Source organism: Glycine soja, chromosome 9, assembly GCF_004193775.1.
Source record: "Glycine soja cultivar W05 chromosome 9, ASM419377v2, whole genome shotgun sequence".
Taxonomy (NCBI): domain Eukaryota; kingdom Viridiplantae; phylum Streptophyta; class Magnoliopsida; order Fabales; family Fabaceae; genus Glycine; species Glycine soja.
Window position 1 is genome coordinate 40,882,144 of NC_041010.1, and position 261,560 is coordinate 41,143,703.

At 31.7% G+C, this 261,560-nt stretch overlaps 22 protein-coding genes, 1 long non-coding RNA gene, 2 other non-coding genes and 4 pseudogenes across 36 annotated transcripts; 13 read left to right on the forward strand and 16 right to left on the reverse strand.

The window, feature by feature from the left end:
- Positions 1 to 1,956: 1,956 nt before the first annotated feature.
- On the forward strand, positions 1,957 to 4,239 carry LOC114366945 (pentatricopeptide repeat-containing protein At5g65570). 2 transcript variants are annotated; one of them, XM_028323988.1, is made up of 2 exons: positions 1,957 to 3,861; positions 3,950 to 4,101. In XM_028323988.1, the coding sequence occupies exons 1-2, from the start codon at positions 2,171 to 2,173 to the stop codon at positions 3,972 to 3,974; spliced, it is 1,716 nt and encodes a 571-aa protein (XP_028179789.1). In that variant the 5' UTR covers positions 1,957 to 2,170; the 3' UTR covers positions 3,975 to 4,101. The 2 variants fall into 2 exon arrangements, with proteins under 2 accessions (XP_028179789.1, XP_028179788.1); XM_028323987.1 differs by having other exon boundaries at positions 1,957 to 4,239.
- A 1,407-nt stretch (positions 4,240 to 5,646) lies between these two features.
- Positions 5,647 to 10,228, reverse strand: LOC114366944 (probable 1-deoxy-D-xylulose-5-phosphate synthase 2, chloroplastic). Its single transcript, XM_028323986.1, has 10 exons — positions 10,047 to 10,228; positions 9,617 to 9,781; positions 9,146 to 9,310; positions 8,454 to 8,604; positions 8,061 to 8,332; positions 7,688 to 7,961; positions 7,307 to 7,614; positions 6,911 to 7,192; positions 6,166 to 6,450; positions 5,647 to 6,050 (listed from the first exon to the last, which is right to left on the reverse strand). The coding sequence occupies exons 1-10, from the start codon at positions 10,134 to 10,136 to the stop codon at positions 5,904 to 5,906; spliced, it is 2,139 nt and encodes a 712-aa protein (XP_028179787.1). The 5' UTR covers positions 10,137 to 10,228; the 3' UTR covers positions 5,647 to 5,903.
- A 4,392-nt stretch (positions 10,229 to 14,620) lies between these two features.
- LOC114425066 (probable glycosyltransferase At5g03795) lies at positions 14,621 to 19,082 on the reverse strand. Its single transcript, XM_028391815.1, has 6 exons — positions 18,746 to 19,082; positions 18,330 to 18,662; positions 17,499 to 17,785; positions 16,585 to 16,817; positions 15,594 to 15,751; positions 14,621 to 15,003 (listed from the first exon to the last, which is right to left on the reverse strand). Exons 1-6 carry the CDS (start codon positions 18,860 to 18,862, stop codon positions 14,902 to 14,904), a joined length of 1,230 nt encoding a protein of 409 aa, XP_028247616.1. The 5' UTR covers positions 18,863 to 19,082; the 3' UTR covers positions 14,621 to 14,901.
- Positions 19,083 to 24,451: 5,369 nt separating this feature from the next.
- Positions 24,452 to 30,965, forward strand: LOC114425513 (kinesin-like protein KIN-14R). Its single transcript, XM_028392460.1, has 19 exons — positions 24,452 to 24,846; positions 25,389 to 25,690; positions 25,800 to 25,971; positions 26,069 to 26,139; positions 26,238 to 26,421; positions 26,567 to 26,676; positions 26,791 to 26,890; positions 27,005 to 27,091; positions 27,207 to 27,383; positions 27,498 to 27,771; positions 27,917 to 28,078; positions 28,198 to 28,413; positions 28,497 to 28,534; positions 28,675 to 28,838; positions 28,941 to 29,192; positions 29,489 to 29,554; positions 29,725 to 29,799; positions 29,908 to 29,973; positions 30,201 to 30,965. The coding sequence occupies exons 1-19, from the start codon at positions 24,681 to 24,683 to the stop codon at positions 30,720 to 30,722; spliced, it is 3,204 nt and encodes a 1,067-aa protein (XP_028248261.1). The 5' UTR covers positions 24,452 to 24,680; the 3' UTR covers positions 30,723 to 30,965.
- A 9,785-nt stretch (positions 30,966 to 40,750) lies between these two features.
- On the reverse strand, positions 40,751 to 42,577 carry LOC114367314 (dof zinc finger protein DOF5.7-like). The gene has a single exon (XM_028324469.1). It carries the CDS (start codon positions 42,104 to 42,106, stop codon positions 41,078 to 41,080), a length of 1,029 nt encoding a protein of 342 aa, XP_028180270.1. The 5' UTR covers positions 42,107 to 42,577; the 3' UTR covers positions 40,751 to 41,077.
- A 10,675-nt stretch (positions 42,578 to 53,252) lies between these two features.
- LOC114368496 lies at positions 53,253 to 57,364 on the forward strand (annotated as a pseudogene).
- Positions 57,365 to 59,019: 1,655 nt separating this feature from the next.
- On the forward strand, positions 59,020 to 60,122 carry LOC114368498 (annotated as a pseudogene).
- A 1,208-nt stretch (positions 60,123 to 61,330) lies between these two features.
- Positions 61,331 to 63,740, reverse strand: LOC114367304 (probable mannitol dehydrogenase). The gene is made up of 5 exons (XM_028324460.1): positions 63,556 to 63,740; positions 63,343 to 63,456; positions 62,217 to 62,730; positions 61,818 to 61,971; positions 61,331 to 61,726 (listed from the first exon to the last, which is right to left on the reverse strand). The coding sequence occupies exons 1-5, from the start codon at positions 63,657 to 63,659 to the stop codon at positions 61,518 to 61,520; spliced, it is 1,095 nt and encodes a 364-aa protein (XP_028180261.1). The 5' UTR covers positions 63,660 to 63,740; the 3' UTR covers positions 61,331 to 61,517.
- A 4,205-nt stretch (positions 63,741 to 67,945) lies between these two features.
- Positions 67,946 to 71,115, reverse strand: LOC114368499 (annotated as a pseudogene).
- Positions 71,116 to 88,024: 16,909 nt separating this feature from the next.
- Positions 88,025 to 89,061, reverse strand: LOC114367622 (mannose-specific lectin CML-2-like). The gene has a single exon (XM_028324805.1). The coding sequence runs from the start codon at positions 89,048 to 89,050 to the stop codon at positions 88,199 to 88,201; it is 852 nt and encodes a 283-aa protein (XP_028180606.1). The 5' UTR covers positions 89,051 to 89,061; the 3' UTR covers positions 88,025 to 88,198.
- Positions 89,062 to 90,526: 1,465 nt separating this feature from the next.
- LOC114425424 (agglutinin-2-like) lies at positions 90,527 to 91,572 on the forward strand. Its single transcript, XM_028392351.1, has one exon. The coding sequence runs from the start codon at positions 90,537 to 90,539 to the stop codon at positions 91,350 to 91,352; it is 816 nt and encodes a 271-aa protein (XP_028248152.1). The 5' UTR covers positions 90,527 to 90,536; the 3' UTR covers positions 91,353 to 91,572.
- Positions 91,573 to 93,895: 2,323 nt separating this feature from the next.
- Positions 93,896 to 94,899, reverse strand: LOC114425453 (agglutinin-2-like). The gene has a single exon (XM_028392384.1). It carries the CDS (start codon positions 94,873 to 94,875, stop codon positions 94,060 to 94,062), a length of 816 nt encoding a protein of 271 aa, XP_028248185.1. The 5' UTR covers positions 94,876 to 94,899; the 3' UTR covers positions 93,896 to 94,059.
- A 7,808-nt stretch (positions 94,900 to 102,707) lies between these two features.
- LOC114425717 (MADS-box transcription factor 23-like) lies at positions 102,708 to 118,344 on the forward strand. Of its 3 annotated transcripts, none has more exons than XM_028392669.1 (8): positions 102,708 to 102,857; positions 102,947 to 103,159; positions 113,803 to 113,881; positions 116,083 to 116,135; positions 117,395 to 117,494; positions 117,615 to 117,656; positions 117,738 to 117,779; positions 117,903 to 118,344. In XM_028392669.1, exons 2-8 carry the CDS (start codon positions 102,978 to 102,980, stop codon positions 118,059 to 118,061), a joined length of 657 nt encoding a protein of 218 aa, XP_028248470.1. In that variant the 5' UTR covers positions 102,708 to 102,857; positions 102,947 to 102,977; the 3' UTR covers positions 118,062 to 118,344. The 3 variants fall into 3 exon arrangements, with proteins under 3 accessions (XP_028248470.1, XP_028248469.1, XP_028248468.1); XM_028392668.1 differs by having other exon boundaries at positions 102,711 to 102,857; positions 102,960 to 103,159; positions 116,074 to 116,135; XM_028392667.1 differs by having other exon boundaries at positions 102,712 to 102,857; positions 116,074 to 116,135.
- LOC114425718 lies at positions 113,132 to 119,248 on the reverse strand. The gene is made up of 4 exons (XR_003669270.1): positions 119,063 to 119,248; positions 118,189 to 118,282; positions 116,252 to 118,047; positions 113,132 to 113,380 (listed from the first exon to the last, which is right to left on the reverse strand). It is a non-coding gene; the product is annotated as an uncharacterized LOC114425718 (long non-coding RNA).
- Positions 119,249 to 121,281: 2,033 nt separating this feature from the next.
- LOC114367334 lies at positions 121,282 to 122,511 on the reverse strand. Its single transcript, XM_028324497.1, has 2 exons — positions 122,049 to 122,511; positions 121,282 to 121,692 (listed from the first exon to the last, which is right to left on the reverse strand). Exons 1-2 carry the CDS (start codon positions 122,360 to 122,362, stop codon positions 121,659 to 121,661), a joined length of 348 nt encoding a protein of 115 aa, XP_028180298.1. The 5' UTR covers positions 122,363 to 122,511; the 3' UTR covers positions 121,282 to 121,658.
- Positions 122,512 to 125,451: 2,940 nt separating this feature from the next.
- TRNAN-GUU lies at positions 125,452 to 125,525 on the forward strand. The gene has a single exon. It is a non-coding gene; the product is annotated as a tRNA-Asn (tRNA).
- Positions 125,526 to 132,784: 7,259 nt separating this feature from the next.
- On the forward strand, positions 132,785 to 139,244 carry LOC114368937 (serine hydroxymethyltransferase, mitochondrial-like). 2 transcript variants are annotated; one of them, XM_028326233.1, is made up of 15 exons: positions 132,785 to 132,904; positions 133,005 to 133,055; positions 133,213 to 133,290; positions 133,508 to 133,629; positions 133,789 to 133,865; positions 134,141 to 134,265; positions 134,603 to 134,695; positions 136,797 to 136,889; positions 137,018 to 137,215; positions 137,383 to 137,487; positions 137,967 to 138,032; positions 138,154 to 138,231; positions 138,506 to 138,617; positions 138,700 to 138,810; positions 138,940 to 139,244. In XM_028326233.1, exons 1-15 carry the CDS (start codon positions 132,809 to 132,811, stop codon positions 139,086 to 139,088), a joined length of 1,554 nt encoding a protein of 517 aa, XP_028182034.1. In that variant the 5' UTR covers positions 132,785 to 132,808; the 3' UTR covers positions 139,089 to 139,244. The 2 variants fall into 2 exon arrangements, with proteins under 2 accessions (XP_028182034.1, XP_028182035.1); XM_028326234.1 differs by lacking the exon at positions 133,213 to 133,290.
- Positions 139,245 to 141,272: 2,028 nt separating this feature from the next.
- Positions 141,273 to 148,875, forward strand: LOC114368935 (probable cytosolic oligopeptidase A). The gene is made up of 17 exons (XM_028326232.1): positions 141,273 to 141,647; positions 141,765 to 141,932; positions 142,351 to 142,474; positions 142,937 to 143,013; positions 143,287 to 143,430; positions 143,517 to 143,747; positions 143,825 to 143,915; positions 144,473 to 144,594; positions 144,980 to 145,087; positions 145,174 to 145,419; positions 145,791 to 145,936; positions 146,393 to 146,510; positions 147,064 to 147,223; positions 147,311 to 147,342; positions 147,532 to 147,597; positions 148,401 to 148,472; positions 148,597 to 148,875. The coding sequence occupies exons 1-17, from the start codon at positions 141,273 to 141,275 to the stop codon at positions 148,678 to 148,680; spliced, it is 2,364 nt and encodes a 787-aa protein (XP_028182033.1). The 3' UTR covers positions 148,681 to 148,875.
- Positions 148,876 to 150,106: 1,231 nt separating this feature from the next.
- On the forward strand, positions 150,107 to 151,578 carry LOC114368938 (protein BRICK 1). Of its 2 annotated transcripts, XM_028326236.1 has the most exons (3): positions 150,107 to 150,344; positions 150,544 to 150,677; positions 150,949 to 151,578. In XM_028326236.1, exons 1-2 carry the CDS (start codon positions 150,212 to 150,214, stop codon positions 150,666 to 150,668), a joined length of 258 nt encoding a protein of 85 aa, XP_028182037.1. In that variant the 5' UTR covers positions 150,107 to 150,211; the 3' UTR covers positions 150,669 to 150,677; positions 150,949 to 151,578. The 2 variants fall into 2 exon arrangements, with proteins under 2 accessions (XP_028182037.1, XP_028182036.1); XM_028326235.1 differs by lacking the exon at positions 150,949 to 151,578 and having other exon boundaries at positions 150,109 to 150,344; positions 150,544 to 150,899.
- Positions 151,579 to 152,724: 1,146 nt separating this feature from the next.
- Positions 152,725 to 161,154, reverse strand: LOC114368939 (nodulation receptor kinase-like). 2 transcript variants are annotated; one of them, XM_028326238.1, is made up of 16 exons: positions 160,999 to 161,154; positions 160,385 to 160,818; positions 159,583 to 160,078; positions 158,440 to 158,909; positions 158,122 to 158,269; positions 157,609 to 157,680; positions 157,437 to 157,505; positions 156,716 to 156,787; positions 156,531 to 156,602; positions 156,271 to 156,446; positions 155,364 to 155,590; positions 154,888 to 155,014; positions 154,748 to 154,816; positions 153,941 to 154,130; positions 153,356 to 153,488; positions 152,725 to 153,258 (listed from the first exon to the last, which is right to left on the reverse strand). In XM_028326238.1, the coding sequence occupies exons 2-16, from the start codon at positions 160,482 to 160,484 to the stop codon at positions 152,920 to 152,922; spliced, it is 2,760 nt and encodes a 919-aa protein (XP_028182039.1). In that variant the 5' UTR covers positions 160,485 to 160,818; positions 160,999 to 161,154; the 3' UTR covers positions 152,725 to 152,919. The 2 variants fall into 2 exon arrangements, with proteins under 2 accessions (XP_028182039.1, XP_028182038.1); XM_028326237.1 differs by having other exon boundaries at positions 160,385 to 161,154.
- Positions 161,155 to 165,805: 4,651 nt separating this feature from the next.
- Positions 165,806 to 169,556, reverse strand: LOC114367573 (ABC transporter G family member 17-like). Its single transcript, XM_028324768.1, has 3 exons — positions 168,970 to 169,556; positions 167,672 to 168,393; positions 165,806 to 166,969 (listed from the first exon to the last, which is right to left on the reverse strand). The coding sequence occupies exons 1-3, from the start codon at positions 169,456 to 169,458 to the stop codon at positions 165,988 to 165,990; spliced, it is 2,193 nt and encodes a 730-aa protein (XP_028180569.1). The 5' UTR covers positions 169,459 to 169,556; the 3' UTR covers positions 165,806 to 165,987.
- Positions 169,557 to 174,885: 5,329 nt separating this feature from the next.
- Positions 174,886 to 182,312, forward strand: LOC114368940 (uncharacterized protein At4g37920-like). The gene is made up of 6 exons (XM_028326239.1): positions 174,886 to 175,103; positions 175,994 to 176,268; positions 176,657 to 176,822; positions 177,236 to 177,480; positions 181,384 to 181,571; positions 181,678 to 182,312. Exons 1-6 carry the CDS (start codon positions 174,920 to 174,922, stop codon positions 181,892 to 181,894), a joined length of 1,275 nt encoding a protein of 424 aa, XP_028182040.1. The 5' UTR covers positions 174,886 to 174,919; the 3' UTR covers positions 181,895 to 182,312.
- A 6,162-nt stretch (positions 182,313 to 188,474) lies between these two features.
- On the forward strand, positions 188,475 to 194,041 carry LOC114368941 (glycine-rich domain-containing protein 1-like). 4 transcript variants are annotated; one of them, XM_028326241.1, is made up of 10 exons: positions 188,501 to 188,642; positions 188,905 to 188,947; positions 189,044 to 189,215; positions 189,520 to 189,637; positions 189,749 to 190,003; positions 190,453 to 190,908; positions 191,626 to 192,164; positions 192,510 to 192,702; positions 192,908 to 193,063; positions 193,177 to 194,041. In XM_028326241.1, the coding sequence occupies exons 3-10, from the start codon at positions 189,058 to 189,060 to the stop codon at positions 193,783 to 193,785; spliced, it is 2,484 nt and encodes an 827-aa protein (XP_028182042.1). In that variant the 5' UTR covers positions 188,501 to 188,642; positions 188,905 to 188,947; positions 189,044 to 189,057; the 3' UTR covers positions 193,786 to 194,041. The 4 variants fall into 4 exon arrangements, with proteins under 4 accessions (XP_028182044.1, XP_028182041.1, XP_028182042.1 ...); XM_028326242.1 differs by having other exon boundaries at positions 188,504 to 188,642; positions 188,917 to 188,947; XM_028326243.1 differs by lacking the exon at positions 188,905 to 188,947 and having other exon boundaries at positions 188,475 to 188,589.
- A 6,268-nt stretch (positions 194,042 to 200,309) lies between these two features.
- Positions 200,310 to 204,748, reverse strand: LOC114367587 (annotated as a pseudogene).
- Positions 204,749 to 206,315: 1,567 nt separating this feature from the next.
- On the reverse strand, positions 206,316 to 211,340 carry LOC114368943 (probable beta-D-xylosidase 6). 2 transcript variants are annotated; one of them, XM_028326245.1, is made up of 7 exons: positions 210,565 to 211,340; positions 209,627 to 209,793; positions 209,424 to 209,521; positions 208,979 to 209,326; positions 208,227 to 208,643; positions 206,943 to 207,065; positions 206,316 to 206,843 (listed from the first exon to the last, which is right to left on the reverse strand). In XM_028326245.1, exons 1-7 carry the CDS (start codon positions 211,267 to 211,269, stop codon positions 206,458 to 206,460), a joined length of 2,244 nt encoding a protein of 747 aa, XP_028182046.1. In that variant the 5' UTR covers positions 211,270 to 211,340; the 3' UTR covers positions 206,316 to 206,457. The 2 variants fall into 2 exon arrangements, with proteins under 2 accessions (XP_028182046.1, XP_028182045.1); XM_028326244.1 differs by having other exon boundaries at positions 206,316 to 207,065.
- Positions 211,341 to 233,484: 22,144 nt separating this feature from the next.
- LOC114425568 (transcription factor bHLH93-like) lies at positions 233,485 to 235,324 on the forward strand. Of its 2 annotated transcripts, none has more exons than XM_028392514.1 (4): positions 233,485 to 234,182; positions 234,400 to 234,552; positions 234,672 to 234,839; positions 234,943 to 235,324. In XM_028392514.1, exons 1-4 carry the CDS (start codon positions 233,607 to 233,609, stop codon positions 235,027 to 235,029), a joined length of 984 nt encoding a protein of 327 aa, XP_028248315.1. In that variant the 5' UTR covers positions 233,485 to 233,606; the 3' UTR covers positions 235,030 to 235,324. The 2 variants fall into 2 exon arrangements, with proteins under 2 accessions (XP_028248315.1, XP_028248313.1); XM_028392512.1 differs by having other exon boundaries at positions 233,542 to 234,182; positions 234,400 to 234,570; positions 234,943 to 235,322.
- Positions 235,325 to 236,833: 1,509 nt separating this feature from the next.
- Positions 236,834 to 236,905, reverse strand: TRNAG-UCC. The gene has a single exon. It is a non-coding gene; the product is annotated as a tRNA-Gly (tRNA).
- Positions 236,906 to 238,154: 1,249 nt separating this feature from the next.
- On the reverse strand, positions 238,155 to 240,860 carry LOC114425382. Its single transcript, XM_028392296.1, has 2 exons — positions 239,924 to 240,860; positions 238,155 to 239,080 (listed from the first exon to the last, which is right to left on the reverse strand). Exons 1-2 carry the CDS (start codon positions 240,578 to 240,580, stop codon positions 238,343 to 238,345), a joined length of 1,395 nt encoding a protein of 464 aa, XP_028248097.1. The 5' UTR covers positions 240,581 to 240,860; the 3' UTR covers positions 238,155 to 238,342.
- Positions 240,861 to 247,615: 6,755 nt separating this feature from the next.
- Positions 247,616 to 248,555, reverse strand: LOC114367114 (uncharacterized protein At5g65660-like). The gene is made up of 2 exons (XM_028324225.1): positions 248,142 to 248,555; positions 247,616 to 248,047 (listed from the first exon to the last, which is right to left on the reverse strand). The coding sequence occupies exons 1-2, from the start codon at positions 248,337 to 248,339 to the stop codon at positions 247,877 to 247,879; spliced, it is 369 nt and encodes a 122-aa protein (XP_028180026.1). The 5' UTR covers positions 248,340 to 248,555; the 3' UTR covers positions 247,616 to 247,876.
- Between the last annotated feature and the right edge of the window lie 13,005 nt (positions 248,556 to 261,560).

Here is a 261,560-nt window from a genome sequence, read left to right on the forward strand (position 1 = left end):
AATCTCAATCACAATTTCATGATTTCAATATAACAATTTATCACGCTGATCTAGTAAATATTGTCCAAAATACAAATAAATTATACAAAAATGTTTCTCACAACATTGAGAGTAAAATCCCTTAAACAATTTCACTTAATCATATCAAAATCAAAGGAATCAAAATTATAGGTTCAAAAACAAAAATAAAATAAAATACTAAGAGCACTCAATTTTATCAACCAATTTGCATTAAGACATCAATTGGTCCGTCAAATATAACAATGTCATGATTATAATCATAAAGGTAGAATTATAATCATAAACATCCCAAAATAGACCCAAAATTGATTTTCTAAGGATCTCTATACATGTTCATTCTAACCCTAATTGCGATAAACTCATCCCTTACCTCTAAGCAGACTCACGTGTGTAGTTTGGAAGCGATACTGGTGTCTTTAGTGGTTCCCTAAGATTCCTTAACTTTTTTTTCTAGTTGCTCTGCTAGGGTTTTCATGCAGTAGAGAGAAAGAGAAGAGATTGAAACCTCAGTTTCTCTATCTCCATTTGAGGATCATTTCTCTCTCTACAGACATTATTTCGCAAATACGGACAGTGGAATTGTGAGAAAATGAGTTTCAAAGGTGGTGTCCAAATTTCACGACGATCCAACGGTTAACAGGTCTAAAATTATAATTTTACTAGAATAAGTTTAGGTGTATGCGGGAAAAAAGAGGGTATTGAGAGAGGAAGAAGAAACAAAGTGGCATACTCTCTCATACTATTGTTTACTCTATTTTTATTTTATTTTATTATTTTATAAAAAGGAACACTATTTTACTCTTTCATTGAATAAATAACTAATTAAAACATCCCTTTATTTTCTAAAACATCATTTTGCTCTATTTATTTTCTAATACTATGAAATCTTTATTTTAATTAATAAAACCCCTTTTCTGTCATTTATTTAATTTCTAAAAAATATTAATTTTTAAATAAAACTTTTTTATTCATTTGACAAAAAACGAGGTGTTATAATCATCATAATCGTTGTCATGACTACTGTCATCGCTACTAACATGGGTGTCACCATCGTTATGTGACCACTCTCGTTGCTATCACCATCATCGCGACTGTCGCTGCTACTATTGTTGTGATTGTCATCGCGTTATGTTGGTGGTAACTACGATTGGTGGTAACTACGATGGTCATAACGACGATTATGTTGGTGATGATTGTGTTGACGAATTTAAACGTAAATTAAATCTTTAAAATATTTAATTTTCTGTGTAATAAATTTTATAAAAATTTTATGATTAAATGAGACTTTAATTTGAATTTAAATTTAAATTATTTTAATCTTAATTTTTTATTTTAATCTAATACGGAAGAGAATGCATTTTGTGTTTAACAAATATTAATTCATTCCTTCTCGCCAATTTGAGTCTTGCCAACGTTTTCTTCAGTAATTGAATTTCACTTATCACAGTTCACTGGCTTCGTTCATCGGAAGATGAAAGGGAAAACACGTGCAGGGGAATGCCATTGTTTAGGTTGCTGGAATCGGTGAACGACAACATGAGTGAGCGGGCAAATATATCTTGTCATATTAGATTGAGTTTAATTAGATAATATATTATTTGATTTGATGATATAAAATTTTATTAAATTAGATTAGATAATAATATCTAATTAAATTTTATTTAATTTGATAAAAAAATTCTAGATTTAAATTTTAAATGAGGGATCAAATTGAAAAAAGAAAAAATAAAAAAGATAAATGACAATAACTTAATTTTAGTCTATATTTAATGTTTTAATGGCTATGATTTTTTAACTGTGTGAAAAACTGCCAACCAGTTAACATTTGAGTTTCAATTGGACGGAGAAGACTTAATTGAAATATTTTTTTAAAATTAGAGTATTTATTTGGAGTTTTGTAAAATATGAGAACCTAACTAAACATAATTAGAGTACTGAAGCCTAAATTTAAAGATATAGAAGCAAGATGATATATCCTTACACTGAAACATGCCATTGACATAGGAATAGTTTTGTGAAATGATAGATGATTATAGATTCATGGTCAACAACTTCACATGAACTGTAAACCTCGAGCTAACTTGTTCCTTTTTTCTTCATTTTATTTTTAAGAAAGAAGGAGAAAATAAAACAATTCCAGCATGGAAATATGAATTTCTATTCTTCTCTGATTGCTCAATCCGCACACACAAAATCGTTAACTACCCTCAGAGCAGTTCACACTAACGTCATCAAATCTGGTTTCTCTTACTCATTTTTAGGCCACAAGCTCATTGATGGCTACATCAAATGCGGCAGCCTTGCGGAGGCACGCAAGCTGTTCGACGAATTGCCCAGCAGACACATAGTTACTTGGAATTCGATGATCTCTTCTCATATCAGTCACGGGAAGAGCAAAGAAGCCGTTGAGTTTTATGGCAACATGCTTATGGAGGGTGTTTTACCTGATGCTTACACCTTCTCTGCCATCTCTAAGGCTTTTTCGCAGTTGGGTCTCATACGCCATGGCCAGAGGGCTCATGGGTTGGCGGTGGTTTTGGGTTTGGAGGTCCTGGATGGGTTTGTTGCTAGTGCCCTTGTTGATATGTATGCCAAGTTTGATAAAATGAGGGATGCCCATTTGGTGTTTCGCCGTGTTTTGGAGAAAGATGTTGTCTTGTTCACTGCATTGATTGTGGGTTATGCTCAGCATGGTCTTGATGGGGAAGCTTTAAAGATTTTTGAGGACATGGTCAATAGGGGTGTTAAGCCTAATGAGTATACCCTTGCTTGCATCCTGATAAATTGTGGCAATCTAGGGGATTTAGTTAATGGCCAGTTGATTCATGGTCTTGTAGTTAAGTCTGGTCTGGAATCTGTTGTTGCTTCACAGACTTCACTCCTTACCATGTATTCAAGATGCAACATGATCGAGGATTCTATAAAAGTGTTTAATCAGCTTGATTATGCAAATCAGGTGACCTGGACATCTTTTGTAGTGGGTCTTGTGCAAAATGGCAGAGAGGAGGTTGCTGTGTCAATATTCAGGGAAATGATTCGTTGTTCAATAAGTCCAAATCCTTTCACATTGTCCAGTATTCTTCAAGCATGCTCAAGCCTTGCAATGCTTGAAGTAGGGGAACAGATCCATGCCATAACCATGAAACTAGGATTGGATGGAAATAAGTATGCTGGTGCAGCACTGATTAATTTGTATGGAAAATGTGGAAATATGGATAAGGCGAGATCTGTTTTTGATGTGCTAACTGAGTTAGATGTAGTAGCCATCAATTCAATGATCTATGCTTATGCCCAAAATGGTTTTGGGCATGAAGCACTTGAGCTGTTCGAAAGACTGAAAAATATGGGACTTGTGCCAAATGGTGTGACATTTATCAGTATTCTCTTGGCATGCAACAATGCAGGGTTAGTTGAAGAAGGCTGTCAAATATTTGCCTCCATTAGGAATAATCACAATATTGAATTGACAATAGACCATTTTACTTGTATGATTGATTTGCTAGGACGATCAAGGAGACTTGAAGAGGCTGCAATGTTGATAGAGGAAGTGAGAAATCCGGATGTGGTACTGTGGAGGACACTGCTGAACTCATGTAAGATTCATGGAGAGGTAGAAATGGCAGAGAAAGTTATGAGTAAAATCCTCGAGCTTGCTCCTGGTGATGGGGGAACACATATCCTCTTAACAAATCTTTATGCTTCTGCTGGGAAATGGAACCAGGTGATTGAGATGAAAAGCACAATAAGAGATCTGAAATTGAAGAAAAGTCCTGCAATGAGTTGGGTTGATGTTGATAGAGAGGTGCATACTTTTATGGCAGGAGATTTGTCTCACCCAAGGTCTCTTGAAATTTTTGAAATGTTGCATGGATTAATGAAGAAGGTTAAAACTCTGGGTTATAATCCTAATACCAGATTTGTGTTGCAGGATTTGGATGAAGAGAAGAAAATAAGTTCTTTATATTATCACAGTGAAAAATTAGCTATAGCTTATGCTTTATGGAAGACTATTGGTAGGACTACTACTATCAGGATTTTTAAGAATCTTAGAGTTTGTGGTGACTGCCACAGTTGGATAAAATTTGTTTCTTTACTTACTGGGAGAGATATTATTGCTAGAGATTCAAAGAGATTCCATCATTTTAAAGGAGGTCTATGTTCCTGTAAAGATTACTGGTGAATCATATTTGTTATATGCTATGCCTAGCCTTCTAGATGCTCACTTTCCTCACAGGTCATACCTAGCATGTGAAGGTATAATCATGCATGATTATTCATGTGGCCCATTTCTTGTCAAGTCATAAATTTAACACTCATTATTTATACTGTCCCCAACACAGATCTGTGCATACTTCCATGCCTCCATGAAGATGTAAATATCAAAATTTTAACCAAGGAAGATCTGGGTTTAATATTCCTAAGTCTTATCTCTGTTTGATAAATGCTTAAATGTGGTATATAACTTAGTTTTGCTTTGATTCCTTCATTTGATTTCGAAGTAGAAACAAACAAAAGTACAAGGGATAAGGATACTTATGATCAGAATCTGTACATAATTACTTTCAATATCTGTTTTTTTCTCATTTTCTTTTTATTTCTTATGATCATAATTACTTATGATTAGAATTTGTACATAATTAATTACTTATGATCATAAGTACAAGGGATAATAATACTGTGTCTATAAATCTGCCATGTCAACATGAACACTGTATGATATATTATACTTTGATACTGTATTAATTTCTAGGTAACCTGTATTTGTTTTACATGACAATCTTCCAGACATGTAATGTTTTCTGTATTCAAGTTATGCAAACAGTGAATCGGTAACAATGGGAATGGACTCTTAAGCACTTTGATTTTATTTAATGAGATTATGTTCAAAATACCTTTCATTTAATGAAGAGTTTGTGTTTAATATCAAGTCTCAATAAAAGATAATTTATGAAAAATGTTTATTTTTAAATTGAAAATGACACAATTTAATAAAGTAAACTAACTTTCTTAACAAGTGTGAAATTCATTTTTTTATATAAAAAAGAATAGAGGGAGTATTTAATAAGTTTTATTCCCCCCAAAAAAAGATTGCCCCAATAACACAATCTTTTTAAGAATAGAATGAAATAAAGTTATAATTAAGAGATAAATTTTGATATTAATTTGACCATTTTACCCTTTTAATTTTTATAGTATTGATAATTAAAAAATTATAAAACATTTTTATTATATGAAAATTTGTATACACCAATCATTTTAAAAGGTATTTTATATTTTCTGACCTTGACATTATGTATTTTGTAAAAGTTGTAATATTTTTCTTCTATAAAATTTTAAATCATTTGTCTCATAATAATTGTCATGTAAAAAGAAAAAATAAATCTCAATAATTGTCATTTTAACTTTTTAATATAATATTTATCTTCTTTCAATTATATTCCTTCTAATATTAATGATGGGCAAAAAAATAAAAAAGAATTAACGATGATAAGATTAATTTGTAAAATTGACATTTTTTTCATCTATTTATTATTATTATTTCTTAGCATGCTTAAAATAATCTAGGAGGACAGTTGTAATGAAAACATATTTTTTTTTCTCCCTACTAATTTTTTTTTTTTCTGAATTCGCCACTTTCAAAGAGGTTTGTGACTGGGTTCAATTATTGAAAAGTTGACCAGCAAATTTGAGTCTTTAATTTTTCCATTTGCATGATTTCTGTTGCAGTACTCGGTTAATATCGGCATCTCTTATTTCTGTTGCATAATTTCACAAGGGTATCTATTAGCAACTTTTACTTAACCACAAAACCTATATGGACTCTTCTAAGAATATGATTTGTCTTTCAGGTCCCTGGTAAAAATTCTTATCCGTTTGTGTTCTTACTTGAACAATAGAGCTTCTTTTGGCCTTTCCAGAAGAGACAAGACTGTTGCGGCAATGTTCTTTGATGAAAGTCCTGCTTCTTCTGTCTGATCTTGTGGTGATCCATGTTCAATGTATCTATCGGGAAGCATCATAGGTCTCCACTACAGGAAATGCTCAAACGAGAATTAGAACTAGAAAAATGGAGCATGTTGTAGGACAAATAAGTTGAAATAAAATCATGGAACGAGTGACCTCTCTACATAAAGGAAGGCATACCTTCAGTGGTCCATCCAGGAGGCCAACTATACTTAGGAAATGTGAAACATGTGAACCAAAACCTCCAATAGAACCCTCTTCCACTGTAAGGAGAAACTCGTGCTCCTTACCTAATAGCTTTATGAGATCAGTATCCAAAGGTTTGCAAAACCTAGCATCAGCAACTGTCACAGAAATGTCTAGTGGTTTGAGCATTTGTGCTGCTTGCAAGCATTGCTGAACTACAGAACCGTATCCTAAAATAGCAACTCTGCTCCCTTGTCTCAGAATTCTGCCCTTTCCTATCTACATAATAAAAAATTTCCATTTGATTACCTATCTGTTCAGCATTCTCTATGGAACTATGAAGCATGTGCTCTAACACGGACACTGGACACACATACATGGATACTTCGACACAACTAATGTCTAAAATATAGAACACAGAGACACCGCATACACACCCAAATAGAGAGATTCTAATTAAATGAAATATGAGTAACATAACAAAATATATAAATTGATGGTATATTCATCTTTTTAAACCAACCTTTTATGTTTTTTTTAAGTGTATTAGTGTGTAAAAGTGACGGATTAAGTCTTCAAGCAAACAAAAAAGTAATTTTTGAATCAAACACTTAATAAGAAATGTGGAACAAGTGTCCAGATGTGTCGGTGTCGGAAATGTGTCCGACACGGCAACACTTCGAACAAGAGAGGTGTCTGAGCTTCATAGGTATGGAAAGCATCTGCTACTTTTGCTAACCTCAAGTGGAGTTCCTTTGTTATTGAGGGGCAAACTGGCTCCAATTCCGTTGCCTCTTGGAAATCTAAAGCAGCTTGGTCTGTCATCTATGGCTGCTGCTGTTGCAACCATGTGCATCAGCTCAGCTTCATCTGATGGAGCCATGACCACCATATTGGGCAAGCAGGCCATGTATGTGATATCAAATGCCCCACAATGCGTTGGTCCATCTGCTCCAACCAAACCAGCTCTATCCATAGCAAATCGTACTGGTAGTTTCTGAAGATCTACATCATGGACCACCTTCATACCCAATATAAATCACAAATGTAAGATGTTTTGTGGCAGTCAAACTGACATACAATAAAAAAAAGAAAAACAGAATCTGCTATTTTTTGCCTACTGTTATTGTCTCACCTGATCATATCCACGTTGCAGAAATGATGAATAAATGGCACAAAATGGCTTGAGACCTTCTGCTGCTAAACCAGCTGCAAATGTAACTGCGTGTTGTTCAGCTATCCCCACATCAAAGCAGCGGTCTGGAAACCTTTTATGGAAATAATTTAGACCTGTCCCGCCACCCATTGCTGCGTGAATGGCTACTATCTTATTGTCTATTTCTGCTTCTTTTATCAATGACTCGGCAAAGTACTGAGTGTATGTAAGTGTGGATGATTTTGGTTTCAATTGATGACCTGATGTTGGTACAAACTTAACCACACCTGAAAGTGTGAGAGTATGAGTCATGCTTCTCATAATTCCGTTAAGACAAAACAAATAAAGTTCTATACTCACCATGCATTTTATCAGCAGCTACTTCTGCTGGGGGGTATCCCTTCCCTTTTTCTGTCACAACATGAATCAATGTTGGACCTGGGGCAGGCATTTCTTTCACCTTTTCCAAAATGGTGACAAGATCTTCAATGTTGTGACCATCCACAGGGCCTATGTAGTATAAGCCGAGCTCCTCAAAAAGTGTAGAACCAGAACCACTGATCATACCTCTTGCATACTCATCTACCTTTGCTGCAAGTTGGTGTGTTGTTCCTCCTATCTGCTTTGTGATGCCCTTTAGCAAAGAAAATTGTAGTCAGATGCCACGGTATATTGAAATTTGACACAAGAACTGAAACCATGAAGTTTAGTTTCTTAAGTTTGAGAAATTTACTTTCGCAGCTTCTCTAAGTTTGCGGAATTTGGTGCTTGCTTGAATTTTGCTTAAGGCACTACTGAGGGCTCCAACTGGAGTTGCAGGACCATCAATAGTAGCAGTAGGCAAAGAAACTTGCTTGTTGTCATTAAGTATAATTATCATGTTAGAGTCAAGGAACCCTGCATTATTCATGGCCTCATAAGCCTGGCCAGCAGTCATTGCTCCATCTCCAATCACCGAGACAATGCTGTTTTTCTTTCCCAATAGATCCCTTGCAACTGCCATGCCTACCAATTTTTTTTTGTAGCAAAAAATTGACAACATTGAGAATTGTTGTCCAGAGTTTTGAAATACATGGATGTTAACATTTGTTATAAAAAAATGTATTGATGTTTAAGATAATCTTACCAAGACCGGCAGATATACTTGTAGAACTATGCCCTGTCCCAAAAACATCATATACGCTCTCTTCTCTTTTTGGAAAACCAGCTAGTCCCGAGGTTTTCCTAATGGTGTGCATCCTGGACCTTCTACCTGTGAGAATCTTGTGTGGGTATGCCTGCAATTTGATTGTTACTCAGACACTCTTATACAAAACAAAACATTGCAATTCTGAGGAAAAGAAAAATGAAACTGTAATTCTATATTTTACGAAAACCTTTCCCACGAACATAATATGAAATCATATGTCTACAGTCTACACACTATTGGTTGAATATCAGAAAACAAAATAGTCTTTGACAGAAATCAAAGGTAATTGGGGTTATAACGGCTTATGTGCATTTTTTTTTCCTGTAAAAAACACAAATATTTTTCACAAAAGACAATTGTGCTTGAGCTAAGTAGGATAATATTGGATGATAAAACTCTCTTTGAATACTTAGTGTAGTTGAATACTCAAGACTCCAATTCAAGACTGTTGGAGGTTTTCATGCATATACAAATTCGAAATGATAAACATTTTTCAATTTTAAAAAGGAAGCAGGAATTTCCCTACAAGACCAAATTTCTCTACATGAATAAAATTTAAATTCTTTTTTTTTCTATTCTATTTGATATCTGCTCAAAAACAAGAACAAAGAAGAGAAGCAAAGACTGACCTGGTGCCCTACATCCCATATAATCTTGTCCTCAGGTGTGTTGAAAACATGATGCAAAGCTACTGTTAATTCCACTACTCCCAAGCTTGAGCTAAGATGCCCCCCAGTGTTTGATACACTATGTACAACGTCTGCCCTTAGCTCTGCAGCGAGTTGTTCAAGATCCTGACAAATACATGGATAATCTATCGAGTAATGATACACAAAAATCTTATTATCTTAAACACCCGACCAACACCTCTAATTTCTCTCTATCTCTTTCTTCCTATCACATCATAACCCTATCATACTTGTATATATTTTTCTCTCTCTTTCTAGGTGTTGCACGGGGTTTGGGGATGTCCATTGAACTTTTTCCTAATCTTAAATACCAAAACGGCAGAAACTTAGAAAAATAACTGCTGTGCAGGCCATGGACCAGCAACATGACTTCAAGACTAAAAAATAATTATCACTTTTAAAATGGTTCACCTGTAAGGATAGATTCTTCATATGTGCAGGATAATTGATTGTATCCAGCAAGGGAGTTGCTGGTTTCTGGCTTGAGAATTTGATCTTCCACCCATCTTTCTCTTTCCTTACAACTGTTCTGTCCTCGTCGTCATCCAAGCTACTTGCTGAAGCCCTCACACACAACTGACATATATGCAATCACACATAATTGTCATCACTGTATGTATGGTCTTTGGTAAGAAAAAACAAGAATAATGATCCGTTACGAAAGCAACCCATGAACATATCAAGGGTAATGAACACACATACACACACACACAGAAATGGTGTCTAAATATCTTATTTAAATTGTTAGAGCATAAATGGGTTCTAAAGTCTCCTGTGACACTGCTTCATCTCAGGATCATTCTTTGTAAGGAAAAAACATGTTAAAGTGTGATTCACCGACCTGTTTTATGCGACCATGGTTTGGACTTGAATTTTGGTGAAATGGTAGTATAGAACGGTTTGTCTTAACGAAGGTGGCGGAGAGAGCCATGAGTGAGAGAGAAGGAATGAATACACAGAGGAGGCAAGACAAAAAGAACTAGAGCAATGTAAGAGTATCTCTGTATGATTATATATAACGTGGTTCGAATTCGTGCATATTTAAACCAAGAGCTGACCCTTCTCTTCTCTTTTTGCTTTTGTTTTAATTTAGAGTTTAATTTGCATTTGGATTCTCTACACTCTACAGTCTTGCAGCCTCTCTCTACATTAATATCTCAACCTTTATAATCAATTATAAAATTATAATAAGTTTAATTACTCATTTGATTTCTATAATTTCATCATTTAGTCTTTATAGTTTTAAAGTGATTTTTTTTTCATTTAATTTACATTTCAATTCCCTAAAATGGTTTCTTAATCTTTATAATTTGTATTTTAATTTCTTTTTAGTCTCTATAGTTTAAAAATACAATCTTTTTAATTTTTATATTTTATATTTTAATTTTTTGTTGATCTTTACTATCAAAATATGAGTAATATTATTAATTATAATTAATTACAAAAATATTAACAAGTAATTAATTTATGGTAAAATAATTTATAATAAAAAAATTGATAATTTATAACTAATTTGTAACTAATTATTTATATATATATTTTTTGTAGTAAAAACTAAAAGACAATTAAAATACAAATTATAAGGACTAAAAATATTACTTTTAAATTATAAGGATAAAAAAATTAAAATATAAACTATAAGAACTAAAAATATCGTTTTTAAATTATAGGGACTAAAAAAAATTAAAATGTAAACTATAATAATTAAAATACTATTTTTAAATTATAGAAACTAAAAGGTACGAATCACGAAACTAATTACAAAATAAATAATTTAACCTTATAATAAATATTTTTATACTCTCATTTTTAATAACTATTAGATGTAAATCTAATGGCCAAGGTCACTGTTGCAAACACAGCATTGTTGTAGAAGATACAAGGGACTGAGTGAGTTTAATTTAATGTTTTTAGTGTAAAAGACTTAAATTCCATATTTTCAACCAATAAGAAACGTTAGGGTGGGATAGTCATGACAGTGGGATTACGAGGATGGTAATTGGTATTGGACGAGCAACGACAGTAATTATTTGCGAGCACTCTTGATGATTAGTTAAATACTCCCTCTAATCTATAGGGTTGGTGTTATGATGCAATATATATATATATATATATATATATATCAATTCGTAAAATATCAATTGTTCTAACAAGTTTATATATTAAAATCCAATGATAATCAATTTATTATTATGAATAATAATTAATTATATTAATTTATCAACATAAATTTATTAATTAACAAAAACCTATTATATTAATGTTCATTGATTGCTTTTAATTTTTAGAGAATGAATAAGAGGATGTCATCTAGCATCAGCCCATATGACTCTTTTATATAAATATAATAAATAATAGATAGATTTCTCTAATTAGTTATCTAGTAACAACTACTACTTTTACTGAGAGGATGTAAAAAAAATATTTTCAGTATTTCATGAAAAAATTTAATGCTTCATTAATTTTGTAAAACAACATCTAATTTGATTTTTTTTAATAAAATGTCATATAAAGTGGAATGGGGGAAGTACTATTACATGAGAAGAGAATTTGTTAGAGTTTCAACAATATAAAAAGCTAGGTACACAAGGTGTTTGCTTCGTGTATATGATATGTATATGTAAGGGAAGAGAACATGTTAAGTGAATTTAAATTATCATAGTTATGTGTGATATGGAAATTAACGAGCATCATCATAATTTAAGATAATCTAATAATTTTTCTTAACCTAGGTGATGAGCACAAGGATGCCAGAGCATTGTCAAGTTTTATTATAGGATTCAGCTCTTTTAAAGTGAATAAGAGACAATAAATAATTTCCCTTAAAAAAAGAGACAGTAAATAATTTCTAACGATTGATATTTCAATACATTCAAAATTGTTATGCATATGTATAATGTCAATCATTAATGTTTTCCCTTTAAAAAATCTATCATTAATTTTTTGTCGTAACTTATATCACTTATTTTACACTTTAGAAGGATCAGATCCATTTTTATTAGACCGAGGAAATTATGCTGTTGGGTTTCTTTTTTTTTTTTTTCTCTCCCTGTCATGAACCTACAGAAACTCCAAAACATATTTTTACATATATAAATTCTGTGTGACAAACATTATATATTCCTTTTAACCAAAAATCATATTTTTTTTTTGTTTCAATAATAAAAGGGGATCCAAATCCATCTTAAACAAGCATCCAAAATAAATCCACGTACGGTACATATCTTTTTTATGAATGTATAATGTCCATGTGGATGAATTGAATCCATTGTCTTTGTCTTTTAAGTATTATATATTTTATTGTGACGTAAAATTATGAAGCGAGCAATTAATTGAGTCCACTACTTGGCCACTAAGTTTGACTCGCTATTATCTTTAAATATGTTGAGACAAAAAGATTTATCGTCATGAATTTAATTGTGACGCATTGACTTGTGAGAATGCTAGATTGCATGAGTTGCATGATCTTCAACTCAGGAATTTGGATTTAACTTTTCAAAACATGACACACTATGCTTGAGCTGCTGAAACAGGGTACTAGTCACTACAGTACCAAACACCTAATAATTCACTGTTAAGCTCCAAGAGGCCACCCTTGCAATCCGTAGATCCAGTAACAACTGCATCCAATATTCATGAACCACAATGTACGAACATGCACAGTAACAAACAAGTTCATGGGAATTCACATGGTTCTTAAGAACTTATTCGTGTGTAATGCAATTTAAGAGAGGCTCATCCCAAAAATTATTTGGAGCAACAGAAAAAACATGCCTTTTAGTAAAAATAACCAGGAACTCACATAATGAAAAAGCATAGAAAAGAGAAAAAAAATGTGAGAGTTCTTTAAAACCATATGAAACATAAATATTTATAGTAGAAAAAATAGAGTTTTAAAACTACCTAAGACCAAGGCAAAGATAAAGTGAAACCTATAGTAGTCTAACCTATTTTAAGTTTTTCTTTTTTAATTAAAACCTGCTCTAACCTTTTTACTACTTTGGTTTGATTTAAAAGTTCACTTTACGATAAAGATTTGATTGGTTTTTCCTCTAATTTTGGTGTGATCAACGTAAAATTATATATTCTATAAAAAAAACGTAAAAGAAAAATATTGCTACCTCCCAATGTCTCTCGTATTTCATGCACACTCAATCAAAACAGTTGATTATATCTCATAAGTTGTGTTAAGTTTGCTAACCTGAAAAAAAGTACTAAATCCATTTTTAATAGGCTAACAGACCAACTTCTGAATACGTTAATGAACTTAAATCTTTATACATACAATCAAATATATAATTTCTAGATGAATAGCAGTAGCAAGTGATTATTGTATAAGCACTTATTACAAGAGAACTTGAGCAATTTTTAAATTTTTTTTAAAAAAATAGGCTCTCTTTTTTTCTTTTTCTTTTTTGAAGTGTTTGTCTAATTTTATTTTATTTTTCTAAAAATAATTATAATTATTTTAAGAAGTAAATTCTATTGCTTTTTCTTAATTTTTTTAAATGCACTTTTTTAAGTTTAAACAAACAGGTTGTCATATACATTTAAATTACATAAGCTATTTAAATATGTACATTAAAGAGCACTTATACAAAATTGTCACGAACTTCAACATTTCATTATCTTTCTCCATCAATTACAAAGGAGATAAAACGTTGCTCTTGTTAAAACCATTCGAATGAGCACAATTATTAAGTATTATGTCTTGAGATGTGTCATGTGAGTTCTTTTGTGAGGGGAGAAATGAGAATGATGCAAAATAATAGGGGCAGTGATGTAGAGGTTCTTACGATTATCTTTTAATCTATAAATTGGATTAAGATATTGACATGTTTCTCACGTTTAGATATTTTAATTTTTTTTATAAGATATCAAGTTTAAAGAAATTTATATTTCATTAACAGTATGTATCTAATTAGAATTCATGTAAGGTTTTTTATTATCTTGAGTTAAATACTTGTTAGATATTTTATGTAATTTAAACTTTTGCATAAATAATATTTCCTTTATTTATAAAATACACAAAATGAGTTTAAGAAGCCCTTTAAAGCTTATCAAAAGATTTTTCTTGTAAGACAAGTACTCTTAATTTGTTGATCAAGAAAGTACTTTACCAAAGAAATCAGACATCACCGCAATTCTCACACAAACTCTCAAGTTGAGTTAGTGAAGAACTGAAGAAACTTACACAAAGTTAGATGACAAAAAAGATAATGCATGACTAGTGAGTGCAAAACTTACATGAGGACCTTTATTCCAGGGTAATATTATGGTTAATTATTCAATTAATAGATCAATATATATTGGATTGCCTAACGTCAAGCTCAATTTTTCAACACATGAACTCATTTTTTTTCTAAAATATTCAACCAATCTAGCTCAGTTAAATATCATGAATCAGTGTTATAATTGAAAGCCGAACCAACCCACGTTCTAGTTTGGATTTTGAACAATTCTAACAATTGCACCTGCCTTAATTCAATAGCTTGGTCATGTAGTAGTTTCAACCTAACAAAGAACCTTACCACAAACAAATAACAAACAAATTAACAGAAACGTTCAGGGTGCAAGAATATAGAAAAACCAGCTGCTGTATAAAAAAGCTGTAATTGGCTATATTTACAGTGCTCTCAGTTGCTAAAACTGTAAGTTGTATACAAAATAAGGGTCTCATAGAGTGAGTCTAAATATCAGTATTTGATCGTGTGATGGCGTAACCAGAGGTCATACATAACCAAATGGAAAGCATCAAATCTGATTGAGGGCGAATTCCATTGGAAGTGTTTCTGAACCTGATAGAACATGAAGCAACTTTATGAGAGCTCCAACATATTACATATCAACAAATAATTCAATTAGCAACGAAAAATTCTACCAACCAAACAACCACTGGTGATAAAATATTTGGGCTCCATTATCTCAAGGCCTTCTTAATTTAAGAAAACATTTTTATTTTACTCAACTAAAAAAAATACTACCTTTCCTAGTCTTTACTTTGTTTCTTGATTTTAAGGATGTGCATAGCAAGCAATAGCAGCATAATGTTATTTTCATTATTTCTAATACAATCAACAAACAAAATCAGATTTTTTTTCTTTAACCAAACATCTTGTTAATTTCTTTCTTTCTTTATTTTGGTTACATTCTAAATTTCTTTTCTAACTTCACATACTGATGTCTTTTCAAACAACATAAAATAATAAGAACAATAAGTTTCAGAGAAAGAAAAAACGAAACTTGTAGCATTCAAAGGTTTTTCTGAACTATAAGCAAAGGGTACAATACACGTGTTCACATACTACACAACATATAGGCAAAAAACTAAAATCTTTCACTAATATATAGATTCCATATAATTATAAAGTAATGAGAGGATTTATACCTTTACCAAATTATTATGAAGTGTAACAAACTCAGCATCTGATATATTTTTGAGGATTTGTTTAAGCTGGTAAACATCACTCTCCTTGAGTACAACGGCAAATTTGTTCCAGTCAAGAATATCATTGAAAGGAAGGTCATAGTAATTTGACAATATCACTGCAGAACAAAATTAACAACTTCAGGTCAGTTTCAAGGTTGTCTACATACATCCTGTCTCAAAAATCAGAACATTAATTTATTCAAACCAAGTTACAGTTCAAATGTCATTCACAATATCATAAAAGCACTTCTTTTGAGACCCAGAGCATACGTAACAAGCTAAGATGGAGTATATGTGTAATCTGTTTACATGGGTTCTACTGAATTTGACATTTATTATCAATCTCCAATAAAGTACTTCAACATTTAGCTATGGTGATTGGAGGGTGAGCTTGGGTGGATAGTCTTAAATTTGATCCCTAGGCACTCCCTCATGTATTTCACAATACAGATTCCACTCCCTCCAACAGTCAAACAATAAAAAGTTGCACTTATTATTATTCATTCCAATTAACAAATCTGCCCTTTTCAAATTGAACTATATACATATGTAGTTGAAGCTTATTAATTATTTGATTATTAAACCCCCATACTTCAGACACTCAATCATCATCCCACAATAAAGTTGCAATTTTAGTCTTAGGAGTGATAAAAGCAACCAAAGGTTAATCGGTCTATTCAAGGATATGATTTGCAAATGTTTCTTAGTAGAAACTGTTTAATTCATATTTTAACACAAGCACAAAGGAATCTGAGCAACTAATGCCATACAAGAAATATGCAAAGCAAATCTACCAATTTCATACCATGCAAGAAACACAACAAAAACCATCACGCAATAAGTATGCAGTTTACATATACCTGAACTGACATAAGTATACAGTTTTAAGAGGCTTAATATGCAAAATAAAATCAAACCTGAAAAATATCATTAAAAATGATGATCTTACCAGGAATACACCCATAATGGATAGAGTCTGCTATCCGAGCACTATTAACCTGTGATCCACCAGGACATATACAAAACTTACTCCTGTAAAATCTTTTCTGGTACACTAGATGCCCAGTAGCCCTACTAATTCTATTGTTTGAAATATCAAGTTCTGTGTCATTTTCCCACACACGTGCAAGAATAACTCTGATTTTAGAGTTCCGATGACCAGCCCAGAATCCAAGAGTAGTCCTGCAAAAGCATAAAATTATCAAATTTTCAGAATCAATAAGTAGAACCATTGTCTATTGATCTTACAGAACAAACTACGTATCATTGCACCATCATCAGTATTAATTAATCTTATGATATAATATTTAAGTATCCCTACTAATTCTGTGCCTGAAATACAGATTATGTATTACATTTTCATACTATTTTACATGAAACGAATAAATATGTATTAAAAATCAGATTCTTGAATAGGATAGCAACATTGAAACCCAGAAAAGCATTTTGTTCCAATATTGAGATTATAACTCACAAAAATCCCTGACACTTTCCATGTCTTAAGCTCTTTGCAAACAGTGTGTAGTCCATGGAAGGTATTAAGATTGACAACTTAGATAATTTTAAACCAGGTTACCAGAAGGCAGAAACTGAAGAGCAATTTAGAATATTATAGAAACTAAAGACTTGTGTTGTGGGTCATGAGTGAGTTTGTGATAAAGGCATTTATACTTTCTGAGAAATATCAAGTAATTTCCATCACTCTCAACAAATGACCTTTAAAGGATTAACAATCACTTCAAAAGCAAGATGATAACTGATAAGTCATATGAAAAGCAAACTCCAATCCCCAAAACCTAATCTGCACAAATTCAGTTGAATGATCTAACTATATGGAGCAACACATATCTTAAAAAACCACACCTGTTTTCTATATCATTCCCACCAGCAGGAAGAGCAAATGGCTGTAGCACTTGAGGGAGAGCGACATCTTTATGTGGAATGAATCCAACATCATAGCTGGGGGAGCACACCGCTCGAATGGAATTCTTCACAAGAAACTCAAGTCCTTCTGTTGCCCTCACACCAACATCATGACAAGTGACAAAGAAGTGATCAGCACCCAAGGTTCTATTCCAATAAGGATATTTGGATATCAAGCTCTCCACATAATTTTGCACAATTATTGTCATATTCTCATAACTCGTGCCCTGCATAACACACAAACATGAGACCACATTCCACCTAGATGCAGTCACTTAACCATCCAATCCAAATTGAACGTTGTCAATCTTTTCTTTTTATTCATCATTATCTTATACTTTCGGGTTTGAGCTTAACTAAACCCGAAAGGGTTGCCTTCACTTCTATACTATTATGGCCATATCAATAGTTAACATGGAATTCCAACACACACCTCACACCGAGGACTGCAATATCTCGAGCGTGGAGTTTGAAGGACTAGACATTTGTAGATGGCCCGATAAACCCAATAAACAATTATTAGGACAGACTCTGGTACCATCTTAAAATTTTGGGTCGGACTTAACCCAACCCAAAAGCTAGCTAGCTCGTCAGAGTTACCCTCACTTATATTCACTATTGTGCATATCACTGGTTAATGTAGGATCTCCAACAATTTCCTTTTAAACTAAGAATCCACATTTACTACTCACTAGTAATGCATGCATCTAACATTCTACCATTCTCCCCAGATCTCAACAAGCGAGAATGCAGAAAGGGGGGGAAAAATACCTTGCCACGCATCTTGTGACACGAGATGGGAATGAAGAAGAGGTGTGCCTCATCGGGATTTTCGGTGCGGAAGCGACTGTCTCTGATATTCTGGAAGAAATAGCCTTCACTGGCATACTTTCCGGTGAGCTTCCTCGGCGTCTGGTAGAACGTGTTGGGATCCCCATCTGGGTATATATAAACCTTGAACTTCTTCTCCATTTCCTCATAGTTCAGCTTGAATACGCGCGGCGAGTGGAACGTGTCCGGAACCTCTTCTTCTTCTCCTCCTCCCTCCTCTTCCTTCTCGGTTCCCGGCGCGTCGTTGAGTTTCTCGACCGAGAGGTTGGTAACCTAGAGCAAAAGGGTAATCTTGAAAACGGCGAAAAATGAGAAATTTCGAAATGGGGTTTGGAGAAAAATGAGAAATTTGGTACCTGGGGTGTTGGGGTGGAGTATTTGAGGGAAAGGTAGGTGAAAGATAAAAGTGTGAGGACTGCGAGGAAGAGGAGTGAGCCTCGCAGAGAGAAGAAACCTTGCTTCCCGGTCATCATCACCGTTGGATTCACGCGTGGTGTATGTATATGTATAAGCTTCGATTTTGATCTGCGATTTGAAGGGTGGTTCGATTCGATTAGAGTGAAGAAGCAGATTGAGATGATGGGTTCGTTGTTTACTGGGAAATCTGTGATGTGAGGCTTACTTCAATTTTGTTATGCTAATGCTGCGCTGCCTCTGCCTACTTTAATTTTTTGTTTTTTGAGGTTACATTTCGGTTAATTCAGTAACACTAGCTTATTATACTTTTAGGAAGTTAATTTTTATGTACGGATGACTTTTTAACTAATTAGAATTTTATTTTATATATAATTTTAATTGTAAATTTTAGTATTAAATATATGTTCAAGGTCTCTGAAAAAATAATCATTTTTTTTTCTATTTTCAGTTTTTTGACATATTAAAATTTTTGTTTCTATACCTTAATATCATAATTAAATAATGATATCTCACTTTACGAATTAATTTTTTTAAAATATTATTGTAATAATATCACATCACTTTGAGAATATTAATTTAAAACAAAAATTTTAATATATCGAAATGATCGTTAATAATAACAAAATTTATTAGAGATACATAATAAGATTCAATAATTTAACACCTTAAACATGTTTAATTTTTTTATCAGAAAAAAGAAACAGCATTATATTGAGAATATAAACAGGTATAAGATATACCCAACCTTCTGGATCATCCTTCCTATCCGAAACCAAGGCAGTGCAGGGGATACAAAATCAACATCCCAACATGGGTTACACCATATTTGACATTAACATTGTAAATATTAAGTAACCATCAAGACTAAAAAAATCCCACTTATCCCAAAAGTTAAAGACAAGACCAACAACATAATGACCTTGTACTGTAAAATAGCTTACTGCCACCAACAAATTCAGTTACACAAAATACCTTAGCCCCTCTCTTAAGCCTGACCTCCCCTGATACATGCGGAAAAATTAGAGGCCCATAGTACAAAAGGCACTTCGAATTCCTGCTTATAACCTTTAATCCACAACCAATATTGAAATAAAATCTGCTGAATTGTGACAACCCAAACTATAGCACATCACAGATATCTCCACCACGCATTCATCTTCACCGACATATTTACCAACACATGTTGCCAATAGTGATGTTAGCTATGTGATGTAAAGCCGAAGATAATGGCATCCCATTCAAGAAATTTTTTCAAATATCATCTATGTGTTCACATGAAAATAAGACATAATTTACATTTTCCTCAACTTCCCTACAAAAAGTGCACAAACATTCATTTTCCCACGTCAATATTTAAGTCTAAATTTTATACTGAAACATATTTGATTTTAAAAAGTTATTTGTTGATTCAAGCATGGGAAATTTACGTACATCATTATTTGATATTTAATTATTACTCTGCTGCCTGTAATTATTACTTTTTTAAAAAATTTATAATTAACTAGTATAAGATTATTTTAACTTATTAATTAGAAGATACAAGTGATATGTATAAAATTTTATTAAATTCCAACGAAGGATATTCTGTCCTTCTAGATTTGCCTTTTAGCAAAAAACATATATACCGGGCTCGGTGTTAATTTTTGTTTTTGCCATCTCGGGCGGATAGGTAGAGAAAGCTGTATTCACATAATTACATTTGAATAAATAAGTATATGAAATTTCAAGTCATTATAATTCATGTTAAAATACTTTGGAGTACGTAGATTAATCGATACAGGAATAGTCTTGAATTCAAATTTTAAATATACAATTAGGTTAAATATTTTAAAAAGAGAAATTTTATGCTTATAATAATAATTTTCAGCTCAAACAAAATTAGATGATACATGTTTAGGAAAAGAAAACATGTTAACACAAAAAGAGTTGAGTTGCATGCACTTAGCCATTTTTTAGGATACATGTATTAATTAAGTCATTAACCCAAGAATAGAAGGTGAAAAATGAAAATAAAAAATAACATGTGCATGATGTCAGAAGCGGCCCCTAGCCTTTAATGTCATACTAGTTAGATAGCGCTCAGAATTTTTTTAAATAGCCTCCACATAATTTCCTCCAATTTTATTCATGTTGGGTTTTGCTTTATATGTGGGGATATCGGGCATCTTTGAAAATAATTAATGCTTCTGGTTGTGTAACCTAGGGTGCCGAGTCTCTGACGATGCAAATTAACACCTTGGCAACTTTGATGGCGAAAAGAAATGTAGTAACAATTTACAAAATTGCAAGGTACACACGAGGCATCTTTTAAAACTACAATAATGCTTTCATTGAGGGGTTGATAAATAAAAAAAAAACGTGGTTTAACCACCAAGCACGGTAAAAAGGATCAAAGTATTAACTTATTGATAAATACACTAAATTATTTCAAGTAGGAAAATACTCGAAAGTCTGAGTTTGAAATTTTGTTTATACTTGGATTGATGCAAATTCAATTTACAAGTAAGAGATAGGAAATTTAAATGTAAAATTTAAAGAAAGAAAAAGAGAAATGATAAGAAATTTAAAATAAAAGATTAAGAGATAAGATAAAAAATTAAAGAGATAAGAGATTAAAGTAAAAGATAAGAAATGTAGAAGATAAAATAGGAAAAGTAAAAGATAAAAAAAAGATGAATTCAAAATGTGATAATGTTGAGACCTAGCATGTCTGAGATGCATTATTTTATATTTTTTTTATCAATTTGGTGAATTTTTTTTTTAAACACATCTATTAGAATACTTGTTCCTAATGCCTCATAATGACAAACCTATCTTATCTATCTATCTCGCAAATGTCTCGTTCATAAATATTAAGCATATAATACATCTTGTGGCTTTTTTTAAGCCTACTAGACCCTAACTAAGGAGGTTTAGCCTCTTATTGCTATGAGAAACTTTTACACTTTAGGGGGTTGATGTAGATAGAAGAAGATGGATGGATAGAAGAATAAAATGGGATAATGGACATAGAAAGAGAGTTTTACCTATTAGAAATACTTAGGCTATTCATTAGAGAGCTCTGAGTCTCCGAGGTTGGTGTTGTCCGGGTGTATAGGTTGTATCTTTTCCTTTTGTTTCCTACTCCTTTTATAAGACTAAGGTAGATTACTTTTCACGCTGACGCTTAGCGCGAGCTTTCGTGCTAAGTGCACCTTTGTGCTTCTTTGTGGGCCTTATTCGCGCTAAACATCTAAGGGAGGAGATGCGCTGGATGTGACTTGCGCGCTAAACGAACTGTCTCAATTTTTAACTTTTTCTTCACGTTTTTGTATCAATTTTTTTCTAAAGTACTTGAAATCTTTTTTTCTCTTAACTTCTGCTAATAAAAAATTACAAAGATTAATTTTTTTATTATTTCATTAAAAATAACAATAAAAATAAAGAAATTACAATCATTTTTAGTCAAAATTGACTATCAAATTAACTCAAATTTTGCAGTTATCACCAAGCTATACACAAAAAATTAAAATCATCGGTAAGATGGCAAGCAAAGAAAAAGGAATAATCACATTGATCCTAATCAGCATCATAATGTTTCAACCAAAGAATCTGGTATAAATTACTCTTTGAAGCACTAACTGGGTACAATTAGCAATTCAGTACTACGTGATCATTCTCTTTATTAACCTCTACGGACGGGCAAGAGAAAAGTGGACAACCCGCACGTGGATTGCATAAAAACTGATCCATGCGTAAAATGCTAAAATGGATATACATATGGGGGGAACAAATTAAAACGAAGTCTTCAAATAGATGCAGCTCATGTAACATTAGTAATACAAGTTTTTAAACACCAAGAGACAAGAGTCTATGCACTCTATATGCATGTTCAACGTACTTTTAAATAAGCCTTAAAAAAACGTACTTTTAAATAAGTAAACCCATTATATTTTTTGCATCAAAACATACCTTTGGGTGTCTTTAGAATGGCCGGTAACCCAAACATGGGGAAGGGCCATCAGGCAAAACTTAAAGGAAAAAAAGGCATACTCCATTTATCATGTAAATAACAAACTGGTTGCTTCCAAGTTCAGCTTCAACCTCATTTAGGAATATATTTCTGAAACTAGCTCAAAGTGGACTTGTGATATCAGTGGCAGACCATCGGTAAAATGTTTAGGCCCATTAATTCCCCAAAAAGTCCTATTTGAGTTTTCTTAGGGCTGTTGTTACGCACACCCAGCATAATTGCTGGTATACCCAACAAATCAACATAATTCTCATTTTATCCTTTCATAAAATCGATACGAATTGGACAATAATCGGTAAGTTTCATATATTAATCTTTTTTAAGCCTAGGGTACATGACACGAGGCCCAAATAGAACAGGACCCAATCCAAACTGGTATTCCACACTAGGCTATTGATAAATGTACCTCCGCCAATTACTCTACTTTTTTTTTTTTTGGTATAATGCCAATTACTCTATATAAAAAACATGATTTTAATTAATTTATTTATAGTTTAATTTAAACAAAATTATACATTAATCCTTTTTTAGCCTCACAATTAATAATGAGGTGTCACATAAGGTGGGTTTATTGTTATTGACTGTAAGAAAACAAATTGATATCAACCATAGATTTAAGTGAAATTAAACTTGAATATCTTAAATAAAATATGAGATTTAAGTCTTGTAACTAAAAAATGGTAATTAATAGGAGAAAAACCACTAAAATAACATGTTGACCCTTTCCAATTTTTTTTTTCTTTCTATTCTTCATATTTGTTTTCCTTTTAATCCAAACACATAAAAAAGTGTGCATTTAGATTGAAATAATTTTTATATTATAATCTATTTTTTATTTTATTTTATATTATTTGGTGATACTGATAAAAATTATATCATAATATATTACAAAGGAAAATAGTTTATTTTTTCAAATAAAAGATTTTAAATACCTTTGTAAGCTTTATTTGTAAATTGTAAGTATTCTTTGAATCATGAGGCATGCCTTAATTCTAACAAGTTTTTGGAACCAATTCACATAAACATTTTTATATCAAATAAATAAATAAATCAAGATTTTAAATATTTTGATTAAATGCTAAAAGATTATTTCCTAGTTAACTTTTTCCTATCATTGTCCCGCATTAATTAATTTATTAATTTTAATACAAAATAACTATTATAATTTTTTTTAATTTTACAATAGAAAATTGATTGTTTTAGAAAATTCAAATAAATAAACGATCCTAAAACTACATTTCACCTAACATATTCAAACATAAAAATTCTTATACAAATTAACTATTACAATATTATTTTATTACAATATTTTTTTAGTGTAAAAATTGATGGTTTATCTTAAAAAAACATTTAAAATTTATCAAACATGTTATTTTTCAAATTTAATGTATTTGATGGGCACTCCAAATAAAATTTAATATCTATGTAATGGTCATCGGTCAATCATAAATTATTATTTAAATTATTTTAATATAATTATTTTAAAAATTAATAAATTTTTATCCATAAATTATCATCGGATAATTATTTAAAACTTTCATAACCATTTTTCTCCTCCAAATAAAAATTAGTTTACCTTAAATAGTTTTCATATTTCATCTAGGCAAGTAGTGTATCCGATAAATTGATAGGTTTTCTCTTAGAAAGTGCAAAAGGGAAAGAAGAAAGGAGATACTTCAACGGTTTAATTCAAAACTTATCAACCAACAACGGTCTCCAAATTCAAATTTGAAGGATCCCATTCCCCTCCCTCGCCACGGTTCGAAGCACTCTGAAAATTTCTTTCTGGCACGGAACCAGTTCTCTCTCTCTCCCTCTCTCTCTAGAAATTCCTTCTTGATTGCCAAGCCTCCATCTTTCACATGGATCCGACTCAATCTAACGACGTTCTGCAATACCCACAAACCCTAATCTCAGAGCCTAAAGATTCTCCAATGCAAGACGCCAACGAGTCCTTGTTCGATTCGATGGTTTGCGACTCCAGCTCAAGACTGATCCCAACTGGGTTTACGAGATCTGACAACGCAGGTTAGAATATCTCAAATTCCGAAAGGTATTATGTTTTTCAGGATTGTGACAAGAAATGAAAAATAGATTAGAAAAGGTTGCATTTTTCCTCTTTCTAAGTTGAAATTTAGTGCTTCTACCTCTACCCTTTTCCCAATTACGCTTAAATCACCCCTTTCAACCGGATTTCAAACTCGTTCTGTTTATTTTATCTAGTGACATGACTGTTTGTTGGCAATTGTGTAGTGAAGTGTTAATTTTGGGGTTTTAGAATTTTGGATTAGGGTTAAGTAAATTGTACTTGGGATTAGTTTGGAAGTGTTAATTTTGGGGTTTTAGAATTTTGGATTAGGGTTAAGTAAATTGTACTTGGGATTAGTTTGGAAGTGTTGTGCTAATCTGATGATTACACGGGTAATTAGATCAACTTTTTTGAATTTGAATTTTCAGTGAAGTTTGCAGAAAAATCCAAAGCACTGTGTTTTAAGTATTGAGAAAGGACTTGAGGCTTATGCTTATGTAGATCTAATGCATAATTTTACTATTATGTCGTTTTGAAGCAGAAGAGGATTGTTTCATGTTTGTGAATGCGGGAGGGGATGCTTTTAGTGAAGAAGCTGGTGGAATAACTTTCCTGGCTGACACATATTTTGACGGTGGCAACGTTATGCGTACCAATGAGCAAATAGTGGAGGGTGGAGACTACCCATTTATCTACCAATCAGCTAGGTTGGGAAGCTTTTGTTATAGGTTTGATAATCTTCCTCCTGGAGACTACATTGTCGATCTTCATTTTGTGGAGATCATTAACATAAATGGGCCCAAAGGAATGAGGGTGTTCAACGTACACATTCAAGATGAAAAGGCAAGTTTTTTCTGTACAAGCTAGAATATATATTTTTTATGCATTTACATTTGAATAATTTATTCAAGTAAAGGCTTCAACTTCTTTTTTTATTGAAATAAAATGGCAGGTTCTATCTGAATTGGATATCTATGCAGTTGTTGGAGCCAATAAGCCACTACAGATGGTTGACTTAAGGGTGTCTGTTAAGGATGATGGGGTGATTCTCATAAGATTTGAAAGTATATCTGGAAGCCCAGTCGTTAGTGGGATTTGCATTAGGAGAGCAACAAAGGCTCCAGGTACTGTATTTCTATTTAATGTGCTTGAATTATTTTGCCACTGGCATAGATGTTACTCAGCAATTTCCTGTCTTTTTTTTGTAATTTTTTCAAACAGTTCCGCAAGTGAAAAGTGATTACATTAAATGTAGCTCCTGTGCTGTACAGATTGAAATTCCTTCATCACAGGTTAGAGGTGTAACCTTGTTGATAAGTGGCAGTTTGAAGTGCAAGTGTCACTGACTCACAACATTTTGCTTTTCCTGCTTTTCATTGGAATGTTTCAGATGAAAGTTATGCAGGCAAAGTCTACAGCAAAGTATGAGAGCAAGATAAAAGAGCTCACAATGCAGTGCGATCTCAAGGCAAAAGAATGCTATCAGGCATGGATGTCATTAACTGCAACAAATGAGCAATTGGAGGAAGTTCAGATGGAACTTGACAAAGTGACATTTAATTCACTCACAACTGGTAAGTTTTGCAGGGTTCCCTTCAAGAGCATGGAAATTAGAGTCTTTAAAAACTTAATTTTTAACTCATTTATGAGATTCATTAACATGTGTTTGTAGTAATTTAAAGATCTGATTCCTAATTCTATTGGCAACTTCCTTGACAGATCAAACTGTAGAGAAACAAGCTGAAAGCCTGAGGAATATTTCTAATAGGTATGAGCTTGATAAGAAGAAATGGGCGGAAGCAATTAACAGTTTACAAGAAAAAATAAAGGTAAATGATGAAATTCAGGAAGGAGTTAGATAAATTTAAAGCTATTATCAATATTATTATTATTATTATTTATTCTCAGGATTACTTACATTTTATGCCAAATTTGTTTTGCAGTTGATGAAGAGTGATTATTCAAATCTTTCCTTTGAAGCACATGAATGTGTTGATTCAATCCCTGAATTAAATAAGATGGTTTTTGCAGTTCAGGATTTGGGTATGCTTTAGTTATATTATTTAGTTTCCAATTTTCTCAATGTAAGTTTGCAGATAATTTCTTGTTTTGAAATAGTACAAATAATCTTATGGGACTAAAAACTTCTTTCTGCAGTTAAGCAGTGTGAAGATCTCAAAGTGAAGTACAACGAAGAGATGGCAAAGAGAAAGAAACTCTTCAATGAAGTTCAAGAGGCTAAAGGTATGTTCTCATGTCATGTTTACTTATTCTACATAGTATATATGGACTTTTTTCTGATCTAAAGAGAACTATTTTAAGTCAAAGGCACTAATGGCACTTCTGTTATGAATAATAGGGAACATTAGGGTTTTCTGTCGATGTCGTCCATTGAATAAGGCTGAAATCTCAGCTGGATGCAATACAATTGTGGATTTTGATGCAGCAAAGGATGGTTGCCTTGGAATTTTGACAAGTGGCTCCACCAAAAAGTCATTCAGATTTGACAGAGTTTATACACCAAAAGATGATCAAGGTATCTGAAAAGTGTAACACAATAACTGTTTGCTTGAGCCTTGAATGTCATCGCTCTTATTATTTAACATAATTGCAACTTTTCTAAACAACAGTGCTTTCTATGTTTTAACAGTTGATGTTTTTGCTGATGCATCATCAATGGTAATCTCTGTACTGGATGGCTACAATGTTTGCATCTTTGCTTATGGACAAACAGGAACAGGGAAGACATTCACCATGGAAGGAACACAGCAGAATAGAGGAGTAAATTACAGGACTCTTGAGCACTTGTTTAAAGTTAGTAAGGAAAGGAGTGAAACATTTTCATATGACATATCTGTTAGTGTGATAGAGGTTTACAATGAACAAATCAGAGATTTATTGGCTACAGGACAAACATCAAAGAGGTAATTTGTTATGTTTATCACTGGTTCCATTTGTAAGATAGTCTGATATAGTAATGTGGTTTCAAGCATGCTAGAATATGCAATATCACTAGTCTGAGCAGGAAACTAAAGTAGCTAGAATGATTTATCTTGAAATGATTATCAGGTTGGAGATAAAACAAGCTTCTGAAGGATTTCATCATGTTCCTGGTGTTGTAGAAGCCAGGATTGATAACATAAATGAAGTGTGGAATGTACTACAGGTTGGAAATAATGCTAGAGCAGTTGGAAGTAATAACGTTAATGAGCATAGCAGTCGATCTCACTGGTACCAAGCTCTTGTATTTTTTCTTTTTTTATCATACTAAAAAGATTTCTTGTCTAGACCTCTGAATCAATATGGTTTTTTTTCCTATAATTTTTAACAATTGCTTATATCTGTTTCAGCCTTCTTTGTATAGCAGTAAAGGCTAAAAATTTGTTGAATGGCGAGTCTACCAAGAGCAAACTTTGGCTTGTGGATTTGGCAGGTAGTGAAAGACTTGCAAAGACTGATGTGCAAGGGGAACGACTGAAGGAAGCACAAAATATAAATCGATCTCTTTCTGCCCTTGGAGATGTAATATCCGCTCTAGCAGCGAAAAGCAGTCACATACCATATCGGTATATCTGCACTCTTTACCCCAAGCGCATCTTAATATGTAAATATAAGTTTTATTCATGCTCTTTCCTTTTGGTGGTTTCAGGAATTCAAAACTGACACATTTACTTCAAGACTCACTAGGTATGTCTAGTCACTTCAGCTTTTTATGTGTTTTTGAGGAGTAAGATCCTGTTTCTGCAACATATATATATATATATATATATATATATATATATATATATTGGTAACATTCCTTGCTTATTTTTTGTAAAACATTGCAGGAGGTGACTCCAAAACTTTGATGTTTGTACAAATAAGTCCATCAGACCAGGACGTAGGTGAGACACTGAGCTCACTTAATTTTGCAACTAGAGTGAGGGGTGTTGAGTTGGGTCCTGTTAAGAAGCAAATTGATACAAGTGAGGTTCAAAAGATGAAAGCAATGGTAGGTTGATGATCCTACTTGAACACATTGAAATTTATTTTCTATTTCCCCATGTTCTAGAATACAAGTTAATGTTTTCTTCCTTTTACATTTTGGCTTTAGCTTGAAAAAGCACGGAGTGAGTGCAGAATTAAAGATGAATCTATGCGAAAACTTGAAGAAAATTTGCAAAACTTGGAGAGTAAGGCCAAAGGCAAGGATCAAATTTACAAAAATCTGCAAGAAAAGATTAAAGAACTTGAGGGACAGATCGAGTTGAAAAAAGCCATGCAAAATGACTCAGAGAAACAAATCTCTCAATTATCTGACAAATTGAGAGGAAAAGAAGAAACCTGCAGTACTCTTCAACAAAAGGTTGGTTTTTGTTCGACATTGCTATTTGAACTTTTTTGCTCATCGACACATTCTTTTAGTAACAACAAGGGATGTCTAGCATGATGTTTTTGTCTTGGTTTGTCAGCTCCTACATTAAATTTTTTTTGACATCAATGTCCATTAGTCCATATTGATGGGCCACTTGGCTAACTCCACATATAAACATACCTCAAAAAAAGTGTGCTTGGTTTGAGTTTGTCATTAAATAAAATTAAATCCTTGGTTTACTTCGTCACTCACATTCATTTCTGACAAAACACTTGTCTCTATTGAAGGTGAAAGAGCTAGAGAAAAAGATGAAAGAACAACTGCAGTCAGAATCAGCAAGTTTTCAACAGAAGGTTCGTCTGTTACTTTGGGAAAATTGCTTTCCTTTCCACTCAACTTTAATTCTTTTTTTCTTGGCAAAACCTTGGCATTAACATGCATTATCATGTGATGAATTATTCCTTGAAGAAAAAGTTTACCATTTTTTCTCTCAATCACTAAATCAGTTCTTCTTCGTAAGCAGGTTTGGGATCTAGAGAAAAAACTGAAAGATCAGATGCAAGGGTCTGAATCTGAATCTGCCATTTTGAAAGATAAGGTTGCCAACAATTAGAGTTGCTTTGTACAATTATATATTCTGCGTATTTTGATAATGGGATATATTTAAAGATCCCTCTGTTTATGTTCATTGCTTCATGTTCTTCAGATCAAGGAGCTTGAGAGAAAACTGAAAGAGCAGGAACAAAGCTCAATGTCCTTGCTTCGTCAACAGGTACTTTCCACTTCTCAAATAAGAAATTTAACAATTTGTTTCTGTTGTGCATTTGATCACAGTCATTTAAGAGTAATATCCTAGTTAATAACTCCTTCACACACTGACAGGAACCATTATCAGTGTTCAATTTTCATCATTTATCGCACTTGGCTGTCGTTGCCTCTTTCAAGTGAATTGTTTTTATATTAATTCGTGTGCTCATGTGTCAATATATGTCATGACAGATGGAACAACTGGAGGACAGATACCGAGAGCGAGAGCAACAGTGGCAACAAACTGATTCTTTTGTGGATGCAACAGTAAAAGCAGCCACACCAGATGTAGGTAAAAGCTGCATGAGTGAAGAATGTCCAAGCGAGATTGAGACTGGCATTTTAAGGTGTTCAGACTCAGAAAATCGCCAGATTAGTCAAGGTTCTTCTTTGTTCAAAGGGAATGGTTCCACTCGTAAGATAAGTCAAGGTTCTTGTTTGTTCAAAGGGAATGATTCCACTCACAAGATTAGAAGCAAAAGAGAGTTTAGAAGCAATGATGAAAACAACTTTGCCATGCCATCATCATTACAACACGATAGAAGAGTCGCAAGGAAATCTGATCCACCTAAAATAGTGAGGGGTTTGAGGCCAACACCAAGGCCAGTCACTGCTAATCTAGCCCCAGTGTCTCACAAGAGAGCTAGCACAAGCAGAGATCAGGTTCAAGGAATCAAAGAGAGGGACACTAAGAAGAAAATCTGGTCAAGATAGTAGATCCAACTTCAAAAAAAAGGGGCTGCTCGCTCCTGTAACAATTCATATGGAATATTGTTTGTGTGTAGTTTTTATAATATAGAATTCCAACTCTTGTAGTGAAAAGCTGGAGTTGCAAATGAACTTTTCTGTTTAGAAAATACAGTGTATGAAATCATTGTTATCATTATTATTATTTTGTACCAAAATTAATTTACTCATGATAATTTTATCATATAAGATGATCAATTATAGTGAATACCTCCCGAAGCAACAACAGGCAAAAAACCTGGTATGGCTCTTCAGCATAATTTAGCATACATTCACTCTTTTCCTTAAAACTACTTGAGAGACAAATAAAAACATAAATTAAACTCTTTTAAGGGTAGTGTTAATTACACCTACACTATTTGTTTGAAAAGTTATACGAAATTTTATTACTTTGGCTAAACCTCAGTTAAACTAGCGGTTAAAAATGACTTAAATGTAGTAAAATCATGATTTATTTAAAAAAGATAATTAGGAAATTTAATAAATATATTAAAAATAAGAATGAAAATAAATAAAAAAGTTAGAAACTAGCGTTTTAAAATATCTACTTCATGTAGCGTTAAAAAAAACGCAACTAGTTGAAAAACTAGCTAGTGTTAAAATATGAAAAAGTTTGCTTATTGAATTAGAAGCATTTGGTTGAAGTAGACTAGTTGAAAAACTAGCTAGTAGTTAAAAAATGAAAAGTTGACTTATTAAATTAGAAACATTCGGTTAAAGTAGCTGAAAAATGTAAAAAATGATAGATATAAACATTTATATTCTATTATTTTATGCTATATTTTTTCATGTTAAGTATTCTACTATTAATTTTATACTATATCTTACAATATTTTTAATCAAGTTAAAAATAATATAAGAAAATACACTTAAGTAGATATTATACTTTTATTATGTTAATTAGTGTATTAGTTAAAATAAATTATATATAAAACCGTTCAAAAAATAATAGACAAAATATAGTGTTGAAATAATAAATTAAATATTATAAGTGGTATAATGGTTAAAATAAATATTGTAACATAAAAAAATATAAAATATAATAACAAAAAAAACTATCAATGTCTTCATTTATAATGTTAAATTAATAAAATAAATAGTATAATTGTTAAATTAAGAATGTAATATAAAAATATCTAAAACATAATATAAAAAAAATAAACTAAAGTAAATCTGACCTATGATTCCATACTAAATTAGCAATATTGTTGTACAATTCTTTCATCTCACTAGATGTATCCTCTATATTTTTCGTTTATGCAGATTTGTTAGTACAACCAGTCTAACTTGGTGCTTGTGTTACTCTGATCTTGGTCATGTGCTTGGATACTACTAAATTCATGCATGAAATTAGGCAAAAAAGATATGTTTATTTAACAAATCTTTTGCTTGATAAACATATTGATTATATTCCCTATCAACAATACCTCTATCTCTCTCATAATGAGTGTTTTTCCTATCAATCTTTTTATCTCCTTCCTCACCATTTATATTCTCATATTCCAGAACTTCATCAACCTTAGGATCCATAGAAGGTGCAATAACATTTTCACCCGTTGCATAACTATCTTTAAATAGTTGATTCTATAATTCATCAAGTGAATAATCTATTGATTTATTATAAAATCTTTTAACATGAAGCTTCTCTTGCAAAAAAATGGATAATTAATCATTAAACAAAATTTTATAATGAATTACTTATATTATAAATTAACTACAACAATATATATAATAAACTAACCTTAATCTTTTTGCCCCACCACTCGTTTAGACCACTAAACTTTCTTATAGTAGGATCCCACCCTAAGTCAGTTTCCTCAAACTTCAAAAACTTTTAAATGTGCAATCTGTCTTCATATAATCATACTTTTTCTTCAATATTTTGTAAAGACATGTGGTTGATGATGACTTCAAATTCTTGATTAATGTCCTTCCATCTAAATGCTACACGCTTATTCTTCCTAATGAATTTGATGCAAAGCTTACACAAAGATATTTCATACTCATGGTCCATTTAAAATTGATCCCTTTCTTCGTAATATCATTAATTGAAATCATCTTACAAATTTATCAAAAAAGTATAATGAACGAATTGAAGTAAAAAATAAAATAAAATATATAAAAAAACTCAATTGTGTATCATAGTTAAAAATAGAATACAGAAACAATTTCATCATCAAGTACTAAATTTTTTTTAAGAGAAAATAAAATTTTATTGTGCATATAAAAATCCAACACAACATGTGTCAAGAACTGAATGCCATTAGATAATATAAAGACATAAGGCATGACTCTATTTTTTCTCACGCAAAAGGGATTATCATTACAAGACATAAGACATGCCAATCAAATCACAAAAGTATTGTCTTACAAAAAGGATGAATTATCCTACACCACTAAATTCATAACTTATGAAAATTAAACAAATCTAAGCAAACAATACTCTCACTAAAAGCAACCTCTATCATGTTACAATACAAGAACACATTTGTAAATTGTAATTAATTTATAAAAGTTTGAACAATTGCAAAAAAAAAAAAAAATCAAGAATAAATGATGAAAGGTAAAGAGAATCTATCAAAACATAGTCCTAATCAACTCTTATGTTTCTTTTTTTACTCATCCATAGTGAAAAATTTCACAATCAAAATATTGTAAAGATAACCTATCAAAGCATGACATAAGGAGTGAAAAAAAAAATAAAAAAATGCCATTATATGGAGAAAAAAATGTTAGTGTGCATGTTGTGAAACAAGATGAGGAGTATGTACGTTGGAGGAAAAAAAACAAAACAAACATACGAATGAGTAAAAAAAATAATAAAACCTGGATTTATTTAAAAAGGATAAGTAAAAAATTTGATAAATACATTAAGGATAAAAAAGAAAAAAAATACAAAAAGATAGAAGCTCGTGTTTTAAAGAATGTGTAACATTTCAAAAAATGTTAAAAACTAGTAAAAAAATTTATTAATCCAACAGTTAAATGATTTTTTTTAGTTAGTAAAATAGGTTAAAACTTAATTGAAATGACTTGTCAAATATAATTAAAAAAATTTATTTGTCGAACAATCAAACAAATTTTTCAGCTAATAACAAATGTTAAAAACTAATCAAAACGTTTTTTCGAACTACTTATTTATATATATATATATATATATATATCTTTTTTTTTATGTGTTCATACACCATATGTAAAGTTTTCATAACAAATGAATTAATACAAGTGTAATTGATGTTAGCTTTTAGGAAGTTGAGTATAATAATAGGTTTGAATTCCTTACGTATTGGTTGTTACCAATAGTTTGTGAGTGGCATGGGTACCAGATTAGAGATGTGATTAGAGGTGTGTGTTTGTTTTTCTATTGGTAGACTGATGTTACTTCTCAGAAAAAATACACCTTTTTTTTTTTATTGATGTTACTTCTTACAAAACGTGTTAACCAAAAGTATTAAACCCAAAAACAATATTTTTTTCCGTGTAAACCAATTTATTTAATTTTACAAAAACATGATGTTTCTACCAACCCTACCATGCAGAAGCAGACTATTCAAACTCGATTCATTTTATCATCTAAAATAAAATATTCAAATTTAGTGACACGGAAGGCTGTAGAAAGATAAAACAAATCATTAAGAGACACTTTCAAGACATATTTTTCACCATAATTAAAAGATTTATTTATGTTGAAGAGGATTACCATAACTACTTAAAAAGCATATCTACTATATGATTTCTTATAAGTTGACCATGTAATTTTTTTACACATTGAAAATGCATAGAAATTAAACTCATAAGTTAAAATAAAATAAATTATTTAACACCTTTCAAGAGAAGAGAATTAATGTGATTTACTCGTAAAAGTTAATTTATAACAGAAGATATAACTATAGTTAATGAATCAAATTTATGTCTTAAACCCTCTTTCTTTGCCAAATAAATGTGAAGCTTATCATTTTTCTTAGAGAAAATAGTATATGTACGAGTATTATAAAAGAAATCATATACTGCACTATCTTTATTGGTTGATCATATATCTTAAAAACCATACTTTTTTTATTAGTTGATAATATAATATGTTTTAATTAAAGTCTTTCTTCTTATGTTGTTTATTTAAGGTTTAGTTTTTTTTTTTTATTTCATGGATAATCCTACACCCCACACCCCACCCCTAAATACATGACCTAGTTGATTTTTGGCCAAATTATTAATCTGGCCGAGTTACCAAACTATTAGTAAAAAATGATCAAATTAACTGGTCTAACATGCTAGTTAAAGTATTTAGCTTACTTCAGTAAAATCAACAGATCCAACCAAAGTTTGAAACTATAGAATATAGATGATTAATTATAAATGTTTAACTTGTCGGTGCAATGAATGAGTCCGATCCCCCTATCATGTTTAGTTTTTCCTTGACACTTCAAAATAGAGATCACAGTACGTATTTTATATATATATATATATATTATGCATAGCATTGCCAGCGAGAAGTGCATCATATATGATACACAAGCCATACATGGCATCAGCCTAAAAGAAGCACTCTTGTTCCCTCGGATAAGTTGTTTGTATGGATATATGGGGAATAGTGAGGGGGACAAAAATTACGTAACTACTAGAATTAGCACTTCATAGTTCAAAGGAAATTTTAGAGAAAATTAAAATACATTTTAAGGTAAGTATAGAAATGTCAAGTGTTGAGCCTAAAGCTTCTCCTGTAATCAGCTACATACATATATGTCTCTATCGCAGTCACCTTCCTAAAAACGAGAATAATGCTTTCGTCTCCGTCACCATTTTTGTTTTCTTCTGCTTTTTTTTGGCCACCGGTTTTGAATTGAGAGGATTCGAACCCAACACCATTCACCAGCCACCCCCATCATTTCACTTCTTGTCCTTTTCTTTGTATATTTATCCTTCTTTTCATTCTCCCAATTTCTCTTCTTTCTCTTTCCTTTTCTTTTCTTATTCTTCTCCTTTCAACATTTTCTGTCTAACGTAATTGTTTGAACTTTCAAGGCTAGAACGTGTTAATCCTGACCCAAACTCTATTGATATTTTGAGACCGTTCATTGATTTTAATTTTATTTGATTTAGACTTGACCCAAAATTAATGTCTAGATTGGTGAGTGGGTAGGTAGAATGAATTGACTTGATTTTTAACAGAGGGAATGAATTTAGATATAGTATTATCGAAGCTAAAATAATATTAATTATAAGAAGAAAAAAACACTAAAAGTAATCTAATTACAATTCTTATGTACGGTAAATTTGCTAATCTTTCAAATAATTATTTTAAAAATTATACTCAGGATTTTATTAATTGATAATATATTTTTTTATATTGACATAGATTATAAAATAATAGATATTTTATAATAATATATAATTGTAAACATCATTGATATAAATATTAGGGAAAATTTTGGTAGGTACCAAAATATATGTATGATATACATGATATAATGTGAAAAGAAAAGAGTGAAATAAATAAATAATGAGTATTAATGAAGTATATATTAATAGAGCTTTGTCTTTTTATTGAGTAGATCCACTCAATCTACTTGATTGATTAACTTCATTGATTAAAGGAGATATAAGATTGAGTAATTGAAAATTGATGGTTTTAAAAAAAGATGGTGGATTTGAATATCTTTTATTGACATTTCTAATAAAAGTTAATAAATTAATATTTATCAATAAAAAAATTCATTTCATATAATTCAAAGTATCTTTTAAATACCAAAAGTTTCAAACAAAAACAAACCCAAAAGCTTGAAACTGGCTAGATTGCTATAAAATAATTAAGAATAAATCCTACAATTATCTAGTAGAGACCAATTATTTTTGCTTTTGTCTTATGGTGGTCAAGTCTTTTTGTTTGTGTTTTATGGTGGTTAAGCTTGTTTGCTTCTTTTAAGAGGTTAAAATTTGTGTTATCACTTGTGTTTAATGGTTAAGTTTGTATTTGTTGACTTTAATCGATATGTGGACCTTCTCATTAAAGATTTTACATGTTTTACATCTCAAATTTCTGATGAATAAGATTGACATTGTCTTAGTTACCATCATCTTGTCAGGACGTGCTAGACTATGGATATAATAGAGTAATTAATTATAAATTGTTATAATTTAAATTCAAGTTATATATAATTTAGTAGATAATTTTGAAATTATTATTCTTTTGTATTCTCTATATATGTTGTACACTCACAGTGAATAAAATCTTAATCATGTAATCATTTCAATAGTATGTACATGATGCTCATGAAAACCATTCATATTAGACAAATTGTACACTAATGGGTACAACTTTTTTTCTTTTTACATAACGTTATACAATAAAGAAAGATAGAAATAGATGGGATAAGATGATTGATGTGATGAAGACAAACAAAGAGTTATTGTAAAAATATTATACGACATTTTATAAACAAATGATCTATTGATATTAAATTATTTAAAGCACATGCAGATGAGAAGGTAAACAAAAATGCAGATGAGAATATATACTTTTGGGATAGTTCAAATGGTGATGAAAACCTTATTGAAAATTAACTAATTAAGACCCCATAAAATATTAGCAAATAATCTAGAAAATTTCTAGGTTTTTTGTAAATATGGTATATTTTATGTTTCTGGTCTTACGTATATGATAAGCATGAGTTGATTTAGCAGGGGAAACTATCGAGTATCGAGTGATGAATGATATTGGGGCCAGACGTTTCCGGGTAGGACAAGGAAGAGAATGATGAGAAGCAGTGTATAGCTAGTTTTTTTTTTTCTTATGCACATGTCATGAGCTTCTTGCACTTGTAAGTTGTAAAATGAGAGTTTGCCACACACAGAAGTCCAGAAAAAGTGTCTCTTTCCAACTTTATCACGTTAATCACGCAGTTTCATTTTCTTTATTTCCCAACTCATCCCTCCTCTTCCTCTTCCAATTCTCTCCTTCTCTTGCCGTGACACGAGCTACAGAAGTCACATAGAAAATCATTATACTTAGGACAAAGATTTATAGAAATTATAACATTCACTTGATGATTTTAGAAAAAAAGAAAGAAAAAGAAGTCTGGAGTTCAAATTCCTTTCAAAAATAATAAACTAATTACTATTTATCGATAAAAAATGATAAAAGTTTATAATACACTTTGAGAAAATTAATTATTGATATTTTTTTATTTTGAAATAATTGATACTTCCTTGCTTCATGCACATAATGTTTTATTTGAAACAAGCGGCGAATGGATCTGAAAATGAAAAAAAAAATGCAACTTATTTGTAAGAAAAGAGGAAAATAGAAGAAAGAAGATAAAGCCTAATCATACATGCATTTGGATACCTTTTAATCAATTTTCACTCCCAAAATCATGGTAAAATAATGTGATTGGATTAGATTTAATTCTATCAAAGTCAATTTCAAAATAAACTTAAAGGTCAAAGCAATAAATAGTTGCTTCAATTTTTAATTTTTATTATGATTTTGGAGGAAAAAATTAATTCTAAGAGGTACTAAAATATATTAATAAAGATTTTTTTTTATCCCGTGGTTGATCCTTTCAGGGATTGGACACTAATTAGATACCTCTCCATATACTTATTTGAACCTTGTTTATTTTCTTTTGCTAATATTATTTTTCTAGATTAAAGATTATGGGTGTTTTTTAACTCACTGAATTAAAAATTCTTTTTGCTAATATAATCATACTGATAAAGGTTATATTTGACAAAATTAACTAAAAGTTAGCTAGTAGTTAAAAATTGAAAATCGGTAGTTGAAAATTTTTAAGTCAACTTATTAAATTATAGATGTTCAATAAAATTAGTTGTTAAAGTAGTTAAAAAATATAAAATAACATATTTAAAAAAGATAATAAGAAAATTGAATTAATATTTTAATGATAAAAAGAAAATAAAATATAAAAAATTAGAAGTTAATGTTTTAAAAAACATTATTTTAAGTAACGTCTAAAAAAATGTTAAAACTACTTAAAAAATATTGTTTAACAAGTAATCAAACAAATTTTACCTTCTTAGAGATAATTAATTAGATTTTTTTGACAAAAAAGATTAAATTATCAATAAAACTAATAAATATTTCACAACTATAACATGAGAAAAAGAAATACTAAAATCTTTCCAAAGAATAGAAATTTGCCTAAAAGCTCATGTAGTTTTGTTGGGACAAAGGGTTTGCAACAAAAGTGGCGTTTTCTGATTTTATTAAGAGCCAAAGGAATGCTGCTGCTATTAACACGAATACTTGTCATATATATATATATATATATATTAGACACATTGCACATTTCACTAAATAAGTTTTACCCAACCGAGGACCGAGGAAGATAGTGCACTTTTTTGTTGGTTTGAATCAAGATATTATTGATTGAAAGTTAATAATGAATCTCATAAAATATTAAAATTCATTTTAAAAATAAATATATTTTAACAAATATTTTTTATATATAAGTTAAGGATCGAATCCATAACTATAAGATAAGATAAGGCACTTTGCATGCACACAAATTTAACATTTCTTTAGTCATGATGAGTGGGATAAAGGTGAGGAAGAGCATATAATGCTAAGCTTTTCTGCAATTGTGGGGTCTGAGTCTATTCGCGCGAACAGTGAAAGTGAGGAATCAAGATGACAAGCAAGCAAGAAAAAGCAATGCTTGCTGCTTTGCTCTCTCTCTCTGTACATGATACAGTAGCTAATGAGAGTGGATGCTCAGTGGCAAATAGCACGGATCATGAAAGGGCTCACTCTCCAACACTCTAAAAAGCTAAACACAACTTTTATTTATTTTTATGCACCAAAAAAAATCGAACCCTAAGCTTTAGATACCATATTTTTATGTCTGTTATTATTCAAACGTTGGCAGTGTTTCATTCAAACCACCACTTTTTCAGACACCACCAAATCACACCACACTGCCACAATAATTACGAATAGTCTTAGCAACATACTACTATATGAGAAATTAAGAGAGAGAGAGAGATAGTGAAGAGGGAGGGCCATAGGGCTTTTGATGTTGCAGGGCTAACAAGAGGCCAAGCAGCGAAAGCTACGGCCAGCCACTGCGTGTTTTGTGTAGCTGAAGAGCCTGAGACTCAGTTCTCTGATAGACACAGATCAGAGGAACACGCTGAGGCAGGGAGTGATGTTGTTTGTTGTGTAAGTTTTCTGGATATATCAACTGAACATAAAACAAATCAAAGATATCATCACATTAAATTCTCCCCCATTTTCAAATACACAACAGGCCAAAAAAATCCATCACAGATCCCAATGACACATATTCAGGGAAAACGGTAACATTTCATTATACGCTTTACAATTAGCCAAAGCTTAATTGAGAATTACGTATGCCATACTTAATTAGAGAGGAAACAATAGAATAGAGGTAACTCTCCAATTCATAAAAAATAGTTATAATCCGGCCGACTTAGTTTAAAACAATTATGAACAATTGAAGTACGTACATTTGATATAATGAATGATCTATAGAGAGGTGTGATGAATTATTTATAAGAAAAAGTATAGACTGAATTATTTTTTTTTCTTCCATAAACTAAAATTTGTTTAGGAATAATTGAAAATTAGTTTTTGAAGAAGTTAAATAAAAAAATTCAAATTAATTTAATCATGAGCTAATTTTATCAAAATTTATTTTATTTTATCTCTTAATAATCCTAATAGAATCCGAGTGCAAGAAAGGAAGCATCAAAACCATTGGTTTTGAAATTAAATCACCATTTCCTTTTAAAAGTCTCAATGTCTCATTTCTTATGGTTTCCATTCTAGATTAGCACATCTAAAAAATAACTACTAAAAGGGAATGTAGATATTTAAAAGAGTAGAAATTTTTTTGAATGACCCGTTATTAATTAATTTTTGAATTGAAAAGAGGGGAAACAGGAGAAGGAAACAATTATATCCAATCTACAACAATGAAGTAAAGTAATGAAGGGCACAAGATACCATCCAATAATAATTGAGAAAGTAAGAATTTAGACAATTAATTGATGCACATCTAGCTGAAATTGAAGAGTATATGAACACATTATGGTCTTAACTTTCCCATCTGTTACATATATGTTCCTTTGAAGCCAACGTAAAGAACAAGAGTGACTGACAGACATAACTACCATATACCTAAAGGAGTTTAAGGCAATTAATTTTCAGAGAGTTGGCCTAATATTAATTAATTTCTTCCAAAAGTTAATAAACAAAAGATCTAGCTAGCTATCACTCTACCTCTTTCTTAGTCCTCTTTATCCTCCTCCCTCGTGCTTTTACATCTTCTAGTTCTAGCTACTTAGGGCAAAGAACTATATTGCTGCGGCACATCACCCCAAGCATGGACACCACCACCACCGCTACTCCAATTGCTTGCATTATCATTATTCCCTGGGCCACCACCACTACTAGTAGGTGTTGGAGTCACTGAGGCATAGGAATTCCCAAAGAACCACTCGGTTGAAGGCGTGTGTGTGTCCCCACTTGGACCATGTTCTTTTCTGGAGTCCCCAACTGGGAAAGTTCCTGGCTTTGAAATCTCAAGGTTTTGAAACAAAATGGTTTGTGGCTTCTGAGTCTGGTTCTCAATCTGGTTAACACCACTATGATCTTTCTGGTTGTTGTCTCCACCAAAGAGCATTGCCAATCGCTGCTGCTGAAGCTTCCAGTGCAAGTCCTGATTTATAGAACTCAAAGACTCAATGGAAGAGGCAAGGCCACTATGAACGTTCAAAGAGCTCATACCTTGGATTGCACCATTGTAAGAAAAAGGGTAATTATAGAGAGCAGCAAAAGAACTTGATAGGGTGGTGGTGGTGCCAGGAGAAGGGTCAAGGTTGAAACATGAAGAAGTACTAGAAGTGTTTTCAAAAGAGGAAAAGTGGTTGTAAGTGGTTGGAGGGTGATGATGATGGTGAAGCCTAGGGAAGGGTAACCCTCCAAGGTGAAAGTCCATGGAAGGAGAAAGAGAATGAAGGAACTTGAGTCCACCAACTTCTGAAGAGGAGGAACCAGAGTCCTTGGAGTCACATGATAGCCTTGATGACTTCACCTTCTTGTTCTTTCTGCAACCACCGCCAATAGGAACGTTGCGCAAAGCACCACCTTTTGTCCAGTATCTTCTACATGTCTTGCAGAAATGCCTTGGCTGCGTGAGGCTGTAGTTGTTGTAGTAGCAGAATTTGGTGTTGGGTGAGTCACATCGTGGACAATTGAGACCTTGCTCTTGGGGCCTTGTGGAGGAGCTTTTTCTGCCACTACCACCGGAACTTTGAGTCTCTTGGTCTTTTGCTGTGGCAGGCTTTGAAGGTGTGTCATCGGGTGACATCGTTTGAGAGAGAGAAGAAAAAATCGTGAGAGGTGAAACAAAGTTTAAGGAGTTTTGGTCTTTTTGGCCTTGTGAGGTGGGAAAGTTAGCTAGTTTCTTCAGTTTTCAGTTTCCTTTTGCAGAGGCAAAGATACTCACCAATTGAATGATTTCATGCATGAGGAAGAGATCGAAGTGGAAGGAAGGAAGGGTCTTGTGTCTTTGATAGGAACCTGTGATCCTCATCAAAGAGGGTGATTGGGAATTAGTAAAATGATGTATGAGGTTGGGTAAGTGGTCTTTTTCAGATCTAATGGAATAAAGAAAACTGTCTCTATACACATAGTTGTATGGTAGAGAGAGAGAGAGAAAGGGCACAGATGTCACTAGAATAAATAGTTGGTAGTTTAAGATATATATACTAGAGAGAAAGAGAAAAGGGGTGAAGGAAAGGGGAAGATGATCCAAAACAGTTGTGTCAGTTCGAGTGATCCACTACATACTACAACAAAACTATTAGACTGAGAACCAAGTCCTTTTAATATGGTTATTAAATAATGATGGTAACGTGTATTGGGGTTTGAGGAATGACAAAATGGGTAATCAAGTTTTTAATCATGTATATGCAGAGCAAATTAATGTCCAATCCAAATGTAATTACTTTGTATTGCGTAGTAAGAAAACGTAACTTTCCCTTCTCAGCTGGGACATGTTTAACAAACTTTTTCGTCATACATGCAGGTCTTTTTTTTCCTCTTTTAAGTTATATATACGTGGATTTTGACACTTGTGCTTGTCTACTATTGTAAAATTCCTAGCCACAAAACATTTTAAGTGGACCAAAATTATGTTGACTTTACTCTTCCAAAATTAAATGCTCTTGCAACTGATTACGTAACCAGCACGTATAAATGTACCAAAAAAGCAGGTGCATCAATAACATGATCTATAGGAATAATTAAGTTCAAGGCATATATTTCAATCTCTTAACAATCTAAGTATAAGTAACCAATATATTTCTTAAGTAATTAATAAAACCCTCCGGTTATTGTTAGAGCATAGCATTAACCACCCCTCGAGCCGGCAAATCCAGTGTTGTTTCTTTCATCACAGCAGTTAAGTGAAAAAATAAATAATGGAAGCTAGGCAACCAACACATAAAAATATGAGGCTAGACATAAATGAAGAATATGAAAAGTCAGGGATTTAATAATTAAGATGGTACATGACCTCCAGAGTAGTAATATATAAGAATAGAATATGCATATGTATAAGCTACAATTGGAACCAACTAGTCCAAACAAGTGATAGGGGCAGTAGGAGTAGAGAGGATGGAAAGTAGGAGGAGGAAGAGAAGAGAGAGCCGAGTCAGTAAACGGAAACATAACAACAGCAGTACAACAGCACTGGATGCTCTCTGTGCACTGCCAACAGCTTGTCTATTTCTTTCTTTGAAACGTCCCTTTTGAACCAAAGTTAACTGCACCTCTCTTACTTTTCCATGAAGAATCCCCAATAAAAGCTCTCACACGTGTAATATATATGCATATTTTTATAGCTAATAGCTAGCTATTCCTCTAATCTAGCTTATCTAAGTAGATTAACATCATTAGCTTGTAGTTAATTACAGTGAACTTGTGGTCTATTTTTGGCCAGCAGCATATAGCACTGCTCCATTATCAATGATATATGTGCATCTGGCCCGCCTCTATCCTTTTATGCCACTTAATTGAAAAGCAGAATGAGTAAAAGTAGTACATCCCCTTGAAAAGTTTGTTCGGTTACAAGTAAAAAGGTGATTAAATTGTTTTTTATTATGTTATTCATAAATTTTGTTGTTAATTAATTTTAGTTAAATAATTTAATTAATTATCTTTAATGATATTCTTTTTTTATAATTATATTTTTTTTATTTACTAGACTTAAATTAAAGATCTTATTTAAGAAGATTAAGTTGAATATTCGAACCAACGGTAATTAATGAAAAATGATTAAATTTAATTTATTGAACTCAGATTATGTTATTTTTTTTATTTTTTTAAAATTTTAAAGTAGGAAATGAAAATCATGATACAAGTACCAATAGAATAGACTATACACAAACACATACACCTTAGTTTCTTTTGCTACACAACCATTAAAAAAGAAAAGAAAGAGAAGAAGCAGAGAGGAACTGATTTCAATTCAATTCAATATCCAGTCTGCTTGACGTCTGTTTCTATATTTGAGTCTGACATATGGAAGGAAGTACGATTGTGAAAACCCTCATAACTGCAAAGATACCAATCTGTAACAGGACTTTAACGGTCGTGATCAACCATTTACCCTGCTTGTCTTTTTGTAGCTTAGTTGATAGAATGGAATACCTTTCTGGGAACCAGGAAATCTAAAGCATAACGTGCAATACAAAAAAAGAAGATTTACTTTGAGATTACTAAGCCATGCAAGGACACAGCTCTCTGATATTGCCGGCTATTCCCAAAGCCAAATACCCTTTTGCAAATTATTAATATTAATGGATCATTTATAAAGTAAAAATTAATACTACTATAATAACTTTGAAATACATGTGTACATATAGTATTTATTATATTAACACTGTCTCAGTATGATTTCTAATAATAGCATGCATAGTTTTGAGTCTTGGCATTAAAGATGGTAAATATAGAAACAACAATCACTTGTCATTGTTGTGTTGTGACAACAAGTGTGATTGATCACACATGCAGCTAGGTAGGTAGCAGCAAGTTAGAGATGGAACCAAACCACCGACCAATTCTTGTGTTGTATGGTTGTGAAGAAACGTGCACGCCGTAGTAGGATTACTAGCTCTATGCACGCTGAAAAAACAGACAGAGAGAGACACGTGAGAGGGGTGGCTGGATTCCCGTGAGACCACCAAACCAAAAACCATAACCCATACATACATTATTACGTGCATAGGACTAGGAACAAGGTTTCCTCCAAAACGTTAAGTCTCACGAGCTATATATCCTCTCGTATAATCTAGCTAACTACTTTTATCGTCTACTCCTTCAGCATTAATTCATATTTTTCAGTCTTTTTTTGGTATACATAATTTTCAGTTATTTGAATATGCTGCGAAAAAAACAAAATACAAATAATAAGTTTAATTAGAGGTGGTAAGTAGCTCATAGGGAGAGCATACGTAAAGCAGGGAAGACTAAATTACAAATATATATTGCATACTCTTGTTTCAAAGTTTTTCTTTTCTTTTTAAGTGGGATTTGGGCTCCACTAAATTATTGAGAGGGCACTTTCAAAAGGAATGTACAATATAATAATTAAGAATTAACATTTGAAATTATAATTAATTTTAAATTTTATCATTACAATAATATAAAAAAACTCATCAGTTTATCTCAGAAAGAAAGATGTTTTTAAGTTACTGCCGTGTATGAAGATTTATAACTAAAATTAATTAAAATTAAGAAATAGTATTTTATTAAAAATTGTATAATAAGTATTCATTGAATCATTGTAGAAAAAGTATACTGTGATATAACGAGGATAAGAATAACTGATAAAAAATATTAACATTCTTGTTTTAGAAAGAGGACTAATTTGACGTTGTCATATAAGCATTTTTGAAACTGTGTTGCCACAGGGTAACAGATTAACAGTTAACAAAGTTATGAAGTATGTTTTTAATATAATGATAAGAAATGAAAATTTTAATTATTACGAGAGTTGGGTAGAGTAAATGACACCCTCCATGACCTAGCTTGTGGAAGAGTTTTGATCACCAGTGAAGAATTCTAACTAACCAAAAAATTGAGTGAAATATCATTGGATGACGTGTCATAAAATGTAAACTGTTAAGATATCAATTCTGAAGAATGCTACACCTCTTATACTATTGATCGTCTAAGAAATTGAACAACCATAATAATGAGATTTTTTTTATAGTGATTAGCGATTCAACACTTTGTATTTAAGTGAATAAAAATCATCTATTTTTAATCCAGATACGAGATTTTTTTTAATTTCTTAATGAAGGTGTTAAAAACACTAATTAATATTTGTGTTTCTTTTTAACATTACAAATATGAATAAATGGATAAAGGAAAAAAGAAAAGTAAGAGTAGTAAATATAATAAAGGGTACTCGTACTAGCAATACGATACCATTGATTCGTACTTCATTTATTATATCGATGGAAAATTAATGTTAACGACAAAATCCAGAAGCATACTTTTCCCTACCCCAAATATTAAGGTTCGTCAAATGAACAATCGCTTTCACTTCTGATACGAAACACGGGGTTGACTGAATCTGAATGTCATAAGAGAAAATATTACTATAATATAAGAAAAAAGGTAAAATACATAAGCTGGGTCCTTTAACTTCTCTTTGATGTCATGTATGGTTATTGTTAATATTGTAGACAGCTACGTATACAGAGGCACCAACAATATTATTATCTGCACTGCAGCAAGCTCCACTGTCAACTGACGATAGATACTGGTGCTGCCTGAATACGAAGCCGTCTTTGATTCTTATATTATACTCATATCTTAATAAATGAAAATATATACAATTAATCACTGTGAAAACCGATGAGCGTGCTAGCTTCAGAGCTACTACTATGTATCTATGTCCCTATTACTGAATAGTTTCTCCCATATCCAAACCCTCTTCATACTTGCTGTTGCTGCTTAATTACCTTTCATATGCTCATGCATGCCACCATTCTACCCTACCCTACCCTGCTCACCTTGTCCATCACTATCTTCATTATTTATGATACATGCATTGATACTGTTTTGGACACACATGCACGAGTACTTAGATACATTTGAAGTCCTGTACTTCATGTCATGCATGCCTCATTCTTCTCTTTACATAATTAATATTAGAAAATAAGCTAGCTTATTACCTAGCCTTGATTTTTCTCTAATTTATATTGTTGAATGTTTGAGGTTTATTTGGGATCTTTGACGATTAAAGTATACTTAATTTTTTTTTATCGACCAGATTAAAGTATAAAGTATACTTACTGATAGTAGGTTTGTTTGGATACACCTTTTTTTTTGTTTTTTTATGTTTTTTTGGTAATATATAGTTAAAACATACTTTTTTTAAAGGCATAGTTAAAACATATTATTTAATAGTAATATTAGTAGAAAAAAAAGTTTAAATACAATTTGAGTTTCTTTATTTTCACATTTTGTGTAATTTTAATTCCCATATTTTAATTGAGTGATTTTAGTTCTTAAATTTGATCATATCATGTTAAAATTAGATCCTGAATTAGAGAGATATCCCAACCATATTGCTTAATTAAAATTGACAGGATGACATAAGTATAAAAAGAATTCAATTCTTTATGAAACTTTTCTAATCATGGAAAAATACGATGTGTGCAAGCTTGGGAGTTGAAAATACTCACATAAACTCTGACATCGAATCTATTATTGTTTCTAAATAAAATACTCTAATATGTCAAATGTTGTTTTCAAATTATCAGGTACCTACACATTAGGCTATCGATTAAGTAAAAGATTATTGATATCGGAAAATTTCATTACTATTTAGTACATGTGAGGCTAATAGCTAGAGGCACCCAATTTTAACATATGAAAAAAAAATCAAGGAATAAAATCAACCAATTAAAAGTATGTGGATAAAAACTGCATTTGATCCTGATAAAAAATAATTATATTTAAAAAATTTAAGTCTCTTTTAACAAATTAAATAATTACAAAAAATGAATTTTTATGTTAAATTTTATTAAAGAAAGCACTAAAAATATATGTATATACGAATCATTAAAGGTATGCTTGAATAAACTTATCTATAAATACTTATAAAAAAGGAAAAATAAAAGAAACTTCTCTCCATAAATTTAAATTAATTCAAGCATAAGTTAAAAATGAGCTTAGAGAAACTAATATGAAATAATTTCTAGATTATGAATAAGTTAATTTTAATTTTTGTAAAAGATTATTATTATTTTTCTTATTTTCTTTTTTCATAAGTGTTGAGAAATTTATCCAATGCAAATATGCTCTAAGTAAACAACAAAAATCTTACTTAAATAAGTATATAGAATTAATTTGATTTTATCATTTTCAGCAAAAAGGAAAACCGCGAGGTAAAAATTTTGATCCCTCTTTATCATTTGCAAATATACTTGTAAGAAATTTTTTCTCATCATTTCTGTGAAATAAAAGATCCTCAACTTAAATCTAAACTGAAACACTTCCTAACACGACAAACCTCAATTGAAAGACACTAGCTAATTAACAAAACTATGCTGCACCAGTTTCCATAACGTACAGTTGACGCAAAAAGTTTCTATTTTTTTCTTAAAAACTACGGGTATTCTCCCTGCATCAGCTATCAATTATTAAGTGTTTTCTCCCAATAGAGTTATCCCTACCAAAAAAAAAAAAACTTCCGTCATTATTAATAATCAAAGGTCGTTGATAATGGCCAAAACACTCTATTCCATAAAAAAAAATCGGCTGCCAAGAAAAGGCCGTCAATAAATTGGTTCTCACCAAACGACTAAAAGATGAACTGTCGGTATAAAAGGTTTCAATTCGAATAAAAATCAAATGAAAGTCATGTTTTGTGTTGTTAAATCAAATAATTTGGATTTGAATTCTAACCTTGAAAATCAAATAAATCATATTAAAAATAATAATTATTTGAATGCATTTATAATTTTTTGACCAAGATCAATTATTATTACTTCGATAATAAATGCTTCGTACTAATAATTCTCACAATATCTAGAATAATTTTCTTTTAAGCATTTATGTATCAACTCGATATCTTTTAAGGTGACTAACAAAAGATAAAACTCTCACACAGGTGAACTTGAGCCATGACAAACCCACCTATTTAGCTCTCCTTTGCGAGTGTGATAATGGATTGTGCAAACTTTTTTCTTTATAAACTCAACTTTAAAACCTACAGTACAAGAAGGTCATTAAATAAATATTTTCTTGTTAAAATAATAAGTATGACCTATGATGAAATTATTATATTTTATATATATGAAATAAGCATACTACATTATTATATACAATTAATACGTTATGTAAAGTTTAAATTACATATATACACAATAAATAAATTAACTTTTTTTAAACCTATTCTTTAGCCATTTTTTAAAAAAAATTTAAGTGTATATCGTGTTTATAATGATAAATTTTGTTAAAAATAAATTAAATTTGTTTGTAAAGTGTTTATTTTATCCCACTATATATCTCATCTTTTGATGTTCCACCCGCATCCATTTTGGCACCAATCATTCGCAAGAATTAGGATTGAAAGTTAGCAACAGATTCGGTTCGCGGAGCACTGGCCCATGCGGTAGTGCAACGCATGGGCTTCTTACCCTTTTTGAAAATTGATTTTGAAAATTGATTGAATGTGACGTGGGCTAATGACACCTTTGTAATCAGACTTGGGTGTTGCTAGGTGCACCCAGCACTTAAGCTGAAATGACGAAAATACCCTTAATCTGTAAGTCATTTAAATTGATCCGTAAAAAGTTTACAGATCAACTTGATTCATAAGTCTTTTATGGATCAACTTGATCCGTAAGTCTTTTACGGATCAACTTGATCCGTAAGGCTTCTATGGATCAAGTTGATCTATATTTTCTGTAAAAGGCTTACGGATCAAGTTGATCCGTAAGCCTTTTACGAATCAACTTGATCCGTAAATCTTTTACAGAACAATACAGATCAACTTGATCGGTAGAAGCCTTACGGATCAACTTGATCTGTATCAACCTTACGGATCAACTTGATCCGTACAATTTACGGACCACCCTCACACATACCCATCACAAATGCGAAAAAAGCGCAGAGATAGTTTTGATATTTTAAAAAAATGCTGGGTGCACCAGCAATAATGCTGGTTGCACCTAGCAACTCCCATTAGACTTTCAATTGACAACAACATGCGAGTTCCTTGGGGCACCCAGCATTTTTGTTGGTACATCCAGTAATTTTCAAAACTGAATATATCTTTATGGGTATTTTTGGTTATAAATAATAGATTAGCTTTTTTATTTCTGCAACCCTTTTTTTCTTCTTCGTAAAACCGCACTCCCTTAGTGTAACTTGCTTCCATTAGCATCCTTTTGTGAACGTTTGTTGTCGCCGGTGATATACGGTGAAGTTCAGTGGTTTATCGTCGTCAAAGAAGAAAGAGTGCGTATTTTTTTTTTTCAAAACATATAGATTGTCAATCTGTATGAATCATACAAATTGTCAATCCGTAAGTTTTGAATTTTTTTAAAAATTATAATTTATTTAGAATTTTTTTATACATTTAATTTATTTAGAAAATTTGATAATTAAAAAAATTTGATATTTAACTGAATGTTGTATTTAGATGTTTATTAAAGTAATTAATAGTTAAAAAATTTGGTATTTAATTGAATGATGTATTTGAATGTTTATTACAGTAATTAAAAATTAAACAAATATGGTATTTAATTGAATTATGTATTTAGATATTTATTACAACAATTGGTAATTAAAAAAATTTGGTATTTAATTGAATTATGTATTTAGATGTTTATTAAAGTGATTGAAAAATAAAAAAAATTGGTATTTAATTGAATGATGTATTTAAATGTTTATATATGTAAAAAAATACATTATTAGATCAAACTTAATTATAATAAGGTCAAAAAATACATTAGTAGATTTATGTTAATAATGTACTTTTTTACATATCTAAATTTTTATTAAAGCTATAATTTTTATTTATAATTTTTATATGTAAACAAATTAATTATTAGATAAAAAATAATTATCAAAAAAATTATTATGTAAATTTATATGTGCATTAAATATATATTATAAATTTTAGTGTTATATATAACGACATTAATTATTTTATAATATAATTAATCTATTAGTTCAATTGGTTAGAATATCGCGCTACTATCATAAAAGTCACATGTTTAATTTTTGCTTGAACCATCAATTTTAAATTAATTCGTAAAACATATTTTTTTAAAAAAATAAAAAAAATCCTATGGACCACTTACGGATTGACAATCCGTAATCCAATACGAATTGATAATCCGTAAGTCTCATATGTATCAATCCATATCAATTTTACAAAACGATAAAAATGAAATTTCACATGTTATACTGAATATCCCATTAAAAATGTTGGGTGCACAAAACAATTTCTCAACAACATTAGGGATAAGCGGATGACACATGACCTGTTTTTTTGGGTCGAAAACTCAGTTTTGGTCTGCCACATTTCCACGTGTTTGTGATTTTTTTATTAATTCATCTTGAAGAAAAAAATTTGTATTGGGATAGACGTTGAATTTAATTAAATTTATTTTTATCACAAAATATCAATTTCTAGTAGACAGTGGGAAGACATTTTTTTTAATAATATGTGGGTATTGTATCGGGTTAATGATTTAGGGTAAAGAAAAATGACTCGAGTGTTACATGTAAAATGGGTGGATCAAATGGGTCAAATGTTGACTAATTAAATATTGGACCTTTGAGTAGTGTAAGTATGAATATTGTAAAACATTTTTTCTTCTCTGTTTCCTTTTTCTTATGATTTTTTGTTCTTTGTTATGAAAATTTTTAAAACTAAAATAAAATAATATATAATAATAATAATAAATACAAAAAAGTACTTTAACAAATTAGGTCATCACAGTAATTAAGTATAGTAAAATACGATGATTTATCTAATTAATTGTTGTAAATTATGATGACTCCATTTGTTTTTATATAAATGTTTAACAGAAGTGGGACAACACCACCTATTGGCATTTTGATAGCAAAATAATGCTCATTAACGACTATCTTAACTCATGAATATCCACCGTCCATTATGTATGTTACAGTTAGACTAGGAAAATGAGTTAACTAACGAAGACTAGGAAAATCATTGATCCAAAAAACACGTGTATAAAGAGTGTGTGTTTAAAACAACGTCCGTTATGTATGTTTACGCAGAAGCAATTAGAATTTATGAAATGATTAAAAGAGTGAAATAGAGAGAAACAAAAAGTGTTAAAGGATGTTTAAAATAGTAAAGTATTTATGTATCATTAGTTTTCTTTTTTACAAGACATAATCATCGTCTTATTTTTAAAAGCAAAACAAAAACTTTTTATTAATGTGAAATCAGAGTTGACATAAAACAAAATTATCACAGGTAAATCAATTATTATAAAATTATTATAGATTAATTAATGATCTTAAATTTAAGTTCTGAAATTACGTTAAATAGGCCGAAAATTAATTTACCGTTCATACTAATCCAGCTATGATTTATATAAAAAAATACTAACATATGACACTGGAAAATAATTATTCATTTATTGGTCAATTTATAGTAAAGATAGGTATAATTGGTTTTGATATAATTTATTAATGTAATTAAAATGTGTGTTGGAATTAGTTTCAGCAAATAAATTATATTAAAATGTGCACTTTTGATTAAAGTGCAAGAATTTATTTCATTTCATTTTTTAACCTCCCAATATCTCAATTTTATTTAATAGATAGCTCAATAGTATTGCTGTTCAATCGAAAACTATTTCTTTACAACAACGTGTAAAAGAGAAATAAAAGAAAAAAAAATAGTAAGTGATGTAATAGAAAGAATTATTAAAAAAATTAAAAAATATATTATAAAATTTTGTTACCTTTATATGTTGGGTTATAAGTGTGAGGTGAAGTCCCACATCGAGTAGAAGTGGAAAGGTTGAACACCATATAAGTGAGGAGAAGATCCATAAACATGAGTCTTAAAGTTTTGGGTTAGAGTGTGGTGTCAGACTTCCTTATGTGGTGACTCGTGGTCCACAGGTGTACCCTCCGAATCTCCCCAACATTATATTGTTCATCTTGTGAAAACTAGAATAAAATCCTTTATTATTATTATTTCTTTAAGATGACTTGGTTGGCAAATCAGAAAGACCCATCGTGCTTTCCACTTTCACAGTTTCACTTTGACTTTGTTTCCTAGTTAGTGAAGCATGCAAAAACGTCATCACCTGGTAATTTAACAAAGACGTCAATGTAGCCCTACCATGGCACTTCTCGCCACTGCTTCCTCACTCCTCCATAAATATTCATTGGTACCCAAAAGAAACACACCTCGATCTTCTCTTCTCTTTCTTATTGAAATGGCATCACAAGCTGAAATTGAGCATCCTAAGAAGGCATTTGGTTGGGCAGCTAGGGATCCTTCTGGTCTTCTCTCCCCTTTCAATTTCTCCAGAAGGTAATTCCCTCAATACATTTTCCCACATATTTTGTTACAACTTTTTCTCTCTCTCTCTCGTTCCACTACTTCATGAAAATACGAACAACATTGTCATAAAACGATTTGTCTAATCTTTCAAATTAATTTTGCGTTTTTTTATTAATTAACAGAGATCCATTATCTTCAATACGCTTTAGCTAGAAATTAGCTAGAACAATATACTGGAGATAGCAAGCAACGATGATTACATTAAAAAATGTTAAGAACAAAGCTGCTTGCTACTTAATTAATATTTAATCCAGTTCTGCATGCTTCGTAAACTTTTTTCAGCGAAACTGGTGAAAAGGACGTGGCATTCAAAGTGTTGTATTGTGGGATATGCCACTCTGACCTCCACATGGTGAAGAACGAATGGGGCTTTTCCACCTATCCACTAGTCCCCGGGTATATATAGTAATTATACTTTAAAACCAATGCTTACTCTATTTCTCTATAACTCTATTTATTATTTAATGATACTCTTGGTTATAGTCCTAGGTGGTTCACAAGGCTACCCTTGTTTATCAAAAATAGACTGAACTGTAATACGAAGGAACAAATTGAGTCTGATGCTAATAATGTAAGAAATAATTAATGGTGCAGACATGAGTTAGTTGGTGTAGTGATAGAGGTGGGAAGCAAAGTAGAAAAGTTCAAAGTTGGGGACAAAGTTGGTGTGGGATGCTTGGTTGATTCCTGCCGCACCTGCCAAAACTGTTCTGAAAATCTTGAGAATTATTGTCCTCAATATACGCTCACATATGGAGCCAAGCATAGAGATGGAACCATCACATATGGAGGCTACTCTGACTCAATGGTTGCAGAAGAACACTTTGTGATTCGCATTCCTGATGGCTTAGCACTTGATGCTGCTGCACCTCTTCTTTGTGCTGGCATCACAGTGTATAGCCCTCAGATATTTTGCACTAGACAAGCCTGGTCTACATGTGGGTGTGGTTGGTCTTGGTGGACTAGGTCACATGGCTGTCAAATTTGCCAAAGCTTTTGGTGCTAAGGTCACAGTAATAAGTACTTCACCCAACAAAAAGAAAGAAGCAATACAACATCTTGGAGCTGACTCTTTTCTAATAAGCCGTGACCAAGATCAGATGCAGGTAAATATTTGTTAATGCAGCCATAATTACGGTGGTTATAAAAAAAATTACCAATGCCATGCACTTGGAATATTGTGAAAGTACATACATCTTTCTCAATTAACTAATATATGTTGATAATTTTTCAGGCTGCAATGGGCACTTTGGATGGTGTTGAGACTTTGACAAGTGCACCAAATTGCTCTTAAGTATCAGAAGTCCGAGTATCGTTTCCGCAAGGATTTTATTACACTTTATCGAATATTTCTCAATTTGTAAGGAAGAGTAAAATAAAAACAGGAATAAATGCAGAAATAAGTGGCGATTACCAAATCAAATAGTTTAAAAGGAGAGACAATTAATAAAGATGCCAAGACCGGACAAACCCAATTGGCCTAAGATGCATGTAAATATGATATTTATTACCAATGCACTGGTATTAGTTCTACCCACATCCTGTTAATTTTACTTGCCCCTAATGCCTCACGTTGACAAACCTATTTTAACTACCTATCTCTCAAATGCCTTTGTGAAGATTCAATAATTAAAATGCATTAAGGTTAAGTTGCTAAATGCATGAACACTGAGTTATCATTCTATGCCTAGCAATGCTAACCCAAGGATTCTTTTCTTAGGATGTTCTATTAGGTGTTACCCTTTCCCAAGTGTATAAGCCGTAAAACTAATGCATGCATTAAATCTTTCCTTATTAGGAAATACCCTCTCCCGAGCGAATAAACCCCAAAAGAAATTTAAGAACAAATGCAAGATAACAAGAAAAGAATTAGAACAGAAAAAACCTGGAATAAATTCCCTTTGCATTGATAATTCTTGAAGCACACCGTACATCATTGGCTTTTTAGGCCTGTCAGGGCCCTAGCTAGGGGATTAATCACTCATGGCCATTTAAGGCTTACAATTAGGGGTGAAAGAAAGAATGGGAAAGAAAGAATGGGATAATAAAAATGAAGAATATAAAGAAAGAAGGGAGAGATCAGGGGCTTAGAGTGCTGAGAAAAGTGATGTGAGTCGAGATGATGATTCTCTGACTTTCTATCTATAGTTGCTGAAGTGGGCTTCTGGGTCTTCATAGTTGCGCCTGACGCACGCTTGGCGCCAGTGTTGGGCTGGGCCTGCTTCATAACTATTGCTTTCTCTTCATTTCTGTTGCCCTTTCTGCTTAATGTAACCTCATTTTTTCGTATCTGCAACCAGAAATTCAATTTAATTACTTTCTCAACTTTTAATTATAAATAACTTTGAAACAATTAATTTTAAGCCAAAATTTGACTATTTAACTACTATTAATTTACAATTATTTAGCAGTTATCAGATGGTATTATTGACATTGCTGCAGTAAAGTGTGAGATGAAGTCTCATATTGAGTAAAAGTGAAAAAATTGAATATCATATAAGTGAAGAGAAAATTTATAAATTTGATGTGACACCCTCTACCCTCATAAATAACGAATAAAAAAAATAAAAATCATAGATGTCACAACTAATAGGTACGTATGAATTATAATCAATGAAATATATCTAACTTTAAATGTATAAATATATTTACATGTAATATATATAACACATCACAATATAATTACATGAAATACCAACTATATATATATATATAATGTATGTAAAATAAAAGCGGAAACTGTATTGATACTATCACTGTTATTATCATTGCTGCACAGCCGTTTACAAATTAATATTTCCAATTATTAACATGTATTATTACACCTTGATAGAAATGTTTACCTGTTACAATCCGTTTATCAATTTAATATTAAAAAAAATCATTAACATATTAAACATACATACTGCACCTTAACGTATCAATTTTTTTTCTTTATCCGCTGCAATTCTTTTTAGACCATTATACATTTCAAAAGCAACTCTTATATCCATCTTCACACATAGTTAATTATTATAACCAAAGGACACAGGGGTGCGATGCTGCTTAATGCCAAACTCAAAAAGTCCAGGCCATAAGAATCATTCATAAAAAAAAAAAATTGGCCATTCACGTTAGGGGATCATATATATATATTATACAATTCAAAATTTGAAATCAAAACTTGAAACATGTAAATGATTCACGTAAAATTCAAAGCTGGAAACATATAAAAAAACAAATTTTGCACGAGTGAAATTCGATTACAATGACAAGCGAAACAATTTAAAAAAATAGAATTTAATTTTAAAAAAAAAGAAAAAAAAAACCAACATAAACAAGAATTAATCCTCTGAGAATTCTTATACATTTCTTTTTCTAATCTTCAAGGGTAAGTAACTCATTTCTTACTTTGATATAGTCGTTCAAGCGTTATCCATTAGTAATTATAATGTTTTTAGTGCTCTCTAGAGCTCCTCCTCCTCCGATTGCTGTATCAAGTGCGTCAGAAAAAAAAAAATTATTTTTGTGTAAAAGTTACTCTAGATTAAAAGTTAATTTATATAGTGAGGGAACTTATGACCTAATTAATTTTATTTATTTATTTATTAAAATGAAAAACCGAGAAGGCACGATTGTTATACTTGAGTTTTAAAATTTTGGATTAAAATGTGGTATCAAATCCACCTATTAATTGCTCATGACTCATCCCTGTAAATAAAGCCTAGTCCGTCATTCCTTTAATTATGGGTAATTAATTTAGCATATGATTAGCATTGGAGGGATGAAGGAGACCCAAGAGATGATTGACTTTGCTGCGGAACACTATGTAAAACCTGACATTGAGGTTATTCCTGTTGATTATGTTAATACAGCAATGGAGCATCTGCTTTGAAAAAGCGTCTGCTCAAAGCAGATGTTAAATATAGATTTGTCATTGACACCGGAAACACGCTAAAATTAAGTTTTCGCGATTCACATTTCTGTGTGAAAGATACTAAGTGAAATAAGTGATAGCTTTTAGCCTACTTTTTCTCAACTATAGTTTCCTTCTTCAGTCTGTGTTATGTATTTTTGTAACGTCTTATCTTTGAGCAATAATAAAAATGTTTCAAATGCTACGTGGCATTGATAATATCCCTCAAATGGCCAGCAAAATTTCATATTAGATGCATAATAAGATGGAATTTCTAGTGCAGCTCATCCACTAGCTACTTCTCTTTCTCCTTGGTAAGAAATTACAACTTTCACCCTTAACCTGTGCCTTTTTTTTTGTTAGTGTAACTTTGTTTGTTAACTATTAGATTATAAGATTTAAAAATATTTAAATAATTTTCTACACTTTAGACTGCCCAGTGTTGTCTGTCACCTTCGTTTTTTTTTTTTTTGTTTTTTTATAAAAAAATAGATGGTACTAAAAAATTAATGTCCAAATATTAATTTCACTCGTCTGTCCTGCTAATTGCTAGTTTAGAGCCTCGTTTCCCAATAAATCTAGCGTTTGCATTTCTAAATCTGTCTAGCTTCTGTTTATTTAGTTGAGGCTGGCGAGCCACGATTATTTTTATAGGTGACCACATAAAAGTATAAAACTAGTTGGGTAAAATTAGTATGAATGGCAAGAGGTGGATCTTAGCTTGCACAATAATTTTGGAGTGCTAAATGATTACACAAATATACTTAAAATTATTTACAGTTTTATTTATAAAAAATAATCTATACTTATTAAAATAATTATTGAACACAAAATGTCAAATTAACAAATAAATTGAACTTGAGTACTCATTAAAATAACAGAAATCAAATATTTTTCAAAAGAAATATAAGACCCAAATAAAATTTGTAAAATGAAGATATATAATAAAATACCAATGGAACATCGTCACCTCAGACGTGGACGACGTTATCAAAGATAGCAATGTAAGCCTCACTAAGTCACTACATATATGAGATTTATAAATCGCTTCACCTTGCTGCTGCTTAATTTCTTCCTTAATTAGTCCTTAATATTGGATTTCTTTTCTAATTGATTTAAATGGCAACACAATCTGAAACTTATCAGCATCCTAGGAAGCATCATTATCAAATTCTGGAGTTAATTCGTTAATTTTTATGAGTTTACGAGTTTACTTGTTCTTTACGAGTTAACTCTTGAGTAAATTTTTTTTAATAAATTCTATAAATTCTAAGTAAACTAGGTGAATTCTGAAGTTTATCAGAATTCACTACCGAATCAACGAGTTAACAAGTTAAAAAAATTAGATCAAAATATAAGTTATTTTTTATTGTTCTTTGTCTGTTTAGCATTCAACATATTTTCATTTAGTGTGTTATTCTCAAATACAAAATTCTTACCTTTAATAATATCAAACCCTTATTCTCTAATAACATCAAACTCTAGAGGAGAATGATCTACCATTATTATAATCTCTATAAATTATTGTCTAGTAGTGATGTATAATTACTAGACTTGGTTATTTAAATATTTTGAACTTTATGATTTACTGTTTTGTTTTATTAAATTGTTAAAATATTTAATTAGTATGTTATTTATTAATATTTTGTTATTATTTTTATATGAGGTAGACTTTTACGAATTTATGAGTTGAGTCTACAAATCGAGTCTATGAAATTTTCATGATTCTGTGTAAACTCTCGAATTTGATAACCTTGCTAGGAAGACATTCGGATGGGCAGCTAGGGATACTTTGGGTCTTCTCTCCCCTTTCAATTTCTCCATAAGGTTCATCTCATCACTAAATATATCTTTTCTCTTATTTGTTACACCACTTTTTTAGTTATAACTTTATTCGCTTAGTGAAAAAAAATAATTCTTCTTCGTAATTTTTTTCAGGAAAACTGGTGAAAAAGATGTGAGATTCAAAGTTTTGTACTGTGGGATATGTGACTCGGACCTCCACATGGTGAAGAACGAATGGGCCTTTTGCACCTATCCAGTGGTACCCGGGTATATACAGTACTGTTGTATAGAATATTATACTTTAACACCAATGCTTTTAATTCTGTGATTAAATGACATTTCGTTTGTTAGAAAATTCTCAATGTGTAACTAAACGAACATGTCAATGACGGGTAACAAGGCTACTAGATCTTGTTTATCACACATAAAAGTGCAATATCAAGGGACAAATTCAATTTGATTCTAACTAGTGTATAAAATGGTGCAGGCATGAGATAGTTGGTGTAGTGACAGAGGTGGGAAACCAAGTAGAAAAGTTCAAAGTTGGGGACAAGGTGGGTGTGGGAGGCATGGTTGATTCATGCCGCAGCTGCCAAAACTGTGATGACAATCTTGAGATTTATTGTCCAAAATACACGTTCACATTTGGTGCCAAGCATAAAGATGGCACCACCACATATGGAGGCTTCTCTGACTCAATGGTTGCAGACGAACACTTTGTGGTTCGCATTCCTGATGGCTTACCACTTGATGCTGCTGCACCTCTCCTTTGTGCTGGCATCACTGTGTATAGCCCTCTCAGATATTTTGCCCTAGACAAGCCTGGAATACATGTTGGTGTGGTTGGTCTTGCTGGACTAGGTCATATGGCTGTCAAGTTTGCCAAAGCTTTTGGGGCTAAGGTCACAGTAATAACTAATAAGTACTTCACCCAACAAAAAGAAGGAAGCAATACAAAATCTTGGAGTTGACTCCTTTTTGATAAGCCATGACCAAGATCAGATGCAGCTACATATAGCGTCTGTTCCAACAATAATACTATTTCAGTCTATTCCAACTTAAAAATGCATTAATATCAATAACGCGACTATTACGTTAATCAATTGATGCATCAATGAAGAAGTGTCATACACCAACAATAATATTACGTTAATCTCAACAATAATTCCCTGAAAAATGTTTTCCGAGTGGGTTTAGATTGATTTTAACACTACTAGAAAATGGCTAATTTCTTCTAGATATTTCTGCAAAAAAATAATCGATCCACATGATTTTCCTGTGAAAATTTATCCGCAGAAAATAATTGCATATTTTTTTGCACAAACTTATCCGCAAGGAAAAGATAAAAAAAAGGTAATATATATACCGTCAATGTAAAATATATTGATATTGGTATTTAATTACAAATTATTAAGTATGATAAGTTTATTAATTTTTATAATAATTATTTTAAAATAAATATTAATGATGATTTATGATTGAATAATAATATAAAATTATTTTAATTTATATTGTCAATATGATTATTAAATTCTAAAAAAAAATATTTTTTGAGAGAAAAACAAAAATAAAATGTTATATAATAATAATGTAAAATAGTTTTACACTTTTATCCAATTATAAATCATCATGTATAATAAATTAATTAATTTTTATAATAATTACTCTAAAAGAGATACCAATAATTATTTATAATTAAATGACAATTCAAAATAATTTAACATCACCAGCGTTAAACTCCTAGTAGATAAAGGAAATTTGTATATTGAAATTTTTATTGTCGCAACGTGGCCATAACGGGACAACAAAATATTCTAAAAAAAGAACATGAGGAGTCGCTACCAATGTTTATTAAAGAAAAAAAGTTGACAAAACCACAAAGATAAAAAATGATCTACGATTTGAGAAAATAAAAAAAATTCAGAAGTCGTTTACGCATGGAAAAAGTGTTAATTAACACTCCAGATACCTGTCATGAAGATAACAACCTTTAATCGAGAGTATTAAAAATAAAGTAAATTTTTTAAATTATTATCTTCCCTTAAGAACATGAATTATGTTTGTTACATTTTTGTTTATCTAAAAAAAAGAAAACAAGTTTTTTTTAGAAAAAAATAAATTATTTTTTTAGTTTTTAAGTCAAGATTTGTTCTTGCTCTTAGATATCTTTACGTGTAATGAGAAAATCAGACTTATATATTTATTTTATTTTTTTATTTTTTTAAAGATATTGGTTTTGTGATAAATTTTATAAAATCAAACAAATGAAAGATTCAACATGACATTCACAAAATTTATTCATACTTTATTGAAATACCGTAAAACAAGTCGGATAGCCAATATGGAATATGTGGAATGTGAAAAAGAAGAATCGAGTGATCAAGGTGATACAACTAGAATTGAAGTTACCACAACCTTCAATTAATATTCGGCTACCACTTTCATATCTGTGGTTCTCTAATTGGACATGCAGCTTATTGTATTTGCCACATCAATGACAAAGCGATATTTAACATCATTTTTTTCCAGTCTCTCAAAGGCAGTGTTCACGTAATCCATTGGAATGACTTCCACATCTGCTGTGATATTGTGCTTTGCTGCAAAATCCATCATCTCTTGAATCTCTTCTCTCCCACCTCCTGCACTACCAGCAATCATCTTTCTCCCTGTATGTAAAAAAAAGAAGAACATTTTCAGTGTTACTGATTTCCCCCCACTATATTGAAGTGCCTTAACTATAATTAACAAGAAACTTACCCAAAAGCAAAGGCATAGCTAATACCTCAAGAGGCGAGGGTGGTCCACCTACCAAAATCAACTTTCCACTTGTTTTCAATAAAGCAATTAGTGGTTGGATAGAGTGATTAGCTGAAACTGTGTCAATAATGGCATCCATTGTGCCCCTGGCATCCTAATCACCAACCATAAAAATTGCATAGTTAGCAGTTGTACATGTCCGGATGTACCTGATTATTATTTTTGTTTCGTTATTATGTGATAAAATTAATAGATTGAACATTGAAGTGAAGATCAAGGAAAGGAAATCTAATTCAGTTGGTTGAGTCGTGTGTATGAATTACTGTAAATTTTCTGATATCTGAGTTTGATTCCTGCTGATAGAAAAAACCGATTGAGTTGATTGCTTTGTTAAATTACCTGCAATTGTTGCTGGTCCAGACTAACCAAGAATTCATCAGCACCAAGCTTTTCCAATGCTTCCTCTTTCTTGCTGGGAGATGTACTTATCACAGTGACATGCATACCAAAAGCCTTAGCAAACTTGACAGCCACATGACCTAGGCCTCCCAGGCCCACCACACCCAAGTGCAACCCAGGCTGAGCAAGCCCATAATATTTCATTGGGCTGTATACTGTGATTCCAGCACATAGCAACGGGGCTGCACCATCTAATGGAAGAGATTTTGGGATTAGCACGACAAAGTTCTGATCAACCACTATGTTATTTGAGTATCCACCTTGGGTTATTGTTCCATCATAATAGTGTGCACTGTAGGTTAAAATCATTTTTGGACAATATACATAGAAGCCGTTGCTGCAGTCCGAACATGAGCCACACGAACCCACAGAGCCACCCACACCAGCAATGTCACCAACACTGAATTTTGTGACTCTTCTACCAACCTTTGTCACCTTACCCACAATCTCATGCCTAAACGTATTTCCAATTCAATAGAAATGAAAATCATTTAGGCGTGGTTCAAAGTTCACACTCACTAATGACATGAAAATATTAAGTCCGTAAAGTAAAATAACTGGCCCAATTCCTGCATTTAGAACATTTTGTGGGTAGTTTTTGTATTAAAAAAGGATACTTGTTAAAAAAAGTGTAAGAAATTTATTAGCACAATAATGTTGTTAAGAACTAGAGAAATGAAATTAATAGAGCTCTTGATAGTTTCACACCAGATTTCATTACGTATTTTTACGCAAGAAAAAATAGTTTAAGAAGAATTATTTAAAAAGTAGAAATTGATTGAAAGAGATCTTTCTAGAAAAGTGTCCAACAATTAGGATATATGACACTTCCAAAAGTGTAAAACAAGTAATATTATTTATTGATTAAAAAAATAACAATAAATATTTCAACACATTCATGACTTTTATTTTATATATATATATAATTAATATGAATTCTTATTATTTTCATCAACTATAAAAAATGCTTATTTTATCCTTAAAAGGAAGATGGTCATGTTTAAAGAAAGGAATATTGAGAAGCTAAAAATCATGTGGATCTCAAGGCAAAATAAGGTAATAATACCCAGGAACCATTGGATAGATGGATATTCTAAAGTCGTTCTTCACCATGTGGAGATCGGTGTGGCAAATCCCAGAATAGAGTATGTCGAGTGTGATATCATTATCACCATTTGCCCTGTTTAATTTGTTCAAGAAAACAAAAATTCAATGCTGGTGAGATGCATGGTTTTATTTATTGAAGCGCATGCAATTTCGATCGATAAAGATATATTACCTTCTGATAAAGTGGAATGGGGAGAGAATTCCCGAGGTGTCTCTAGCTGCCCACCCATAGGTAACAACTTTTTCGCTTTCTTCTCCTGCTAACACGTTCGACATGTTGTTGTAGCTAGTTTTGATGGAATAATGAGGGTTTTTTTTAAGAATGAGAAGGAATGCCAACTTGTGATGAAGAACCAATTGAGCTGTTGAGGATATATATATATGGTAAAGTTTTAATACAATTTTTTTTGTGGGTAAATTTTTTATAATACAAAACTATATATAAATGTATGGATATTTTATTGAGCAAGAATATTAAGAGATGCAATTATGGTAGCTCACGCACGCAGTGAAGTCACTAAAAGGAATTCAGCGCTGAAGGGTTTGAATTTTTTTTCAATCCCAGAGCAACAAGTTTGACACATGGACATTTATCATCTTAGAAATTAATCACTCATAAGGTTGAAAGAGATTAAAATGATTTTGTTAATGAATGAACCGGTGAAACGCGTGTTTTTCTTATTGGCCGATATGGCTTCCTCCAATAGGTGGTTGTAGCTTGTAGATCAACTTCAACTTCCTGGCTTTCTCGAAGGTCTTCGTTACTTACCAACAGGCTGCTACTAAGTATACAGGCTAATCGAAAGTAAAAGAGTTGTGACATTTTAACATCTGGCAATTTTATACATCTTATATATTAACACACGTAATTTATTTTTATCTTTCTTTCCTTAGTATCTAGTGTCGTACTTATATTTCTCTCCTATAAGTGTCAAATAAGTTTGTTGAATGTCCAAGAAACATTTTGAAATTAAAGTAAAAAAAACATAAGGAAGTGAAATTGGAGAGCTATAGGCATTCAAACTCATTCACAAACTATACTAAGAAGGTGTTTGATCAAATAATGAACTCTTTTAGAGAATTTAACTGATTATTTTTAATAAATTTTTCTTTTTAATAATATTTTTTATCTACAAAATGTAAACTTGAAATCTTATTTGATATGGGTGTTCATCAAATTGGATCAATTTGATTGAACTAATTAAATTCAACGAGTTTAAATTTAATTTTTTCTTAAATTTGAACTAATCTAACTTGTCAACAACTTATTTTTAGCAGCAAAATATTAATTTATATTTATCTTTCTTTGTATACGTACGATTAAATTTTGGGAGAGAGATTATGTCCCAATATAAGGTAGAAAAGACCTCACAATTCAAAGAATACTCACAGTCGTAGAGGTTTCTATATTTATCTAATGCCAAAAAATGAATGAGGCCTCAAACCTACAAATTAACCTACAATGTGTTGTAAAAAGGAAAATCTTCCTTGTAATTATTGCTTGCAAGATTTTGTATTCTTAATGCATTAATCTGGTCATTGTTTTGATGATCCAAATGATCGACAGAGAATTTATTTGAAAAAAAAATATTATTTGGGTAGAATATGTTGGTTAATTTAAAAATCGAGATAATCCTGGATAAATCTGAAGTCGTGTATAAACACTTTCAGATTGAATCAAATTTCGGGGTTCAACCAAAATTGTTCAATCGGATAAAATCAGAAGATTTTAATTCAAAAGTTTTGTTTTGGTCTTGTATGTTTTTCACATGTTATGCTTTCTGAACCAGGATGATTATTTATAATCAAAGAACAGGTGATTTTTGGCGGTTGATGGAAGTTATTTATTTTTAAAAATTGCCGTTGATGGAAGTTTTAGTAACTTCCATGTAACTTCCAACCGTTGATGAAAGTTTTAGTAACTTTCATGTAACTTCCAACCTTTGCCTAAACCGAACATCTCGTTATTACATTAAAACAAACATGCACTCTTATTTTAATATAATAAAGAGATCAATTACACTAAAATGTCCAACAGAATATAGCACACTAACCACAAGCACCTAACCCCTAAAGATGAAGCAATGATAAATGATACATGAAATTAAAGTAAGAAAAGATAATAAAAAACAAAAAACATGTTTACATTGATAGATATGAAACATACAATATATTTTTTGACTTTTTAGGCCTGTCAGACCCTAAATAAGGGTTTAGCCTCTCATAGTCATAATGAACCTTACACTTCAAAAGAGGTATAAAAACTAATGGAGGAGAATGAATGGAAAAAGGGAATAGAAAATAATGGAAGAAAAGAAATAATTTCCTAAGGAAAAGTTCTCAGGCTTTAGGTGTGAATTAGAGTGCGCTGAGACTCTATGTGTATTTTCTCCTTGACTTGACCCTCTTTTTATAGTTGTTGGGGTGGACTTGAGTCTGCGTACTCATGCTAAGCCTGTGTTGCTCGCTTAACGTAGGTGCCTGTATTCACGCTTAGCGCTAGTACGTATTTTCGCGTTGAGCACGCTGTGTGGGTGTCTGTATTCGCGCTGAGCACGCGTTGCGCTGTGTGCTGAACGCGTCTTGGGCTTAGCCTTCTTTTTACATATTTTTGCTATTTTCTGTATCTTTTTTGGCTTTTAATTCCTCATTTTCATATCTGCAAACCACGAATAAGAAAAACATCAATTCTTAAAAATTAAGTATAAATAACTATTAAATAAATATTTTTAAAGTTATTTTTATTATATTTTTATCATAAAAAATGATTCATATTATCTAGGGATGAAAGGAGACGCAAGAAATGATTGATTTTACTGCTAAGCATGTTGTTAAACCTGATATTGTGGTTATTCCAATAGATTATGTCAACACTGCAATAGAGCGTCTGGCCAAAACAGATGTGAAATATCGATTTATAATTGACATTGGAAACATCTTAAAGGCAAGCCCTTGAATACAGAAATATGCCTTCGGGCTTCAGACTTAGAGACTAAATGTTTCTAAAAGTGACTTGTGTTTGTCGTAATTAATGAGTTTTTGCTTGGAGGATTTAGATACACTACTCCTCGATATAATAAGTAATTAAATGTGGGGCGTGCAAACCTTGGTTATAATCTCTTTGGGATGAAAATCGTTTTGTAATATATATATATATATATATATATATATATACACATTAATTTAAAGAGTGACATTGCATGTGTGAGATTTTGAAGATGTTTAATGTTTTTAATTATTTTGATTGTCAAGAAATATCTTCTATTAAACATTTTTTAGTTAAGCCAGCGTGTCATGAAATAACAAAATGAAAGTTTTTTTTTTCTTTTCATTTTTGTTGTTAAAGGGAGAACAAAGAAGAAAACGTGGCATCAATTTAATTTTTAATGGATTACTGAATGATCTTAAAATTTAATCCACACTCTTACTCTGTGTATTTTTCTTCAATAATTACTTGGTACTAACGTTCTTGATCCGTATGATAATAATTGTCGTAAGATAATTTCATAAGGAATTAAATTTGAATCCCGTATTACATCCAAAATAATTAGTTGGTATCCTGCTGAAAAAATAAAGACAAAGTAGTTGTGTATGTTACATTCTTTTAATATATAATTTAGTAATGCAGAATGGAAAATATTTTCTTAAAAATTACACTCACTAATTTAAATCCATTGAACATTAATTCTAGATGTAAATTATTGAAATATTTTTTATTCAAAAAAGTAGTAGCCAATATTTCTTAATAGTCAATCATTGAACATGAAAGTCTTCAAAATTCCATTTTTATTTTTATAATATTATTTTTATCTTCAAAGGTAATAATCGTAGTTTTTATAATTGGATGGGACTAGCCGTTTGATGGGAACTAAGAAGGTCATTGATTCAGACAATTCTAAAAATCAAGAGTAAGAAATAGATTTTATTATATTCCAAATTAAATAAGCACAATATGTGCCTCAATGGAGAAACTTGTTACAGAACATGTACATTAAAACCCCACCACCGCCCAATTTCCTTCTCATAACCAACACAAATTAACTCCCCTGACATTGTGAAATAAATCAATAAAAAAATGTAAAAAACAAGTAAAGTTAGTGGCAGAAAACCGTTTTAACTTTTAAGTCAATAATTTTAAAATAGTACATTTATAATTAGAGTTTAGTTTTTATGGACAATTGAAATACAAAATTTTAGACCGACAAACAACAAAAAATCATAGTAGGTATTTAAGGTAATTATGGTTAACTATAAAACATAGTATTGGACATTTAATTTACAATTAAATATACTGAGGATTTAACTTAATTGGTAGAGTAGGTGTATGTGTTATAAATTCCTAATATTATATTCAATTTTTACGTATAAAAAAAATTATAGATAAATGTTAATTTAAAATTATTTAATAATATCAATATTTACAATACTTATATAATTATTTGTCACCAAATTAGAAGCCTCCAGCCCTCCACTCCACACTCCACAGTAGTACATACAATTTAAAATTCTCATACAATATCAGTACCTACAATACTTATTCTTTTAATTATCCGTCACCAAATTACAAGCCTCCAGCCCTCAACAGTATTACAAATTAAAGTTAAAATAAACCAATAAAAAATATTTTTATACTGGCTTTATACTTTCATCATAATTTCTACTTTCTAGCAAAAATTCTGCAATGCTTGCTTGTATGCAAATTGCACGATGAGAGAATACTTATGCACAGAGTCACGCTTATTATTTATATATCTTCCTCCTCTACAAGTTCTCGGCACAGTCAAGTACTTTTAATTGGAGGACTTTCTAAGCGGACATAGTCATACATAACTCCCATGAAAGGACTTATGCCTTTTGACTGTGTCAAATAGATGGTGTTCTTTCCATTCACCAAATGATTGCTACCTACAGCTATAGTATGCAACCTATACAATCCATGAATTCCATGTCTTGCTATGGCATTGTCATCGCCTTTTAGCCCTGTTGAGAAGTGGGGAAGCTTTGCATTCAGGTCATTGAACCTAACCTGATCATCCCCATATAAAAAATTTGTTAGCTTCCATAGTCATTCACTCATACGCATAACTGAAACAAAAAAAAAAAAAAAAAGATCAATTATGGAAGAAATGAATTGGTGTACCTCCAATCTAGCATTAGTGGTAGATGCCAAGGCCACTTGGAATGTGTAATTTCCTGGCATTATGATATTTTTAAGTTGGAATTGAATTTGCCATGTGGTTGGCATGTATGATTTTTCTGGTGTGCTCCTGCATACACATTAGTGCAGTTTAGAGGAGAAAACCAACAATGCTTGACAACTATAACAAATTCTATATATTGACAAAAAACAATACCTGGTGACTTGAGCATAAAACCAATCATTGTGATAGTCAGATACACCAACAGTGTAAACGAGATCATGGTTTGGATATAACTCAGTGTAACGTTCCCACAAGCCGTATTGCCTAAACCTGTCATAGTAGAAATAGTTTGAGAAAATGGAAAAAAAGAGCATATTAATAGAAGAAAACATTAATTGTTGAAAATGGGTTTTGGGCTAACTTGTCTTGCTTATCGTTCTGGAATAATCTGTTCACCAACTTGGGGTTAGGGTCTGGCATATAGAATTCCGCAGCTGAGCGATCAGGGATCCCAATTTCCCATAGAGTAGGACCATTTCTTGGAGGATTATAAACAAGTGAATTCAAGTTGATATTGCCCCCTACAAGTACATTACATACAAGTCATTGTCTAATGAAGCAAGCTATTAACTAACTTTCTAAAAAGTTCAAATTTTTATCAGTGCAGAAGCTCACAAATAGTTCACGTTTAAATAATTTATGATTATACATTTAACAATGCATGGGTTTGTAGTATCTAGTACTATAACATCCTGGTATGATTCCAATAAAAATGGAACTAATCATGATTGCGTAGTCAGAGTTCTAATTCGATGTCATGAATCAATTACTCAAAAAGCTGAAGTTGTTGGATAAAAGCACATAAATATTAATATTTAACATACACCAGAGACGAAGATATTTTACCCCGCTCGATGGTAATTTTAGTTTTATATCTATAATCTCCAATAAAACCAGGAACCCATGCATACAAGTTGTAATCCCCGGGTACAATATTTTTAATCAAGAAGTGTCCAGCTTTGTCAGCTTGAATCCAGAATTGGTAACCCTGTGAGTGACACATATAATTCAAATTTCAGACCCTTTTTAGCTGAATGTATCACTAGCCCTTCAAAGTTCAAGAAATTAAATCTAATTGGCTCCTACACCAAATGTACCTTGCTTTCTTTTTGCCATGATCCTGTATCTCCAGGCAAAGCTAAACCAACATAAGCATTGTTAGCAGGTTGATCTCTCTTTCCCCTGATGAAAAAGGTAAAGCAATGAATTTATTAACTTGTTTTTATTTAAGTTGACACTATGCAATCAAAGAATAAAATGAAGGTAAATAAAGCATAGGCATATACCCATCTTGGACTAGTAGTCGTCCTGTCACTGTTCCCCGTTGATTGGGTGGAAGGAAATCTTTTGATCCAACGAAATCATAAGGCCATCTTCTGACTTCATTGGATAACTAATTTTCCAAAGAACAATAATATATTGTGTCATAACATAATCACTTAACTCAAATAATGTATAATAAATTATCACAGGTGACTATAGTTAAGGGTAATAATAAGTATATACCTGCTCTACAGCATCTGACCAGAGAGACCGAAACTGGGATTTGTTTGGAACAGAGTTAAGGTAGACAAAAACTGGACCAAAAACCTTTTTATATGTCTCCCCTTCACCAAATGCCATGGTTACCTCCTTGCCAGCATAATGAGTACTCACAAACATCTAAACAAGAAGAAAACAAAAATAAAGAACAACAACAAAAGAAAAAAAACAGGGACCAGGTACTTTAATTTTCACTTATTTGGTTCTGTGATTGTGAATGACAACTGACATTCTAACTGTAACTAACTAAATTCTAAATTTTGTTTTAGGCATATGTTCTGAAGTTATAAATTTGTGTTGGGTGATGAGAAGAAATTCTTAAGGAGGCATTACTTTTGAGTGCACTCTATTTTAGTTTTTCTTTTTTTTAGGGGTATTTTGTGGTGAAAATGACAATATTAAGATATTGATACAAGTTTAACATAGTAGTATTACAATTGTCTATACTTGTTCAATTTTAAACAGAGGGATTATAATTTAACAGACAACACTTATCAAGACTTATTCATGCTTTGAGGTCACAGATTGAGCTGTTGCTTCCTGCACTCTTTGTGGAATGTTTTCTTGACCTTTTGGTTTGGTTATTCTGTAAATAAATAAAGAGAGTGCATTCTGGAATGTAATTTTACATTTCAGATTGATCATTCCGAAAGCAAAAAGGGAGTGCAGGAAGCAACTGAAAAGTGCAAGAAGCAGTAGCCCACAGGTTGAACTTACGGAAAGAGTAGTTGGGCCAACATGAGAGGTGAGGTCTTGCTTAAAGGGCCCAGCGTGGCGGAACTCATTACTGGGTGTTATCAACCAGAAGCCCACGGGTGCTAAACCATCCTGGGTAATCCACCCATGAACAGTGTTATCTTTGTTCTCACTCGAGTATTGGTATTTGTCATCCACCTAAACCCAACACAACAACAAACAAGTCAATGCCATAAACATTATAAACAACAAAAATAACAAAAAAAAACAATGTCAATTCAAACAACAGGCATAAAAGAGTTACCTCTCCCTTAAATTGTTGCTCAGATGAATTGGTTAAGAGAACAGCTTCAGGATACGCCAGGGGTTGACCCGATGCTCTATCTCTCACAGATGGCATGTTCCTTTGCCTAGTATCGGATATGGCCATGTAGTGGAACCTGGATATTATTGGTTGTTTATTACTTATAAGCATACTTGTTTTATTCTTCCACTTTTAAAACTGAATTGTACTTTACAAGGATGTATCATATATCATATATGTATTCTCAAACTAATCTATTTATATTAACCTACCTGTTTACTAATACTTTATTTGTTGGGATACTTTTCTTCAAGCCATTTCATATTTAGTTCTTTAAAAATTTGAAATTTTCCATCCACAGTCAATGAAAAGTACTAACAGTTTTTCAAAAATCAAAGGAAAATATTTTTTTTCATTGACTTTTCTCATGGTGACATTTTTCCACTTACCTGGTTTCGTCGAGTTTGAAAACAATCCTAATTTGATCAATCTCCACTGCAGGTAATCCTGAAGGTCGATTAAATATTGCGTATGAATAAAACCCATAATCACCTCTTCGCAATATATACCTGCGCCAAAAAAATTATGTCAAACAATTAATGTCGGTGAGCTGATTCTGTATTTGTTTTCAAACTGTATGAAAAATTAAGGTTTGGAATCCACCTTTTGTCTATGTTCATGGGGACACTTGAGCCTTTCATGGAAGCTGTCCATGTTCTTAAAAATGAAATCTCCACTATATTCTCGTTTGCTGCAATGACTGAGAAATCTGTCCCACGGATTCTGCAGTACAGTTTAAATCGTAAATTTGAATTGCATAAACTTGCGTTACTTCTACCCTTTTTTTATTATCTCTCTATTTTCCATTACATAATTTATCATTTTTTTCTCTAACAGTTTTTTTTTTCTTTATCTCCCATCTTTCCACCCATACACCTTAAAAGTAGGGTAGGTTCAATATTTTCCATAAAAATAAACAAAAGAGAATGAAAAGGTGATAAAAGAAAAAATAAGCGTAAATTGATAGTTTCTAAAATATATATACCTCTGAAACATGCCATGTTTTCCTGGTTCATTCCAAACAACGTCCAAGTACCTATAAATATGAAGGCAGATTTTATATTTATATCAATCAAAGCGGGACATATGTGGATCCAATTTTTATGCCAAGCTATACTGGATAACTTTGAAGATAATCCTAACCTAAATGTAATTTATTTAATCAGAAGTAGGGGATGGGTATATATACCCTCTATCGTCTTCTTTATTTTTTGCCTCAAGTACATTTTTAATTCCATTATATATTCCAATGATATCGCCCTCGGGATTTGACAAATTGAGAGAAATGATGCCGTTGTCAATCACCACCTGAAAATCAAGTCGAGACTTAGTATAAGTGTAACTTAATGGTAATTTATTTTATTTTTGACAAAATTATATTTTTATTTCTTTAGTCGTCTCTAATTTTGATTTTAGTCCTTGACATTAAAAAGTTTAATTCTTTAAGAATGAAAATATATTATTATTAGTATCCAATCAGAGAAATGTGATCGTTATCGTCCAATCAGAAACACGTGACATCTAAACTTTGAATCACATCGAATGTTATTAGATGATTAAATTCGTGAATGAATTTAAAAGAAAATTAAAATTTAAATTAAAGACAATCAGAGGACTAAAAATTCAATTTTATGTTTATTTTTTCAATATTTTAAACGAATTATTGTTTTCTAAAAAAAATTAACTGGTATCACCTGGTGAGGATTTTCGGTATTCAGCTTGACTGGGGGAGGAGACGTCGAAACGCTTCTGCAAGTGGAAGCATTGCATAAAATTAAAGAGAGTTAAAAATAAAATAAAATAAGTTCAAGGTGTGGCGTTGTCATTTCACAGTATTTATTAAAAAAAAAATAGAACAAATGGACAATAGGATACTACAGCTTGAGACTGAATGAATAAATATTGTGCAATATTTATATACAATTTTTTATAAGAAATAAAAAGTATAAAATAAGAGAGATGTAATATATATATATATATATATATATATATATAGAAAAATAAATGTAAAAAATTATATAAAAATCAATATAAAAGATGTATATAATATTAATAATATAATTTGATATTCAATTCTACCATAGGGTTCATTTTTAGGGGACCTAGCTATTGGAATTGGAATCAAATACAATTGCCTTCATCATTTGATTTAAATACAAAATGAGACAGGAATAGGAAGATAAAGAAGTATTTAGCCTTTAAACTTTAGGTGTATTAAATTATCTATATATATATATATAATTTTAAAAATAATTATTACAAAAACCAATAACTTTTTCATACATTATCAACATATTCAAATTAAAAAATATAATATTGAAAGATAGACGTGAGATTAATGTCAAGGACAGTTACTAAGTATTAGACAGTTTGCACCTTAAAAGTTTTATGGTTCAATTTTGAAAAATGATTTACGTCCATCTATCTTTGCTCATCATAATTAATGTAAAACCACCCCTGTCCCCACACATATGTGTTACTGTGTATGTACACAGTTATGGAGTGTCTATGGAGTACTGTAAAAGGTAAAAATAATTAATCTTAATTATATACAATAATACAAATAATTAAATTATTTTTTATTTAAATCGGATTCTTACTAGACTGTACATTTATATGACCAAAATTAGCTAATAAGTTCTCACACTGTCGAAAACGAGAGAGACAGAGTCACAGGAAAAACATTTAATTAAATGCCGTCATCGATCTATTTTATATGAAAAATGATAGGTGTGTATATTATATATATATATATATATATATATATATATATATATATATATATATTTATATATATATAGAAAAAAGAGAGAAAAAAAATAAAAAGATATGATGAATAATGTAATATAAAAGTCAGCAAAAATGAAAAGAAAAATGGGATAAAAGAGAAGTAATATAATTCTATGAATATTGCAGTAAGAAAAATCTATGAATATAATTTTATTTTTATATGCAGATTTAAACCGTAAAGTTAACACGTAAAATGTAAAAGTGACTTGAAATAAAATAAAAATGTAAACAGCAAGCTCCAATTTTAGGTGTATTTAAATTATTGTCGTGTTTTGAAAGGGAGATTCGGTTGTTACTGAAGTAGACCTTCAGCCAATACTATTTGGTGCATCCTCGATTCGAGTAATGCCATTGCAGAGACTAATTAATTAAGAAATGTTAGAGTTAATTGCATTTTCATCAAATTTTGCGTCATTAAATACAGGCCATCTATGTCTAGACTAAATATTGTGAAAACATAAATGAAACATTTGAGACAATCAAAGAATGCATGGTGCGGGTGAAAAAGTCCAAGACTAAATATTATGAAAACATAAATGAGACACATGAGAGAGTCAAAGACGTGGAAAGAAATAAACTCTTTTCATTGCCACAACTAGCTTGCAACATCTCTTTTTACAACCATAAAGTAAAGGATGCAAGTGAAAAGTAGCATACCACCGGAACCATATATATAAATAGATAAATGAAGGATATGAAATTATAAGGGGTGTTTGATTTGCTGTTCTCTTTTTTTATTTTTAATGAAAATAGAAAATGATGATAAAAATGTGTTTTGTTGGATTTTTTAAAACATTTTCAGTAAAAATATTTTCTCAAACAAACCAAAAATTGAAAACAATACAATCTCATTTTCAGTTAAAATTAGAAACCTCATTTTGGGTAGAATGAAAACGCGGTATCAAGAAATATAATTTTAAGCAAATTTAAAAATATATTTTCTTTTGAAAATGCATTTTTAGTGTTTTTATTTCTTGAAAGCAAACAACAAGAAATCAAACCAAATATATTTTCAAAATTCTAATATTTTGAAAATAAAAATAATTTTCAAAAAATAAAAACAAAAAATAAAAATACAAACCAAACACAACCTAAAGTTCTCATCTATGAACGAGACAAGAGAAAAAAAAACATGACTCTTTTGTTATATGGAATCTTCTAAAATCATTATTTACTTGTAGTAACTACTAGTAATTTAATTTATATATAGGATGTCTTCCTTCTGAATTAATGCATTTTCTCATCTCATGATCTCACTTCTTTAATTCAGATCGAGTCACACAAAGATAAGCATAGAACAAAAGCAACATTGGTATGTAACTAAGCAGAGAAGCAATCTAGAGAGAGGAAAAAAAACCTATAACAGGCACCGAGCAAGATTAAGCTGAGCTGCACAGCCACTCTAAACCACCACTGGAATATTGAAACACTTTCCACCTTCATCTTTTACCAATAAGAACCTGCAAATAACTTGAAGAGTAATTGAAGCTTCATTTCAGGTGAAGAGAAGAATATGCCAGAATGAACTCTGATACTGCTGTTAGTGATAAAAACTGAAGAGCGCTTTCACATATACATAACAAAAAAGATAAATTAACCTAATGTATAATTTCTAAAGGACACGTACAAATTACAAACCTTGACATTCACCAATGTCTTTCCCAGAAAGACCCCTAATAGAGTTACAGAAAACCATATACGTGTACGTAGGAGATGAACAGTTGATGATACCTAGTTATTTTTTTCTTTTTATTTGGAACATTAATAAGCACCTTCAAAGAAAGGTGCGGGAAGTGAATGACCTTATATATGTATATAAGTACTGCTCAATGAACAGCTTTAGCTTCTCTTTGATGTTGTCACTTATTCCACGTACTGCTTTCTACGTTTCTTTGTTGTTGTTACTTTCAACGTTGGGCTAAAGTCCACGTGAAGGGTATAGATATCTTTAAAGAAAGAATGATGAGGATGAATTTGACAAAAGGTTGTATCATATGGTCGAATGAATTAGGAGGATAACATTGAATTTAGCATTTTGAAAAAATTAACAAGTATTTGTTCTGGTATTTTCTAATTTAATAAAACTTTAAAATGTAAAAATATATATTTAAATATATAAGAAAAGAGTGTGAAGAGAGTCGTCAAAAGACACATCATAAAAAAAGTATGATAAGACTTGTCTTCATTCTTGACACTAAAAACTCGAGCTTATTATAATAATTAAAATCATTGGTCAAATTTGCAAAATTCAAGCATATATGTATTTGATGAAAATAGATGCCTATATTTAAGTCCTAGTAACAACCTTTTTAAATATCGATAAACACTTGACAACAGCTATTATTCAGTTAACAAAATTGACTAAATTTTTGTTTTCATTGATTGTGAATATATGTTTTTGTTAAGGGATTTCGTGTCGTTATACAAAAAGGACGGCGTACGTACAATCAAATTAGTGGAATGGTAACAATTTGTCAATTGATATAATTAAACACCGAAAAACTTCTAGACTAGCTAATTATATTCCAACAAGTCAAATAGAAGCGTTTGGTGCATACCTAATTCTTAGTGTTAGAAAATAATCCACATGTAGTCATTATTAGAATTAAATGACCTACTTCTTATTCTTCTCAAGTACTACACGATATCGTATTAGGGTATGGCAAACGTAAGAAGACCTATATAATTAGAAAAATCTATTTGGTTTTAAATTTTCTATCCCCTACGTGAATTATAGGTAAGAAAAGCCTACAAAGTTGAACCTGCCCCAGTTTCAAAATCATCAGAACCTATATTGGACAAAAGCGAATCTAAATTATTGCGAACCCAAGCCTTCCCATACGATAGTTCATAGTAGCCAGTATATCAACCTTCATGTTAGTTAATACTCTACAGTACCCTATATATATATATATATATATATATATATATATATATATATATATATATATATATATATATATATATATATATATATATATATATATTTCTTCACCTTGTGTACCTAGGAGGTTGTATTAAATACTCTCTAGGAAGATGACTATTGACCAAAAGATCAAAGTGGGACACCAGCCTATAATGCTATTTCCTTTTCGATATATCTTGGCTTCTTTGGCATATAAGAAAGCGTTTGGCAAACTATAACAATCAAAATTAGTTATATACATTTTACAATAATATATTGATGATTAGTTTTAATTTTTTTCTAAAGGTGTTGTTTAAAATTAAATTGAATTCGCATATTAGCTTAATTTTAGATAAATTGCGGGTACATAGATAATATAAAATAAGACTATTAATTTTTATATATTACTAGTTCTAACTTAAAAAATATATTAAACAAGAATTGATTTTTAAAATGTAAACAATTACATACGAAACAGGAAATGGATACAATTCATGCTATAGTATAAAGTGACATGTTTTGTTAGTTAGAAAGAGTCAATGAATCATAGTAGAAGAGATAGAGGACAAGTGATAAGGCATGGAAAAGCATCGGCACTTAACAATTAGCACCCGTCAAAATCTTTTGACTTTTTTTTTAAGAATTAGCTAGGCAATGGTAAATGGACTTGGAACATAGCGGACTCATTTACAAAGTGCTAGACAGTGCACTTCTTAAGGCTAAGTCTCTGTGGGTGGGTCTTCATTTGCTAAAATATTTTCTTAAATTTATGAATAATTCTATATCCTTATGTATCATTCTCCTACAAATTCTCCTATTACCCTAGTAAGTAATAAATATGTTTTATATTTTTAAGACATTAATGTATTTACTTTTTATTTAATATTTATTATTAAAGCTAGTAGAAGGATTTTTGGAAGAATTTAGTTAGAAGAATATACATTAGTCTAGGTTTAATTTATTCCATAAGATAGCATTGTTATCTCTTGTGAGGCTATTCTTTTTTACTAAATTATACAAATTTTTCTTAAACTTTGAAAAAGTTACACAAGGCACTCCTCTGTTTTCACCAATTATTCCCCCTCCCCTTCTGTCAATGTGTTAAGTGACAAGTATTAATAAAATTGGTAAAACTTAAAAAAGTCATTTATCTCTTTGTGTTATTTCTGTTGTATTATTCTCATTTAACACTCTTATTTTCTTTGAGTCAACAATGCTAATTACTGAGGGGACACCATGTAATATTATATTTGATAAACATTTAGGAATTTTTGTAGGTTTTAAAAATGAACAAGAGTTTTGTGTAATTCATTATTTTTAATGTATATAAACTGGAATATTTTGCTTTTAAAAGTATTAAAGTATAATACCTTTTTTTAAAAAAAATTACCTACATGATGTAAAGTTTTGAAAAACCAATTTCTAACGGCCTTTTCCTGACAAAAAAATTGTAGCATTTTCAACCATGTTATAAATGTGTAAAAGTTGTCAGAAATTGACTGAGAAAGTCAATTTATACAAGTAAAATCTTTTTTAAATAACTCAAAAAGCAAAATGTACCATTTTAATTTTTATAAAAAAAAAAATCCTCTGCAGACAGCACGGTAATGGATTGACCACGGACTAAAAGTCATTCCTTTTGCCCAAATAAAAGGAAATGACTCAAAATTTTAATTCAGCTAGAAGGTGTGAGATATGGTATTTTTTTAATCCGCAGATGTGAGAAAAGTATCAAAACATTAATAATAATTTATGCATTTGATTTAACCAACAGTTACATCTCTTTGATAAATATGGTATGAATTTAGTCCAAAATATTTAATTATAAAACTTTTAGGAACGATTTAATTATACACACATGAAATACAGAAACAAAGTACTCCACATAGCAAGATTTATAAAAGATAAATAAATACATAGTAAGAGATAACTGAGCTACGACGTACCTGATTTATATATGCAACTAAATTAATTATCCTCTGATTTCTTCGCGGACGTAATTCTATTTTCTTCTTCGCAATAAGCACTAGCGACTACTACAAGTCTACAAGACTACAACGCTGGCACTGAATCACAGGCAATAAAATCAGTAAAAAAAAAATGTTAACGATTGCGCATAGTTAACAAATAATAAAATTAAGAGAGAAAATTATTATTCTTTTCAATTTGACTAACTGATAGATAAGAATAAAATTAAGGTTTAATTGCATCTTTTTACTCTTAACGTTTTAATTCTTTTTGCAAATTTTATCTCTAATTTTCTAATTTAACAAATTTTACACCCAACTTTTAAAAACTTAGCAAATTTTATCTCAATCACTTTTTCATTACTAAGCACAAAAATTGAAGGTAAAATTTGCCAAAGAATAAAAATTGGGGTAAAAAATACAGTTATATTAGAAATAAAATGATAGAGAATAAAAGCCACAAGTTTCTTTAAAGTTTAGGATAAAATGTGAAATTAATTTTTGGAGATAAAATTTATCAAAAATTTAAAAATTAGAAGTAAAAAATACAGTTAAACCTAAAATTAAATTTCAGTAAGAATATAATGTTTTTATTTCAAATATTACTACGAATTCGTGTATTTTTTTATTATACGTGTCCTTTTTGAGAAATAATTTATTTAAGTTGAAAAAAAGCTCTTTGCTATATATGAAAATTGAAATTCAAAGTTTGTGATATCATTTAAGGATCTATTCATTGAGTTTGGATATATATATATAACTAGTTTATTAGAAAAAATAATTTATTATATTTTTTCATCACGAAAATATAAAAGAAGTAAGCTTCTCTCACAAATTAAAATTTATATCCACGTGATAAATATTTTTTCATTATTTAATTGTTAACAAACTTAATTTTTTATGAATTTCTTTAAAGCGGGGATAAAATTTCTCTATTAAAAAATAAATAGACTAAAATTGTGAATTAAAATAAAAAGGGTTTTAGCCTTCATTTTTATATATCCCACCTTGAAAAATATTTTTGCTTCAACTTTTTGTATGGAACACAAATATCCTTCATAAAAAAACAATTTGGTTGAGTTGAATTAAATTATTTTTTTATTAGTGAGTTGAATTAAATTATTTTTTTATTACTAACTTGAATTAAATTATAATAAACGGAAAAAAATTATCTGTAAATATTTAACATAACATAGTTGCGTATCAAAAATTCAAATTTCATATCATTTGTTAAGTATTAAATACAGAGACTCTTAAACATAAATAATATTTTATTTCTTTAAATTATTCCATACAGGGACGGTTATTATATTTGGATTCTTTTTTCAGAAATAAGAAATAAGAATAATTTTCTCTTATATATCAAATTCAAATCGGATTCTTATTTAATTATGTATTTAACTTTATATATCTCACTTTGAAAAATATTTTCTTTCAATTTTTTGTATGGAGTACAGATATCCTTCATAAAAAAATAATTTTGGTTGAGTTGAATAAAATTAATTTTTATTACTAAGTTGAATTAAATTATTATAAATGGAAAAAAAATTCTCTATAAATATTTAAAATAGTTGCATACTGAAAATTTAAATTTAATATCACTGGTTAAGTATTTCATACAGGGACGGATAAACATAAATTATATTTTATTTCTTAAAATGTTAACAGTTGTGGTTCTTAATTATATTTGGACTTTTTTTTCAGAAATTATAAATAAGAATAGTTTTCTCTTATATATCAAATTCAAATCGGATTCTTATTTAATCATGTATTTAACAAGAGTGGGTGATCCGTGCACGGGTAAATAGTATTTATAATATTGTTATAAAGTATTTTAAATATATAAATATTATATTAGTTTTATATTGTAGAAACTATCTATAATAAAACTCTTTTTTATTTATTTCATCATAAATTGTAAATTATAATACTTTTAATTACTAAATATCCATTATAGATATATAGTAAATTAAATACATAACGGAATATGATTTTTAAAATATAATACATGAAAAAAATAAAAAAATTATAACTACGTGTTAGATAAGAAAGTAATTTAAATAATTATTTTGAAATGTTTCAATCAATCTAAAGTGAGAGTTTTCTATAATTTGCTATGAAACCATAAAAACTTAGTATAAAATGGCAGTGAAAAGCATTGAATAAATATGAAGAAGAAAAAATGTAAGCAATGTTTAGTTGCATAGCCAATTAATTAAGAAAAGTTTCTCACAGTTTCATTGTTGTTTATGCTAAATTTGAATAACAAAATTATTAAAAGAAATAAAGAAAATATGTATCTGCCATTTTTCTATTCGATAACAAAAAGAGTGGCAAAAAAAGAACAATTTATAAATTATAGAAATAAATTAGTAAATCTAAAATACCTATGTCTTTATCATCCATCGATCTTGTATAGAGATAGAAGCGTCTTGGACAAATCCACATCCCTTTCTCTTCAATGCATGATATTGTCATCTTTCTATCTCTTAACTCATGTGTATGCTGTTACCCAGAGCTGCAATGTATAGGTTAAATAAAGTGAATCATAACTGAATATATTATTATAAAAAAATATGAATTAATTGAGAGAAAGATTTTAGTGTCACCGAGAGAGTGGAATACAGAGAGGACCAAAGGAGAATGAATTAATAGAGTTGGGGAAAAGGGTGAAAAAGAAGAGAAAGAAGAAGTGTGAAAATGGGAGAGGAAGAGCTTATGATATGAATTTTGTTTGCAATGTAAATTTAAAAGCAAAAAGGAAGAAATAGTGTGTATAGAAGAAACTATTGCACCAGAATTTAATTATTTTAATTGTGACATCAATTTAATTGATTGATATACTTACAAATTGATATTGTGACATTAATCTTAGTGAAAGTGTTATAATTTTTTTTAAAAAAAAGGTAGACAACTATTAAAAATATGATTTTTATCAATCAATTATTAAAAATCGTTATAATTATATTTATAGATTATGAATTTTTTTTATAGGTAGTATGAATTATAATAGGAATCATGACAAAATTACAATATAAATACAAATATAATACAATTATAAATATTTAGGGTAATATATTTTTATGAATTAAAAAAACAAAAAATATTATCAATATAAGTATTATTATTATTATTATTTCAAAACCAAATTATTATAATTTTATTAATTAATTAAATTTTTGAAAAAAAAATATTCATAACATAAATTATCAGTGAATTTATATATAATGATGTACAAATTAATTCAGCAAAAAAAATCTACAAATCATTAATTTTGTGGTAATATTATATTGAACAGATCACCTAACAATCAGATATTTGAATTGAAATAAATGACCATTAATTCAAAAAAATGAAATATATTCTATTTGCAGTTTTTCAATTCATATTTATTTTAAATGAATTTGTTGTATAGAGCTTACGAGCAAGCCATGTGTAAATTTCATTTTAAGATTATTTTTATATGAATATAATATAGATAGATAAATTGATACTGTGACATCATTTTTAGTGAAAGTGTTATAAATTATTTAAAAAAGTAGACAATTATTAAAAATATGATTTCTATCAATCAATTATTAAGAATCGTTATAATTATATTTATAGATTATGAATTTTTTTATAGGTTGTACAATTTATAATAATAATCATGACAAAATTACAATAGAAATAGAAATATAATACAATTATAAATGTTTAAGGTAATATATTTTTATGAATTAAAAAAATAAAAAATATTATCAATAGAGGTGTTATTATTTCAAAACCAAATTACTATAATTTCACAATTATTCCATCAATAAAAAAGAAATAAAACATATTATATGTGTAGTTTTCCATATTTAATTTAATTTAAATTAAATGAATTTATTGTGTAAGGCTTATGAGGAAGCCACATGAAAAATTCCTTTTTAAGATTATTTTTGTATGTATATAGTATAAATATATTTTATATAGAGAAAGATGTCTATGCACCGTATGTAAAAGGCTTTACACAAGTAATTAATTAATCACATTAACCACAGTTTGTTACATTACAATAATTCTTTAATTAAATCAAACAATAAATAATTTTAAAAAGGAAACAAAGCAAGAATAAGAAAACAATCAAAATAATCACACATTTTTTTTCGCATTCACGAAGACTCACTCTCTACATAACCATCACACCCACATTTCTATTCTCAACATGTCTTATCTTCATGATTCTCTCACCTTGGTGTTGTTGCAGCACCCACAATTTTGTTCAAGCACCCTCTTGTTTTCATGACTCACTCATTGTGGTGTTGTTGCAGCATCGCACCGACGGTCATTTACATGCACTTTCCATTGTTGTTCGGCCTTGCACACCAATATTGCATTCATTATAGATTTGAACAATAATTTCATCTCGTACTTTGTCAATTGCTTCTTTATTCTTTTATTTTCTTTGTTGTTGGTGTACATTCTCTTTTATATGATTTCTATAATAATGCAATGGGGGGATTTTTAGAGCTATGTGTGATTATTTTAATTGTTTCTTGATTCTTGTTTTGTTTTCTTTTTAAAATTATTTATTATTTGATTTAATTAAAGAACTATTGTATGATATGGAAAATTGTGATTGGTTGTTTGTGTAAAGCCTTTTACACCAATGGTGCGCAAACATCTTTCTCTTTTATATATTCCATTTTGAAAAATATTTGGTTTTAATTTTTTGTGTGGAGCACAAATATCCTTCATAAAACATAATTTTGGTTATGTATAATACTCCGACAGCTTTCTAAGTTTCTAATTTCGTTTTCTGGCGCTGCTCCTCAATTTTCATAATTTCACAAGACAGCAAGTGTTGCCCTGAACGTTGGACTCATAAGGTCTATGTGAAGGGTATAGTTGTCTTTCAAGAGAGGATTATGAGGATGAATTTTCCAAAAGCTTGTATCATTTGAAAGACAGGCTTTAAAAGAATTAATGAGTACTTAGGAAGGGTATACAAGATTCTTACTTAGGAGTAACACTGAATTTAGCATTTTGAAAGAATTAAGAGTACTTCGGTATATTGTACTGGAATATATATATATATATATATATATATATATATATATATATATATATATTAATTTAAACAAAACTTTAAAAGCAGTCTTTAATTGAATTTGTGTATTTTAAATATATGAATTAAATTTATTTGGAACAAAATCTTCTCATGTGACACTTCTCTCATGTGAAATCTCAGCCTTTAATTAATAAGAGATAAATTTTAAATATTAAAAAAAGACACAAGATTTTAATGGTAATGAGAACATCTAAGTAAGAATCACACCTGTACAATATATGTTGAATAATTAAAAAGTGGCCACCTAACTAATTATGTGCATATTATTGTCATCTAAATTACAGGAAGAAAAAGAAGAAAAGGAGATCGGAAAACGCTATACGGACCTGTGCCTCTTAGGAGGACTTATGGTGCACGTAGGGCTTAGAAGGGAAGAAGATGTTGATATGCTTTCCGGAACATTGAGACTCCTACACGTAGGTATATATGCCTTCCGGAACATTGCAACTAAGTCATTATTCAACCAATACTGAATATTTAACTATGGTCAACAATTTCATTCAAATATTAACTAATTTAGTATAAAGTTATGATTGGTTTGTTTGTTAATGCATAAAAAATAATAATAACTGTTTCTTCTGTAAATATAATTTTTTTCTTACACCGATATAAAGTCGAAAACCGTTATATTTTTCCATGAAATCAGGTTAATTAATATTCTCCTCTCACATATTCATACACCTCTCCCACCTTGTGATTTTTTTTTGGTATAAAATCAGGATAATATTTTTTTAGGAACATGTTAATATATTTTCTGAATTTAATTACTTAGTTAATCGAAGAAAATCAAACCTTTCGTTATCATCCTTAAATTTACTTAGTTAATGTTAAATACAATAAGATATTTAAAATTTTGCAATAAAATCATTTATATTAATTAGATTGTGTTCACAATAATACAACGGAATAAAAGGAATGTTGATAACACTTGCAACAACATAAAATGATTTATTTTGTATTTAAAATATACTACAACAATAATAAATAAAAATTATGTACCTGAATATTTTGAAACAATAAATTTTTTCTTCAATTCCATGAATATTTTATGCCTATTCATATTGGAATCAATCTAATTAACTGCCCGTCTTCTTTTTAAGTTTAGACACTAAACTTTTGTTGAGTTTTTTAAATTTTTGTCTTGTGCACTTTGCTCTTAAAAAGTTAAGTATTGCATACCCGGACTACGATGAACAGGACGAACTAATTAGATCTTAAGGTTAATTCATTACTATAAAAAGGGTTTTCTAGTTAGTTAAAATAGATATTTTACGTCAGTTATTAACTGTAGAAGATGTCATAAAAAGTTTAAATTTTTTTACGACGGTTCAATAAACAATCATATTAAAAAAAAATATCATTCTAAGATGGTTCTTAACTAAAAATCGTCTTTGAATGATACCTTTTTAAGTTGATTCTTAATTAAGAATCGTTTTAAAAGAATACACTTTTTAAAACGGTTCTCTAAGAACCATTTTAGAATGTTTTTTTTTAAATTAAAAATATAAAGTATTTTAAGACGATTTTCTAAAAAAATCATCTTAAAATCCTTTATATTTTTATTTTTTTCAAATGCATTTGTGATATAACTATTCACATCATTTACTGTATAATTTCTTGAATTTATGCCAAGAGTGCACCCATTACCAAATGTACCTTGCACACTATTTTAAGGCTTCCATTTTGTCCACCGTAATAGAAATAAATAATAATCACAATTATACTCGTTAGAAAATAACAACATAACAACAGTATCACAAAGAAATGCATAAAGGAGTGATGATATTATGCAGAGAACTTTGTCCACTGCAATATTACAGAAAATTATCAAAGAATCGCTCTTCAATCACAATTAAATACATTTAATTTAAAGCATAAAAAAATAGACACAAATTAATTAATTTAATTTATATCACTATTGTATTAATTGTATCAAACAATAAATTTGAATTGATTTTGCGATATACATAATAATCACTACTACTATCACTTGGCAATGTAATATCACTATCACTTTTATTATGCAAAACAATGAATTTAAAATAAGTTTTATAAAACATTAAATGGGAAGGCGTCACTATTAAACCCGTTCATCTCTGCCGCCGTGGTCGACAACCCGAGCGCCGTGGACGATCTGTCATTCCATTTCACATTCAATCATTCTTTGGATATTCATGCACGTGTCTGCTAGAATGTCAAGGCCATATATATATGCTAGAATAAGCAGTAAGAAGTTCAATCATTCTTTGGATATCTATGTTAACGATAATGACACAATTAGCTATATAACTAAAACTTAATCTTTATACATACCAAACATATATCAATTATGTTAATGATACTAGTTGCATTTGGTTATATATGACATAGATATATTAATTAACTATCTCTAAAACAATCCTATTATACAAAGTCGACCAAAAAATAAAATAATTAAAACTTAAATTTTATATCTACCAACATTTGTTATTAATTTCTTAAAGTAAGAAGGTTACACATGTTAACAAAAAAATCTCATATACCATTCTTTTTTTTTAACATAAAAAGTCGATCTTTCTCAATTTTTGTTTTAAATCTTACTTTATGTTGGATCTACTATCTTCTTAAAAAAATCCATAACTAGACCAATGCCCTTTTACCCTCATCATTTTTGTCCCTATTTTCACGAGAGAAAAAAAGAAGACTTCTAGAACTTTAAAATGATAACATTTTTACTCTTACTATAGCTCAAAATAACTAGTTTAAAATAAACAAGAAGAAATGATTCAAGGCATTCTTTATTCTCCAACAAGCAATGAAAGTCACAATTTTTTGAAGAATAGTTGGAGCCACAAGCTAATGCAATTGCTTTGTTATTTTTTTCATAGTTCTTCAACACCATTGGCATATCCTTGAAATTAAGCCTCTTCTTTTGCAAACATTTTCTTCAATTCTTGCACTTGTTTATCATAAAGACGAATTCTTTTCTCATGTGATACAAGTTTTTGCTCAGTTGCTATAATCTTCTACTTTAGCTCCCCTACTTGTGAAAGATAAGGATTAACCTCCACAGTATTTTCAGAACCTTGGTTTAAATATTTTGACAAATCGTCATCCCAAACCCAAAATTTACACATTTTATCTTCTTGCACATTATACAACAATCATTAAAAATCTTGAAATATAACACAATAGAAATCAAAACACAACATAAACCAGTTATGTCAAAAATAAAAATTTCTTACACTCCACTCCTCACTTCGCCCAAATATCTTATTTGGATGATTTTTGGTTCGAGATGTTAGTTGAATTGCCAGCTTATTGCACCAACAATGAACACATAGGGACCCGAATAACAAAGAAGAAGCTCTCATATGCATGGATGTCATTCTCTTTTCTAGACTAGAGGACATTCAACTTGCATAAACACCCTCAATGAAGCCAACCGAACAATATATGGAGGTGAACCATCGTGAATCTTAGACCGCTGGACTCTTCTTCTCTATCCCGATAATCAGCTTTAGGGGAAGAAGGCACAATCGTCTTTCCATTCTCAAACGACAACGTTTTCATTTATAAGGAATCCTAATCTTCTATTTTTTGTTTTAATTTAATTTTAATATGATATCATCATGTTAGACGACATATGATCAGCTTATGTGTCATATTTAATTCGACGAGACATCACAGGTAACTTGTTGACAGTAGAATTAATGAACATATCAGCAGCTAATGGATCCTTTTTAATGGTAGAAACCACATACAAAGTTTTTTCAAATACTAGAAACTTATCGCAAAGAAAAAATTTATGAAACAAATGTAAAATTCAGATATATATAAGGGATAAAAAAATATATTTAAGTTTAAATGATATAAACCTGATAAAAAATGACATGCATTAATAAAGTGTTTAGAATAGAAAGGTGACCATCAAGTCAATACTTTATTTGATTATCAATTGTGTTTCCTTTTTCTTAGCAGCTCAGCGGATGGCATGGATTGTGTTTCTTATTGGGCAGTTGCATTCGTATGAGAAAGCAAAACTAGTACTCTAGAATGAAAGATAAAACCTCTTGACTTAAGAATTGAATAATGCCAATGGTTTAATATAAATATAAGGAGGATATATTATTAATGAAGAAACCACTCAACCAAGTGACCAACAACCATACAATTATAACTTTGACACAATCCACAAAGGGACGAAACCTTTTGATTTTATTAAAAGCAAGCGATGGATATAATCTCCTTCAATCCCGAAAGCTGCTGGATCTATCTACAAGGCTGCTTCGAAAGACCAGTTAAGAATGTCATGTGTTTCAACCAAGTCACCAGTGGAGGCAGAGAAACCAACTCTGATCCATTCGGGCAAAACATTCCTCAAATCAACAATAGTAGAGACAGTGGCATTCCTATTGTCAGGGTAACCCACAAACACACTCAAGCTCTTGGACTCGGAGTTATAGTTCAGGCTCGCATGTGCTACAGCGTTATCAGGTTCAAGTTCACTAGGCCATGGCACAGTTGCCACTGACTTAATAGAGTCAACATCAATTCCAACATGAGGAGACTGGTTTGGTGAATTGGGGTCCCAATCATTGGTGAAACTATCAAACTCAATAGCCACTATTTGGTTTTTGGAAGGGTCCAGTGCAGTTTCCGGGTTGAAAAGTCCAAGATACCCTCCACTTGAATTTTTGGGGAAGTTAAGGTTGGCTGGTGCAAGAAAGAAGGCAAAGCCATCACCACGAAGGGTTGAACCCTTAGGGTTCACGACAAAGGAGAAGCCAGAGCTGAAGTCAGCGAGTTCTCCGTTGTTTTTGTTCCAGAGGTGTATCGGTGTGACATGCAATGCTCTTCCAACACTGTGTGGGACCGGTTTGCCAAGTTGGTCGGTGTTGGTTAGCCTTAGTGCCCCACCAGATACTGAGGCATTGCCCAACAAAAATACGTTTGGGTCATCTTTGTCGAAAAAACCGAAGCCGAAGCCAACGGTTTCGTATGCTGACATTGGGGATGGGGGTTGTTGTGAATTGACACTATGTTGTAGCAAGAGGAAAGGGATGAGGAATTTTATAAGGGGACTTAGAGATTGAAGGAGGTTAGGTTTTGAGTTGGAGAAAGCCATTGTGTGATGATAGATGCAGGAAGTAATGTGAGAACTGAGGTTATATATAGGTCTCTTTGGCCAGCTAAGAAAACAAATTAGAATAGAATTGCCGAATAATACGGCATGCAGCTCGCATAATATGGTAAGTTTAATTAATTATTGTTGCCGTTTGCCAACTAATTATGGTGGAAAATCCAAAGGAATTCTACAAAAGTTTGAATATACAAGTCCAAAACATGATGGTCAGCAAAACTTTGGATATCTCTCTGCACTGAAAATGATCAGGTTATAAAATAAAGATTTGAATATATTAGAATATACTCTGGGTATTGGTGAGAAATATATTTGCAAAATGCATGAAAGCTAGTCATCATTGGCCATTACAACAAAAACAAAATAGAAGTCATAAGTATATATAGTGTCAAACATATATTATATTTGTAACACCTTGTTTATGTGGTTATATTTAACTTGTATCTTTCAACTTAGAAATTTTTGCCATCTGTAAACTAGTTACGTTATATTATTATACCCGTACAGTACATTCCATCATATATTTTGATACAATATGCAAATCCTATGCTACCGATGCATGGATGAAGGATGTAAATGGGATCAGAAAAATTATCGTGTTAAATCGTTGTACTATATTCAAGGCCCCTTTGTGATCTTATATTTAAAATTGAAAAATTATAAACACACAATAACCTTTTTTTATCTCTTTTTTTTTTCATGATTTCATCACATTCATCAATTATATCTTCTTTTTTTATCTTTTCTCTTTTTATTGGTTACTCTCCTCTTTCCACACAGTCCACACCAGAATGGGATAGACATTTGTCACGACTCTTTAAGGACGAAGCCGTTTACACGATATTTTACGGGTTGGCAAAAATCATTCATAAATTATTTAAGTAATATTATTTCAACTCAAAAGTATATGGATGTACTCCTTATTAACCAAAAAAATCCGTGCGCGAAAGCAAAATTTCATCTCTAATAGAAGACTAGATAAATTAGTAATTTTTTAGACTAATATTATTTCAACTATGAAGTTTTTAAGTAATTTTTTTCTTTCTTTCTATGTTCATTCATTTTATTTTACATTTTTATTTTTTTCTCTATTTTTCTCTCTCTCTATTATAGAGTTTATTTGAGAAGGGTTTTTTTTATATAGCTAGTAACATTACTTTTTGGCATACATTAATTGTTTGAAACAAACCAAATCTCTCCAATAATTAATTCAAGGACAAAAAGAGATGTCCAAAAACATCATGACAAACATATCTCGGACTAATTAATTAACCTTGATTATTTATTTTTCATAGGAAATCTTCCTCGCTCTTTTCGCCTATGCTTGACAGGCCAAACTATGTAATTTCCCTAGTTTGGCCAAATGTATGCTGTTTAATTATTTTCCTAAAACATCCTTCAAAACTCAAGGGCCTATAAATAGCTACATTCTTCCCTCGTTCTAAGCATCATCATTCACAACAACAACATAATGGCCAACCATGCAGCTCAAAACCCTTTATCTGTTTTCCTTACGACCTTCCTCTTGCTAATCACCAGCGCCAAATCAGACTTATTTTCCTTTAACATACCACGTTTTGAGCCAGGTGCTTTAAACATACTACTCGATGGTAGTGCCAAGACAACAGGTGGAGTGCTACAACTCACCAAAAAGGACAAAAGCGGCAACCCAACCCAACACAGCGTTGGCCTCTCTGCATTCTATGCAGCACTTCATCTCTCCGACGCAAAAACCGGGAGAGTCGCAAACTTCGCCACCGAGTTCTCCTTCGTCGTGAACACAAAGGGTGCACCACTCCACGGCGACGGCTTCACCTTCTATCTTGCATCACTCGACTTTGATTTCCCAGACAACTCAAGTGGTGGCTTCTTCGGACTCTTCAACAAAAAAACAGCCTTCAACACTTCTTTAAACCAAGTTGTTGCTGTTGAGTTTGATAGTTTTGCAAACGAATGGGACCCTAACTTTCCACAGTCTGATTCTCCTCACATAGGAATTGACATCAATTCCATTAGGTCCGTGGCAACTGCGCCATGGCCACTTGATATTCAACCACAAGGGTCAATAGGAAAGGCACGCATAAGCTATCAATCTTCCTCCAAAATATTGAGTGTCTCCGTGGCTTATCCAAATAGTCCTGTGAATCTGAATGCCACTGTTTTATCGTATCCTGTTAACTTAGGGGCTGTTCTGCCTGAATGGGTCCTATTCGGTTTCACTGCTTCTACCGGTGACTTGGTTGAGACGCATGACATTCTTTCATGGTCTTTCAATTCCTTCTTGTAGAGCATGCAGCACATGTGGGAGAAGAGAAGAGAATAAAGTGCATGTTGATAGAATGATTGAAAGTCTCTTTTATGGTTTGATGGATGTTGTTAGCTAGTTGTTACTGTTGTGATGTTTCTGTCTCCGGTTTGCCAAATAAGGGTTGGTTTGAAATTATGAATAATACTTGTTTGCATTTTTGCATGGCCGCTACTAATATCAATACTTTCCGTTCATGTTACATCAATATCTGTTTTTGCCTATCTATTTTTTTTGTCTTTTCGGTGTTAGGAGTATTAAGAAGAGGGGATTGAGAATAATAGTAACTACTAACTAGGTTTGATATTGCACAAGTCAATTCAATTTGTTTATAAGCAAAAAGGATAAATTAAATTCACGAAAGTTTCTAAAAATTATGTAATCTAACATTCTTTCTCAAATTCATGATGCATGTATCAATAGGAAACATCAAAAGTTTGTTAGTCAAGAAATGAATGCATTGAGTGAAATGTGCTTTTAATAAACAAGTAAGCAATTTGCAAAGAAGAAAAAGTGTAAGATAAGGTGCTGAAAGTAAAAATGTTTCTTGGGCACCCTTTAGGTGTATATACCTTAAGAGAGGTAGAAAGAGAGAAAAAATAAATAGTTGATAAGATTAATGATATGATGTGATGTTGAGCAAATGTCACTACTAAAAGTGATGTTGAGCGAAATGTCAATCAATTTCAATGTGTTTTATTCATTTGTGGATAATTGATTTGCACAACAATTATGTTATCATAGAGTTGGGCTAGAAAAAGTGATGTCTACATCAGCAAAATAAATGCAACCAAACTATTTCTTCAACAATGGATGCTATGACATGACACAACTAGAAAGAATAATTTTAACATCGTCTCTTTAACATCAGTTTTGATAAAAAAAACTCAATGTTAATAAAAGCGCGGTAACATATTTGTAAATTACATGAGTTCGTTAACATCGATTTTTCAAAGATTGATATTATGTTTTAATGTTAACATCAATTTTTCAAAAAGTGATGTTATGTTTTGATGTTAATGTTGGTTTTCATAAAAATGGACATTGGTTTTCCCATATTAAATGTTCCACCCTCTTCTTGTGCTCACTTTTATCCAGTGTCACTCTCATCTCATCTTTGAACCCTTATTTCCAAACCTTGCGACTCCAAACCTCACGTGTCGCAAGCTTAACTCCTTCACCGACTTCTCTAAAATCTCCTCCTTTGACGACCTCGGCTTCATCATTTGCGGCTCAATGGGCCACATTGCTGTCGACGTCATGATCGTCCTCTCCCAGTCCGGCTTCTAAGTCAACTACCTCATCTTCATTTCCACTACCCTCGCTTTCCTCTCCAACAACAATACCACACCACTTCTTTTAGGTTTCACTCCTAAAATTTCTTGGATGTTTTTGTTTTTGTTAAGAACAAGCCCCATTTGAAAGTATTTGGGGGTTTGTCGGTGTTTTTCTATGACATAGGTGTGGCAGTGTATGCTTTTGAAGGAATTGGAATGGTTTTACCTTTGGAAACTAAGGTGAAGGATAAGCAGAGGTTCGGTAGGGTTTTGGGTTTGGGGATGAGTTCGATTTCAGTGTTGTTTGATTTATTTGGGGGTTTAAGGTACTTAGCTTTTGGGGGAAGAAACTAAGGATATTATTACCACTAATTTGGGGCCTCGGGTGATTAGTGTGTTGGTTCAGTTGGGGTCTGGGATGAACCTGGTGAATGAGGTGATGGAGAGACGGTTCTACGGGTCAAGGTATTGCTTGTGGCCGAGGTGGGTGATGGAGTTGGTCATAAGCTTGGTGGCGCTTTTGGTGCCCAATTTTTGTGGATTTTTTGTCCCTTGTGGAAGCAATTCTAACATATATCGTATATTAGGATAATAATGTGTTGTTGTTGTATTATAGAAGTCAATAAAATTCATATACCAATTTGTAATTGGATGAAAGTGTGAACAATCTTGATTAATTTGTTTTTTTGCTCCAAACACAATTGTTATATATTCTCACTTTTGACATAATTTTGTTCCTGCAGAGAGTTTCCTATAAAAATGGGAAGGCTTTAAGCTTTAAATATGGTAGCAAACAGTTCAAAAAGAAAGGGGGCCTGGCAGCTAGAACTGCCACAAGCAATGTGTTCCGTAGTGCTGGTTACAAGTTTATTGACGGATAGGAATTCAGTCGCATAGTATATTATAATCCGTCGTTGGAAATGCATAAAAAGTTGTGTCACTTTGTGATTGTATTAACTACTGATCCTTGTGTGCCTATAGTTTTATCGCAATTAACGTCGCTATCTCCTAATTATGGACATATTTGTTTTCGGTGTCTAAATCAGTCACTAAACATATTTTGGGATTAAATTGTTTCGTCGCTAGATTCAGTGGCTATTTGGGTTTTTTTCCATTAGTGCGTGTAAAAGCAAGTTAATCACTGCATATCTCTCAATAACCTTATAAAAATATGTATATATATTTAACTAGTGAAATAAAATTAACCATATTTTTATAGTTAATCCCTTTTTTGGAAGGTGGAAAAAATGAGTGGAAGATAATCTTTATTCAAATTTTAATCCAATTCCTTTTATGGAAACCCGAAATAGAAAACATCACATCAGTAACAACACCCATCAAACTATAAAGGAGCATCGATCATTCTCTCAACATGCATGCAATTTATTCTTTTCTCTTCTCCCGCATGTGCTCTACAAGAAGGAATTGAAAGACCATGAAAGAATGTCATGCGTTTCAACCAAGTCACCGGTGGCTCCAGAGAAACCGATTAGGACCCATTCTGACAGAACAGCCCCTAAGTTAACGGGATACGATAACACAGTGGGTTTTAATTTGACAGGACTATTTGGATAATCCACCGACACACTCAATATTTTGGAGGAAGATTGATAGCTTATTTGTGCCTTTCCTATTGATCCTTGTGGTTGAATATCAAGTGGCCATGGCGCAGTTGCCACAGACCTAATGGAGTTGATGTCAATTCCTATGTGAGGAGAATCAGACTCCGGAAAATTAGGGTCCCATTCATTTGCAAAGCTATCAAACTCAACAGCAACCACTTGGTTTAGGGAAGTGTTGAAGGCTGTTTTTTTGTTGAAGAGTCCGAGGAAGCCACCACTTGACTTGTCCGGGAATTCATAATCGATTGATGCAAGAAAGAAGGTGAAGCCGTCGCCGTGGAGTGGCGCACCCTTTGTGTTCACGACGAAGGAAAACTCGGTGGCGAAGTCCGCGACTCTACCGGTTCTTCGGTCGGAGAGATGAAGTGGTCCAAAGTATGCTGAGAGGCCAACGCTGTGTTGAGTAGGGTTTCCGCTTTGGTCCTTTTTGGTGAGTTGTAGCACTCCACCTGTTGTCTTGGCATCATCACCGACTAGTATGTTTCTAACACCAGGCTCAAAACTTGGGAAGTTGAAAGAAAATGAGTCTGATTTGGAGCTGGTAATTAGCAAGAGGAAGGTCATAAGGAAAACAGATATAGGGTTTTGAGCTGCATGGTTGGCCATTGTGTTGTTGTTGTTGTTGTGAATGATGATGCTTAGAACGTGGGAAGAATGTAGCTATTTATAGGCCTTTGGGTTTTGAAGGATGTTTTGGAAAATAATTAAACAATGCATTTGGCCAAAGTAGGCAGGGAAATTACATAGTTTGAGCTTCGTCAAACGTAGGCGAAAAGAGCGAGGAAGATTTCCTATGAAAAATAAAGGACCAAGTTTAGTCCGAAATATATATGTCTGTCTATATGTTATTGGACATCTCTTTTTGTCGTTGAAATTGAGAGATTTGGTTTGTTTAAAACAATGTATGACATTTTATTTTCAATGAATGAGATACAGCTCATTAGCTAGACTATAGTGGTCAGCTTTAAATTATAATTATGCGGCCAATTAAACGAGTTACTATACCTTGTTATGAACTAAATAACTAATAAAATATAATGCATGAATTGGTTGATTTTTTCACTATACATGTGGAAGAAATGGGTCATTAATCATCATTAGCCCATTTATATAAGCTAAACCCATTAGTTCCAGTTATTTTTAGAAAATCCAGCCGGCTATTAGTAATCAGGCCCTGGTCTGCTGTCTACTGTTTCGTGACAACAGCTAATTAGCTGCACAAATCAGTAGATTGTAAATACACCAATTTTCTTTTTGATAAAAAAAGATCCCCTCTGCTCAAAATAAGTTCGACTAGATATTTTGGACATCATTTTTTGTCCTTAATTACGAGTGGTTGAGTTTCTTTCAAATAATGTATGCCTTTCTTTTAGAGATTAACAAACGACGATATTTTAAATGAATAAGATGCAGTTAATTTAAGTGGCATTGTAAATAACGAGAAAATTGTTCATCTACTTTACCACTATTTTTAAATTTTAAAAAATATATAAACAAATTAAAGAGAATAATAAATATTTTATCTTATTGAATGAGAAAAAAAACTAAAGAGATGAGATTTTCAGAATTAATGAAAAACTATGAAAATAAATTATTTATTTCAATAAAAACAAATTATTTAATGAATATGTATTAAATTTTAAAATATAAAAGTGAAATCCAATGATCAGGATTATTATAAAAATAAAGCATGGTTTAGTTAAAATGTTATCTTTAATTTGATATAGTGTATCCAAATTTAAATAAATAATTAAAATTAAATAAATCTAAGTAATTAGTATTGTTTATATATAAGGAATGAAATTACAAATAGAAAATTATATATATTATAACAGAAAAAAATTAACAATGTAACATAAGGAAGAAAATAGTATATACTCTTATTTGAAAGTGAGACGTAAAATTTATAATATAAAAATAAACTAGAACAATTAAACAAAATCTTTATCAACTTCTATCCTGTTATCAACTGATAAAATTAACTCTTTCATTCGTAGTTTTTTTTTTTTTTCAAGTTTCATTCATAAATTAATTAAGTTTTTGAGCAAACTGGTGGACAAAAATGGGGTCCTTGTTAGCCCTTATAAGACCCATTAATTTCAATTATTTATAAGTAGTCCAGCCCGTTAATTATCCATTTAGTGGAAAATCACATACCCAATATATGTTCCTGGTGATGACTTTTGTGATTGGACCTATTTTTTCATTATTTAAAGCCCTTTTCCCCTTTATGATTAAAAAAAAAAAAGATCAAGTCCAAAGATAAGGTATACAACAAATTGAAGTAATGTTGCTGAATAATAAGATATATTACTATATACTGTGGTGGAGCCCTAATGATTCTATTCAACTAAGGTCAGATTCTGTAGTGGAGCCATATTAATACAGTTCACAATGTCTTTTGCCCGTGATTATACAAAAGGAAAAGCAAAGGGAAATTACCAAGTTTGTTCTTCAATCCCTCAAAATTCTAATTAATCAATTGATCACCAAAGGAAAAGCAAAGGGAAGTTAACAGAAGCAGGACCAAAATGGTCACTTATCTTTTTCCCTTAAATTTTTTATATTTCCAACCCCCTTTTTGATGTTGATCGAAGTCCAAAGCAGTTCATCACCTAGATGCAGATATTGATCGAAGTCAATTAACATCTCAGTACCAAGAGCTTAGGGTATGGACGTAGCATGGTTGGAGTAAAATCACCCTTATAATACATCAGTACATAATATTATTTCTATTGAGAATACTATGGGGCCTTGATCCAAGAATCCAACCACTTATATCTCTTAAAAATACTAGCAGTGTCATTGAATTAGGTATGCATTTAATACATCTTATCACTTTGGTGGGGTTATTACCGACTTGTGCATAATACTAATGCATTTTACTATAGTATCCCTTTATTCCCACCATTCATGCTGGGAATTTTAGTAGTTTCGAAACCTTGGTCGACATTCAGAGATTTCAAACGAGTCCACAACAGACTTTAGATCCTTGATACGTCCATTCTAAAACCACCATCCAACTAGAACAGGGCACACATTGACACACAAATATAGTATTTATAAACATTTGTAGAGTATCAAATAGTTTAATAAAACATCAAAGAAGATAAGCAATTTCATAGAGGAACAAATTCATCATCTCCTCCCTTATGGATGCCAACTGCTATTGCATCTCCTTCCACAAATGCTTAAAACTACACCCACTGTTGTGCCTATATCTCGATCCTCATTTTTTTTTTCCTCTTGTAAGTGTAACTATTGTTGGGCCTGAACAATGCTTGTGCATGTTCGCCGAATAATTATTTGATATAAACACCACATCTGACTCCTTAAACATGACCAAGATTTCCTTAAAAGAAAAACATGGCCAAGATGATTCGGTATCCCTGTCATCATGAAGAGAGACATATTTCGGAACGTACTCTTTAGACCAATATTTTGTTTTTACATTCTGAAATGTTAAAATTTAAATGTTTTCTGGAAAGTACATTCCAAAATAAGATGGTCTTCCTATAAAGAAAATGATGATTAGGAAAACAAAAGCACTGGCTTTCGGTCTTCATCCAATCATTCCATGCTAAAAAACATAAAGAAAAATCCTTTTTTCTCACTCTAAAATCGTGAGTTGGAAATGTTGTATTTTTCAGAGTTAAAGGGTTCTAGAGGAACAAAACTATGTTGTATCACACTATCTTACCTATTAAATTAATTTTCAGTAAAGAATTGTAGAATGACAATGTGAAAAGCGCTTTTTTATACCAGTGATGGTCACAAAATTCTCTTGGTGTTGATTTTTTAAATTATTATACAGTGATAAATGCTTTCGTCATAGAAAATATTATTTCTATGGTGATGAATTAATGACGACTGTAATAAATTAAAATACAGTCACAAAATTGCCTTAGTAACACATTTTTAAATTATTAGTGACGAACATGTTAGTGTACACTATCATCATAGTGATGGCTTAGTATTCATTCTTTTTTGTTTAATTTACATTTGAAGTTAAAAGTATAACCTTTTTTATGGATCAATATTAGTTGTTAGATTTTATTAGTGAAAAAGATTCAAAGTCAAATTTCTTCCTCTTTCATTTTCTTTTCAACCAAAGTGAACTTTATAACTCTTAAATTAAACAAACCTAAAATTGAAAGAGTTTTGTTTTGATGAAAGTCAAATATATCGACTCCCATAGACAAGTAAAACTAAAAACATAACTAGTTGTCAAGCTGGTCTGCTAGCTAGTAAATCCTTTTTAACCCACTTCATGTAAATATCTTTAGCCATCACAATCATATATTTAGGTTGTGGGTGTGGCATAGTTTCTTGCGCACGTCTTTTGCTAGCTTTTGGATTGCAATGAAAGGCAGAGAATAAGTGAACAAACAACATTCAACATGAATGCTAGCTAGCTAGGTTTTTGAAAGGAAACACAGATGCCTTCATCTTCGTGGTTCACTTCTACAAATGGCTACTTTTGAGAATCATGTTGATGAACAGTACACGTAAATTGATGATAGATATGGCTCACATATGAGAATCATAATTGGACAGGAGAAGGGACATAAAATATTCATATGCAACTTACGAGAAAAAGTGATGTCGTCGTTCTCTGAGTGCCACAAATTTGACGAGGGTCAGAAGTATACTTACAAAGATAAAAATGCTAACATTAACATGTGTACTTAGAGTATTAATTAAGAAATTAAAACTAAGAAGAAATATTTTTATTAAAATATGTAAAATTATATTATCTATAATTTTTTATATTATACTGTAATTTTTATAATAAATATATATTTTTTTAATTTTTTAACTACTATCCTAAAAATACAAGTTAACAAGACGCACTTATAAAGATTAAGTTTCATGTGCTTCACTGATTACATGCCGCTAATTTCTTCACAAAAAGAAGTACTTACAAATTGGCACGATGACCAGTAAAAGCAGCATTTTCCAAAGCTGGAATAATTTTTAAACATGGAGTTAAAGTCTACTATCTTGCTAATTGGATTCCGTACACATAGCTGATCATTGACACTTGGCTAAATTCCTTAATAAGAGCACTCAACTTGCGCTAATCGATCCCGTAGTACACGTTACTTTAATTAATCGATGCCATCTTAAAAAATCCGGCCAGATCGAATCTTATTGGTGAATGAAATCGTGTTCACTGTTCACGTGGGTTCAACATATCTATATATCGAAAGATGGATATATTTGGAGACAAAGACCAAGCTTTAAGACCATTTGCACTTTACCTGGTCACTTTAAGCACTACAAATTGTACTATACTGTAGCCAAATCGAGTATTTTTGAACCGTTTTAAAGTTACTAGGGACCTAAAAACCATGAAGTATGTTTCTAAGTATAGTAGCGAGTGGGGATGTCCCAGCTTGTGACTCAACCATTTACGGGTCGCGCAAACAATGGTACGATTTTGCTCACCCTTGGTCTGAGCTCGACACTCGCGTGCGAAGGCTTCCCTCGATTGGCGAATAATGTTCTATGAACTGTTTCGTATGTGTGTGTTAGTTCGCTCAGTCACTTGAACTGGCAGTTTTTTTATTTATTATTATGCTACTAGTTCTGCTGCTGCATATTCCTGCCTAAGAACTAAGAAGACTTTCTTATATAAGTTAGGTTAAATTATAATTTTAGTTTTTTAATTATTTATGTTTTAGGATTTAACTTGATTCTTTGAGTTTAAGACTTATTTTTGTTCCTTTTAGTACTTAAATTGATCTTTTCGTTAGTTTTTACTAATGGTATCAATTTTGATTGGTGGAAAATGTTTGATAGACACTCAATGTGCTATCAACACCTAGAGAGAAAAAAAAATGATAGTTATGACATACCATTTATGATGTGATAGGAAGAAAGAAGAAAAAAAATAAGTGTTGATAGGATGTTTAAAATAAAAGATTATTTGTGTATCATTATTCTTAATTGACCTAACATGTCATCAAGTTGACCAAGTTAGTGTGATAAACTAATGAAACCAAGTTAGTGTGATAAACTAATGGAATGACCAATCTAGTGTGATAAACTAATGTCTCTCTTTGCAAATACAGAGTGTGAGATGTGTCCTGTTGTGTGGTGTTCACGAGAAGAAAGATTCTGGTGATTCGCATGGTGGTTTATAATGCTCCACAATTAAAGATCATAGTGGTGGCAACTATATAGACTTTGGCAATCAAGTCAAAAAATGTTTGAAAAAATAAGGAATGAGTCAAGTTGTTTGTACACTTAAGAGGGGTCATATATTTAGGTGCATTTGGCGGAAGAAGTTGTTGGGTTCGTTAAGTATCATTTGTGAGGTGATCACACGGTTAGATGTGCTTGGGTATTTGATTGCTTAAGTTCATGTGTTACATCTATTTCAATAATTCTATGTTAGGTGTAGGCATAGTTATTAAACTCTAGTTTTAAATCGAAAAAATTGTATAATTTTATGAGTTCGTGCGCCCCCAAAGAGTTAAATCGCACACAAGATCATTTTCTGACAGACTCAGAGTAAACTCGGTAGAATTAGATCAAATTCGGAAGAGCTTGAAGATGATGGAGATGAAGATAATGATGACAGTGGTAATACCGTAAATGATTTAATTAAAGAATTGATGTACATTTAAATTATTTCTATGTTTTTTAAATGCTTTTATTTTAAGAACTTATGTTTTGTGTTATATGAATTTATATTTGATTGGGTGTGAACTATGTTAGTTTATTGAATTATTGTTAATTTTTTTTATTTTGATTTATTTTAATTAGGTTGAAATATTTAGTTATGATTTATATACAGGAATATTAATATATTTTATATATTGAATAAAATCTTACGAGTTTAGATAAAATCATGAGTTTGGTAACATTGAGTATAGATATGGGTTATAGTCATTGAACTTGGTACTCTTAAGGCAATTTTTATTCGTCGAAGTCATTTGAATGTTTCAACTTGGGATAAATAAGGAAAGTTAATATAACCTTCATGATAGTTACTCTCAAGTTAATATTGCTTTAATTAAGAATTACTTATTTAAGAGTTAAAATAAATATTACCTCCATAACAATTCCCTAGGTCATAAATGTTATTTTAATTAAGCAAAGTTGAATTAAGAGTTAAAATGAATATTACTTCTATAACAGTTGTGACTCGCATGGTATTCGACAGTGTTCCACAATTAATTGAAGATCATAGTAGTGATCATGACAACTACATAAACTTCGATAATCAAGTCAAAAAGTGTTTGGGCTAGTAAGGAATGAGCCAAGTTGATGTACCTAAGAGAGGTCATCATATGTATATGCAGACTTAGCAAGAAAAATCATTGGGTTTGTTAAGTATTATGTGTGAGGTCACATGGTTAGATGCAATTGGATATTTGATAGCTTAAGTTCATGTGTTACTTCTATTCTGGTAATTCTGGGTTAGGTGCATGTATCAATTGTGGCTATTGAACTTGGTACTCTTAGAGTGGTCTTTATTCATCAAAGTTGTTCGGGTGTCTCAACTCAGGCTAAATAAGAAAAGTCGACCTCCATAACAAGTCTACTCAATAGTATATATGCCTTATTTATTCCTACTACTCGTGCTTCGGTTTGGGATCTTTTGATTAAGTTGGGGGACATGCATGATGGTTAGACTTTAATTTTTAGTTAACTCGTTAACTACTACGAATTTATGAGTCTCTTATATTCTGTGAGTTGACTCGTATGTAAACTTTTTTTTTAGTAAACACAGATTACACATGATACAAATTCGATAGACTCTTAAATTTACTACCGAATAAAAAAATCAAGTCATTTGAATTATTTTCTACATATTTAGAGTTTGACATACATTTATTTAATATATCGTTCCTGAATTAAATAACTCTCATCTCCAATAACATCAAATCATCATTGTCCAACAACGTCAAACCAAGTGATATATACAACACATTTCTATAATTTTCTTGTCATAAAAAATCTTGCATCATAACTATCTCTTTATTATTTTTTTTAATTTAATTTACTAATTGTAATAAAAGGATTTATGTCTGCACAACTCGCAAGTTTATATAACTAGTAATATTAATTTTTGACACATTTCAATTCAAAGTTGAAATAATAATTTGCAATGCATTCTCTTTTAAAATATATATTTTTTCATCCACAAAATTTAAACTTTATTTAAAAAAATCTAAACGTGCTTTTATTCGAAACATCACAAAGATCCCATTAACTGGTTAGTAACTTAGTATATATGTACCCTTTAACGTGTCAGAGGCTTATACGGCTGACGGCGCCATAAAAATTCTCAAAACTATTGAAGTAATACAATTTATCCTTGAATACTTCACTGTAGAAAGTATACAAAACTGTAGTCACAGGTTATATCAGTGATCCAATTTTTTAATTCAAACCCGCATAGTAATCTGCCCCACTGGCCACTGCCACCACAAGCGGCTTATACAACTTTCACTCAGCGACCATAACTTTTTTCTGCTTATAAAACTCTCCCAACTTGCCACCCAAAAAATAAATGGAAAGGCAGCGCCACAGTACTATTCTTGCACCATCTTGAATACCGTCCAAAAACCCAAGTAAGAAATAATTAACTTTACTGAACTTTGTGTATTATATATATATATTCACTTTTCTATTTACGCATATATGTGATTAATTACTTCAGAAACCCTAATTAGTGTGAAGTGGGGAAGAATATGGGAAGGGGGAAGATTGTGATTGAAAGGATCGACAATTCCACTAGCCGGCAAGTGACTTTCTCAAAGAGGAGAAAGGGATTGATCAAGAAAGCCAAAGAGCTAGCAATCCTCTGCGACGCACAAGTTGGCCTTGTCATATTCTCCAGCACGGGAAAGCTTTATGAATATGCCAGCACCAGGTTTGATCATCATCATTTTTAATTAATTGCTATAATATCATGAATATTTATGTGCTTATATATATATATATATACACGTCCCATAACAGTCTGATATATAAATATGCTCATGATGTGAACAGATCTTGTCCGAACATGTATGTTTATCTGTTATCTGAACCTTAATTTTCTTCGTCTCTATTTGACTGAAATTCCCATGTATTTTAATTCTTAACCTTACATAGAAATTTCACTCTTGAAAAATATGATGCAACAAATATGCATGGCTACAAGTTCAAAGAGATCACGTTCAAGGCAAGTGATCGATACTAAGAGAATCTTCTATGTGAAATCATGTAATTAATTATAGTAATTAGGTAATTATATGTTTGCATAATTACTATACATGAGTTTGTCAGAAAGGATCACTTAGATTTGATCCCACATAATATATTACCTGAAAAAAATGATGAGTATTAAGTGTGATTAAACTTTGAAGCCAGTGAGTGATTATGATTATTGTTAATAATAAAAAAAAATAGCATGCATATTCATATTTTTCAGCCCAGTCATATGAATTATTAGCAACACTTTTCTCAAGTTTCTGACAATAGATAGTAATAAAGCTGATGAATCAGGATTTAACCTGCCAGAATTTGTAGGATACCGGGAGAGTATCATCTTGGAAACAGAATAAATGTGTGCACTATGCTGAACTATGATGAAAAAGAACAGCTGTTAGTTTTTGATAATATTTTTAGGATCAACTATGTATCATTAAACTTATCCTTAAAAGCTTATGAATGGATATGTACACCATCATATCTCTGAGCCTAATCTTCCTGTGTTCTCATCCAAAGGCAGAGAGCCCCTGAGAAGAGAGAACTATAATATTATATTGGTTAATATGAAATAATTTCTTAGTCTAGCATGACCTATATATATTATATTGAACATTTATATATTCTTGAGTCGTAATTAACTAACCAATCCAACGGTTTACTCAGCAAAACATTGGGAAATTCTGTATATGACAATGGATATATGGTTTAAGAGTTTAAGATAATGATATACAGGCAGTTTCAGCAAATATTAAGGTGGAAAAATAGAAATTTAAAGTGGAACTTTTATGTCCATTAAAGGAAAAAGAAATCTCAACGTATTATCCACCAAATCATTGGCCAGTAGTGCTGCCACCAAATCTCAACGTATTATCTTTGATGCCTGTCAACCTAGTTTTGCTAATTTTAGAAGGTTACATATATAAAGGTATGAATGATTCCATTAATATTTCTATAACTTTAGGCATTATCAATGTAAATGATTTTAGCTGATATCATGCCTTTAATTAGTCGATGTCAAATATCATTCAGGATGTTGATGTGTTAGGTACAAGCAGCACACTGATCGCTAGCTAGAGTATGTCCCTTCCCAAAAGCAAATATTCAAGTTCCATTTAGGATCATTATCATTGGCAAATGCATGCATCGGATAAAGTGTTGTCACCACTAGTTTTGATGTAGACAACCTTAATTATCATATAATTAAAACCTAGCTTTCTAAGCAATTTTGATTCGGTATATAGGTTTGATTGTCATTATATTATTCTTGTTTTTTATATATATTTTTTTGCCAAGTTGGAGTGAGTGCTTTTCAATCTTGTATTGCTTCTTAGTATTAATTAGATCATGATAATCAATATAAACCCCCATTCTGCTTGGAGTTTCAAACAGGAACATTATGCTAGTAGATGCATTGAACCCTCCGGTTTTTAACCAAAGTCTACAACGTCATGGAGAATAAGGACTCGTTTTGTTGGATAAAATTTTAAATTTTAAAAAACCTTTTATAACAATTTTCTCTCTTCTAAAATGCCTTTTCTACTTAAAAAAAACATTGAAACTGTTTTCCTTTTTCTAATTTCAGTTTTTTAAAAAAAATATCAAATTATCTTAAAATATTTGAACATATATTTTTCAATTGAAAAAAAGGTGGTATATTTATTCTTTTAAAAACACAAACAAATTGAAAAAAAAATAGTATAAGTGGATTGTACTTATTCTTTAGTTTTTTTCTTCTTTGTAATACTTATTATTATTACATATTAGTGGCTAAAAAATATTTCATATTAGAAAAAACACAAATTGAGCTTCTTTATGTGATAAATTATAAATGTCGAGTTAAACATTTGAAAATAGCAGATAAATATTAAACACAGAAAATGGAGGTTTGAATTGTGTTTTGTTTTTATTAAAAATAAATTGAAAGTACAAACGATTTTATCCAATAAAAAAAACCTTTAAAGAAACTTTGCAGAAAATTGAAAATTGTTTCTTTTGTGTGTGTGTGTGTGAATTATCTGCTTCTCGTAAAGGTATAAAGGAATGCAAGCAAACATTGAAGAAAATTTAAATATTATTGTGTGTGTTGCGTGTGGATTATCTGCTCCTCATAAAGGTCTAAAGGAATGATTTAAGGAAGAATATATAGAAATGCTAAAAAAATTCAGAATTTTTTAGGTTGAATAAAGTTGTAAATTTATAAAATTTGAAAATGCATCATTTCTTCATAAGACATTTCTGATTATAATTTAATATTAAGTATGGTTTAGTATTTTTTTTAAAAAGCAAGTACGGTTTAGTAAATTTTGTGTTTTTTATAAAATATTTTGATTGAAAATAATTTCTTTTAATGACAAAATTTAGTAGTAAATATTAGTTTAGACCACTAAGAACATCTATAATGCAAATACTTAAATGGGTTGTTTATTTTAAATTTGCAAGCTCTATAATGTTAAATAGATTTAATGGCTTTACTTAAAAATTCACTTCAATGATAAGGATGTGGTTAATTAAAATAAGTGCTTAAATTAAGTGTCCTTGTTTTTTGCGTTTTTTGGCCTTGAAAGTTCATTTTTTATTAATAAAAATAGTTAAACAATGTTTCTTATTTAGGCAACGTGTTAATTAATTATAAAAAAACATAAAGTTAAATGCTCAAACAATAATTTTAGTTAGGGAGATCATATATCATCAGGTTAATATTATTGGTTGCATTTCACTTCAATTTTGATTGAAACTAATTATCATAGTTTTTAGACCAAATCATTTCCCATTTTTTCTATCAGCAGGGAGAAATTTATATAACCAATTCTCTATATTTAAGCTTTTAAAATTGTTTTAAACATCATTAATTATTTTTCTTTTGACACCTTTCCTTGTGTTCAAACCGTTACCAAGTATTTTTAGTTAGTTATATTTACTATATCCCAACTTTATTAGCATATTTCGAATAAAGTATTAATAAATGTATCAAAATGTAATGATGTAAAAGTGTTAAATATTAATGAAATATATCCACGTTTGAAAACAAAAAGCTAAAAAAAACATAGAATCATAATACTAAGGGGGAAAAGCTATTAGTTTTTTGAAACCTCACTGAAAGTTTAAGAAAACTTTTTTTTAATAAACTAAACTGAACATGCATTATTATATTGTTTTTTATTATTCGAAATTTAAACCTTAATATATATATATATATATATATATATATATATATATATATATATAGAGGATTCTATGATAGAATAATTTTGTTCTGTATTTCATACTTTACTAAGGCATAAATATATACAAAAGAGTTACAGTAAAATCTCTTAAGATTGAGCTATACAGATTTATTCTTCAAATAAAACTCCTAAGATTACGTCTAAACTAAAAATAAATTGATTTACATGATCACATGTTAATAACACGAGATAATATAATAATTACACATAATTTCACACAGATTCTATTATCTTTTGTTATCTCATCATGATATCATTGTCACCCCCCTCCCTCAAGTTGGAGCATGTAAATTACATATCCCCAACTTGCACGACAAAGAGGTGAATTGAGTGGGACCAAGAGCCTTAGTAAAAATATTAGCTAATTGTGCATGTGTAAGAACATAAGTAGGTGCAATATTGCGAGTGAGATACTCGTCATGAATGAAGTGGCAATCCACTTCGATGTGCTTGGTGCGCTCATGAAAAAATTGGGTTCTTGACAATATGAAGTGCTGCTTGACTATCATAATGAAGTCGCATAGGCCAAGAATGAAAGATACCAAGACTATGAAAAAGACATTTTAACCATTTCAATTCTCCTGTTATAGCTGCCATGGATCAATACTCAGCCTCAGCAGAGGAGCGAGATACTATTTGTTGTTTTTTAGTTTTCCATGAAATTGGAGAAGATCCAAGTAGAACAAACCATCTGGTAAGGGACCTACGAGTTAAAGGACATCCAGCCTAATCAAAGTCACACCAACCAGATAGTTACAGGTCATAATCTTTACGCAACAAAACACTCTGTCCTAGATTCCTTTTCAGGTATCGAACAACACGGAGAGCAGTCTCCCAATGGGCCTCTTTAGGTGTCTGCATAAATTGAGACAGCACATGCACACAGTATGAAAGCTCAGGTCTGGTAAAACAAGGCTAAATGAGACAACCTACTAACCGCCTATACTGATCAAGATGAGGAAAAGGCAAGTGTTAGATGATGATTTTGTTCAATTGACACATTTGATGACTTAGCTCCCAGAAGTCCAGCTTTGGCTATAATGTCCAAAACATATTTGCATTGACAAAGAAAGATGCCTGCGGAAGATCGCACCACTTCAACACCCAAGAAATATTTGAGGATCCCCAAGTCTTTCATGTGAAAGTAATTGTGTAAATAGGCTTTAAATTCGATGATAGCTTCATGATTATCTCTCGAAATGATTAGGTCATCAACATACACTAACACAACAAAATGTGCCCCCGGTCTTTGCAAGACGAAAATAGAATAATCAGACAGAGATTGTCGAAATCCATAGTGTTTTAGTGCAGCAGACAAGTTGGTAAACCAACAACGAGGTGCCTGTTTGAGTACATATAAGGAGGAACATCTTCTTTGGTAGTAACACCAATAGAAAAATGATACTTGGTCTCAACAAATTCAATATCTCGAGAGACAAAAATCTCTTTTGTTTCTAAGTCAAACAACTTCCACCCTTTCTTACCATATGGGTAGCCAATAAACATACATTTTTTACTCCTACTTGCAAATTTATCACAATTCCTTCTTTGATTATGGGCATAACATAAGGAGCTAAATATTCTCAAATGTTCATATGCAGGTTGCTGCCCATACAACATCTCATATGGAGTTTTCTCATTCAAAACAGTGGAAGAAGTTCGATTAATCAAATATGCTACAGTTAAAATACATTTCCCCTATAACTTAATCGAAAGATTACCTTGAAATCGCAGTGCTTGAGGCACATTCAAAATATGTCTATGTTTTCGTTCCACTTTCCCATTTTGTTGGGGTGTTCCGATGCAAGATTTCTGAAAAATTATTCCATGATCAAGAAAATATCTTTTAATGCATGTGAATTTCGTTCCATTATCACTTCTGAATATTTTGACTTATGAAACTACCTCTCAAGTAGAGCAAAAAAATTGTGAAACATTGTTGATACTTTTTTGTTTATCAGCTAATAGGTATATCCATACAACACGTGAATAATCATCAACTATTGTTAGGAAATAAAAAGCACCACAAGTAGAAGGAGTTCTATATGGTCCCCATAAATCACAATGAACTAATTCAAATGCACTATTGGCTTTATGTTCACTCAAAGGAACGAAACTTCTCTTTAGTCTGTTTGGCTCTAAAATAGACTTCACATGTTTTATTCACTACATTTCTATCTTTGTGTTTTCTAGCTTCAGGAATCAATTGGGTGATCTTCAAGGAAAGATGTCCCAACCGTTTGTGCCACAAGTCCATGGAATGCAAACCATCAGTTTTGTGAGCTCTCACATTTCGAACCCCTCTAAGGAAATAGAGCCCATCTGTTAATTCGTTGGCAAGTGTACCAAATCGTCACAAGTAATAAAGTTCTCAGAAGTCCGAGTGTCGAATCCACATGGACTTTGTTTGTACTTAGATTAATGCAAATCCAATTTAAAAGCAAGAGATAAAAATTTAAAATAAAAGATAAAGAAAGATAGAAGATAAGGTAAAGAAAAGATAAGATATTTAAAGATAAAATTAGAAGATCAAAGAAAAAGATTGAAAGATCAAAATAGAAGATAAAATATTTAAATTGCGATAAAGATAACTAATTCTACAAAATTCAAATAAAGTCTAAATCTACTAAGCCTAACTACTTACTCCTAATAAAACCCAATAGTAAAATAAGGAATAACTACTTCTAAGAAAAACCAACAATAGAAAAATAGGAAATAAAATCTATATATTAAAATCGCTAAAACCTGACAAGTCTAATCAGCCTAGATATATGGATTTCAGTGAACTAATTCTGGATGTTTGCTAAAGCATGGGCATTGAGGCATTAAGTCATGATAACCCAATGATTTCTTTCTTTTATTGTTCTATTAAGCGTTACCCTCTCCCGAGTGGTCTATCCCTTAAAATCGATTCACGCATTCATTCCTTATCCCTAATTAGGCTTTACCCTCTCCCGAGTAGCCTAAAGACTAACAGAAAACAAAGTCCGAGATGCAGAATAAGCAAGAAAGAAAAACAGATAAAAGAAATTGGAAGGAAAAACCCTCTAAAAGATAACCCGATAATTTCCTCCTTTTAGTATTCTCTTAAGCGTTACCCTCCCCCGAGTGGCCTAACCCTTAAAACAGATTCAAGTATTCATTCCTTACCCCTAATTATGCTTTACTCTCTCCCGAGTGGACTAAACCCTAACAGAAAGTAAGTTCCGAGATACAGGATGTAAAAAGAAAGAACGGTAAATAAAAGAACCTGGAAGGAAATCCTTTTTTTATTGATAACTCTTGAAATGCTCCATACATCATTGACTTTTTAGGCCTGCCATGCCCTAGCTAGGGGGTTTAGCCACTCATAGTCATGAGGGCTTTACAATGAGAAGGGGGTGAAAGAAAGAAAGGGAGTAAATGAAACCCCTAGGAGAGGGGGTTCTGTGGTGGTGTCCTCTGTCCCTTGGACTGGCTTTCTATTTATAGCTACTGAAGTGGGCTTTGGGCCTTCGTAGACGCGCTTAGCGCGACACCCCGCGCTTAGCGCGTATACTTCCTGGCCCGCTTAGCCTGTGACGCGCGCTCCTTCTTCAAATTTTCTTCTTTTCTTCAATTTTTCTGTCCTTTTTGCTTGTTACACCTCCAATTTTTATATCTACAACCAAAAATTCAATTTAATTAATTTTCTAACTTTCAATCACAAATAACTGCTAAATAATTAATTTCAAGCCAATATTTGACTAATATTCTACTATCAAAATACAATTATTTAGCAGTTATCACCATCCCTTCGTTCACTTGCTCCAATCAGCACCCTCGAAATACGGTCTTGCACAACACATAACTTATTAGTGAATTGAATAACACATTTCAATTCATCCATCATCTGTGAAACAAATATCAAATTGTAATTCAATTTAGGCACATAGAGAACATTAGTCAGTTTTAAGCCTCCATCTAGCACCACGCTTCCTTCTTTAATCACTGTTGTATGTTGTTCATTAGGAAGTCCAACTGGACAACTTTGAATATCGTGTAGCTCATGCATATGATTCAGATTTCTAGTCATGTGATTGGAAGCCCTTGTGTCAATTATCCAAGTATTGGTATCACGTTCACCTGTCATCTTGTCATTAGAGTTTGTTTTCTGAGCATTTAGTAATTCTACCAGTGTCTGTCACTACTCTGTAGTAAGCCCAGTCAAACCTGAACTGTCTCCTTCTGAGATCCTGGTGTCTGCACTTGTTTCACCACTGTGCACAACATTTGTACGCATTGTTCCTCCTTTTCCTCGTCTAGTTCCCGGATTGTCGTTGGAAATCAATTCATACGGTGATGAAGTCTTCTTCACCATCTTATGTTCTTCTTGTTTATGAGACTCATTCTTAGGAGCCTCCTATTCATGATGACTCATTGTAACCAAATTTCAAACAGAACCTGTTGGCTTTGATACCATAAAGGATTCTATGACAAAATAATTTTGTTCTGTATTTTATGTTTTGCTAAGGCATAAATATATACAAGAGAGTTATAACAAAATCTCCTAAGATTGAGCTATACAGATTGATTATCTAAATAAAATTTCTAAGATTACATCTAGACTAAAAATAAATTGATTTACATGATCACAAACTAATAATACGAGATAATATAATAATTACACATAATTTTACATAAATTTTGTTATTTCGTGTTATTTCATCATGATATCATTAATATATATATATATATATATATATATATATATATATATATATATATATATATGACTTAATTGGCAATCAGAATTCATCTCATGCATGAACAAACCTTTGGGTCTGGATTTCATTTGTAACTAGACAAGAAGGGAATCCCTAACTTCCATGTTTTCTTTTATCTATAATTGATAGTATATTTTAGTTAGTACTCCTCCTTAAAAACGGGTCAATTTCAATACAAACCAAAATAAAATGATACTTAGTATAACTTAAGATAAAAAAGTAACTAATAATTTCAAAATGCAAAAAGATACTTCTTTTGTATGCATTCCATAAAACATATAGCTTAATATATAAGAGAAGATATAATGTGTTGCTTGTGAATCGAATTTATTTCATTTCGTATGTTTAAATGAGCTCATTTTTTCTGCACTATTTGTATAAAAAAAAATACTTTATCAACTAATAAAAAATTGTTGTTGGTATAATTTTCTGCGCTTTTAGTATAAAAAGCAAGATTTCAGAAGTTTAGACAAGCATTGAGAGCTCAAGAACACATTATTGCAGGATGGGATGTTGAGTAATTCTCTGTTATTTAATAGAGAATTATTCAGACTATAATTAAATTACTTTCCTTGTTTAGTAGAGAATTCATTGATTCAATTGAGAATTATTCAGACTTTAAATTAATTCCCTTGTTCTATTTTGTTAATTAAATAACTTTGTGGTATCTATAACCCACCATATGCTATAGTTTCTTGAATGTTAGAGACCTATATACCACCTCTAGAATACCCACCAATAATTGGCACGATCGAGGCCAACCTAAAAATAAAATGACTTTCTTTGTAGCATAGAAAATAATTGAATTATTCAAATATTAAATTAATGCCAAATTACTATAATATTTCTTGGGGATGCATATAGGATTGAAACCTATCGATAATGTTTTACTCCATAAAATGTTAATTATCATCTTTGATATCTTCATGTTCACCAGTGTTCCTTGAAACTAATGTGTTTCCAAACCAATAACTCGGTTGTTAATCATGCTACTTATAATAAATATTCGTCATGTGCTTTTTGCCACAAAATGTTACATATCTTGTTTGTACCCTTTTTCTGTAGAGGTAGGATAAGTACATATCCTTTTGTAAAATTAACAATTAGTTGATAAATTTTCCCAAAAGAACTCATTTAAATATATTAAAATTAAATATTAGATACATATATATATATATATATATATATATATATATTATTTTTTATTAAATTATAATTTTGATTCCTTTCAATTACTGATTATCACCGATCATGGTCTCTTATTTTTTTCTGTGATTTTAATCTCTAAATTTTAAAAAATTTGTCTGATTCTTAATTTTGCACACATTATTTTATATTTTAAAAATTTTGGGACTAAAGTCACAAAAAATAATAGAAAGATTAAAATTACAGATAAAGAATCAAAAGAGAACCAAAATTATAGTTTAACCTTTATTTTTTTTAAAAAAAATCTCATTTTTCATAAATACCTATAAACTTTATGGAAATTAACATTCATACCTTAGAAATTTTTTAATGGTAGACTTACAAAAAATTGAAAAGCTCCCCAGGGACAGGCCATAATCTAAAAGTTAATCCAAATCTAAGCAAAAAAAGAAAAGAATAAGATAAAAGAACCAAACATATCAATAGTGTGCAAATATTTTATATATTGAAGAAGTCAATAGGTCACTTGAAAAATATATATAAAATAAAATAAAATTATAGTTTATTTGTGAAGAAGTCAAACACAGAGTAATCACTGAAAAACAACTATCTTGAATCCTTGACTACTTTGCTAGGACCAGTATAAGTCCTACTCTAAGTCATGCCCCATTTCTTTACCGATTGAGCTATCAAGTTCATACACGAGGGGTTTAACTACCGGTCCTTCACAATGTAGCAGAATCCATAATATAGCCTTTGAGTAAGGTTGGTTTGATTTCCACCCTGTCAAAGGGCAAAACAAGAGGATAAAAAAAAGTATATTAACCACATGCAAGTAGAACCACACGAACATTGAATTGGAGCCAGCAATTCGGCACTTGTAAAACTAGAAAGTAGACACACGATTAGTGCATAATGGAGAGCTATAAATTTGAAACAATAATTTCATAATGTAATGAATCTCTTATCAATAAGGTTGTCTCAATAGTGAGTCTTTAGATGGCAGTACCCGACCTTTATTACATTATTTTACATTTTCTCAAGGAAACCAATCTAATGATCATAAATACTATATCTTTTTGGGGGTATGATGTGCTATGTGTTTTCACTGTGTCTTCTCTAGATACAGCTTTCCTTGATCAATTGAATTCTTAATTTCATAAATCAAAACAAAAAAAAATGAAAAGACTTTTTTATGTTCCCAGCATGAAATCACTGATCGAGAGATATAACACATGCAAGGAAGAACATCACCATCAGATGAATCCAGAATCCGAAGTCAAGGTATCTTCCTGTTAACCACTCTTCAGAATTGTCCCTTATCTTTTATCAGCCATAAATACCCGCTATAAGCAAAATGTACTTGAAGTCTGACTATCATCGTTTAATTATTTTTTGTGTTGCTTACTCGTGTATTTATTTAATAGTATCATTAAGCACGTAGTTATGTCCAATATGACAAATTTTGCACAGAACCTTAAAACAAAACTGTATAAGGTTTTGTTCTTATAGGCAAAGAGCGATATCAAAACCCTCTCCCCCCTAGACGATATAATCATATATTTTGTCAATTTCTCATCTTTCAGCAACTGAGAAGTGAGAACAGTGACAACCCTTGAGGCAACTAAGAGGCTGCAACTACGGCAGCCCCAAAGAGACCACAACTAAGACAAGCTAGGGATAACCACAATTAAGACAGACTACCGGCCTAAAGTGTGGCTAATGCAACTGGCCCTTATAGATCTAAGATATATATATACGCTCTAATACCATCTTAGTATTTGAGTCTAAGGCTAAACTAAATCCCACAAAACCAACCTGTGAGGTGAGAACTATCCAAGTTTTATAAGTTCTATTTAAGTCATACCTCTGATCGATATGAAACTAAGCCACCACCCTTGAGGCAAGGGTGCTGTAATTAAGACAGCCTCCAAAGAAGCCACAACTAAAGCAAGTTGGAGTGACCGCAATTAAGCCGACTTTTCAACCCCTTTTTTGTCTACTAGAATTAATTCCTGGGGCTAGAATGCACACATGAAACATGTCTTCCAGAATCATCAACAAAGTGTTTGTATTTCTATAATGTCATTCATATCTTACAAATTCAAAATAGCAGCAGAATGCAGCATATAAACTGCCTGTGTAAGACAAATGTAAGCAAGGATCAAACATGATTTCTCCTAACTTAAAATCCAACTTTAATCAGGGTTAACATCACATTTATTTTTGTAACAATTGATATTGTAAAATCCTGATTAGCCAAATCAAACAAACTATTGTTTTAATGGTATAAACTACTACCATTTGAACATAACTCTATTTAGAAAGAAAAAAAGTTTGCTTCTTTTGACTGAATAGTATCGCTAGAATATATTCAAGCATTAAGCCAAACAGTATTCTCAGTAATCTATAATATTTGTGAGTAGAGATGGCATATATAAGTAACGTAATATTAAAGTTTATTTTTGTTGAGTCACAATGCTGAACTATTGCCACATATTTTGGTTACTGATATCAATTGCGCATCCAAAGTTTTCAACCTAATGAATTTACTTATCTTCAATACTAATTATATAAATCTCATCACATGAAATTAAGCATGTATTTTCTAAAGGGAAACACAAGTTGCTAGCATTTAACTCTGTATTGAAACCATTTATTTTCTAAAATGGTCCTTATGAACCTGTTTGGGATGAAAGGAGAAGGCTGAGGAGATGGGTGAGGATGAATAGGAGACAGAATCTGAAACAGAGGAAGGTTTAGAAGGACATTCATCCCTTACTCCCTTTCAAATGCTAAGGATTTTATTTCCTCCAAACTAGAGGAAAAAGGAAATGAATACCCCCAGTGAGTCACTGCTGGTCCACCACAACGACCTAAAGGGAGTTAATGAATAACAAGGCTTTTAAAAGTTTTATGTTGGAATTAGATTTTTAATTTTTTATGCTAACTATGATTGTTAATTTTGGGGAACTATTCAAGATTAGGAATTTTATGTTTTTCCTGGAGTGGATATTACTGTCCTACTTTTCTCTATTTAAGACAACAACCTTATTTCTTAGGGATTGAATTTTGATTTGACTTTAAATGCAGCACCTATCAAACTTTTACAATGGGTTTGGTATAGATGAATGAAAATGGATGAAAGTGTGAGGAATGAAAAGAGATGAAAGAGAGTAATCTATACTATTCTCTGTAGTGGCTCTCATTTGTTTCTAAAAGGAAACAGCATACTGACTCTATAATTCTAATATAAACACAAAAAAAAAAAAACAATTGCATCTGGATATACTTATTAGTATAAATATGATAATCTGCTCCTAAATACACCACAATGATCTCATATCCTACTGTGGGTCGTGTTGAAACATTCAAATAGGATCTAAGTCAAAATGATTTTAAAAAAAAAATCCCTTTGCATTTATTTTTCCTCTGTGTTACTCTTTACTTACATCATTTTACTTGATAATTGCTAGTTTTGGCAGAGGGAGGCAGAAATTTTAACGCAGCAACTACAGAATCTACAAGAAAACCACCGGTACAAACTTTCTGCTAAATTCTGATTTATTGAGCAAATTCTTTTATTATTCTACAGAAGTAAATAAAACAGGTACTATTTGGGAAACACTTCAGTGTCAGACAAGAAGATATTACCGTACTATAGTAGATTGTCTGTGTCATAGGCTCATAGCATGCTTCATTCAATCCAACAAAATGTTCATGATATATTGTTGATATTTTATAGAAATAGCATCCTAATTCTTGCCGACAGAAATCATCCTCCAATTGAATTTGCAGAAAAACTAAAAATTAGATCAAGAAACCATGAAGCAAAAACAAATCCAAAGTTACAAACTAAGACATCCTATATATTAAACAACTATCATACTCGTTTCATATTTCGGCTACATTGATAGAACCCTTGGAGCCGAAAAACAATGCAATGGCTAATCCCATACAATACCATTAAGTATCCACCTGTGTTTGTTACCCCCCAATTATATCAACATAAATATATCAAATATAAAAGGGAAACCTAAATTTCATTTTTTCAAAAAGTGAAGACAAACAGTAAAAGGAAAGACATACAGCAGAATATCACTTCTATATTAAGTAAAACTTATAGAAGTGAGATTGAATTATAGAAGTGTGGACCTGCTGATTGAAATCCTCTAGTACTGTATCAGTGAGTTTATGGTTCACAAGAAGATCCAAGATATAAAAATACAGACTCTTCCTACAAAATAAAGCATCATCTTGCATAGCCTACTTGGAAGAAACATAGACTTAAATATTTAAATTTTACAGAAAATATTGCCTTGCTCTAAATTACTCACACAAGTAGTTTTTACCTTTTCCAGAATAGCATGAAAAATAGTCCATGCAGAAGCAGCATTCATTTACCTCCATCTTAGACTACTTACAAGAAACATTAATACTATGTCCCAACAGGTACCATCCATAAAGAAGGTTTTGATAGAAGTAATGACTCTTCTTCCTTTACTTTTTTTTCTGAATTAAATAAAGAAAAAGAAAAGGAAAACATCACACGTGAATCCTAGTATTAACATGCCAATCCTAGCATTATGTAAACAATTCAGTAGAATAAATATTCTATCATGGAGCTCCGCATCAATCAAACACTACTCTAATACACCATGCAATACACTCCAAAACAGTAAAATGAAAAAAAAAAATATTTTCCCTTTAAGCAAATAATGGTGACTACATAAAGAGAATGGATTCTGTATCTCATTAGGTTCTATGCATAAGACCACTAACATTTTGAGGACGCAGGCAATTGATGGGAGAACAGCTATATGGTCTGACTGTCAGAAACCTACAAGATCTAGAGAATCAACTGGAACTGAGTCTCCAAGGTGTCCGCATGAAAAAGGTCAAGTGCTTTTCAGATTCACACTGAGAAGGAATGGAAATAAATGTGCTTGCTTGATTAATCTCATTAAGGACAAACTGAACGCTAGAAACAATTAACAAGTTTAATCAAATTCTGCAGGAACAAATTCTGAAAGATGAAATCCAAGAGCTGAACCGAAAGGTCTTTCTGAGAAATAACCTTTGCTAATTTTCCTCTAAAACATTTTATAACACTGACTGATCTTTATATTTTCACATACAGGGAAACCTTATCTTCCAGGAAAATGTGGAACTTTACAAGAAGGTAAACCTCAATCACCAAGAACACACACAACACAACTATGCAACAATAGACTTATATTCACTTAGGCCATGAAGTGCAACAAAAGAAAGCACAATTGCTTAACAATGAGGCTTGATGTCCCAGGTCTTTGGTACAACAGATATGGCCACAACAAGCAGAAATGCATTTATTCCACTTTCATATGGTATGCATGTAGGAGGGAATCCACAAGAATTGGTCCAACTTCAGTTATGCCAGCCTGAACAAGAAGTTTGTGAGACATTGGACACTGCCACAAAATGAAGGTCACGTCTAATTTGGTCTAATATTTTAGTATTACATTTGGAAAAGAAAGTCATAATGATATTGCAGCATAATAATCATACACATCCAAAGAAGTGAATAGTTCTTGGGGATAAATATTACTCACTTCACTCAGAGAATCCCAGCAGAGAACAATGCACTTCCTGATATTGTATTGGTTATATAAAATCTAATCAGTAAAATGATATCTGCTTGTAAAACTGCATATGGAAAAAAAAAATCTTGAATAACACAGCATGGACATAAAATTTTCCTTCTGTAACTAACTATTCCTTTGACATAAACTATAAACTATGAGATATATCCAACACAAATTCTTCTCTGTTGAAGGAATAGTTAAATCATGGTTAATGTAGAAAAATTTAAATCACGTGTCAGCTCTAGAAGCACCTATTTTCAATATCTTCCTGTAGGGAACCCCTTGAATATTAAAAACAACAAATTAAACGTTTGCAACTATGAGGTGATTCTACCAGTTTTTGTTCAGTCCTTTTTTATTTTTAAAAAGGTGCAAAACTCTCATGTTAAGCCAATTATTGTTTTACCGCCAATCATGTAGATCAATTGTTATTATGAAAATATTCCAACTTAACTACTAATCTCAAGTTTAAGTCTTTCTCTAAGAAGAGCTTTATCGGTCATAGGTGATCTTCCTGAGCAAAATTGTCTCTAGTGAAAAATAACTATGCTCTTATATATAAAAGTTCATTAGTATTTTCTTTTACACTAGTAACGCTGATCAAGAAGGTGTGACTTAGTTGATGGAGCAGCGTGTACGTGTGAGATTATATGCAAATACAATTTTGTTACATACAACTGAAACTGTTACTTTTCTAGCTTCACACAACAGTTAGCGCGTGTTAGAATTATATCAATCAGATCATCACCGCCGAAAATACTATGCAACAGCATTTCATGGAAGTAATTAACAGAGATGTTTAAGAAATAAAAACGGAACGAACATATATATACAATAATACCTCTCTGCACCGAAGCACAGGGCATGTTGAGTGTTGAATACTCACGTAAATAAGGTTAAAGAAGAAGAAGAAGAAAAAATGGCTGGCTGTTAATTGATGGTACTTGCACAGTGAAGGGAAGAGAACAGAATATCTAAGGAAGGCGCGAGAGAGGAACAAAGTATCTTTTCTATCGCTTTTAATTAATTAATCATTGAAACAGGTGGTCCAACCCCAAGTGAGATAAGTTCCTAGCACTAACAAATTATGGTAGATGAAAAAAACATCATTGGAAAAGAAAATCTCACAAAAATAATAAAATATTTATGATAATAACATATGATAACAAAAAAAAACGTTGCTAACTACACCTGTCATCCAAGTGTATAAATTCCACACCAAACAGGTTACCTTATAATTGTCGGCCATTGATTGATTAATACGTTACCCATATCTTGGTTTATGGAAGTTAGTGTTCCAGAACTATTTGTAGGTCGTGAGGGATTGAAATTCACTCACTAAAAGGGATAAAATTTTCTTCTATTGGAAAAGTTGTGTATTCAGGACTTTTTCCTTACCATTTTTTAAATAAGTCCAAGTACATATATGAAAGAGTCCAATGTAGACCAGTTTTCCTGTTCTGGTTCGGGCAATTGTCATGGTAATGAATACATGTGCTACATATGGATAAAATAATGTGTTTTTGGCTCCACTTAAAATCAATTATAGCTTCTTATATTTTAAAATTTGTGATTTTTTTTTTTTTGCATAATGATATGAAATTAGTCCTTAATGTTAACTTTATTAATCTTCTTTGTTAAGATGACTAATAATTATGTAACAGGAATGACCCATAAAATGTGTCACGTGTGAAACATGTTATTTTAATAATATTTTGATTCTTTTTTTGGTAATTCTTTTTAACAACCTCTAGAGGAATATGGCCTCAAATTTCTTTTCTTTGGATACTAAAAATGGGTACTTTTTTGAAGTTTTTGAAAGTCAATTGCAAAAGGTTTTAACCATGGAGCATGTCAATACCAAATAAATTTAAGGCCTTATCTTTGATATTGGTAGAATTTCGCGGAGTTGTCAAATTAGAGCTCCGAAATTTCTTTAGTTATTTCAAGGTTAACTAAATTAATCTAAATGTTTGAATTATTTGATAATTTTTAATTAGGCCTTTCAACTATTTTTTTAATTAGGTTCTTAAACTTATATTTATTTTTAATTGGGTCAATTGAAAAAAACAAAACAATTTTTTTTAAAATTTTGTTAAGGAAAATTAATAAGATTAAAAAAACAAAACAAATTTAGGGATCCAATTGAAAAAAAAAAGTTTAAGGACCCAATTAATTTTTTTTAATACTTCATGACCTACTGAGTAATTCTCAATTTCTCCTTAGATTTTCACAATATTTTTCTCAAGCTTTGGTTTAAATAATTATTGTCCTGTTTTTTCATTTTCGTTCCTGATTTTATTTTTTTGTTTTACTCCATCCAAGATATGTTTGTTTTGTTTTCTATTCTTGAAGTGCTTTAGATGACACTTTAAATAGTAAAAAATACTTTAAAAGTGAAAAAAAATATTATCTAAAACACTTTAATGACAAAAAATAAAATAAATACATTTTATGAAAATTAAAACAATTTTTTTTAGGAATGAAAATTAAAAAATGTTAAATTATATAAACCAAAAATATATAAACCTCAAACTTTTATAGGTTGCTTCCGAACTTAGTATTGTTATCTCTATAAGTATGCATTAAATATTTTTATTTCTACTCTCTATGTCAGTATCTTTGTTTTCATCAAGTCTAATAACACTAATTAAGGGACTAAATAGGATATTTATCTGTATATATTTTAACAAAATTCTACAAAAATATAATTTAAAGAGAGCACGTGGTGAAAAGAAATTAAAACAGAAAAAGAAAAAAAAAAAAGTAGGTGGTCGCGGCCTTACTTACTAAGACGAGGAACCTTATCATTTTGTGGTAGAACACACTTTTTCTAGTAGTGCTGTTCTATTCTTCTTCTTATCTTTCATTTTTCATTTTTTTCTTGCATAATGCAAGCACGATTTCTTTGTACTTTCATATCGGATTCTAATTCCACGGAATAATTGTCCCTTTATGCAGTAGAATAATAAGAACGAGTCAACAAGTAGAAGTGTAACTATGCTTCCCAAAACTTTAAAAAAAAAATGAGAAATAAAATGCAGGTTTCAGGTTTCTGTACACAATAATTCCAGATACCACTAACATGTTCTTTTTTTTGTACATGTACATAAATTAAGGATATATACCCCGTTAATGGTGCAGTGACTTTTACAAGTCATAAATATATCAACCATACATCATATTCCCGAGACTTTCTCTGCTAGAAATGCATTAACTGCACACCCCCAGAATCTGCATTCTTCTGCCTTTATAATCCAAACAAAATTCAATTGTAGAGCATATTCTTTTTTCTCACCCAGAAAAATATGAAGGGAGGGGGGGGGGTGTGTTCTTACTTAATTATGAGCCAGACTAGGCATGCTCTAGTTCATCACTGACTAGGAAGTGCATTACGTGATAAAATCTTAGGTAACCAAGTACTGCTTCATGTTTTTCTATTGAGAATCCAACCAATGGAACACAGCAGCACTACAAATAACAAAAACAGAATTGCAGCAATCAAAAGATTGCACAGTAAAGCAACTAATATAAATGACATATTACTATATCACTACTAGTACTACTGGTAGATCCACCATATATATATATATATACACACATACAAAAAACCCATTAATTTTCAATGAATAGAACTTTTGTATTATGACAAAATATGAATAAGATACACCATATACAAACTAGAAGAAGGATTAATTTGTTTGTACCATGCAGTAACTAAAACCTGCCATGTGTCAAAAACAAAAGGCCATTTCATTGTCCTTCTTACATTCAAGCCTAAACATGTAATAACCACAGTTACAAAAAATCAATGATGTGAATCCCACCTAACATCTTGCAAGCCTGGCCTAGGTTCATCAAGATGGCAACCCTCATCAAAGTTCTGGGAGTAGCTAACAGGGTCATATTGAAAGGACATAGGCTTGGATCTACACAAGGTCTTGCTCTCCCTCATGAACCTTCTGAGGATGTTCCTCCACCTTCTCACCCTCTTTCTGGGGCTGTAATAGATTCGCGAGTACTCGTACTCCTTGTGGATTGGCAAGCACGAAGGGGAGATCATGCAGCCGGCGATGTAAGAGGATCGTTGTGCTGTCATTGTGTGATCCTTTTCCATTTCTGTACATGTGGAGTTTGACATGTTGTTCTTCTTTTTGAGAGGGGTGTGTGTGCGCGCGCTTGATGCTTCTTTATCTTCTCAATTTTTTTCTTTGGCTATGAGTTGGTTTGAGGAGCCTATAGTGCCTGTTAGGCTGTTACCATTTGTAAATAGTACCATATGCTGTAAAAGGGTAATTATCATTCAGAGTTCATTACTTCTAAGCTTTGTTAAATGTGTATTAATTAATTTTATTTGTTCATTGATTATATTACCTGTTAGTTTGTCCTATTCAGGTGATTAATTGGAGTTAACAAAATGGATCAGAGAATAAATAGACATCTGTATGTGACAAAAGAACAATCGGTGTAAGGTATAGAGGCAAATCTGAAAATCAATTGAATTGAATTATTATTAGCAAAACCATCATACTATTATCAATTATTAGTTTGACAAAAAGAAACATAGTTATTAAACTTATAATACTATATTTCTTAGTTTGTTATTTTTTTAGACCAAGCGACAGATAAATTAGTTTTACTGAAAAAGATAACTGCCACTAAATGGACATTAGTTTTACCAAGATTTTAAAATCTGACTGCAATGTCAAGGTTTTTGAGGACTCTTCAACTGATACAAAATTGCATCCGTCACATTTATTTGCAATTTCTCGCCATATCAAGAATTGTGATGAATCTGTAATTGCAATTTAAAACCTTGAGTTTTACTTCTCGGTACTTTTAGTTGCTCCCAATAAAGTTATTAGTGTTGGAAATATATTTTGGGGTCGACAGATATTGCATTATACAAATTAGAATTTAGAAATAGAACTTCATGTCATCACAAAGGATAAACCAAAGCCTTTCAATATGGAATCAATGTTAGACAAAATGGGATTGATGAGGAGGACATGCACCAGCCCTTTCTGACTGGCCTGGACTATTAGAGTAAAAAGGGAAAGGAAAAAGACACAATATGAGCCAAGCAATTCCGTGGAATAATTTCTTTCTAAGCCATTCACTAACGGAAACATTCAAGAAAAAAACATTATGTCAAATAGAGGGTAAAAAAATAAATAAATGATGACAAAATCTAAAAGAGTAACAAACCATAAGAATGGGGGCATGTGAAATTTTTGGTACAATCACAGCTCCACAAGCCTCACCTACCGCTGTATTTGTGTGTGGGGTCTAATTCCCAAGTGGTGATGAAGCAGAGGATAGTGTCGTTAGCTAAAAAAAATATTCAGCACTTCCCTTGGTTTTGGTGCCATTTCTTGCTAGCTTTCCTTGTTTCACCTGTTGCTGGATTCCTTTCACATCTTAGTTCTCATCCAAACATTTGTTTATCTTGCATCAGTTAGACAGCCTTTAAAACTATAATTGACTCACTTGATCAGTGATTGACCAATGTAAATATGAACTAAGATTTAATTAATTATTTGATACCTATACGGCTATACTTATGTCAACTTTGTACGTATCCATTTTTTTAGCAGTTTTACACCGACGAAAACTAACCACGTACAGTGACTAAATCGAAGAGTTAACTAATTAAGTATAGAATCAAATGATGGATGAAATCTTACATTAATGATATTATTTGTATTAATCGAATTGTTATTTTATTTTATTTATACAATAGTGTTACATAATTTTAGATTTCTACACTACTCATTTAAATCACTCAAATTCATCAAAGATTAACTAGTGTGTAATTATTTTAACTTAATCAGACATCTAAAATTTAAATTTAAAATATATAATTATATTAAATACTTTTAAAAAGAGAATTTTATCGTTTTATCTTATACAAAATACATGTGCTCTAAATAAAACAAAATTACTCAAGCCCCTTGTCATCGTAAACACTAAATTACCGATTTTAGTGGTTCGTGAACAAGCTAGTAAGTGTGGAAAATGAGCATTTCTAGCCTCGATGCTTTAAATTTGAATTTATGTGTGGACGACTTCTTGTCATGACCAACGTAGACAAGCATATGTAAGGCTTATCTGGGGGCTAAGAATCTAGTGCACATGTTGATTGTGGAGCAGAAGATGGGAACAGAAAGATTGTGAGCCCACATGCACCCACCTAGTGAATGATAAATCCCTATCCCCTAGCCTTGTTTGTTTCCAGTGGCCATTCATAAGTTATAAAATTAAATGAGTCGCAATCAAGCAAAATTATCATTTTATTATTTACATATTTTAATATAGTGGAATGTAAGAGAATAAATAAATGATCATTGCATTATATATCCTCTATATTGAAAGGACGTTTAAAATGAAATAAAATTGTAAGCATTGTATCTGGTTTTTCATTATTTTAAATAATTTTTTAAAAAATCTAATGTGATTTATCAAACATTCTTTTTCATTAATTCACTGGCTTGGCTCCTGTGTGTTGGTGAAAATTTTACTGTAGGCATTGCTTGATCACTACATCCGTAACCATAAATGGCTATCAAGTGTGCTTACCCTGTAACATGAATAGTGATAATAATCAAAATCGATTAAGCATATGACCCAGAATATACTTATCATCACGAATTTGAAAATTTTATATGCCTAGCTATATATATTGTGTATGTAAGAGATGGTTATGATGTGAGTTGTACATGAGGGACCCAAGCACAGGCTACAGCACATATCAATTATGATGACTTTCTTTATCACATGCCTCCAAGGTTTATGAGGATTACCAAGTAAGCTAATTAGTGAACTATAAATCTGGTTCATGATGAGCTTTCTAAGTTAAATATTTAGTATTTAAAGTCATGAATTTTAATACTTGTACTAAGATATGTTTATAAGTATCTTTTTACAGCAGAAAAAAAAGGAGGGTTCTTTTTTTTTCTTTAGTAGATGAACCATAAAACATTTTGCAAATCTGTATAAAATTGTTTTTTTTTTCTTAACTGACAGAGAACGAAGACAAATTCAGACCCCAAAAAAGAAGAATAAAGGAAAATTTATTTAGCTGCAATTGGATGAATCCAATTGGACAAAGATTTGCTGTGTCCAATAAATATTACATGGAGATCAAGAAGGGAAAAAGTAGCTGGGATTTTCTATGTTTATGTATGAAGTATCTTTTCTCTAACTAAAAGTAGACACTTTGAATAATAAGCTGGAATAGCTCAGTTGGTTAGAGCGTGTGGCTGTTAACCACAAGGTCGGAGGTTCAAGCCCTCCTTCTAGCGTATTATTTTTATAATATTTGTCTCTATTTTGTGCTATAAAAGCATTTTCCCGGGTAAAGGCCCATGTAGGCGCATACCTCTGTTCATGGGTTTAGCCCAACTTGAATGGGCTATGTTCGAATTTTTTCTTTCTATTTGATAGTTACTATTTCCACTCCCACTCTTCGCTCGAACATGATCAAAGTTCGAATTCTAATTTTAGTTTTCTCAAACAGGCTGACTAATTAAATCAAATAATTAAAGAAAGACATAAAACGGATTTCGAATTTTTTTAAAATAAAAAATTATAGTTATACATTAATTTTTCTACAAATTAAAAAGAGATGGGAAGAGGATAAAAAATAACTAAAATGAGTAATGTAACAATAAGAATGTATCATAAAAATGTTATAAGATTTTTTTTATAATATGCGTTCAATTTTTTTATATTTTAAATATATATTTTTAAACTATTAATTAAATATTAAATATTTATTATAAAATTTATCTATTTTTCAATCATGCGTATCTGTTTTAATAAAGTTCTAAAAAAATTATAATGTACAAGAAAACACGTGGTGAAAAGAAAACAGAAAAATTGTTATAATATGCGTTCAATCTTTTTTTATATTTTAAATATATATTTTTACACTATTAATTAATTAAATATTAAATATTTATTATAAAATTTAACCATTTCAATCATGCGTATCTGTTTCAATAAAATTCTAAAAAATTTATAATGTAAAAGAAAACACGTGGTGAAAAGAAAACAGAAAAATTGTTAGGTGGCCGTCATATTTGTTTTATATTTTTGTTTTTCCTACATGTGCAAGCGATGATAATTATTATATAGGAATTATTTTTTTAAAGGAAAGGGTTAGTTTGTTAATTTTATTAGAAATATCGATAGAGCTACAATCTAAATTTATGACTTTTCTTTTTTTTCTTCTTTTTTCATTATTCTCTAACCAGTAAGCTAATTTTATATCTCCATTACATAAGAATAATTTTTAAGCAAAGTCAATAAACTATCATTTAAGTCAAATTCTAATTGAATCAGATGATAACATAACTCTTTATACGGCCAACATATAAACTATTTTCTCAAATTTTTATATTATGTTTCTTAGTTACTTTTATTTTTTAAGGGTAAGAGACAGATAGGAGTAGTTTTACTTACAAAAACAACTGCGAATAAAGATAGATAATAGTTTTACTACTTGGCTTTTTTAGTTATGCTCCCAATAAAAGTTACCAGTACCTATATTGCATCATATGTACAAATTAGAAATACAACTTGGTGTCATTGACAAAGGGTAAATCAAAGCTTTTCAATATGAGGCAATCAATTCCGAGGAAAATAATTTCTTTCTAAACCATTCAGTAACAGAAACATTCGATAAAAAGTATGGGTAAAAAATTTAAACGAATTCAAAGAGACAAAAGAAATCACAAGAATGGGGCATGTGATCGATCATCATTTTGGTACAATTCAAGCTCCACAACAAACCACAGTTTGGTACACCTACTGTTGTATCTGTCTGTGGGGACTTCTTGCGTTCCACTTTGAGGACACTAACTGTGTATACAGGGAAAGTTTCTATCGAAATCTGAGTTTTTTTTGGTTGTGATTCATAGATGCTCATGAAGTTGTGTCTTCATGTGGAAGTACAACTTCATGTTAATGGTGTGGGAATATTAATTTGTATTGGACCTGGTTTTTTTGTTTAGATTCATAGATAACACAGTAGGGTGTTTAGACTCATAGATAACAGAGTAGGGGACCAATGCAAGCATGTATCTTCTCATATATGCATTATAAAGATAGGTACGAATTATAAAAATGTAAATGATATGCATTTATCTTCTCATATATGCATTATAAAGGTAGGTACGAATTATAAAAATATAAATAATGTGGACTAAAAAAACTACGAGTAATTTGATTTTATATTTTTCTTTTTCCTACATGTGCAAACAATATTAATCATTACATAAGAATAATTTATTTTCTTATCAATAAATATTAATTTTATTATAAATAATATTTAAAGAATTCAAACTTGTAATCTCTCTTTCTTTTCTTTCTCCTTTCACCCTTCTCAAAACAAAAACTTGTGCTCATCTGAATTAAAAAAAATGTATGTTTTTATATTAGAGGGATTATATTATTTCATAGATCAAAGTTTGTACTCCCAACCCAATAGCACAACTTGTGCTCCTTTGAATCTCATCTCAATCTAAAATATTGTTATTTTCACTTATTTCAGTGCTGATTATTTCATTAATTCTCACATATTTTAGTTTAGTTTATATTATGTTTTATTTGTTGTGATATCTTAATATTTGTTTTCAAATGATGTACCAAAAAAATGTTTTCAAATTATTTACTTTAGAAAATTAAAACATTAATTATTTTAAATTTTCATTAAAAAACTAAAATTTTCCTAAGATTTTAAATAAAAATACTAATTGAGTAAATAATATAGTTAAATAAAATTTCCAAATCTTATAATTTAAATCTATTTTATATTTCAATTTTCTTAAAACTTAAATTTTCTGTTTGTTTATGAACTCTTAATTACAACAATATATTCATTTAAAATTTTTAAACAAAATAAATTTATTAATATAAGAACCCACTTAACACAAGATGTGGGACAATTGTTTCAAGTACCCTTTTAACCTTCCGAAAAAGCTTAATTCAAAATTTAATTTTACATTACAAATTAGTCTTTCTAAAATATAATCCAGAATGTAAATTACATTTCGAATTAGGATGCAGGAAACAATTGCCAAAATCCAGAATGTTATTGGGTTGGTGGGACAAGCTTAAGCAATGATTTGGTTGTGTTCAAACAAGTGAGAAATGAGAAGATTTTTTCACTATTTAATGTGATTTCCATTCCTTTTTTTTTTTACTTTAGTTTTTAAAAAAAATATTTTTTTTATTCTCTTTCACTCAATCAAATCTCTCTTAAGTGATATATTTAAATATTTTACACTCTCTGTTCAGGTACAACCTGTACCATTTAATAAAATCTTTATTGGCTGATTAAATAAAAAACAATTGCCAAGATGTGCCAAATTGATCAAAACTTACAAGAACATAAAAAATCATTACATCACAAGCCCAAAACCCCTCCCACATAGGCACAAAGAGTCCACTTGATGCAATATTTTATTTTTAATTATTTATAAAAAAAATAATTAATATTCAAAATCTCTCCATCTTCAGATCGGAATTATGCATACTACTATTATAAGAAATAAAATAATAATATTTTTTGTCACTAAATATCAATTATTAATACATTAATTTTTATTAGCGAGTGGTTTAAATCCATGATCTATTTCTACCATCAACACAATTTTATATGTTCTAATAAATAAGAAATTGATACGTCATTTTGGATAATCTTCTCATCAAATGACAAAGTCAAATTTGATTGCTTTAAAATATTAACTCAAAGATGATTTAAATGATGTAAAATTAGGAAATATTAGGAAAGTGATGAAATAATCTTAGGAAATCTTAAGAAATGACGATAAAATCAAAGACGAAATGAAAACGGCGCGACCCACCATTTAGACCCCTTTATTTCTTTTTTAATTAATTTTTTTTATTTTCATTTGTTAAATAATAATGAAACATTAAAAGGAACACGTGGAAATCTTCTCAGCATAATTAAGATTACAGGAACATTTTGTCAATAAAAATAAAAAGAGTAAGATTACAAAGGACATAGGATATGTTGGGTTTATAGGTGAGAAATAAGATTGATGAAAATAGAAGAGAGATCATTTGAAAAAAGAAAAATAAAATAGAAAAAAAATAATATGTTGTGTTATTTGATTTAATAGAAATATGTGAGAAATAATTTGCGTCACAATTTTTTTTTGGTTTAAAAAATCAATTTTAAGGAAAGAAACAAATTTTAAGCTATGATCATCTATTTGAAATTTATAACTTTATTCTCTTATATCAAACTCAACCACTCATTTTTATGGTTCATCTTTTAATTGTGTCAGTCAAACCGATTACAACCATAAAGACATAGAGATCCGTTATATACATCATTACTTATTATCAGGAGTGATAATCACACAGTAGTTTCACACAAAAACTTTTGTCAGGAATAAATTAAAAAAAAACTTTAAAAGACTAAAATAAATAAACCTTAATTTTTAGAAACGAAATTGTTATTTAAAGATATTTTTTAAAGCATGGCAAAAAGAGCAACGAATCACAAGAAATGGGGGATGTGATATTGGGACCTGGAAACACATCGTGTCTCCGTACCAAGTGGTGAAAAGATGAAGCAGAGGATGGTGTCGTTAGCCTGAAAATACTTCAGCACCTTCTTCCTTGGTTTTGGTGTCGTTTAGTAGCTTATACCTTGCCTTGTTTCACATGTTGCTGGATTCCTTTCCCTCTTAGTTATCATCCAAATAATTGTTAATCTAGCATCGGTTAGACAGGCTTTAAAACTGGTATTGAGTGATTGACCAATGTAAATATCAACTATGGTTTAATTAATCATTTTATTTTTTTTATTTGTGTCAATTTTTAGTTTTAAGCGTGTTAATATTTTGATTGGTGTTGTGTCCAAAACTCATAAACCTACATCATGACACCTAGAGATACATGTCCATCCTTCATGTTAGTCTTACTATAAGAGTGCGATCACATAACTCGGGCCTCCCAAAAAAGAGATTATCTCTAACCTAACTAATATTTAAATGTATTTAAATATCTTTTCTATTGACAAAAATTAAATTATTTATAAAGACACGTTATCTTCTACCTTTCACTTGTAAGCAAATATTTATCTTTAACATTATCTCCAAGTTTTCGACCATTATCTATAAGGCGAGAATTATCTACAAGGCTACAACAGTCCTTACAAACAAGGACCAACACCCTTCCACAACTAATATAAATACAAGTTTCATCAAATTTCTCTACACTACTTGCTCACACACTCACACATGGCAACAAACATGTATCTCATTCTCTCTTTTGCTTATACAAGTCTTACTAAGCATATACTTGTTTTTCTTTCCTGATATATATTCTTACTTAAAGGTCAGAATCTTTTATTTTGTAGGTCTTCCTTCCTATCAAAGGTATTTCTCCAAGTCGAATGTGTTGAGGTCTAACATATCAAATTTTATTTGTGATGTAATGTTAATAATTTTTTTTTATCTAAAATTATCTTAATTTTTATCCACAATCTTTAGAAAATAAATAATTCTTTAAAAAATAACATTTTTCAATGCCTAAATCCTAAACATATGCATGAGTATGAGTTATCATACTACAATCAATAACAATAAGCATATAAAGGACTAATAAAAAGTGAAATTGGATTAAATAGAAAATAGGAAATAATTACTTCACAAGGGTTTGACCGTTAGGCTCCCAATAATGAGAGATTTAGCTTTTCATTGTCACGAGAGGCTTTACACTTTAGGGATTGAAGGAGTTGGAAGAAGAAGAGGGATGGAGAAGGAGAGAAGAAATGATTATATAGAGGGTTTCTCTTATTTGAGATGCTTTCAATAGAGAGTTTTGAATCTCGGTGTGTCTTTCTCCTTAATTTGCTCCTCCTTTTATATACCTTAGTTAGTTTAAAATTTACTCGACCCCGCGATAAGCACGACAGTTGCACTTAACGAGAAGGGCAATGATAATGTGCTTAGCGCGAACAACAAGGTGTTGCGTTGTGCATGATTTGTGCGCTAAGGGAGATGGCTCTTGCTTCAACTTATCCTGTAAGATTTTTCTTTAAATTTTTGCATCAATTTATCTCTAAAGCATTTGTAATTTTTCTTTTTTTAAATCTTGTTGGTCAAGAATTAAAATGTTATTAAAATCCTCATTATTCTCTTGAAAACAAATTATAAAGTAAAAAAATTTAACCATTCTTATCTGATTTGACTATCAATTTAACCTAAATTTTACCGCTATCAATATTATATATAAAACAATCTTTTTCACCTAGTCCTCATTTGTCACATGTCATCTTCATCTTCTTAGCATATTTTAGACTAAAAAACTTATTTGTCGGCTTTTCTATAGTTTTTGCTTTTTAAATGAATTAAATTATTGAATGACATTATCTAAAATTTAAGCAACAATTATTTGTCGACATTTAATTGAGGAACCATGACATACAGATGTTATCTGATTTTATGTAGTTTAATTAAAAGTGATTACTCATCACAAGAATTAGTGCATGTATTCGCCCCATCTAATGAATCCGAACAAAAGTGATATGGGGTTCGTGTGTAGTATGGGTATACTCGGACTTCTGGTTTTCAGAAACATTAGTTTTAGTTTTCTTAAACAGGTTGACTAATGCTGTAGAAAAAACAGCTGGTTGACTAATTAAATCAAATAATTTTTCTTAAAAAAGGACACAAAACGGATTTTCAATTGTTTAAAAATATAATCTTTGGTGTAAAAAAAATATTTTTTGTCTCATGATCATTACCATAGTTACCATATACTTGTAAAAGAAATATATACAATGTGTTTGGTTTATGCTTTTTCCAAACGTAACCAGCATTTTCTTAAAAGCAAACAACAAGTTGTCGCTTCTGTGTTGATGTCTTGAAACGCGTGTAACGGATAGGGAAACAGCTTTACAAACACACACATAATTTTCAATAATCAAATAATTGTTCAGCTCTCTTCATTTATTAATTTGAGAGAAGAAACGTAGTGTGTTGACAGGGCCACTTTGTGGCCAAGAAATAATGTTGGCCTGTTTTAGTAATGTTCTCTGACAATATTGTATTGTTATTTTTTTATATATCGACAAATTAAGTATAATGTATTGTATTGATATGGTAGAATCAGGTTCAATATTTCCACTCAAAACGATGTGCGTGCACAAACACAAACATCTGCTCAGTGCTCACCAATTTTCTTTATAGGATCTTATTAAAAAAAATGATTTAGAAAATACAATTAGAAACTGAAAATTAGCGCAATATAATCGCATTAAAAAAAAGTTTCGTCATCTATAATAATTTTTACGAAAGAATTGCATCCCATTCCTGTAAACAATACATGCAGACATGCAGTTTCTTAAAAAACTCCATTTTACAAATTACACTATTTTAACAGAATGACATTCACAGAAATTTTGAATAATTATTGTTGTTCGTATGGAGTGGATCATTACTATCCGCCAAACAAATGCATGAGACAGAAACAAAATGACAAAAACTAAAACTGAAGAAACTTGCAAACTCACATATAAAATACTGTCTGTCTCTAACATAGTAACATGGCAATGGCAATGGCAATGGCACTTGGCAGGCTTTCATCTTCCTTCAACAAGCCTTTACGTCCTCTCTTCAATGCTGGCTCAGTTTACTACAAGGTACTTACGTCCTCCCTCTTCAATTCAAATCAAATCAGACCAAATCCTAGTGATATTTTTGAACCTTATCGTAACCAGGGGTTTTCTTGTTTTAACATAGTCCTCTTTGCCTGCTGAAGCTGCGTACGACAATGAGAAAAGCTGTGATACGGTATATATAAGCTGATTATAAATGATATCATCATTTATAATTCATGTTTCATGCAATAGACTTTTGGATTTGACACATGTAATATTGAGCTTATTCCAATGCACTTGTAATTCATGATGTTTTCGATTGAGAATGTTGCCTTTTGCTGTGGCCAAAGGAATTGAATGCTCCACTTGAGGTTGTTGATCCTGAGATTGCTGATATAATTGAGCTTGAAAAAGCTAGACAATGGAAGGTATACATAACTTTCCAGCGTCGTGTTTACGTCATTTGCTTGCATAATTACTGGCATAATGAACTTCAAGAAAGAAAATGAAAGACTTCACCTATTTTTAATTTTTAGTTTCTATGTTGAAATATTTGGCATAGTACGTTGTTGTGGGCCGGGTGAATTTTGTTAAAACTTTGCAGTTCATGTTATGGTGGATTTAGTTGATTTTCTTTTGGTGAAGGGACTGGAACTGATACCCTCCGAGAATTTCACTTCTGTCTCTGTAATGCAAGCTATTGGCTCTATCATTACTAACACTCGGAATGAAGGATATCCCGGTGCAAGATATTATGGGGGAAATGAGTATGTCAAACTTTCACTTTCACTTTGTGTGTGCGCTTTTCATGATATTTTGTGGAATTTGAAGCCAATAAATACAGACATATATATAGTGTTGACATTTTGAATAGTATAATTGGGTGTCGGTATTCAAAGATTGTGGATCTTTATTTATTATTTCAGGTATATTGACATGGCAGAAACACTATGTCAAAAACGTGCCTTGGAAGCATTTCGGTTGGATCCGGCTAAATGGGGAGGTAAAAAAGAATATCATTTTAATTTTGGTTAGACTAAACTTTTTTCCCCTTGTATGCAAGTATACATGGTAGTTGATTTGTCCTAAGCATACAAGTATACACATTTCTTGTGTTTGTGCTTCATTTCAACTTGAGTCATATCTCTTTTTCACTCAACTCTGAATTAGAAATGGACATGACATCATTAGCTTTTCTAAGGTTGAGTATATTAATTTTTAAAAATATATATTACATTGCATGTTTCCTCATTTGTCTTTTTTACCCCTAATTTGCAGTGAACGTGCAGCCTCTGTCTGGTTCTTCTGCCAATTTTCAAGTTTACACTGCATTGCTAAAACCTCATGATAGAATCATGGGACTTGATCTACCACATGGAGGGCATCTTTCTCATGGATACCAGGTATTATCAAGTATCAACTTCAATCATTCATTTCCTGTTATAAAGAAATCTATACGTGTAGTTTATTGGAAATTTGATATCAATATTCTGATAATATTTTCATTTATAACTGTTCTGTTTAAGCAATTGACAGTATATATATATATATATATATATATATATATATATATATATATATATATATCACTCAAAACTTCTTATAATTTACAGACATTTATAATGCCTTCTATCATTATTTCTTTGTTTATTCTTGTTCTCTCTTCACTATTTTATTGTCTTCCATTTCACTATCCTGATGATGAAAAATTAATATATAGTTACTATTTTCACAATGCAGACTGACACCAATAAGGTATCTGCAGTCTCCTTATTTTTTGAGACAATGCCATATAGACTGAACGAAAACACGGGACACATTGACTATGATCAGGTTATGTATCCTTTTAGTTTTACCATGGTCCTGATCCTTTTGATAATAAGACATGATATTTGAATATTTTCATTTTTTTTAAACACCCTATCATTATTTTTTCTTTTTTTCTTTTTTTTTCTTGTCACATCACGTCACTTTCTCTGTAGATATCAAATAACATATATAATATATCCTTTGGCAATAATCCTCATTTCTTGATTAGTTCTTTTAGGCTTAACATTTAATTTGTTCTCTTTATTTTTTTAAAATTGGACAGGCTCTGTTAATTTTATTAATACTTTTGAGTTAAAAAATATAATGAAATAAATATAATTTTAAAAACTAAAATAATTAAAAATAATATTGTGTCTTGCTGCTTCGAACAAAAAAAGTGGCGGTTTTTTTGTGCACAACCTAAACCTTAACCCAGGGGTATCAAAGGTAGAGACAGTAAACGGAGGTTGATTCAAAAAACAAAGTTTAGAATCCTGTATTGGTGGAAGAAAATTCTTATGATCGTATAACAGCGAAGCCATTATTACAACCAAAACACCTTGTCCATTCTTATGAATAACATTGAAACCATGTACGAACAGCCCACAATAGCTATTTTGAGGCACTGAACAATTCTCTCTCTCAAGTGAATGCTGATACTGAGAATATTTTGATATGGAGGAAGAAAAATTCAAAAAATGGTGTTTACACGTGTACGGATGGCGAATGCGCAGCAAGTAATCAAGTAGAAGAAATCCCAGTTGCTTCTCCAATTTCACCGCCAGTTTCAGTTTGTAGAGGTTTTAAAAAATCAACTGAACTTCACATTTTTCAATCACATAAGTTACCGTTCAGTTTGATTTACAAGGAGCTAAACTAAAGAACAGTTCACTTCTGTTTTTTATTCAAAATAGCTCACGTTTTTTAACAGCCCTAAGAAAGACATTAAGCATTTTTAGACTGCAAAGACTGAAATGGTAAAAAAATTGCAATTATAAAAATCAGAATGTGATGTTTTAAAGTACAAGAACTAAAAAAAGAGTTTTTATGACTAAAGATAAAAAAGTGTAATTAAGCATTTTTTTTATCTTATAGTAGTGGCTCCACTTTTTATATTTATATTATTTTTAAATTATATTTTTAATTTAAAAATAAAAATAAATGTGGTGGCTGTATTAACCATCACATATCACTGTTCGTAAGGCATCATTCTCATTTAGAGGTAAACAACCACATTGAAACATCTTTAAAATTTAAGGGACCCGATTGAAGTTTTTAAAATTAGAAAAACCTAATTGAACATTTTGAAAAAATAATTGGACCAAATTAGTAATTAAGCCATTTTTTTATTGGTTAGCTTATATTCATACTAGTTGCGGTGTTAATATAGGTCAACCGAGCTTCTAGCTGGATATTGGCTGTGTTATTTGTTATTGAGTACCTCTGGTACCATTATGTTTTACATATATAATGAAGTATTTGCTGATTTTGTTTTTTTAAAAAAAGTGTCCACTGAAAACTGGCTCTTAGGAGTAAGATACTTACATGATATACATGTGGTGAGTTCAGTTACATGCGGCATACATACAGATTGAAGAGCTCAACAGTTCCATGGTTCAAGCAGGTCATAATTATCAAAAACTGATATCTGATAGTCTGAAGATCTCAAATCAAGTTGTCACAAAGGCTAATTAGAACCAACTTAAATGATATTTCATTTTATTTACGTGAAGAATGGCTCCATTTTGCTTGATGTTTTAGTTTAATGAACTTCCTTGGAGCTTAAAGTTTAGAACTTAGAAATGAAAGATAATAATTTAATCTGGTCGTGGAAAAATGATAATAAAAGATTTGTCACTCTGCACAAACTAGTAGACAATTTTGTAAACTTGATCTCAGTCCTCATTTTTTAATGTTTTTGAGTTCATTTAAGAGAGCCTGTTTCTCTCCATTACAATTTACTCAGTTATTAAATTTCTTCAAACTCAATTAGCCAGTAGCCACAAGTGATCCAATTATCAATTTGGCAGCACTGTATTCTGTTCTTGCTCCTTAAGATCAGAAATATATTATTGTGTACCACTCTTGTGTATGTTTTTATGACGTGAACAACTTTGAAATGCAGTTGGAGAGTACGGCGAAACTCTTCAGGCCAAAATTAATAGTTGCTGGAGCTACAGCTTATGCACGTCTGTATGATTATGCACGCATTCGCAAGGTAACTTGTTGATTATACAAAATGATTTTTTAAATATAGATAGATATTAGATTTTCTTGGAATTTGTGGTTTTAAATTTGAATGGTTATTTGGAACACCAAAGGTTGAACTTGTGAAGCATGTTACAGGTGTGTGATAAACAGAAAGCTGTGCTGTTGGCAGATATGGCACACATCAGTGGATTAGTTGCAGCTGGTGTTATCCCTTCACCTTTTGATTATGCAGATGTAGTGACTACCACAACTCACAAATCACTCCGTGGCCCTCGCGGAGCTATGATCTTCTTCAGGAAGGGGGTAAAAGAAATTAACGAAAAAGGAGAAGAGGTATTCCTGGACAAATTTTATTTGACATTTTGGCATACTTTTGGCTTTTATACTATCTATCAAGTTCTGTTTTCATGATTTTGGCATGTTGTGCTAGTCTTCAAAAATTTATGTAAATTCATGGCATGAGCCAAACAGCAACACTAATTTTTCTAACTTATTTGAAGGTGATGTATGACTATGAAGACAAAATCAATAGAGCTGTGTTTCCTGGACTGCAAAGTGGTCCTCACTTCCACTCTATTACTGGTTTAGCTGTTGCATTGAAGCAGGTACATATGATTATCTTATTTTACACTTGTTTTTTTAGTCCCTCAATTTTTTTAGATTCTAATTTTTAGTCCTTCAAGATTTATTAGTTAATTTTTAGTCCTCCATTATTTTTCTGTCAACATTTTTAGTCCTTAAAAAAATTAATCATTTTTAGTCCCTACAAAAATATAAAAATGAGGGACTAAAAATGGGCAAAGCCCTTAATCTTGAGCAATAAAAATAGGAAAAAAAATTGAGGTACTAAAAATGTTGATGAAAAATTAATGGACCAAAATTTGGAATATGAAAAAGTTGAAGTACTAAAAACAAACTTAAGTCTTATTCATTTTATTTGAGCTTAGTAAAAAGTGTTTGTCTGAGGAGTGGCATGGTTTTTGAGTGATACCAATTGAATATTAAGGAAATGTATGGAATGTAATGCATATTCACCAAGTGATAATGTCCTGTTTTTTTTTTTTTTTTCCATGTGTGGAATCAGGCTACAACTCCAAACTATAGAGCATACCAAGAGCAGGTTCTCCGTAATTGCTCAAAATTTGCACAGGTATTTCAGAAAGAACTTAGCAGCCTCTTGTCACAGAAGATAGATTTTGTTACAACAAAGGGTCGGTCTCCTTGAATGATCAAGGAAACTAACGCCTTATATTCTAACACTAAATATGCAGGCACTGAGTGAGAAGGGCTATGAGCTTGTTTCTGGTGGAACTGAGAATCATCTACTTTTGGTGAATCTGAAGAGCAAGGTAAACTACAACTTTTCATTCAAGCATCCTCAAATATACTATGTTACGAAATTATAACATTCAGCGCTAATTGTTTGTTTGTTATTGTCACAAAGCTGAATTGAAGTTACTGATAACTAACCATGGTCATGATTTACTTCAAGAGAAATTGTAAATCCTTGTAAAAGTAACAACACATTATGTTGGATTCATAAAAGATAGCTGTAATTTTCATCTAACAGTAATATTAAAGTGAGACTAACGTTCTTTTATAAAAAAACAAAATCTCTGTCAGGGTATTGATGGCTCCAGAGTTCAGAAGGTGTTGGAATCAGTTCACATTGCAGCTAACAAAAACACAGTTCCAGGAGATGTGTCAGCTATGGTTCCTGGTGGTATCAGAATGGGTATAGGGTCTTCGTTGTTTTATATTTTGATTTTGGTGTCATTATTCATTTACTTGATCTTAATAGTTCTAGTGGATTTCAGGAACTCCTGCTCTTACTTCTAGGGGATTTGCTGAGGAGGATTTTGTTATGGTGGCAGAGTTTTTTGATGCAGCTGTAAATTTAGCTGTGAAGATCAAGTCAGAGACAAAAGGTTCCTAAATCTTCAATATCCTTTGAGTTTGTGTGTGTTTTATCTGGACACTGTTGGTTTGAGTTGCTGAGGGTTGCTAAGTGCTTGAATAAACTAACATATAGTTGCTGATTAATTTATTTTAATCAGGATCAAAATTGAAGGACTTCTTGGCCACAATTCAGTCATCTTCTTACTTTCAGTCAGAGATTGCAAAGCTTCGCCATGATGTTGAGGAGTACGCAAAACAATTTCCAACCATTGGTTTTGATAAAGAAACCATGAAGTACAACAAATGAGAGGAAAATTTTCCATTAGACATTTATGTCAAATCATATCATGTTTCATTTCCCGGAAAAGCTACGCTAGTAAGCTGGCTACGCTAGTAAGCTGGCTTGATCAGCACAATAAAAGAAAAATTTCCATTGCTAATTGAAGATAGCTGGATTCCTTTATTTATCCTAATTCCTCGAATCATTTGAAATTATTACCATCCGACAAGCTAGTGATTGATAATGTAATGGCTTTGGACTTTGAAACCTGATAACCATAAAGGTTAAAATGATATCATACTGCATTTAACCTCAAATTAGACATATGCACTTTTAACAAAACTCAAAAGCATTCTTCTTTCAAATTAAATAAATTCAAGACATACCACAGACCAGATGTGCAGTGTTCTGGTTTCTTCTAATTTTTTTCTCATGAATTTATTTATTTAATTTTTCTGGCATTTATTGATCTTAATTTGAGACAAGGCAGTTGAACACAACAGTGCAATGAAAAAGTCCACCAGATTTCACTTCAATTTCATTTGTGTGCATCCCAAAATACATCTGTATCCATTCTAAACTCCATATTACAAAATAGAAAAAGATAGAGATACAAAATGATACCAGTAATCTGGTCTTGTTGGCAAGCAGTTCAAGATGATCAGTTTTCCTGATTCATGAAAGAGGATAGCATAAAAAAAGCATTAGCCAGGAGCCTTTATATGCAGAGTCTAGAAAAACTTGATCTATGTATAGATACATCATAAATATATGCAGTAAAGGCTTAAAATGACCAAATTTCTATAATACCTACTAGCTGGTTGAGTGTTTAAAATTGCAGTTACTGATATGTCATGATATTTGATACTACAGAAAATTACGGATAAATACGGCTAATGCGGTTGTAGTTACGGTCGAGATATGGTTTTAGAAATCATACAAAACTTAATGCTGCGGTTGCAATTGCACTTGCGGATTAAAAGACTACTTTTCCCTACTTCATTTGGAGTGATAACCAGTATGATAAGAATTGCTGATATTCTCCCATTAGTCCAACCAGCATCTTTCACTGCATAAAATTCAGCTCGGCGCTGATTCGAATTCTTTTACCTCATAAGGTATTCCGAGATCAATGACCAGTTTTGATATACAACCTTATAGTGATACTGTCATCCCAATGCAAAATGTGAAAAAAACTAGTCATTTCAATGACCAGTTGCAAAACCAAAACAAGACAAGGGAAGAATCATCACATCGAGCCAAAGTTAAACAAAATCTTCACAAGTCACAACCCTTAGCATATTTGAATATTGCGTATTTGGTTTACATTGGAAAAATCTAAATCATGATCCGAGGGAAACTCAAACTTATTTTCTCTGCTGATTGAAATTTAAGAGAGAAGAGATGGTGTCCGAATTCAATGAAAAACCTCTAGAATTAAAAAAAAAAAAAAGACATTACATTTACAACTCCCTTAAAGATGAGTTAGGACTCAAGTCTAGAAGTTGTGAAATACCTTACTACATTTGAATTCTTTAAAGTTCATTGCTTGCAACTTTTGTTCAACTTATATTCTTAAACTCTAATGTAAAATTCAAACATGCTATCAATTACTTCTGTAAAATAAAATTACATCTGATACTAAAAAGAAAAAAAATCCCTCAACATTTTACTTAATAATTACTTTTTCTCCAACAAAAATATTTTTAAAAAACAATCTTAGTTAAGACATAGACAGATAGTAAATACAAACACTTCTCAATAAATATTAGAATCTTAATCATTTTGTGAGTAATTAATTAACTTCTACTAAATCGTGTAAATTCTTCGTAGTAGTAGCCAATCACTAAAATGACAAATAAAAATCATCGAAAGTTAGATGTTCTAAAAGAGGCTAGTTTTTATAATTATAATTATAATACAATAACAAAATAAAACCCATAACATGTGACAGAGTGATTAGTAGTTTGAATGCTTTAAACATTAGAGAAGATTTGATTCTTGACTTATGTGAATAAAATAATATTTATGGGGAGAGAAATTATGCTATTCCTTAATTGGTATTCTAATTTCTGAGGATTAATCTTATGAATTTATTTTGGTATATCTTTCAGAAAAAAGAAAAGAAACAAAAGTATCCCACACGGAAGAGATTTTTCACGAACCTGACAAAAAAAATCATTCAATAGAGATACAGAACCTTTTCAAAAAATGAGACGGTCATCTCTAGTGAGTGCCCTTCTTATAGCAAACATTCTCATGGCAACACGCCTTACCCTCACTCTTCCTTTCTCTCGCTCCATCTCTCCACTCTTATCTCGTTCCCTTTCACAACTCAAACAATTCCCAAAATCCCACCCTTGTCCCCTCTGGTCCTCCTCCTTCTCCTTCTGCCTCCACACACTCCGCAAGTCCACTTCCCCTATTCGCGCCTCTTCTTCTTTTTCTCCCTCCATGGCTGCTTCTTCTCCGCTAAACGACGCCGTCGAAGGCAATCCTCTTCTGCAGAACTTCGACTTCCCACCCTTCGATGTCGTCGAGCCCAAACACGTGCGACCCGGCATTCGCGCCCTCCTCGGCAAGCTGGTAACAATAATAACAAGTTCCCTCCTTTTCTCTCGTTTTGGATTCTGATTCGGGTTTCAGGAAATGGGTCGGGGCTGATTCGAGGTTTTGGGAGTTTTTTTTTTTTTTTTTATGTAGGAAAGTGAATTGGAGGAGCTCGAACGGAACGTGGAACCGTCGTGGCCAAAGTTGGTGGAACCGTTGGAGAAGATCGTTGACCGGTTATCTGTAGTTTGGGGCATGATCAATCATCTAAAGTCTGTTAAGGATAGTTCGGAGCTACGTTCTGCTATTGAAGATGTACAGGTATTGTTTTTAAATAAAATGAAACAATTTGGGTGCTTTTTCTTTTATGTGTATTTGTGCAATTTTTGATCTTTTATTCTGTTGGTGGGTAGTATTATGTTTTTGTATTACTTTTTTTGTGCTATTGGGGCATGGTGTAACGCTTTCTTGGATTTAGGGGTATTGGATCAGGATTTAAAAGACTATTTTAACATAAAAAAATCTTGTGGATTTTAAAAGATTATGTAGGAATGTTGTAATTTATCAAATTTTTTTAAAAGTCTTCAGTTTTAACACATGAGGCATGAACTTCGTTTTTTTTTTTCAGGGGGGGTGGGGGGGGGGGGGGTGTATATATCTTGTGTGTGTTTCAGATTATGAGGTCATCATCAGCTTTGGTGTGCTAAGAAGGATTAGTGGATAACTTTTTTGTTTGCAGGCAGAAAAAGTTAAGTTTCAGCTTAGACTGGGTCAAAGCAAACCTATTTATAATGCATTCAAAGCCATTCAGGAGTCTCCTGATTGGCAGACACTCAGTGATGCTCGAAAACGTATTGTTGAAAGTAAGTTATCAAGATGTCTTTCAGCTGTGCTGTTCTTGTGATGTGGATTTATTTGAGTACTGCCATGTTTTTTATGCTTAAAGTTGCTTGATATTGCTATGGGTTGTATCCCAACTTTGCTACTCAGCTTCTATGCTTTCATTTAATAAGATGAAAGATGCTGGGAGTGTAGTTGGTGTAAAATTTTCTGATTTATTGATCTGCTTAGTTGCCAATTTGATGCTGAGCTTCAAAGTGTGTGAGACGTATTGTGTGTGCTCTAGTTTTTGGTGTTTGACTTGTGATATGGAATATCTGTGTTACTTTGTATTACATGTTGTTGAAGAACTTCTATAATCTATACTCATGATGCCGTGCTAAATCTCAAACTGTAGTTTCATTCACCGTTCTATAATCTATATGTATTATTTGGGGCTTGCCATTTTACATTTACCAAATAACAAAATACTTGTGCCTTTGCAGGCCAAATAAAGGAGGCGGTTCTTAATGGAGTTTCTCTTGAAGATGATAAAAGAGAAAGTTTTAACAAAATTGAACAGGTGTGCTATTTTAACAACTAAAAACAAACATAAATGGTAGCTTTTATTAGCACTTTTAAATCCCTATTTTATTAGCAGTTCATGCCAGTGGAGGATTTTGCTTAATATCCCAACTCCAAATTAAACCAAGTAATGTATTTTGATTAAATAGTGCTTTTATTGTGCTCAAATTCCAGAAGCAAAGTGATTGGACTTCATAACTTAACAGAATTTCAATTAATGGTGCATTTCTCTTATTTTTATTTTTATTTTCGGTCCTGATTTTATCCATAGGAGCTGGAAAAGTTATCACAAAAGTTTGGGGAGAATGTTCTGGATGCAACAAAGAAGTTTGAAAAGCTAATCACTGATAAGAAGGAAATTGAAGGATTACCTGCCACTGCTCTTGGGTTGGCTGCACAGAGTGCAGTATCCAAGGTATGTCATGTTGACATGTTTTGTTATTTGCTGAAGGTATGACAATCAGCTATGTTGAGTTTTGATTACTTAACGGGCACATGCAGGGGCATGAAAATGCCACCGCTGAGAATGGGCCATGGATAATTACATTAGATGCTCCTAGTTTTATTGCTGTTATGCAACATGCTCGCAACCGTTCTTTGCGTGAGGAAATCTACCGTGCATATGTAACACGTGCATCTAGTGGAGATTTGGATAATACAGGAATAATTGATCAAATTTTAAAGCTAAGGTTGGAAAAGGCCAAGCTTCTAAACTACAATAACTATGCCGAGGTATGATTCATATGCTATATTAAGAATACAATCCGGTTGTAGATTGCTAATGACCTAATGTATAATTGATCTTTCAGGTTAGCATGGCAACCAAAATGGCAACTGTTGATAAAGCAGAAGAACTTCTTGAAAAGCTTCGCAGGGCTTCCTGGGATCCTGCAGTGCAAGGTATTGTGTATATAAGATGTGTTTCTTATGTGTATTTGCATTAGGCTTTAAATTGTATATATAGTTTCTATTTTTTTATTAGTTATGTATGGGGAAAATGCATTGTATATGAATTTTGTTTTAGTCCCCCAAATTAAAAAAAATAAAAAAGAAAGTCCTTTTATTAGTCCCTCAAATTTAAAAAAAAACAACACATTTTTATTCCCTGATCACTAAATTTGAGGCACTGAAATGATTTTTTCAAAACTGTTTTAGTCCCTAGACAGTAAATTTGAAGGACTAAAACCGTGCATTTTCAAATTTGAGGGATTAAAATCATATTTTCAAAATTTGGGGGACTAAAACCAAATTCACCTCAAATTTCAGGGACTAAAAACATAATTAAGCCTATTCCAAAATAGATGTCCTTTTGGAAGGATTTCTAATATCCAACACATAATAGGCATATATGCTATAAGTGACTGTATTTGTCTATTTACATTTGGTTTTATATATAGGTGTGTGTGTCTTCCTTTAATCAGGAAATAACTTAGGTGTTGCATCTTTCTTCCTTGCAGATATTGAAGACCTTAAGGAATTCTCCAAAAGTCAGGGAGCATTGGAAGCTGGTGATTTGACTCATTGGGACATTACCTTTTGGAGTGAGAGGCTACGTGAGTCAAAATATGATATTAATGAGGTTTCTCTCTCTTTCCCTCTCTCTCTCATTTATTACTTAGAAAAAACCACTTTAAGAAAACATGGTTAATTAACTGTTACACTGGACAATAAAGAGATTTTGAATGATTAGAAGAAAGATTAATTTGCCATTCCACATTATTTAATATTAAATACATTGTTTTTGCATAGAATTATTCATGCAATCAATACTTTTTATACTTACAGCTACTTGAATGCTCTAATGACACTTTATGGTTTGCTAATCATTGTTCATACCATTGACTAGTATACCTGCTGCTCAACAAGATTTTATTACTTTTAATTAATGAGTCAGTTTTTCTTTTTTATGTTAAACACTTTTTTGGCCTTGGAAATGCTCATGCTTCTGCTGCTGTATCTCATAGGAAGAACTGCGTCCCTTTTTCTCTCTGCCAAAGGTTATGGATGGACTCTTTAACCTTGCAAAATCACTTTTTGGCATTGAAATTGAGCCAGCTGATGGTCTAGCTCCGGTAAACTAGATTCCCTTCTGTTCAGATTTGATTCTTGTAGGGGGAGCATCTATTATAAACTTCCTAACACAAGTATTGTTATTCAGGTCTGGAATAATGATGTTAGGTTCTTCTGTGTTAAGGATTCTTCTGGTAGTCCAATTGCGTATTTTTATTTTGATCCTTATAGTCGTCCTGCTGAAAAAAGGCAAGGTGCATGGATGGATGAAGTCTTTGCTCGTAGTCGTGTGTTATCGCGCGATGGTACCTCAGCAAGATTGCCTGTTGCTCACATGGTGTGCAATCAAACTCCTCCAGTAGGAAACAAGCCAAGTCTAATGACATTCCGTGAGGTAACCTCAATTTTACATGATGCATTTGTCTATTTTATAATTTTTGCTATGATCATTATCTGTTAGATTAAAAAGAGTTGCCAGGCTATTTAAGCTAAATTACACTATCTTGATGACAGTGCAATCAAAATATCCATAAACAGTATGCAATGGAAAACAGAATAGTTCGGGTAGGATTGGGTTGGGTTATCATGTTGCTCATATTTAATTTTTCATAAAAATAAAAAATATTAAAATTTTGGCCTGATAAAATATCAACTGAGATATAATACGTTACTGGCAATTCTTAATCTATAGAATTATCCTAATTTGTGCACTTATCTATAAATTCATAATGGCTTACACTATCTTTTTCTTTTCATTTTTCTCAGGTTGAGACTGTTTTCCATGAATTTGGTCATGCACTTCAACATATGCTTACTAAGCAAGATGAGGGTCTGGTTGCTGGTATTAGAGGGATAGAGTGGGATGCTGTTGAGTTACCTTCTCAGTTCATGGAAAACTGGTGTTACCATAGGTAAGTAAATATTTCCACGTGAGGTTTATACCCTTGTCTTACTTTGATGTTATTCTCATCCTTTCTCTTGCCATAACCAGAGTGAAGAAAGAACCTTACGTATTATTCCCAACCATATATATTATTATATGCTATGATTGATCCTCTTTTTGATCAGTGTCTTCTGATTAACTTTTGCCTTATGTCTTGGAAAATTGATTCTTTCCAACTATCCGTCATATCAGCATTGCTTGTTCTTGCTTTTATATTTAACATTTCAACTTCTTTCCATTGCACCTTTATGGGGTACTTGGGCATTCTTAGGCTTGTTTGTTGAGTGACCGAATCCATTTTAACTGCTAATATTAGGTGGTTTCATATTACTATCTTCTGTTCATAAAGTAACATTATGGTTTTTTAACCAGAGCATAATGTATGTTGTATTTAATATTTATGGCATTTCTTTTGTTTCTATAGAGAAACTTTAATGGGTATTGCAAAGCATTTTGATACTGGGGAGAGTCTTCCTGAAGAAGTATATTTGAAGCTTGTTGCTGCTAGGACATTTCGAGCTGGCTCTCTAAGTCTTCGACAGGTCAGTATGAATGTATTTGGTTGGCTATTCCTTTCTAGATTTTATTTGAAAGTTGCATGTGTTACTCTCATTTACTTATCAATTTATGTTCTTGTCTTGTTCACCATGGCAACTTATGGGTTTTGTACTATCAAAGCAGAACTACTTCAATTCAAGTTCAGAACTTTATTATGTGATAACTACTTTGTCCACATGGGTTTGGTAGTCTAAAGAAACAGTCTGAGATAGGGGTCTCCCATCCCTTATTCCATATTCTATCAGTTTTACACACACAGTGTAATCTGCAATGGTTTACTTTTTACCCCATATATTTTCTTTCTGTGGTTGCTTGTTTCTAAAGAATGGACTAAAATTTATTTTTGATGCCATTAGTTCTTTCCAATTTTTTTTGTTATAATTGCATTTCTTCATATAGGTATTTCAATCTAATGTTAATTGTTCCTAGTTTTTAATGCTAATTCTGACCTTTCTTGTATTATGTTATGCTTATATTTTTAAAATATCTGTTTCTCCTTGATGCCTTCTAATCTATGTCCTTAAATATAATTTGCAGTTAAAATTCGCAAGTGTAGATCTGGAACTTCATACAAAATATGTTCCAGGGGGACCTGAGTCAATCTATGATGTTGACCGCAGAGTTTCTGAGAAAACCCAAGTGATTCCTCCATTACCAGAGGATAGGTTCCTTTGCAGCTTTAGCCATATATTTGCAGGTTTGATGTGCCTCTTGTTTCTCTTTGTAATTATGCTAGTGTCTCAACAAAACTAAATTCATTTATTCTGGGTTTTGCTTTTGTTAGGTGGATATGCAGCTGGATACTATAGTTACAAGGTACATTCTGCATTGCTTTAATGATGATTCACATTTTTTGTCTTGAGGATCTTTTTTGGATGTGTTTTCCACTTTTTTTTCTTTTATAATTGTGGTAGACTCCCCTTTCCTTTATAGAACTCTCCCTGTCCATCCAATGAGTGGAGAAAGAACTATTTATATCTTATGGTGAATTTGTCTGTTATGCAGTGGGCTGAGGTGCTGTCTGCAGATGCTTTCTCTGCATTTGAGGATGCTGGATTGGATAATGACAAGGTATATTTTTTTTCTTTTTGTTCAGGGGCTTGCCTTTGCGTTTAATTTTCAAAATCCTCTATTTTCCATGTTTTTCTGTTCCTTGTATTGCCTATACTCTCTTGAGTATAAACTACCATTTTGTTCCCTAAAAGATTGGTTTGACATCATTTGGTCCCTGAAAGATTGGTGATATGGACTTAGTCCTCTAAAGAAATTGACATCAATTTAATCCCAAGGGAGATTTTGATGTTACTTCCCACGATTGGAGTACTAAGTTGATGTCACTTATCTTTCAAATCATCAAATGACCAAAGTCATGTCAATGGAATCTCAAAAATGAATTTTTGCTCCTTTTCTAATTTATTGTTTATTAGATAGACTAGTGGCACTGTTGGAAATCTGTAGATTTATGTATGCCACGTGTGTTGTAAAGCACAATAATTTTGGCATCATAATGAACAATCACACTTCAATAAAGTTACTACTGGTTAAATTAGCAGTGTTTATCCTACATTATTGTGGGGGATATGCAATCAGAATTCAGTGAAATTAATTGAGTTTTGATCGGTGTTTATCCTAGCTTGTTGTTTTACTCTCACTAGATATGTTTCCTATATATATATTCTCACTCCCTTCTGGCTTCTTTTTCCTTGGTTGGTAATGATCCTGCAAACTCTAAATAATTCTTGAACGGTTAAGTATTTATTATAACAGTGAAACTTAGTGATGTCAGTTATCCTGGACCCATGGTGTTAGGTTGTTCCTCCTTGACCAGTTGTTACATGCTTGATATTGATCATCATGTCTTTATACGTACGCAGGCTGTTAAAGAAACTGGGCGAAAGTTCCGGGAGACCATTCTTGCTCTTGGAGGTGGCAAGCCACCACTAGATGTAAGAATACACTACATCACAACTTAACCTGTTCTGTCCACTTTCTTATTAAGACAAATTCATAATCAATATATGTATTCCTATGTTTATCTAATGTGTTGAAACATGTAATGTTGCTGTGCAGGTTTTTGTGCAATTCCGTGGGAGAGAACCAACACCAGATGCATTGCTTAGGCACAATGGCCTATTACAAGTTGCAGCTTCGTGATAGATCGATAGAGTTGGCCACTTTTATAGTCAATAAATGGGACTCGTACTTACCTAAGAATATGGGGCCTCATACTTTTTTTTCATATGTAGTTTTTTGTCATGTTTTTTAACTTAATTTTTCCATATTTAAAGGAATCTAAATTTTGAAATTCGTTATTCCGTGATTAACTTTTTAACATTTATTCTTTTATCATTTAAACCAACACTTTATCTACCCATTTTTTTTTATAAAAAAAAAACTAACACCTATCGATGAGCCTAAAAGAATTAGTAGTTGCTAGATGATTGTGAAAGCTACGTTCTAACAACTTTGTATTCCTTGCCTTGACGTCTTGCAAAGTGGGGATGGATGAGCGACTGGGTGGGTGGGCTATCCTACCAAGAAGAAACCTTTGTTTCAATTATGTTAAAGTATTACCTTTGATTTAAGTAGAAAATGGTGAAACAAAATGGAAATTAGCATTTACACCAATCCAGCTATCCTTGCCAGTACTCAAGTTGATTGGAAAAAGATAAAAGTAATTGCACGAGCGAGAGCAAGAATCAAATATAAGTAAAGAGTGACTTTACATCTTATTTCAGCATGAATTATTAATGTTAATGAATCTAATTTAAAAGTATTAATATATATTTGAAGGATTGAAATTTGATACGATCGTGCAACCATTAAGATTTAAGAAGCCTTTCTTTAACGAGATAGGAAGGAGATTCGGAGTAAACTAGAGGTATTTCTGTTATGTTTATTTATTGTTATTTTTTTAAAAGAAGTTTAAAACTTATCCTTATTTTTTCTGTCCAAAAAAAAAAAAACTTATCCTTATTTTTATTCTAAAAATTAAAACTAAAAAAAATTAGTATAAAAAAGTGACATTATCATAATGAAAGGCTCACCTTCAATTTTAAGATAGGGTTAGGTTAGATTAGCATCATCTTCATTGTTTTCACTGGCAATCAATTAAGTTGGTATTTCAACAATGTAGTCAACCCCACGTACTCAAGTCCTACATTATAGGTAGGGTAAGCGAGTCAGTTCATTATTCAACTCACTTTGTAACTTCCTGCCACCACAGAAAGAAAAGCAAAATCTTTTTTACTGTCAAAAAAGTGGGAAAAAATCTTTCAATTAAATTAATATGGTAAAAATCTTTTTTAATTATTTATCATAATTGTATATTCAAAACTTAATTCCATGTTAATTTATTCATGTGTTCGAAAATATCATTGGTAACACAATGTAAACAATTATTAATTTTCTATAAAAATTAATTTGAAAATAATTTAAAGTAATTTATAATTGATTTTTTTATTAGTGGGAAAATAGAAGAAACAAACAGGAAAGAAAAACAAGGTAGACCTAATTATAAATTACATTTATAATTATAGTCAGAAAATTAAACTCAAAATATATATTCAGTGAAGAGAAATATATATGTTTCTTCCACTGGGAATAAATTGGGCATTCTAATCTGCTGCAGAGTGCAGAGTGCAGAGTGCATCAGCATTGGATCTGGAAACGCGTGAAAGAAGACATGGCTCGCGCGGGAGGGATAACAAACGCAGTGAACGTGGGAATCGCGGTGCAAGCCGATTGGGAGAACCGCGAATTCATCTCTCACATTTCTCTCAACGTTCGTCGCCTCTTCGACTTCCTTGTCCAATTCGGTACATACACTTCTCCTTTTCTCTCTGCAAAACGACCCATCACGTGTCGTTTCATCTTTCCATGAAACAACATCACCATTTTTGTCCTTCACGTAATTGGGTATCCCGTGAGTGCTGGAGCACACTGAATCACACCAAAAACACCTCAAAGGTTGAATTTTTATTCTGCACCTTTGACACTTTATGTGTGTTTTTTCAGAGGCTACGACGAAGAGCAAGTTGGCGTCTTTGAATGAGAAGCTGGATGTGTTGGAGCGGAGGTTGGAGCTGCTTGAAGTTCAAGTGGGCAATGCTTCGGCTAATCCTTCTCTTTTTGCCACTTGAATTTGTGTTGTGAGCACTCTCCACCTATAATGTAAAATGAAAATCTAAATGGAATTCTTGATATGCAAGTCATTTATAAAGCAAAAGTGAAGTGTTTGATTTGTATCATGCTTTGTTTTGTAACCCTAGCTCTCTTGGTTTTGCAATTTATTGCGTGATCATATAGTTAACTGCATATTTGCAACTTTGGAGTAAGAAATCATGTTGCAATTATCAGATTTTTACCCTGTTTGCCTTGTGTAAATGCCTTTAAGTTTTAACTTAGTCCCTTCCAATGCAGTCTTGTGTTTTCACTGGCGCTGTAAGCTTACATATTCACCTTCTTCTGCCGCCAACTCAGATTCATTTGAGACATATTTTCGTGCCAGACTCAATCACGTACTTGAGGTCCGGGAAATCAGTCATCTTAGTTGTAGTAATGGAAAGAATACATCAATTGGTTAAGAGTAAGCTCAGTTGGCAGAATATGGAATTCTTTCTGTAGATAGAAATGGATGATATCGGTTTCCTTAGTTTGACATTTTCCATATACACCTTAAGGAATGTTATTATTATCCCTAACATATTTTTCACTCATTCTTTTTAAGCCATTGGATGACAACTGGGCCTCACTTATCTTTCTTTTGAATGACTCAGATTATTTCTGCTCAATCTCTTCTGTCCTTCCTTCTTGTTTTGCTTGTTCTCATTCTAGTTCTAATTTGCGTGTTCTTAAGGAGACATAATTCAACAAGGAAGAAACAGTATGTAGTTTATGAAGTTGATCATGCAATGATGCAAAAGTCTCGGTGATTGGTTGTTCAATATGATTGTGTAGGTCAATTTTTCCTTGTTGGGGAAAAATTTTCGCCACTTTAGTGTACCTGAGGAACTCAAGCTTGCATTTTAATCAGAAATGAATTCTTATGCAGACTTGTTTTTAGTATTTCTACTGCAGAACATGGCAGATATGCTACCACTACAATTTCAGACCTTTAATTTGGTATTGTCTTCAACTCATTATTTCTTAAGAAGCGGCATAATATTGGGGATGAAAAGGGGAGGAAGAAGAGTGTGCGAACTGGCTCTTTGTTGTCATTAGTAATTCTCTGTCAAATTCAGAAGAGGATAAATATTTGCTTAAATTTTTCCCTCTTTTGTCTGAAACGAAAAAGGAAAAAAAACATTTTATTGAATCAGGCCCCACTGACAATGTCTTTTGCCGTACATTATCCCATTCATTACAGCACTAGGACATTCGTTCAAATATGATTTATGTGGTCTTATAAAAAAAATGATTTATTTGGTCTATAAGGACATTTTGAAGTTATCTATTCAAGCCTATTAAAAATGCCAAATTTTATTACTACTACTACACGTTTTCTATAACTTTTTCTACGATTTTGGGAGAAAGAAAAGGAGATAGGGTGAGATAAGATAGTAATGTCATAAAGAATATTGAAAAAAATAAGTTGTAAAGAAATATATCTTAAGGATATAATAACTCGTTAAAAATTATGCACTCTAATAGACAATCATGTGTTCAATAATCAATACCCATGAAAGAAATAGGTGTCTTAGGGACTCGATCAACTCAAAGAAAGAGGATGATTGGTTTCCGATGAAATTGTTTTCTTTAAGTATCTGTTTTAATAATGTTGTTTCGCATAATGCTATAAAACCTGAAAAATTCGTTAAGATTTAAGTTTGATGAATGCCCATTTTGCTCAACTGATTCCTCGTCAAGAAACCGTTGATCTAGGAAGATGCTGACGCAAAGATTGTAATTTTATCACTAGGATTTCAATTGGGATTCTACAATAATAATAAAGAACATGCAAGTCGCCTTCATTTATGTATTGACATATTTCCCCCCAAACAAAAACAGATAAAGGACTTCTTAATAATTGTTAGGCTGGAATTAGAATATTCCTCACAAACTTAGAGCTGTTCGTCCTGCTTTGTGGAATTAGTCCAAGTCCAACCAATGTGTCTATAGCTTTGTAGAATGCACGGTTGGAACTGTCTCAAGTTTAAATCACAATCAATTTTGTTTACGCAAATTTTACCAGTCAAGTTTGGACTTTTGCATTTGAGCCAATTTATTACTCATAAAAATGAGGCTGAGCAAGAGAGATTAGTTTCAAGATGCATAGTGGATGACAGAACAATCACAAAAACGAGTAGTATTTTCTCCTTTACTATTTGAAATGTATCATGACTAAATTAGTTATGAAAAACGAATGAAAAGAATTCCATTTTCACCCATTTGCTATCTTGGCTGTGGATGGGATAAGGCTTGGGTGGTGATGGTTGATTCTGCTGTTGATGAAGTTGAGGGCAGCACCCTTTTCTCTATGACAATAGAGTAACGGTTGGATCCTCCAAGGCTGTCTATGGACTTCATGTATTCTGATGCATTGTTTTCTATGATGAGAGCATCCTCTAACTCGCGCACAATGTCAACCATGTTTGGTCTATATGCTGAGAAGGGTTCAAGACAATGCAGTGCTACTTCCACCACTCTCCACATTGCCTCTGCATGGTATCCTCCCTTGATGCCAGGATCCACAATTTCATCCATCTTTGATGCTCGAACGTATGGCTTAGCCTGCAATGCAAGCAAAGTTAATTCTTAGTGACGTGAACAAAATGTGATTTAGTATAATCCAGTAAAATAAATTAAAAAAATGGGGCATGGACCATACCCATTCAACCAAGCTCCACTCATTCCGGGGTCTCTTTATGTCGAGAGGTTCCCTGCCACTCACAATTTCAAGTAAAACCACGCCAAAGCTGAAGACATCACTCTTCTCAGATAATTGCTGGGTTTTGTAGTACCTGCATGGGGATAAATTTTAGCTATTTTGAAAGTTGTTCAGATCATAGTTACATTCTGTAACACAGGAAACATATAGGAGTATGAGTGTTCAGATCATCTTGTCTGAATTCAATTAGATAATTATCCCTTGTAATTTGTAGTTACTGATATATATAGAACAGTCTGGTTTCTGTTTGTTCATAAATAAATATACAAATCATAAAGGAAATATAATCAGAAACATTTCTTTAATCTCTATGATTGACAGTGCCTCAATGACACAAACAATGTGGTGAAAGTCTGGGTAATCATTTTGCATATGATTTTTTGTTTTTTAGGGTTTTCTTATTTGAAGATGATTAATTGATTCCTAGAAACCTTTATGTGGGAAGTGTAATAAATCTTTTGCTCAAAGTGGAGGAAAGCAGTATGAGAAGTTCTGGTTAAGACATGATCCAAGATGTCCACTTACTCAGGATCCAGGTACCCTGCAGTTCCTCTTACTTCAAGGGAAACATTACTGTCTCCTTCCTGAGGAGCATACTTTGAGAAACCAAAATCGGCAACCTTAGCACACATGCTATGATCTAGAAGTATATTACTTGATTTCACGTCCCTGTGTATTACTGAACGCCCTGGAAATGTGTGAAGATATGCCAAACCTGCTTAATCAGAAAATTTGTTAGCAGTCTATCTTCTGCAACATGTTATAGATGAAAATTGTAATGAAGACAGTTAGGTCAGTGACTAAGTTAAGCTTGTGAAGAAAATTAAGTATGCATCACGCCATGTTTCTCGTTTTTATCAAAGTAGATCCATGATGAACCAATAGAAACATTTTCAGAAATTGGGTCCGAAAGTGTAACCTCCACACTAAACAGTGTCAATAACACCAAAATATTATTAAAACAAAAATTAAGAAATTGCTTGAAGGAAATTGAAGCAGCAATTGTTGAAGAGTGTATTCAAAGTGTTGTCGTTAGGTCTGAAAGTACTATTATGAAGTGCATGTGATTTATCATATTGTTCCAGTATTCCCCCCTCAAACATCTCCATCTTAAACACTATAAACTATAAAGTAGAAGCCAATATGATTTGCCCCATCATTTTCAATCAATAAGCCTCGTCACTTTGCTTATGACTTCCTCAAGTCTTTTTATTCATTAGAGAAATCAGCATGCCTCTTATTTTATTCTCCTTCCTGATAGGATTCAAGATTATATGTTGATTAGGTAAATTTGCTGCAGCTTAGTAAAAATAAAAGCACCATATTACTTACCTCGAGCTGCACCAAGAGCAATAGACAGTCTAGTTGGCCAGTCTAATATTTTTCTCTTTGCAGGTTCCCCTGTTGTAAAGTTGAATTTTAGAATTAATGGGTACGAAAAAAATAAGCTGAAAGGATTTTGGAATGCTTACCATAGAGTCTATCTTGCAAAGAACCATTGGACATGAAAGGATACACAAGAATTTGTTGATCATTTTCATTACAGTAACCAAGAAGAGGCACCAGGTTCTCATGCTGTATTGCTGAAAGTAGGTTTAGCTGCAAGATACATCACAGACTGGTCAGATGGTATGAGGTGGAAAAGTAGGCCATTGCTAAAATTTAAATGAAGAGGGCTTGGGGAATGTAAGAGCGGTGGTTGTAGTGACAAAAGGACAATATCTTATATTCTTCTTTAGCATTTGCCAGGATGCAAACATCAGCTTTTGAATTACTCTTGCAGCCTAAAAAAATTTAGTTAGGAACATTTCATGGGAACTTTTGAATATAAGATATTCTCCTTTTGTCACTAATTAAATTACTCCTGCACCCTAATTTTTTTTAATTAAGAACATTTCATGGGAGCTTTGTTAATCTAATGAAGTAAAAATGCATATTGTATTTGTACCTCATTATCAAATTCTCGAGTTCCTTGAGTTGATGTGGCTGACCGGACTTTCACTGCCACTTCTTGACTGTTGTTTAGGGTGCCACGGTAAACAGAACCAAATCCTCCTTCCCCAATCAAAGTTTTGTACCTTTCTGTGGCCACCTCAATATCTTCCAAAGTGAATGTTTGAATTGATACAGACTTTATTAAGAAATCATCTTTGCTTGGCAAAGAGAATATTACATCTGCATGTTTTTGTAGAAAATTATTTCATTCAGTTTAGATTGAACAAAACCTACATGACACATTGATAGCAATGTCATCCTTAAAATTTTTGTTACTAGTAGTTCAAACTTCAAAGTGCACAGGTATGGCATGCAAAATTGTAAGTCATTTATGCAGAAATTTGCACAAGATATGTTAATTTTCAAATAGATTTCCCCCCTCATTACTTTCATAATTAAACACAACAAAACATTATGAGCGAGTTCCTGACTGAAATGATAGCTTAACCCTAAGTTTGCTCTAGTTATGTGCATGGGTTACAAGCGAATCAATAGAAGAAAAATGGAATTGATGTTGGGAACAGAGGCTATGGTGATATAAAATAGTGAAGGATAATGCAATTTAAAGATGTATGGCTCCTTCAACCTTTCTGTAGAACAACAGAAGCTCATTCATATTTATCTTGCATGTTTTTTGAAGCCAATAGAAGTTTAACACTAATTCAATATGTATGGAAAACCACCTACTATGATAAAGATGATAACTTTCAAGACTATTGATCTTAATATCTTATGATCTGAGATTGTATTTAAAGAATGAAGTGAGTATATTTTTGTTTGTTAATCTTAAAAGAAAATATATTGTTTTAGAATGCTGAAACACATAGGATATCAAGGATTGAAGAAGACAAAATGCCTACTTGTTTCCATTATGTAGTTCTTTCCACCAAATCCTTCCCATGGAATCAACTTTTGTCTATAGCGGCAAACAAAAATGATTCCAACGGCCAAAGCAATCAAAAGTGATCCACATGTAATAGCACCAATGACGAATACTTGTCCAAATCTAGGTTCTTTTCCTTTGCATCTTCCGTAGCTGAAATAGTAATGTTAATAAGAAATCAAATTATGCTTTACTTTTTAAAGCTTTTGTTGTTTCGTTTCAAAGAGAGTATCATACTCAGTATTGATTAGTGAACTGTTCAAATTTGCTGGACCTCCTTCGCTCATGCGTTTGTTGCAGCCAAAATACCTATAAATGAATAGAATACAAGCTAAATTTGTAGAAAGTATATTAAAAAATGAAATAATTAAAAGTGGCTTCCTGGTATAGATGAAATAGAATGCCAACACATAAATACTTACAACGATTTTAAATGTGGCAGTGAGACAATTGATTCTGGAAGTGATCCCATAAGATTATTGTAGCTCAGATCTCTGCTCATTAAAGTTAAATCAATCAACATTTGAACAAGTTTCAGTGGTAGTTTTCTTGATGACACTAGTAACAGTAAGAAATTTTTCTATGATTTGAATCTAAGTGAAGAAAGGAAGAAACAAGAGCAATATATATCTTTCCAAGTATTATTCACACGGACATTGCACACCAAGACATATCTGCACCTACTAAGGTGTCATAGACAAATAAGGGTTAGGATGCACATGAAAATCATAGATAATGCTTAATGCATTGATATTTTCTAACTCTTGTTACTGACGTGATGCTATAGAGTTGTGCATAGGATAAATGGTAGCTCTAATCAGGTTATGCCCATATGTGTATAGGATACTCAATCCATGTAATACTGCACAGTTATGCTTCTTCATTGCTTCAAGAAGGAGAATGAAGGTTTGGAACTTGTTTATAAAATCATGCAATTTTTAGCATCTGTCTAAATCAAATTTGAGGTAAATTCTTGTTGGCCTATGTAACAGTGAAGCTTGCTCACAATTCTATTAAGTAATTAAGTGTCATAATACTTCCACTTATTGTTTATGATAACATTAACAAGTATAATAGAAGTACTATAATTCATAGTGTGCCATCCAGAATCATAGCTAAACAAACATTAGAAGGGATAATTACATTGATATTAACAAGGAGGACAGTGGAAATGAGGGGATATAACCATCGAAATTGTTGTGGCTCAGGTTCCTGCAAATAACCAAATAATTACATCAATCCATGAAACAGAGTCCTAATTTATCCACCAAAAATAAATGCAGAAGCATTTGAACAAGAGTTTTGAAGGTAATACAGTAGTTTTAAGTTGATCATCTCAGTGATACTGGGAGGAATTGGTCCTTTGAAATTATGTGCAGACAGATCCCTGGAAATAAATAAATAAAAAAATTTAGATAAGTAATAAACAGCTTATGAAAAAGGGAGTGAGCACATAAAGAAAAGATTTGATTTATCTATAGAAAAACCTGCTTAGCTAGAAAAAGTTAATTGGTTGATTAAATCATGTATCGATGAATTTAAGCCATTACATATTTTAGTCATTGACTAGGTAGTCTCATAAACGTAGTTGTGAGACTAAGTGCTTGTTTGGGGAAGTATTTGTTGAAGGAAAAATCTGTCTTTTCTCCAAAAACTCTCAGCTGAGAGTTTTTGAATCCCTTCAGGCTTCAAATCACTAACATTGTGGGTAAAATTCACCTGGAGTCACTTTTCATTTGCACCATGACCATCTAATGTTGGGCCATTAAAGCCATAATCTGAGTCTTGTGGGCTGTGGCAGTATTTTAACAAGGATTGAAGGACTTACAGCTTAGTGATAACAGACGAACCATTTGAACTGTCACATGTTATTCCTTGCCAGGGGAAAAAACAAGGGTCTCCAGTCCAACTCTCTAGTGCTTTATTGCCTTGATTTTGCAACAACACTTCTTCTTTAATCTTCTGAATCACTTCCACTAAAGAAGTAAAAATCGTTTGTGTAAGAGAGAGAGAGAGAGAGAGAGAGAGAGAGAGAGAGATTGAAGATTGTTTACATTTTAAAATTCATCCTTACTGCAAATTTAAGTGCAGAAATGAATACAAAAATGGAATGTAAAACAGCTAAATGTGACACAGACACACTTACCATCTTTGTGGTTGGTCTCTTCAATCCATGATCGCATCTGCAGGATCTCATAAGCATTCAAAAGGGGTCCAAACTCAGCTCCTGAGGCCTTGACCAAGGTTAGATTAAGTAATCCATTTGCTGAAACGTTCAAGACAGTGTATGTATAGTTGGACCCTTCAGCCAATATATCAAATCTCTCCTTTTTAATCTCACCATTAACATAGATGTCAAACACCCTTTTGCCTGCTTTGACAGTGCTATTTAATTCAAGGAAGTAGAGAAATACACGATATTCATTATCCTCCGTATCAATGCCACTGTGCATGAACTGTAATCGCTCAGGGTGGGTAAGAGCCGTTTGTAGGACTTGTAGAGGTGGTGTCACATTGGATTTGAGGTCAAAATTGCTGACATTGGAAGACACTAGAAGAGCAGATGATGGACTTGAAGTTGCTTTCCAGATTCTATCACTTGGGTCAGTTGGGAACCTAAAATTTGGTAAGTAGCCATATTATAAGACCTTTTTGTACATGTACATGGTCCATGGCATCAGAGAAGCAAAAAAAATTTAATAGACCAAACACTAAGCACACATCACTTCAACGAAAAACTAAGGATACACCTCATTGACATCCTTTTTGCAGTTTGCACCATTGATGGTATCCAGAACAAAGTGGCAACAGTAATTCTTGTAAGTCACATTATAATGGATTGAGTGATAAATTCTCGAATCCTGGCTTCTTGTTTCTTTATTTGTTATTATTTTAATTTAGATGCAATAAAGAAAAAAGTTGGACATAAAGGTGTACATGCATTTTACTGTTCTTTCTTTTATGGTGAAGCATAGGTTATCTCATGCTTTTGTAGGTATGATTCAAGGATCATGCTGCTCAAATTGGTTCTGTCTAAAATATGTCCAAGCAAGCATAACACAAATTGCAATTATATATCCCCTCAATGTTGTTTTTTATCAGCAAATGTTTTTTGTTAGTCCCTAAGTCTTGTATGTTGATGTTATATTTAACATCTATACTATGTATGAATATGATGCTTCCTTAAAAACCATAAAGTGATAGTCCCTAAGCCTTGTAGATTTCTAGGAGATACACTTCTTTGAAAAATGGGGGTAGAATTCACCTCAAAATAAAGTATATCACATACCTGATTTCATCTTTTGAGCCCCAAAGACTATTTCTGCTTATCAGTTTTAAAACACTGGCAGGCAAGTCATGTAGATACTCTTCAGGCAATGGCCTTAATTCAATATGAGAAATCAAGGGATCCACTTCTCCCTTCACGAAGCATATGTCTATGTAGTCTTTGGCAGCCCTGAAAACTCCCTCAATCTCCAAGTCCTGGAGCCCGGATGATCTCACTGCACCTAATTGTGTGACCCCAATTGAAACATTAAAGGAAGAATTTACACCGTTGAATGGAAATGTGCCCCTTATCAGATATACTTTATTCTTAATTGTTGACAAATTGTAACATCTCTTTCCTTCATCTACAAAAAACAGTCGAACTTTTTCATTTAACACATCTTTAGTTCTTCTGCAACTTCCTTTATCAGGGAACCATCTGTAATCTGTTGTGTAATTTAAGGTGGTTTGCGGATCTGTATAATTTGAATCAGCACAGCATGCTATGTTTTCAAACCCTACACAAAAAAATTCACAGATTATATTTATCTTGTATAAAATGGATTTTCTCTTAAAGAATTTGAGCAACATCAAAGAAAAGCAAGTGTGAAGTGGTTTCAAGATTCTCAGTATTGAAAGTACGAAACTAACAAATTCTATTTCTGCATCATCACAAAGAAGTTTCTTTTTTTTTTTCCCCCATTTTAACTATGATCATAAGTAGACCTTGAGTTTATATTAAAAAAAACTCACTATAATTATTGGAAAATAAATCTAGTAATAGAAATACTGATCTAAAACTATTATAGTATGAAGTTACTAACCTTCAGTTGCATAGCCAGAAGCCGATCTGATAAATATATGCAGACAAAAAACACATGCCACAACCAGTCTTAATATCCAAATATCTGGTAACTCCATCATAATCTGAGAGAGAGGTTACCCCATTGGGCTGTAAAACTTGAATCATGCCAACTAGTTAATACTTCATCTTCCTCCTAGTTCCATAAAATTTGTTCTGAATTCCATTTCTATCTCTGCCTTGATCACCAACACTCTTGAGTTTCCCTATATCTCAGATTATGGGGAAAAATGAAAGAAATCTTGGTCAACCTTATAATTTTGAGAACCTTTCCCTTGTATAAGAATTTGAAGCCATTTTGCAAAAGTGCTGAATTGGATGGAGAGTTAGAAGAACAAATATCCTTGAGAAATATAGGGGTTTGACTTCAAGCCTGGAAACTGCAGGAGGTAGTAGCTAGGAAAGAGATGGAAGACGAGTAAGGAAATTGAATTAGTATAAATCCATTGTTAATTATTTCTTTTATAGTTTTATATTTTATTGACGCTATGCATTATTTTTCATGGTGTGGTGGTGGTGGTGGTTGCTTAATTGTGTGTATTTAATATTGATATGGTTCATAATAATTGGACAGACCAGTACTTCGTCTTCTTCTGCCTTCCTCCCTCTCATTTGAAACCATGGATGCTACATGATCAAAATAAAGAGTGGTATCTTGGAACAAATTTGAACTTTTCTGGTATAACATACGTAGCAATAGTTGGTGACGTATCGTTGAAGATATTTATTATATATTTGTAAACTTAGCTTTCCACTAATGTTGACCTATGCATTTTTTATACTAATGGTTATGAGCATTAGTGTGAGAGTCTCATGTTTCTGATTTCGCTTTATGTAGGTAATGAAGTTTATAAGGGCAAAATTCAAACAAAATATAACTAAATTATGGAATTGTGAAGAACTTCAAAGCTGAGACTGTTCATTCTCATGCCTAGCACTATCATCACACCAATTATTCCTTTTTCATATTTTGTATAATATTTTGCTTAGATAAAATTTTGAAACCAAGTATTAAGAGGAAGTGGCTCAAGGAAACCCCAAAAGAGCAGGTAACCCCTTCACATACTTGTAGTACTAGCCTAACTGTTCAGCGTGAACAGACTGAAAATTACTTTACAAATTAAATTAACATCCATCTATCAAAGTTTAGCAGAATTTCTGGTCAATATAATTGTTTACCTAATCTCATATATAGCTTAATAGTTATATAAAAAGAACACTCCAGAAGGATTAGAAAGCAGACTCCATACTACAGCCTATTCATTATTCCTTAATTATCAACATAATTTTCATTAATTATTTAGATAGAAAAAAATGTGATTAGCATCCACTCCCATTTGTGTTTGAGGTTGTTGGATAGATATATTGATTTAAAAATATACATATTGAGTCAAAAGTCAGATGGTCAACTGTGTGCACACAATATTATCATGATTAAATTCGTTGTAATGTGCAAGGATTAAATCAGGTGGTTATGTGGTAGGATACGTGAAGGTAAATTAGAATGTAGATATAAGTATTTTTTAGCTTAATAGTATCAATCATAGTTTAAGTTATTCTTCCTCTTCTCTATTTCAAGTTGAGTGCATGTTTGGGAGTGTGTCGCGTCAGTAAATTTCGCATTCAATATCTATGTTCAAGGAGAAGCAATATATATTCGCTTTTGATTTCTCATATTTTTTATCCACGTTTAGAGTGCTTGGAAACTTATTAAAAATGGAAGAATCACGTTTGAGATGTGAAAGTAACAATTATTAGCTTCTAAAATCACATTAAAACGTAAAAAATTATAACTAAAACGTGAAACCAAACCCGTAACACACTAGCTAGTTATAAAGTTCTAACGCAGAACTAAAGACGGTGAATGTAGCAGGTTTAGTACTTTACGTGTAATATTGGCAGGGTTATATCTGTAGTCTTGTCAAATATATAAAAGAATAGAAAATGGTTGAAAACAATGTCCTCAGGCTGCAAAGATTGGAGTGGCTATCACGTTGAGGAAACCGAGTGCCATATTTAATTGGAAATGATAATTGATTTATGAAATTCGATTCTAATTAATAAGTTATTTTAAGGAATTCAAAATAATTTTTTATTAAAAATCACAATAAATATGTGTTCATATCATTTTTTAATGAAAATTTAATGTACATATTTTATTCCTTAAGACACTAATTAGCATTTTTCAATAAGTTACACCCATTAATTATCTGGTACTGACCAATCCCTTTTTTTACTAATTAAAAAAAATTCCAACAACCATTGGCTGTTAAAATTTATAACTCGGATTTTTTAAAGGTAATTTATAACTCAGTTTAGTAAATGCGTTTTTCATATTCCGGTAATCTCATTGTTTTTCTCATTTTTCTAATTTTATCTATCTAAAGGCATATAAATCCATATTATTGGAAGGCATTGTAGATACAGAAAGGATAGATGTTGATATGCCTGACTAACATATAACATTTTGCTTGGCAAAGCCCATAGCATGCGTATAAGCAGATCTGTTTATACAAATATAAATTTATTCTGTGTCAAAGAAGAAAAAGTAAAGATTGTGTTACCTACATATAGTATTAGTCAGAGTAACAAGTTGCATAGAAAATATTAATATATTGCCGGTAATTTTGAAAGCTGGTTAAAGGATTCAATTAATGTTTTAAGTTACAAAATTTTGATGCAGTCGTCATCATGCCTACTAACTACATCTGACTAGCAAAGTTATTATAATGCTTAATTATTTATGATTAATTAAGCTTGAGACCCATCAAATTTGATAATTTTGAATAAATTTCTACAATCTATGTAGATAGTGTTGGAAAAAGAATGTTAGAAAGAGTTTTTTTGGATAAACAAGTGTTAGACGGAATGTTCCTAATATTTCTCTTTAAGTATAAATATCTTGAATCTATGCTTAATTTAGAAACCTTAGGATCCGTTTGATTAAATCATTCTAAAGGAGAAAGGGTAATTTTAAAAGTATTTACATGTTTCATGCTAAAAGACTTCGTTTCTAAATATTTAAAGAATCTTGAAATTTTAATTTCAAAATACAGAATGTAAAATACTAAATTAAGAACTAGAATTTAAAAATCTTTTTATAGGGACTTCAATTCGGAGGGTGCTCCTCTCAAGGAGGCCACCAGCCATTACCATATCTATAAAAAAGGATGAAACTCTGTCTACCTTAAAATGTTTCAGATCAATTGCTTATGACTGTAAGAATTTGTTAGTGGAAACAGATCGACGTTGGTTAAGTCCTTGATTCTAATAAACAAAATTAAAATAATGAACATTAAATCAGTGCAATTCAATTTCCTGGTATTTTGAATTAACCTACATATTTAAATGCTAATAATCCATGGTGACATTTATTAATAAATCATCTTGGATAAACTCTTGTTAAATTAGCCTTTTCGGTATAATTAAAGGTTTTCCTCATTGTGTATATATATTATACATATTGGCTTAAGTATTTAAATATTACTATATCATAATGATGAAATCAAGTTGGCTTGCCTATACCCGACAAAGCGAATTTGATACTTCCAATGGATTTACTAGCATATTTCTCTATTAAGCTTTGTCTGCTAATAATACATATGGCCTAAAGATTTATTATAGGGCCAAACTTCACCTCTAAAAAAAATAAAATCATCCAACAGGCACTTGGCAGTTCGAACGATAACTGGTAGAAGACCTTTCGGATATATATATATATATATATATATATATATATATATATATATATATATATATATATATATATATATATATATATATAATATATATATATATATAAGGAAATATTTTATCATAATCAACTAATAATCACTCATCAACCAATATAATGGTCATAAAAAAGAAAGCATTCGATTAATCTCTAATAAGTCAATCTAATTGGAATTATCTACTCAGCATTAATTGTTTTATATTACGTCAACCGGAAATCCGAAGATTATGAAATTGATTTTTTTTAAAAGATGGAAATTGAATTAATATTCATAATCTTTGGGATTTTTTTACGTACTGTAGTGTTTTTTTAACCAATAGTAAAAAATTATCATAAATTATGTACTACATACAGTTGGCCACTGCTCATCCATCACATTTGTGCAAAATATAAAATTGTGAGTGGATTTTGTTATTCTCTCCACTTATTTTCATCACTCAACTAACAAATTCCAATTTATATTTCTCATTTTTTTTTCTTCTCTTCTTTTCTTATATTGCTAGCTCCACCATTTCTTTTCTATAAACACAATCTTTATCCTAATTTATTTTTCCTTCTTATTTTCTTTTCCTCCGCCCCAATTACCCCATGGTGAAAGTTCATATTTTTCCATTTTATATCCATAGGGGCTCGGATTACATAATAGACTTGAGGCGTGACGGAAAATTTTGTACACCTAATGATGAATAATATTTAGAAATAAAAACTATTTCAGAATAATATTAATTTTTTTATTAATGATACATTTAATAAGTTTTACTTTAATTTTTCAATATAATTCTAAGATCACTTTCATCTAATTACAAATCATTATTTGAATTAATTTAAGATAATTATTTTAAAAGTTAATAAATTTATCATATATAATAAATTGTGATTAAAAATTTTTACATGATAAGTATAACTTTTTTTTCCTAAGTCTAACACTACTCTATTTCATCTATTTAATAACATTAATTTTATAAAAAAAAAGTTTAATGTTTATACAATGAAAGTGTAAGTTTTATATTTTTATTCAATTATAAATTATTGTTTGAATTATTTTAAGATAATTATTTTAAAATTTAATAAATTTATATGATTTGTATAACTCTTTTTCTCATTGTTCTTTTTCATTTACTTATTTTTTTTTTAATATGTGGAAAACAAAAACGACACTTATTTTAGAGTAAATGGTAGTGTATGATACACTCATTAGATTAAAAGTAAATTATACTTTAATTAAAATACTGTTTTATGAAAATCCAACTTAAAAAAGATTTTAAGCATTGGATTAGGAAGTTCACAGATTGCCATAAACTCAAACACATGCAGTACAACACAATCATTTAAAGAAACTTCTACCCTTCCGGCGGATATATAGTTCTGCTACCCATATCAGCACCGCTTTTCCCTTGAATGAAGCCAGATCATTATTAATAAGTCTTTTTTTCCCTTCATTCTTTGCAGATAACAAATTCAATCACTGAAACTGTGATTTGTTAAAAGTCTTTCTCTAGATCCTTGATTTACACTTTTAACACTACTATTTCAATTCAAAAATTGGTTAACCTTTTAAATATCTGTCTTAAAAATCATGATTACTTTTAGTTGACAGATAAAACTTTTTACACTAATACACTTGTAAGTGTATAGAAATTGAACTCTTAATTTATCAGGTAAAAAATCCATCAAATTTTATTATACAATTTAAAAAGCTTGATGCAAAATATAACAATGACGAAGCAACATATTTAACAGTTCCTCCAGCATAAAACAATATTGTTTGGCAGTGCAAAACAAATCAAATGGTTAACTAACTGACACACATTCCCTTATATATGTATAGTTCACTACGACCTCTGGTTTTTTGATGCAAAACGAAGGACCAAGTAAAACAAAACCCTATATAGCACAGCCCAACCAAACATTATAAGCACAATTGTCCTCTTCCTACGTTCAAGAATGTCAATATGTAGACTTTTCAAGATATCAAAACCAGTAATGGCTGCACCATCAAGATACCCAAACCCAAAGGTATCATTGGTCTGGTACTGGTTCATCAAGAGCCCCTCATAAGGGTACGTCATGGTTGAAATTTTGTTCATCCAACGCCAAAAATGGGGAATGTCCTGGCTGTTTAAGAAGTATCCACAGAACAAGAAGAACAAGGCAGTGAAGGCAATAACCACAGCATAACCAAGGATGTAATTTGGAACAACTGAGCTCACAAACACAACAAATGAATTGGTTGAAAGAAGAGAAACGAAGAGAACAAGCAAGAAGTAAAGAAAAGGGCCTCGAAGTTTTAGGGCAAACCAAACAATGACAGCATAAGAAGTTGCTTGGAGAAGAATGAATGGCATGTGAGTGATTATGCCTGCAATGGTGTAAGTGGAAGCTCTATAGGCGTTGTGAGAGGTTTCCCTTATGAAGATGAACCTTTCTTGGATGAAGGCCGGGACGGCGTCGTTGGAAGAGAAGAAGAAGAGGCACACTGTGAAGATGAAGAAGCTGAGGCGGTTGGTGATTCCTTGCAATGTTTCTTTTGGCTTGAAGAACATTGTGGCCATCATGATGCCCATGAAGGTGAGAACCATGAGTCTTGAAAGGAAGAGTTCAGGGGTGCGCCTTATGTTTATGAAGTTGCGACGCATAAGGATCCAAATCTCTCCTATGTAGGAATTTGCAAACTTTGGGCCAAGGTGTTCGTGTGTGGCGTTTGAGGCAGTGATGTAGTCATTCTCATTCACTGTGTAGTCACTGCTATGGGGTGTTGGAGTGGCTTGGAGGATTTCACTCGAGTATGTGTAGTAGCCAGGTGAAGCATTGCTTCTGCGTATCACACAAATGATTAAGAATAACAAGAACATAAAAAATTTTAGGACATAAATTAATTAATTAAAGGCTTAATTAACATTTTGGTTTCTATAAAATATCTCATTTTGTGTTAAACCAAAATATCTCATTTTATGTTTTAATCCTTCAAAGATTTTTTATTTGTTTCTGTCCATATAATTTTTTTTTCTTTTGATTTTAGTTTCTGCTTTGAATAATGATATAATAACGAACTTGACAATCCATTTACTTATCATCATTAAATCTCAGTGATATGAGGATAAAATAATTGAAATTTAAGTTTTAAACTCACTAATAAAAAAAATAATTTTTATTAGTTTTATAAAATAAAAAAGTCACAATGTTAACAAAAAAGGAAAAATATATTATGACACTCAAATACTAATAGATACCTAATGAAAAAGAAAATAGAGCTATAATAGATAATATGATATAATAAAAAAAGATAGAAAAAAATAAAAGTTATTGATAAGATGTGTGAAATACTGGGATGTCAAAATATCACCACTAAACAAAAGTCACATATTATTGCACAAAAAATCTAATATATAACTATAAAAAAGAAAATCTCTTAAGTTTTGATTTAGGTTTCAGTAATTACTGGTTGGGCCCTACTAATAAGATAGCCATCTAAGTTCTCATATAAAACAATGTTGAATAAATGGTCTAGTCAATTACCTTGCGGTATTCTGCAGCTTGTGATCATTCTTAAGCCGCGAAGGAGTGAATTTCAAAAACGCCGCACTATTCCCAGTGCTCCACGACATTGATGTATTGTTGTTATAGGGACTTCTGAGACTGTGATCAAAATCATCCACGACCCTTCTACTCACTTGCGACGAGTAAGAAAAGTCCTGAGATTTCTCCCCATACCTATGGCCAAGGTGCGAGGACGGAGCAGGTGAGGGTGCAACAGAAGACAGAGAGTGTAGTTGTTCAGACAAAGGAGGTGGCTTCACTCCAGTGCGTGCAAACTCAGCAAGTGCTTCAACTCCAACCTCAGACTGGTCATACTCTTGAATCACATCAATGAGAAGCTCGATGGGGCTCTCTCCTTTGGGAATTTTGCGTGGCATGCGACTCAGGTGGAGTGCCACGTCTTGGGGCGAGCCTTGGAACATGAGCTGGCCGCGTGCGAGGATGATGAGGTGGTCGAGGAGGAGCTGGATTCTGGATGAGGGCTGGTGGATGGTGAGGATCACCGTGCTACCGCTGCGGGCGATGTCATGCACTTTCTCGATCACGCTGTGGGCACTGGTGGAGTCTAGCCCCGAGGTTGGCTCGTCCAGGAAGAGGAGGGATGGGCCGTGGATGATGTCCACGCCGATTGAAACCCGACGCCGCTCTCCGCCGGAGACTCCTCTTGTACCTTCGTCTCCTATGTAGGTGTTTTGAGATGACTGCTCCATCCAAATACAAACATGTTTTCAAGACAATAATATATGATAGATGATAAGATATGATAAAAAAAAATTATTAATTGTGTGTTTGAATAGTACAAATGTCAAGGTTGTCTACAAATGCGTATATCATTACTCTATTTGTTTTTAACAAAATTAATGAAGGGACATTGAGGGTGGTATATATCTTAACTATGTTTGAATAGTGTTGTGATTTAATAAAAATTTTATTGCATAAATTATTAAAGTAAAACTCTATTCAATCACCAAAAACATCTATAATTCATATAGGTTTTAATATTTCCTTGGCTAGGAATAAGGCAAATGTTATTCTTAACAAGTGTTTTTAAAACATTCGTCTAAATATTTTATTAGGATGTATAAAATTATGTTTTCATAATTATTTTGGTGGTCTTCTTTGATTATCACAATAAATATTTACTTATTTTAATTCATTAATTAATGTCCTTAGAGCACTTATTATTAACCACCTAAGAACAATTGAACAGCAATTCAATTAATTAGTAGCAGATTCTATTCCATAGAGGACTAATTCAGTGGTATCAAAACCCTTACCGATAAGCCAAGCTGGTTAATGAGCTTCTCCACCCTCTGCTTCTTATCAGCAAGTGAGAGTGGCCCCAGACGAAAATCAGCAGCAAACATCAAAGTCTCATAGACGGTGAGCATTGGGAAAAGCCTGTCTTCCTGCATGATATATGCAGAAGTTCTCTTGATCAAGCTTGCACTCACAGTCGCACCATCCAAGGAGACCCTCCCTTTGAGGCTCCCACTCGCAATCCTCCCAGCAAGGCCATCCAAGAGAGTGGACTTTCCTGCTCCACTAGGGCCCATCACTGCAGTGATGCAACCCTTTGGTGCATAGCTGGTGATATCATGCAGCAAATCCACCTCTTCATTCGACCACTTCCCCTCAACCTTTTTCTTCTTTGTAACGGTGTAAGTGAGGCACTCGAACACCAGACCCCCAGTGAAGCTCACCGGCGGTTTCTTTATGTCAATCACTGTTTGATCAACACGATGGTGGCCATTGGCTTTAGTCATGGTTGAGGCTAAGGTGTGTGAACAAGTTCAGTATGAACTTTTTTTTTTATATGTAAGAATCGAAGATAGGTATCAAAGTGTTAGAGAAGATGTTGAGAGTAGAGCGCCTGTTCAAAAGGGCTCCGAAACTGAAGGGGTGGAGGATTGAGGATGTATTAAAAGAGAAGGGAAAAGAATGCATGTGGGAAAAGGACTTTGTGAAGCCGGTGAAGATGGTGCTTCCAAAGCTGTTCACCATGCTGTCTTCATTGAAGAATCCATTTGAGGTTGTTTCCATCGAAAGGTGAAAGTGGCTTCTCGTTTTCTTCATCGCTCTTGGTTGATTATATTCGTTTAATTACATTAAGCATGCATACGTGATGTATATAATATTCAGTAAAGAAAGCCTAGCTATGAATATTACCTTTTTGGATTTATATATGGTTCATTATTGTACGTATGTGGAACACTAACGGACTTACCGATTTTATGAACAACTATTAATTAGAAAAAACAAAAATTGGTTACTTTCGAATTCTTTTTTTAGAATAATTAATTGCTATTTAACAATGCAATAAGATTTATTAGAAAAGTGATGATATATATCCTTATATATGGTACCATCCTTTTCACCAAGTTATTGAGCCGTACGTTGTGCCTCAGTAATCGGCATAAGATCCTTATCCATGTTCCTCTTCAAGCAGAAGTTACCATTATTAACTGTTGAACCAAATGTTGAAGGACGACAGTGAAGTATGATTTTCTTAGCTGGAATCTTTTCCTTCCGAATCGACCAGGATCTGTATATAGTTGTTGGTCGATGATCTACAAGTTATTGTCCTAGCTAGTAAATAGTTATGTTTTGAATTTGATTAATTTCAACCTTTTGTTGTCATAAAAACACGTGAAAAACTAAAATGTACTTGATTCTGATAAAGTAAGTAATCTTTAATGAATTAATCAATAGTTGATATTCAACAAAAAAAAATGTATGATTTATTAATACATATAGATGTACTATTATTATTTTTTTCATTAAAGAATTATATTTCTTAGTTTATCTTTTTTTTTTTATCAATTTAGCATTAACGCGTACATCATAATATAATTGAGTTGAGTCAAAATTGGAGTACACTAACTTATATTTACTAGCGTACACTTGCTTATTTTCTACAAAGAATACATATTTAATAAGTTATATCTTGGATATGTTTTAAGATAATCATAATTATAAATTATTAATTAAAATACTCATTCTTAAAGAATAGGTGAGCCTTGAGTGAGTGTATTTTAATAAATTTTACAGCAATTTGTTAGTATATACATGCATTTGTTTTCCGAAGAAATTCATTAACAAGTTTTAAAAAGAGTTGTCATAACATATATTAACGTATATTCCAAAAAAAAAATGAGTACAAATATATATTGATAATGTTTGCGCCAAAAACTTGTCTATCTTGAGTCATATCAAACACTACGACGAATTTTTAACTTCGCAGGAATCGGGTTCCACCTTAGAATTTGTCACAATGCCATAACTAGACAAATCTGGCTTGTGATTCTTGACTTGACAAATCAAATAAATACTAGAAACCAAAGTCAGCAAATGCATTCATAACATAAATAGTAAATATGTAGAAGAGGTGTGACACTCTTCAATTGAGGAATTAAGATGAAAGGGATTAATATACAATATAATACGATGATGACTATAATTAATGGACGGCAAAAGAAAAGGAAAAACACAATAATATTTTGCATGCAAGCTCATTTTTATCATTCTTCGAAAGTAATCAACCCATTATCTGTATAACATTTTTTAGTCGTCAATGATGTTTTTTTTCTTTTCATTTTTATTTATTTTCATTTATTTCTTTTTTGACTTTTCCTAAAAGTGTACGTAAATAATATTTAGGTGAAATTTCCCGTAACCCAGAAATATAGTTGGGTACAGTCTCCTCCGTCCTATGTAGCAACGTGGATATCATTGATGATATGAAAAACATTATTGTTTTAATATTACTATATCTCTATGGTAATTTCTATTTCAAATAACCCATTTGTATTAACGATTTGTTTGTTTAGATACATTTTGAAGCGAAAGAAATAGATCAGAAACAAGTGAGAGAGAAAAAGAATTTTATGGTTTATTGGAAAAGGAGAGATAGGGGGAAGATAGAAAAGTTTTATGGATCTACACGCAAAAAATAAAAATAAAAATATCTCATGAAGGCTTTATTTGGATATTGAAAGATTTTGAGAAAAAAGGATCGAGAGTATAAAAAGAAGCAGAAGAAAAGAGAATTTGTAAAAGAAAATAAAAAAATTGGGTGGATTCTAATTGAGGTAGTGAATATGTAGTTTACGGGTAAATTGATATAATTGTTTTTTCAGACTTTATTTCATAAACAATTATCTTAATTTTTCTTTAAAATAGATTCTTAAATCTTCTTTTGTAAATAAAATTGTAAAAAAAAAAAAAACAACTATGTTGAATTGACAACTAAAATCTTACTAAGTTATGGATGATTTTCACATGAAGGGAATGAAGATGCAAAAGGAGAGCAGTGAATCACAAACTTAAGCAAACGATTAATCTTGCTTAGGGTTTTAAGTTAAGGCTTGCTTATGTGAGTCTTCAATCTTGTTTAAGTGAGAAGGGATGCTTAAGCAAGACTATGTTGTCACTTAAGTAATCACACAAGTTCAAGAAGTAGGTTTAAACAACACAAATTCGTTTAAGTAAGAACTCATTTGTGTTTAATCCGACGTGGTAGTTTTTAACAAAAAAATTATTTATAAGTGGATAAGTGGAGCATAGTGATTGGCTCATTCAGAATTTTGATGAGGGTGATTCTAAAGCGCGATCTCTCTTTATTTTCCTTCCATGGTTGATTCTTCATATTCTACAAATTCTTCTTGTATCTTCATCTTCTCCATGGCTTGTAGTAGCTAAACTTCACAGTTGTTGGAATTGAGCATGTAATAGGAGCTCAAACCACATGATTATTGTGTATATATCTTCATATCTATTCAATGCATTTGATTTCTACTTTTAGGCTTCAATCTCTGTCTTAGCTTGATCAACCTTATGCCATGAGTTATTTTGTGTTTGAAAACATATCTTAATTCTAGATTTGGAGTATAAATAGGTCGAATAAGACTTCTAGGGATAGGATTAATGTTTTCAATGTTTGAAATCCTTTTTTCTGAACCTAATTTTTATATTAGATCTCATAAGGAATTGAGGGATCTAATATAGAAATTAAGTCTCAATTCTTTAAGAATTGAGATTTGAGAATTCTATAAGGATCAAATATGTGTTGAATTGAGAATATGATCTAAGATTTCAATTACATGTGATGAGATTCCTATGAAGTTCAATTCCAACAACATTTTCTTTCTTGTTTTGTGCTTCTACAAACTTTTTGGTTCTAGAATGTGTTTAAGAGGATATTCAGCTGGTGGTGGAAGAATAATGAAGAGAAAGACGTCGAGGAGTTTATGGAGACGGTTGACGATGGTGCTACAAGCGACAAAATTGTGGGTAAAGGAGGATTTGGAGACTCAACAACCGACCTTGACTCTGGTGGAGTTGTAGGAAGAGGTTCTAAGACCTTCGGCTTCAATGTTGAGAGTGTGCAAGTGAGCGACAAAGGTGTCTTTGAGAGGAGTGTCAAAGTCAATGGCAACAACGATAATTTTGATAGGGCATGGGTTTTCCTACATGGTTATTTTGCTTTTGCTGATTTAGTTATGTCATTTGAGGAGTTATTTGTTACAGAGGAAACATCATTCTAAGTAGACTATATATAGTTGTTGATGGTGATGATGCACCTTAGTGAGGTTGGTGGTGCATGGTGGAGATGAAGTGGAACACAACATTCTACGAGATGCTGACATCAATGGGGATGACAGAGAACTTCATTAACTATGTGAGATGAAAGTGATTATTAGATTGATTATATTTGATTAGTCAATAAATACTAACTATAATATGTTGAATCTAAATTGTTAAATGTTTTATAATATATTTAGTGGTTCGTAGATGTACTACTTACAATTTAGAAAATAAAAAAGGTGAACTACTTATTGAATTATATCGATCTCACGTAGAAACATCACCAAAGTGATATAAATCAATTAGAGTATATTTGGATAAAGAATTTTAACTGAGGAAAGTAATTTATCAGAGAATTTAAATTTTTTTAATCTATAATTTATTGTTTGGATATTTTTTTATGAAGAATTTAAATTTTTAAAATTTTAAAACAAAATTTTAAACAACTAAAAATGTGAAATTTTAATTTTCTTAAAATGTGAGAAATTGAAATTTTCTTCTTGATAGAAGAACCTTCCAAAATATTTGTATATTTCCTTTATAACCTCCATCCTCTCTTCCACATGAAAGTTTCCAAGATCTCGTTCTCAAATTCGTGACTCTTCCCTCACGCTGATGATCCATTTCTTCAAGAAAAACCATCTGAGCTCGCGGAGCGTCGATTGGATGTAGGCGTAGGGGAACACGTAGAACTGCACCCGCCAGTCATGGAAGCATCTGTCGTTGCCTATCACGTAGTGAAGATGCTCGCTGACATGGAAGGTCTGGGTCATGCCTTGTGTCGTTGACTGAATGTTGTGGTCGGATATGGTGGTGTACGCCATCGTGTTTCGATTCCCCAACAACTCCTCATGTCGCATCAATATTCTTCTCTTTGAAAGCACACAAATCATATATTCTTTTCTCTTTGCATTCATTTTCTTTCACCTTCATAATTTTAATATTTTTTATCCAAACACAAAATTTTGAAAATAAAATAATTTCAATTGAAGTATTTGAAATTCTTAAAATTTAAAATTCCCTCATCCAAACTTACTCTTAAAAAATTCGTCCCTCTTGCTACGACAAAATTCGTTGGTCTCACATTAGTTTATTTATAAATATACTAATAATATTAATTTATCAATACTATAATTAATACTAATAATATATATAAATTTATTTATTTAATAAAAGTAAATATATGTTCAACTTCGAAGTCCATTTAAGTTAAATTGATTTATGTAGTAATAGTAATTATATGTTTTTTAATATACGAATAAAAATTGTAATATATATATATATATATATATATATATTAAATAGGTCAATGATTATATAAATTTAAAATGTTATGAAAAGTAATAAATCATACTAATAATATTAATAATATGATTAGTATTTACTTGTCAATAATATTATCAATGGTAATAATCTATATATTACTAATTATGAAAAATAATATCCATATTATAAGAAATTATTTATGAGTGAATATATTTTCGTTTTCAAATATACAAATATCACCATTTTTGTTAAAAATAAAATAAAATAATTCTTATTAATTTATTCACAACTCTGCCGTGTTCATGAAACGGATAAGGTGATGCTATATAATCAAGTGCGAAGCGTGAGACACTTTGGTGTTGTAGCTGAAGGAACATGAAAGGGTACAAGGTTTGGAACTCAACCTTCATACCTTTCAATAATAATCTCTCCCCAAATTACCCCTTAACCCCTTCCTCCTATACTGCTTCAAACTACACCCCATCCTTCCAAAACCAAAGACCAAAACTTAAAGCTCAGAATTTCAAACCCCACATTCTTCTATGCGCCTCTCTGCCCAGTAAGTATCATTTCCCCCCAATTCTCCAATCACTTTGTTCTCATTGTTTTTTCCTTAATTCTTAATACGCTGTATTTTTATTTATTTTTTTACGTTCTCAACATGGGTTTGTGAAAAAGTTTGAGTCTTGGGCTTTATTTGAAGTGTTAAGGGTGTCACTAGAGTTGGGTAGTAGTATAATATGAAGGGGAGAGCAGCCTGCTGAATTCTCTCTAGAAATTACAGTGGCATGCAAGGTTTTAAATTGGGGTCTGCAACCGCAGCATCAAGGTATTTTGATTCACCGTAACCACAATTTAAAACCATGGTGACATGTTACATATATCTTTTTCTATTTTACTTTATTTGTCTGGAATTTCTTTTTATTTTTATTTTAGTTTACTAAATTGTTGGCAATGTAAGAACCAAGAATTTAGAATGTTGCTGATTTGTCCTGTTGTGCTAACTTGTAAGAATTTAGATACGAAATTAGTTATGGACGAATGAAGGTATTTCCGTTTCCAAAGATACAATTATCACCATTTTTGTTCAAATTTTTATGTTCTTATTAGTTTATTCATAACTCTGCCTTGTTCGGATAAGATGATAAGTAAAAAAAGTTCAAGTGAATATAAAATTAGAATGTTGCTAAATTGTAAGAAATTAGATTATTCCATGTATCTGTAGATATGATTTGGTCTTTAACCAAACTGAATGACATTGTTTGATTCATGTAGCCAACTTCACCTACTGTGATAAGACTTTTATGTACTAACAAACAAAAAAGAAGAGTGAACATCTATTTATCTTTCCTTTTAGGATATCTTCTTTCTATCTTGTTCCGGATGTTTTTCTGACTAATTTCTAGGGGTAGTATTTTGTGTGGCACTAAAAAATGAAATTCCTTTCAGGTCCGCAGGCAAGCAGTGCTTCCACGGCTCAAGCTGAGGAGCAAGAGGTTGAAATTGCAAGGGGTTACACTATGACACAATTTTGTGACAAAATGATAGATTTCTTTTTGAATGAAAAAACTAAATCAAAAGAATGGAAGAAGTACCTGATATTTAGAGAGGAGTGGAAAAAATACAGTGATAGATTTTTCAGTAGGTGCCAAAGAAGGGCAGACATGGAGAATGACCCAGTTATGAAGGAAAAATTTATTTCATTGCGGAGAAAGTTGAAGAAGGTAGTACTGTATGTTTTTTGATGTTCTTCACAACCATGCCCCCTTGCAATGTTGATTTAAGAAATAGACTCTTCTATTGCTGAATAAAAGTTGGAAAAGGTGAAGAAGCCTTTAAAATATAGAACTATTGTTTTATACCTTTTTATGGCTCAAAATGTATAAAACAAAACCTAATCCATATTTTATTTTATAGAAATGGTGCAGATACATTATCCTGCAAGTTCTTGCTAAACTAATAATAAGATAGTATTATTATTCTTATTGTTAATTAATTACTTTTTTTAGATAGCACAAACCAAGTACATCAAAAATTACTTTAATCTTTAGGAACTTGCTTGGTTCTAGAGCTTCTTCCTCAGTTTTGTTTGATCAGGAGTAAGCATTGCAGATTGATGATGAAATGGAAGGACACTATGAACTGCTCAAGGAAGTACAAGATAGCCCAATGGACATTAATGCCATAGTTGCCCGAAGGCGAAAAGATTTTACAGGAGAATTCTTCCACTACCTCACTCTTATTTCAGATATGTATGACAGCTTGGAGGAGCGTGATGGTAATTATATAGGAGTACTAAAAAATGTTTCCTTTTGGGCTTTTTGTCTCAAATGATTATTGATTCTATAACCAGTAATCACCAGAAAGAATGAGATGAAATTTGATAGTTGTAACCTGTAATGAGAAAAAGAAAACTGATCTTAATAAAATTGCTCAATTGATTCTTGAAGCTTTTCTTAAAATAAGATTGAAATTTGGACTTCTTTTATAAAGGAAGAAGATAGGGAATGTTTTAAATATACCGGTGAAAAACGTAAAGAATTAAGATTTGATGGTTTATTCTTAGTCCTCTTACATGTAAAATTTTCATAATGAACCCAACCCTTGCACCCTGGAAAAAGTTGATACTTGTGATCCTGTCCCTTATGTAGGATGTTTCTTATGATTGGCATCGGTGTATTTCTTGAACAGGGATTTCCAGACTGGGGAGTAGATGTTTGTCAGCTGTCAGTGCATATGATAATACACTAGAGAATATAGAGACATTAGATGCTGCCCAGGCCAAATTGGATGATATCCTGAATTCTCCTTCTATTGATATTGCTTGTCAGAAGATCAAAAGCTTGGCAAAGGCAAAGGAACTTGATTCTTCATTGATATTGTTGATAAGCAGCGCTTGGGCTAAAGCCAAAGAATCTACAACGATGAAGAATGAGGTATGATTTTGAAATATGATGCTCCATGGTTGTTACTGTATTCGAAAATAGACACACAGGGCCACAGATGCTTCTAATTGTGCCCAATCAATACTAATGAGGCTTTCTAAAACTTAAAACCAAGCAGAATGTGTTCCTCTTGTGGGTGTATGTGTAAGCATGTCTCAAATTTCTTTTTTTCTGGTGCTATCTGCCTGTTCTGTTTATTAAGATGGTCTTGACTGCACATTCTTATTTTTCAAGTTTTAACATACAACAACAACAACAACAACGCCTTATCCCACTAGGTGGGGTCGGCTACATGGATCAACTTCCGCCATAATGTTCTATCAAGTACCATACTTCTATTCAAATCATTAAGTTCGAGATCCTTTTTGATAACCTCTCTTATAGTCTTTTTGGATCTTCCTCTGCCTCGAATTGTTTGTTTTCTCTCCATCTGGTCTACTCTCCTCACTACAGAGTCTACCGGTCTTCTCTCTACATGCCCAAACCACCTAAGTCTATTTTCCACCATCTTCTCTATAATAGGCGCTACTCCAACCCTCTCTCTAATAGTTTCGTTTCTAATTTTATCTTGTCGAGTCTTACCACACATCCACCGCAACATCCTCATCTCCGCTACACCTACTTTATTCTCATGTTGGCTCTTGACCGCCCAACATTCTGTTCCGTACAAAATCGCCGGTCTTACCGCAGTCCGATAAAACTTTCCCTTTAGCTTGATCGGTATCTTTGCATCACATAACACCCCCGATGCTTTTCTCCATTTCATCCATCCTGCTTGAATGCGATGATTCACATCCCCTTCAATTTTCCCATCATCCTGTATTACAGACCCAAGATATTTAAACCGTGTGACTTGAGGGATAATATGGTCTCCTATTTTCACCTCTGAGTTAGAAACCCTCCTTCTTTTGTTGAACTTACATTCCATATACTCCAATTTGCTTCTGCTTAGGCGAAAACCATGTGTTTCTAGAGCTCGTCTCCAAGTTTCCAACCTCTCATTCAACTCCTCCCTCGACTCTCCAAGGAGGACTATGTCATCTGCAAAAAGCATGCATCTCGGCGCTATCTCTTGGATTTGTTCCGTGAGGACATCCAGAATTAAGGTAAAAAGGTAGGGGCTAAGGGCTGACCCTTGATGCAAACCAATTGTGATGGGAAAATCGTCTGACTCTCCACCCTGTGTCCTAACACTAGTCGATACCCTATCATACATATCTTGGATAGCTCGAATATATGCAACCCTAACCCCTTTCTTCTCTAGAGCTTTCCACAAAATCTCTCTAGGCACTCTATCATACGCTTTCTCCAAGTCAATAAAAATCAAGTGCAAGTCTTGTTGGGCCATGCGATATTGCTCCATCACCCGCCGTAATAAATAAATCGCTTCCATGGTCGACCTTCCCGGCATGAAACCAAATTGATTCTCAGTAACTTGAGTCTCCTTTCTTAATCTCTGTTCGATCACTCTTTCCCATAATTTCATGGTATGACTCATGAGCTTGATTCCCCTATAATTTGCACAATTTTGTATATCCCCCTTGTTCTTATAGATTGGCACTAACGTGCTTCTCCTCCATTCCTCCGGCATGCGTTTTGACCTCATAATTTCGTTAAAGAGTTCGGTGAGCCACTCAAGACCTCTATCTCCAAGAGTTTTCCACACTTCAATAGGTATGTTGTCTGGCCCCACCGCCTTACCGTTACTCATTCTTTTCAACGCTTCCTTTACTTCCTGTTTCTGAATCCGACGATAGTACTTATAGTTCCGGTCCTCTTCTCTTGTGTCTAGACTGCTAGAGTCATATCCATATCCATCATTAAATAAGTTGTGGAAATACGCCTTCCACCTTTCCTTGATATCTTTTTCATGCACTAAGACTTTGCCTTCTTCATCCTTAACACACTTTACTTGATCCAAATCTCTAGTCTTCCTCTCTCTACCCTTAGCAAGCCTATATATAGATCTTTCTCCGTCCCTGGTTCCTAGAGCTTGGTATAGTCCGTCAAAAGCTTGGGCTCTTGCCTCACTCACCGCCTTTTTGGTTTCATTTCTAGCTATCTTATACTTATCCCAAGTTTCAGAATTTCTACACCTAGACCACTCCTTGAAACACTCCTTTTTTACTCTAACTTTGCTCTGAACATTTTCATTCCACCACCACGATTCTTTACCCCTAGGTCCAAAACCTCTAGATTCACCCAACGTCTCTTTAGCCACTTTAATAATCTCTTGGGACATCTTGTTCCACATATCATTTGCACTTCCTTGTGATTGTCCACACCATCCCTCCCATATCTTTTGTTGGAAGATTCCTTGTTTCTCACCCTTCAAGTGCCACCATTTGATCCTTGGTGCTACCATAGGACTTCTTCTCTTTGCCCTATCTCTAATTCTTACATCCATAACCAAAACTCTATGTTGGGTAGTTAAGCTCTCTCCCGGGATAACTTTACAGTTCAAGCAATACTTCCTATCAGACTTCCTGATAAAGAAGAAATCTATTTGAGAACATGTCCCTCCACTTTTGTAAGTGATAAGATATTCCTCTCTTTTCTTAAACCATGTATTGGCTATAGAAAGATCCAAAGCCTCCAAAAACTCCAAGATGGATTTACCCTCCCCATTCATCTCCCCTAGGCCAAAACCCCCATGCACCCCCTCAAAACCTCTAGCCACGCTACCTACATGTCCATTGAGATCCCCTCCTAGGAAAACTTTCTCTCCTTGGGGTATATCCTGAAGTACCCCTTCTAGATCCTCCCAAAATTTTACCTTAAAGTGTTCTGCTAACCCAACCTGAGGTGCGTACCCACTAATAACATTAAAGGTGTCCTGTCCCACTACCAATTTTAAGGCTATGATATGATCTCATACTCTTCTTACATCCACGACATCCTTCTTCCACTCCTTATCCACAATAATCCCTACCCCATTTCTTGATCTGATTTTTTCCGTATACCACAGCTTAAATCCCGAGTTGTCTAATTCTTTCGCTTTTTCACCTGTCCACTTAGTTTCTTGTAGGCACATAAAATTGATCTTCCTCCTCACCATAACATCCACTATTTCCATAGATTTTCCAGTAAGTGTGCCTATATTCCATGTACCAAAGCGAATCCTCCTGTCATGAACTAGCTTCTTTACCCACACCCGTTCACGAAAATGTGGGAACCCTTGCTTACTTTTCACTACATCCGGGCGGCGATGCAGCGGCCCTTGCTCTTTTGACACTGTACTCGAACCATACAGCGCGTTGCTTCCGGGCAACGACCTAGCATTCACATTATTACGTAATTGATCCATGTCATAGAGATTCGACAAAGTTTAACGTTGGCTGTCGAAAGCCTAACACAACCCTCTCCTTTTATCCGGGCTTGGGACCGGCTAAGAATAGCAAAGCTAACCTAGGCAGGATTCAAGTTTTAACATACATGACTTAAATGAAAATGTTGGTTGTTGATGTAATATTGCAGAGAGCCTGAAAGATGTTCATATCACATACTCTCTGTGGAGGATACTTGTGGTCCTAGACCATCTGCAATTATAATTATACACATAGTTATATACATTAGGTATGACTATGAATGTTACATGGGATGGAATTTAAGAGGTTTTCATGTTTTTTCCTATATAATGTTGATACCAGGACACGCAGCTAAAGTATGAATCTTTCATACAGGGGTCTTGAGCTAAAAGAAAATAAACTGAATTGATTGTTCTGATTTTTAAATCAATCTGTATAATCTGAAAATCCTCTCCCTTTGTTCTTCCAGCATAGAATCTATGGAATCTTAATTTTGACTGCTCATGCTTAGAAGATATTATTTAACTGCATTATGAGTGTCAGTGTGTATGCTCAACACTCAACAGCCTTGCTTTATATTGTGCAGGTGAAAGATATAATGTACCAATTGTACAAGGCCACAAAGAGCAGCCTAAGGAGTATTACTCCAAAAGAAATAAAACTACTCAAGCATTTGTTAAACATCATAGATCCTGAGGAGCGATTCTCTACATTGGCAACTGTTTTCTCCCCTGGTGACGAACATGAAGCCAAGGACCCTAACGCTCTATACACGTGAGATAATTTCCTACTGGTTCATTCCAAAGTATATCTTCCTTTTTATTTTATTTTTTGTGATTAGTCTGATATACTGCTTTTTAATTTTGTTGTGATTAAGCAGCACCCCAAAGGAGCTGCACAAGTGGATTAAGATCATGCTCGATGCATATCATCTGAACAAGGAAGAAACGGATTTGAGAGAAGCCAGGCAGATGACTGACCCTGTGGTAATTCAGAGGTTGTTTATCCTTAAAGATACTATTGAACAAGAATATATGGAAAAAGATACAACCCAGAAGTCTGAGACAAAAGACGAATCTAAATCAGAAGATTTTTAAGGTCTCATAAGCATCCATTCTTGCCAATGTGTTTCCTGTTCTGTGCCTCTTTTAATCGAGAAGGAAGGGGTTGAAGTGGAGAGAACCACCAAATGCAAGAGAAAAAGTTACTACTTACTACCCTTTCAAAGATTTTGTAATACTTTGCAATTGGATGTTTAGATGTTAACATATTTCACCTGATTTTCATTGCAAAGTTGAGGATTGTACTTCTAGGTGTAAACTATGAAGCATCCACCAGATCAAGGTGGATGATGACAAAACATTTTGAGGTTTAACCTAGAATATAAGTAGGAAGTAAATTGTCCTTCTATATATAAACAATCCTCCATGTTTCTATGGGAAATTTTCTTAACTAGTTATATCAAAGCATGTTTGTGTGGTAGGAAATTGGTTAATAAAAAGTTATTAGTACGTCTATGCACATAACCGCTTACAATCACTAATTATATGACATGATTTACAAGTTGTTATTTACTAGTTTTATTCTACTTCCTAGTATAGACTTACGAATTTACATTTATCGGGTTGATAGTGATGGAAAACTAAACTGAAATCATGTTATAGTATCAACTCAGCTGTTTTTATTGCAAGATTCAGCGGAATAACGTGAAGCATCAAGCTTCAACCTTGCCCTTTAACGTAGTATTCGGCCTTATCGTTTTATGATATATTTATTTTTGGTCATGTCATGGTCGTTTTCTAATATAAAATAGTACCATATAAAGTCTTCGTGGTTAGGAAGGGGTACACGAAAAGAGAAAGAGAGGAAGGCCAAGTTTGGATGATAACATATTTTGTATAATCAGTGTGGAATTGTGGATATTTAACAATAAATATCTGCTGTTATGAAAAAAACATAATAATAAATTTTAAAAAATAGAATTAATATCCTCGAGGATAACGAGAGGGGTGGGGACTTAGGGTAGTTCAATTATTCTTGGATAAATTTGAGTGGATTAACGTAGCCAATTTACCTTAGGCTATGAGTAATCTTGTTAAGCCTAATCGGTTTTCACGTTTTTGTCATTGCTCCTAGTTTTGTGCATATATTGTACCATTTGTCATAGTTTTTTTTCCCTCAGATAAGTTATTAGTCTTAAGTTATCTTTCACAAAATTAACTGAAAGTTGAAAAGTTAGCTAATAATTAAAAACTGAAAGTTAAAAAATTAGCTCATTAAATTAAATGTGTTTGATAAAACTAACTATTAAAATAGCTGAAAAGTGTAAAATGAAAAAAATAATAAACTATGATTTATTTAAAAAAGATAATAAAATAAATAAATAAATATATTAAGGATCAAAGTAAAAGAAAATAAAAAAAATAGAAACTAGAAACTAAGATTTTAAAAAATATTATTTTAAAAAATACTAAAAGTTACTAAAAAAATTTGTTCACCGAACAATTAAATGAGTTTTTTAATTAGTAAAAAAAGATAGAAATTAATTTAAATGTCTTGCTGAACATAATTTTTATAATGTATTTTTATTTTATTTTCAAAAAAATTGTGTCTAATCAGATTTATTTACTTATTTATTTTAATCCATGATATCAAGATTTCTTATTAAGTGATAGTTTCACTAACAGATATTATAAATAAGTATGATATTTACCTAAATAATAATAGAAACTAAAATGCATTTTTTTCAATACGAGACATTTATTATTTATATAAAAAAATCACAATTTTATAACATTATTAGGAGAATGAACTTAATGTCAAGTCAAGACTAAAATCAAAAGCTAAAAAGATTTTTCTTTTGAAAGTAGATAAAAAGATTTTAAAAGAGCCTAAATGAAAAAAAAACATATTTTATAAGGATGAAAGTCTTACATAAACATAATTTGTTAAAAAAATATCTAGAATAAATTACAGAAATATTTCTGAGATTTATGTTTCATTACGTTATTTTTCCTCTAATATGAATTTGTACAAATTCACAAACAAGCTTAAGCAGTTTTGGAAGATAATATCACTTAAAGAAAGGGGACAAGGACATTTTGAAACAAAAAATCATTAAAATATCATATGCTAGTTGTAATATTTCATTTTTCGTAAAATAAATTAAAAAAAGATTTTGTTTAAAAACAAATAGAATTTTAGGAAAATAATGAGATTTTTGTAATTAAATAAATAAGAGAAATAATTTTATTAATTAAAATAATGGTTTTGAGGTAAATAAAATAACTATATGTTCTTGAAAAATAAAAAAGGAATTTTATTTATTTATTTGATAGGGAGTAAAATAAAGTTCTTTTATAAAATAATAAAATAAAAAATAATAATAAATTGAAAGTACCCTAATAAATAAAAATATATTAGGTTAATTTTTATATTTATGATACGTCTCTGCGCTCTCTCTCTCAAATTTGTCTTCTCTCTCTACCAAAGTCCTCTCTTTTTCTTGCATATACACCAATCTGTCCCAGTAAAACTACGATTCCGAACTCGTTAACCGTTGAATCATCGTGAAATTTGTACACCAAGTTCGGAACTAATTTTCACACATCCCTCCACCATTGGGATGTGCGAAATAATGTCTGTGGTGGGAGAAATGTCCCTTGCATGGAGCTTTCTTTTTCCGTATACATCCAAACATATCTCAGTAAAACTATGATCCCAGACTCGTTAATCGTTGGATCTTCATGAAATTTGAGCACTAGGTTCAAAACTCATTCCCGCACATCCTTATCATTGGAATTCGTGAAATAATGTATTTGGTGAGAGAAATATCCCTCTCACGAAGACAGTGAAATGGAGGCTCCAATACCTTATTCTTTTCTCTAACGCTTGGAAACCCTAGCAAAGCAACCAAAGGAAAAACTTAAGGAATCATAGGAAACCGCTAGAGATGTTGCTATCGCTACCGGACTACACACATGAGCCCGCTTAAAGGTAAGAGATGGGTTTATCGCAATTGAAGTTAGAATGAACATGTGTAGGGATCCTTAGAGGATTAAATTGTGGTTTATTTTGGGATGTTTATTGTATTGTAATAATTCCTTTACGATTATAATTACGAGATTATTGTGTTTGATGGGCTAATTGATGTCCTAATGCAAATTGGTTGATAAAATTGAGTGTTCTTGGTGTTTTTTTTGTGTTTTTGAACCTACGATTTTGATTCCTTTGATTTTGATATGATTATGTAAAAAATTTTGAAGGGTTTTACTTCCCATGTTGTGAGAAGTATTTTTGTATAATTCATTTGTATTTTGGACAAGATTACTAGATTAACGTGATAAATTATTATTTTGGGATTATAACATTGTGATTAAGATTGAGTGTATGTGATAAATTGAGTATGTGTTGAATTGTAAGATACATGACTATTGAAATGTTGTGTGCATTGAGTTGTGAGTTATGAACCATACTATCACATGATTGTAAGACCTTTTAAGGCGACGAGTTAATGCACAACAAGTATTGTGATGAGATCCACTGTGGGAATCCGACGAGTTTAATCACTATGAGACACGACGAGTTAAAATTATTTTGAGAATAATTGAGGAGTCATGTGTTTTGTATAGTTCATAGATAGAGTTTATGTGCTAAAATATTTTTTGGGTTGGACCTGAATCAAGAGGGAAAGACTCTGACGGATTCTTCGGAATGTAGGCCTTGGGGGTAAATACACTCGGTTTGAATGTTCCTTGAAGCATGTGCTGATCCCATATGGTTGAAGCGTTCTTGCAAAACAGAGTGACTCTGACTGATCTCATATGATTTTATCTAGTGAGAGTGACTTGACTTACCAATGTGTGGTCTGTCTTGTCATATACTCCTGAGCATCCGACGAGATTTTTTATTAACATGGTACCACATTGCATATATGATTGAGTCTTAGTATATTGTTGCATAACGCTTGTGTATTGATCGATAGTGATTGATTGAGTGATACTGTGTTTTGATCCTTGAGTACGTGAATGATGTGAAAACGTGTGAGACGTGTAGTGTTGAGATGTGATGTTACACGATAAGTAGTGGAATGACATGAGTTGTGTTAAAGTAAGTTGTATTTCATTTGTATGATATGTATATCTACATGTTGTCCCATTTCTTTCTATTAGTTAGGAATGTGATAACTCACTTCCCGTGTGTTGTTTGTGTTTGGATTCTGTGATGATCTCGAACCATGTGTTTGTGGGAGCAGATGACTAGGTGGATTGATTTAAGGAACCTTGTGCTGGAAAACATCAGGACACAATGCTCTAATATGATGTGATATTGGGGCATAAGTTTCTATTTTAATTACATGATGTTTCGAACATGTTATTTTACTTCATTTTATTTTATTCTGCTGCTTAACTTAAGTTCTTTTCTAAACTTGAACGACCTTGTGTTTGAGCCAAAAATATTTTTGATAAGTTTTATTTTATAATAGTGAAGTGAATCTGAACCTTTTATCCACGCGAACTCTTTTATGCTTAGAAAATAAAATCTCATTTTATGTAATTCCGTATTTTTATGTATTTTATTATATAAATATGTATATCGAGATAGAGGGTATCATGGTTGTTAAACTCGCAATTCTAAGTAGAATCGTGGAGGGTCCGTAAACTCGACTCGTAGAATCGAATCGTAAACTCGTAAGAGTTTACTCAAAATGCAGCAACAAAACCCACTACCCACCCTTGATGAAGCCAAAATTTCAATTAACAGATAATTTGTCTATATTCGGGGCACCACCTTAGCATTGTCAGAATTCAACACTAAACATCGTTTCAAACTTTCAATTAACAGAGATTTCAATTAACAAATACTCCCTTAATTTACCAACAGAATCCAAAACTCAACACTACAATGAAGCTAACAATAGCCTTGCCAGAATTTCAATTAACAGATACTCCCTTAATAAGCATCGTTTCAAACTTTCAATTAACAAAGATGAATTAACAAAGAAGCTTTGAGAAAGAAAACACCTTAGTGTCATGGAGCAATGCTTGGAGCTAGGTCAAGAAATGAGGGCTTTCGACGAGTGAGGGCTTTCAAGTTTCAAACAATGATGAAGACCACCATGACGCGATTAGCTCAACAGTCCAGCACGACAACGATAACGACAACCACCACGATGCGAGTAGCTCAATGAAAGTCATTTTAGGGGGTTAGTAGCTTGAACAAGGTAGAGTAAGTGAGTAGAGAGAGTTGCGAGTGTCATTTTTTAGGGTTGCTATATGACGCTGTTTCGGATTTTCATAAACTCGTGGACTCGGAGCAGACTCGCGAGTCTACCCAAACTCGTCCGAGTCTACGCAAAATCGGATGAGTCTATTCCGATTTCGATTCTACTTCCGATTTAACTTCCCAACCCTCAATAGAATCGTAAAATCGTAAGATTTTACGATTTAAATCGAGAGTTTAACAACCATGGAGGGTATCACACTAGTCACATGTACTATTTGTTAACGACGTAAAGGACTCAAGGGTGCCACTGTAATCATAACACCAAAGTTGAAAAAAAATTGTTGAGTGAAAAAAAATAAAATACATGTGTAATTAGTAAAAATTTGAAGAAAATATTGTTGTAATTTACTCAAATATCTATTATATTTTCCAATAATCGCTTTAATTCTCTTTATTCCAGAATTCAGTCGAGTGAGTGTGAAACCTTATTTGCATAGAGCCAATGTTTTTTTAATTATTATTATTAAGATCAGCTTGTGTTGGTAGATAAAAAACAAATCATTTAGCTAAAGTCCAAAAGTTCTTTGTGACAATAAAATAAAAGTAATGCATTTTTTATGATTTAATTACTCATATGTTCATGCAGTTACAAAAACTTTCTCTTTAGTCTCTATTTAAAAATATTTTTTCAGGTTTTTACAAAAAAAAATTTAGTCTTTTTTAGTCACACACATATATATACATAATATATATATATATATATATATATATATATATATTATTTTAATCTTATGGAGAGGATTAAAATGCTTAACAATAGTATGTGTTGAGATTAAGACTGTGTTCGGATGTGCATAAAAAAAATAAAGGACCCAAGAAGAAAATGAGGTGGTGGAATTTGGAATAAGACAGTAAAGTTACAAGTGGTGGGTCCATAGTTTAAATTTCATCTAATCGATTTTTAAGCCAAGAAAAATCAATTTTTTTACCATCAAAATTATTTTTCTTTGGGTTTTAGACAAAAAAAAAAAATCGTTCTTTTTAGGCTAAAAAATAGAGTTTAGGTAAAAAAAATTAATTTTCTTTAACACAAAAAATATTATTTTTCATCTATTTCTCTTAAACCAAAGACACAATATATCATTTTATTTTTTCTCTATTTCTTTTTTTTTTTCAAATCATCTCTCTTTTATTTTCATCAATTATATTTTTCTCCTATAAACCAAAAACACGCTAAAGGAGATATATTTTTTAAAAAAATTATGACAACCAAATGAGTAATTATTTTTTTATTAGTATAATTAAGTCATATATTTCCTTTACTTTTTCAAGGAAAATTATTGATATTTTTGGTACAAGTCTTGATTGTAGATAGAGTAATTGGTTGTACTATTAATGAGATCAGGCGTACATCCTTGACACACTAGTTTCAGCTGCAGTACAAGTCTATATAACATAACATACATAACAAGACACTGGTTGAATAATACCTATGGCAATGTCATAGAAACAGAAAAGTTAACAAGCTTAGTCAGAAACAGTCATTTCATACAGATCCTCCTTTTAAGTAAGTTCCCTGTCTGCAGCTATAGCCTTTCTGCCTCAGTTTCTGCGTAACTGGTAATCCCAAATGCCTTTTTTTTTATTCTCTGTCTGTAAGGTTGATACAATGGACTTGTATATTGGTCTATGTTGTGGATGATCATATATGTTTGTTTGTTTTTGTTAGATGAGTTTAGCTGAAAGGTTTAAAGGTTTCCCTCCTTTTTCTCTTTAAGTTTTCTCGTTGATCAACCTGCAGATAATGTCTGTTCTTTTATTTTTGTTCTAGTAAACCCTTCCTTAAATATGACACCTTTTTTTCTTTATGATTACTTTGGAGATCATGAAATAGGGGAAACAATGTTTGTGGATAATGTTTTCAGGTGAATGAATTTTCTATTTTGACTGCAAAATTTAGACAAGTTTGAGAGGCACTTTAACTTACACCAAAATGATTCTGGGAGATTGTGGTTTTTCAGGTTAAATTGGAGAGATGGAACCACAACAAGAAATGGAGTGGAATGAAGCCCAAAAGATTCCAATAAGCGTGGACCTTATAGTTGTGGCAAAAAAGCAGCTTCAGTTCCTTGCAGCTGTTGATAGGAACCGTCACCTCTATGACGGTCCTGCCCTTGAAAGGGCTATCTATAGGTGAATATTCTATCAAGTATTTCTTGTATAGTTGTATTTGATGAGGATAGAGTTTCATGCTTAAAATAGTTACAAAGAACAATTTTTTGTCTTTTTTTTCACCATGCTTAAGCCAAGAATTCTATATGGCCTTAAGGAAGGACCTTTGCATTCATGTGGAAAGGTCCTTCCTTTACACATGACAGCTTTGCAATGTAGTTCAGATGTAGGTGTCATGGATTTTCTCTTCTTATATCTATCAGAAAGTAGGTCATTTTTTAGTTTTTCTTGTGCTGGTTTTGCAACAACAAAAGTGTGTATTCAGGTACAATGCTTGTTGGCTTCCCTTGCTTGCCAAGCATTCCGAGACTCCCATTTTTGAAGGGCCATTGGAAGTTCCTCTTGACTGTGAATGGGTTTGGCACTGTCACAGGCTCAACCCGGTAGGCTAGAGACCGGGAAATATATATATTATTTTCCTGATTATTAGCAATATTGGTTGTTTGATTGAGATGTGTTATTAGTACTAAAATTTGGTTCATTCTATTTTGCAGGTAAGGTACAAATCTGACTGTGAGGAACTTTATGGACGGGTACTTGACAACTTTGGTGTTGTCTCTACTGTTGAAAGAATTTGTGGCAGACAAACTGAAGAAATCTGGAATAATCTGTATCCTGATGAGCCCTACAATGTTGATTTGGTTAATCTTCTCCCAGAGGATATCTCTGAAAGGATTTCTAATCTTGAAAAATGCACCAACTATGATCTGATTTCAGCTGCTAAGAGGCAGAGCCCATTCTTTTACCAGGTATAGGAGAGTTAAGAGTTTATCCAGCTGTTCTATTTCACTTTGCATTGCTAAATGCTTGATATGCTCTGTCTCTGCCAAAGTCCTGATTTGAAAGTTAGCATGGTTTAGGCTGTGTTCAAATAGACTCATCTTCAATTTTATCAATTTGTGATTAACTATATGTTGCTTGCTTTCCAATAGATCCATGTGGTTTCAAAATACATTGTTTTGAGAATCTCAAGTTCAGTTCAGACTATGCATCATTAATTGTTGGGAAGCATTTCCAAATAACATTAATATCGTTTGTGGTGACGTATGAGTTCAGTGTTCAGTTATTGGTCTGTTCAGTTTAGTTGAATGACAAACAATTTTGTGAAATTTATTTACCAATGGTCTTTCCTGTGCGTGGCTAGTACATAATGCTGCATCTCTTCAATGGATTCTATATTTGTCGTCTTTTGTGACAGGTATCAAGAACGCACATGAAAAATGATCTCTTTATCAAGGAATCTGTGGCCAGATACAAAGGGTTTCTGTATCTCATCAAGAGAAACAAGGAAAAGGGTATAAAACGCTTTTGTGTTCCAACATATGATATTGACCTAATCTGGCATTCTCATCAGTTACATCCAGTTGCTTATGGTAAAGACCTCAATGAAGCACTTGGAAAAGTATTGGAGCATGATGATACAGACTCAGACAGAACTAAAGGAAAGAAACTGGATGTTGGTTTTTCTAGAACCACCAAACAGTGGGAAGTCACATTTGGTACAAGATATTGGAAGGCTGGAGCAATGTATAGGGGTAACGCACCGTCCCCTATCACAAGTAACCCTTTTTCATCTAGCATTATATGCAAGAAGGTTGTTTCTTCAAATGAGTACCCACAAGAAGTTTTGCTACCAGACCGGAAAGTTATGGAGGTACCCTAAGATCTCTTATGTGCATACATATATTAACAAGTCCATGCAACATTTATTGTGTCATGTACAAGAATATGCAAATTTAAGTCCTCGCCACATATCATAAGAAGATTGTATTCCTCAGTGGTTTTATGGGATCAACGTTGGTGCAAATGTTTTCTTTCAGATCCCTAGAATAGTTCTGTGTCTTGCAAAGCTTTACATCATAACAAGGATATATAAACTGTTTGAATCAAAGACAATTTGAAAGTTGGTTTATAAAGGCTCCAACTGGGTTATGATTTTGTAAGCAGCAAGCTGGTCGTGTTATCTGTGCTCTAGAGCTTAAGGGATGACTGTTTAGATAAGGGACTGATCCATGTGCTGCTACAAAATGTAACCGTTCTTCTTGTGTATATAAATAAGACAAGGAGAGCCGAGAGCCTAGTTGTATTACACTAGTCCCTCTAACAATTTCTCTCTCTGAGTATGTTTGTCTGCTTTGACATAGAACCATAGTTGTTTAGGATAGCAAAGAAGATGCAATTTAGCAACTAAAAATAAAAATATCTGTGATAGTAATGGCAATCTTTCTTGATTTTGGAGATCTTAATACTGTTCTGCATTGTATATATATAAGCATAAGTAGAATAAACTGAATAACTATCACTGAAACAGCTTCTGTTTATATGAAAGTAGTATTTGACATTTGATTAATTTCCTCTTTCATCCAACTAGGTTTTCTTGGAGTTCATTGGGGTTAAAAACTTATCAGAGGGACAGGAAGGAGATCTGTCTGTTTTATTTTCCAAATCACAGCCCGATGCATTCTTTGATGCTAAAAGGAGACTAAGTATTTTATCAGTGTCTAGAGAGAAACAGGTTGCATCTTTCCGATGTGAACCTACAGGAGAGCTGCTTTTTGAACTCATGTCCTCTTCTTCTTCCAAGTTATCAATAAGAAAATCAACAAAGACACTCGGTTCTGCATCTTTCTCTATGAAAGACTATCTTGACCCAGTTTCAAAACTCTATGTTGAGAAATGGTTGGAGTTGGTACCAAGTTCTGATACTACAAGCTCAAAGCCAATCTTGTTACGTGTAGCAATCTCATTTACTGTCCCAGTTCCTGCCTCATATACACTTGAAATGACTCAGTCTCGTCCATTTTCCAAAAATACATGTCTCTTCAACCTTCCTGTTAGGCCCCAACATGCTAAAAGCTGGACACATGTCACAGATGAAAATGGCACTAGAATCATCAGCCTTCAAATTAGGTACAGTCTATGATGCACTTTATGCCAGATATCAATAGAAGCTCCCTGCCTAAATGTGTTCATCATTTTCTTTTGGTCATGTTGGGGACTGGTCTCTTGGTGATCTTCTTTGCTGCTTGTCTTGTGTCTTTGAAATATCAACTTGCTTTAATTGCATTTGAATGATGTTCCAACTACCAAGTGCTTGTGGTCATCTAATTCCAAGATTATCAATCAGTTTGATTTATGGAAAATTCCACATAACCTATCTTGCATATATTATTCAGAATGACTGCCATTTGTAATGAGGTCTTCTTAATTAATTAAGCTCACAAATGATCTTTCCTATCTCTGATTACATTTTAGGGATTTGAAGAATGCAATGAACATAGGAAACCCTGGAAAGGAGGTTGTGGGCCTCATGAAGTCTGGTGAAACTCACACTCTTGCTGAGTTTATGGAAAATGGTTGGTCTGTTTTGGAGAATCTTTGGCTGTTTCACCTTCCAAACAAATCTACAAATGATGGCCATCTCTTTGAGCTTACTGGTGCCAAAACGGTATGCATTTATTCTAAAGAATTTCCATTTTAAAAATATCTTGTCATGCCAAGAGCTTTCTTGGATCTTGATTACAATGTTCACAAATCCAATAGCATTCAATTCATTAGCTACGCTGGACATAAGATTGTTAAAGATGAAAATGTGGGAAATGAGATGGATACGAACTTAGTTCTAATGTTAAATTCATGTGATTTTGGTTAAGGTGAGAATTTTTCCCGGAAGAAAGCTAGACTATGAACTGAGACACAATGGGAAACGGGGAAATGAAATGGATTTCCTAACTGCTGTTGAATTCTCCATTGAAGAACCCTATGGCAAAGCAGTGGCATTGCTTGACTTGAGATCTAGACATGTCACGGTACCTTACTTTTTGCCTATTTCAAACATTTTCTATAGAGGCACATTCTTGTTTTTCATTAGTTAATTTGTTTTCTGCTTTCTTCTCCCTCCTTGTTTTCTAAAATTTGATAGGCAAAGGAAAAGTGGATGGTGCTGCCTGGAATCATTTTGGCTTTTATTGCTTCTAATATAATAAAAAAGGGAGGATATGAAGGCATCATTGCTGAAAGTAAAGATTTGAAGGTGAATGGGCCAAATGAGGAAAATGAAAAGACAGTCTTGAATGGAATGGGGTTGAGTTCTACTAATATGTGCAATGAAGATGAGGGGATAACAAACAAGTCTGAACTTTCCATTGGAGGCTGTGGGAATGCAATGGAAAGTGGTGGCTGTGGAGGCTGTGGTGCTGGTTGTGGCGGAGGCTGTGGAAATATGATTAAGAGTGGTGGTTGTGGTTCTGGTTGTGGTGGAGGCTGTGGAAATTTGATTAAGGGTGGTGGTTGTGGCGGTTGTGGTGGTGGTTGTGGCGGAGGCTGTGGAAATATGATTAAGAGTGGTGGTTGTGGTGCTGGTTGTGGCGGAGGCTGTGGTGGTGGTTGTGGAGGCTGTGGAGGAGGGTGTGGAAATAGGTTGGAGAGTAGTGGCTGTGGTGGTTGTGGGGGAGGTTGTGATGGTGATCTTATGGATAGTAAATGTGGTATTGATGAACATTTCAATGAAGAGCTAAAGTATGTTTCATGATTATGCATGTCACTATTGTATTGTATATATGCACATGTGTCTATGAGCTTCTCAATATAGCTTCTCTCCCATTGATGTCTTTCTTAGACAGGTAGAAAAATAAGCAGGAGAGAGTTGAATGTGTGATAATCAAGTAGAGGTAATGACTCTCAGTTAATTACCTGTGTGTCCTTATGCTTTTCTGTTTATGCATGCTTCGATATGTATGGATATTAAGATATTTTCAGGTGGTATAGATTCTACCTTTTTTTTTTTATCAGCGTGGTGTAAATTCTACTTGTGTTGCAAAGTTTTTTTTCCCTCATGATGGAATTTATGGATTTTGATAGCTAAATTTGCAACTTGCAAAAATATGTTGCTGATTTGCCAAAATTTAACAAAGGAATGTTGTAAACACTATTATTAGGTTGGAAGTGAGTGGGGCCCAACTTTTTATATAGCTTGATCAAGATTTCTTTTTTAATCTTTTTCTTAGTTTTCTTAAAATATACCCAAACAAAAGAGATTAATTTATACGAAGAGTATTTCTTTTTTTAGAATTACACTTTATCTTTATTACTCATTTTTTTTTAAATCTAATGGTGATGGTAGTAAGTCACTCATTTTATATGTTAGATTATAATAAAATAAATGATGTACATAGCATATGCACAAACTTTATAATGAATAGGCTAGATTATTCATGTTTGGTTATATTTAACAAAATTAACTGAAAAGTTAACTGAAAATTGAAAGATTAGTCTATTAAAATGAAAGTATTCAGTAAAACTAGTTATTGAAGTAGTTGAAAAGTATAAAATGATAGGAAAAAAATAATAATACCATAATTTATTTTAAAAAGATAACAAGAAAAATGAATAAATATATTAAGGATAAAAATGAAAAAAAATATAAAAAATTAGAAATTAGTATTTTAAAAAATGATACTTCAAGTACCATTTCAAAAAACGTTAAAAATTATTTAAAAACTTACTTATCGAATAATCAAATGAGCTTTTCACTAAAAAAGTTAAAAAGCTAAAAACTAACTAACATATTTTATTGAACATAATCTTTATCTTTATTTTAGGTTATAATTTAATCATTTATTTTTTAAAAGGTACAATATAAGGATATGATATAAGGATACAATTAGATAAAAAAAAAAAAAAAGGATATAATGAGACATGATTAAGTTACATTAGATAAGATAATAAACATACAACAAGACTCGAACTACAATTCGGATTAATCAGCTTGGCCCATTTGACTCGATCCAATGGGGACTCAACTGCATACAATACAAACTTTTTATTATAATTTTTATGATTTAAAATTAAATTAAAATATAATTCACATAAAGATAAGGAGAGTGAGAGAAATACATTTTACGCTTATGTATGGAATTCACAAAGATAAAAAAAAGAGACAAAAAATATATAAATATTAAAGTAATTAAAATAATAGAAGAAAAAAAAGTATACGGAAAAGAGGATATGAGGTGGATTCAAATCCTAATTAGCTTAATTTTTGGGAATGATATAAATAATATTAGAAGAAAAATATGAGATATTCATTTTGTGTGTGATTAGGATTCCTGACGAAAATTTATTATTATTTTTGACGGTGACAACTTCCCACCAATAGCATATTTAAGAAAAAGGTTGGAGTAGGTAATTACAGCATGCAGAAATATTAGTTAATTTCAAAAGACTATAGACTATAGTGTGCCCATAGAGCTTTAGATGATGTCACAATGACGGTGAGCCAATTTTCCACATTCCAGATTCAAATTCAAAATGATAAGATGTAAGACAAAGAAAATTGGAGAAACAGAGTGACCCAATTGAATTCACAATAATTGTTTACTTTCCACATTACAAATCAAATCACTGGTGAGGCACAACCACACCAAAGACCAAGATGGAAAGAAACCATGTTAATCAAGCACAAACATAAGTTCTAGTTCTGGATAAAAGTAAGACTACTATTCAACTAAACATAATGCTAACTGAAGCCCTCTGGAAGCATCACACTGCATATATATTTACTTGTATCTTCTTCATTTTGTTTTTCCTACTTGCAGCAATTTTGATCACATCAGATGATACATAAGATTGAGGGATCACAGCAGCACTCATCTATGAGGCAGCAACAACACAGAGCTGCAAGACTGAGAAAACAAGAAACGAGAAGAATAGTGTCAATTACACAAAAGAATAGAAGTTGAACACATTTTAAAAAAATAGAAATTATTTTTTGTGTTCCTCGTGATAATGATAAAAATAAGGAAACAATATAACTAATTGAAAAAAGAGAGGAGAGAGAGAGTGGGAACTAAGTACTAACCATCCCTCAAGGAATCCAGTTTGTCTTGTGCGTGGTGGTGGAGCAGCATAATATTGCGGTGGTGCCATCACAGGAGGACCTTGATAATACCCTGCCATAACAAAAGTTCCCCACAAAGGAAAATAAATAAATTCATAAAGAAAGAAAGAACACAGAACCAAGTTTGGAAAATAGCAACAAAAAAAATGGAATTTTTATCCCGGAAAAAGGAAAAGGGCAGTTCTCTCCACCATCAACATATCATATGGTAAAAAACAAAGTCTTGTTTCAGAGGATCAAACTTGTGAATATAATATATGATAGAACCTCTTGTTTTGATTTATTTGTTTATTAAGACTTTGTAACTCAAAATCAACTTGGCCAGTGGTGGCCATAACATAAGAATAAGATGTTCATGTGTGTGCAACGGAGAGATAAATGAAGAGAAGGTTAATTACCCTGACCTTGAGCAGGGTAGGGATAAGCATACTTGGGGTCACTCATTTGTGGCAAAGTAGAGAGTTTTGTGATTGACTCTACGATATGGATTAGTCCTTTGCGAAAGTGAAACACAAACACAATCTATTATGTGCTTGCTATGCTATATGTACTATATAAGCAGAAGAAGGAACAACCCCAATTGTGTTTTCTCCACGCGGAAATCTCTAGAGTCTAGCCCTTACCTTGGCTAATTCAACTTGGAGAGGATCCGTGTCCTCATCTATGAACACTTTTTTTCTTTTTTATAAAGGATAAAGAATATTTTTTTATCTCTTCAAATTAGGAATTGTTTCTTCTAATAGGTTTAGTCCCATTTCAATCTTTCTAAAATTCTAAAACAAAGATTCTGTATGAAGCATTTGTATAAAAATTTAAACAAAAAAAATAAAATTGGTGATGTATGTTTTCTTTCTTCTTTTTTTTTACAAAAAATTGGTGGTACATGTTAAAATACGATATAAACATATTAAATCTATTAATAGAATTAACATACATAATAGTAACATGTTAAAAGTTTAGAGAAACTGAAATGGGATGAGTTTTTTAGATAAATCAATTTCAGAAGGATAATAAATATTTTATTTTTTATCTTTCTTTATTACATCATTCTTGAGCCTTATTTTACCCTGTTTTCTCTGTAGAGAGAGATAATAAGATATGGTGGTTCCTTAAAAAATATATGGGTTGTATTGCTCAATAAATAATAGATTAACGATTCTTTTCATTTGGTCCATGTGATGCGGATTTGGTATTATTAAAGTAATGAACAGATTGCTCATTGCACAAGGATTTAGGCTTGAGGTGTGGGCGTCTTGCCGTTACTTCTAGATGTTTTTCCTTAATTTTCCATAGTAATTTCTGCTCATGCTTATCATCGCAACTTTGTGCTGGAAAATCTCTACTAAGTAAAATAAACAAATACTATTATTTGTTCATTTAAGAAAATACTAACACATAAATTAAATGGTGTGTATTTTTATTTATTTTGAAATTATTTTCAAGTTTTAGATATAATATACTATTATTAATTTGTTTCTTGTTTACGGTAAATGTATAAAATATATTAAGAACTAAAGTAAAAATAAAGATATAATTAGAAAGATAACAATTACTCCATTGTCTTAAACTTCTAAATGAACAGAAAAATAAAAACAATGTCCTCTTAACTAAATAAAATAAATGGAAGGAATATTTTTTTTAGATTTAAAAGATTTATTAATTATTTAATGTCTACCTTTTTGAAAATTCTCAATAACCATTTTGAAACGGATGGAACAGGATACCAGAGTAGGAGAAATGGTCTAATAATGGGGTGTTTACTCCCCAGAAAGAGCCTTAATAGGAGTGACGTTGCCACTAGGTATGAGCTGAATTGCATTTTGTCAAAAAGAAAGCAAAAGCCTTATCTGTCTATGTGCAATGACAAAGATTGAATTGCAAATTTCAAATTCCTTTGCCAATGAGAATGGATCCACTTTCATCTCCTTTCATACTATACCGCTGCGCCTCAAGAATATTGTTTTCAAAATTTGATCGAAGCTTATTGAAGGAATACTAGCGAAAGTTTATTGTCCACGTATTCCTCATGCAAGCAGAGAGGATAACCCACTATCAAATATTTGTGAATCTCATTACTCGTTAATCTTGTAGGTCTTGTGAACAAACGAAGGAAAAGTAGCAACTAGCAAAAGAATTTTTCATATATAATATTACGGGAGAAAATCATCCAACAGAAAATGAAATAATACATCTAATTAAGAGTTTATACCGCTGTATATTATAAGAGTAAAAAACAGTTATTATGCGGTTATCAATTAAGACTTGCATATTAACTAAATATTATTACTAGAAAATATAAATTATCAATATCTCATTTTTTTAATCACATTTTTTTCTATCTAAAAAATTTTAATTCGAAATCTTACTTAACAAAATTAAATTCAGAGTTCTCTTTTTTGTTTTAATATTGAGTGTTCACTTAAATAACGAATTATTGATAATCATATTTTTTTTTTAATCATTCGCTGTGAGACACATCTGATACACATCTAAAATTTATACATCACATCAAAGCTTTGGCTTTGGTCAATAGTTAATTCCACTTTTTTTTTCACTCTTATTGTTCTGATTTAGCTTACGTAATTTGGTGTGAGATGATGTTTAGCAAATATATTTCGTAAAAATTGTTAAAAAGTATATTAGTTGAAACTTGAAAGAGAATTTAAAAATTTCCTATATGAAAAATTTAACAGTAACGATTAACGAAAAAGGAAAATTAAGTGAGAGAGAATAAAATAAGATACTAATCGCTATCAAATCAATAAACTCTAAATTAATTAATACATATTCATATGCTTTAAATTAAGCTTTGATTTGGGTAATTGGTGAATATATATTTAAGTTTTTCAGGAAATTAGTGTGCCTAATCACATTTTTCCTTAATAATTTTTGCTTTATCAGAAAAATACACATAAAGCCAAATGAAAAGGACACTTGAGTTTTCAACTGCTTAGATGCTGATTTTTGAAGGAGTTTGATGTTGACTGTTATAGAGACTAAAACTTCCAAATAACATGACGACGAGATGGGGAATTGGGGTAGTTGGTGCTTAATTTTGGTGAAGTAAGTAACCACATGGAAACCCATTGAAAAGAGGAACATAAAAGATTAAAAAAGTGCATTGATTTGTAATTGTTGCACAGTAGGGCTGAGCAATGATCCCGTCGTGATTATGTTATTTTTAGAAGGCTAGGTGAAATTTTCGAAAGACCTGCAGTGCAAAACAAATTCTAAGCATTTGCTTTTTCTCTAGTAGCTACGTACGTATTAATTGTATGATTGTTGAATTAAATTCATATAAATTCGTAAATATATATACATTACCGGTAGAGCCCACCTCTCAAGAGACACGATGACCATTACAATGTTGATAAAGTATTAGAAATATTTATGAACAAATTGTAGGCAGGCATGAAATTATTCTAATAATATGTTATGCTACTGATAGAATTTTTATTCGATTACATTTATATATGACTAATATTTAAATTAAGTTTACTAATTTAGATATATTAATTTCTTTAAATGTTTTTAAATCTATTTATGAAACTTTGTCATTAAGTAAACTTTTAAATGAATTTTTAAGTTAGACTAGAAATAATAAAAAAAAGTTAATTAAGACCTTAAAAATTATATTAAATTAAAAAGGCTGAATTCTTAAATTTAAAAAAAATTAAGCTTTACAAAACTTAACCTAATCTGGTTTATTTTCGAGATGATTTAATTCACACAGTCACATTCTTCAACATATTCTCACTACAATGGCCATGTCAGTGTCCTAGGATTCTTCACCTCTATCAACATTCGGCAGAATTTAGAAGATTTATTATTAAACTAATGATGATCTAGGGCTAGTTTAATTTCAGAGAGGTGCTTCCAAACTGACAATCTCCTACTTTGTATTACCTTTGCAGTAGAATAAAAAATATTTTTTTTCAAAAAAATCGGTTAATGGTTTTTTTTTAAAACCAAGGTTAGCATACCTATCCAAAAAGAGCTTGAGATTCCAACTAGGTTGGCACCCCAAGAAGCATTTCAGAACCATGGCAGCTAACCAAGAAAATATTTTCAAATACAAAAAAAAAAAAAAAAAAAAGATAGATACAAAAGACCATGGAGGCAAAACCAAACCCATAGGGAGAAACTAATGATTTATATCAGCAGAATGGTTATTACTTATTTGAAAAATTACCTCAAGTCTTCTATTTCTTCTACATCTAAGTTTGAAGTTAAAGACACGTTGCTTGAATGTTTCTTCTGGCTCATTAGACTCAGGCCTCGATTTTATTCAGACAACATTGGCTTCTAGTTTATGATCAATTTCCCTGCTTCTCTTGGATTTACTTCCTCCTTCTTCTAAGGAATACATCCAACGAAACCCACACTCTTTTGTGATCACTGCTTCCTCGTTATATTGGGTTTGAGCAAAGAATTGAATTGTAAGCTTTGGATCATGAGAGGTGCTCTTGTCATTAATGGTTTTCCTCTCTTTAATTACTTCCATCAGCTGCTTGTAAAATTGTGCATCATACCATAAAAATACATGATCTGCCATAAATTCAAATGGAGATTTAGGATGAAGCAAGACGCATTCTTCATCTACAAAGAAACTTGTTATGCTGATCCTTTCATCCCGGTCAGTTTCCAAGTAGCATTCACATCCAATACTTCCATGGCGTCCAATGTGGCATGATTGGACTTGAGAAACAACCAAGTAGAAAATGAAACCCAACAAATTAGGAGGAAGTTCAATAGTTATCAAAGCTTGTGTAAAGTGCCAATGGAACCGGTCTCGAATTTTGCCTCTTCTAGCTGGTAAATAGTAGCAAATCTTACCATTTCTAGCTGATGCATACAAATAAGGAGATGGATACACATAAGAAGTATACACTTGATTGTCATCATTATCCGTGGATGCATCTTCATTTTCTAATACTGCCTCTGATGGTGGTTTTGCTCCAATTTCAATCCTTACAATGGCATCTTTCAAAATTGCTTCATATGAATCTTCATCCAATTTTATACAGTTAGGGAGCAGAAAAGTACACTTAGGTCTTTTGGATGGTTCAATCGTTGAACTTAACACTGTCCGAAGAGATTGGCAGTTCCAGACATGCAAGCACTGAGTGGATCGTGGAAGTGCAGGTATACGTTGAAGCATTTTGCATTCAGCAACATCAAGAAGTTTGAGTCTTGGCAGATACTTCATGCTTTCGGGTAAGCTTATGATGGCACTATAATAGAGTCCTAAGTATTGCAATGATGATAACAAGGAGATGTTATCTGGGATTTCGCACAAGCTTTGACAATCGTAAAAGATTAGACTTGTTACTGATTGGAAGCCAGAGCTAGGCAGTACCTTATGCAAGGTGTTCATGTTTCCTTGACTCAGTATAATTTCATTGGCAAAGTTTTCAGGAAGATCCACAAGACCATGATTAATTGGAAAAGAAAAGACTTCGAGATTTCTGATAAGCAAGATTGATGGGGGGAGTTCATTCAAACCTGAACCTTCTAAATACGATCGTTGGAGAGATTGTGACCAAGTGTTGCTGCTAAGGCTCTTAATTGAGGTGCATCCGCCAACATTTAAAATTTCAAGCTTCTGGAGGGAGAAAATTGATGGATGAACACAAGGCAACCTTTCACATTGGCTTATTTTTACAAATTAAGGTTTGGGGCAAGAGACAAATTTGGACACTCTACAAGGAGTTTGGAGCCATGAAGGTCAATTGTCTCTAAATTTGGCAGATTCTGCAGCAACATATAATGGAACTAACAAGTTAGTACGTTTTGCTGGAAATTTCATATTTTAATTCATTTTTTATTGATATAGACCTCAATTTTTTTTATCAAACATAAATACATAATCGATATGTGAACCACATGTACCTGTACTCCATGCCAAAGTTTTTCCACATTGCTGTATCGCATTGATGGTAGAGATTCTAATGCATAACCATTCCACCCAAAATATCTTAAGTTTTTAGGAAAGAATTCAATACCATTTGGAAGGTACACAGAATTAATTCTCTCAAAGTCTCGATTGAGAGTTTGGAAAGCAAGTAATCTCAGGTTTGGCATCTTTCTAAATGCGTTGGAGCTTAAATTTACATTTGTAATTTGAGTCATATCCAACCATATCCCTTCAACTGCACCAGTTCCCTGAGAAATAAAAAATAGAACTAATGTTAGTTCTTTTGTAATAATTTTGCGTTTTTTTTATACAATCGACTGCGTTGCCCAGGATTTTTAATACATTCTTCACGAACAATTTCTCGATTTCTTGTAACAGATCATGCATATCTATGAAATTATTATATGAAGTAGTAGTGATAAGAGCTTTGTCTAAAAGACTTCTTATCCCTATATCTGCAGAAAAAATCACAGGCATTTAATATGTTTGTTACACAGTCACTTTTTTTTCCTTTAAAAAAACAAGCTATGTCTAGAAAAATGTTTTTCTCATCATCATCTAATCCATCATAACTCAATCTGAACACTGCCTGAACTTCTGTATTGGGAATTTTCTTCAATTTACTTAGTGCACTATCCCATTCATTTTCGGTTTTGGAACGAAGAAATGATCCCAAGACTTTCAAAGCTAAAGGGATTCCTTTGGCATAAACCATAGCTCTTTTTGACGACTCCACATATTCCTTTTTAGGATAGGTTATGCCAAAGGCATTTAAGCTAAAAAGTTTAAGGGAGTTCTGAAAGTTCATTTCCTCGACTTTATGAATTTTGTCAACTTCTCCACGTATAAGTACATGCTTATCTCTGGTTGTCACAATGACTCTGCTACCAGCTCCTAGCCAGTCACAATCCACTCCAATCAAATATTCTAAAAGTCGAGGAGTATTCACATCATCTAGTACAATGAAAACTTTCTTGTGCCTGAGTCTTCTTGTAACAGTAGAGGGTATCATTTTAGGAGTGTCAATACTAAGATCTCCCTTAGTAACTTGGAAAAAAAGTCTGTTGCATATGTAATTTAGTCCGTGCCTTCTTGATTCCTCTGCCTCATTTTCTAAGAAGCAAGTTCCTTCATACTGAGAGGAAACCTTGTGAAAAATAGCAGCAGTAAGAGTTGTTTTCCCAATACCTCCCATGCCCCAAATTCCAATGACTCGAACTTCCCCTGAATCAGTTTTCAGTAAAGATTCAATGCTTGTATAGTTTTCATCAGATATGAAAAGGCCTCTAAAGTCATTTGTGTACCTATGATTTAGTTTTTGCAAAACATCTATAATAATGTCTTCAATCAAGTCAGGTTCAGTCCTATACAGAGATTAAAAAGAAGAAAATTACATATGATAAGTTTTTTTGATAGAAATTAGATATAATAAGTTAGTATAAAAGTAACCTTCAAATGAAAATAAGTCTTTAGAAGACAAAAATTGGATTTAAGAACAAATACCCTTCTATACACCACTAGATTCCACGAGAAGAAATAACAAATAGCTAAATTAAAATTTCCTCCATGCATAAAGTAAAAGAATGTAAGATGAACACATACTATAGACTAAGGTTTTTTTTTGGGGGGTACATATAATATAGACTACGCTTACAATAAGGGGATATTACCCTCTAAAAATTTAAAAATTATTGTCAAATATCACATTCTTTACAATAAGTTAGATTTCGTTGATTTGAGGTTAATTTGTTTATTGACATGGGCTTTCTTTTAGGCGCCATTACTTACGAGTCATACATTATGTCTCTACTGTGTGGAAACAATCCTTAAACATCAGAACTTATAACATAGAATAAGTTGGGTTTGAAATTAACATTCTAACAAAAACTAACCACTAATCTTCACTAATAAAAAAAAAACATTATCTATAATATGACATCACACCTGTATGTTTGAGAATGGAAGCCAGATAAATTGGCTGCTTCAAAGAGAGCGTCCTTCCATTTTTGCATCTTCTCCTTACTCACCTTCCAATCCTTCTTGTGTTTCGCCAATGCCGTGTGATAACTCCCACTCTGTTTGCGTACCTGAGACGGGCCTATTTTGTAGAACACAGGGAATAACATGAACGTCTTCTTCTCCTTGTTTCTTGCACTCCATTAGCTCAACGAGTTCATTCAAGCACCAACTAGAAGACGAATAGTTCTCTGAGAAGATAACCAACAAGAGAGTGGACTCTCTGATAGCTTTCACAAGTTGTGGCCAAACCTCGTATCCTTTCTGGATCCTGTAGTCTATGTAGGTCTGGATGCCGTTTCTGCACAGAGCAGCATGAAGATGGCTTGTGAAGTCACCGCGAGTATCCTCTCCTCGAAAGCTAATGAAAACATCATGATTTTCGGAAACAGCGGGAGAGGAAGAAAAAGAAGCACAGCCAACAACAGCAGCAGCATAAATAAAAGCCATTGACGAAACAGTTTCTACTTTGGGGTGTTGTGACCTGGCCTCCAGAACTAAGAACCAAGTTCTACTCTTTTATTTTTTAAGGAAACTGGTTAGTTGACTCGCATTTTTTTTTTCTGCTGTGCTTCGTTTTAAGTTATCTGGTATCCCCTTGTGAAGCAAGTTCGTGGAATCGTGATGGTCTTGCACTTGCATGTTTGGAAATGGCTACCTTGGTCCACAATCCACCTTTCAAGTGGCAAATCAACTTGCTAAGCATGGCCTATATATTGGTTCTACCAAGTTAATTTTTTATTGAGTTGGACAAGTTATTTCAATTAATTTTTAATTTTTTTATTAGTTAAAAATGTATTTGATTATTTGATAAATAAGTTTTGATAAATAAGTTTTTTTAATAGTTTATTAGTAATTTTTAACATTTTTAAAATGATAATTTTTTTTTATATTTTTTTCTATTTTTGTCCTCAATATATTTATTCATTTTTTATGAATACTTATAATTTAACAAATTAATTTTTTCATTTTTCAACTAATTTTTTAGTTTTTAGCTAATTTTTCATCTAGTAGTTGGAAGTTAAAAGTTGATAGCTGAAAGCTAACAAATAACTTATAAAATTAAAAGTGTTCAATAAAATTAAGTATTGAAGTAATTGAGATAAAATAACAAAAAGATAATAATATCATGATTTATTTAAGATAGGTAACAGGGAATATGAATAAATATATCCATCATAAAAGTGGAAGAAAATATAAAAGCTAGAAACTAGCATATTAAAAAAGACTATTTCAAGTAACATTTCAGAAAATATTAAAAACTATTAAAAAAAACTTATTTATTAAACAATCAAATGTGTTTTTTAACTACTAAAAAAACTAAAAATTAATTAAAATATTTTGTCAAATTATATGTACAAAATGATTTTTATTGTCAATACATCGACCTTTTACTCTTAATAGATATATATTGTAAGTGTAAATTTTTTTTGCACTAGCATCTAATAAAGTTTAATTAATTTGTTATGTCACAATTTTCAAAGTACAATTTAAATTAAAAAAGAAAGTAAAATAAAGAGTACTTCATATTTCTTTCATTTATATGTAGAGCTGAATATACCAGTAATTCTGTCCGTTTGAACTGCACCCACATATATAGTCTAGTGCGCCTATTGAGTCCGCAAAATAAATGAACTCCATTTTTAAGGTAGCCCGCAATCGTACTGCAAAGCATGCAGGCTAAACAACCCGATCAGCATTCAGGACAGGTAAAAAAAAAAAAGAAAGAAAAACCCAAATTTAAACCAAATTTTTGCTTGTGCTATTAAAATGTCTTTTCATGGAAAATCCCAAGCAACAATATCTCCACAGGTTTAATAAAATGTGTATAACTCGGCCGATATATATTATTTTGATCTAAATTAATTGATATTTTTAATATATAATTTAATTCAAAATTATATTAAATTCAAATTAAGATTATTTTAAATTAAGGTAAATAATATTAGAAACTTTTCCAGCTTTACAACAATAGAAGGAAAATATCTCAAATAACCAATAAACATCATTAGTTTTTTTATATATATAAAAAAAAAAGTTAACTCATTAAAAAATCGCAAGCAACATTTAACCTACAGGTTAAACGTGTCAGGCTAAAAAGCACACTTCTTAAATGGGTTGTTAATATTGATGCTCGTAGCCCGTGTGGGTTGTGAGTTATACTGGCAGCCTGCGAGCTAGAGCTCCAATGCCCAACTCATGACTAAAAAAGAAAACTGTAATAGACAAATTCATGACTAAAAAAAGACTTTGGTTCTCAATAACGCTGTGACAGTCACAAACATATACATCATTTGATATCATCCTCATTTAAATTTTTTAATAAATTGCCAACCCTTCGATAAATTACACATTTGACATTTTACAAGCAATCAATAAATTTCAATTGAAACAACGTGCTCTAAGTCCCCTACACTCAAAGTGTGGGGGCCCATGGGCAAAATCCTTTTTCCTTGCTTGTCTGCAAAGCTCAAGTGTTCACAAGGATGCACCAAAATGCTTGTTTCAGTTGGTTTGCTAGAAATAGTATGCAGACGGCTGAACCCAACCAATTGGGTTTCTGGAGAACCATCTACAACTTTTGGCCCTTTAGAGAACAACATTACAACATGGCTTCCATCCAAACCACCAAGGTTCATCACAGAAATATGCACTGAGAAGCTCAATTTGTTGCAATTTTGCAACTGATTAACTGGAACATAATCAACTCCATAAACCTCATTCTCTACCTGATATAATAATCTCTTTCTAGAACCATCTTTGATGGTTCTAGACAAACTAATTTTACTTGGAGCTGATAAGAAATTGTATGAAAAATCACTGAAACTTAAACCATGCCCAAATCCATATACTCTACCTCCAGTATAAAACCGGTAGGTCCTTCCTGGATAACCACGTGAAGGATCAGCTCGCATGCTCATCTCATTCATGGGAACATTAGTAAATGCCTCAGGGTACCAAGTCATTGGCAGTCTTCCGGCTGCATCAAAAACCAACTTGGATAGTTAAAACTCTGCCATAGATAATTGACAAAGCAAATTTTAAATTCAAGTATTTCACACAGTACTTTATAGGTAACCCATATAAACATTTAAAAACAAAGCTACTAAAACACCTAATTGTGACTTTTTATGCCAAAGTAGGGTTTATTTAGTAACTGATTGTCTAATTGGAGTACTTCACAATTAATCTCCAATCCATTTCAAAAAAAATTATTTAGACTACTATATATGTGTGAGTATTAATAAACCCATATGCGTGTGTGTGTGTAACCAACAATCACGCACAACTACATATACACACGACATGAAAACACTGACTTCATTATATTATGACAAATAAACAATTTGGATACTAACCTATTTGCCGTGGTTGTTTATGGACAACTAATGATACTGCAATTTTAGAAGCAATAATAATGTAGGAAGCCAAGCTAGGAGAATGGAAATTAGCAGTTTAGCACCGAAGCTAACTTCAGTGTCACACAAACTGTCATAAATTATTTCGATTCACCTTCATTTTTATTAGACTCCATTAGCAGATTGCTTTTTTAATTTTATCATCATCTGATAATGATAGCCAATATCAACATTAAGCTGATCCGATACTGGTACAACTGCAGACTAATAGGTAGTTGACAATACTATGCACAAGGAGCATGGAACCTTGGGATGTCAAAACATGTTGCATTGTACAATCCTATGCATTGAAGCGTGATTTTGACAATACTAACTACTAGTCTACTACTTCATGCAATTTCCAAAATTGAGCTCAATTACAGAGTTTTTCTGATTTTAGTCAAACCTCAATTATATTCTTAATTATTCAATCACATTCTTTCTTTTCTTTTTCGTACCCCATTGCCCAGAGGCTCTTCGCTATGCGAAGGTATGGGGGAGGGATGTTGTACGCAGCCTTACCCTTGCATATGCAAAGAGGCTGTTTCCGGATTCGAACCCATATCCAATCACATTCAATTAAGGATAATTTTTTAGAAAAAGTACACTTGACAGTAGTTAGTGTAAAGTTAAAAATAACAACTATCACTCTGGGAGAGCATAGAGCCTCATCTAATTTCAAATGTTCCCAATGCATAAAGACGGCCTTGTCTAACAGCATATTCATTTATAAGTATACATACCTGGATTAAACTCTCCAAAGATAATTTCAGCTAGAGCTTTTCCACCAGCTTCACCAGGGTATCCCAACCAAATAATACTTGCGATTTGTGGATTTTTTTCAGCAAAAGAGACATCAAGAGGTCCTCCACCAATAAGAACAAGAATAACTGGATTTTTACTAGCATCAGCTACAGATGATACAAGGTTCATTTGTTTACCAGGCAAGAGAAGACTAACTCGGTCATGATCCTCTGTCTCTTGCGTTGCATCAAGCCCAGCAACTATAACAACAAAATCAGCTTGCTTTGCAGTGTCAATGGCCTCAGCAAAACCGTCATCAGAATCACATGGTACATCATAGCAACCAAAAGCGTATGATATCCTCTCTGCAAACTCTCCAAGTCCTTCATATAAGCTTGATGAGGAGCAAGGAATTCCTACATTATTAGGTAGTAGGTACAACATCATACAGTTCGATGTCAGGGTTTTGAGGGGTCTTCTAAAAGATAGAGAAACATTTAAAAGATGATGGCCTAAACAATTGTTAAATGACAAATAATAAATTGATAAAACAGCAATTATTTCAGAATAGAAAAAGTATTTGGCATTTCAGTGTGAAAGTCCTGTGTACATATATCAATGCCATTGGAGTGTAGGGTTGTATAAAAGAATAGCCTGACCACAGGCATGAGGTATCTACTGCAAGCAAAATTAAATGAAACAAACCAAATGAAGATGGAAAAATTACAATGTCCCAATATGAAAATCATACCTGAGTAGCCACCACCTAATTTGGTTGTAGTTGCCAATGGACCAATGACAGCTAAGGAGGCACCAATATCCCTATCCAAGGGAAGGAACTTCTTGTCATTCTTCAGCAGTACAATCCCCTGCCTTGCAGCATCAAGTGCCAGTGTTTTGTGTTCTTGGGTGCAAACATCCTTTGGTCCCAATTTGCCAAACCGACCTCTTATAGGGTCTCCATCAAACAGTCCAAGGCGCAGTTGAACAGAGAAAAGGTTAAGAAGTGCTCGATCTAAATCTTCCTCTTTAACCTTTCCTTGCTCAATAGCAGATTCAGTATGTCGAAGCATAAACGTCCCGCAATTAATATCCATACCTGATGAATTGAGAAAATCTCAGAAACCATCCAATTCATATGAAGTTGCTGCAACAAATTCAATGAAACCATGCATTTAAATAGACAAACAAAAAACCTGCTTTGAGAACGTCAGCAACAGCATCCTCCTGGGATTTTGCGTATTTCTGATACTCATAAACCGTGGCCACAGCATCACAATCTGAGGTGATGTACCTATACTCAAAACCACCAATCCTGATAATCAACAAAAGATCCTCTTCTTTTTCGTTTTCATAATTTTTCACAATGACACAAATTCCAAAGACCCACAAACCCTACCCTTTAAACCCCCACTTGTCTCTAGCCAGTCCCAGGAGTTCCTCGCTAGCACAAGCAGGAACACCATTCACCTCATTGTAGGAACACATCAAGCAGCTTGCTTTCCCTTGCTGAATACAACTACGAAATGGGGGCTGATAAGTGTCTTCCAAATCCTGTTGTGATACCTACAAACATGGAACCAATTGACGACAATTGCCAAACAACCAAAACCAAACTCACTCACACCATACCAATCCAAAAACAACAATAACAATATGCATTGTCAGTGTAAAGATTTTACAATATCAACCAACCAAGAATCATCCTTAAGTATGACTTGTAAAGTAGTTATTATAAAAAATCAACACCTTATAGTTCCAATCTAAGAAGACCCTCCGACTCTCAGAGGATGGTCTAAAGATTGACTATGTCTGGTCCATTTAAATGTGTGCTGTCTCACTTCCTAGCATGTGTGGAGGTTGATATCTAACTTGATGGGTCGTCATTCCATCATGGGTGATACCCCAGTATGATTGTTTTATCCCCTTATGGTCCTCAACCTGGTGGCTCAAGAACCAAACATGGTAACCAATGTCCAGAGTCAGTTTGGCCCAAAAGGTCAGCCTGAATAACAGAGGGTACACAGCCCTCTAGTCTCGAGCTTAAGAGGCGAACGAGGCTAAGGTGTGTCTGAGCTCTGGATCAACTGGGGGATCGGGAGGGTACATTATCGTATGGCATAGCCAATATGTGATTGGATGACTGTGACTCTATGAGTGCATTCTAATTAAATTCCACTCCTAAACTCTTCTACACTATCTTCCTACTAATTCTCAAGATATTAAATACATATATTTATTTATTCATTTGTTTAGGACTAAAATTAATTGTTCTACATAAACTACTTAAGAAACTATCATCAGTCAAAGAAGAAGAGAAAAGAAAAGGAAACTCACCACAGCATTGAAGTTATACCTGGAGAACTGTCCCCACATGTCCAAATCATAAGCAGTGAAATGTTTGCAACACGCAGACACCATAAGCGTATCATCATCATCAACAACGACAGCATCTTGGATTCCGCTGAGTCCCTGAAGGCCTCTAACATACTCAACAGCATAAGCAGAAGCGAGCATGGGGTCCTCGCCGGGGGTCTCCTGGCCGCGGCCCCACCTAGGGTCCCTGAAGAGGTTGATGTTGGGGGCCCAGAAGGTGAGCCCGGCCTGGCCCACGTTAAACATGGCGCGGGCCTCGCGGGCGATGGCGGCGGCGGTGCGGAGCCAGAGGGAGCGGTTGAAGGAGGCGGCGGAGAGGATGACCTGGGGGAAGCTGGTGGCGGAGGGGACGGCGCCGGCGAAGGAGACGCCGGGGCCGTTGAGGGCGAGGCCGTGGAGGGACTCGGACCACCACTGGTAGGCGGGGATGCCGAGGCGGGGGATGGAGGAGGCGTTGTTGGAGAGGAGGAGGATCTTCTCAGGGAGAGTGAGGAGGGACACGAGGGAGCGCGCACGTGTGAGAGTGGGGAGGGAAGTGTCGCAGAAGGGGTGGGACTGGGAGAATTTGCAAGCGTAGTCAGTGGTGCTTGTTGTTGTTGAGGAGAGGAAGAAGATGAGAAAGAGAAGCAACGTCCAAGCGGAACTCCATTGCCATTGCTTTGACATCTCACCCTTTCTTCTTCTCACTGTTACGGATCACACACCTCAACCACTTTTTCTTTTTGTTAGCTGTTTAGACCAATTATTGGATATTATTTTCCCCACTAAGAAAATTAGATTTTTTATTTTAATTTGTTTGATCATTGATGAAAAACAAAAGGAAAGGATAGGCTTGTGTATGATTAAGATTGCAATCTTTACAGTAGAAATATATTTCAATTAAATTTTATTTAATCGAATGTTTATATTTGGAATTCAACTTTTTGAAAAAATATTTATTTTTTCTGTTATTTATTGATTCTTAGTATAAAATCGTTATACTGTTTAAAGAAGTAATTTTTTTAGCATCTATTTATTATTTTTATAAAATTTAAATTTGAGACTTTATTTTCTAAAACTAGGGTCATTATCGCTTACATTAACAAGTTAAGGTGGGTTGATATGTTTTTTCTTAAAATAAAGACACGTCACAAGTTTTAATAATAATTTTATAATCATACTTACATATGACTTAATAATGTTGAATTCAAGCAATTCTCAATAAGAAATTTACATTCGGTATGACTAAGTCATCTTCGTTCTCACAAAAATCAAGATAAGAATGAAAACATTATTTCATGAATACCAAACAAAAATAGAAATTAATTAGTGAGAATGATAATGTCAGATCTTCCATGAAACATGATTGCCAAGGATTTAGCATTGTGCTTGTGGTTAAATTTTCTATCACTACTCTCTTTTTCCTGGTCCAAAAATTTCTACTTCAATTTGGGCTAAAAGCAACAGTAAGACAATTGAATTATTCACTTCCCTAAGTATATTTTGTACTTTCTATTATTTTAAAAATCTCAATCTATCCCTTCTTCCTCTTCTTTCTCCCGCAACCGTAGCATGTTCCCATTCTGCATCTTTCCAATTCTTCCCTTATTCTCCAACTCTTCTTCTCCCGGCCATCAAAGGTATAAAGAAAGTCCAATTTGACTCCATAGAACTCTCTCTCCTTCTCCAACTCTCTACTGTGCATGTACGTTTTATCACATTCACATTCACATTGTGGACTTGATTCTAGAAAAGGTTTTTCGTAAGAGAATAAGTTCACTTACGGAATAGTCATTCTAAAAGGAAAATTTTTATGAAACACTTTTTTCCGTAAACAAAAATAATAGTGTTATCTAGAACAATCATTTCAGAAGGTACAAAATGTACTTCCAAAAAGGCTATTACGGATTGTAATTTTTGCTTTTGCAATGTTTCTTCCATAATCCAAAATTGTACTTTTTGAAATGGTCTTTTCAAAAGATGCAAAATACACTTTCATAAAAGCTATTTTGGATTGTAGTTGTTGTTTCAGAACGAACTTTTCGTAAGCCCAATACTAATTTTTAAAACTCCCTTCCTAGAATATATAAAATACATTTCTGAGAGTACTTCTGGAATGCTTCCGGAATAGTCACTCCTTAAGCTAAAGTACTTCTGGAACAACCATTTTAGAAGTTTTTTGGCTTACATAAAGGTGATTTTAGAAGCTTTTTTTGCTTATGAAAAGCTCATTCCATAAGATTTTTTTGCTTATGAAAAAGTCATTTCGAAAGATTTTTTTGCTTATGAAAAGGTTATTTCAAAAGTAATTTTTGGTTACAGAATGGACATTCTTAAATGCAACCCCATCCACATTGGAAAACACCCCCCACTAGAACCCATCCCCACCATAAACCAACCCCAACCCCACTAGAAACCTACCCAAACCCACACCAGGAAGGAAGAAGTTTACCTTTGATGATGAAAGAGGAAGTGAACGAGGATGTGCAGCTTCGAGACGAAGGATGAATGTTGAAGATATACTTTTGTAACTGCATAATATTTTATTTTTCAGTTTTTAAAATAGGATTTAGTAAATAAGTTGATTTCCTATATTTTAGGAGTAAGACAGTTTTAATGGATTAGCCTAGTCAAATAAGCGGTTCCTATCTTTAAGGAGCAAGTTAGTTTTAATATTCTGTTTTGCTAATATCTTGTTATCTAATTAGTTTATCATTTGCTATTTATTGTATCGCTGCTAAGAACAATTTGAATTAGAATAGAATAATTCTATTTCCTCCGCATACGCATTGTCTCTCTTCTCTCCTCTGTTTTTTATAATTTCCTCCTCAAAACCAACAATTGGTATCAGAGCCTTATTCTTACGAGACCTGTACCATGGAAGGTGAAACAAGTTTTTCCCACATAACTCTTCCAATCTTTGATGGAGAGAATTATGATCTTTGGGAAGTGAAAATGCAATCCTACATGGAATCTTTGGATTTGTGGGATGCTGTGGAAGAGGATTATGAAATATATCCGCTGCCTGAAAATCCCACCATGGCCCAAATTAAAAATCACAAGGAAAGAAAGATGAAGAAGGCAAAGGCGAGATCATATTTGTTCACTGGTGTTTCACAAATGATATTCATCGGAATCATGACTCTTAAATCACCCAAAGCAATTTGGGATTATATGAAAGAGGAATACGCTGGAGATGATAGAATACGAAGCATGCAAGTGCTGAATTTAAGGAGGGAATTTGAACTTCAAAGGATGCAAGAGTCAGAGACAATCAAAGAATACTCAAACAAATTGTTGGGTATTGCCAACAAGATAAAGTTGTTGGGAAGCGATTTTGCTGATTTGAGAATTGTAGAGAAAATTTTGGTAACAGTGCCGGAGAGGTATGAAGCATCTATAGCTTCATTGGCAGAAGTGCTACATGCCCTGCAAGCTCAAGAGCAACGAAGGTTGATGAGGCAAGATTGTGTTGTCGAAGGTGCTTTGCCCGTCAAACATCATGAAGTTGATGAAAGCAAAAAGGATTTTTTCAAGAAGAATCAACCAGCAAGCAGCGAAAACAGTGCAAACAACCAAGGTAAGGATAAAAAGAAAAATTATCCACCTTGTCAGCATTGTGGCAAAAAAGGTCATGCACCTTTCAGATGTTGGAGGAGACCAGATGCAAAATGTAACAAGTGCAACCAGATAGGGCATGAAGTGGTGATCTGCGCCAACAAAAATCACCATGATGAGGGAGCTCAGATTGCTAATCAAGAAGAAGATGACCAACTGTTTGTGGCCACATGCTTTTTGAGTAGTGAATCAAGTGAAAATTGGTTGATTGATAGTGGTTGTACAAACCACATGACATATGATAAGACTTTATTCAAAGATTTGAAGCCAACTAATGTCTCAAAGGTCAGAATTGGGAATGGTGGCTATATTCCTGTAAAAGGAAAAGGAACTGTTGCAATTTCAACGTGTTCAGGTATCAAATTAATATCAGATGTTCTTTATGTACCTAACATTGACCAAAACTTGCTAAGCGTAGGTCAGTTGATTAAAAAGGGATTTAAAGTGTCCTTTGAACATCAACATTGCTTTATCTATGACAATTTTGGCCGGGAAGTTCTAAGGGTTAAAATGAAAGGTAAAAGCTTTTCATTTGATCCAGCAGAGGAGGAGCATACAACCTATTTCACTCAAGTCACACCCACGGAACTCTGGCACCAGAGACTTGATCATTGTCATCTTGAAAGAATGCTAAACATGAAAAAAAGGAAATATGCAAAAGAAAATTTGAAAAAGTTTCAAATGGAAAAATGCAAGTCTGTTAGCACACCAATGAATCAAAAGGAGAAGTTTAGTAAGGAAGAAGGTGTTGATAACATTGATGAAGGATATTGTGAGAGCTTGATTGAATGTCTAATGTATCTCACTTCAACAAGGTCAAACATTCTATTTTCTAAAAAGAACAAAACTGGAATTTTTGTTGACAATCAAGTAGTCATTGCTATTGCAAACAATCCCGTGTGTCATGGGAAGATTAAACATTTCAACATCCAGGTTTATTATTTGATAAAGATGCAACAAAGTGGAGAAGTGAACTTAATTTACTGCAAGTCTAAAGATCAATTGGCTGACATGTTTACAAAGTCACTACATATCAACAAACTTGAACTCAAAGAATTGGAGTTTGTAATTCCAAAAGCAAGGAGAAGTGTTGAAGATATACTTTTGTAACTGCATAATATTTTATTTTTCAGGTTTTAAAATAGGATTTAGTAAATAAGTTGATTTCCTATATTTTAGGAGTAAGACAGTTTTAATGGATTAGCCTAGTCAAATAAGTGATTCCTATCTTTAAGGAGCAAGTTAATTTTAATATTCTGTTTTGCTAATATCTTGTTATCTAATTAGTTTATCATTTGTTATTTATTGTATCGCTACTAAGAATAATTTGAATTAGAATAGAATAATTCTATTTCCTCCGCATACACATTGTCTTTCTTCTCTTCTCTGTTTTTTATAATTTCCTCCTCAAAACCAACAATGAAGGGAGCAGTTTTTGCGGGAGGGAGACGTGGTGGGTGGATTGAGAAAGGTGGTGCTAATTCATTAAGGGCAATAGGATAATTTCAAACAAAATAAAGGAGTGCAGGATACACTTGTGGGAGTGCAGGATTCAATTACCCAACAATAAAAATGTGTAATATGCTTAATAGACTCATACAAGCCACATGCACCATCCATAATAAACAACGGTGAGCTTAGCTTTGTCTTGAAAGAAAATCTGCTTCCACCAAAACAAGTAACCTTTGTCTCAATCTATGGTATTTTTTCCCTCTAAAATCTATACAAACATGTTGAATATATGAATAAGGTATTAGGATGAAGTTGGAATGTATACATTCTCCTCACATCAAAACAAAAAACAAAGCCTTTACAAATGGAAACCAAACCACCCCATTATTCTAGTTTCCAAAACTATAAATTCTGTACCAAAATAACGCCAATCCAGTCAGGAAAATTTATGAATAAAGTTTTGATTTCGGTGTGGCCCCTGTCTCATTTGGATGCTTCCAGCAAGGTTCTTTAGCGTTTGTCCAGGAATCTTTCAATTTCATATGGTTTTTAGTTTAATGCTCCCACGACCAATCTGATCAAGAGCCACAAGAAAAAAAAATTGTGCCAATCGATTGATAACCCTATATATAACTGGTTCTTCAACAAACCGAAATAACAAAATAGAATCGAGTCAAAGACGAAACTTCAATTAATTAAGATGAGAAAGTCTAGATCACATCTCTCATTATTTGTAGCATTATAATAACGTGGTTTTATAAATAAATAAAAAATTCAGATGATAGTATTGGTACAAAATAATTACTTTTGAAAATAGTTAATAAATGTTTGTTGGAGAGACCGTAAGCATATACAATGTGGGTATTCTTCTCCCAACACGGATTATTTCATACTCAATATCAAGATTCAAATCTTAAACTACTTAATTAAATAACCCAAATTATTATCACGTGTGTCAAATCGTTGTTAGTTTAATGATTTTATAACTTATATATCTTAAAAATCTATTTGGCTATCAAAGCATAAATCTAATGTGGATATGAATTTTATACGCACTTCGTAGTCTAATATTTATGGCTTCTGCTGAATCAATTGAAACTATGGTCTATAGATTTTTTTTAAAAATGTTAACTAATTAATTTCACCTGTGTCCTAATTCATCTCATGTGTGAATTTATGACTGTAAGCAGAACTTACAGCTGACATATTTGTTGATGCAAATGCAAGGTGCGGGAATCTAATGATCACGATCACACATTTTTTGAATTTAGTTAGTGGATCATCCCATTTTACACGCATTCTGTTGAAAATAATCTGGCATGTGGGTTAATTTTGACAAAGCTTACAGGCTTACAGCAATGATGTCTATGTTTGATTTGGTAAATTAGTGACAGGTGAAAAAAAAACAAGTATAAAAGGACATAGATAGAAGTTTCAATTCGATGTGATATAAAGCGAGGGATGTAAATAGTTGGAGGCTTGGATATGTCTCCACATGAAGCTATGTTTTCATTAGTAGCTAGAAGCCTATAAAGTTTCAAAGCCATGAGTATCAATGGATACTGACAATGATAGGAGATTGTAATATCTCCAATACCAAAGAAAACAACAAGATCTCAGTTGAGGTATAAGCAAAGTCAATGTGTGTATATAATTGAGAAGCCATTTTGAATGATCAGCATTAAAGTCCTAAATAAATCCAAGTAATGTGGGATGCAATCATTAGTTAGACATGATTATTACCTCGTTTTAGGGGCATTTTCAACAGGGTCTAGTGTTCGGTATTCAGCTATTTGGTTCAATTCATTTTCTACACCAACAGGAATTACGCTAGCTAGGTGGAAAAGAATAGTGCTAACATATGGACTTTTATAAAGTTCAGTAAATACATCTGTTTAGCCTTGACTTCTATTAATTAATTAAATGGGGAGTTCTTCAACTCTACCTCTCTTTTTGGTTTAGCAGTCACCTCAAATGATGTGTTATATGTAGAAATTTAATCATATATATATTACTCTCATCATTAGCTAGCAAGATAGCCTTTTCATATGATACATACCGCTCATACTATCACTGTGACATTTCATTATAGTAATTGCCAATTGCCATTTAATGCGGCTTACTCTTTTTTGGTACAGCAATGCTGCTAACTTTAATTTGCTACCATGGCTTATTTCACCTTTTTATTTTACTTACATGTAAGATTGATGATAGCATGCAAGTATACATTGTTTTGGATTATTTTCTTTCACATCATTGTAGCCATGAATTTCAGTTTTTCAAACTTCCAAGTTGCAATCACTTGTGTTTGCTTTAATTAGCAGTTGTGAGTAATCTGGGTTATTCAAATCTTACCTGTATGATTGATAGCATATAGTAATAAGTGTGCATTGCTTTTGATTGTTTTCGTCATTGTAGTCATGAATTTGAGTGTTCCATGTTGCAATCACTTATGGCGTGCTCTTAATTAAAAGTTGTATAAGTAGTCTGAGTTATTCAAGTCTAACAACTAACACACATGATTGCTAGCATATAATAAAAATGCTAAGCTTTTGATTATTTTCTTGGGTTATTTATATTTCCTGCACGTTCTCTCGTCCACCGTGGAGAATTATTTTCTTAATAAATACTACTTTAATTTTTATTTTCAAAGAAAATAAATAAATAAGAATAAAAATATGTTTGTTTAAAATTTAGAAAATATTTTCTCTTTTTAGAAATAAGCCCAAAACTGAACGTTTTCCAACTTTTCAAAATTTTAAAAATTTTAAAATAAAAATTATTTTCAAAAAATAAAAAAATAAACACTCAAATCAAACGACACCTAACATTTCTAAAACGTTGGTAATGGAATTAATAATAATTTCGTTGTTAAAAATCATATATATTACTCACGGTTTGAAACACGCTACCTTAAAAAAACAAGGATAAAAAAGATCATTAACTTTCACCAATCAATTTTCTTTTTTTACTGTTATTAATGAAGTGATTAAAATACATATTTCATTTGATTTTAACATTCTTTTTGTTACCTATTTTAGCCTTAATAATCGCAGATATATTCAATTGTGTCTGCACATAACTAACAAAAATTATGTATGAAATTGTTTTTCCACATCTCTCGCATATTTCCCGCAAAACTGGGTGCCTTTTTTACCCTAGTTAACATAGTGGAAGTTAAAAAAAAATTATAATAACTAAACAACAAAATAACAACACATTAAAGGATGTTTAGTTAAAATATAAAATTTTATATTAACTAATACTACTAATTTCTTAATCTATATCGATCAACCTATCAGTAACATTTTCAGAATAGTAGGAGTAACGAACTAGAGAGTAGAGACATTTTGTACAATCGTCACCAGCACCGGCCCACTGCCGAAGTAGTTAGTTACCTTGTATTGTATGATTCTGTGTTTAGTTTCCATCGGAACTTGAAAATTTGAGGTGTCACTTTTCATGTTCTCCAGGTCGTAGACCAATTTTTCATACATAATCAATTCAACGTTTAAAATATACTAAAAAAAAGACATTAAATTTCGTACTGAAATGGTTTTAATGTTATTTTAAACGAATTATGATCTATTGTCTTAAAAAATGATTAAAAAAAATTATTTTTTTCCCACAAACTTTGAATCTCAACAAAATCCTAAATCTTTTCAGCTAAACCTTTGCAAAATCAGGAGACTGTTAATAAATGTTCTTAAGAGTTAAGACATTAATTAAGAAATTTAAAAAAACAAAAATTAGTAGATCGCGTTAAATGTGTATTAGGAATAATAACTTTTAATGTATTTTTCACTTTTGATTTGCTTTAACAAATCTCTTTAAGGTACTACTAGCTATTATATTTACCTATTTACTACAAGAGTTACAGCTGTGTATTCATAGATTCAGGGATGAATCCAAAAATGTATCAAAGGGGATTCAATTTTTTTTACATAATTATTTAAATATTTAAATTTTAATAAATAATAAGTTATAAAATATTTATTGTTAATTTTATGGATAAAATTACAGATATAATCCATTTTTAGAAAAAATTTAAACAAATATCAATTTAAAAACATATTGTTCATATACATTTTTATATTAATATTTTTAATTTTAATTTTTCTATATTTTTCTCATATATTCAGAAAAAATCCTAAAGGAGGGGCCAAGGTCCTTGCTTATCTTCTTGAATCCGTCGCTAAATAGATTGATGGCTATATATATGGAGTAAATGCATTAAATAATTTTTTAAATATTTGGATTATTTTAAAGTGGTAAATATACTTTTATTCCTTTAAATATTGACCCATATTAATTTTAGTTCTCCAAAAATAATTTTATTACATTTTATTCTTAAATTTTCTTAAAAATTTCCGGCCCTTTTAAGTCATTATGTATGGGCTGATGGCCTTCTAAAATTTAGAATGTATGAATTTAGATGAATAATTAAGTAATAAAATTTAAAAAGAAAATACACTTTTCTCACTTTAAGAAACAGTTATATTATACTTTCCTCTTCTCAAATTTTAAAAACTGTACCTTCCTCCCATAAAAAATGAAATGTGCTATACTTTATTTTATTTTTTAAAATATAAACATATCTCTTATTAATAATGAGCAAGTGTGAACAAACATTCTAGGGACAATTCTCCTTTTATCTCCATCTTTCAAAATCATCACAGAAGCTAATTTTCATGATCCTATTAATTATTTTAATAAGATAATGTAATGTGGAATATAACACTATTTTTTATTGACTTTAGAACTTCATTCAAAGTTATGATTTCTTCCAAAGTGTCATGATTGACTGGTAGGGATAAAAGCGTTGTGGATGATGCTGGAACCGTATAAAAGAATTCCTGAGAATTTTGTTTTCATTAAAGTGAACGATTTTAGAAGAGTACGTTTATATAATTTTTTTTGCATGTACATTTTTTAGTCAATTTTGTTCGAGATGTACATAATCTGTAATTATAACGGATGTATCCCAAACCCCATAATTAAAAAACAAAACTTTATATAATTTTAGAACTGGAATCCATTCTAACTTGTTTCGATCGAGTGAATTTAATTCTTTAGGTTGCTACTAGTTGCATTTTACTATATATAAAATTGTTATATTATCTGCATAACTTGTTTCTTCAAAATAAAAAATATTTGTATAACTTGTTTATGTTTAATACACAATAGTGACGACAAAGTTTGAAATTGAAATCTACTCAAATCTCTTGTGATTAAGCTGACTATAACTGATTATATAATACATTTTCCGTATTGTTATGATTTTTTTGGATTTATAATTGTACCACGTACCACTATAACACATTTAATTTTTAGTATAATTTTGGAGACGAGCTCTAGAAACACATGGCTTTCGCCTAAGCAGAAGCAAATCGGAGTATATGGAATGTAAGTTCAACAAAAGAAGGAGGGTTTCTAACTCAGAGGTGAAAATAGGAGACCATATTATCCCTCAAGTCACACGGTTTAAATATCTTGGGTCTGTAATACAGGATGATGGGGAAATTGAAGGGGATGTGAATCATCGCATTCAAGCAGGATGGATGAAATGGAGAAAAGCATCGGGGGTGTTATGTGATGCAAAGGTACCGATCAAGCTAAAGGGAAAGTTTTATCGGACTGCGGTAAGACCGGCGATTTTGTACGGAACAGAATGTTGGGCGGTCAAGAGCCAACATGAGAATAAAGTAGGTGTAGCGGAGATGAGGATGTTGCGGTGGATGTGTGGTAAGACCCGACAGGATAAAATTAGAAACGAAGCTATTAGAGAGAGGGTTGGAGTAGCGCCTATTGTAGAGAAGATGGTGGAAAATAGACTTAGGTGGTTTGGGCATGTAGAGAGAAGACCGGGAGACTCTGTAGTGAGGAGAGTAGACCAGATGGAGAGAAGACAAACAATTCGAGGCAGAGGAAGACCCAAAAAGACTATAAGAGAGGTTATAAAAAAGGATCTCGAAATTAATGGTCTGGATAGAAGTATGGTACTTGATAGAACATTATGGCGAAAGTTGATCCATGTAGCCGACCCCACCTAGTGGGATAAGGCGTTGTTGTTGTTTGTTGTTTTAATAAGTATTAAAAAATATTATTAAAGGTTATATGTGTAATAGTATATTTTGGTCCTCTTCATATATATTTAACCTTTTCATATCACAACGCTTAAGACTAAAAAAATTGTGTATCATTCAATTTTTATTGGATCAATCCGTGTAATTCGGATATATATATTATATAACTCATACTAAATCCCAAAGATAAAAAAAAAATATTACACTTAAAATGCTTTTGAATTATGTTTTCTTTCTCCTAGACATAACTTGGCAACTTTGTAAAAGAAAATAAGTATGGTAATTTCTCTAAAACTATAAATTGCATACCTCATATCATTTTTAGACACAATAAAGAGATACTTAATTTACCGACCATACATACTAGCATAGCTGCATTATAGTTGCAGACCGACCAGGCAAGACCTCGTAACTTTGCCCAGTCCGCAAATTCTGCTAAGCAAAATTGAATAGACAATATTGTCCACATCTGATTGTTGTTAGTATATCGAATTATAGACTATACAACCAACCATTATTGACCCCAAATGTTTTTATTCTGCTGCATTGCATATATATCTCAGATTTTTTATTTTTTTATTATATATTGTTATTATTAATTAGTACTACTATTCTGTTCCCCACTCCATGTCTTGAGCACTGTTATTTTGCCTCATATCAAAGAAAGAATATCAAGATCGAGAAGGCAATTAATATTGCATGTCTACGAATATATGATAAAACTTTGAAGCTCCTTTCAATTAAGATATAGAAAAAGTCCAAAAGCATAAGATCATATATATCCTACAAATTAAATACACAGACACGTACATAACTGATTTGTTAAACTAAATTAAACAAATTTAAAACCTTATTGGTGAAAAAAGATATAAAATGGGGTTGATGATTTGGACCAAAATGTTGGAAAGTGATCAACAGGAATGAAGGTCATGATGAGGGGATGATCACGATCACCCTGAAGGAGCAGGGTGTTCCCTAGTGCAATGTTAGTTAAAAATCTCGTCTTTTTATGACACTTTTTGCCCTCGTTATATGGGGGTGACACTGCCCTTATTGCTAGGATTGGTTTCGTTCTCATGTGGTGAAGGAAAGGATAGGACCCATCATAAGAGTGTTGATCTTACACTTACCAATTGGCAATTGCAACAACCATGACTATGACCATGATATGATATCAGTAGATTTGGATACCCCACTATTCATCTGAGATGCTAAGATACAATAGCAAACGTACAAGCTCTGACGTTTAAGATATATGGCAGAGCTTCCATCCTCAACAGGCAACAGCTACTTAGCCTCCGTGACATGATATCATGCGCATGGAAACCCAACAGAAATCTTCCTACCTCTACACTAATTTCTCGACTGCTGATAATATTATGGAACAAAACTAACCCTTCCACGTTTAAATGTCTGATATTTTGTGAAATTAATTAAGATAGATAATCAGGCCTCTTTTACAAATTAACAATATCTTGTGCACATAGCTTAACTTGTGAAGAATTACATAACTTTTTTAGTAAATTTAGGATGTTTCTGACCAAGCTAAGACTCAAGGATTAATTAATCTCTAGAGATATTAGTAATATCTATTTTTTTGACAGAAAATATTAATGATATCTATTCGTGATATTTTTGTCAAACATTAATCATTCAATGGGTTTTTTTCATATCAAATATCTAATTATATACCGATAATATTATCTATCAATGACACATAATTTTAATAACTTGGTTTTATTTATTTATTTTAAAAAATAGATAAGGAAACATATGTGTATTAGTTTTATTTATTAGTTTTAAAAATTATACTCAAACTCAATTAATACGTAAATATCATACCACTACATATAATTTTTATTAATATCCATTACATCTGGGTTCATTGTCACCTCCGTAAGTAAATGGCTTATATGGAAAAAGAGGAACGTCAATAATATATTTTTTTTATTAATCAAAATTATTAAATTATGAGGGCAAAGGATCCTTTTAAGTGGAGGGAGAAAAAAATTTGGAGGATTAAGTGAAATGATCTCATCAAATTTTTATTTTTTTTTGAAAGAGATATGTTCTCGTCATTTGTTTTTTTAGTCTTTCACTTTATAATTAAAATCATATTATATTAAATTGTTAATGAAATTTATTAAAGGATTGGGATCTCTGCCAATAATAATGTCATCAAAGACAATTTATTTCTAATAACAAGCGAGTCTCTTTCAATAAGAAATAAAATTCATGAAATGTTATAATTTTCGATAGATTTCATCATTTCTTCCAATAACAAATAATATGTTGGACGGATTCTTTTCATCCATGTAAAAATGCTTTAAGCACCAAGCAACCAATAGTTTTTTACTAATGAAGAATTAACTGCGAGTGGCCCATCCCCCACTAATAATGGAAGATTGATTGTCCTACTTTGAGAATTTTTTAATCGGTAATGTCAAATATCGCCTTATTTATAATCTGCTATTATAAATGTATTGGGAGTAAATCATAAAAAAATAATATTGGGAGCAGTTAAGAAATAAAAGTAAAAAAAAAATCTTACTAAGTATAAAACTCCTTTTTAATACTTTGTTTAGAATAATGTTAGCAGTTTTGATGGTCCTAATGATTCATTCTTATGATTTAGCATATGAAACTTACAAAAATTGTTATTTTCTAATAAATTATAGAAAAAAGGTTAGAAATAAAGTGTTTAAGAGAGTATCACTAATGTTCTTCATATTTTTAATATACATTTTGTACTTTTAATAAAAACTTTTATTTACAATCTTTACTCTCTTACCTATTATCATTTTCAGAGTAATGAATAAGCATATTAAATGTATCATCTGAATTATATATTTATTATGTTTATTTCGCGACGTCATATTTTGTTTTGCATGCTTATAGAATGCTAAATTACCTATCAAAGAAAGGAGAAAAGGGAGAAGGCAAACTGCGTACCAAAACAATATGAAATAACCACGATTATATATACCTATAGAAAACCTTTTGGCCGTCATAAGACTACCTTCATTAGCGTTAATTAAAAGAAACGTGAAAGGTGAAAAGCTGCATATCTGATATATTATTGAAACATTCAGATGATACAAATTTATGATTTAACCTATATAACAATACTAAGAGAAAAGAGTCATTTGTTAACTATTTCACATCAATTATATAACTGTTGATAGCATAACTTTTGATTGAAAAAAAATTAATTATTAATATGTATATTGCGAGTTTGCATTAAAATTGTAATGCATTATTTAACTATTTTATTATTTTTATTATAGATTATTAGAGGCAATTTTACTTAATTAAAATAAGATTATTATAAATAATAAAGATTTTCTTTCAGTAGTTTGATACTTAAAATCATTAGTTAAACTGAAACAATATTAATTAGCTTCAACTAATAATTCACATGTTCAGGTTCAGTGATAAATTATAATACGTTATATTATACTGATAAATAATTTTGCTAGTATTTTTTTCTGGCTTTTGTTAGTATAAGTATTAATATGTTATTAAAGTATCAAATATTAGTGTACTATATTATATTATTAATGTAAGTCCACAATATTTAGATTAACAATTAAATAAAAAAATATTGAAAAAAACAAATATAATGTTAAACATTTTTTTTATCGTGGGTCAAGGTTATATATATTCGTATATATTAAGGGTAAATTACAATCAGCACCATCCACGTTATTTATTTTTATTACACTATATATTTCTGTTTTTTTTACCTTAAAAAAATATCATAATTTTTTAATTTTTGTTTCATTAATCACCCTTTGATGTTTTCTTAGTTAATTATAATGATCATTTTGTGATTTGTTTTTATTATATTAGTCATCATTCTCTTTTTTTACTCTTATTTGTTAATTTCGTAAAACTTATGTTAGTAAATTTAATAAAAGAAGAAAAAAATACTTATTTATGAAAGAAAAAACAAATGCAAATGAAAATGATGTTTAAATAGTGGTATATAAATTTTTATCGTAAGATATTTTAATACATGTAATTTTTTAGTCTATTTAATTGAATTTTAAATCTTTGAAATTTAATATGAAACATTTTATACACATAAATTTTTTAACTGCCATTTTATTATAGAGCAATTGTGAATTTAAAAGAAACAATAAAATTAAAGCATGTTAGAAAAAAAAAATAAGAATGCTGAATGTAATTAGAGCATATCACATGAATAATTATTATAATTTATTCTAAAAGTAAGATCATAAAAAAAAGTATGCCGAGTGTAATAAAAGCAAATTACATAAATAATCATCATAATTAACTAAAAAAACATGAAAAAGTGACCACTAAAATAAAAAAAATTAACAATGATGATATTTTTTATAAGATTAAAAAATAGCAATGCTCAATATAAAAAAAAAAACCAAATCAGAGGAATGATGATTGTAATTATTTACTCACATATATATATATATATATATATATGATTTCATCTCTTTCTTTTGTACGTTGAGGATTTGAAAAATAAAATAAAGAAAGAATATGGAGAAACACCCTGCATGCAAAAAGTAGAAGACGTGTCTAAAGAGTAGCGTACATTGATCTGCAAAAACGAGACTGGGGCCAAAAATCATAGGAAATGGACAAAATTTGGCGGTTTTGAAGGGGATATTCAATATTGTGGGCGCTACCTGTTGATTTGTGTGATCGTATCTTTCTTATCTGAATTCAACTCAACGTAACTGGCGCCGAATTAATTAGTATAAAATTATTTTGATTTAATTAGAATTTTTAAATTTATAATTATATTAAATATTTAGATAGAATTTTTTTGTTTATGATAATTATCTGATTTAAATAATATTATTTTATTAAAAAATACTGGTGATTTATAAAATAAAAAAACTCAAATACGTATGCAATTAATGCATATAGCTGCAGACACTGCCCTTTTCACAACACTTAGTTCACGTCCATTCCTATTTCTATCAGCATCATTTTCTTTTAGACGGTTCAAACATACTTAAGTCTCACATTAACTCACATTAGCTATTTTATTTAAAATCAAGATGAAATTTAACATAATATGAATAAGACTCTGAGATCTCGTTCTGCTTAACTTCTCAATTTATTGAGATCACACACGCTTAAATTTGTTTAAAGGCTCTGATTTTATTCTTTCTTGTATTTTTTTTCCTTCCTTTTTTACATGATTTAGCTTCTATTTTTCTTTAATCACTTGCTGAAAAACAGACATATTAAGAAAAATAGACAGCATAAAGTTGTAGCTTTTCTTACACGAGATACTTTTAATTAGTATATTTAAAATTTGTCGTAAAAGATTAAGTGCATCCGCGAGTTTTATATCAGTTGCTAATGATCCCTTGAGTAAGTAAGAAGTTAGGATTTTAAAAGATGATAAGTTATTAAAAAAATTATATATATATATATATATATATATATATATATATATATTGATAATCAAATATTTATATTAATTTTTTATATCATTTTATATTTTTTAGTTAACTATTAGATTATCTCATCAAATTCTCTCAATTTAGTCATATAATTTAAAGTTTTTACCTTTTCAGTTCTTAATTTTTAACTTATCATATCTTTTAGCTAATTTATAAGGTTTCTGTTAATCTGTAAACTAATTTTGCCAAATAAACCTACCAATCATGATCATACTTAAAGTAACGTTATTATTTCTTTATTTTTGTATATAATAAAACATTTAATGCATTCCGATAATAAATAAATCTAAACGTTAATGATATGCTGCAGCTGCAAAGCAAATTGATCAAATATGGAATATTGAACAGATCTATGGTGCAAGAGTATAAATAGACCGATTTTCTATAATGTCAAGAAGGAAATTAAGCAAAAGCGACAGCAGATACGAATTTTGGTAATGTTACGAAGAAATATGAAGTAAAAGCGACAGCAGATTCATAACCTGTCTCGTGTGATGACAATTTGGGAGCAAATTAATACACCAAAACATGCACGGTTAGAGCTGAAAGAATTATTGAATAATGAAAAATAATGTGGCTCCAATAGTAAGAATTAATTAGGTCGAAAAAAGAGGGTGACACGATTCACGAATACAACGTTCTTTCAGGTTAGGGCATTGGCAAGGCCAAAGAAGAATAAAGAAGAAAAAAATAATCAAGATGCCAATTGCATGTGGCATAATTCGAATTTGATGGAGAGGATATAGCTACGGACTATTTTCATTATCTATTCACTACTTAACAGCCTACAAGGTTTGTGAGAGCGAGGTATTGGAAGGGTTGAGGGAAAGGGAATATATGCCGGGATAAACAAATTTTAGTTTCAACTATTTAATTTATTGACTTGGAGTTCAAAGAAGCAGATTCCCTCATGCATGGGAGTAACAAAGCACCGATATTCCATGACATTAATTAGGCATGAAAATAGGATAGGGTGACAACAATATTTATTATTCCCTCCCTCCATCAAGAAAGTGAGAATGAAAAAGGTTATTATATTTATATTATATATCTAGTTTTTCTTTAATCTTACTTTTGTACTTTATTTTTTAGAGAAAAATTATACACTCACGTTATAAAATAATTTCATAATTCACTATTTATATAAGTTTATCGAACTTTATAATAATTATTTTTAAAGTCATATAAATAATAATTTATAATTAATTAAATAATAATGTAAAAAGACTCTTGATTAGACACCGCATCATTTACTATATCGGTTTTTTTATAACCGATGTAGATATGACAATGTGAAAAGACACCTTTGTAGTAGTGACTATTAGTGCATAATAAGTGTAAAGTGTAATATACCTTTTCTAGGGTTTAGCCTTAGGTTTATATACCTTTAATCGTATTGATTGGGTAGCGATTTTTCAAGGACAGTTGGTTACTCGTAACTAGTGTAATGACTATCTCGAGATTCTTTAGGCACATATCGTGGTCTGTTACCCCCTCGCTACGTAACATCTCTCTTGGTGTCCATCTTAAGCTCGATCGATGTATATCCAAGAAATATTAAGATACTCATACAAAGTGTGACAACAAGCGGTGTCTAATTGAGAGGTCTAAGGGGCTATATAGTCTCACAATCTAAAGTGCGTAAGTACGAAGAGAATAAGACCAGAGCCATTGATGGACCTACATTGCACCCCTTAATTTTTTAAATTCACAAGTATTTGTTTTTTACAAAAAATACAACTTATATTTTTTAATTTTATTTTTTCTATATTTTGTACAATTTGCTCGCCCTAACCAAGGGTCTTTGAAACGTGACTCTAGAGTGTTGGTCGTCCAATGTACGACCACGACTCCACAAGGAGATACTCATAGAGGTGGGCATGTAGGTAAAGTCACCCCGCCAAACCTGTTATCCATAAAGCCTACCTCGTGAAGCCCACTTTTCAAATGGGTTCGTTTTTATTGAACCCGCCCTCGCCCTGCATAACCTGTGGGTTTTATGGGTAGCCCGCATTCACACAAAAGAAAGAGTGCAAGGGAAACTCCTATCATTCGAGTCGTGTGGAGGAGTTGTGGCGGCACATGGTGCAGTGCGAGGAGAAGAGGAGTTCGCAAGACTGCCTACGCCAGTGGAGGAGTCGTGGTGACTGGTTGGTGGCTGGTGGCTACGCGAGGAGAGGTGAGTGCATGGTGTAGGTGGTTGTCTGAGTGGTGAGGTGAGTGTGCTAAAGAGATTTAGGTTTAGTTTAGTGTCAGTGTGGATTAGAGCTGAACTTTAGGTTAGAGGTTTAATTTTGTTAATACACCCATTTTTTGCTAAACCATACACCCTATTTTATTTTTCTAATAGAGATTAAAATACTCGCAGGTAAAACCACTTTAACCCACGGGATAAAACCACTTTAACCCACGGGATATGTGAGGTGGGCTAAAAAAAACCCAATTTTTAAACAAGCTCAAAAAAATGAGGCTCGTATACCATGCAAGTCCGAACCCATTTACCCCGTGTAGATACATAGTCCTCCAATGTGTAAATACGAAAAAACTAAGATCATAATGTCAGTTGTCTGACATACGACCAAGGGGAGATCAAGGGGGTGGATATATAGCCCATCTTGAGTGCATAACATGAAAAGACTAAGACCAAAGCATCAATTGTTGACGTATGACCACGAGGGGACCAAGGGGCTGGGGTACACTTATCATAAATTTAAAATATAATTTCTATATTCAAACATATTTATTTGTTATATATTTTAATTATTATGTAATTTATATATTTAAAAGTATTTATTAAATATAAATCCGTTCAGAGTTCGTGTTTGCGAAGCATGCAAACGTGGTCTCATACCGTACTAGTCGTATCGGGTGCCACCGTCACTAAAATGTTAAACAAACAAACTCTTCCTCCTGCTGAAAACAAATCTCGAGATCTTTCTACAAACACTGTAAAACTTGAACAAATTATTTAAATTTTGATTGCTTATTGAATTAATATTTAAATTTTTATCTCATAAGATTCTCGTTTCTATAACTGAATTAAATATTTTTAATCCAGAACTATAAATATCTTTTGAAAAAATATTGTTTAAATTGAGTTCATCACCAAAAATGTCGTGTTTAAATTGAGAACATAGTAAGTTAGTAACATAGTAAAATTAACTCTTTTAATATTGTTTTTTTCATACACAACATTTGAATCTAGACTTGTTTCAAAGGTATCTCAAACTACTCACTCGTAATTGGCAAACACCTAACAACTTTGTATGCACCCAATTAAATTATGATAGTTAATTAGTAAAATATATACTAAAAATTTCAACAACAAAAAAGGGCCATTGAAATTTCAATTTCACGGGAGAATTCATGACAAAGAAATTAAAAAACGCTTGCAGACACAATATTTTTTTTTTTCTTACAATGAGGAAAAATATGGCGGAAACCCAGAAAGAAACAAAGTAAACGATCATAGCCAAGTGCCCCATAAGCATAGGCAACGCACACAGAAATTGAATGAGAGGTACATCTTTCCCAAATTAAGCCCAAAACACTACTCTTGGCCTTGTCCTTAGGGATTACACATAATTGTTTAAAAAGTTTCACTTGGCGTACGTAATCAATGAATATAAACTATAAACCATCTAAACTTTAGAAGAAAAAATCTGAAGTGAAAATCTCAAGAGTCTGGATAATTTATAGAGCATGTTAGTTTTTATTTTAATTTATTTTTTTGAATTTCAACTTCAACAATACAATAATGCAATCGTTATAACAAAAAGAATAAACCTCAATTATAAGCGTACAAATGAGATAAGCATAAGCATAGACTTCACATCTTTCAATGGAAAAGAACCTTTCCAATTATGTGCTCATAAACCAATTCAGAGTGTTAAGAAGGACGAGTCCATAATGTGATACCAGACATTCAGAACTGATGAATGCCTTTCAGTCAAGCATGCAAAACTCTGGGCTGCGTGGTCACTGTGCACATTATATTAAATGCTCATCAACTAATGTTCATCAGCTATACTCCTTATTCTTCCACTATTGTTTTCTAACTGCCAACAAATACAAAACAAAATGCAATTACATTTACGCAATAAACAATCAGTGGGGGGGCCTAGTCACAATTCTGGTGCATCCTAGCTGATATTGACAGATGAGCAATTTTACCTTTATATGACAACCTACATATTGTTCATAATAGTCTGGACCCAAAACAAATTAATTAAGATGTACTTAGTGAAATATGAAATTGTAATTTGCTTATTGGCTAATTGGAAAATAGGTGTCATTTAATTGTGGATGCAATCGGGTCACCTAATGTGGATATGAACGTGCAAAGTAGTAAGTTAATTTAATTAGCATCTGATTGAGAAAGCAATTTGGTCACGCGATCACTCACTGTTTAATGTTTGGCAGATTATTGGGTTTAATACTGATTATTACTATTACAAAGGAAGGACAGATGAATAATTTATTGCTATAAATAAAAAGCTCATCATTTTGTGAACATGGTTTTGCTCATTACCATGTTCTCACACTTAACAGAATGGTGATTTCACAAAATCCAGACCCATGCATGCTTATTGTATGTATAAATTGTCGCCTAGTAGAGGTAGCAGTACTTGTAGTTCTACCAACCTGATCACACGCTTCCTCTCTGCCTCGGGAGTGGGCGAAAATTGTTGTTGGCAATTCAAGATTAATTTTTAAGTGGAAAATTATGAGCCTTGTAAACTTATATGGGTAAATACATATTTTGATGTTGAAAGTGTGACATATTGATTAATTAATTATTGAAAGATGAAAAAATTTAAATTTAATTTTTAAATATACAAAAAATAATAATGACAAATTGATTAATAAGTTTTATAACTTAATATCAAATTGATCAAAAAAATATAATTTATTATCAAATTGATCATTAAACCAATAAAGATTGATATAAGTGATAATAATTTTTGTTCCTTAACCAAATAGTTTAGGATTCAAATCTTGGTTAATGCTTGAGTATGAAATAAATCATATTTAAAAGAAAAATACTCATCTTATGTGTGTTTATATTAATACCATAATCAACAAAAAAATATATCGTTAAATATTACAACTTAATGATAAAATTATCTCACAAATTTAACTGCATAACCAATTTATCATATTTTTTACGCAATCAAAAAAATTAAATTTAAATTTTTGATCATATAAGGATTAATTTATTATCATCTTACATTTTCACGGATTAAAATAAATATTTACCGAAACTTATATACAGTGGAATGGACCTACACCGTCCAAAAGGCCAGATTTCCGTACCACCCTTGAAATTTTATCAGCTGAACCTGAAAATAAGCTTTAGAGTGCAATGATAGAACAATGAGTTAATGATTGGAACCATGTATTTTTTTATTTTATACCCGGAGGGGATACATATACTTAATCTAGTTACTGATATAAATTTTAACTGATTAAAGAAACCACTAAATGTAGCAAAAGAAAAGACAGACTGTTTTTCATTAGTCTTTTCCAAGTTAAAGATACATAAAGTATATGAGAGAAATGAAAACAAAACAAAAAAAGGGGAGCTCAAATCAACAAATTTCATTTCATTCCTTAAAATGTAGTTGCATGCTAATACTTGGCCCACTTTTAATATAGCCCTTTGTTAATTATAGACACTTGTCCATAATTGAAGATAAAACAGGCTGGCATGGAAGGAAACCGATTAACATTGGAGAAATTAAAAAAAAAAAACGGCATGAAATGGTGGTTAATGAAAAAATGAACAATGTTCCAAATTGTCACAATCCTATTTCCTAAGTAGAGCATAAATAAACATTTTTTTTACTTTTCTGTTTTATTTTTTATGTTGTATAGAATAACGAAAACTATTGACTATTGTGTATAGGGTGGAGTCTAAACTCTAAAACCATGATGGAAGGAGAGATGCATTATTTTTCTTTGAACGTGAGAGAGAGAGGAGGGGTTGCATTAAAAATGGAAGAAGTACTGACAATCTATGATGCTAATTCCACCCATTTTCGTTAAAGACAGAATTGTGGGTCAAAGTTTTCAAGGAATGGTAAATTAAATACAAATTCTGTCTGGGGTGATTATTTCGGTGAAAAGGACATTAATTCACCTTGAGAGTGAGAGAGAGAAAGAGATTCCATTTTAATCTGAGGCTACCTCTAGGTGCTATTTCACTAGACTTTTCACTGTAGTACATTCTGTAATCATAGGTGCTATATTAGTAGTATTACACTAACACTACTATTATTTAAACAAACTCCTCCCACTTGCTTCAACTTCATCTTATCAAAGCCTTTCCTGTTTGCTTTTTTCACAATTCACTTCCTTCATAGAGAGTAATAGAGAAAGAAAAAAGAGAGAGAAAAACAGCACAAGGATGGAGCTTTCTCAACTTGGTTTTCTGGATGAGCTACTTGCTCCAAGAAAAGACACTAGTTGGAGTAGTGCTTTGTCCACTGGGTTGAATGAGTTACTACTCCCTAGTGGTTGGAGCTTTGACTCTTTTGATGAGAACCAAGGTTTATCCACTTTGAATCCCTCATTTGCTGCATTTTCAACTCCACTAGACCACAGATTTGAATGCCCTTATGGAAGTGAAGCAGCATACCCTTTTGTTGATGGCTTCACATTGCCTGAGCTTGATTCTTCATACACCAGGAATGATGAGTCAGCACCCCTTTTGCCACAAGAGGATAACCCATCATTGGAGGATGAAGAGTTTGGCTTTCTAGGAAGTGAAAGCCAGAGCTTGGAACAAGCAAAAATTGGCTGCAAAATTGAGGAACTGACAGAGATTCCAGTCTTTAACATGGGCTTGTGTGGGGAGAAAAGGCCCAAATCAAAGAAACTAGAAGGGCAGCCATCAAAGAATCTCATGGCAGAAAGAAGGAGAAGAAAGCGTTTGAATGACAGGCTTTCCATGCTAAGGTCAATAGTCCCTAAGATTAGCAAGGTGATTCAAAAGATATATTATGTTTTCTTTTTATTACCTCATTCTTACCTTGTCATTTCCTTTTTATGAATGTCTCAATCAATGGAAATGAAATTGGCTTTCTAAACTAGGTGGTCTTTTCATGATTGATTATTTTTTTCTTACCAACACTTGCATTTGTTGTTTGATTTGTTCTATAACCTTGTTTACACTAACATGAGACAACAAACTTTGACAGATGGACAGGACCTCCATTCTTGGAGACACCATTGATTACATGAAAGAGCTTCTAGAAAGGATAGGCAAGTTGCAAGAAGAAGAAATGGAGGAGGGAACAAATCGGATAAACCTCTTGGGCATTTCTAAGGAGCTAAAGCCAAATGAAGTAATGGTAAGAAATTCCCCCAAGGTATGCTTAGTTCTAGTCACTCACTCAAACCCCTAAACTGATCCATAATCATAGGCCAAATTCCTGAACAAATATTTGTATGTGTTGTAATGTTTTTGCAGTTTGATGTTGAGAGAAGAGACCAGGACACAAGGATTAGCATCTGCTGTGCCACAAAGCCAGGATTACTACTGTCCACAGTGAACACCTTAGAAGCATTAGGCCTTGAGATTCACCAGTGTGTTATAAGCAGCTTCAATGATTTTTCAATGCAAGCATCTTGCACAGAGGTTTGCAATTGTAACATATTTTAGTGGCCCCAATATTTGTTTACATTCTTGAAATCAAACATGTTACTTACTTCTTGTAACTTATTGTTTTCACGGTCTTTAGGTAGCAGAGCAGAGAAATTGTATGAGCCAGGAAGAGATAAAGCAAGCACTATTCAGAAATGCAGGTTATGGTGGTAGATGTCTCTAGGAGAAAGATGGAAAGCAGAAATAACAATTTGCTGATGTTGAAAAACAAGCAAAGTTTTCCTCTTGTGTAATTCAAGGAATTAGGAGTGTTACAAAGTTTAATGAGATTTCCCAATAAGATGATGGCTTTGATTGATGCTTTGATTATTATGTAAGTTACAACTTTACCCTGTATTTTAACATATTATGGGGTATGTTTAGTTCAAGCCTCACTTTCCCATTGTGATAAATATCCAATTTTTTAGTAACGAAGGGTTGTTGCCAAACCCATAACCGGAATCAACCTGATTTTAATATATGCCTGAATATGCGGTTGCTTCAAAAAAATTCTTTTCTGGGACATTATTAAACAAATAATTATGTGTCACCTGTATCCTGATGGCGTGGCCACACAAGTGGATGACACAATTTTAAAAGGGTTCTCCTCTGTCAGATATCTAACACTTTATGAGAAGTAAGGTAGCTAAGTGAATTGCATAACAGCCACTTGTAAAATGATTTATAATGGGAAAGTTGCTTTATGATTTCTCAATAATTTTAGGACGTGGTAGCCCCCTCCATTCCAAGGACCAAATAGAATGTTAAGTTGTATACATTAGCTCCTTATTATTAGAACATTATTACTATTGAAATGAATACGATTCTCTTCATTTCCAGATAGGGAAAGTTTCAGCTTGGTGGTGCTTTTTGAAGTGCGAAACTTACTGCTAACCCACGATTACTACAGAAATTACTGATCTCACAAGCACAATTACAATGATGAGCTAGGACTTGTAACATGTAAAAACTGCTCATCATGTTGCCCCCACAAAAAACTACCAAATAACAAATCACATAAGGTTTAGTTCAGTTGTTTAGTTCCATTGGTTGCCAGATGAAAGGGCACAAAGTAATTGAGTTAAAAAAAGCTGGTGAAAACAGATAACAGTGGCATGAAAAGAAATTTGGCTAACTTGATTTTTTGTAATGACACTAATGCTATGTTGACTATAAACCAAAGCACTGTGACTATCAATCTAATGTCAATACAAACTATAGAACCATCTAATCTTAGCTATGAAAGGCTTGACTACAGATGAAGAGACATTTAGGCTTGCCTTTCATTTTTCATTTGCTTCTCTTCTTTTGGTTACATTACAATCCTTTTTTCTTATTTGGTTTCACTCAATATATAAGGTATCCCATGTTAGAATTTTGAATGTTGCAACCTTGAAAAAAAGTCCCATCAAATCAATTATTTTCTTGAACATTACACTAATGTTCCTGATGGAATAACCATCTACTTTCTTCACCTTCAACGATCAGACAACATAAAAAGGGTAAAAAGGGGCTTAAAATTAAGAGGACCAAACATATTCATTATTCACATAGCCTACTTGGCAACTTGTTACCAAAAGACAAGCAAGGATAGTTTCCAAAATAAAATTGAACACTAAACCGTTTTTGTACAGACTTCAATGCTTGTTGCAGTTCAAAACAAGCTAATATATAAAATGGGATGTTAAAAATATGGAGTTACCAATATGGACAAGGCAAAAGACATGCAATGGATACGGATACGGTCACACAGATTCCAACTAGTAAAAAAATTAATTCATAACAAAGACATAATATATTTATGTCACAAGTGATTGTGAAGTACGAAATCTTACATGTTCTTTATTCATTAACTTAAGTTTTTTTCGGATAGCTGATTTATAATTAATGAATACATGTTTTAGAAATTGATCCTTGAAGAAAGGACTCACCAATCATATGCATATGTCAAGACTCGGTTCCAAAATGAAAGCAATAAATACAAAAATTGCGTCAGCCGGGAGTCGAACCCGGGTCTATTGCTTGGAAGGCAATTATCCTAACCGTTGGACTACTGACGCTGGATGAGGCGAAGGCCGAATAAAAATGATTACAATTTAATAAGATATTTTTTAATTAGAAACATAATCAATTATTTTTAAAACTTTCTTATGAAACTGATAAAAGTAAACGATTTTTTTAAAAATAAACTAAACTACACGTGCACAAAGCACGAAAAAATTATATCAATAGAAGTGAAAGTGAAACAACAACTTGATATCTCTATTCTTAATGAAGTAAAGTATAAAACGTAGCAAAAATTGTTTTACTGTTTGTTTAGAAGCCTATACAGGTATATTAGACTTTGATCTCCTTTCACCAATCTCTCATTAGCTTTATTTTTACTCTCTGTTATTTTATTTTATTTCATGATTTAACACGTTATTTCAGTTAGTTTACAATATTTTTTTATCAATCAGAAATAAAAGACAAGTCATTAATCGAATCTAATTACACTTATTACATCAGTTAATAGGATAGAGTCTATCTGAGAAGGATATAGTTGCTATATAACAAAGGTATAATCTGAAGATGCTCCGTATCATGCCAACTAATTTACATATAAAATATTAAAATTCCCTCGTTATGGAAGGTATGGTGAAAATTCAATGGGAGGACATGAAACTTCCCCCTAATGAGATTGACTAAGGGAGCATAAGGACGTAGAAGATGAACTTCATTTATCATCAAAGATAAAGATGTTTTGAAATCTGATTCAAAAAAACATCTCTACATATCCTGCATTCCAAGTAACTTCAAGTCATTAGAAAAATTGAGTTCAAATGTCATACTATAAAAACCAAAGAAGTTGAAAGGTCATTCTTAATGGAGCTTGACTGAACCTCCAAAGTTGGACCTTTTATGATTCCGAAAGGAGTTGTCATCCACATTAACTTAATTATAACATTCTTTCATCTTGTAAAAAAAAAACATTATTTCATATATACATTACTTTTTTTTTTCAGAATCATATATACATTACTAGAGTATGTTTGAACTTGTAAATTATCAAAAAAAAAAAATTATCCTTACTACGTTAATTAAATTTTTCATATACCTTATCCTTTAATACTATACTGTTTATTTCAATTGTTATAATATTTTTATATTTTATTTTTTGATAAAATATTTTACTTTCAAACAAAAAATAGTAAGGGTTAAAAATCAATTAAAAACATAAAATTAGAATTACTTACAAATATTTTTTATCTGTAAAATAACATTCATATAAAAAGTCATATAAAATATTATTTTATATTTACTAATTAGTTTAACAATTAATTTTACTGAAAACTTTTAATTAGTAACTACAGAGAAATACAACAAAACCAGATTTTTCAAAAATAAAAAATAGTTGTTTACTAGCTAGGGACTACGGTTTCTAAATCTACAAGTCATACTACTATACAATACATGCAATTAGTCAACAAGTTTCACTAAAACAGCATCAAAAACACCTATTGACTTTCATCTTCAAATTCAATGCCATCATCGTTATCTTCACCAGAACTAGAAGTATTGTCCACGAAATTGACTTGCGACTGTTGAAATTTATTGATAGCATTTCTAGCTTCAGAAACCAAGGCAACTTTTGCAGCATTAACTACATCCCTTTTCTGTATGCTGGTTCCTTCAATTATTTTTGTAGCATCTGCTCTTCTCCTAGATTCCCTACAGCGCAATTGATTGATATATTTCTCATGCATTACCCTGTTCTTTACTTTCTTTAGTACTGGGGGACTAACAAGTTCTGTAACACACGAGCCACTCAATCTTGAAGGTGGCTTCTTATGGCTTGAAGATGATGTTTCAGTGCAATTTTGCGGGAACCCTTTGTTTTCCTTTTGCTGCTTCGGAGTAGAAAGTGCTTCACTAGGCTGTAAAGCATTAGTAGAAAAATCAGTGTTTGGTTCAAGAACAGAAAATATGTCCCCTTCACGATCTAGATCTACTTTAAGATGGCGCTGTAACAGCTTGTCAACAGACTTCTGGGTAATAATGTTCTTTGGTTTTAGAACATTAGATCTTCTAGCTGTTTTATCCATAGGTTTGAGAAGTTTACTTGCAGATATAGAAAATTGGTGAATGGGTGATGACTTAAATGTCTTTGCCCTCAATCGAGGCTGAGTTTCAGGTGGTGTCATATAGTCACAGTGAATTCTATCAAAGCAATCTTGTTGAGACTTTCCTGGCACCTGCAACAGATTTTCAATGGCAATGATTCCACAAATACAAGAATAAAACATCTATAAGCTAGCCCCATCTGCAAGTATCTGACAAGCAATTGACTGCCAACAGATTATAAAGCTGCATTTGTTCTTTTAAGAAATATATACATACAGAAAACTAAAATTGACTATAAGCTGCATCTGCATCTATAAGCTAGCCCCATCTGCATGTATCTGACAAACAATTGACTGCCAACAGATTATAAAGCTGCATTTGTTCTTTTAAGAAATATATACATACAGAAACTATAATTTTCAATAACAATTCCTCCATGTTTAGATATATGACTGGAATTAAATGAAATGAGATGGAATGGAATAAAGTTACAATGCCATTGTTCTGTATATTTTAGCTGGAAACCACCTAGTACCATTCCATCCTAATTTTATACAATACAAAAAACAATACCTGGTAACGTTCCATTCTACATCACTTCATTCAAACACAAACAGCTAGCACGACATTACAGAGTTACACTATTAATCATTTATGCACGCAATCCTTAGCTGTCACATAACATGCAAGTTCTCAGGCAACACTTGAAGCATCAAATATGTTTTCTAACATTTGGGAAGATAGCAAAACAAAGGCAGAAAAAAGACAATCATGTTAAGTTTCATTAATACTCAACCACACATCAAACTGTAAAAATGAAAAGCACATAACACTATAACAGTCAGCTTCGAAGATTAGCACAATCCAATCCCAAAGTTGCAAATTTCTGTTAAATTACAACAACATTATTCTCAAACTTAGTTCCCGGCTAAAGTCAACAGTTTCTACTCAGACACAGAGAGCAGGATGCGTACCAGTTTCGAAACGTTCTTCCAGAAATGGGGGCTAGGCTTTGCAGCAAGATACGCTCTTTGAAGAGCCAATTCTTGTTCCTTCGTCCACCCTTTACTGATTTCTTCGCTACCACGCTTTCTCTTCTCCCCATTTACCCCCTTCTCTCTTCCTCCATCAAAACCCTCATCCAAAACGAAACAATTTGCTTTCGTTTCCACCCTCTCCTCATTTTCCTCCTTCTTTCTTCCTCCAACAAATCCCTTATCCGAAACGACACCGTTTTCTTGCGTTTCAACTTCAATCCTCTTCCTGTTTCTCTTCTTCTTTCTTCCTCCACCGAAACCCTCGTCCGAAACGACACGATTTTCCTTCGTTTCAGCTTCACCGCCCTTCTTCACTCTCGTGTCTTTCAATTTTTTGTCGCTTGACTCGTTGTTCAACCTGGGACATCGTCTCAGAGGGGGAGGTCGTTGTTCAACATTGTTCAGCCTCGGGGATCTTCTCGATCCAGCAGCGCACTTGTCCGATTTGTTGGAGGAAACGCTGCGTTTCGCGGATTTCGGGGCGGGAGTGTCGTTGTTTTGTTGGGGGGGGAACCTGGGTGACCTTCGTGGGGTCACTGCGGTGGTGGATTGGGTGTGGACGGAGGAGTTTCTGTCTGGCATTTTCACAAACATTTAATGGGGTCACAGAACAAAAATAAGATGCGCCTTTTTTTATTTCAAACTTGGACGAATGGCTCGTGAACGCATAACTAACATCAAAATGGAAACTAACGGAATTGTACCCTGCACCTCCATTGTTGCATCTTACACCTTCCATTATATTTTGGAAAGTTCATTCCAGATTCCAAAATGTAAATGTTTACTCATTTTGGGTTCTCATGGGCTACAAACCGATTGTCACGACCCAAAATCAAAATGAAAACCCAAATCTCCCCCCAGGTGACATCAACTTTCTCTTATTGTGTTTTATAAAGATTTTTCTTAATATCTTTTACCTCCCCTCTATTTTATATTTAATACATAAGATTTTGTACATTTGGAACATGCACAAAATCCTTTCATAATATATAAATAATTTAATTGATATCTACTCTCAGTATTTAAAAAATGTCAATAATTTTTTTAAGGAATTATAGTCAATTAATTAAAAATTATTATTAATAAATTTTAAAATAAATATTAATTGACTATGATTTTTTTTTTAAATACTGAGAGTACATATCAATTAAATTTTTTATTTAATATGAAAAGACAACAAATTTATATAAAAAATCATTATTTATTCTTATAATCATGACAAATTGACTTTGTATACGTAATTGGATATTTTTTTTTTAAAAGGCAAAACAAAATCATTTTATTAAGAAAGAGAAAAATATAAATTTCAACATAAGGCATTTTAGAACTTGTAATTGGATAACATTATAAAAAATATTTATTAACAGTAGATATATATTGAGCTGTATTTTTAAACAGTTTAGTATATGATTAGTTTGGAGTTGGAAATGTTGTGTGGCGTGTTTCAATGCAAATTTAATCTATTAGTAAAAAAAAAATTATCTCAAAGATAATTTTACAACTACAAATCAAACATATTTTTAGTCTAACTTGTAATGCGCTACAACTTTTTTCACCTTATTGGAATCAAAGTATACTTTTTTTAAAAACTTTTATAACTGATTTTGTTGAATTTTAAAATAAGATAAACATAAAACAAAAATAGATATATATTACCTAACACCTATTATAATGTTTGTATCAAATGTTTGCTTTGATTGCTCAACATTTACTTTATGTAATTTTCATGCATGCTACCACCTCTGTTAATACTCTGGATTTGAATTCTCTCCAACATGGCAACATCTCTCTAGCCCTATATATCTTTCTCTAACTTATTTATTTATTTCTTCATTCTCTCTCCTTCATTACTTTTTATTATTTTGGTTGCAGAAACAACATGACTGGAGAGGATATGTTTTGAATGTCCTATTTCCTTTGGTCTATAAATTCTCATTCTTGATCAAACAATCAATTAGAAAAACAATTCTGATATAGGAGGAGGAATTCCATTCAACTAAAAGAAAAGGTAGAACACAAAGTTTTTTTTTAAAGCAATGATTTTATTTAACTAAAAATAATTTAGCACAATGAGTGCCTAACTCAGTGCATCACAAACAACACAAAGTTACAAATTAACATATATAAATTATACTGTGTTGGTGAGAGCCCTTCCAGTGATCATATATATCTTACAGAATTTCAAGTTACAAATTTTATTAGACAAGGTAGAACGTAATGTGTTGTTGTGAAAGATTCACTTCTCAATTTTAATCTTTAAATTAATCATCCATTAAGTTGTTGTGAAAGATTCACTTCCCTCTCTTCGATCTTCTTATTGTAATGTGTTAAACAACATTATCTCCTCCGATTCCCCACTTTAATAAATGTCAACAGTGCGTTAATTACTTTTCCGAATTATAAATTTTAACTTTTCAGCTCTGCTTGAATATTTGAAAAACCTGGTGCCATGCACTTTAGTTAAACCACGTTACTTGATTATCTCAAAACCATATGTATATATATGATTCTGCTCAAAACTTCGTAGGATATATATATTAAGCATCTCCTGTTATCACAAGACATGCACTACGGCGCTTAAGCATTATTCCGATCCTCCCATTTTAATATAACTATGTGCAGCTCATGGTTTTGTGAACTTAAAATGCGTACGTGACTTTATTATGTACGTACGTAGTTGATCATATATCCCGCCAAGAATGCTTCATTTGTCAGCAAAAAACACAGTGTTTATAATAAAAATTAATTAAATATGGAATACTTCAAAGATAGGTTAATAATAAAGCATAAAAAGTGCAACTAACACAACCAAAAAGACAAAAAAATGAAAAAAAAATATGATTAATACGTAAAGCTGATGTAAGAATGCCATTCATGCAAGTTCTTTTATATGTTCTTGGCTATCCATAAACAAATATAATATAGTGTATATATATACTGCGACGTGCACTTATATAACCTAATTCTGTTAGTGCGTTCTCTCCCACCTTTTCCTTAAACCAATCAACTCCTTTGAAGATCAAATCGATGGAGTTTTGTACTAATTAAAATAACATATCTGATTCCTAGCTACTTTTCCTATGTGAGTTTTTAATGAATAACGTTTATGTTATCGTTGAAATTACAAGTGCCATTTATTTAAGTTATTAATTTTTCGAATTTTCTGTTTTAGTTTTTGACTTTGTAAAGTATAACTTACTTTAAATCATAGCATGAAGAAAATTAAATTAATAAAAATGAACTAAAATCAAGAAAAAAATATTTTACAATATTTACAAGTAAAAGTTTTTTATTATAATCAATTAGATATTAAAATAAAATATGCTTACAACTTTAAGGACTAATACTTTATTTGGGTGGTAAAAAGGGAAGTGAGGGAAGGAGAAACAATATATAATGTTATTTTCCTTATTTGGTTGGAGAAAGAGAGAGGGGAGGAGAAAGAAGGATGAGTGTGAGAGACCAAGGAAACCTTACTCGTGGGAGGAAAGGAATGTGGGATTATTTTTTTTATAGCTGCTTAATTTCAATGTTAAATAGTTTTTTTTATATCATAAAAATATTATAGTAAAAAATTAACTTTTCTATTTAATCAAATTTATAACTATTAATAATAAAAAGTTGTTTTGCATAATTTATTTATTTGTTCCACTTTCTTTTTACTTTTTCAAATCAATACTGAAAATCTTCTTGAATTTTTCATTCTATTTTCACCTATTTAAATAATACACGTCGATCTTCCCCCTTATTTTTATTTTATTTTTTCACTCTCCAATTTTTCCCTTTTTATTTCAAATAGAGTGTTAAATAAAAGTTTACCAAGCGTTTAAGTAGTTATTATGATTTTGAAGCCAGTGATTTAGGGCATATATATTTGAAAATAAATATTTTTGGAAAAATAATGGTTAGTTTTTTTAAAGTTTTCTCAAAAAGTTAGTCAAAAAACAATTTTTTTTTTAAATTTTAAAAGTAAACTGAAACAAATACATACATATATATTATTTTCCATCTTTAATATCTTTATCTTTTCTTTCACTTCACAAAAGCAGACGAGACAATAGACATGACGAATCGAAACTAGAATATACAATGAAATCAAATCACACGTAGAAAACAAAATAATGAAAAGGAAACATACATAAGGGTATGGGATAATGTGCTATTGCATGATAGCTAGGAAAGCAGAGTGGGAAAGGGACGGATATATAATTTCACTATATGCTCTATGATTTCTACCTAATTTTTGCGAGGATTTCCAATATATAAAAAGTATTATTCATCCATTCATATCATAACAGAAAGTAATAACGGGAAGATGATATAATATTTTGTGCTTGAAAATGCATATATATGACCCACTCCATTATGAGTCCCCAAAAGATTGGATGTATGATACCATATGCTCCTCGATAAGGCCAGGGAGAAAAGCCGGAGTTAAGTTTTGTATTCTATTTTTTGAATCATTTCATTTGAGGGATGACGGGGCCATTTCATATTAATGTATTTTGTTGCATATGCATATTATATAATAATCAAATGACTCCCTCAGCCATGGAAAAATTATGTTCCACAAGCATTTATCTTTTCGCTTTTTTTTTTTTAAAAAAAAAACTTATTAGATAGTTTGATAAGCAGGAACATTAATTAGCTGGTACCTATGCCGTTTGCTTTAACACTTCAAAATAACAGAAAAAATTATTATTACTAATATTACACTTACTCATCTTCATCTTGAGTAAAATAATGACAATTTGATTCATTTTCTGACATAATAGTTGTAATTAATATATGTTTCATAATTATACTCTCAGTTTTAATAAGTTCCAGATTTTTCATGAATTTAATGACAAATTGATTAATTTTCTGACATAATAAAAGTTGTAATATATGTTTCATAATTATATATACTCGCAGTTTTAATACGTTCCAAAACTTTCATAAATTTTATTCAACATTCTGTTGGTAAATATATGTGTAGAAAATCCTCATTAGATTCTTAAATTCTAGAGGTTTGCATAACTATACTCTTAAACTACAATAGCAAAATCACATATTACAATTCCTATTTTCCTGCTGCCATTGACCCTCAAAGTAAATACTTTTGAATGTGCTTAAGTTTAGAAAACAAAATCTGTTTAGAAACAGTTAACAAACAAACTAATGGTTCTGGGTGTTTTTTTTTGTTTAATATTGAGCCATTTTCATTCATTTGTATTTCTAATAATCTGTAGTTTAACATAAACTAATCCTTCGAATTGGCAAATTTTAGTCTCACATGTACTAACATGCTCATTAAGTTTACATGTTTTTAGAAATATTAATTTATTCAAAGGAATTTGCATTTTTGAAGCAAAGAGTTGTACTATAATTATATTTAGAGATAATGAATATAAAAAAAAAAATGAGTGGGTTCTTGAAATGGACAGGAGCTAAGATTTCGCAATAATTAAGAAGATTTCGCAATAATTAAGAAGATTTCTCTATTGGCTGAATTAAAATGCCACCAATAATCGCCGTTTAAGTTTGCCTTTGTTTCAAGTGCCCTTCCTTCATTTCAGTATTTAAACTGCCCTGAATTCTTCCGACTCGAGTAAATTGGATCTTTTTCTTGCCTTAGGGAAGGAGAAATTAATTTTACATAGGGCACTACTTAATTTCTCGTATTCAATATATATACGTTGGTTTAAAAAATGTTTTAATTTATATATGTCACTTACAAAAAATAAGAAAAATAATTATCATTTATCCCTTTTACTTTACAATATTTTACAAAAAGATTGAGAAAAATATTAGTATAAAAATAACATTTTAAATATATTTTATGCTTTGCTTAAAAAAATATTTTATGCCAATTAAAATTTATTTAATTTTTATTTATTATTTTAAAAGAGAAACGTTTTGAAGTAGATTTATTATTATATTTTTTTGGCGGGTCTAGCTGAAAAGTGAAAACCCTCTGGTAGGACATGAAAGAAATAGTGGGAAACAAAAGAAGGAAAATAAAAAATGAACTAATGAAGAGCAAATGTTGGTCCGCTCCTCTTTGTTTACATTATCTGAGTTATTAACGTGGAAAAACATATTATTATTATTATTATTATTTACAAATGGATATTTGTACATAAAAAATGTATATTATTCACTAACTTTTAAAACTTAAAACAATAAAACAAATCATATATATCTTTTCTAAGATATTATAGATGCGAAGTACTCATTTAATTTATATCTACTAAAATTATATTATAAAAAAAAGAGCACGTTAGTCTTTCACTTTACATAGTTTATATTTGAAAATGATTATCATTTTGAAAATTTCAAAAATCTCAAATGGACTGTGGGGGCAAGTGTTTATATATGGGGATGGTGACATACTTACCTAGCCAGTCGTGAATACAACAAGCAAAATCAGGGTATCAACTATCATGGAACAAGAAGGTGAAGATGGAAAAAGTAACAAGTACTAACAATAATCACGGAAGGGTACACATCTGATACTGCAACAAATAAAACCGTGGGCTCTGTTAGGCTGTGACTAAAGAAGGTTCATGTTAAAGCCACCATGAAAAAAAATTAGGTCATGAGAAATGTTGGATCTGTTAGGTCATTTGGTGTCCCCATTGCAAATAAATTCTTGCGAGTCATAAATTCATTATAGTTTTACGACTATCTATCCCTTTCGCATGTTGAAAAAGGGGGACAGTGGCCAACATTCCCCACTATAGGTCAAATCTTATTTTTACACGCTTCGTCCCCTAGCTTCTTTTATTCTTCTACCAGTTAATTGATGAGTGAATGCGTGCACTACTATTAATAAGCAGACTTTTTTTTTTTTGTGTGTGTCTCATTGGTTCCTTTGCCGTAATTAATGGGAATATGTGATGATTCACCTCCTATGATATATTTAATCTTCGTAAGATTTTAGTACTCCATGTGGCGGCAGCTTCTCGTTGGGACCTAGAGTACGCAATCAATTGAATAATTAATGTATACATATATTAGGACACATATTGGTTGCTCATTGGGTTTGATGATGCAAAATTATTGTTTGAGATCCATATATTATATCCTTGTTAGGCAGTATCATTTTGATTATGCAAAAATTATATCCATTGCCTGTTAGGCAAGTGATAAGTAATTCGAATCTTTTAAACATAGGTTAAGTATTCAATTTTAACTATGTGAATAGAACAATATATGTGAGAAAAATATGTTTTCCTTAGTTGATATTTTATTGTGAGAATACCTTACTTAAGTTAGTGTGGAAAAAAAAATTATACAAAAGATTCCGTTTTGACGAGAAAAGTGTTCACCTTTTATTTTGGGTTTAGGCGGGTCTGCACTGCCAAAATGCCACTCTTAGGATGTTTGGCTAACCAAAGTGGATATGATTAATCAATTAAACTCTGGCTTTTCTAATAATTTTTACATCTAGCTCACCCATTATATGTGGATATATATTGTATTCACAGACAAGTACTAGTACAATCGTATTCGCGTTACGGATGCAAGGAATTGGCACACCTCATGTTGATCCTAGCGCTCGATCTATCTTATAACTACTGCTTTAGTAATAAGAAATCTCCTTAAAATTATCAAAATTAATTTCATTTCGTAAACTTAATTAAATGAAAGTTGATAAAAGTAAAGCTGGTTTTTTTAAATTAATAATTACATAGAAGAACAACACAAATGAAGTGGTCACGATCTGGGAATTGACCTGGTACCTACGTATACATCCTTTAATCCTTAATCTATTTTTTTTTTTGCTCTCTTAAACCTTACCGTCTTCAGTGGGTCATAGAACAAATGGCCGTGGCAATAACATGCACATATATACACTGTAACACAGCACCCACGATTAATTAACATACTTCTGGTGCTAATTAATTAACACAAAGGTAGCACCACGAGCGGCGGTTTATGCGGCGGTTTCTCGACGGTGACAACGATAGTCTCCGGCCGTGAAGGTTGACACGGGCAAGGCATGGCTATGAACTTAGGCACTTCATCCCCAGGCATCAGCACCGGTAAGCTCTCACCCTTGCTTTGCTTCAGCTCCTGCACACACAAAAAGAGAAGAAATTGTAATTGTGATAAAAATGTTGGTAGTAGTTGTGTTAGTGTACGTAGAGAGATGTGGATGGTTGGTTACCGTGGAGGGTTGGGATTGGGCGTGGGAGGGAGCAGGGTGGGATTGACGGAAGGAGCGTAACTTGTCCCAGTGGTAGCAACAGGAGAAGATGCCGCTGAGGCTGAAGATGATGATCAAGAGGAGGGCAGTGCCCAAGGGGAAGCCGAGGGACGGTCGAGATGTGTCCATGCGGGGTGGAGAGAGATCTTGGCCCTCCATTATGCACACTTGTTTCCGAGTGGCCCTGGTATCATTGAGGAAGGAGCCAAAATTTACAAGAATATGGAGAGAAAAGAAAAGAAAAATGAGTGTACTTGAAGGAAGGAGTGAAGTGTGCGTTGGGATATATAGATTGTATTGAGAGTGTAGTACGGAAGGGTTTGGTGATCGTCGTCACTCACAGCGATGAGCGTTACCAAAAGCTGCTTTATGCTTTAGCACCCAAGAGGATTTGGTACATGTTTGCTATATATATATTTTAAGGATTTTCATCAAAATTGGCATTAAAAATATTTGTACTTGGTTTGATGTAACTTCAGTTGTTTTAATGTACCTATCTTCAATTCTTAATAGTCTCAAATACAAATATCTGAAGACCTGTTACTCTAAAATTCCATGACAAGACAACAAATTTGTTTCTCATAATAATTTTGTCCAATTTAAATCGACTTTTTTCACATTATAGGTTTTAAAAAAATTATAATAAACAATTTTTTTTAAAATAATTTGACTTAATATATAAGTTTTTACTTTTTACTTTTGTCCATCTAATTATCTAGATCTTACATAAGATTTACAATATCTAATAAAAAAAATTCAACTCGTAAATTTTAATTTGTCCTCATAACTTTATCTTTAAGGTTATGTAACAGTGTTCAAGCCTTTAATTTCCTCATTAATCATCATTATTGGTATTTTGAAATTGTAATTTTCATGTCATTGATTGTAACTCCTTATATGTTTGGTCGACAAATGACTATTGACATATCCAATTCATTAGTCTGGAATACCAAAGCATGAAAAGACTTAAATTATGAGTATGTCGAAATCAACAAGTGAGATATAACTTCTTAGTGCATATTAATTTAATTAAATGTTTTTAAGAAAATTATGTTTTAAAAAATAAATTTTTATGAAACAAATATATTTGTTCCTTAAATCAATTAATTTAGAAATGTAAAATCATTTAACAGAATTTTTATTGTGATTTTTAAGAAATAAACATGAAAATTTCATTTTATTCTTATGATATTTTATATTAGAGTAACAACATAAATTTAATATTTTTTTTAATTCGTAGAATTTAAAAATGGATATCAAGTTTACAATAATTTTTCATACAATCTGTTGAATCAACTCTTTAATACATAAATTTAAAATGTTATTTATTTTACCTTTTTTAAATAAGTAAATATAAAAAATTATTATAAGCATTTAAAAATTGCTAGTTTCTAATTAAGATTGACTCTCAAAAATTAAGAGTTGTACACTTGCACCTATCCATTTTCAATGGAGAAAGTAACCACCACCGCCGACATTGTGCTGATTGTCTGTGCAAGTATATTAAAGTGCAAAAACCATATAAAGATTTTGAATTTATGACCCATAAAATATTATTTTGAATTTGTAAAAGATGTTATTCAATATTAATACTGGACATGAAAATTGATTCTTTAATAAATTCATAATTGTGGCAAGCAGCAAATTATCTCTCAAGGAAACGAAAGAAAGAAGAAGAAGAAAAACAATGCGGCTATTGGAAGGCTGCGGGCATTTGTACACCATTCTCACCACTTTTTGTTACCTTATTTCTCAAAAATTCCACTCTAACGGTCAAAACTCATTTAATTTCTTATTCTTTTATATTTTGTTATACAATCATGGGAAAAAATATTTATTTTATATGTATTTGAGGTTTTGACAAATATTAATTATTAATTTTAATGGAAGTAAAATTATTTCATATTAATATTATCATAATAAAATTATAAAAAAACTTAATTGAATTTTATAACTTTTTAAGTTGCACAATTTATATATCTTTTAATATTATTTTTATTTAGATGTTAATTCGTGTCAACTTTTTTTTCAATATACAACACTTAAATAGAGTGTGAGTGGGTTTTTGATCCTAATTTAGTAATATCCTATTTTCATAGTAATCCACGAATTTTTTATATTATATATACATTACAGATATAACTTTTATGTTATATATTTTTATATAATTTAAGCGTGTAATAAATGTTATATGGAGTAAATCACCAACTAAATCTACCAAGTGTAATCACTGTTAATTAAACAAAAACATAGTCTTTGAATATGTAAACTGTTTTGCACGTAGTTCCTCTATTTAATGGTCTTTATTAAATTTAGGCAAATGTTAACTAGACTGGGTTTTTTATTTTTTGAAAGGTTAAGATGAAGGAAGATAAATAGTGTTATTTTGATGGGCATTGGAAAAGTTAAATGAGAACCTATAACAACCTTTGTTTTGTGTTTCATGCCCTTCTTTTCCAATTCATTCTCTGTTTGTGGTTTTATTCCCTTGTTTTGTTGAGCATTTGAAGGGTTGATATACATTTTTGAGTTAATTTTGTGCAAGGGTAACAAGTAGTGGTTAAGGTTTGTTTGTAACATATTGCACTCCTATGGTGTCTTTATTTTGGTGTGATATTTTTATTTATTTTTTGGCTCAAAAATGACATGATCATATTTCATAGATTTGTGTACACAATATGGTGTTTGAAATTATTTTACCAAAAGTTATTGGTATAAGTGATTCAACACTTGAATTCCTTAACTAAAGTCTTAAATTTTGATTTTAATTTGGAGTTGGAGTTGTAACTAGAAAGATTATTTTACCTCTAAAATGGACTAATTTGATGGGAAAATTGTTAAAAGTCAAATAAAAAATCTTAAAAACTTTGTGATAATAATAATAATAATAAACTTTATAGTGCATCATGGAAAGAAGGAGAATGAGTCATTAGAGTAGGAGAGTGGTGAGATTTGTTTAGGAAGAAACATGGACGTTATATGAACGCCTTCCTTCTAATTGATTTATGAAAATAATGAAGAGGATATAAAAAAATAAAACATATGTACTTTCTTGTGTCCAAAGAGAGGAATGAAAAATGGTTTCCGTGAGGTGGAGAATGACATAGACATGCTAGACAAGTGAAAAGGAAAAGAATAAAATAAAAAAGAAACTAATGCATTAATATATATATATATATATATAAAGGAAGAGATGACAACACGTTGTCTAAAATTTATTTCAGATATTTTTTTTTAAATAGTTATAAAAGAAGAAAATAAATAAAATATTTCTTCATAAGCGAAAACTTAGCTAAAGTGTAATTAAAAAAAAAAGTTGTTGAAGAAACTAACATATGAGTTTCTATATATTAGTTTATACAGAAGTTTATTTTAATTTATAAATTAGTGTTAATTGGGGAATTTATTAAAATTTATCCCTATAGTATCCAATGGATATAGATGGACAATTTTTTTTTAATGGAAATGGATCGACATGTTACGTAGTCGCGATGATCGACAGTAATATGGATTAATGGATACTGTCACCATCTTAGATATGCCGTGTGAAGTTCAAATACTTACTCTGGCTGCTTATATTAAGAAATCCGTCATCGATTTTTTTGACTTTTAAACCCTTCAGTTATAGACGCCTTTAATTTAAAAGAATGAGAAGATCCATTACCCAGAAACTTTACCTATTATTATCATTGCCATCATCATCACATGGTATATTTGTTATCATATAGTAGTAGTACTTCATAAAACTAGTGTGGACTTCATTAAGTCAATAAATATATTATTACAATTATACTACTTTTTGGATGTACGTATAACTTTTTTCTCGATAAAAATACTCATGATCCTAAATAAATAAACTGTAAGAGAAACAAATTTAAATCGCACAATCAAAATAAACAGTTAAAATTAAAGTTACGAGTGGCAAACTCTCACAAGTATATATAGTTATTGTTACTTGATTAGCTCATTGGAAAATCTAAATATTTACATGTGATCACCACTTTTATAATATCTTCTCTAGAGACTTTTACCAACAACCCATTAAAGAAAAATCATTCCTGTTGGATTTACTCATTTAAACATGCTACGTTCATCCTAAAACAAATCAACTTGAGTCACCTTTTTAGAGGACGTTCTCTCTTTTTCTGTGTCTCTCCCTCTATATTTACAGTCCAAAAACAAAAAGAGAGAGGAACCGCTTGCCCCAACTTTTCAGCATAGCATAATGAAACCCTGCCAAAAAATATATCAACACAAGGTGGAATTCAGTAGGTATATATATCAAAACCCAGTTGGCTTGAAATTTAAGAGACAAGCACTGAAATACTCATCCTCGTGATTATTCAATAAAATCCATAGAACCCATTGAAATTTTTTTTTAAAAATTCTAATTATTTGGTATTCATTCTTTGCAATTGATATCTCAAGAATAAGTACTTAAAATGACTCAAATTAAAATAATGATTTACTTATTGAACCATAACATAATATTATGACAAGAAAAATTAGTCTAATTGATAATATATCGGACTTTCACAATAACTTGAATTTTATTATTATTGTCCTGTAAGAATTTTATTGATTAGTAATTTATAAGTATGCCTATAAATAATCTTTAAACTTTAAAGTATGTCTTAATCTCAATAACTTACAATCCTAGTAAGTTGTGAGATTCAACTGGCTTAAACTTTTAATAATAAATAAAAATACAATACAATATATTACAAATACACAAAACTTATTGCGTCAGATATTTTTAAGGAGCGAGGTGCACCAATGCAAATATAGCAGTTGCATTCAAGTTGAGATCGAGGGCCACTATTAATATAAATGGGCATGCTGGAAGAAGATGGAGGCAAGCTAGGCATTATATTATATATATATATGCATGTCACCTTTTATTTTTCTTTTGACGCGTTTCTCTGGCTCCTAATGTCATTTAGTCTTATCCATAACTGAGAATTAGCTGGAGCAAGTGGACGCTACGCTAGCTTGCTTTCATACTGGCTAGGAAAACATCAGTGATCCATAAAAAACTATGCTTCGTAAGCAAAGAGTGGGTTCCTATGTGGATGATGATACCCAACAAATACCCTGAAATGCTGCCAGAACTACTCATAATTGGATTCGGGACCATTGTGAGCACAAACTGAAATAGAGGACACTTTATGTACCACTTTTTGGATTCATGGACCTATAATTTGGAAGATTAGATGAGCATCTATATTATCAGATATTTTTACTTTGTCTTGCAATGTTTGAGCAGCAAATGCTAGCTAGTTATCTTTTCGTGGAATCCTTTGTCCCTTACTATGTATCTTGATTTAATTGGAACCATTTCACTTCAATGGCATTATCCATAGAATAAAAGCAGTATATGATGCTTCCACTTAGCCTAACTTTTAACTGAAACAAATTCAAGCACTTATGAACAGGCACCTACAATATGCTATTAATTAATGTTCATTGTGCTTTATATAAATCGTGCCTTTTTTATGCTTCAATAATTGCCTTAATTTATACCTTTAAGTATATTTATACTTTTTTTATTCGTAGAAATTAAATATGATTTCAACAAAATTGAGTTAAACTCTCGATTACATTTATACCTTTGATCAAATTACATGATTCATGTGCCATATACACTACGTACAACAGACTTTTTTTTTTCCTTTTTCTGAGTGCTGTCCGCAGATTGGATCAAGACTTAAATTTATAGATGAGTTGTGCTGTTTAGTATGAGCGTCATCCTACTAATTAAAAGCACGAATAGCCAACGTGGAACATGTCATTATTTTAAATTAATAGTAATTACAGAATTAGAAAAATATAAAACGAGATTTGACCAAAATCACTTGTTTGTGCCTATTGTACAAAACCAATTCGTGAAAAGTAGCTTTTTTTTTTATATAGATTAGGAAATTGACGTATCTAAGCTTTTCACCCAATTAATATTATGATCAAATGACTAGTCTGTAGTGCAAATTTTTTAACTTATCTTTCAATGCATATATCAGTACTGCAAATTAAATTTTGGGGCATTTTATAATAAAAAAAGTTTTATATTTTATTAAAACCGGAATCTATTCTTGCTTGAGAGTCATGATCTATTTAAAAAGTTGATTATTTTTAACAGATGTTATTTTATACACATGAAATCAATTCAAATTATATTTCTTTCCTTTCAGATAATTAATATAAATCTAGAAAACATTCATTTCTCATTTTGTATGTAAAATTATTGATAATTTATCTGGATAATATGTCAAAAAGATACTTGTATAGGAATTTATAAATTATGAGACTGTAAAATAAAATAAATTAGCACCTGTATAAAGAAAAAGAAAAATGATGGATGATAAGTTATCCTTAAATAATAAAATTTTCCAGTCCTCATTTTTTACAGTGAAATAATATTGTTACGGGCTGAGCTTAAGTTCAATCTAAATAATAGCACTTACAAGTGTTGATCGAAGTCAACACATAAACATATACAAATACCCACCTACTTCTTACATTGGTTCAATCTTGGCGAAGTTTGGGTGCTAATAACTAATAAGTAAGATGCCTTCAGTCTCACGTATGATATCAATGATAATGGACATCTTTATGGGAAAATCCAAGGTGCTCGTTGGACGATCAAGAACCTAATCACCCAAGGGATAAAGTCTTACTAATTTTTTTATGAGATGGGTCCTAAGTTCTTTTTTCCTATCTGCTAAACACAATATATTGGGTATCTTTCTTCTAGAAATATTTGGGCCATGTGTGGGCTTGGGCCATACTTCTACAGCAAAGGCAAAACTTTCAAGATGTAACCCATAACTAGTAAGAAAAAATAGCCAACCATTTGAACATTATGTGCTCCCCATTTCCAAAACACGTGAAATTCATTATACTATTTTACTACATGTCATAAATGGCTTACAACTGCAGATCAAACCCATGGCTAGAAAATTAGTAGCTGCACGAAAAAAGGAAAACTCAATGTTAATACTTGGCACTGAACAAGTTGTAGTAACTTGTAATTGTACATGAACAGGATTTGCTTCAATAGTAAATAAATTGACCTAACAAGGTAAATAAACGTCAGATATCTGGTTGAATTTTGCAAATGTAGTGGGTTAAAAAGCTTTGGGGTGTGTGGGAAAGAGACCGAACAAAACGAAAAAACCGTAGAGCATAGAGTGGTGCACGCTACGCTAACGCTAGTTCTTTGATCAATCGGAGTGTAGTATTGTGCAAGAGCGAGAGGGAACGCACGCACGCACGCACGCAGCAGGCACGGTCGCAGTCACCAATTAAAGCCTTCACACGTGAGTCTAGACTAGGAATTTAGGATGGGCCCTACCTGTTTCATTAGCCACAAGATTATTTTTTAATTTTTAGATGTATATTTTAAAATAATGATTAATTGAAAAATCTTATACATATGAATGAAGGGTTGCTTTCTCTGGCAGTCACGAGCCACCCACGTGCCAACCCTCTTTCTCAAACTCCGTTTATAACTCCAACGGCATTAATCCACAATTCCACCCTTTCATCGAACGCCTCACCCTCAACGTGACCGTTACAATTAAATAAGAAATGGGGTAGCGGCAAAAGCGGACTCCTTCCGGCATTGGGACCCTGTGTCGTACCACTGCCCCGCAAAACCTGTGGCTCCTAACCAAAGCAAATCTTCCTTGGAATCTTATTATGTCTAATATTGTTCAATTATTTTTATTTTCATTCCATAAATCATTCTAGTTATATTGTTAGTATTACGTTTTTCTTTTCTGCCATTTCGTTCACTAATGTAATCTAATGCTATCCCCAGCCATATCCTTATCCCTTGTCATTCTCATCATTCCATGCCCACAATTTCCTTCTCAACCCTATCAATACCTATGCATTCTTTAACTAAACAAAATAAATATTGGCTGGTTTTCTGGCTAATCATTGGCTTGACGAAATTATTAAAGATCAAATTACCCAAAAAATAAAACTATCGACATCATTACAGATGAAAGATTTTTATCTCTTACAAAAGTTACAAACTTGACATGAGGTGGGGAAAATGGCGAAACACTAAAAGGTTTAATTCAAGAACATCTTGTACAAGACGGTAATAAGTTAGATTTCATATAGCTTAGGAATGGACATAAATTTGAGTGCGGATTTGGATTTATATTGGATGATCTAAAATTATGTTAAAATTAGTTAAGGTGAATTTAGATAAATGTTTGTAATCTTATGTTAATGAAATATTTCTAAATGTAAAATAAAATTTGAATTCAAATAACTTTAACCAGAGAATATGTTCGCTAAGGAGGCTTAAAGTCAATTAAGAATTCAATAAGTTTTATTATATATGACGTAATGTGATCAGGTGAAGATTATATCTATTTATGGAGTGCGTTCTCTAATTTGTAACAATTCTTGCATTTTTTAGGAGGATGTTGTATTTTGTGCCTTTCTCGTGTGTGAGGGGAAGGTAATATCTAATCGTGCCTCAATCACATTTGAGAAAAGGCTAAAAACCTTCATGCCTAAGTCTTATGGGCTCAATCCTCATAAGCCGTTTTGGCCCTATGTTGTGTAATACAATAAGTTAGTTATAATAGTCAATGTGCAAGGTTAACGATAGATGTGTGTAAGTTAACTTTATTGTACCCGATTAATGATTCGTCCACAAGAATGACTGATTTATTTAGTCAAGGCTTACTCGGCTATGTATTAGATTCATCAAGTGAATATTATGACTTTGTCTTTTTTTTTCTTTTCAAATTTTACTTTTAATTTGTTTTAGAATAAAAATATCCAAACATAAATAGTTTTATTTTAAAATTATTTTTAATCAAAATCATTTTTACAAATAATCCCACAAACAAACTAAATAAATTTGTAAATTCCATTAACCCAACTTGACATGAATCCTATAAACTAATTTGGTTGGAGTATATTGAATAGGAATTTAAATCCGATTAGGTTGAGATGAGTTTTGAATTAGTAAATTTTTACACTTGTTAAAACCATTTGAACTCATATATATATATATATTCTCAAAGGAAAAATAAAGAAGAAATTCATGGGTATGTGATTCAACTCGAACCAATTAAGTCTAATTGGTCAATTCAATTCGAGTCAAGCATAAAATTTTACACAAAACCCATTCATACTAATTTGATTGGTATTCACCTTTTCAAACTTAATCAAACTCATGAATATCCAAATTTAGTCAATACCTATTAATATTTTCTATTTATAATTTAAATTAGAAAAATAGTTTCATTAAAAATAATGGAATTAGTTTGCGATACTAATGTTTTAATTTATTATATTTTAAACGATTCATTTTTAATTAAAATGCTTATTTAAAAAAAACTATTTATTAATTAACGATATAATTAAATAACTTCTTTTTTTGCTAAAAGCTTGATTTTAAATTGATAAAGTATTCATCCGAGAAACTTTAAAATGGAAATATCACTAGAAAAGAGATAATTTATTTTATTTATAAATGATAAATAGTCAAAAGAATAAAGAAAATCCCAATATGAAAACAAACTTTAAAAAATCAGTTGTTTACATATACTATAATATGGATTTACGAACAGAAGTAAGATATAATTAAGGTTTGCGAGTAGTAGTAATTAGCGGCCTCAGATGAGAAGAATAAAGCGAGCTGAGACATGATTATTAGTACTAGTAATTTTGTTTTTTAGGGTGATTATTAGTAAATTAGTGAGGAGTGACGTATGGTGATGATAGGGGTAGTGCGTGAAAAATGAGAAATGGTGATAGCTAGAAGCGTAGAGGGTAGTATAGGTATGAAACATAAAGAAGAACATGACTACACTCTAGAGTCAATAGAGTATAGACTAGGCAAACCATTTCTGAGAGAGAGTTGGTAATGATGAAAAAAGATGGGGTGATGAGAGTGGAGACACCCGGCAAACCCATTTCAATTGCCCCATTCTTGTCTCCCCTCAATTCATGTTTTCTTCTGTCCCCTCTTTTTTTCTTCCTTCATTTATTTTTCTTTCTGCCCTTCTTTGCTTTCCTTTCTCCCCTTTTTATCAACTTTACCCACCTCACCCCTGCCCTCCATTTAATTATGTTTCACTCCTTCTCATCATCACCTCATTGAACAAATATCAGTATGTAGGATCATTCTTGTCTTGTTAGTATGCTCTTAGTACTATATTTTTTTTATTACTTTTTCTCAAAATATTTTTTACATTTTATAATTAAAACATCTCTAGTTTATACTCGTATCATTTTTATTTTTTTAAAGACTAAAAAATAATAAAAATAACATACACAAGTATTAAAAATCACATATATAAAAACTAAATTTAGATGTTTTTAAATATAACATGTGTTTGATTTCTTATAACGTCATGAAGGATCCATGTAATAGAGAAACTAAGATATGCTGCTTTCTCATATTTCGATCATTTTGTATCTGATTTTTATGGATAACACACATATAAAAGGTAGAAACAAACATGTAGATAAAGACTATAAGCTAAAAGAATTGCAACAAATAATCGAATTACAGAGAAAAACTAATGAAAATAATATAGTAGTAAGAGCATTCTAATTATTTTTTTTTTATCAATTCTCTTAATATCTTATTTTTTAATATATATATATATATATATATATATATATATATATATATATATATATATATATAGTGTCTATTTTTTTCTTTAAATAAGTAAAAGTTGTTGAAAGATGATGCATACTATACTGAAAAAGGGCTGTATATAGCTAATATTGAAAAAAACGAAGTTTCTATTAAATATTGTATTTTAAAAAATTTAATAAATATCTGCATGGCTTAATTTTTCTACATTATAGTATTTTTTTACAATATCAATCAATTATAAATAATTTTAACTATATTTTAAATTAATCATTATAAAATTTATCATAATTTAAACTATATGTTCAATTTATGGTTAAGTAATAAAGTAAAATTCCATACATTAAATAAACTCCATAACAGCAGTAAAAAAAATTCCATAAAATATGTTGTTTATTTTTATAAACCGCTGGATTACAGTTTTGTAACATTGTCAGGAGCCCAAACAAGCCACGGTAATTGTTTAATCAGCAAATATATAAGATTTTGACAAAGTGACTACATGGAGAACAAATCATAAAAATATGCTATATTAAAGCACCACTATTAAATGAAATGAATGTACAAATCACAAACAGCATATATATTGTCTTACAACAATACAAAAGCTTGAAACTGAATGATGCCTTCAATTGGACACTGATCGATGGTTTAGTAGCTAACATTGAATCTGGTACTAAACTTAAAAAATATGGTTTTATTATATGATATGACGCCCCTTGCTTTTTGACAGGTGGTACATTTAAAACCACTCCAAAATCAATAGAAGTACGGCATTCTAATAAAATAAATTAGCAGGTTCAACATGAGAACATTTTAGGAATGAACATGAATGAATTAAATACTAAATCTTATTTAATATTTTGTGAGAGTATTAATCTCTTTAAATATTTTGGAAGATAGTTTAATTTGAATGCTGGTTTTGTGTGTGTGCTTCCTTGTCCTGAGTGGATGAAACTTTCGCAGATAGTTAAGATTCTCAATCCATTATAAACATTTTTATGTGATATATTATTTTCTAGTTATGATTTATGAGAACAATAATATTAGTATTAGGTGGGGTGATTTGAGCGAGCCCGACATTGAATTGAATGTGTGAGACAGAAGATTATGGTATGGTTGACTTTGCAGAAGCAGTGATCTGAAAATTGTGTGTGAATCAGAGGATTATGCTATGATTCCCCCCTGCAGTAATTATTTATGTCCGTAAACGCTAAGCTATGCCCAGGGTTGTTCCTTGGATACCTTTGCCATGGTACAGTGTAATTCCCGCATATAATAATAATAATATTGTTTAATTCTAAATCATTACTATACAAAATAATGTGTTTTCGCAAGTAAAATCATATAAAAGGAAATGTGATTTTCAAGAAATGTACCAGAAGTACTCATTTGTTCGGAAGGATAATGTAGCACTCTATATAGCATAAACACTTCTTCCCAGCGCTCCTCCGCATATCAGCTTGTATCTTCCATCGTGATATTTTCAGCAGAAAACAAAAGCACGTCAAAGAAAAATACAGTGATAGTCAAAATGAGCTTTACTTTCGAATTTGCGCATGCAACTCCCAATGAATCATTTTCAACGCTTAATTTCCTTTGCTTCAGTTTTTTTTTTTAAGTATATATACATGTCTTGAGTGACATGATTTGAGATAAAAAAAAAAAGAGAACTGTATCATTCATTTTAATTATTTGTTAACTTAAGGAAATTTGAAACATGTAAATGTAAACTCAATTACGTCAATAATTATTTTATTAAGAAAACTTTTTTCCAACAAATGAAAAAAATAAATAACATTAGTAAACATAAATGTGTGTGTGAGAGATAATATGCAACATTGAAATATAATTGGGAAGAGAGATGCAAGCCTTTAGAAAAATTAAATATGGAATACCATCGTAGTATTCAAGTAAGGTACTGTCAAAATCCTACCTAAATTGAAAATCAATTAAAAATTTATAACTAATTAAAATCAAATAAACTTGGATCTTTTATAAGTTTGATATCATAAAACTATTTCAATTAAATAATCTTTATTTGATTTTTTAAAGCCAAATGAATCTCTTTTATAAGATTTTAATGCTACTTATTTTCATCGATAGTTTTATTTTCTCGCATACTTCTCACATTGTGCGTTTAATCAAACACTATTTCATGCTTATATGTTTTTTTTCAACGAAAGGGACAGCTCTATCATTTCATGTTTATCAGACGAGTTAATTCCACTTTTATTTCCTTTTCTAATATTCTGAATCATTTTTAAATCACAATTTTTTAAGTTAAAAGTTTCATACAAAAAAACTTAATAAACCAATCCATTCACACTAGATTTATATTTGTGCCAATTTCAATCACAAGCATATTCACTACAATTTTTTTTTTCTTTTTAAATAAATTCATTCATTACTATCTGCACCAAGTTCCAAGTTTAATCATAAACAGTGTCAAAAGTTACATTTTGGTGCAAAATGCACAAACACATAAGGGCAAAAATGACATTTCGAAATTCCAAACGGGAACGGGGGATGGAGGGGTCAGACCCATAATTCGTAGCACCTGCTAACGGCGACAAGATATTTAATTTGGTGTCTCCACATAGCGCGAGAGAATGGACGGTTTTGATTTCTCCGTCAGAACCAATCGCAACCGTCCAACGCAAATTCCCGAGTCCATATCATATCATTGTTACCATAATCAAACTCACAAAACGACACTGCCTAAGTCCATATTTTCCGTTTTG

What these genes read in the sequence shown, in the direction of transcription:
- LOC114367622 (XM_028324805.1), bottom strand. Translation starts at nt 89,050, where the DNA reads ATGGCTTTCTCCAACTCAAAACCTAACCTCCTTCAATCTCTAAGTCCC.
- LOC114367304 (XM_028324460.1), bottom strand. Translation starts at nt 63,659, where the DNA reads ATGTCGAACGTGTTAGCAGGAGAAGAAAGCGAAAAAGTTGTTACCTAT. An exon ending in CCATTCCACTTTATCAGAAG is followed by an intron (nt 63,457 to 63,555) that starts GTAATATATCTT and finishes CAAATTAAACAG; the next exon opens with GGCAAATGGTGATAATGATA. An exon ending in AGCTATGCCTTTGCTTTTGG is followed by an intron (nt 61,727 to 61,817) that starts GTAAGTTTCTTG and finishes TTTTACATACAG; the next exon opens with GGAGAAAGATGATTGCTGGT.
- LOC114425066 (XM_028391815.1), bottom strand. Translation starts at nt 18,862, where the DNA reads ATGATGACCGGGAAGCAAGGTTTCTTCTCTCTGCGAGGCTCACTCCTC. An exon ending in GTCACAAGATGCGTGGCAAG is followed by an intron (nt 17,786 to 18,329) that starts GTATTTTTCCCC and finishes TGTGTTATGCAG; the next exon opens with GGCACGAGTTATGAGAATAT. An exon ending in GGGAATGATATAGAAAACAG is followed by an intron (nt 16,818 to 17,498) that starts GTGTGGTTTTTT and finishes ATGCTTTTGCAG; the next exon opens with GACTACTCTTGGATTCTGGG.
- LOC114368940 (XM_028326239.1), top strand. Translation starts at nt 174,920, where the DNA reads ATGAAAGGGTACAAGGTTTGGAACTCAACCTTCATACCTTTCAATAAT. An exon ending in CAGCTTGGAGGAGCGTGATG is followed by an intron (nt 176,823 to 177,235) that starts GTAATTATATAG and finishes TTTCTTGAACAG; the next exon opens with GGATTTCCAGACTGGGGAGT. An exon ending in CTACAACGATGAAGAATGAG is followed by an intron (nt 177,481 to 181,383) that starts GTATGATTTTGA and finishes TATATTGTGCAG; the next exon opens with GTGAAAGATATAATGTACCA.
- LOC114368941 (XM_028326243.1), top strand. Translation starts at nt 189,058, where the DNA reads ATGGAACCACAACAAGAAATGGAGTGGAATGAAGCCCAAAAGATTCCA. An exon ending in ACTGTCACAGGCTCAACCCG is followed by an intron (nt 189,638 to 189,748) that starts GTAGGCTAGAGA and finishes TCTATTTTGCAG; the next exon opens with GTAAGGTACAAATCTGACTG. An exon ending in AGAGCCCATTCTTTTACCAG is followed by an intron (nt 190,004 to 190,452) that starts GTATAGGAGAGT and finishes CTTTTGTGACAG; the next exon opens with GTATCAAGAACGCACATGAA.
- LOC114368938 (XM_028326236.1), top strand. Translation starts at nt 150,212, where the DNA reads ATGGCTCGCGCGGGAGGGATAACAAACGCAGTGAACGTGGGAATCGCG. An exon ending in CGACTTCCTTGTCCAATTCG is followed by an intron (nt 150,345 to 150,543) that starts GTACATACACTT and finishes GTGTTTTTTCAG; the next exon opens with AGGCTACGACGAAGAGCAAG.
- LOC114366945 (XM_028323987.1), top strand. Translation starts at nt 2,171, where the DNA reads ATGAATTTCTATTCTTCTCTGATTGCTCAATCCGCACACACAAAATCG.
- LOC114367314 (XM_028324469.1), bottom strand. Translation starts at nt 42,106, where the DNA reads ATGTCACCCGATGACACACCTTCAAAGCCTGCCACAGCAAAAGACCAA.
- LOC114368935 (XM_028326232.1), top strand. Translation starts at nt 141,273, where the DNA reads ATGAGACGGTCATCTCTAGTGAGTGCCCTTCTTATAGCAAACATTCTC. An exon ending in CTGCTATTGAAGATGTACAG is followed by an intron (nt 141,933 to 142,350) that starts GTATTGTTTTTA and finishes TTTTGTTTGCAG; the next exon opens with GCAGAAAAAGTTAAGTTTCA. An exon ending in GCTCTCTAAGTCTTCGACAG is followed by an intron (nt 146,511 to 147,063) that starts GTCAGTATGAAT and finishes TATAATTTGCAG; the next exon opens with TTAAAATTCGCAAGTGTAGA.
- LOC114425513 (XM_028392460.1), top strand. Translation starts at nt 24,681, where the DNA reads ATGGATCCGACTCAATCTAACGACGTTCTGCAATACCCACAAACCCTA. An exon ending in GTTTACAAGAAAAAATAAAG is followed by an intron (nt 26,677 to 26,790) that starts GTAAATGATGAA and finishes TTTGTTTTGCAG; the next exon opens with TTGATGAAGAGTGATTATTC. An exon ending in TTCAAAAGATGAAAGCAATG is followed by an intron (nt 28,839 to 28,940) that starts GTAGGTTGATGA and finishes TTTTGGCTTTAG; the next exon opens with CTTGAAAAAGCACGGAGTGA.
- LOC114366944 (XM_028323986.1), bottom strand. Translation starts at nt 10,136, where the DNA reads ATGGCTCTCTCCGCCACCTTCGTTAAGACAAACCGTTCTATACTACCA. An exon ending in TATGGGATGTAGGGCACCAG is followed by an intron (nt 8,605 to 9,145) that starts GTCAGTCTTTGC and finishes ATCAAATTGCAG; the next exon opens with GCATACCCACACAAGATTCT. An exon ending in ACAAAGGAACTCCACTTGAG is followed by an intron (nt 6,451 to 6,910) that starts GTTAGCAAAAGT and finishes TTTATTATGTAG; the next exon opens with ATAGGAAAGGGCAGAATTCT.
- LOC114425424 (XM_028392351.1), top strand. Translation starts at nt 90,537, where the DNA reads ATGGCCAACCATGCAGCTCAAAACCCTTTATCTGTTTTCCTTACGACC.
- LOC114368943 (XM_028326244.1), bottom strand. Translation starts at nt 211,269, where the DNA reads ATGTCAAAGCAATGGCAATGGAGTTCCGCTTGGACGTTGCTTCTCTTT. An exon ending in GGTATAACTTCAATGCTGTG is followed by an intron (nt 209,794 to 210,564) that starts GTGAGTTTCCTT and finishes CCATGTTTGTAG; the next exon opens with GTATCACAACAGGATTTGGA. An exon ending in TGCTGACGTTCTCAAAGCAG is followed by an intron (nt 209,327 to 209,423) that starts GTTTTTTGTTTG and finishes TCAATTCATCAG; the next exon opens with GTATGGATATTAATTGCGGG.
- LOC114425717 (XM_028392668.1), top strand. Translation starts at nt 102,978, where the DNA reads ATGGGAAGGGGGAAGATTGTGATTGAAAGGATCGACAATTCCACTAGC. An exon ending in AATCTACAAGAAAACCACCG is followed by an intron (nt 116,136 to 117,394) that starts GTACAAACTTTC and finishes TTGAGGACGCAG; the next exon opens with GCAATTGATGGGAGAACAGC. An exon ending in AAGGTGTCCGCATGAAAAAG is followed by an intron (nt 117,495 to 117,614) that starts GTCAAGTGCTTT and finishes CAAATTCTGCAG; the next exon opens with GAACAAATTCTGAAAGATGA.
- LOC114367573 (XM_028324768.1), bottom strand. Translation starts at nt 169,458, where the DNA reads ATGACTAAAGCCAATGGCCACCATCGTGTTGATCAAACAGTGATTGAC. An exon ending in TTAACCAGCTTGGCTTATCG is followed by an intron (nt 168,394 to 168,969) that starts GTAAGGGTTTTG and finishes TGGATGGAGCAG; the next exon opens with TCATCTCAAAACACCTACAT. An exon ending in AAGCTGCAGAATACCGCAAG is followed by an intron (nt 166,970 to 167,671) that starts GTAATTGACTAG and finishes TGTGATACGCAG; the next exon opens with AAGCAATGCTTCACCTGGCT.
- LOC114367114 (XM_028324225.1), bottom strand. Translation starts at nt 248,339, where the DNA reads ATGGAGGGCCAAGATCTCTCTCCACCCCGCATGGACACATCTCGACCG. An exon ending in CCCAATCCCAACCCTCCACG is followed by an intron (nt 248,048 to 248,141) that starts GTAACCAACCAT and finishes TTGTGTGTGCAG; the next exon opens with GAGCTGAAGCAAAGCAAGGG.
- LOC114368937 (XM_028326233.1), top strand. Translation starts at nt 132,809, where the DNA reads ATGGCAATGGCAATGGCAATGGCACTTGGCAGGCTTTCATCTTCCTTC. An exon ending in AAAAAGCTAGACAATGGAAG is followed by an intron (nt 133,291 to 133,507) that starts GTATACATAACT and finishes CTTTTGGTGAAG; the next exon opens with GGACTGGAACTGATACCCTC. An exon ending in ATTATGCACGCATTCGCAAG is followed by an intron (nt 136,890 to 137,017) that starts GTAACTTGTTGA and finishes AGCATGTTACAG; the next exon opens with GTGTGTGATAAACAGAAAGC.
- LOC114425568 (XM_028392512.1), top strand. Translation starts at nt 233,607, where the DNA reads ATGGAGCTTTCTCAACTTGGTTTTCTGGATGAGCTACTTGCTCCAAGA. An exon ending in TAGTCCCTAAGATTAGCAAG is followed by an intron (nt 234,183 to 234,399) that starts GTGATTCAAAAG and finishes AAACTTTGACAG; the next exon opens with ATGGACAGGACCTCCATTCT. An exon ending in TGGTAAGAAATTCCCCCAAG is followed by an intron (nt 234,571 to 234,671) that starts GTATGCTTAGTT and finishes ATGTTTTTGCAG; the next exon opens with TTTGATGTTGAGAGAAGAGA.
- LOC114425453 (XM_028392384.1), bottom strand. Translation starts at nt 94,875, where the DNA reads ATGGCCAACCATGCAGCTCAAAACCCTATATCTGTTTTCCTTATGACC.
- LOC114425382 (XM_028392296.1), bottom strand. Translation starts at nt 240,580, where the DNA reads ATGTTTGTGAAAATGCCAGACAGAAACTCCTCCGTCCACACCCAATCC. An exon ending in GGAAGAACGTTTCGAAACTG is followed by an intron (nt 239,081 to 239,923) that starts GTACGCATCCTG and finishes AATCTGTTGCAG; the next exon opens with GTGCCAGGAAAGTCTCAACA.
- LOC114367334 (XM_028324497.1), bottom strand. Translation starts at nt 122,362, where the DNA reads ATGTCAAACTCCACATGTACAGAAATGGAAAAGGATCACACAATGACA. An exon ending in CCAGGCTTGCAAGATGTTAG is followed by an intron (nt 121,693 to 122,048) that starts GTGGGATTCACA and finishes TGTTATTTGTAG; the next exon opens with TGCTGCTGTGTTCCATTGGT.
- LOC114368939 (XM_028326238.1), bottom strand. Translation starts at nt 160,484, where the DNA reads ATGATGGAGTTACCAGATATTTGGATATTAAGACTGGTTGTGGCATGT. An exon ending in TCGTCTGTTATCACTAAGCT is followed by an intron (nt 157,681 to 158,121) that starts GTAAGTCCTTCA and finishes ATTTATTTCCAG; the next exon opens with GGATCTGTCTGCACATAATT. An exon ending in TCCTCCTTGTTAATATCAAT is followed by an intron (nt 156,788 to 157,436) that starts GTAATTATCCCT and finishes TTTAATGAGCAG; the next exon opens with AGATCTGAGCTACAATAATC.